General features: G+C 46.1%; 1 protein-coding gene across 1 annotated transcript; it reads right to left on the reverse strand.

The window, feature by feature from the left end:
* Positions 1-48977: 48977 nt before the first annotated feature.
* SLC48A1 (solute carrier family 48 member 1) lies at positions 48978-202977 on the reverse strand. Its single transcript, XM_085600249.1, has 3 exons — positions 202753-202977; positions 89109-89276; positions 48978-50293 (listed from the first exon to the last, which is right to left on the reverse strand). The coding sequence occupies exons 1-3, from the start codon at positions 202883-202885 to the stop codon at positions 50157-50159; spliced, it is 438 nt and encodes a 145-aa protein (XP_085456375.1). The 5' UTR covers positions 202886-202977; the 3' UTR covers positions 48978-50156.
* Between the last annotated feature and the right edge of the window lie 85381 nt (positions 202978-288358).

Consider the following 288358-nt stretch of genomic DNA (forward strand, 5'->3'; position numbering starts at 1 on the left):
GGATTTTGAGCCACAAATATTTGGGGCTGGGATGGAAAATAAGCTTAAATAGCTTTGATAACAATTCATTCCCCTCTTCTATCACCTTAAACACCCTGCCCCTTTATCCTTCTCTTGCAGGTTTCCTTTTGTCCCTGCATTGTCCTTTTGCTACTGTTTTTGTGTGCTACCCTTCCTTCTTCTTTGCCTCTTTCTTGACTTTCGCGCTCGTGCTGGATATAAATCCGATGATGAATAATAAATCCCAATTCCACAAAAAAAAATGCGCATGTCCACCACCTACAACAAGCTAGTTGAGCTATGAGGACCATGGAGGATGGTACTTTGTGTAGATCATAGAATGTGATTCTATATGCAATTGTCCAGTTATCCTTGAGCCCTGCCGGCCAAAGAGAGATAAAACTGCCTTAGAGATCTGGTGGCGCATGGAAATCTGGTGGAATCATAAGAGCTCTTTGTTGGTGGGGTGAGCGGAAAAGGAACAGAGGAAATTGGGGAGGAGTGGCAGGAGTAAATAGACAGACAACAAAAGGTTCACATTGTTGTAGACTGGGGAGAGCCTCAATGACCAAGAGAATAACCCTTGTCTATCATGCTCCACCTTAGGATGTTGTCAATCATTTTTCACTAGTACCCGTTTGGTCGCTCTTCTCCTCATACTTTTCAATTCACCCTGTCACATCTTATTAGAGACCCAACCACCCTTATGGTGTGTGTGTCATCAACCACATTGAAAGAAAACTTTCCGACACCTCCCAGTCTGGGTTCAAGAGTGGCTGCAGCACAGCAAGTGCAATACTGAACATCACAGACGATCTACACAGATTTCTGGAAGATGGCTGGGCCTGCCTCCTAGTCCTCCTGGATCTCTCTGCAGCCTTTGATAATGTCAACCATGAGATCCTCCTAAACACCCTTCCTCAGTGTGCAGGCATCAATGGTACTGTTCTTCAGTGGTTTGCTTCTTTCCTGAACCAGTGATCTCAGTGAAACAGTGTAAATAATTCCACCTGGGGTAGCGGAGTGAGCTAAAGAATGATGATGGATTAAACCCAGTTCAGTTGACTGGGGGTGAGCGCTTGCAATGTTCAACACTCCGTCCATCATTGCCTTTGGTTTTGCTTTGGAAACCAGAGACTGGCACAACTTAAAAAAACCTACTGCTGTCAATGCTTGTGGATTCTAAAAAGAAGTAGATTTGCATCCATTCAAGGACTTCCTCTAACAGTGCAGATTTGCTACGTTTTTTTGTAAACTGGTCACTTTATATATTCAAGTTCCTGATCTCAAAATGAACAAGTTAAAAAGTGTTAGTGAATTCCGAACAATTAGAAAAACTTAGACATAGCAGAACGGACTCAGGGCCCACAGACCTAACTACCAAGGCATGTATGCATTTATTTAGAGGGTGTCCCATCCCAAATAATCCCCTAAAAACTACACCCTGGCATTAATACATAGATATGTTTCAACCATCTGAAGCTACATAGAGGGAAGACAGAGATCCTAAGGCTCGCAAGACTGTCCCCTTTGCAGGAACTACCTTTCTTGTGTGACACATCAAGTTTACTCTGTAGTCAACTTGTACATTGAAGCACCTATTGCAGTTGCACTCCTTCCAGCATAAAGCACAGATTCTTAATGCCTTCAGCTCAGATTGCCTGGACTGCTACAAGTTGATGTACCTGGATTTGCAGTCACATAATGTTTGCAAACTGTAGCTCGTGCAAAATTACACTGTATTGAATTCTGCAGCACCCGCAGAAAGCAAAATATGCCTCTAAGGATTCCATTTGTGCAGGAAGGTATCCATTCCTGCACAAAAACAATCCTGCCCGTAACACAGGCACTCTTGCACCATGGTGCAAAGTTGGCTGTCTTGGGGTTAAGCAGCACACAGTGCACCAACATTAGGAGGCCTAATCATATTTGCCTTGATCACATTTGCCTTGGTTTCAGCTAATAATTAGCTCCCAACTGTACACACCCAGAAAAATTAGATAAATCACACTCAATTATCCAAATACACCCATTAGACAGAGCAGCCCATCTAATATTATGAAGCAAATGCATTCCTACCAAGCCAACCAACAGGTAAAGTTGTCATTTTGGAAAGACTCCTATGACTGTTTGCATGCCCACACCCTCCTAGACATGGTAGTGTATTGCTCTACTGCTTAAGGCTTTAATGTTGTACCTTGGCATCTTGCGTGATGTATAACTTTACTCCCTGATTGAGAGTCCATCTACTAGCAAAATGTTTTACTATTCACCCTCCTTCCTGTATCCCCAGCCAAAGTGCTGATGGTGATATACGCATCACCTGGCAAAAAAAAAAAAAATAAATACATTAACAGGTCTCTCCCTCAATTGAATATATTTATTTATTTTGTGCATTGGTTTTGTACAGCACTGCAAACCATTTTGCAGTAGCCTCGAAGTGACTTGTATGAGATACATAGAGGGGAGATTAGGTCCAGTTCTGGATAGTAGCAGACACTTATTAGAATGGTGAATTAGAATAGTAGCAGACATCTATTGGAATGGTATTATCCATCAACAATGTATGTTTATATGTAAGTGGTAAAGTATTGGTAAAGAGCCAATAGGGACCAGGGTCTGTGGAATTAAATGATAGATGCATGTTTTAGTCATCTAAAGGACTCATCAAAACAGCACCATTGTCAGTGTTTAGTTCTGCTGTGTTTTCTGTTTTGAGCTTATTGATACCCAAGAATATAGAATATCTGGGCAGTGTCACATGGATGTACAGGGTTCTGTCCAGCAAGTTGTGTTGAGTGTTTGTTGTTTTTGCTGAGCAATGCCACATAGTTGTTTCATGCATACACGTGCCTCATGCACTGCACATGGCTAAACTGTTTTCATATATGCATTGCGTTTGTGCACTTTTGTTTTATGCACCTGTTCTGCTGAAGTGCATACTGCTTTCATGTTTACAACCTGGCATAAACACATCTATTTCATAAGCATTCGCCTGTCATGCACTAAAGTTGTTGATATATACACTTCTGTCATGCACATACTCCAATCATAACTGCACTCCATTATGTACACACTATTTTCTATCACATTTGAATTATGGATACACTCCTTTCATCCACACACATCCTATGCACTCACTTCAGGAAGGCGCAAAAATGATTCGTGAACACACACTTATTTTATCCACACATACTGTTAATGCACACACACTGGATTTGTACACAAAGTCCTTTGATCCAAGGACTCTTCAATCAAACGGCACCTTTATCTACACACTGCTTTATACATACTCTCCTTTCAAACACCCACTATGTGCTGTACAAAAAATCCTAGGGAAAATGAATGTGTTCATATCATAAAATGTTGTATATTTATTTAGAAATGCCTTTATGAGGGTAACTCTCAAGCTTACAAATACTTAAAAAATTATTTCAATGGGCTCTGTACAATGTGGTTCACACGCCGAGTTTAATTCTAAAAACAGAAGATAGCATGAAGCCCTGTGCTCCTAGGTGTAAAGTTTACAATTAAGAAAGAGATCTACCTTCTCACACAAACACACTGGTCTTAGGATGGATGAAGCAAGAGGATCGGATTCTACGGGGGGAAGCCCCAAAAGCTCAAGGAACAGTGGCACAATTAAAAAAAAAAGAATAAAATGAAAGAACAGCACAAAATCAGTACCCTAGCTTCTTGATTAAAAAAAAAACATTTTAAGCAAAGGGGGCAGCTTGAGGAAACAAAGACATGGAAGATGCTTTCTTAAAAGAACCGGGGCATATACATAATCAATTATTAATTAATACATTACGTATAAAAACAAATCATAAGCAAAATATTCAATGCAACAGTAGGGAAAGTGTTGGATAACGGAGGGGTAAAAATTACTATTCCAACGCTAATGAGTGCAACAGTAGGCAAAGTGTTGGATAGCGGAGGGATAAAAATTACTATTTCCACTCCAGTGAGTGCAACAGTAGGGAAAGTGTTGGATAGCGGAGGGATACATTTACTATTACCACTCCAATAAGTGCAACAGTAGGGAGAGTGTTCGATAGCGGAGGGGTAAAAATTACTGTTCCCACTCCAGTGAGTGCAACAGTAGGGAAATTTTGGGATAACGGAGGGGTATTTAACCTAATTTAGATTATAAAATACCCATATAAAAACACGTTTTATTTAGTTATACTTTACAGTAAATTTACAAATAAAACCATTTTAACTTATAGTTATAGCATTTTATTAATTTAACAAATGTCCAAAAATAATTTACAAAACTGTGTGCATAAATTTCGAAATAGTATAGTGCATATGAAAAAACAGTTATAAAAACATTTTTAATAAAAAACATTGCTAAACTCATAATATTAAAAAAATAAACAAAAGAATCAAAAATATTTGAAAACACTCTAAGCAACAGTAAGGGACATTTTGAACTTCTGGGTGTTTAGATTTACTATTCCCACTTCAGTCTCAGCAACAGTAGGGAAAGCATTGGTTTTTTGAGGGGTTAGAGCAGGGCCGGACTAGCCGTAGCAGGCACAGGGCATTTCCCCGGTGGGATGCCAGGTCAGGTGCCAGTTTTGGGCCCCTGGAGGCCGTTTAAGTCCACTCATTGGAGTGGGAAAAGTAATTTTTACCCCTCCGCTATGCAACACTTTCCCTACTGTTGCACTCATTGGAGTGGGAATAGTAATTTTTACCCCTCCGCTATGCAACACTTTCCCTACTGTTGCACTCATTGGAGTGGGAATAGTAATTTTTACCCCTCTGCCATGGGCGTAGGAAGTGTGGGGGACGCGGGGGATATATCCCCCCAGATTTTGGAGTGGGGGGGACACGGGGGACAAGGGTGGGGGGGACGAGGGGACAAAGGAATTTCCCCTCTCCCTTCTGTTATTGCAGGGCCATTAGCACGCGAAAGCGCTACCTAATGGCCCTGCACTTGACCTGCCTGGAGTCAGAGGCCACCCGCCCTCTGCATTTTGTTATGCTGCAGGAAGGCTCAGCCGTTCTGGAACGGGCAGAGAACGGAGAAAAAATAAACGCTGTCTCTTTTCCTTCGTGTCCACTACTCCTGATCTGCCTCTGGCGGCTGCCCTCCTCTCTTTATTCCTCCATCTCTTTCTGTCTCTGTCTCGCTCCTGCTTACGTGCTGATTTCAAGAGGCAGCTCTTAAGGTACTCTCTCTTGCCTCTCCTTTTCTTTATTTGTTCCCCTGTGAAATTGATCCAAAAAAGGCTGAACACTTTGGCTGTAAATGTCCTCATTTTCTGACCGTTTTCTATTGAAAAGAAAAACCTCGGAATGGAGAGAAAAAATAGTTAAATACCTAAATAAAGCAATACAGAGTGGACAGCAGACAGGCCAGACTGTTATTTACACCCACACACATTAGCGCCACTTTACAGAGTTTGCCAGTGAAAGCGCTACTTTCTTTTTATTTTCTTTCTTTGAACAACATTGTTTTCCCAGGGTGGGTAAGTGTGCCATTCTTAAAGGGACTGCAATACCTGGTTGATGGGTAGAGTGGAAACGTTTAATATGATCGTTTTCAACTTTTTAATTATTTTAGCTTATAAAATGCGGCTCTGTGTTTGGGGATGTGGTCTTTTTTAAACCAAACTGCATACATTTTGAAAGGATATAAGCAATGGACATTGAAAGGGGTCCCTCCCTGGTCCTGTAGCCATGTCTTGAACGTTTCAGGCAAAATCACTTACTGATTTCTGAAGAATGAGTTTAAAACCGTTAAGGTAACCATGTTTTTTTCTGATTACAGTTCACATGCTTTGCTTATTCTTGCATTCCCTATGAGTGTTTGCTTTTTCCAGGGTGTTATTCATCTTTTTTCAGGCAGCATTTTAGTGTTGTCTAGTGCATAATTTGAATTTAGTCACAGCACAATTGAGTTGTGCTGAAGGCAGTGCGAGTTTCTCTCAGTGGGGCAGTATGGTGTTCAGTGTGGGAGAGAATGTGGCACTCTGGCCAGAGCTGCTGAATTTGGAACTGGAGAACCATGTTCAGACCTTCATGACCAGTTCACCAAACCACACTCCCGACAGAGCTTATTCCGATGCTACACCTTAGAAGGCCCGATAGACCTTAGAAGCCCAGGTGTCTTAGCACCCGCAGGTGGACCTGTCCACCACAATCCATACTGCAGTTCACTTCCAGTCTTACGGGCAGGCATATGAAGAAGCACATCCTAGATCGACAGTGAATCTGTCACTGAGGTCACAAGACCCTTGAGGCCAGTCCACCTCACCCATTGGTACCTCCATTGGCCTTTTTCCAGCACTAGCAGTGCAACTTGCCAGGGGTTGGCAATGTAGGATTTGCATGCACACCAAACTTAGGGGGTGATTATAATGGCAGTGGGACCGCCACGTCACCCTGTCGGTGGCGGTCCCACTGCCATTGGTGACTGCATCACAGCCCGCCATATTACAATGGCGGGTGGTTACCTGGCGGTCGGAAAAACCAACCACCACGCATCCGACGGGCTTCTTGAGCCCGCCGGTGTGGTCGAGGGGCTCGTGGTTCCTACAATGCTGGTGGTGCCTACCATGCACTGCAGCAGGGATTACGATGTCCCTTACCCGCCAGCTTATCAATGGCGGTTCACCTGCCATGGAAATGCTGGCGAAAGGGACATTGGGGGGCCCGTAGCAGGCCCCTTTACCCCTGGCCCCCAGACATGGGTCCTGGGGGGCATCTATGATGCCACACAACATATCACTGCACCATGTGGCAGGCACCGATATATTTAACATGTTCCTTTTTTTTTACTTTGCGGCGGATGATGCAGCCAGCAGCACCAGCTGCAATGTAAAAGCTTGGCACTGCGAACACCGTAGTGGCAGTCGCATTGTAATGCCTATCGTGGGGCCTCCACCTTGAAGGCCAGCGGTCCCATTCCCCGATTCGATGGCGGTGGTACTGAAGTCCGCCTGCCATCGTAGTCAGCCCCTAAGTTTGCATTTTATGAATATGATTCAGCGGGAAATATATTGATGTTTGCAATTTAATTGACTTTGGTTGGCCTCTTATCTATGAGATTTCCCTGTTGAATGTGCCTTTACATTATACATTTTCGGTTGTGTGAATTGATTGCATACTACACTCTCCTACAGGTATTAATTTGAGTGTCATTAGGAGTGTCTGGGACCAATTGTTTTCTTAGGAATTGTTTTCTTTACTAACCTTTGCAAAGGGCCCTAAACTTCACAGCAACACAAGTCACATTTCTTTTAGTAATTTGGGATCCGTTTGAGCTACAAAATTGTTTTGGAGGAAATCGTTAGATTATGCAGCAGATGATGTATTATGTGGCAAATATGATACAGCCATAGTTAAGTGGAAAACATTTTTCCACTTAATTTTGCCCCAACATTGTAGTTGATCAATTTGTAAGTTCCCCAAACCCAAAAGTCGAGTTTGGGCACAATTTGCATTTTAAAAGAAGCCCTATAACACAGGGCTACTTTTAAACTGACCTCAGGCTTCAGCAGTGCACACAGGCTGCTGGCCTCTAAACTGCCATGCCTTATTATATTCTAGGGACTTCAAAGTAGTTCTAATCCCCCTGCCCTATTATGTACTAGGGCCTTATAGGAGAGGTCATGCCAATCATAGGGGTACCCTAACCCATAGTGCACCCTAGTGTATGTAGGTGTTTTCACTGTATTTTTAAGTGCCTCTTTCAGAATAGCACTGGCTGTTTAGGCAGAGGCCAGGGTCAGTCAGTCAGGTACCACCAGTACCAGTCAGGACAAAGTTGGGGAGTGCCCAGGGCGGCTTTGCAACACTAGAGAAACACAAACTCAGAATGTAAAACATAACACCATGGTTGGGGGGTTCTCTTCAATAATTAGAATTGATTTCTATCCTAATGAACCCATTTTCCAACATTAGGATAGGGAAAGACTGGGGGAAAATCATAACGTTCTAATCTATACATTGAAGTTTTTATGCAGCTCTTTGATGACGGTTAATAGCTCACTGTTCAATGTTAGGATTTTAACTTATAAACTTCAAATACCAAAAGATTATCTCAGACAAAAGCAGTAACTCACTGACCTTTTGAATTAAAACTTTCACTAGAAAAGCCATCGATCTCTCTCAAAAAAAGAACATTAATCACCAAAGTTATCTTCACATTTTTATTGTTGCCTGAAAATTGCTGGAGACCAGGAATGCAGCAGCAGGTACTTTTCAAACCATAATGCAGTTGCAAACACGACGCCCCCACCCTAAGTCAGCGACCTTTGTTTGCTTTGTGCATTAAGATGCAAGATTCATATATATGTTTTTTTAAACATTTGGTCTCATTACTATATGAATGTAAATAACAATAAAGCATACATGCAAACTGTGACTACATGCCTGCTTTTCTCAATATTTCACTTCGAAAGTATGTAATTGTATTTGTTTAACGGGCGGTGATTTGTATAGGGTCACTGGAAAGTGCACAAGATTGTCCCTGTCCCCCCCAGAATTTTAGTGTCTCCTACGCCCCTGCCCTCTGCAATCCAACACTTTCCCTACTGTTGCATTGGCTGGAATGGGAATAATAAATTGCATCCCTCTGCTATCCAACACTTTCCCTACTGTTGCACTCACTGGAGTGGGAATAGTAATTTTTATCCCTCCGCTATCCAACACTTTTCCTACTGTTGCACTCATTGAAGTGGCCTCTCTTTTTATAGCCTTCATGACTAGAGTGCTGCTGGCCAAGATGGCGTCCCCGCTCCACCCTACGGGAGCCCAGAGGACCGAAAATGACAGCGTGAGTCTGGAAAGAGAGCCACAAGCCTCAATCACGAGCGAGACCTCTCCAAACCTCGCCCCCCCCACACAGTCTCCTGGTAAACAGAATGCTCCTAGTTTGCACACAATGTCAAATTTAATATTAAGGAAAGCATAAAAATTGGATGGACTAAATTTACTGTTCCCACTTTAATTTAAGCAACAGTAGGGAAAGTGTTGGACTTCAGAAAGGTTACATATATCATTCCAATACGGTCATCTAAAAAAAAAATGTAAATACCGAAAAACATAAAATGATTAACCATAGGTAAACTAGAAATTATATATTGTATACATTTAAATAAAATGCACAATTTATTATAAATATACAAAACAAATCCATAATTAAATGAAATATTTAAATAAACCTACGTAGAATTCACTTATCTCGCTACTACTGAAAAAACCACAAACACCAAGAAGATAAATTAAAAAATAAATAAAACAATAATAAAATTAAAATAAAGTAAACATATAAATATATTCAACACTTTCTGATATACATTACTAATTATTTCTTGCATAGTCTAAATAAAGCTATTTTTTCATTCTAAATATTCAATGAAAAAATTATGATTTATGAATTAAATATTTAAATAACAAATAATTAATAAAGAAAACTATTTTCATTGAAATCATTTCTCACCCTATTCCCCTACAAACTGACATGCTGCTAAATTAGCTATAACTAATTATACTATACAAAACATAAAATACAAATCTGAAATTAAACCCAAATAAATGAAACAATTGAAAAATGAAAACATTACATACTAAATAGTTATAGTTTGATGTTACCTTACATTACTTAACATTAAAAATAATTTGTTAAAACGTAATTAACCTCCCACCATATTCCCCCCAAAACACAACATCCCTCTACTAAATTCCAAACTACTTAACATAGGTATTTGTAGATCGCACATTAACTCTTAGGCATCTTGGCACTAACAGATGTTTATTGTTACCCAACAGTATTCATTTTATCGACTTCAGATGGTTGAAAGCCTGAGTGGACCCGCCGGGTTTTGAACCTATGACCATGATATTAAAAAAAGGCCCTGCAATGGACACATTAGTCCACGGAGCCACCAGACCCATCTAATTGCCTTTTAAAAATTCAATTACACATTTAAAATTGCAAACTATATTTAAAAAAAGACAATTTTACTAATATTATAAGTATATATAAATATATATTTATAAAAAACAATGTTTATTACAAGTATACTAAAGTACACAATATTATTTACAACAATTGTCTTTATTACCATATTGTGTACAATAAAACCTGCATTCTTAAATTGTTTTATTCTGTTACACTATATTTTTGCAGTGGTGATATTTTTGACAACATATTTATGTCACATGATATTTTGGAATCAATATTTGTTTCATTCACCATATTTAACAAGTACCCATTCTTAAAATGTCCCTTGTCTCATGAAAGTGTAGGTACAGAACTATTAGTAATTTTCTCTACTCCGGCACAAAGGGATCAAAAACCTAATTGCGTAATGAGGAGCTTATTGATGAGCCCCTTGTTACACTCTTGCCACGCCGTTGCGTCACTTTTTGTGAGGCTCCAGTGGCATAAATAATGCACCATGTTGCACCATATTTACAAAGTGATGCGTCAGGTATAGTGTATGTAGGGTGGGTGTTCCTCCGCAAAAAGCCTTGTAGAAGTGGCACAGTGAAATCTATCAGATTTCACTGTGCCACTTCTAGGACGCTACTGCATCACAACCTAACGCCTGCCTCACTGCAGGCATAAGGGTGACGCAATGCAATGGGAATAGCCTTCCCCCATGCATTGCTGGAGTTGCATCATGCTTACGACACAACTCCAGCAATGCATGGGTTTCACGCCGACAGATACGTCAGGATTCCTGACGTATCTGCCATTCCTAGCGACATGGTGCGCCGTACAAGAAATGCTGCTCATCCATCATGTCGCAAGTAGGGCACACTGAAAAGTGTTGCATCGCTGCTTTCACACAGCGATGCAACACTTTCATAAATGAAGCCCACAGTGTTTAAGACTGTATGTATAAAATGCCCACAGCCAAAAAACACGTTTTTCAACTTTGTGAAGGACTTCGATCTTTAACATGGGCACCTTTTAAGGTTTCTTTTCTCACAAAAACAGCTAGTGAATGACTATCAAATTGTTCTTCTCTTTTCCTGAACAAAAGATTCACCGGCTCCATTTTGGAAGCTTAGTTTTATACCCCCACACACCGAAGTACAATATTTGGGCTCACTCCTCAAAAAAAATTGTCAACATTGTGAAAAATTCCTATAATTAAATTGGGCACATTCTGAGGTTTTTATTCCCATGAAAGACAGCTGTATGTCAGCCAAAGTGACGTTCTCTACTCTTACATTATGAGCATACCAGCTCAGTTCAGAAATACAATTTGTAAAACTCTTGTATATGTTTTGCCTTTCAAATAACGAGACCATCAATGCGGAGAAAGTCTTTTGTAGCTGACACGGGCACTTTTGAGAATGTTTAGGCCTTGTTTAAGAATTTCTATTTTACACTCCAAATATAAAAGGCTGAGCAAATTGATGTTACAACTTTGGGAAAATTTCCCATGTTTCATCTGGGCACATTTTGAGAATGTGTCTTCCCATAAAAAAAGGCGGATGTACCTCTGCCAACTTGATTTTTTTCTACTCTTGCACAAAGGACTGCTAGCTCCATTCTGGAAATCCACTTGCAGAATTTGTGCTCCCAAACACAGTAAATGTTTAAAGTTTGTTAAACAAGGTTTATGTGTATATATATATATATATATATATATATATATATATATATGTATATATATATATATATTGCAACCTGGATTTTGTGGATTCCGGAGTGCTTCCTAATCGCCAGTGGTGCTGGTTTGAGGCGATACCACATCATGCCTTAAACAATCGAAAAATTCCACTTCTCACATGAAAAATGGACCAGCACTCAAATCTCTGGAATTATCCAATTTAATTCAAAGGCAGCATTCGTGAGGACATATGTATGTATGTATGTATGTATGTATATATATATATATATATATATATATATATATATACAGGTATTTATATATACAGGTATTTATAGATTGTAAACCTGGTTAGCTAGAAAGAGTCCCAAGAGCTGGTATAAGGAAAACTTTGAGAGAAAGAAGAGCTTTGTGAGAAGAGGACCATTTCATTCTTGAATTATAGAGACAAAAATTATAAAGATGTGCCAGCTCTTAAATCAATTTCTCTACTGTAATAATCCTAAGGTGTCAAAGTGAATCAGTATGGGGAGTTTATTGCAATCAGAAATGCAGTTGTATCTTCTTAAAGGAGACTAGAATTGATAAATGGGGGCTAATAAAGAAAATGAGAACTCTGATACTTGGATTTTTAAGAAAGTGTAAACCTTCCTGGATGAACACAGTTTAAATCAGTTAATGTTGCATTTGAAGTGGGATTCATAGATATGGGATAATTCCGGTCTATCTCTAGTGGTGACTTGAGTACCATTATTATCACATCACATCATCTCATGTGCATATATAAAGTGCACATTCACACCTGAGGGTATCTTGTTTCTGAATACCATATGTTTTTTGCTATCCAAGTAAATAATACTTATTGTAGAGACCTTGGCAGGAATAAAGGCTGAGTGGTAGCACCAGGATTCAAACATGTGAGAGAGTGGTCAAACACATCCCTCAAGTGGATTAATTTATTTAATAAGCCAACAGACTAATACGATCTGTATGGGTTCTTCAACATACCTATCATTAAACACACCACTGTGGAGATTTGAATATGACTGTAATCACACATTATCACTGTGGGGACTTGTACACAACTATAATCACGCACTATAACTTTGTGCTATCCCTGTGCATCCCATTAATCACACACTATCTCTGTGGGGACCTGGGCATGTCTATAATCACACACTATCTCTGTGAGGACCTGGGCATGTCTTTAATCATACTCTATCTCTGCAGGGACCTGGGAATGTCTGTAATCACACACATTCTTTTTGTCAACCGTGGTAATACTATAGTCACACACCATCTCTGTGGGGACCTCGACATCTCTGTAATTACACACTATCTCTGTGGGGACCTGGGCATGTCTATAATCACACACTATCTCTGTGGGGACCTGGGCATGTCTATAATCACACACTATCTCTATGGGGACCTCGACATGTCTATAATCACACACTATCTCTGTGGGGACCTGGGCATGTCTATAATCACACACTATCTCTGTGGGGACCTCAACATCTCTATAATCACACACTATCTCGGTGGGGACCACGGAATGTCTATAATCACACACTATCTCTGTGGGGACCTGGACATCTCTATAATCACACACTATTTCTGTGGGGACCTGGGCATGTCTATAATCACACACATTCTCTTTGACAACCATGGTAATACTATAGTCACACACCATCTCTGTGGGGACTTGAGCATTCCTGTAACTACACACAAGCTCTGTTTTGGCTTGAGCATCATCAGCTTCGCATTCTCTGTATGGGGCTTTGTGAATACTGATAAGTAGTAAAGTTAGAATTTTGGTCTAAGTTTACATTGTTGAAACTGAAAAGTAAAAAAGTTAGATTTTTTTGTCTAAGTTTACCATTGTGATTCGGGCCCTATTTTAATGAGGACTTAAACAAAATCATCTTCATGCACTATATCTGTGGGACTTAAACATTGCTATAATAACACACTATCTTTGTGGGGGCTTGAAAAAAACTATAATAAAACAATATCTTTGTGGGGACTTAAAAATAACTATAAAAACGTATCATCTCTGTGGGGACTTAGGCATTCCTGTAATTAAACGCAAGCTCTGTTTCGTCTTGAAGCACCAGGGGTGCCATGAGACACAGGGTTAAGACTGATTTGCATATAGCTGGGTGAGTGACTGGAAAGTTTCAGCACTCCGTCCATCATCTCCTTGTGTTTGCTTCGATTTGAACATCATCAGCTTCACATTCTCTGTATGGGGATTTGCGAATACTGAAAAGTAGTAAAGTTAGACTTTTGGTCTAAGTTTACCTTTGTGAATCAGGCCCTATTTTAATGAGGACTTAAACACAATCATCTTCATGCACTATCTCTGTGGGGACTTAAACATCACTATAATCACACACTATCTTTGTGGGGACTTGCACAACACTGTAATAACACACTATCTTTGAGGGGACTTGAACATCACTTTAATAACACACCATCTCTGTGGGGACTTGCACATCTCTATGATAACACACTATCTCTATGGGGACTTAAACATCGCTATTATAACATACCATCTCTGTGGGGACCTGAGCATTCCTATAACTACACACAACCTCTGTGTGGACTTGAACATCATTAGCTTCACACTCTTTATAATGGGATTTAAGCTTTGAATGCACACACTATTTCTATGGAGACTTAAACACAATGATCTTCACCCGCTTTCTCTGTGGGGACTTGAACATCTATTTTGGCAAAAATGTAAGCAGCTAATCAAGCTCTGGGTTCCACTTGACCAAATTCCTTGGTTCCATATGTTAATTTCTTTGTGTGTTAGTTCCCTTATCTCCTAAGACTTTAAGCACTAATAAATAAGTTAAATACAGCTTTAAGTCTCTTCCTTTAAGCATGATATGATATTTTCTGGCACATTAACATAATCTGTCTTTAATGTGTACCCCTAGTATATATTCAGCAATTCATATATGAATAGATTATAGTGTTGTTTGTGTATATTGTAGATAAAATAAACATTTAGCCATGTGCCTTCGACTATATTCAATCACAAATAGTGTTACGGACTAGGTCCCCACAAGGATGGGAGCACGTGTTCAAGTCCCCACAAGGATGGTGCTGTGCGCGCGATTAAATAACAATATATTTGCAAATTTGAAGCAGGATCCTGTATCATGAATTTTTTCTTAACATTTTTCTGTTATTAGTGTGTTGTATAAACATTGGGAAAGGTTAGTCCCCACAAGGCAGGTATTCACACATAGTCCCCACAAGGATGGTAACACGTGTATGTGTGTTTTAGAGTGTTTTAGTGTGTAAGAGTGTTTTGTGTGTTAGAGTGTTTTAGTGTTTTAGAGTGTTTTAGTGTGTTAGAGTGTTTAAGTGTTATTGTTTTATTGTTTAAATGTTTTAGTGTGTAAGAGTGTTTTAGTGTTTTAATGTTTTTGTGTTTTAGTGTTTTTGTGTGTTAGAGTGTTTTAGTGTTTTAGAGTGTTTAGTGTGTTTTAGTGTTTTAGAGTGTTTAGTGTGTTAGAGTGTTTTAGTGTTTTAGAGTGTTAGAGTGTTTTATTGTTTTAGTGTTTTATTGTTTTATTGTTTTAGTGTGTTAGTGTTTTAGTGTGTTAGAGTGTTTTAGTGTGTAAGAGTGTTTTAGTGTGTAAGAGTGTTTTAGTGTTTAATGTTTTAATGTTTTAGTGTGTTAGTGTTTTAGTGTTTTAGTGTGTTAGAGTGTTTTAGTGTGTAAGAGTGTTTTTGTGTGTTAGAGTGTTTTAGTGTTTTAGAGTGTTTAGTGTGTTTTAGTGTTTTAGTGTGTTAGAGTGTTAGAGTGTTTTATTGTTTTAGTGTTTTATTGTTTTATTGTTTTAGTGTGTTAGTGTTTTAGTGTTTTAGTGTGTTAGAGTGTTTTAGTGTGTAAGAGTGTTTTTGTGTGTTAGAGTGTTTTAGTGTTTTAGAGTGTTTAGTGTGTTTAGTGTGTTTTAGTGTTTTAGTGTGTTAGAGTGTTAGAGTGTTTTATTGTTTTATTGTTTTATTGTTTTAGTGTGTTAGTGTTTTAGTGTGTTAGAGTGTTTTAGTGTGTAAGAGTGTTTTAGTGTGTAAGAGTGTTTTAGTGTTTTAGAGTGTTTTAGTGTGTTAGAGTGTTTTAGTGTTAGTGTTTTAGTGTTTTAGTGTGTTAGAGTGTTTAAGTGTTATTGTTTTATTGTTTAAATGTTTTAGTGTGTAAGAGTGTTTTAGTGTTTTAATGTTTGAGTGTTTTAGTGTTTTTGTGTGTTAGAGTGTTTTAGTGTTTTAGAGTGTTTAGTGTGTTTTAGTGTTTTAGTGTGTTAGAGTGTTTTATTGTTTTAGTGTTTTATTGTTTTATTGTTTTAGTGTGTTAGTGTTTTAGTGTTTTAGTGTGTTAGAGTGTTTTAGTGTGTAAGAGTGTTTTTGTGTGTTAGAGTGTTTTAGTGTTTTAGAGTGTTTAGTGTGTTTTAGTGTTTTAGTGTGTTAGAGTGTTAGAGTGTTTTATTGTTTTAGTGTTTTATTGTTTTATTGTTTTAGTGTGTTAGTGTTTTAGTGTGTTAGAGTGTTTTAGTGTGTAAGAGTGTTTTAGTGTGTAAGAGTGTTTTAGTGTTTTAATGTTTTAGTGTGTTAGTGTTTTAGTGTTTTAGTGTGTTAGAGTGTTTTAGTGTGTAAGAGTGTTTTTGTGTGTTAGAGTGTTTTAGTGTTTTAGAGTGTTTTAGTGTGTTAGAGTGTTTAAGTGTTAGTGTTTTAGTGTTTTTGTGTTTTAGTGTTTTAGTGTGTTAGTGTTTTAGTGTTTTTGTGTTTTAGAGTGTTTTAGTGTGTTAGAGTGTTTTGGTGTTTTAATGTGTTAGAGTGTTTTAGTGTGTAAGAGTGTTTTTGTGTGTTAGAGTGTTTTAGTGTTTTAGAGTGTTTTAGTGTGTTAGAGTGTTTAAGTGTTATTGTTTTATTGTTTTATTGTTTAAATGTTTTAGTGTGTAAAAGTGTTTTAGTGTTTTAATGTTTTAGTGTTTTAGTGTTTTTGTGTGTTAGAGTGTTTTAGTGTTTTAGAGTGTTTAGTGTGTTTTAGTGTTTTAGTGTGTTAGAGTGTTAGAGTGTTTTATTGTTTTAGTGTTTTATTGTTTTATTGTTTTAGTGTGTTAGTGTTTTAGTGTTTTAGTGTGTTAGAGTGTTTTATTGTTTTAGTGTTTTATTCTTTTATTGTTTTAGTGTTTTAGTGTTTTAGTGTGTAAGAGTGTTTTAGTGTTTTAATGTTTTAATGTTTTAATGTTTTAGTGTGTAAAAGTGTTTTAGTGTTTTAATGTTTTAGTGTGTAAGAGTGTTTTTGTGTGTTAGAGTGTTTTAGTGTTTTAGAGTGTTTTAGTGTGTTAGAGTGTTTAAGTGTTAGTGTTTTAGTGTTTTTGTGTTTTAGTGTGTTAGTGTTTTAGTGTGTTAGAGTGTTTTAGAGTGTTTTAGTGTGTTAGAGTGTTTTGGTGTTTTAATGTGTTAGAGTGTTTTAGTGTGTAAGAGTGTTTAGTGTGTTTTAGTGTTTTAGTGTGTTAGAGTGTTAGAGTGTTTTATTGTTTTAGTGTTTTATTGTTTTATTGTTTTAGTGTGTTAGTGTTTTAGTGTTTTAGTGTGTTAGAGTGTTTTAGTGTGTAAGAGTGTTTTTGTGTGTTAGAGTGTTTTAGTGTTTTAGAGTGTTTTAGTGTGTTAGAGTGTTTAAGTGTTAGTGTTTTAGTGTTTTTGTGTTTTAGTGTTTTAGTGTGTTAGAGTGTGTTAGTGTTTTAGTGTGTTAGAGTGTTTTAGAGTGTTTTAGTGTGTTAGAGTGTTTTAGTGTTTTAATGTGTTAGTGTTTTAGTGTGTAAGAGTGTTTTTGTGTGTTAGAGTGTTTTAGTGTTTTAATGTTTTAGTGTTTTAGTGTTTTTGTGTGTTAGAGTGTTTTAGTGTTTTAGAGTGTTTAGTGTGTTTTAGTGTTTTAGTGTGTTAGAGTGTTAGAGTGTTTTATTGTTTTAGTGTTTTATTGTTTTATTGTTTTAGTGTGTTAGTGTTTTAGTGTTTAGTGTGTTAGAGTGTTTTAGTGTGTAAGAGTGTTTTTGTGTGTTAGAGTGTTTTAGTGTTTTAGAGTGTTTAGTGTGTTTTAGTGTGTTAGAGTGTTAGAGTGTTTTATTGTTTTAGTGTTTTATTGTTGTATTGTTTTAGTGTGTTAGTGTTTTAGTGTTTTAGTGTTTTAGAGTGTTTTAGTGTGTTAGAGTGTTTTGGTGTTTTAATGTGTTAGAGTGTTTTAGTGTGTAAGAGTGTTTTTGTGTGTTAGAGTGTTTTAGTGTTTTAGAGTGTTTTAGTGTGTTAGAGTGTTTAAGTGTTATTGTTTTATTGTTTTATTGTTTAAATGTTTTAGTGTGTAAAAGTGTTTTAGTGTTTTAATGTTTTAGTGTTTTAGTGTTTTTGTGTGTTAGAGTGTTTTAGTGTTTTAGAGTGTTTAGTGTGTTTTAGTGTTTTAGTGTGTTAGAGTGTTAGAGTGTTTTATTGTTTTAGTGTTTTATTGTTTTATTGTTTTAGTGTTTTAGTGTTTTAGTGTGTAAGAGTGTTTTAATGTTTTAATGTTTTAGTGTGTAAAAGTGTTTTAGTGTTTTAATGTTTTAGTGTGTAAGAGTGTTTTTGTGTGTTAGAGTGTTTTAGTGTTTTAGAGTGTTTAGTGTGTTTTAGTGTTTTAGTGTGTTAGAGTGTTAGAGTGTTTTATTGTTTTAGTGTTTTATTGTTTTATTGTTTTAGTGTGTTAGTGTTTTAGTGTTTTAGTGTGTTAGAGTGTTTTAGTGTGTAAGAGTGTTTTTGTGTGTTAGAGTGTGTTAGTGTTTTAGAGTGTTTTAGTGTGTTAGAGTGTTTAAGTGTTAGTGTTTTAGTGTTTTTGTGTTTTAGTGTTTTAGTGTGTTAGAGTGTTTTAGTGTTTTAGAGTGTTTAGTGTGTTTTAGTGTTTTAGTGTGTTAGAGTGTTTTATTGTTTTAGTGTTTTATTGTTTTATTGTTTTAGTGTGTTAGTGTTTTAGTGTTTTAGTGTGTTAGAGTGTTTTAGTGTGTAAGAGTGTTTTTGTGTGTTAGAGTGTGTTAGTGTTTTAGAGTGTTTTAGTGTGTTAGAGTGTTTAAGTGTTAGTGTTTTAGTGTTTTTGTGTTTTAGTGTTTTAGTGTGTTAGAGTGTGTTAGTGTTTTAGTGTGTTAGAGTGTTTTAGAGTGTTTTAGTGTGTTACAGTGTTTTAGTGTTTTAATGTGTTAGAGTGTTTTAGTGTGTAAGAGTGTTTTTGTGTGTTAGAGTGTTTTAGTGTTTTAGAGTGTTTTAGTGTGTTAGAGTGTTTAAGTGTTATTGTTTTATTGTTTTATTGTTTAAATGTTTTAGTGTGTAAGAGTGTTTTAGTGTTTTAGTGTTTTAGAGTGTTTAGTGTGTTTTAGTGTTTTAGTGTGTTAGAGTGTTAGAGTGTTTTATTGTTTTAGTGTTTTATTGTTTTATTGTTTTAGTGTGTTAGTGTTTTAGTGTTTTAGTGTGTTAGAGTGTTTTAGTGTGTAAGAGTGTTTTTGTGTGTTAGAGTGTTTTAGTGTTTTAGAGTGTTTAGTGTGTTTTAGTGTTTTAGTGTGTTAGAGTGTTAGAGTGTTTTATTGTTTTAGTGTTTTATTGTTGTATTGTTTTAGTGTGTTAGTGTTTTAGTGTGTTAGAGTGTTTTAGTGTGTAAGAGTGTTTTTGTGTGTTAGAGTGTTTTAGTGTTTTAGAGTGTTTTAGTGTGTTAGAGTGTTTTAGTGTTAGTGTTTTAGTGTTTTTGTGTTTTAGTGTTTTAGTGTGTTAGAGTGTTTAAGTGTTATTGTTTTATTGTTTTATTGTTTAAATGTTTTAGTGTGTAAGAGTGTTTTAGTGTTTTAATGTTTTAGTGTTTTAGTGTTTTTGTGTGTTAGAGTGTTTTAGTGTTTTAGAGTGTTTAGTGTGTTTTAGTGTTTTAGTGTGTTAGAGTGTTTTATTGTTTTAGTGTTTTATTGTTTTATTGTTTTAGTGTGTTAGTGTTTTAGTGTGTAAGAGTGTTTTTGTGTGTTAGAGTGTTTTAGTGTTTTAGAGAGTTTAGTGTGTTTTAGTGTTATAGGGCCTCATGTAGGTAAATAAATTTTACCGTTTCTTAAATACCGAGCCGTACCGAATCGGTAATTAAGAATCGGTAAGTTATATGTAGGTAAAAATTCGGTAACAGTTACCGAATCGGTAACATTCGGTAATCAAGAATCGGAAATCACCGAATCGGTAAATACCGAGGTGGTATTTACCGAATGGGTAAATACCGAGGTGGTATTTACCGAATCGGAAAATACCGAATCGTTATGTACGGAATCGGTAAATAAAATCACATGACTTGATGAAACAGCTAATCCTGTGCAACCACACCCCACCCAACCAGGAAGTGGCCACACCCAGGCAGGTGTACATAATTAGCCGACCCTGGAGAGGCTTGGAGTGCAGAGGAGAGGCAGGGAGCCGGTGCCTGTGCGAGCGGGAAAACGAACATCATGTCCAGCCAGAGAACACAGAGAGACGGAGGGGAAAGGAGGAGGAAGCTGAAATTTAGCCCCAAGGAACTCCAGGTGCTGGTGGAGGAGGTGGTGAAGCAGCACCAGAAGCTGTTTGGAAGGCAATCCCTGCAAGTGCCTGAGGCTGAAAAGCGCAACATTTGGCTGGCCATCCAGGCGCAGGTCAATGCTGTGGGAGTGACCCACAGGGACATAGAGGTCCTAAAGAAGCGCTGGTATGACCTGAGGATTGTAACCAAGAGGAAGATGGGCGACATCCAGAAGGAGGCCAGCCAGACTGGAGGTGGAACCAACAGGGCACCTGCCCTCACCGAACTGGAGGAGCTGGTGGGGGCCACAATCGAGCAAGAGAGCGTCGTGGGTCTTGGGGACGCCGACAGCTCTGCCAGAGCCGCCACACAACAAGGTAAGACGAAAGCACAGCAATGTAGCCCCCCCTACCCCTATCCCACATCCCCCATTGTGAAACGAGAATCACACTGCAGTCCACATGTGTCAGTGCAGACAGGCAATGCATTCTGGGAGATGTAGTCAGGGAAACACCAACCATGATGTAAATGGCACAGGGCAACAAGGCATGTCACGCACATGAGGCACAAGGAGGCAGAGGACATTTTGGAATGTGAAATGATTTATTGTGACGCTTGCAATGCAGCCCTTCGGGGACACTGAGCCAATGTTGTATTTCTGTCCACAGATGTGACATCATGCAGGACAGGGCATGCTGCAGGAGAGAGGGCACACCGGCCACACAGATCACCTCTGGCCAGCACAAGTTCAGACCAGGGAGCAGGCCCACTGGCAGCCGCACCACCAACACAGGCAGCCTCGCCGCACCCAGAGCCAGCATCACCTCACCCAGAGCCAGCATCACCTCACCCAGAGCCAGCATCGCCACTCATGTTTGAGTCACCGGCCACATCTCCGCTTGCAGGTGTGAGAATGAGGAGGCGTCCAGCAGCCAGGCTACGAGCCTTAGACACCTCGTCTGACGACAGCATGGGCCCTGAAGAACTCACCAGGCCCCAGGAAGGGAGCCATGCCACTGTGCCCCACACCTCACAGGCAGCACAGACGGGAGCAAGAGGGCGCCGCAGGTCGCGTGTCCAGAGTCCACCAGCACCCATTGACGGCCATGGTGTCTTCTTGGGGCTCGAGGGCCAAATGTTGAAACAACAGCGCCTGCAAACAAAGGCAGTCATGTCAGTCCAGAGGCACATGCGGGTAATGAAAACTACATTAGTCAACATGGACAATAACATCAGCGGTATGGCAGCGGGCATTCGGGACATGTCCCAGTCAATCCAGCAGTTGTGCAGCAAATTAGATGCTGACATCGAAGCACGGCGCCGGGAACGGCAGAGGAGGGACACTACCAACAGGGCACTCAACCGTCTGGCAACTGCCACTTCTCTACTCTGCCGGCGCTCTGTGTCGATGCAGGAGGGCCTGACACACTGCTGCAGCGACCTGTCTCGGGGGATGGTGCAGGTGACAAGTGCACTAGGGGTGCTATTAACTAGTCAGCCGTCGACAACTGCTGCAGGGGATGCTGCGGAGAGCATCGACACCAGCAGCAGGAGCAGCATCACACCCCCCATCCCAGAGGGACGCAGGAGCAGCAGGCGGCTTGGGGTTGGCTCTAGTGAGGATGCACAGGCCGTGCCATCCACCACTGCAGCGCGTATGCGCAAACATTGATGTAGCCCTGCTTAGCCACTTCCCAATGGGTGACGTAACCCTGGACTTACTCCTTGTATAGATGGTATATTGCCAGATTGGCTTGTTCATGTGTTCATGGCGTGGTGCCACATTAAAACTACGTCATGACTTCTCACAACTCGCTGTGTCCCCTTACTTACTCAGAAATAGTTGCATGTGATCTCTGCCCGTCTCTCTCTCCCATCGATTGCAGTTGGCACTCTAGCTGCGTTGCCCTCTGGCTGGCCTGACTCATCCTCGTTGTCCTCAAAATATGTTACTTCCACATCTGTACCTTTTTTCGTGGCAAGGTTGTGCAGCATTGCACAAGTGGCAATGATCTTGCAGCAGTTGATGGGTGTGTACTGGCGTGCGCCTCCGCTCTTGTGGAGGCAGCGGAACCTGCTCTTCAGTAGTCCAAACGTGCGCTCCACCACATTGCGTGTTGTTTTGTGTGCCACGTTGTATCGTCTCTCACTCTGGGTTGATGGGTGTAGGTAGGGAGTGAGGATGAATGACCGGCATGCATATGCACTGTTGCCTAGATGAGTAAAAGGGAAACATCAGTCACATGCCTCTATACACTATGATTTGCAGGTTGCAAGGGGCGTCACTGTTACTTACCTAGCAGGTATCCCTCTCCAAATTCTCCGGCACTCAGTCGTGTGTAGATCCCACTATTCTGGAAGATGTAAGAGTCGTGGGTGCTCCCAGGGAACTTCGCAACAATATCAGTGATGATGTTCCCTGCATCACAGATCACCTGCACATTGATGGAGTGGGTGGACTTTCTGTTCCTGTAGATGTGCTCTGTGTCAGCTGGTGGGCAGATTGGGATGTGTGTGCCATCAATGCAGCCAATGACATGGGGGAACTGTGCCATGTGATAAAAGTCTGTTTTGGTTTTCTGCAGTGCAGCCTGTGTGTTCGGAAAGCTGATGTAGTGGTGCATTCTCTGCATCATGGCATCCAGGAACTTCCTGAAGAAAAGGGACAGGCAACTCTGGGATACACCACCCACCGCAGCTATCACCACCTGATAACTGCCGGATGCCAGTAGATGTAGGCTGCAGAGCACCTGCACATGTGGGGGTATGGCGTGCACCCTTCTTATTGGCTGGTCCAGGAGTGGGTGCAGGTCCCTGATTAAGTCCATGATGGTTTCGGGGTGTAGCCTGTACCTCTCATGTATCTCTGCATCAGTCAGCTGGAAGAGTGTGATGCGCTGTCTGTAGATGCGTTCCTCCCGTCGCCAAATCCTCAGACCTGCTGCCTGTAGACGTAGGCGCCTTGCAATGACATACATAGCGGCCATGTTGTCCACGCTGTTGCATTTTGGGATTGCTTATATGCACTGTTGATGGTTACCACCTGCTTTCAATCCGTGTTAATTACCGACTCTTATTTACCGATTTTCTTGGATTTCTTAATTACCGAGTGTTCCTACATGTCATTTTAATTTTTACCACTTCATATTTACCACTTCATATTTACCGATTCGTTAAGTATGTATTCGGTAAATATGAATCGGTATTTTAGAATTTGGTAAATATGATTCGGTATTTACCGCCTCATATTTACCGAAAAGTGGTTTTTGCACTCCTACATCTCACTTGTCTAAATACCGGTCGGTAACGGCATATTTACCGAAAATCGGCCGTTACAGACCGGTATTTGGCTACCTACATGAGGCCCTTAGTGTGTTAGAGTGTTTTATTGTTTTAGTGTTTTATTGTTTTATTGTTTTAGTGTGTTAGTGTTTTAGTGTGTTAGAGTGTTTTAGTGTGTAAGAGTGTTTTAGTGTGTAAGTGTGTTTTAGTGTTTTAATGTTTTAATGTTTTAGTGTGTTAGTGTTTTAGTGTTTTAGTGTGTTAGAGTGTTTTAGTGTGTAAGAGTGTTTTTGTGTGTTAGAGTGTTTTAGTGTTTTAGAGTGTTTTAGTGTGTTAGAGTGTTTAAATGTTAGTGTTTTAGTGTTTTTGTGTTTTAGTGTTTTAGTGTGTTAGAGTGTGTTAGTGTTTTAGTGTGTTAGAGTGTTTTAGAGTGTTTTAGTGTGTTAGAGTGTGTTAGTGTGTGTTAGTGTGTTAATGTGTTAGAGTGTTTTAGTGTGTAAGAGTGTTTTTGTGTGTTAGAGTGTTTTAGTGTTTTAGAGTGTTTTAGTGTGTTAGAGTGTTTAAGTGTTATTGTTTTATTGTTTAAATGTTTTAGTGTGTAAGAGTGTTTTAGTGTTTTAATGTTTTAGTGTTTTAGTGTTTTTGTGTGTTAGAGTGTTTTAGAGTGTTTAGTGTGTTTTAGTGTTTTAGTGTGTTAGTGTTAGAGTGTTTTATTGTTTTAGTGTTTTATTGTTTTATTGTTTTAGTGTGTTAGTGTTTTAGTGTTTTAGAGTGTTTTAGTGTGTAAGAGTGTTTTTGTGTGTGTGTGTGTGTATGTATGTATGTATGTATATATATATATATATATATATATACTAAGCAAATAACAGCAGCAGATCAGGCCAGAGAGTACAGTGGTATGATGAATGATGACATCAGCGTGATCTTTTGCTCTTTGTGCAATATGGCGATGGAACAGGTTTGGAAGCACATAGTAGATTTGCATATGAACACACTTGAAATGCTGCACTGATGCTGTGGACACCCATTCTGCACCCAAATAGGCCATTATGATGACTGTGAACTCGCTTTTCATAAAATGTACAGCTGCCAGGGCATCAAATCATGAAATATTCGAGTAAGTCGATGTCTGCACAGCAGTGAACATTCCACTGAGCAAAAGCGAACACACTGTGTTGCGCAGATTTCTCCACAAGTAAATACAAAGTAGTGGAGCAATCCCAGGAAGTCATCAGCTTCAAGAACATGATCTCCCAGAAAGATATAAAGGAGCTAAGGCTGACTGGAAGAAATATTTGCGAAATGAGTACCATATTTGATAAAGCATCTGAAGTTGAAGGACGATGTGTGCTGAATGTTTTTATTTGCAGCAGTCTCACCACAGCGTGGTGGTCAAATCCAAATCCACCTTGCAGACACAGTGTTCCTCCAGTAACAAGGGAGGACTGTAACACAAGCAGTTATGAGGGTCATCACAGATTACATTGTCTTTCGAATGTTATTTATTTTAATACTGACCATGCTACATAAATGTGCAAGGCATACACCACTGTGCAGAGGAATCTACAAATCAGCGTAAAACACTTCATGAACTTTGTTAGGGATTCCTTCCAGAAAACCTTTGTAGAGCTGAATTCTTTCCTCCTGTACTTCTCGCATATTTTCTAGTTGGTAGTAGCAGTAATCAAAGGTACCTGCATCAACTTATATAGACCCATGGACTGGAACCTGCAACTCAGAAGGTTTCCCCATCATTCCCTTAAATATCTGTAGAGGATTCTGAACAGCAACAACAAGAACTATATTAAAGTTCAAATGGATATTGTGGCAGACAAATGTCAAAACATTTCAAGGCTAATGAATCTATTTCAGGCACCTGTAACAATGAAGTTGTATGATAATTAGGAGGACTTCACATACAATTCAGTACTCACTCTGGAGTCATTGCAACCATTCCTCGGGACATCTAAAGGGATGAAATTGGCGCAGAAAAAAACAGATAACAGTACAGCTTAATGAAATGTTTGAAAAGGCCCTTGAAAAGGTGAGCATATACATGGGTGAGGCCCAACGCGGCATCCTATTCTCAAAACAAGTACACCTTTTCAATCCTGCATGACTCCGCATCCTACCCCAGGACAAGAGTGCAAGTTCGCCATCCCTGGTTTAAGTGAGGTTCTTGATGAGGACCTTCACCTCCACTTTGAACATGTAGGCCCAGAATCAGTTCAGGTATCAATTTCGGTGGTTACTAATACTGACCTCTTTAGGAGTGAGATGGCTGAATGCATTCCACTCCTTTCACAGGTGACGGCTGTGTATAAGGACTGTTTGACTAGTTCTTCAGATACTAAAAGGACCAACTGCATCTATAAAATATTTTTTTCAGCTAGATGTTGGGCCCTCTGAAAGCAATCTATACATGCCTTATTAATTTCATACTAAAATTATCAGCAGGATGTTGGGCTAGATTTGGGCGGCTCAGAAGAATTTGAAATATATGGCCAAGATAAAGACCTGGCAGCATAAATGCTTGAAACAATATATAAGAATAGACTCATGTTCTAATATACCTTACAACAATCAATTCTGTGTTTGCTGCTGAAAGAATGATACAATAAAGCGTCAGAAAAATGTTGTCAAATTTCTATATTTGTGTTTCAGTATCATCATAAGCTTTATTTTGACGACTCGTGCTACAAAAGCTGTAAAAAACACAGGTTAAAATACAATTAAGAACATAAGAATAAGAGGTTTGTACAACACGTCACAATAGGAGTGCGGGTTCTTTATTTCACAAAAGTATGATTTCTGCAGCATACTGCCTATGAGATAATATTATTTTGCACCACCGTGTGATAATTGCCTAAGGCGCTCGGTACTGCTACTGACGCCAACTAGTATCGAAGACGATCCAGTTTGCGAACCAATGAAAAAGTACCATGCCCATTCAACATGAACCAGTTAGAAACAATTTGTCGTACAAACTCATTCTTACAATAAAAATTAGAATTCACTAGATTTAAATTGCAACAATAAAAAGGATGGAAAAGTCTAGAAAGAAGTAATAAGAGCAACTATCAAAATATTTCGAAGAACTATCATATTCCAACAATTAAAATGTGCTAAATAGATCTTCATACCCAACTGTCATATTAGCCTTTTAAACACTCTCATAACAAAGCTGGTGGGATAGTTATTTTACAGTAAAGTGCTTGTGCAATACGTCTGGGGGAATAGGGATTTTCATGGGTAGAAATACTAAAAACCCTTGGACAACTAGGTCTAAAGGCCGGCCTACTGCTTACTGTAGTTCCGTCATTCTGGCCTTCCTCCTGATACCCAACATGTGGCTTAGAAACTTGGCCACTGCACAGGCAAAGAGGGGTCTAGGATCTGATTTTAAGACCAGCAGGGCTTCCCGATTGTTCCGTGTGCCCAATTGCCGGCAAATCGGTTTTAACCATTTATACTTAGGCTGCACATAAGCAGGACATGCAAACAGCGCATGGGCAACAGACTCCACAAGTGCCTTGCATCCTGGGCAATTGCTCGGGCTTTAGTGGTTTGAGTATCACTTAGCTGTTACCTCGCCAACAGGAAGGGTGCCAAACCTGAATTGGATATATAGCATCCTATCCTGGATAGCATGAATTAGGTCTAAGTAGGGTTTCAATAATCTGACCTGTTTATGGAGATGAAATTCTATGGTAAGTTTCCCCTGACTGGGCTTGGTGGACTCTTGTTGCTCAACCCATTCCTAATAATGTTGCTTTTAGTACCCCTTTTCGAAGCAAGGATGGATCTGGTTTTTCCCTTAAGGCCTGAAGCCCAATATCAGACACCAGTTTTCTAACATTTCTATTCCACCCTACCTTGTTGCACTTATCTAAATGGATGACCTCAGATAGGGCTTCCGCATAGGGCAGTTGCTCCAGGGTCTTCCTAGTATGAGCCCAGTAAAGCAACGAATGGAGCTTCACTATATCGCCAATAGAGCATCTGCCCATATCAAGCATTAGGGGAGTAAGCGGGGTGCTTTGGGGCAACATCACAAGGTTCCTGAGGAATTTGTGCTCTGATCTACTGAGCTCGGGTATCTTGTCAAATCCCCACAGCTCTGCATCGTACAGGGCTGTACTGACTGCTTTCAAATCGTAGGCCTGCAGGGCGGCAGCTACAGATCTACTATGTGAAGAGCAATGTTCCTTCCCAAGAGCCCCCATGACACGCTTGTGGTCCAGTAGCATCTTGGTTAGGTGGGGCTTCCATGTAATTTTATCTGAGAGACGAACACATAGATAGTCAAAAGTGCTGACTCTTTCCAAGGGGATCCCTCTTAGCGTTGGATTACCTTTGTTGTGGGGTTTGAAGGCCATGAATTTGGTTTTGGTGGTGTTAATAACTAAACCCCTAGTGTCGCAAAAGAGATAGAATCTGTTGAGTAAAAGTTGGGGCCCCGCCGGGGTCTTTGACACCAGCATGGTGTCGTCTGCAAAGAAAAGGGTTGCTACCTTATCCCCCCCCCTCCCCGGTAACGGGATGCCCATACCATTGAGCACGTGCCATAGTTTGTGCCTGGGGACTAAATCAAAGGTAGTCTTTAAACCTATAAAAGCTAAATAAAGGCTGCCCTGGCCAATCACTACAACTTTCCAATAAAGAAGCAGGAGGCGAAATACCGGATCGATTGTCCCCATCTTTTCCCTGAAACCAGCTTGATATTGGGATAAAATTGCGTTATCTTCCACCCATGACTGGATCTTCTGCAAAAAGGGCTCCACAGAAAACCTTTCGAAGGGCGTTGATCAGGCTAATGGGCCTATAATTGGAAGGCTCTTCTCGGTCTCCTTTTTTGTAAATTGGCACCACCTCTGCCCCATTCCATGACCCTAGGACTGAGGCACCGCTAGCTATGGCGTTTGACAAAAGTAAAATGTAGTGAGCCCAGCTTATGATATCTAATAAGAATAAATCCCCCGGGATGCCATCAGGCCCTGCAGCTTTGGACTGTACTATTCAACCTAGAGAGGCCTAGATCTCGCACAAAATAAAGAATTCGTCATTTGAGGGCTGGGGGGGGGGGGGAACAACATCCTCCATTAAAAATGTGCCCCCAGAATCTGAATAAAGCTTCCAAAAGTGGTCATACCACGCCTGGCCTGTAATGTGGTTGGGGGGTGATTGCCCCAAGTGACCACAAGGATTTAGAATCTTTCTCAGCACATGCTTCCTTTATTTGCAGCCATCATGATTCATCCCACGCCCTTCTCACGTGATGCAAAGTTGCCTTCCAAGAGGCTTTGATTAGGACGCTATCTTTGGCTTTAATGGCTGAGGCTAGAATTAAGCGCTCACGTCTACAATCCCATGTGTACCACAAAGATGTTCCCGCTTTTAAAATGCTGGACCTTCGGTCTGTCCTCGAGACTATGAAATAAGAGCTGAGTCGGTTAGAGATACGAGAATGGGCGGGGACTACTTCGACCAACCACCAGAACATGCAACCAAAGACAGGAGCTCAAGAGTGCCTACTACCAAATCGTAGTGCATGCCCTTAATCTGGTCATCGTGCAAAGCTATCCTGCCATTTTAGTGTTCGCCGATCGTTAGAAGGGTAGACCTCTTCAGTATTGCTCAGGGGTAGGCTTCTCATGGGATTAGAAGAAACATCCCACAGGGCTTCATGCTAAAACAGAGAGGATTATCGTCGCCGTCGGTTGTGACACCCACACTCATGTCGACCAGGCCTCTCCAGAGTCTAACGTCAAGAAGGATGTAGTCAATGCGGGACTGAGCACTATTCTTATTGAACGTGTTTGCGCCCAGTCTGTCAGAGGGAGATCTTCCATTCACAGCCCTTAGCCCGAATTCTGCTTTTAGAATGTTCACTTGCGTCCATTTTTTTTTTACTGGAGAGAGGTTTAAGGAGCGGGCAAACCATTTAAGGTCGCCTTCGTACGTGCCCGTGATATCTTCTTTGTCAAGGGGTTCAAAATTGGTATTAAGGTCGCCTGTTACTAAGTAAGTTGAATACCTGGCTAGGCTTTCTTCCAAATGTGTGAGAGTTGGCGAAGGTCTCCCCGCTTTGATTCCCCTCATGTAGATATGAAACAGATCAACAGAATCTCCCCCCAAGGGGCACTTAATACGAAACCCCAGAATGTCTGGGACAGCACTTGGAAGAAGGGTGATCTGACATCACAATGCGATCCCCACCCAAATTATAAGTCCCCCTGTCAGGCTCCCTCTTTCTCTAGTGGTTGCTGGTGAACGATAACATGCATACCCAGATTTAAATAAGGGGACCAAGCTCCAGGTCTCCTGGAAGATGCACATGTTGTATCCTTCAATTAAGTTACTCCAGTGAGGGAGTGGCATTTTGCTACTTAGCCCTGCCACATTCCAAGAAACTATTCTAAGCTGTCGGTGGGATTCTGGCCTGGGGAGCAATACAGTGCTTACGCTGGCAGGGCAATAGCTAATGGGAGCCTGGGTCAATGCTTGAGGCTTGGTGTTCGTGCTGAAGTCCGACCCTCTAAAATTAGCCGATGGACCACCCTCTTCTGCTTCTTGCGTTATTTCATCCCCCCTCATATGAGCAGACCTCTCTGAGTCCAGTGAACTAGCACTGGTGGTTCTGTTAATGGAATATGTAGGGAGAGGCCTGGCATGCTGTTAATCCTACCCCGAAAGTCAGTTGTTGGTCTCTAGATGGGGACCTCCAGTTGTCCCACCGGAGGGGGGGCGGTGGACGGGAAGGAATATGCTACTTACCAGTATGCATCTGTTCTTGGCATGTAGAGCTGCAGATCTATACACTGTGCATAGATCGCCATCTGGTGTTGGGCCCGGATGTTTGCAGTTTGTTTTTCCTCTTGGAAAGTCTTTGGAAGTCACGAGGTTGATGACTCCTCCTTTGGTTCGTATTGCGCATGGGCTTCGGCTCCATCCTCAGATTGTTTTTCGCCAGCAGGGAAAGATGGAGCGTAGTAATAACAGTAAAGAAACCCATGTGTGTTGTATCTAAATAAGATAGACTGGAAAGGATACAGGTAGCCGGGGAGGCGGGTGGGCGTGTATAGATCTGCAGCTCTACATGCCAAGAACAGATGCATACTGGTAAGTAGCATATTCCGTTCGAGGCATATGAGCTGCAGATTATACACTGTGCATAGACTATATAGCAGTGCCCAACCCTAGCGGCGACCACCGGCATCCGTTGCAGTTGTTTGGAACAGTGTTTTTAGATCAGCCTGGCCCACACTAGCTTGTTGCTTGGTTTGCACATCTACACAGTAATGTTTTGTGAAAGTGTGCGGTGTTGACCATGTCGCTGCTTTGCAGATGTCATCTAGTGGTATGTTTCCTAGAAAAGCCATAGAAGCCCCTATCTTCCTTGTAGAGTGGGCTTTAGGGGGAACAGATAGCGTTCGTTTTGCTTTGTGGTAGCAAATCTGTATGCATTTTACAATCCACCTAGCTATCCCTGATTTATAAATAGGGTTGCCTTTATGTGGTGGAGAGAAAGAGACAAATAGCTGTTTGGTTTTTCTGAAAGGTTGTGTTCTTTGGATGTAGTAAAGTAAGGCCCTTTTAACATCCAGTGTGTGTAAAGCCCTTTCCGCAACGGTTTGAGGTTGTGAGAAAAAGACTGGTAATTCTACCGACTGGTTTAGATGGAAGGGAGAAATGACTTTGGGTAGAAATTTTGGGTTGGTGCGGAGTACAACCTTGTTCTGATGCATTTGAAGAAAAGGTTCCTGTATGGTGAGTGCTTGTAGTTCACTAACCCTTCTAAGGGAAGTGATGGCCACTAGGAATGCTGTTTTCCATGTGAGAAATTGCAGCTCACATTTATGTAATGGTTCGAAAGGGGGGTCCCATTAGCCTTGTGAGAACTATATTCAAGTTCCAGACAGGTGAGGGTGGTACACTGGGTGGAATTACTCTTTTGAGGCCTTCCATAAAGGCTTTGATGGCAGGCACCCTGAAAAGTGATAGGTGCTGCCTGTTCTGTAAGTAGGCAGCAATTTCTGCGAGGTGTAACCGAATGGATGTATATGCTAGGTTACACCTTTGTAGATGGAGCAAGTAACATATGATGTGCTGTATGGACGCATTTAGAGGATTGATTGTGTTGTTGTGGCAGTAAACAACAAATATTTTCCACTTTGCAGCATAGCATGCCCTAGTAGTAGGGTGTCTAGCTTCTCTGATAATATTCATGCAATCAGGGGGAAGGTTAAGGTATCCGAATTCTAGGACCTCAGGAGCCAGATCGCAAGGTTGAGCTGAGCTGGGTCCGGGTGCCTGATCTCTCCATGGTTCAGGGTTAGGAGGCATGGTGAGAGGTGTAGCTTTTGGTGTGGTACTACCGAGAGTTCCAGCAGTGTGGTGTACCACGGTTGTCTGGCCCATGTTGGAGCTACTAGGATCAGTGTTAGGGAATGCTGTTGTAGCTTCCGCACCACTAATGGAATTAGTGGGAGAGGTGGAAAAGCGTATGCAAATTTGTTTGACCAGTTCATCCATATCGCATTGCCTTTGGACAATGGGTGTGGATATCCGACAGCGAAGCTTGGGCATTTTTTGTTTTCGTGGGTGGCGAATAGGTCTATGTGTGAATGCCCCCACTTCTGAAAGAACGGGTGAAGAACCTGTGGGTGAAGTTCCCATTTGTGAATCTGTTGCGTTTGTCTGCTGTGCAGATCTGCCACGGTGTTTTGGACTCCTGGGACATGTTGGTCCAGGAGAAAGATTTTCTGTGGAATTGCCCATCTCCATATGCTCTGTGCTAATTGAGAGAGCTGTGGAGAGTGTGTGCCTCCCTGTTTTTGAATGTAGTACATGGCAGTCATGTTGTCTGTGCGAATGAGGACTGCCTTGCTTGAAATCTGCGTCTGGAAGGGTTTTAGGGCAAGGAAGATTGCCAGTAACTCCAAATGGTTGATGTGGAGTAACTTCTGTTGCGGCGTCCATGTGCCCTGTGCTGTGAGATGTAACAGATGAGCTCCCCAGCCGGAGAGCGATGCGTCTGTTGTCAGGATTATTTGTGGAACCGGGTCCAGGAACGGTCGACCTCTGGAAAGGTTTGTGGTGTTCCACCACTGCAGAGAGCGATGGGTGCGACCGTCTACCAACACCAGATCTGTCAGTTGCCCCTCGGCCTGGCTCCACTGGCGCGCTAAACACTCTTGGAGTGGACGCATCTGGAGTCTTGCATGGGGCACAATGAAAATGCAAGAGGCCATCATCCCTATCAGTTGCATAAACACTCTTGCTGGGAGAGAGTGTTGAAATATGAATTTCTGACGCAGAGCCTGTATGTTTGCAATCCTGGCAGGGTTGGGATAGGCTATGGCTATTGAGGTGTCTATGGTAGCACCAAGGTATTGTTTTGTGTGTGATGGTACCAGGTGGGACTTTTGGTGGTTCACTGTGAAGCCTAGTTGGTGAAGCAGTTGGATTGTAGCGGCGGTGTGTTGCACACATTGTTCATAGGGCGTGGCTTTTATTAGCCAGTCGTCCAAGTATGGGAAGACGTGAATGTGCTGTCTTCTGGGGTGTGCAGCCACTACTGCTAGGCACTTGGTGAATACCCTTGGTGCTGTTACCCCGAACGGGAGCACCTTGAACTGGTAGTGTTGCCCGTCCACCACAAATCTGAGGTACTTTCTGTGAGCCTGGTGTACTGGGATGTGAAAGTATGCGTCTTTCAAGTCCAGAGTGGTGAGGAAGTCGTTCGGGGAGAGGAGTGGAAGAACCTGTTGAAGGGTTACCATGTGAAAATGGTCTGAATGTATGTAAGTATTTAGAGGTCTGAGATCTAGGATAGGTCGTAGAGTCTCGTCTCTCTTCAGAATCAGAAAGTACAGGGAGTAGACCCCTAAATTTTGTTGATTGATGGGGTCCTGCTCTATGGCTTGTTTTTGCAGGAGGGAGATTACCTCCTGTTTTAGTAATGTAGCATGTTCTTGAGACATAGGGCGTTGCCTGGGTGGAATGTTTGGGGGGGTAGATGTTAATTCTAGGCAATACCCTGAATGAATGATTTGGGTCACCCATCTGTCTGAGGTGATTGTCTCCCAGACGTGAAGGAATTGTTGTATTCTGCCCCCGACCGGAGTGGAATGGTCTGGAGGGAGCGGGGGAAAGTCATTGGGTAGGTGGTGTGGCAGAGCGGGCGGTATTTGTCTTGCCTCTGCCTTTATTATTATTACCTCTGTATCCGCCTCTTTGATAACCCTTTGTGAAGGTAGATTGAGGAGGGGATTTGTAGGACGTGGATGCACTATCCGAGGAGTAGCCCCTGCCCGTGCCCCGAAAGGAAGAGCGGCGAAAAGAGCGCCTAGGAGTGTGTGACTGTAGGGCTCCCATGGATTTCGCCGTGTCAGTATCTTTTTTCATCTTTTCGAGGGCTTCATCAACTTTTGGGCCAAATAGATGATTTTGGTCGAATGGGTGGTTCAATATAGAGGCTTGTACCTCAGGTTTAAAACAACTCTGAGCCAGGCATGGCGACGGAGAAGGACACTAGTGTTTATGGCCCTGAAGGCTGTATCTGCTGCATCTAGGGCACAGCGTATAGAGGTATTAGTTATTGTTTTTCCCTCTTGGATCAATTCATTAGCCCTATTCCTGTATTTTTCAGGGAGATGGTGCATGATGGTCTCTAACTCATCATAATGCGCTCTGTCGTATCTGGCCAATAGCGCTTGCGTGTTGGCGATACGCCATATATTGGCGGCTTGTGATGCAGTGCGCTTCCCTGACGCGTCTAGGAGCTTGGACTCTGTCAGGTGGTGGTGCTTCGCCTGACGCCTGAGAATTTGAGCGCTTCCTAGCTGTAGATACCACTAGGGAATCCAATGGTGCAGGGCCTTTAATGTATGAAGGGTCTGTGGGGGCGGCTTTGTAATTTTTCTCTATACGGGGGTTTAGGACCCTGGCCCTGACTGGGTCTTTAAAAACCTCCGGTGCAGGTTTGATTACTCCCTTTAACATAGGTAGAATGGCAGTAGACGTATGCGCATTATCGAAGGTGTCTAGGAGAAAATCTTCCTCCACTGTGTCAGTATGTAACTCCACCCCGTGGTAATGTGCCGCCCTTTGTAGTAGGTGGTGAAAGCCTAACGAATCTTCAGGAGGGGATGGCATAGATGGGTAAAGGTCATCCTGTGGGACATCTGGGATGTCCGGATTGTTATAGTCGTCCCATGGGTCTGGAGATCCAGTAGGGGTGGGGTCTTGTGGCACATCTGCTGGATCATAATAAGGGTCTCCTAGATCATCTGGGACTGGAGAAAAGGTTGGAGAACGATGAGGCAGGGGTGGAGAAGGTGGAGGTGGGGAGGGTGGAGGAGGTGGGGAAGGCACTCTGAAAGGGGAGGTAGCAGTGTCCTTCCTCTTTGGAGGTGGAGGTGGAGCTGGTTTGTCCAAGTGTCTCTTTTTTGAAGACAGTGTCAAATGTCCAGTTTTTGGATCCTTGGTAAGTGTCTTTTGCAGAGGATCCGGTGTGAAAAGTTCTTGCGACACTGGTTGTTCGGTCGGCGCCGAAGTTTTCGGGGCCGACGGCTTTTTAGGTTTGTCTAAGCCGTGCTTCTTTGAGAACTCCTTCGGCACGGAAGTGTCGGTGCCGAGGGCCTTGTGATGTTTGATCGGCACCGGAAGGGTAGGTTTTGACACCGAAGGCTTTGGTGCTGGGTTCGGTGTGGAGGTGGAGGCCGATCTTTTCTTCGGTGCCGAAGGGTGTTTTTCAGTACCGCTGGTAGGCTGGCTCGAGCCCGAGCTGCCGGAAGGCTTAATAGGCTTCTTTACCGGGCACGAAGGTGGGGTGTGAGAAGCAGTATCCTTGGTCTTGCCTAGGCCCGAAGGCGAAGGTGTGACCGAAGCCTTTTTGGGTATCGGCGTGGGTGTGGGAGGAGATATTGTACTCACGACCCTCTGCGCCGGGGTGATGTCCTCCACATCTGAGTCGTCGGCCTCGGAAGCACTGACGAGGTCGTTGTCCTCTTCTTCGATGTTCTGCTGTCCCGGAGCTTCGTCGTCGTCCCCGAAGATGTCGACTGGAGCGGAGGTCGAGGAGTGCGCCATATTGCGTCTAGCACGTCGATCCCGAATAGTCTTTTTAGATCGAAAAGACTTGCAGGCGGGACAGTCTCGGGCCTCGTGTTCAGGGGAGAGGCAGAGGTTGCACACCTCATGAAGATCGGTGTGGGGAAACTTGGACCCACATCGAGGGCACTTCTTGAAGGGAGTTCTTTCCATCAGCCGAGACCGGAGCCGGAATAGGCCCGAAGGCCGCCGTCGACGACCGGAATCGAAGAAGTGCCGAAGAGAAGGTGATTAAGATGATTTATTATCTGAAGGATCTCGATGAGCGAGGATTTTGCGTCGACTGTTGAACAGGAAAAGTTCGGAACCGGAGCGCGAAGTATTACATCCGAGCCCGATGGCGGAAAAAAACAATCTGAGGATGGAGCCGAAGCCCATGCGCAATACGAACCAAAGGAGGAGTCACCAACCTCGTGACTTCCAAAGACTTTCCAAGAGGAAAAACAAACTGCAAACATCCGGGCCCAACACCAGATGGCGATCTATGCACAGTGTATAATCTGCAGCTCATATGCCTCGAACATTAGGGTTTCTCTGCACTTGGGTAATATAACATTCAAATTGAATTAAAGAAGCGTCAGGGGAGCAGGTTCGGTGTTCTGGGGCAAGGAGATTTTCAACCAACTCCATCCCTTTGAGTGTTAATTCAATGCAATCAAAGGGCAGGTCGAGGTATGTTCATCTTGTTGCCCTTACGATGTCGTCACGAATCACTGAGTGGCATCCCCTGACATGACAGATCCAGTAGATCGCTTTATTAATCAATGCAACTGACCATATAAATTTACCGGACGGATGGCAGCCGGGAGAGGGGGGGGGGGGGGTCGGGGGTTGGGGGACTGATGGTGTTAACTGTATCCTTCTTTGTTTTGGAGGTGCTAACTCGTCTTGCAAAATTTTACTTCTTGCCCTGGGGTGTTTAAAGGGGTTATTCTCTGCCTTTGCATTAGGGAGATAGTTAGTTTGAGTAACGTTAAGTTCAGGTGGTGCTTGTATCCGTGAGATAACGTCAGTGTGTAAATAGGGGCGTATATAAGAGGGGAGGTTTGTTTTTGGGGTAGTGGGCAAATGTAGGATGGGTCGGGTGTAAATGGGTTGGTTATCTATTCCCAGGACAGACTCGTGGGCAATAGAAGTCGTGGTCCGTTCAGTAGTAATTGTTTGACTAGCGTTGTAAGGCCATCAATAATAGATCTCATAGCCCCTACTTCTGCCCTTAGATCGTTAATGAGCTGGTGAGTGCACCGATTCCGACAATCCATATTGGGTACAGGTGTTGGTTCGTCTAGCACGTCAGGAGACTGATAAAGGGAATCACCCTTGGGGTCATCAATCAAGTCCAAAAGGGGGGAAACCTGTTGGTGCATTGGAGAGCGGGTTCAGGCTGGCTTGTGGGACAGCTAGTGGAATTTGTCAGGGTGGATGAACCCTCACACTGTGTAATGCTACCCCCTGATCGCTTGAGGGAGTTCCCTTGGTAAGCGGTATCCTGAAAATATCTGGGATAGCTGGTAAGCCACTAGGGCTGGTGATACTGATAAAAAGTTGACTAACAGCAGTGTATGAAGTGGTAGCTGGCTCTGTATCTAAGATGCCTTCACATTCATTTAGTAGGCAATCAATGCGATCTAAAACGCAATTGTTGCCTGGATGCTTTGACGATTTTTTTTACTTTTTTCCTCTTGCCTGCTGACCCATCTCCAGTACCCTCCACAACTTTCCTTTTCCCCATCCCTCAAAGGGGGCAGCCCAGAGCAGGATAAAATCGAGGTCCCAAACCTTATCAACAGTTTTCAAAGAAATTCCAAACAAACAGGATTATGAGCGCTTGGACTGACAAGAGGTTGTGCGCCACCAAGAGACTTTGACCCTTCCAATAAGGCAGATCAAGAGCACCAAACAGAAGTCCCTTCAATAGTCACAAGATGAAAAATACCGGAGATAGACCTTTCCCGATAAACAGGTAGGAGAGCTTGAGAGGGTAATTATCGACAATTTAATTGGCCGAGGGGGATCGAACGTCTCACCCAGTGTCAAATAGTCAAAGCTGGGTGGCAGGTCAGAAGACGACCACAGAAATGGTTAGGCTAGAGGGGATACAAACTCAGAGCCTGTTCCAAGGCCAGCAGACAGGCAAACAGGAGAGTTACAGTACCTCGTGGAGCGGCGGTGGATCAAAAATCATCAGAAAACCAAACACAAAGGGGGTGACCCTGCCCTGCGTCTTCCTGGGAATGATAAGCAAGAACAGGTCCACCCTTGGCCCAGGCTTAGTCCAGGCACGTCCCGCGCAGCAGGCCCTGTGCCTCCTGGCACGCGATGAGCGAGGCAGTCTGGGGACTGTGGTTCTGAGCCCAGCCCAGCGTCCGTGAAAATTGGGTCCCGCGCAGCAGGCCCTGTGACTTCTTTTATGCACCTCCTAGCGCTGACGCGATGAGCAGTTGAGCGGGGCAGTCTGGGGGCTGTAGTTCCGTGTCCAGCCGGGCCTCCGTGAATATCGGGTCCCGTAAAATATCTTCAGCGTGAAATTATGATTTACACTTTATTTTTATTGCATTTGGTGAACCATAGGACATGGGATCAAGAGCGTAACTAGAGAACAAGCCTCACCTTCTACTAAATGGGTGCAGGCATTGGCAAATCAAGCTGCACTTAGAGGCTTTGTGAGGGCGGGCTCATCTGAAACTGAGGCTATTTGTGTTTCAAAGTTTCCATTGGTTACTGCAAAATTTGCTTATCTGTACTGCAATATCTTGGGTTTATTTAGATCTACAGAACGACCGGGGCACAGACACAAGGAACAATTAATCAGCTGTCCAAACCCATAGATCCATGAAATATTGCAGTTAAAAAGCCTCCCTAAAACAAGGTCATCATATTATATATATATATATATATATATATATATGAAACAACCAACACGTAAAAACGTGTAATCGAAGAGCCCTCAAGCAAAATCCAGGGACAGTGTTCTTTAAAGCATGAATGCTTTATTCAGCAAGTTCCCCCCCGTTGTTCCCCCGAATCGCTGACAGACGCGTTTCGCCGACTGGCTTTTTCAATGTCAGTTTCCATTGCACAAAAACGGCACATTTAAACTTCAATCATATGTCACATGACAAAAAATATATAAGCATAGAAGATGGACTAGCAGCAACATTGTTCGTGAATTCATGGCGGCCATCTTCTAACGACAAATATAAACAAGTAAAGTGCCTTACGTTCATGCAAAATAGTGTATATAAAGATTAAACTTACAGGTTGGACGACAGTGTAAAGTGACAGATGACTCATTTGATGTTTATATATCAAATAGTTTAAGGAGAGAAACACCCGAATGCAGATTGGTAGTATTATGCGATTTAGGTGTGTGGTTGTACAAGGACCGCATTAAGAATTTAATGTGTCCAAACCCCATAGATATTGATATATCTACGAATCTAGAGGGCAGGGAGGCTAACACAAGACAGTATAATTATACTCAATAGTTGAACTTAACTCATCTAAACTTTATGTTGCCAATCGGCCCCCCTAATTCAGGCATTCCATCCATATTGCCTAGTCATCTGTCTGTATGTAATAATAAAGCCCTGGATGGGCTTAAGGCCAACTACTGAGAGAGAGTACTTACATACGTTAGGCCACAAAACAGAAAATGAAAAAACAAAAAATGAAAAAACAGATATCAGTTTTTTGTTATTAAAATTAGAAATTGTAACGGCAGACCCCCAACAGAAGGGTATCTAAGATGTATTTAAAGAAATGCCCATAAAAAATATATATATATATATATATATATATATATATATATATATATATTACCTACTGGTAGGTAGTTATAGTTAGGACCACGTTTCCATAGGAAAACCTCAACATTATATTTTGAATAACTTTGGCGCCGGTCGACGAATCCTCGCGAATTTTTCAAAATAGGTGGGGCGCTACGCTCCGCTCCTACCCTGAAAGTCTCGGGGGGATTCGTCAAGCGGGGGCTGAGATAAAAGGGGGGTCCCAAAACGCGTTTTTCCCATGCATTATTCCATAGGACCTTTAGACAGGGCTACAGCCCGAACGGCTGAACAGAATTACTAGAAATTTGGCAGAGAGGTAGTCCTTAGGTCAAGGAAGTGCCTTTTGTAGGTTTGGTGTAAATCTGTTCAGTAGATTCTGAGAAAATAGCCTTTAAATCAATATATATATCTGAGCCAGCTTACGGTGCGCTTACGGTACGCTTACCGTATGCGTACGGTGGCGTGCGCGAGCGCGATTCTGATTGGCCCTTAGATCTTAGTAAACATTCGAATCGGTCGAAACCAGGAAGCGGCGGCCGCCATTTTCTCTCTCGCACTCTGAGGGGGGAGCTGATAAACAAATGCCAAAAACATATATAGGGGCTGTTTAGACTGCGCCCATGCACATAACCATGTTAGTTGAGTCTTCAAAGATCCCCCAAGGCAAAAAACGGTAATATTTAATTTTTCGAAAATTTCGCCGATTACGCTTACCGTACGCTTACCGTACGCGTACGGTAAAAAATTATTAAAAAAAAAATCCACACTCTCTCCACCCCGTGTGCAAATGGTGGGCGAAGGCCACCATTTCTGCATGGCTTATTTGAGCACAGCATTTCCCCAAAAAATTTCAACAGATAACCTATCACAAGGAAGCGCATAATATGTCCTCCATGTGCGCACGGTGCGCGAAGCGCATCGTGCGTACATGGCCCATCTAGCGTAACGTGGGCACGCGGTGCGAGTAGCGCACCGCGTGCCCACCGTGCGTGCACGGCACTAACTGCGTAAAGTGGGCGCGCGGTGCGCGAAGCGCACCGTGCGCGCACGGAACAAACTGCGTTAAGTGGGCGCGCACGCCACGAATGGCGTAAAGTAACTTAGCATTTAAAAAACCGTACAAATTCACTGAAAAAACCATAGGTTTCACACACGTTATAGTTAGGAATTAGCATTTAAAAAACCTTGCAAATTCAATGAAAAAACCATAGGTTTCACACATGTTATAGTTAGCGGAAATTTTACTGATAAAAAACCAGTGAAATTCCCCCGTTATAGTTAGTGCAGGCAACTATAACTCACGCGACCGCAATCTTCTGCTGATGACATATGTGTCTTTATGAAAAAAAAATATTTGTAATATATGTATAGCTAAAAATGTATGGAAGAAGACATGGGCAAATAAGTGTCTAAATACAGTATTAGCATCAGCAGAGGATTGCGGTCGCGTGAGTTATAGTTGCCTGCACTAACTATAACGGGGGAATTTCACTGGTTTTTTATCAGTAAAATTTCCGCTAACTATAACATGTGTGAAACCTATGGTTTTTTCAGTGAATTTGCAAGGTTTTTTAAATGCTAATTCCTAACTATAACGTGTGTGAAACCTATGGTTTTTTCAGTGAATATATATATATATATATATATACACTGTTGGAGTATGCTGCAAATCGTGTAAAGGAGTCCAGAGCATCTTCTAATAACACAATATTGGCTCCACAGTAGATAGTAAGGCTGGCAAATTGAATGGGAGTATTAAGGAGGCATGCGTAATAAGAATGAAATATTGCCATTGTGGGAGTAGGCTTCTTTGTCAAGCCCAGTGCTAGGGAGGCCATACAGTAAAAACAAGGATCATTTTAATGAAGTTTCTAGGGCACGTTTTGAAACTGATGAAAACATGTATTGCAAGAGAAATACAGTGATAAACTTTTATTACAAATATTTACAGTCTCTGGATGAATGATTTGAGGTCTTACCATGCACTCCCTGATGCTGAACGACTCGCAATGGTAGAGTTGTAGATGACAGCTTATAGAAAAATACGGGGGCTAATACACATTTGCTTAGGGTAGGACTGCTGCCTCCTGATGGGCAGTCACACAAGTATATTTGACATAAGTTTGCAATATTTGCTGTGAATGCAGGGAAATATTTGGTGGGGTGGAGTGACCAGCACAGTGTTTCGAATATAGCTTAGCCATACATTGCATCGGTCGAAGGGAAAAATATGTAACTAAATTAAATGAGGTAAGACGAGTGCTGGTTCTGTTAAGATATGACTTCTAAATTGAATTGGGAAAACAGTTTAGAGTGGGCTACATAGAGACCCTCGAAAGGGCTACATCCAGTTATTCCTGCACACAAACCTTGTGGAGTGATTTGCATGGACTTTGATTTAAGGGTTTAGTCTCGATAAGAGGTTATGAGTTGATCAGCACTCACTTCCAACTACATAAAAGACGGTGACAATACTGGGTAGGTACAAAATGTTCAAATTAACAAGTTACTTACCTTCTGTAACGCCATCTCTGGTCGAAACTATCCACGCACAATTGCTCTCCTTGTAAATGTCCACAGCCCCTAGACCGGATCTAGAAACTTTCATAGTAGTTCCCTCACACGTGGATAGGTTGGGTCGAGCAGCTCCACTTTGGGTCCAACCCAATCAGGACAGAACACCAGGGCCTCTATATCTGTGCCACCGCCACACACTGATGTCGGTTTCTTTCCGATATCTGTTTCTGCTGTTGGACACACAGCCACTGAAATCCGAAAACAGAAGTGTGCAGACATTCAGGTCAGAATCTTTTTAACAGACCAGGAGTTTATTCCATAGAACAGAGAGGAGGGCTGGTCAGTGAGAAGTATGTGGCTAATTAGAATCTCTACAAGAAAAAGCATTATCGAAGGTAAGTAACTTGCTCTCCTGATAGAGACTTCTAACAGCAGATTCCTCACCTTGCTAATAGATACAAAAGCAGTACCTCCCCAGGTAGTGGGTCTGTGAAATGGTTCAGACTAGGAAATTCTGCAGGACAGATCAGGCAAAATGCCTATCCTACCGGACCTGGCTGTTCAGGCAGTAGGGTTTCGTAAATGTGTGAAGGCATGCTCCCCTCGCGATCAGATAGATGCCTAAGACAGGTAAGCCAGGGCAATAATAGCACCATTCACTCAGGTTGAATGCACTCGCAAGCCTTCTGGTGGCTGTGTTTTGGTCAGCCCATAGCAGATGTTTACGCAGAATAAAATTCCTCTTGAGATGGTCCTCTTCTTAACTGCTTTTCACTTTTTGGCCCCACAGAAACCAACAAAAAAGTTGGTTGTATTTTCGGCACTTTCTAGTTCGATCCATGTAGAAGCTAAGTGCTCTCTTGGGGTTGAGGTGATTAAGCCATTTTTCCTCCTGAGAGGGACGAGGCAGCACATAGAAAGGAAATATGAGGAATCGTGTGACTACCTTGGGCAGGAATGCCGCTTTTGTTCTTAAAACAAATTTATCCAGAAAGGAGGAGGTATATCGTGGAACTATGGAAAACAACAGAAGTTCATTCACTCACCTGGCAGCTGTTATGGTGATGAGGAATGCTTTCATTATGGCAAGTAGACGGAGTGCACTTTGGGTAAGTGAGTACCAAATTAAGGTCCCACTGTGGCATCACCAATAGTGTTGGTGGATTAGCACATGGATCAGGCCCTTCAAAAAACAATTCACAACAAGTTACTTGAAGGACGGCTGATCACAGCAAGGCCTTGCTGAGCTAAAGATAGACAAAATAGGAGAACATTTGGTAACTGTGCATTCAGGGGGTGTATGTGTTGTGAAGAACACCAGACAACAAACTTCTCCCATCATCCTGAGTACACAGATTTGGTAGATGGATACCTCTCAGCCAAGATGATACCAACCACTTCAGGAGGAAGCTCGCAAATGGTCAACTGCTGCCACTCAATCATCAGGCATGGAAGTGTAGGATGTGCAGGTGCAGGTGAGACTTGCCCATGCTCTGACAGAAGGTCCTCCCGAAGGGGCTGGAGAATCAGTGGACATGTGCTCATGGCCAGACGTTCTGGGGACCACAGCTACTCACCTAGTCCGAGCCACCAGGATGACTTGGGCCAGGTCTTTCTTGTTCTTTTTCAGCACTCTGGCCAGGAGTGGGAGGGGAGGAGGAAAGGCGTACAGGAGTCCTGATTCCCAATGCTGATGGAAGGAGTCTCAGGGGGGGGATGTGCAAAGGTTTTAACACCATGTTCTCTGCAGTGGCAAATTGATCAACTTATGGTTCTTCCTATTCTAGGAAGATGCCCTGTGTCCCCTCCAATTGTTACTGCCATTTGTGATCTGCTAGGCACAGTCATCTGGGTCCATCTGCCTAGGTGTTTTACGATTGCAGGCAATCAGGGATATGCCCTGAGAGTTCCGTCATTTTTAGAAGGGAAGCACATACCGGCACAGTACCCACAACCATACTCCATCCTGTTTCTTGCAATAGCATATGGTGGTTATGTAGACCCTGAGAACCTGCACCCATTCCCCATTGATGTTCGGGAGGGACACTTTGAGTGCCAGACAAATTGCTTGAAACTCCAACATGTTGATTTGGAGGTGAGCCTACGATGGAGATCAGTGATCTCCACCTCTCCCAGATGACCTTCCAACTCAAAAACAATGCATCCGTCACAACAGTTAGCTCTGCGAGGGGTAGAGAGAGGAATCTGCCATCGGTTCAATCTTTGTCGAGCAGACACCGCTGCATATCTCCCACTGTTTTCTTTGACACTCTGATAGGCCCCGTGGTGCTGGGCTCACTAAGACTTTAGATCCTACTGCAGAGCCTGCATGTGCTACCTGGTGTGGTCCACACATATAATGTAGTCGGTCAGTAGGCCCAGAAGCCTTAGAGCCACACTCACTGAGATCCAATTCACGGGATTGTAGCCTGAATGTCCTACACTCATTGAGACAGAGGGGTGGTTTGGAAGAGCACTCTATCCAGGATGGCGCCAATGAAAGTGAGCCATTGTGAAGGAGTTAAATGTGACTTAGGCATGTTGATGAAGAAAAAAAAAACAATGCCAACAGGTTGTCCTTTATCTGGCAGTGGTTTATGAAGGTTTAAAGGGAGCATGCCTTCAGCAGCCAGTAGTCCAGATATAGGATGACTGGTATTCCCAACTTCTGCAGAGGGGCTGCAACAACCACCAACACTTGAGGAGCACGCACCTGTAAGCCCAAAAGGGAGCACTTTGAACTGAAAACACTCTTGGCCGTACAAAAACTGTAGCTAATGTCTGTGGGACTGCAGGAAAGGAATGTGAAAATATGTCTCTTTAAAGCCCACCATTACCATTTAGTCTTCTGGATCCGGGGCAGACAGATCTAGGCTAAGGGAGAGCCTTTTGAATGAATCCTACTAGTGGAAGCCGTGTACAGTACGAAGTTCTAGGATAAGGTGAAAGTCTCAATCTTTCTTTGGCACCAGAAAATAAATGGAGTAACAACAGGTCTACATTCCTGATGCCAGCACCCTCGGCACTGCTGCCTTGGCCAAGAGAGCTTGAACGTCCCTACAGAGAATGGACAAGTTGTCCTCCAGGAGATTTTGTGGTGTGTGTGGCATGTCTGAGACAGAAAAGGTAGGGAGTATCTATTCTGCACAAATTGGAGCACCAATTGTTCGGATGTGATGCGCCTCTAGTAGGAGAGGTGAAAGGTGATGCAACCCTACTGAGCCGACAAATTAAAGCAGTTTTGCAGTGGTTGCAGGGTGGTTGTGGTTTCAGTAGCTTGTTGCCCTTGGAAGCCAGGACCAGGCTCTAGCCTCGACCTTGAAAGGAGTGGGTGGCCTGTTGTTGTTGAGGTGGGTATTGTCTCCGCTTCTGCAGGTAGCCCCTACCGAATCCTGAACAGGGTCGCCGCTGCTGAGGGAACTGCTGAAGTGGCAGAGCCAAGCCCAGTGAGCAGGTAGTAGCCTTGCTTTCTTTAAACCTCCCAAGGGCACAGCCCACCTTCCCCACAAACAGTCTAGAGCAGACGAAGGGCTTGTTCATAAGAGACTGTTAGATATCTGCAGATAAGCCTGTGAAGAAAATCCAGGCATTGCGCCTCAGCACCACGCTGGTGTTGACGGTCCTACAGACAGTCCGTAGTGTTCAGACCAGATTTGATAGAATATTTTGCTGCATTTTGTCTGTCCATGATCAGCTTCTGCAAACTTTGACGGACTTCGCCTGAGACCATTGGCAAGATATACGCCACTTTGTCCCATAATGCATGTGAATAAATGCCCAAAAGGCATATGGCGTTTACTGACCGGAGACAAGGCTTGCTGAGGAGAACATCAATTTGGCGAATGTGTCCATCCCCTTTCATTCCGAGATAGGGAAGTAGGAATGCATTGGGGTTCAAGCAGCTCAGCGATGCCTTGACAACAGCACTTTCTGGGATCATATGTTGCAATAAAAACTTGAATCTCTGGACTAGGCCGCCTCACCACCTGTCTATGACAGGAGGACAAGATCCTGGAATGAATGAGGTGCCCACCAACACATCAGTTAAGGCCTCGTTAAAGGGAAGCAGAGGTTCCTGAGCAGACTGTGCAAGATTCAGGACCTCTGGCCGTGGATGGCATAGAGACTGGATTCAGTGGAGCCGAAGTCAGAGGTCAGGGGTACACCCTAATGCGAGGACTAGCATTGGGATCGGTTCCTTGGGTGATGTTGTGTGACTCAGGGTGGGAGTGGCCGGACGAAGGAGACCCATGCTTAGAGGTCTCATTGCAGGACTTCCTTAACTTACCTGAGGCCCGTGATCTTGAAGATGACTGATCAAGGGAGTGGCCTTGAGGACGGAAGCGTGTCCGTGCCCTCGATTTCCACCCGGACCAACAGCACTTTTTCAACCTCCAGAGTTCAGCGACTGCTAGCTTGGCCTCCCAGTTGTGGAAGGCCATTTTGTTCAGTTTTGCACAGTCTGTAGGTACAACAGAGAGGTGTTGTGGGTGTCAGTCACCGACATCTGCCGGTGACAGTCACAACACGGTTTAAACCTTGTTGTCTTAGGGTGGTGACATTGCCTACACACTGAAGAAATGTCATGGAAAAAAATCAGTCGGGTCTGACAGGAATCTAGCGTGCAGGATATGCATTGGCAGGCACGGGAAGAAAGCAACTGACATCAGTGCGCAAAGTTGGTGTAGATATAGGAGGCCTGGTGACACGTCCAGTCGGGACAGACCCGATGGGAAGCCATACAATGCCACCTACTAACACGAAAGGGAATTGTTAGTAAAGTTTCTGGATACAGTGTGGTGTCTGGCGAAATCTACATGGTGCGTAATTTGCAGTTAGAGGTCTCTATCAGAACATCAGATTTACCTGTGATTACCAATAAAGATGAATTCATACGGATTGTAAATATTTAACACTGTTTATTAGCAAGAAAGGACATACCAGACTTTGATGAAGACATCCAGCTTAGCTTTCGCTTTTCCTTTGAGTGTGGTCCAACTTGTTGAATGTTTGGGAAAGGGACCTACTTTCAGCAAGACAGTCTGGTCAGGGGCAGGTGTGGGAGTGGGTGGCATAGTGTTAGGTGAAAGGCTTCTGTAGTTGGATGCTAAAAACTGTAGAATAAACAGGACAGATTATTAATAGAGGGGCATAAAACACATACGTCTCTAAAAAGGAATAAATGCTATGTTGCAAGTCCTGCCAGTAAAAATGGGTCTGAATTGATTTCATGAATGGAAACATATTGTCGTTGATTAGTTTTAGGGTTAGCAGATAAGCTCACCCTAAGATCCACTCAATTAAAAAGAGAACCAGTTTGATCAGTCAGTAGAATGCGTTGTAAATTGTCTAAGCACTAATGTTGGGTACAAACATCACCACTGACGAGGATAGTGGGACTGAGATATTGCTAATGCGGATTCAATGGAGGAGAGAAAGAGCGATTACGTTTGCTTTGGGTATACTTCATGATGACAAATACAATTGCTCGGTCATTCTGAAGAAAACTTGGCTTACTGAGGACGAAGGTGCAGTAATCTCATGGGTATGTGACGGGTAGTTCATTTGAATAGCATTTGGACCACGCATTGTTGGGAAATTTATTCACAACTTCAGGAAGTAGTAGAGCTAGGCGATCTATAGTAAGGCAGCTTTAAAAGTTGTACATTTTGTAGATTAATTATGGTTGTGGCCTTCTTAATGTTATGGCCACCTTCGATGCCTGAAGGAGCATTGGTGTATTGTCAGGCTAACATAATGCTCCCAGAAGCTCAGCAGAGAAGAGGGATCAGTGTGGCATACAAAGAGAACATGGGTATTCCAATGGTATATGTATAGTGCATTCGCTACACTTGGCAAGGCATTATTCACTTTTTCCATTGTTATACAAGAACCTGTTCCATATGTAGAATTTATGAAGTGCTTTGTAGTCAGGACAAGGTCAGGTAAGCACTTTGATTTTCAATCGCGCCCCTTTGCGCCCTATAAGTGTATGTTTTACAAGCGTACCAGATGTCCGCTGGCCTTTGTGAGAAGCATGGGGGAATGATATGCATGAGGTTTGGAGGTAGGGTAGTAGAGTTAATTAAGGGATTCAAATGGCACATAAATGTGGATGTTGCACAGTGTGAGAAATGGAAGCAGCCTTACATGCACAAACTTAAGCACCTACACACCGATATTGTTATATTTAAACGGTTGTCCTTGCTGTTAATGGTGCCTGCATTTTCCGTGGTTGTGGCGCCTTATTTCGTTTGTGTAGAACTGAGGCAGAGAATACGGAGCCTTCCATTAATGTTCTAGCCTAGTCTATCCCATGGCACTGTGGGCTTATCAGACTCGACCAATAATAGGCCAACCTTAAGTATTTTGCTCCGTTTGACAACGAGTGGCATGGGTCCAATGACACATACTGTAAGATCGAAGTGTTTGTGGCCAAGAATGCACGGGGTTATTGGGAGCAGTGGGAGACATTTTCTTCAATGGCGGGAGATGCGTCTCAAAAGTTACTACAACTTCTCGTGGTTCTCCTGAAGTTTCCTTGCACGCCTTTGGAGTAGGAACGGAGAATGGTGGCTGCGGTGTATAGAATTTGGATTAGGACGCGCAGGGAGAGGGCCGTCTATGCCAGTGTATGCAGAGTCTGACTAAGTGTGCACAGTCACACAGTGATTCAAGGTGTGCAGTGTGGGTGCAAGTGTGGTGTTATTCTTGAGGTTTATTTTTCAGTTGTGTAGTATGATACGCTTCAGCAAGCTCAGTGTGTCAAAAAAACGCGTAATCAACACTGTGGCCTCTGCACAGCAAATAGTAGGCGGAGGTTGGGGGACAGGATTCTCGTCCCTTAAACTATAGGATTATTCTATGTTTGGCCCAGGCAGACTTGTGGTCACGCATGATCTGACTTGAGCATCGGTGATAGACCGCCGACAGGGAAAATATTTTCTAGTGCTTGTAGCAAATCATAATTCCTCAGATTGCTGTGAATGAATTCGCTTTCTATGTTAATAAAAGCGTGTGAAGTGGGGTACCAAACTAGCAAGTGGGTGATGGAGGGGGATCTGCTAGTTACACTCACTGTCTCACAATAAACCACTGAAAACAAGATGATCTATTATCGTAATATTTGTAGAAATTCATGAACAAATTTATTGTATTCAACTAAAAATACAAAGGTTGTCAACTCCACATTAACTTATATTTTACATAGATCAGTAAAAGTGTTACAGGCAATCGAAACACAAAGGTTATCTATCATTAAAAGGTAAAATAAAACATTATATGAAAGGAACACAGAGGCTAATTGGGATAATAAAAAAAAGATTGATGAAACGGATTAGTCTCAAACATTCGGGCGAACAAACAGGTCCTCTTTGATTACAGACCAGGAAGGAGGTTTTGTGCTCACACTCATACACAAATAAAATAAAAACAGCTTAAAAAGTACTAAGGATCACACCACTTCTGCATTAGAACATTACGGTAATGTATCACAATGCTCGTCTTCTTTTACAGCGAGGCATAGAGGAGATCCTGTTCATGAAATACAGTGCAAACTATGCAAATTACAACACTCTTGGCTTTATTCATTCAACATTATGTAAAAGGGATCCGCAAAGCAGCAATTTCAATAGGATTTCCGTTTGGTCCTGCTTGTTGGATGTTTTGGTGCACTGGAGACAAGCCAAAGTGTCATGCTTTCCAGATGAGATTCTCACATCCAAGCAGTCCTCTGACAAGTACATTTTAAAAAGTTGGGCTTGGGGAAAGAAGCATGGGAGTGGAGGGCGGGTAGTTTTTTAAAATGGGAGTATAAATGCACTCATCTTGGACAGCATATACCATCTCAGGGTCTGATATTCTTCCAACGATCTATCAGGTCCGCACACAATAAAGCACTGTCGCCACCACCCGGCTGCAATGTGAATAACAGCCATTCAAAGTTAGTGTTCTACCTTAACGTAGTGGTGCAAGTCAAATAAAAACACCAGGATGATCCGTTGTCTTAAAGTTCCTTTCCCACATGAATTCACTTACGAAATCGGCATAATATGGGGGCAATCGATGATATGGAGGCCACACGGGTCATTTACATAATCAGAAAGTCTTAATGGATGAATCAAAATATAAAATAGGTAGAAAGTGCTTAAGACAGATGTACAAGCAGTGGTCGGCCTTTTTCTTCCACTCCTCTCCTGTGGCAGTAGCCCAGCATATGTCCGATTCTTGATGACCCAATGACTCAGACGAACAAGAGCAACCCTCGACAGGGCGCACACAGGAGGAAAGTAAGACAAGAACGGGTTAAAAATCACTAAGGATGCTGATATCGGCAAATTCTATCCTGTACCGGTGAGAGTAAAGGCTGAGCAAGAAGGCCCACTTCAAGGACATGAAACTCCAGACGCACGACAAATAAAAGCTTTTTGGGTCAGTAATAGCTGTGAAGAGAAGAAAGAAGCATTAAATACATTCAGTTATGGAAACAAATGTAAACACAACACAATCGGAGAGGTTTGGTAAGAATCATACATGTAACTGACCGGAGCTTTGAAAATATTCCCACCGGGAGAAACATTGAAATACAATTTGGGTTTCTCCGGGACACATAAGAGCACGCCAGGAACAGGTTTATTGAAATACAAGCTTTTTAAGTTTTTGTCAAGACAAAGGCAGGCAATTACCCCCATGATGAGCTATTACTAAAAACATAGTCTATCACCTTGTCAGACTCAACCATTGTTTGAGGAACCAGCTTGCCAGAACTGAATGCGCTTTGTAATCCTCGGCTCACCGCAGTATCTTAAACATATTCACTCTCACAGAAGGACCTGATATCAAAATATTAAACATTCATTTGGAAGGCTTGCTGGACAATTGGCTTCAAACGGTAATACAATAAATCGAAACGTGTGAACACGTTATTTTCTGTATGGCTGACATGTTCTGCAAGCAACGACCACGGGCAGAACTCGTCAGCTAGAGAATTGATGTATTTGACACATCAGTCATCAATACAAATCTTACATTGTTCCTTCCACTATTAGTAGCAAGCCATTTAAAAACAGATGATTGCACAGAAATTGGTCTGTTTCAAGAAGGGTAAAGTATAGCTTCATTAATGGTTTCATAATCTGACAGTCGAATGATTGCCTAAATTTCATTACAGAATCAGATACTGGAATAAAATCTGGAAGGCACTCAATAAAAAAAAAATGGTTTGGCAGAAAGGAGACATTCACATTTCTTGAAAAATTTACAGAATTCAGCGCACATACTACATTCATCATATTCCCATGGTCAAGCAGCCATCTACATAATTTTTTTGCCCCTTCGCTATCCTTCTCAATCCAAATAACTGACTAACATACTCACTACTCAAATTACTTTCATATTTCACTATACTAATTCAGCAGTAACACTGTATGGTTTCCAGAGTAGCAAGCTACTCGCCGAAAAAACACTTCAACCCACCATCAGAGGTAGCAAGCACTATATAAATGCAAACCTTTTTTCCCTTCTCTATCCTTCTCAATCCAAGTAATCTGGCCAACATATCCACCACTCAAATTACTTTCATATTTTCAGTATACTAATTCACCACCAATCCTTTATGGGTTCCGAAGTAGCATGCTACTCCCCGAAAAAGCGCTTCAGCACCCCATCAAGAGTAGCAAGCGCTATATAAATGCAAGCCTTTTTCCCTCTTCCATCCCTCCACTATCCTTTGTTTTAATTTAAATTTATTTATTGCATTTTCATAAACACTATAGTGCAAATACATAAAGGTCCGGTATGTTTAAGACAATGTACAGCGGTCATACACAGCAATAGTGGCTGTTCCACATTTAGTTACATCAGCAGTTACACAGGGAAATAAAGAATTAGTCAACATTTCTAAAACATCGATAACAATCTCCTTCTGCCCAGCAGTCTCAAATCCCACATGAAAGCATAGCTAATATATAAAACAACAGGTGTCAGTACATGCACAGCAGAGTCCATTTCCCACCACCCACAGGTAAGCAGGGCACATAGCACACTATGGAGGTTGCGAGCATGGATTTACATTGGGTTCAACAGGATGGTCTATTAGGTACAATTTGAGAGGATCCCATATGTCCCTAGGCCGGGACGAGAGGGGAAGGAGTTCGGCATAATTAGATGTTTGTTCTTGCCAAAGTATCATATCCCGAATCCACTTCTTGAATTTTGGCGCTCGGTCCCTGAACCAGCGACAGGCCACCCGCCTTCTGGCAAGTAATATACTAAATGCGACAAATTTGCGCTGCGCCGCCGGTATTTCCTCTGCATACCCCAGAAGTGCCAGCAGGGGGATCACGAGATTTCCAAGATTGTCATCTGCTCCAACACAGTAAACACCTGCTGCCAATATGCACCTACTGCGCTACTGTCCCAAGCAAGGTGGAGAAAATCAGCATTCTCTGCCTTGCACCTGTCACACCTAGTCGTGTCGCGGAGACCATATTTGTGCAATTTAACCGGAGTATAATAGAGGCGATGTGATGAACTCGTAGTGAGTGATGCGCAACCGACTGCTAGATGAGACTAATTCAGTCTGTTTACAGCATTATTCCCACTGCTGATCTGTAATGTTGTGCCCAAGCTTGGTGCTCCATTTGTCGCGTGCAGCACAGCGGGGATATGTTATTTCAGTGTACAGGCTATGGTACAGTGTGGATCCCAAATGGGAAGCCTTGGTTTTTTGCAACATATGGTGCAGTGGGGCTACTGTTTGGGGTTCCGCCGGGTACGAGGGAGTATGTTCCTTGATGCCTTGTGGCAGGCGGATATACAGGAACACATCCATGGGGGAAGGCGAAGCTCCCTGAAGTAATTGCGGCATGGAGCGAAATTTACCATTTAAATAGAGGTCACCCCAGCAATTTATGTTGAACTTAGTTTTGTTTATTTTGAAGAATCCTTCCTGGAGGACAGGCATCTTCGGGTGATATGCAAGGGGAAGCAGCGGGGAATAGAGCATGGGAGCCTGGAGATGGCGGGCAAGGCGTTGCCATGCTCTGACCGTGCAGTCCACTGAAGTCGGGTGTTGCATGCGGAGTGTGGGGGCAGCCAGTATGGCACTGTCAAACGGGATAGGGTCTGCTAGCCAATGCTCTGTTGCGACATGTGGCGCGTACCTACGGAGGGTGGAACCAATAATGCACAAAGTGGGCCTAGGCACACAGATAGTACATCTCAAAATTGGGACTATCAAAGCCTCCTTGTGAATAGGGTCGTGTGAGTGCTTCCCATTGCAGCCAAGGTTGTTTACCGCCCCAAACCATTCTGATTAACTCCGAACAGAGCATAAAAAAGAAAGGTCTACCCGGATACACCGGGATGTTCAAGAACAAATTTAAGAGTTTGGGGAGGACAACCATTTTAATAAGGGAGATGCATCCCGCTATGGTAAGGGGGAGGGCGATCCATCGTGTAATACTATTTGTGATATGTTCTAATGTGCGCCCATAATTAAGTCGTAGTAATTCTTCACGGTCAGTAGTGACATGCACCCTCAAGTATTTCACCTCATCCATACACCACTCTATAGGAAAGTCCATGGAAAGGGCGTCACCGACTGGGTTAGCGGGAATAGCTGAGACAGCCCAGTTGATGTGTATACCCGAGAGCCCACCGAATCGGACGAATTCCTGAAGGAGCGGATTAAGGTTCCGAATCGGATCTTTGACATACAAATTGACGTCGTCCGCATAAAGAGAGATTAATATGGGACATAAGAAGCAACGAAGAGCCTTTTCCTGATGGTGTTGCCTGAGTTTCACCGCCAGGGGTTCTATTGCGAGGGAAAATAATAGGGGGAAGAGAGGGCAGCCTTGGCGGGTGCCCAAAGTGAGTGGAATAGTGGGGGATATGTGCCCATTAATCATCACTCTTGCTGTCGGGGAAGCATAAAGGAGTATCCATGATAAGAACCCAATAGGGAGTACCATGCATTGAAAAATGGTGAAGAGATAATCCCACTCCACAGAGTCGAAGGCCTTCGTGGCATCCAAAAAGACTGACACGAGTGCCAACTTTGGGTCCACATTATGTAAAATGGAGAATAGGGTGCGAAGGTTGTGGGACGTTGCTCGCTCGGGGATAAAACCCGCCTGATCCGGCAATACTAATTTATCCATTAAAAGACTAAGGCGATTTGCCAGCAGTTTCGCTAGGATTTTCCCGTTGGTTTGCCATGCTTCAGGAGGGAGAAAAGCGCCTCTCGCATAGATCCTGGGAGGATCTGTGATTCCTGAGCCTCCAGATACACCTCCTTCAACACCGGGATCAGCTGGTCTATATAGGCTTTTTAAAAGTTGATGGGAAGTCCATCGAAGCCTGGAGCTTTCCCTGACTTCATTTGCATAATTGCCTTCCGGTACTCATCGTCCTCGAAAGGCGCAGCCAGGAACTCCCGTTGATGATCACTGAGCCATCCCAGGGCAACATCCTCAAAAAAGGGGCTGAATTCAGGGGGCACCGCTCTGCATGTGCTATAGAGGTCCCTGTAAAAGGCAGTAAATGTTTGTAGGATAGTCTGGCTATCCCTGTGTCGCTCCCCCGCAGCATCGAGTGTGTCTATTAAGTAATTAGAGAAGCAATGCTGTCGAATATTCATCGCCAGCGCTCTGCCGGGTCGCTCCCCTTCCTCATAACGACGGGCGGTGTAATGTTTACCCCTAAAGCAGACCTCGCGTTCAACCGTGGCAGTGTATTCAGTGAGCTTGTCTCGAAGTGTGGCTCTCTGAGCTCCTGACGGTTCTCTCTACATATCTGCTTCGAGCTGTTTCAGTTAGCGTTCAAGACAACGCAGGCTACATCGAATGTCCCTAAGCACTCCAAAGCTTTTTGCCATACAAAATTCCCGCATAGTAACTTTAAAAGCCTCCCAAAGTGTGCTCATATGCTCGACCGTGCCTCTGTTTCTACTAAAAAACTTTCAATTATCTCCCCCAGCTCCGTCCAGAAGACGGTATCCAGCAGTGCCTTGGGAAAGAGTCGCCAGCAGTGTGGAGTAGTGACTGAGTTGGGGGTGCAATCGTCATGCTTACGGAGGCATGGTCAGAAAGGGTTCTGGCCAGGTGTCTCACTGAAACTATCCACGGTGCAACCCCGTGGGAAACAATCCAGTAGTCCAGGCGGGACCAGGAGGCATGCACCGTAGTGTAGTAGGTACCCTCTCTCTCTACAGGATGTACATGACGCCATGCATCGATGAGTCGTGTTCAGGGAGCAGGTGTGAGAGTGTCTCATGAGTGTTGGTGTAATGATGCGGGTGGGGGTGCGATCGATCAAGTGACTGGCACAAAGCAGTGTTAAAATTCCCCCCCCCCCCCCCAAATGATATGGGTAGAGCCCACTTTAAGAATGTATCCCCTAAGCGCTGTGAAGTACTCCGGGATGTCAGTGTTTGGCCCATAGCAGCAGAAAAGTGTGACTGATTGCGTGCCTAGCGTACCCCATAATATGCAATGTTAGCCTGACGGGTCACTGAGGGAGCCTCCCAAATGGAAGGGCGTGCCTTTCTTAATCAGTATCAAGGTGCCCCATGAATACGTTGAATAAGACGAAAAGACTCGATCCGACGCCCATCTGCTGCCAAAGCAGGGGAGTCGACGTGGATCTGTGTGTGTCTCTTGAAGCACGGCTATGTGTATCTGATGTCTATCAAGGTAAGCGAGGATTTGGCGACATTTGCGGGGGTCCCAGAGGCCTCTGACATTCCACGTGAGTAACTGTATGTGAAGCGTATCAGAGGATGAGGTCATTGCAGGAGAGGTGATATGTAGCTATAAATGTCGAGATGGAGAGGTCTGTGAATGTATACCGCAAAGTGTGCTGATATGACTATTGGCCGGTGAAAAAAACATTTGACTCATTGAAAAACAACAACAATCCCAATCCCACAGCAGCACCCCAATCGTGCTGGGAATATGCCCCCCCAACAAACCCAGGAAACCCATAACTGTGTAGTCCAGAGCAAATTATTCTCATAGTGCATTACAAAAAACAAAACAATAGGCAGGGGGGGATCGACCGTATAAGGGGGATCGCCAGTGCGACACGAAACATCCCTTCCCTCAGTACTGCCAAGGTAGTATCGCAGTGTCCCTTAAGGGAGTTTAGGTGAGAAGAAAGGGTGCTTGACTTAGTCCATTATCAAACCACCTGTCACATATGTGTATAACCACCCTAAACCACAGTCTGTATGTCAGGTATACACTTATTTGTCCATGATGCGCAGCTGACAGCGTGGCACTCCAGAACGTAGCAGAGCACTTTCCATTTAAGGCTTTGTCTCTAAGTTCACAGCCTCTGGATAGTACAGCATACCATCATGCAGCCATGAGTTCGCCGCATACAAAAGAGGGTGCCTTCGGATGCCATAACCATCCGAGCAGCTCAGTCAGTATGACGGGAGGGTGATTTGGAAGCGTGGTCCGCGAGGTGGCTCTCGGGGAGCGGCGCTGAACGGATTTGAGGAACTCTCCACCTGATGTGGGTTGGCGAAAATGGAGTGTATCCCTTGATAGAAGACTCGCAGCCGCACCGGGTACAGGAGAGCATATTCGATCTGCGCTTTGCGAAGTTTCTGCTTGACTGCAAGGAATTTTCGGCGCGCCTTCTGCACCGCAACAGTGAAATCTGGGAAGATGGTGAATTCCACGCCTTCATATCGTAATGTCTTGTGCTCACGGGCCAGCTTCAGCGTCGCGGTCACGATAATTGAGGAGACGACCCACAATGGGTCAGGGAGTCCCGCCAGGAGGAGGATGGCCCCCAGGGTGCGATGCGCCCGCTCCACGATGAGTTGCGCCAAAAAAAGGTCTTCGTCAAAGGCACCCCGCAACAGACGTTCGACGTACTCCTCCATGCGTCCCGTGTTGGGGCTTTCCAGGATACTAACGATTCGGATGTTGTTCCGGCGGCTGCGCACCTCAAGGTCTTCGTTCTTAGCTGCGACGACCTTAAGCAGTTTGTCCATTTGCAATCACTGAAGCAACAGCTGCGAAGTAGTATCCTCGTTGTCTGATATACGCCGCTCCGCCTCCTTGATCTGTCCATCATGTTTGTCCACTTTCTGAATCAAAAAATCCAAGCGTTTATTCATGGTGTCCATCTTCCCCGAAAGGTCAGACAGGCTATGCTGCATGGCGAGGAGCAACAACTTAACCTCCTCTCCGGAGGATGAAGCCAGTGTCTGTGACGCTTCACCAGCTGACTGCATCGATTCTTCTGAAGCCGAGCGCGTGGCCACTCTCTTGGACTCAAATATCAGCTTGGGCTGGTGGCTATCCGGCTTCCCCATGGCATCCAAAGATAAGTGGGGCATAAGGGGACCCCCAGTGATTAATGTAATTTGACACATCCTTTTATTATTATTGTCATAATAATCGAGGCATTAATATGAAAAGAGTATTCTATGCTGAATAGCTGCAGGACTCAATTTTCTGATATTTCTTGTGACAATCTCGGGTCTTAACAATGTAGTCCTAAGGTAAAGCACAATAGTCCTTACCTCTCACCTATTCTCTCAGTGCGTGTGGGCCAGGACTCTCCCATTTCCTTGAAATATCTCAATTTATAATACGGAGGCCGATCCCTACAAAGGGCTGGGAGCCAGGCATTCCTTACTCTCTGCAGTGCTAGTCTGGGGGCCAGGGGAATATTATGCCCAACCACTCCCTTCAGAAATTGATGTATCCATGCCCAGTACTGTTGAATACCTGGACAACTCCAGGTGGTAGGTATGAATGTGACTTTTGTGTGTTAGACAGGGATGGCTGTTAAGCCCACCTTGCTTTTTGCGGAGGACACTCTCCTAATTTCCAAGTCATTAAAAGCTCTCCAGCAACTCCTAGATGATTTCAATATTTTTTGCAACGAGCAGGGATTAGAATGAAATAGCGCGAAAACAATTGTTTTTTAAACCTGCTAGAGCTAACTTGCAAATGCATACTAGTTGTTAATGCGGACCCAATAGAACAGGTATCCAACTTTGATTTTCTAAGGCTAACATCCTGCCGAGATTGATCCATGCAGGTCCCCAAAGTTGACTGCATGCTAATACACTGTTCCTCAGATATAAAACAAAACTCTTTCCAAAAAAGTTGTACCAGCGATTGAGAACTACAATATAAATGCTTTGGGGGCAGCATTATATGGAGCAGAGATATGGGGTCATGCAAATTGTAAAAAAAAAAATTGCATACAAAGCACAACTTTATCAGACAGCTATTTGTGCTCCCAAAGAGTACTCCCCTGGTTCCATTGTACTTCGACCCGGCACTTAGGAAGTCACTTGGAAAGCACAACTCAGACCCTTAGTGAACCAGTTTAGGATTTGGACTTCCCCCACCCTCGAACTTGGAAGATTTATTAGCTCTACCTTGTACTCGGTCCATATTGTGGCTTGTGCATATCAGGCCCGCATTTAGGAAGCTGGATCTGGAAGATTTTTGGGCAGCAACAGAGGCTCTCACCCCTGGCTCCAAATTGGTAATTAAATCGGCCTACTAGCAGGATGTATATGAAGAATCCATTGGCAGTAGTAGAGGTACCCTGACCCTTGAGTTTTTGGAGTTTAAATTGACCGCCAGCTGTGAGGATACGATCGATGAGATCACTCCTCGTTTAGCTAGGAAACTGTTTTTACGATTACGATATCAGTCGCTACTGATTATGGCCATCTATGTGAAGTGGGCAAATGCAAAATACAAGAGCAGTGAGAGCCAGGCGTGTAATGCCTCCCTTGAAGATTTACTCCACTTCTTACTCTTTTCATCCAGCATATGCTTCCCAACAGAAAAGATGGCTATTTCCACTGTGTAGGACCCTGGCTGTTATGAGTTGCATTGTGGCCACTAGTACATTGTGTATGCGGTTGTAAGTTACCTCCAGGCAGCCTGGATTTGGTGGCCTAAATGCATTTTCGTAAATGATGCTAGTGCATTCTAGGAGGAGAACTAATGGGGGCAAGTTGTTCCTTTACTTAAGTTACGATCGCCACCTCCGAAAAGAGGCACTCTACTCTTTGGGACCCATGCCTGGGAGAGGTTTAATTGCCGCCTCACGCCATTTCCTTATATTGTGCAATTTATTGCTATATACATTTATGCACCTTTCCTGTTTTGATCATAATTGCACTGACACTTTACACGGCCAAGGTTTACAATGCACCACCAGATGGGGATGGATTACAGATTGGCAACTATTAAAATCTATCTGACTTGGCCTGCCCCATGTGATACAGGGAGAGAGGTCAGCATTTTGTGATTTTAATGTGTTTTATTGATTACATTTCATAGCTTAAAATGGTTTATATATATTTGAAATATCTTGTACCTAAATGTGTTGAGTGCTGGGGTGTGGTTGTTATTGTATTAGGCAGGAAATGTGGGGTTTCAATGTACTTTTCATTACTTTATATGTTGTTCTTTTATGATCTATGTATAGATTGAAATAACGTTATGATGATGATGACTTGTGTAGTCTTACAATGCAAACAGTTGGGGAACGAAACCCAGCCCATCTGCTGCAGCCTAACTGGATGGAATTAAACTCTATAAAGATATCTGAATTGTATTAGGCTAAGGCATGCCGAGATGGCCAAGACATGGGGTTCCTTTTTAGCATCTTATCCATTCCTCTTCCTTCAGGCCCCGTAGGTCCAGTTCCCATTTCTCTCCTAGGTTCAAGAAGGGGTTAAAACGTTAATTTGCCTTGCCACCTAATGTGTTTGAATGCTCTTTATAACAGTATCAGTCTTTCATGATAGGTGGCAATGCAATCGGTCTCGCATTTGTGAAAGTTAGACCTATTGGCGTTGTAAATGACAATGTTTTTTTATTTTTGTTTGGAGTAGAATGAGGATTTAGGGACCGCATGGAGAGAGTAAGTGACGGGCGAAGCTGAAACCGATCAGAAACCAATGTAATTCAATGCCATTCATTTTAATGCTTTACCACACATTGAGCATGTATCCTGCATGGCTAGTTCTTTTACCAACATGGCGTTCACTTCATGCCTGCTGATCTTCAGGAAACATGCAGCGTGGCAGGCACCGTGCTGATAAAAAGGCGTGTGGCTGCACACATAGAAGTGCCCGTAGTAAATTTTAAAAAAGGCGCTGCCACTATATTTAGAGATAAAGTGCAACATTGTAGCGTGCCACACTAGAAGTGATTTCTGGTAAAATGAAACAAGCAGGCGGGAGGAGGAGGCAGCTGCAGCCAAGGAGGGAGAGCGAGCGTTAGCAACTATGAAGAGCAGCTGTTCAGAATAACAAGGAGAGGGAGCAAGCGTGGGCGTGAGTTTGTTCCTGAGCCGCGAAAGTGCAAAGCGGGAGGGAGGATAAAATAAGAGCATGAAGGAGCACGCCGCGGCGTGCAAAGAACTTCTAGGAGTCGACGAACACAGACAGTGAGAGAGCCGCGTGTGCTCTGTGTCTAGGCTGTTGGAGCAGCAGTGATGTGCATTCTTTTGCCAACATGGCGCTCACTTCATGCCTGCTGATCTTCATGAAACGTGGCAGGCGCCGTGCTGATAAAAGGCGTGTGGCTGCACACATAGAAGTGTCCATAGTAAATTTAAAAAAAGGCGCTGCCAGTATATTTAGAGAACAACATTGTAGCGAGCGGGAGAGAGAGGCGGAGGGAGTTGTATGCGCACGCGCGCTAAATGAAGAAAAAAAAAACCCATGCGAGTGGTGCGCGCGCCGCAACGACAAAAGTAAAGTCAAAGCAGGCGGGCTAGTGGTGTACGATGTGCGCGCACCATGACGAGAGAGGAAAGCCAGATGGCGCCTCTGCTCGTCATTGTGCGCGTAACCGCACACTCTATGCCAGCCAAAAAGCTGTGGTAGGACTTTTAAAAGCCCACACACTAAATGTCTCGCAGAGCAGCACATGCGCTGGCTCAGGCGAGACCAAAAAAGCAGGGGGAAAGGGCACATCCCTGCCGTGTACCCCGCATAATGTGCAGCTGTGATGAAACCAATCCATTAAATCTGAGTTTGGCTGTGGGGAAAGTGTACAGCAATTTTAGCTGTTGTATGTAGGACTGGCTGAATCTCATTTGTGCTAATATTGTGAATAAGTATGGCCATTCTAACGAGTCAAAGGCCTTGGATGCATCAAGTAGAGCTGTAAGCGCTTGTGATTGTGGATTTAGATAGTGTAAGATATTTAAAAAGATGCGGAGATTAAGTGCTGTGGACCTTCCCGAAATAAACACTGACTGGTCGGGTCTGGCGATTAGTGGCATTAAGTGCTGAAGTCTATTTGCCAATAATTTAGCATACATTTTAGTATCAGTATTTATTAGGGAGAGAGGGCGATATGAATCTGTCGCCTCCAGTGGCTTACCCGGTAAAAGGAGTGACAATATTATAACTTCTCGCATCGTAGGGGGCAGCATATCAGTCTCAAGAGCCTCCTCAAAGTGTCAATAGCTGGGGCGCCAATAGGTCCGCATAACTTTTATAAAAGGCAGCCGTCAGCCCATCAGAACCAGGGGCTTTGTCAGGGGGCAAACTATTTATTACTGACTTGATATCTTTCATGGTGAAGGGTTCATCCAGGTATGCCCTGTGAGCTCTACCCAACCATAAGAGTTCCAAGGAATCTAGATAAGACTGGAGTTCAGTAGATGTTGTGTGGGAGGAGGAAGTGTATAGGGTGGCATAAAACTCTATAAATTGATCTAATACTTCTTGGGGGGCCCTGGCCAAGGCTCCCACGTTGTTGCAAATCGCTGGGATGTAGGTGGCACAGTGTGATGTTTGTAGCATGTTAGCTAGGGTCTTGCCTGGGGGATCCCTCACTGTATCTTCTAGCTTGGCCAAATTTACCCAGAAACTTCACCTCCCTCTGAGCTTCCTCCACTTATTCTGAGATTTTGTTCCTTATCTCGCCCAATAGCTTAGTGTTGTTAGAGCTATAATACTTCAATTCAAAATTTCTAATGTTAGCTTCGACCTTCTCAAGGGATTGCCGGATGGATCTAAGAATACCTGCCTGTCTAGAGATACACTTTCCACGCACCACCACTTTGAAGGCCACCCAGTGAGTGGCCTTGGTGTTCACTGTGCAAGTATTAATTGAAAAGTACTCCTCTATATCACTTCTAATACCCTCCTGAACAACTGTGTCTGTGCGAGCGTGAGGGGAGTCTTCAAGATAACATTTTCAGTGGCCTCCCAGGTATAGACAGCTGCAATCAGACTGGTGCGTGGTCCGATAGTGTCCTAGGAAGGTGTTGGATATCCGCCGTCCATGCAGCTATGTCCTGAGAAACCAACCAGTAGTCCAATCTGGACCAGGTATTGTGTTGAGCTGTTATGCAAGTACACTCTGCTGTGGTAGGATGCCTCTGCCTCAAGATATCTGCCAAGCCTCAATCTGATGCCATATCAGTGAGTGCTATATTCGATCTAGGGTGTAATCTGCGGACACCTCTCTTTCTGTCCAGGGCATCGTTCATCAGGGTATTGAAGTCCCTGCCCCATATAATCGGGTCGTAACCTACCGCATTGATCTTAGCCCATACCGTCCGAAAAAAATCAGGTGTATCGACACTCGGACCATACATCGCCGCAAGGGTAACGTTTACATGCCAAGTTTGCCACCAAGTATCACATAACGTCCTTCCGGATCAACATGTGTTGTTGGGATTGACCAGGCCACCCCCCGTTTTACCAGTATAGATACCCCTTTGGCAAAATTGGAATATATGGAGGAGTATATAGTGCCCCAGCGTCTGCCACTCAACCTAGCGTGAGATGTGCTACTAAGGTGCGTTTCTTGAAGGAAGCCGATGTCGAGCCTGGCCAGGTATGAATGTATGAATCTAATCTTACGGTATTTATTCAACCCTCTTATATTCCAGCTAAGTTATAGGTATTCATAACACTGCAGGTGTGCGGGTTTTAAGATACGATGGGAATTTGCGAGGCAATGTGACAGCGGTATCTAAGTGAGTGCATCTGCAGGCGAACTGGTCGCAGACATAGTTGCATATCGTAGTGATGGGCTTTTGGGGTCACACTGTATCTTGTTATTGGTCGGTAAAGCAACACACTGACCAGGTTAACCAAGGGAACTAGCCCAGCCCACCCCCACACCCCACCCCAACCCCCCAAACAGGTTGTGTAAATAACCCCTCCCTCACAAACCAACTCAAAAAACAACCCAGCCGCATGTCTGGGAACAACAATGGGAGAGCTCCCTGGGGTATGACTTTGCTGGCATACTGCCCTGCCCGGTGACGGGGAGGATGCTCTTGTATGGGAGAGCTAGTAGGAATTAAACATAAGCAAAGTGACGGAAGCAGTATTGGGCAGCAATTGTGGACCTCGGGCTTCTGATATACGCCGATGACTGGCTTTATCATACACTTACCATTCGCTTTGGTCTAGACTGTACATGCATAGACTCTCGCATATCTACGTACTACATATCAGTCATTGTCACTTAGGCCCCGCTCTGAGGGCCCTTTCGTAGACGCTGTAACCTGTCGACATCACCCCCCAGCACGTTTGGCGAATTTCATTGCTGATTTGGCATCCGTGAAGTGGTGCAGTGATTTGGCATCCGTGAAGTGGTGCAGTGTCCCCTTGAAGGTTACCTTCAGTTTGGCCGGGTAAAGAAGTGCGTAGAGGATTTCCACTTGCTGCAAAAGACGTTTGATTGGTACAAATTCACGTCGTGCTGCCTGGACCGTAGGGGTGAAATCCGGGTATAGGGAGATGACGTTCCCTTTATGATTTCGGTTACCTTTCTCTCTGGCCTGGCGCAAAATGGTGTCTGTCGCGGTAATTCAGCAGCCGCGCTATGATTGGCTTTGTTGTAGCCCCCACCGGAGGTCTAGGGCCCAGCCAGTGGTGGGCCCTTTCCACTATAAACATTGTCGAAAGATCCGGACCAAACAAATCCCGCAACAGGTCTTCCACGAAGGTTTCCATCTTGGAGATGGCGGTTGACTCTGGTATGCCAGTTATTCGGAGGTTGTTCCATCGAGAACCAGCTTCCAAATCCTCATTCTTGGCTCTGATAACATTGAGTAGTTTGTCCATTTGTAGTAATTACTTCTTGGTCTCCAATTGAAATTCGTGTACTTCTGTGGAGTGGTTATCCAATTGATTCAAACGAGTCTCATGAATGTCTACTTGCCTTTTAACCTGATCCAGCCACGAGCTGGGTAGGTCTAATTTATTTTCTATGGTCTTTAGACTGGATTTCATCTCTAGTAGCAACGTGCGGAGAGGTAGTCGTCTCCCCCCATTGCGCCCACCTCTCCCCGAAGCAGTGATCGGAGTTGGTGTCTACATCATTGTCAGTCTGTCTGGTGGGTCTTTTACTTTCGAAGGGGAGCTTCGATTGTTTTGTGTCATGCTTCCCCATGGCCACCACGTGCGGCAGGCAATATACAAGTGGTATATGTGTGACTTTTTAAACCTGTTAGGGGCGACAATATTTTTTTTGGGTGCACTCCACCCCACTGTTGCACTCAATTCTAGATCCACCACTGGGGGTATGCTGTATGCAGGCCAACGTTGCACCACAGATAGACAGGCCCCCACTTGCCTCAACGTTATGCCAGATATTCCGCCACGCGCAGCTCAGCTCAGTAGTTGGGATCACACCGCAGCATGGTTCATGTGATCCTAGTGTGGTAGAGCAAGTTGCTAGCCCTAAATTCTTAGAGCGTTTCTGATCCGGAGGTATGCAGATTCACAGAAGTTCCTGGCTCCAAGTTGTCCCCCTCACTTCCTACTGCACAAGCGATAGTGGGCCACACGCAATAGCCACATCCACCACGTGTGCGCTGCACAATCAATGGGTGCACATACCCCAGCACCTCTGCTGAGGACAGTTCGATCACCTCAGCCAATACCTGAACCCACAGGGAGCCACGAGTCTCGTAGGTCTCCGGGGATTCGGCGGTGGCTGTGTTCTCACCCCACACATATGCAGCAGCAGTGGCGGTCAGCTCTCAAAGGCCGAGGGGCGTTCAGTTTCCCACAGTCCGATCGGGTCGGGCAGCGCCAACAGGTCTCCAGGATTTCTGTCAGGCCCTTCACAGCGGGGGTCCCTTTGCGTCCCACTCGATGCCGCCCGGTGAGGCGCACACACCCCGCAACCGTACACGGGCCTCAGGCCTTCTAGCTCCTCACCTCCAATGCAGATTGTCTTTTTGATCGCTGCTCAGCTGCAGGGCGCCAGGGCCTCAACCCGATCTTTCCCATCCGAGGCCCAAGCCCAGACTACTCCCCAGCCCGCCGGGGTCACAGTCGCCTGCCGGGCCAGACGCCACAGCCCCAGGCCACGGTTCCAGCTTCCCTCGCTGTATGAAAGTCGCAGCGGGATCCACTGCAGATGTCGGCCGAGGACTCACGCCGCAGCAAGGATGAATCTGTCCTCACCGCTTCTAAGGCACAGCGTAGGGTGGTCCGGGCAATGCAGCTCCGCAGCCGGGCCCAGCACTCGCCACGCTTCGGAGATGGTGAATGTCGCTCAGAAGGTTCCTTTTCAGAGTGCCACGCCTCTATCGAATCCTGCCTCCGGCACACGTCTTTTAGCGTCCTTGATTGCCTACTTCCAGCTCTCGACTGTAAGGATTTTGCACAATAGTTTTGCGGCTGGCGAAGCCCTCTTAACTAGCGGCCCATTTCGCAGCTCGGCAGGCCACACCCCTGCTACCTCTGTGGGTTAAATGCTAAACAGGTATACTTTGTGCTCAGTTTTGTGCCTAATAATAAAGTGTAGCCTGAGGACACCAGTGGTAAAAGGCTTTGTCAGAATCTGGGACCAGTGACCCCTGACTCCTCAACGACCCAAGAAAAAGATTCCACAACAGGTCACTCTACTTACCGACTTTTACTTCTTGGGATATCATCTAATTCTGCTCATAACGTGGCAAACTGCACATACAAATGGCACGAAATTACTAAATACTCAGCCTGCAATTGCCTGAATTTCTCATCATTCAACTCAAACAGAAAAACACATTTGGTCCTTCTCTTCAGAACATCACATCAATGGAAGGCTACTCACCTCAGAAACATCACTGATGTTTAGCCTACAGTATACTTTCTCCCTATTCCCTCATATAGTCTTTGTTGATAAGTCTATAAACTACTTCCTTCACTTACTCCAAAAAGTCATGCATTTAATCCTCCTTGTCCAACTGAGAACTGCTCTAAAAGCTCTGGTCATGTCAAGGCTAGAATTTGGAAATGCCCCACAGGCATCACTGGCTACCCATTCAGATAAACATTTAGGTCAGGCACTGTTGGCTCACCCGTAAAGCCAATTAACTGAAGAAACCCACATATTTAACCACGCTTCTCACTATCTGAGGTAACTTAAATGTTCTTAGAAGTTGTAGCTTCCCACAGCTGGAACTTCTTTGCTCAACATATCCTACTGACAGAAACTCCTTCTGTGTAAAGCGACCACTGCTTGGAATTTTCTGCCAGTTGATATTGGATCCAAACCCACACTTCACACTCAAAAAGCACCTAAAATCAACCAAAAATACCCGTACAAAGGGGCTTTCAAAATACCATGTTGGCTTCCATTATCTACGATTATTTCCTTGTCTACTTCAGTTATTTTGTTAGCTCAATGATATAATTGATCAGTTGCAATGGATTCTCAAACATCACTCTGTTTACAGAGCCAAGTGCTCTCTGTGGTGCTGGTGCACTTTGTAAGACTGTTAAATAAAGGCCTTTAGGTCGGTCGGAGGCCTCTGGTCTCTAGATGGGAAAGAAGATATGCCACATCTCAATGTTGCTCATTATGCAGGTGGTGGCACAAAATCAGCTGGGCATATTCTGTACCCCCAAGAAGGGTCTTGCCCTCGGAGGCTGACAACTCCACTCTTGTGGTCCTTGCTAGCACTTCCTCTGCAGATTGATAATGCTTGCTGGACCTAATGAAGCAATATTTTTAAGCCTGTTCCCCATACCAATAAGGTAGGACACACACACAGTAATGTATGGAAAGAGATGAATACTGTTCCCATATTCCAACGTTCACGCAAAGGTGCACTACCATGCCAGTCAAAGACCAATCCCGTGTCTATGATCCACCTTTTCAAAACTGGTGCTTACGAGGTTAACGTACGGTTATGGGATGTTTTTCTTCATGCATTCTTGTTTGGGACATATAATATACCTTTGTATCCTGGGGCTAATTAGCTATGTGCATACAGATTCAATGCGGTATTGATATGGATGAAACCCACTGGGATACTTTGTTGCAAGCTGCTCAAGATGGAGGTACGCTGCGCCCTAGACGGATGGGAAGAGGCAGTAAAAAAGTAACACAAGGAGAGCAAGCCATGTAAATGGCTGCATGTCAGAATACATTAGGAGGCGCCGATGTGCGTTATGTCCCCTTATGGGTTAGTGATTGCATACTGGTATAGACTATGTCTCATTGCCATTATATTTGGATAGTAAGGGATACGGTAATGAAGAGAACTTAATACATGGAGAAACAATGTAGTAAGGCGAGTAAGATGGCAGCTTGTTGGACCCAATTTAAGAAGCGTTGATGCGGGTTAGGTTTCTCTAATGGATAACGCATGGATACTGGACAGACTACGATGATTGTCTCTATGTCATGATATAAACGTCTTGGAGGCATATTTTGACATTGAGTATGGATGCAGTTCAGAATGTGCATGATTAAACCAGTCCATGTCACACTGTGACTGGGCCAGGTGATGGTGGCATATGGCGCTATGTCACTATAAGGAACTGGAGCACATGTTGCCAGGATTTTGTCTCACTGGTGATTACTATTGGCAGCTTCTGGATGTGGGGTGATGAAGTTGATATTACAACATATAAATTTGAATATGTTGACAAAGTGACTTCAACTGTGGCAACACCCTTTACACTACCCATATATTGTGCCATTAGGTGTCAACCACAAGGGCAGACTGGTCTGAACCGTAAGGAACCCTGGGTTCAAAATCTTAATGGCAATCCCAACCACGTGGAATCAAGGGACTGATAAATCAGCTAAGGACACACAATTTAAATGGTATGTAGTCAATCCATCACTGGATACATATTTGAGTATGTAGTAACTTGAAGGATGCTCATAAGGCCCTTGAAAATATATGATGGTGATTTACCCATGCTTCTTTCATGTAACTCTCTCCCATGATGATTTTGTGACTCGTTTCTTCTTTTCCTTGTTTTTCTCCTTTCTTTCCTCTCTCCCCCTTCTTTTTTCTTTCTCTCCATTTCTCTTTCCAGTACTTTTGATTTTTAGTAAAATAGAAGACATATATGAAAAATATGTAATATGTTTGATGAGACTGTACCACTGCCAGGGGTCTTGGGTCTTGAGTCTTGACCTATGAACTTCGTCATTACTTTGCCTTACTGATTGAAAACCCACACACTTTTGAAGCTGTATAATGAATATCTTGGCACATACTTGTTATATTTGAATTTTTACCACACAACAGATTATGCAGATAACTTCTTCGTTCGTTACCCTCGGACGCAACCATGGCACCAATATTGGAGGGTTTTCTATCCTTTATGGTAGTGTATTGTGTGGTTTTTCACTTTTATGTGTCTATGTATTTATGTGTATTATTTATGGGGAACAACCTTTACAACGCAACTTTTACAACGCACTACCTTTACAACGCATTTTTTACAACGCATAATCCATTACAACGCATGACATTACAACGCATGACACTACAACGCATTTTTAAAAACTACCTTTACAACGCATTCCATTACAACGCATACTACCATTACAACGCATACCATTACAACGCATAATATTACACTACACTATCCAACACTTACCCTACTGTTGCACCCCCTGGAGTTTGAATAGTAATTTTTACTCCTATACTATCCAACACTTACCCTACTGATGCACCCCCTGGAGTTAGAATAGTAATTTTTATCCCTATACTATCCAACACTTACCCTACTGATGCACCCCCTGGAGTTAGAATAGTAATTTTTACCCCTATACTATCCAACACTTACCCTACTGATGCACCCCCTGGAGTTAGAATAGTAATTTTTACCCCTATACTATCCAACACTTACCCTACTGTTGCACCCCCTGGAGTTAGAATAGTAATTTTTACCCCTATACTATCCAACACTTACCCTACTGTTGCACCCCCTGGAGTTAGAATAGTAATTTTTACCCCTATACTATCCAACACTTACCCTACTGTTGCACCCCCTGGAGTTAGAATAGTAATTTTTACCCCTATACTATCCAACACTTACCCTACTGTTGCACCCCCTGGAGTTAGAATAGTAATTTTTACCCCTATACTATCCAACACTTACCCCACTGTTGCACCCCCTGGAGTTAGAATAGTAATTTTTACCCCTATACTATCCAACACTTACCCTACTGTTGCACCCCCTGGAGTTAGAAAAGTAACTTTTACCCCTATACTATCTAATACTTACCTTAAATGTAATTTAATATTATGCGTTGTAATGGTATGCGTTGTAAAGGTAGTATGCGTTGTAATGGAAATGCGTTGTAAAGGTATTTTTTAAAAATGCGTTGTAGTGTCATGCGTTGTAATGTCATGCGTTGTAATGGATTATGCGTTGTAAAAAATGCGTTGTAAGTGCATGCGTTGTAAAAGTGTGCGTTGTAACGTCATACATCCATTATTTATTATGTTACAGCGCTGAAGAAGTTCACATGTTGTGAACAAAAAGAGTAGGTTGTTTGCGGAAACGTTTGGAGTTCCTTTTATATAGAAGCAAAATAAAGATGACATGGAGTATGTCAAGTCATGATCAGAACTTCTTTGAATGAATATTTGTTGATTGGTGCACCACTATTTGTAAAACACCAACAAAACATGTGGGTCTAATCAGGACAAAAAAAGAAAAAAAAGTTGCAGAAAATAATCTAGCTGTTGTGGAATATTCCTTTTAAAGGACGACTTCTCTCACCCACCATAGGTGGCATGCTTCATCATCTGAAATCTCCTCGCACAGTGATGCCTAGTCACAGTGTAGGCTACAACATCCTAACTAGAGAGAGGAGCACGGCAGATGTTTTTTTGAGGTTATAGTAAATACCCTTGTGATGAGCTTCAGAGTGGAGAGGTAAGCAGCGCTTGCGTGTAAAAAGGGTGATAGTTAAAACTGGCTGCATGGCACACAAATAGCTTTATTCATGCGGCCCTGGGTCAGGATTAAAACGAGCACAACACAGCAGTTTGTTTTAAACCTTCTGGAATGTATCATTAAGGTAGGTCAACATGTTTCTGCCTATAACCCTCATCTGAGGTGTTGCGGCATTCGTCAGGACCTATGCAAGTGGTGCTTCTGCTCAAAACAATAATTACAAGGTGAAATAATACAAAACGATCCAGTGGTCCAATATAAACCCAATGGAGGGATCCACTGTTGGTCACCTGAAAGAAAGGTATACATAAATGAACATATATATCAAACAACAGCTAGGATATAGACCAACTCATGGTGGACCCAATGGCCACCAAACCTATCCAACTCATTGGAGTGTGGCATGTCTATCACTAACACCCATAAAGCAGACAGTGCAATGCTCATCCTCTGACAGCCCCTAAACTGTTCAGTTTCAACAGAGGCTCCATCGTCAGAAAGCGTATGGAACCTGTAGGAAAGTAGGATCTGCTTTTATGGTTGCCCCCACTTTTTGCCTGGTGCTAAGCTGTTATTGACTAGTCTGACTGGGATCCTGCTAATCAGGACCCCAGTCTCTCTGCTTTCCCCCCTAAATTGTTATGTTCAGTACTTCGGTACATCCCAGATTGGATCCGGAGGTACCCTTATCAGTCCCTAGTATATGGTACTAAGGTACTCAGGGCATAGGTACCCCGGAGGTCCCCCATAGGCTGAAGCATGTATTGTGCCCCCCCCATGGGAGACCATTCAAACTGTAACTAATAGCCTGCCATTGCAGCCTGTGTAAGCTGGGGCTAGCACCACTTATGAAAGACATAGGTCACTGAACTTAAAACCTATACGTCACACCTATAGCAGGCCTTTACAATCCTGAGGGCAGGGTGCTTGGTTCTAAGTATGAGGGTGCCCCTGCATGAGCAACACAGGTGGTGGTTCTCCAAGGCTCTCGAGGCCTTCCCTGCCCTTTCACCAAGTTTGAGGCCAGTGTCCCTCGTACGAGCCGCAGGAACCGAACTCCTGTGTATCGCATCGACTTGCCGTTGCAAAGGCTGGTTGCCTTCCTTCCACCAAGATCTTCGGGCTCCAAGTAGACCCAACCTCAAGCATCTCCAGTGACCAGAATCTTCGTCCACACTGCCTAGTCTGCACATTGGCCTGCATCTTTTGGTGAGCTGCTTGAGGTCCTCTTGCGACTCCAGTGCCTCTGACCTGTGGGTCCTGTTGAGGGTCACCTTGGTTTCTTTTGGGCTTCCCTGATTGCTCGGGGTCTGCCCTGACTCCCATGCTTGTGGTGAGTCTTCTGGACCTTGCTTGGCCCAACATTGCACATTCTTCAACCTCCACGTTGTTTGCAGTTGTCAAGGCTTGTTGGTGTTCCCGACGGACACCGACCCCATAACTCTCGACATCAGACGTGGGACAGCTCGTGCACGGCTCCTGGTTTTCCACAGCGTCGCCTGGTCCTCACAGCTGCAGAGTCAAGGTCACATCAACTCTCCTGCAACTCCTGACATCGGTGGGCATTTGTCTTCCAGGGCACTTCTGAGTGACATAGACTCTGTCCCCTCTGCTTGAAGGTACTCGTCAACTTGAATCCACCTTCGGATTCCACCGGACACTTTCTCCTTCTCCAGCAGCGGAATTTTCCTGACGTCCTGACTGTGGTTTCAATCACCACTTCACACCTATGCACCATGCTTCCCTGGTGCAGGTAACATGGGTACTAGGGTATCCACGGGTGGGGTGGCTCTCCAACCTTCTGTCTTCCATGGAGTTTCGTCAGGGTCCAATGGGAATGGTCCTTAATCTTTAAAATTGCAACAGCGACTTACACATTGAGTTGTACGGAGAACGCGGTCGCGTTCTCACACTGCACACGATCTCCGTGGTGTTCCTAGTTACTCACCTTGGGTTGTTCCTTGGGTCTGCGACGCTTCTACGTCCTCTGGGCCTTGCCCTGACACGAGTAGTGATTCTTATACTACTTTCTTAGTATATGGTTTGGTCCCCCCTGGGGTCCACTGTGTATTCTGCGCTATTTACGTGATTTCTATGCAAATTATTGTGTGCATTGTGCGTATCTCCGGGTAGGAGATATCTGTACGCGTAGTGAGTGTTATATATATTAAATACATATTTTTATAAATACCTTTTGTGGTTCTTTGCATTTAATCTATACCTATAATATTGCATTCTGGTAAAACAAGCTGCTTTACACTCCTTCTAGACTAAGCCTGAAGGCTGCTCTCCAAAGCTACCACCTAGAGAGCTTTGTAAGGTTGTCTAAGACCTCCTAAATCACCATAAGGGTTGTCTGGACTGGTGCAGGGGGTCCACTTACTTAAGTGTACATTATATACCAGGCCAGGCTCTCACAGAACCCGCACGGATGTGGAATTCCTATAGCCCGACGCCCGGGACATATTGTTTGGGGTCAAGAAGCTTGAAAGCAACAGTGATGATTCTTGCTTTCAAAATAAAATGTTCACAAAAAAATATTTTACTAAACTACTGTAAGATTTTAGGTACCATATCTTTGCAGCATCATTTAGTAACATGTTGATGTATGCTTGTATTCCCCAAAAATATTTATAATGGAAAATCAGTGTAACCAGTTAAAATACGATTGTGGGAAACAAAAATAAACAAGCATTGGCAAAGCCAGTAGGTCTGAAATTGGTGGTCAGGCTTTTGGTTTTGTCAATGCGTGACTTTTTTAGGCATGGTTTTTGTAAAACCTTATCTGTGTGGGAGCTGCAGGGCCCTCGCCATTGTAACAAGCATTGGCAAAACCAAAAAACTGTTTTTGGTCTCAAAAAGCACACATTGCCAGAGCAGTTCCAGGCACTGAACAAAACTACTTTGTGTGCCAATAGGCTCCTTGTAATAGAGCAGAATACTGTCACTCACAGTGAAGCCAGCTGATAGACCGAGAGAAGGAGCGAGAGAGAGAGACATAATTTTACTAAACACAAAAGGTCATGGTTAACCCCAGGCCTACTTAGAGGCCCAATTATTAAAGAAAGTCTCAAAAGTGCATCCATGGTGTATATCCTTGCATTAAGTGCATATATGCATTCTCCGTGAATTCACAAGAATTTACAGAAATAGGCCAAGAAATAGTACTCCTAGAAAATATTGGTGAACTGCATTTTAGCATGAGCAAATGTGCATGTGTAGATTTGCTCATGTGAAAATCTGAATGTTTCAAGTTCACTTTTCCTCCAACCACTTTTTTCCCAACCCTGAAGAAGTTTTACGTCTGCCACTGCCAGGAGTAAATTTCCAACCTTTTTCAGTATGGGAAAAGATTAGAAAAGAGTTGGTGAAAATCCTTAAAATATGCAAGTTAGTAGGTTTGCACAGACTCAAAAGGGCATTCCAACCCTTGAACTATTGCTTACCACTACCTTCAGCCCCAGTATGTAGACCTGCAGAAACGTAGCAACATAAGGAAATTGCTAGTATTCAAACCCTACTATGGTACAAGCCCTGGCATAATTAGAGAGGCTTTATCAGAACTCTTGCATAATGAGATTGCTGCCGTAATTTGTCTCCACATTACATGGCACAAAAGGGACAAGTGGATTTTGTTACAGGACAAGTAGCTTTATGAAGCAACCTGCCCCATGGACAAGTAGATATTTTATTAAATTCCACACCCTGTTTTTTGGCACCCACGTAGCCAACAAAGAGCTGGTCATCCACCCAGAATTGTTTTGGACGATCCAAGTAAAAGGAAAGTGCACACTTTGGATCCAGATGGTGGAGCCTCTCCTTCTTTGGAAGGATGCCGAGGAGGAAAGAAGGTAGGCAAAGTGATGGTCTGTCCAATATGGAAAGGAGTAACCACTTTGGGAAGGAAGGACGAGTTCGAAGGACAACCTTGTCCGGATGAACAGTCAGAAAAGGAGGCTTAGAAGAAAGTGCTTGGAGCTCACTCACCCTGCGCATAGAGGTGATGACCACCAGAAAGGCAATTTTTAAGGTTAGAAGCCTGAGAGGACAGTTATGTAGCGGTTCAAAGATAGCGCACATAAGATATGTAAGAACCAAGTCCCACTGGGGCATTACGAAGGGAACAGGAGGAAAAAGATGAGTAATGCCTTTAAGGAAGCTGTTTACAACAGGGTACTTAAAAAGAGAAGGCTGATCAGGAAGCCTAAGAAAGGCTGAAATGGTCGAGAGGTAGCCCTTTAGAGTACCCAGAGCAGAGTCCTGCTGGGTCAAAGAAAGGAGGAACAAGAGGCCCTCAGAAGGAGGGGCGGAAAGGGGATCCACAGCCTTTGCTGTGCACCATGCCACAAATTTGTGCCATCTGTAGCCATCTGTAGGCGTATACTGTCTTAGTGGAGGGACGCCTGGATGCCAAGGTAACATCACAGACTTCGGGAGGCAGGTCAAACGACGTCAACTGCTGCCGCTCAATCTCCACGCAAGGAGGTGGAGGCTGGACAGGTGGACCGTACCCTGCTGCTGCGACAGAAGATCCTCCCGAAGAGGCAGTCTGATCGGAGGATCGATGGCCATGTGTAGCAGCTCAGGATACCAGACTCTTCGTGCCATCTGGAGCCACAAGAATGACTTGGGTCCAGTCACGCTTGATCTTCTTCAGCCCTCTGGGCAGAAATGGTTTAGGCGGTAAGGCGTATAGAAGACCGCAACTCCTCTCGCGATGAAAAGCATTGCCTAGTGAGTGCCACCTTGGAAATTCCAACGCCCAGAATTGCTGACATTGTGCGTTCTCTTCGGTAGCTAATAGATCTAACCAAGGCTCTCCCCACTGTTGAAAGAGACCTTGCACCACCTCCGAGTGAAGACGCCATTCGTGATCCATCATGCACCTGAGTTTGTCCGCCTTGGCGTTCAGTGAACCTGCCAGGTGTTGAACCACCAGGGATATGCCCGGATGTTCCAGCCATGTCCAGAGGCAGAGGGCCTCTTGACATAGGGTACACAACCCTACCCAGCCTTGTTTGTTGCAGTACCACATGGCGGTGGTGTTGTCCGTGAACATCTGCACTACTCTTCCCCGGACAGAGGGAAGGAATGCTTTGAGTGCAAGAAGAATCGCCCGAAGCTCCAGAAGGTTGATGTGGAGCCCGGACTCCGCTGGAGACCAGAGGACTCTGATCGCCGCCTCCCCCATGTGGCCACCCCATCCCAGAAGTGATGCATCGGTCACCACTGTGAATTCTGGTTGGGAAGGGAGAGGGATCTGCCGTTGACCCAATCCTGGTTTGTTAGCCACCACTGCAATTGGTGTGCAGTTCCCTCTGAGATCCGGATGCAATCGGACAGGTTTCCCTGATGTTGTGCCCACTAGAACTTCAGGTCCCACTGCAGAGCCCACATATGCCATCTGTCATAGTCCACCAGCAGGATGGAGGAGGCCATCAGGCCCCGAACGTTTTACTATCCAACTCCCACTCTAAATAATAAAAAATACGTTTTTATAGTAAGCTAAGAAACTCAGTGACCGAAACCCGGGATAGAGGCTGAAAGATCGGAATTATAGCCCGAATATTCCGGACTCGCTGTTCGGGAGGATAGACCCAAAACTGCGTTGTGTTCAGAACCACTCCGATGAAGAGGAGCTTCTGAAAAGGAGTCAGCTATGACTTTGGCACGTTGATGGAGAACCCCAGTGAATGCAGGAGGTCGGCCGTAGTCTGGAGGTGGGAGATGACAACCTGGGGCGAGCCTGCCTTCAACAGCCAGTTGTCAAGATAGGGGAAGACTGGAACCCCTGATCTGTGCAGATGAGCTGCGCCCCCTGCCATCACTTTCGTGAACACCCGAGGGGTGCTGGTAAGGCCAAAGGGGAGCATATTAAACTGAAAGTGCTCGTGGCCTACCGTGAACCGCAGATAATGCCAGTGGGCCGGCAGGACGGGGATGTGAAAGTAAGCGTCCTGCAAGTCCATCGCTACCATCCAGTCTCCAGGGTCGAGAGCAGACAGGACCTGAGCTAGCGTTAACATCTTGAACCTCTCCTTCCGGAGGAAGCGTTTGATGTTCCTGAGATCCAAGATAGGATGCAGGCCTTTGTCATTCTTGGGCACTAGGAAGTAGTGGGAATAGCAACCACGACGTACTTCTGGGACAGAAACTCGCTTTATGGCTCCCTTGGCCAAGAGTGCTGAAACTTCCTGTCAGAGAAGGGACAGATGATCCTCCGACATGCGATGGTACTGAGGTGGCATGGCTGGAGGTGTAGTCTCGAAGGGGAGGGAGTAGCCACTTCGGACCATCTGCAAAACCCACCTGTCCGACGTGATGGTGCGCCAGTAGGGGTGGTGATGGCGAATCCTGCCGCCCACTGGCGATTGGTGGCCCTAAAAGGTCGGACTAGGAGGGTTTGCAGGCTGCTGCAGAGGGGGCTGTGGTGGACTGGCCCGCCCGCTGGCCCCCAGAACCACGGTGGTGGTTCCCATGTCCCCGGCCGCACAGGGGCTGAACAGCTTGTGCTGGCCTGTGGCTCTGGGCAGGACGTGGCGGGGCACCCCTTCCGTAGCCATGAAAGAGGCGAAAAGCAGACTGCGCAGATCAGGTGGTGGAGAGGCCCAAGGACCTGGCCGTAGCCCGAGAGTCCTTAAAGCAATCCAGTGCATTGTCTGCCTTGTCGCCGAATAGGCGACAGCCATCAAAGGGCATGTCCATAAGAGTGGATTGGACATCCCCTCAAAAACCAGTCGATCTCAACCAGGCGTAGCATCCAAGGGCTACGGACGTGAAAATCGTCCTGCCTAGTGAGTCGGCGGTATCCAGCCCACAGCAGATGGTAAACTGTGTCTCTCCATTCGGCAACTGCTCGGGAGAGTACGGCCCGGGCCTCCTCCGGGCACTGGGGCAGCACTTGCGCCACCGTATCCCACACGGACTGGGTGTAACGGCCTAAAAGGCATGCGGTGTTTACCGCACACAGCCCCAAGCTGGAGGAAGAAAACCTCTCATTCCCAAGATGGTCCATTTTTTGGGATTCCCGATCAGGTGGTGCGTTAGGGAAAGCGTCTTTGGAGGTGGAGGCTTGGCCTGGACCAGGTGCCCAAAAGGATGTCAGTGAGGGCTTCATTAAACGGTAGCAGGGGCTCCGGAGAGCTCGCTGCCGGTTGAAGCACCTCTGTCAGGAGGTTAGTCCTGACTACCACCATAGGTAGCTCGAGGTTGAGAGCCTCGGCCGCCCTATGCAACACCACGGCATAAGACACTCCCTCCTCCGTAGCCATGGTAGGAGGAGACAACATGCCAAGGTCTGGTGAGGTATCCAAACCACTGGCTTCCCCCAGTCCGGTTCGCATCTGATCAGTTAAAGGGTTAAAGGGTTAAAGGGTCTCCAAACCCCTCCCAGTCCTCCTCACCCTCCTTTGGCTGCCAATCTGGTCTAAAAGAGCCAGGGTAGAACAAGGGCACAAAAGTGCCCGTCAGTGCCAGTCCGGCTCCGTGTCTACATCGAGGTGGAGGCTGGAATCGAAGCCGGCTGGGGACACAACCGGCGTCAGCTGCGGACGTGGTGCCAGTGGAATCGGAGCCGGGGGAGTTGTAATCAGGTCGACCATTGCCGATCTGGATCCAGGCCTGGATCCAAGGGGGCTCTGCGGCACCGGGGCCGATGCCGCCGGCATCGAAGGCCCAGGGCCCCCAGCTGAGTCCTCGGGACCAGAAGGCGCGCCGGCAGAGTCGGGCTGCTCAAAGTTGGCATGCATCGCTTCGTAAAAGTGGTGAAGCTGGGCCGGGGTCGCTTCGGGTCCCGGGAAGGGGGGGGAATCATGCAGTCAACCCTTCGGGCTCTGAACGCAGAGCCCCGGGAGGGGCACCACCCGCATCCCTCGTCACGTCGGCCGACCGACGGGGAGAAGTCGAAGAGCGACGGTGCTTCTTCGACTTCTTCTTGAACTTCGACTTACCTGAGGACTGTGAAGACTTGGAAGAAAATTGGTGGTGGTAGCTCCGCGACCGGTCCCTCGACCTCCCACGCGACCGGTACCTCGAACGGCACAGAGCCGACTGCTAGGCCTCGAGAAGCTTTCGGGACCGCTGCCGCAAAGACTTTGGATTCATGGTCCGGCAGTCAGAGCACAACTTGGGATCGTGGTCACGCTCCAGGCAAAACAAACACGTGGTGCGGATCAGTCAGCAACATCAGTCGGCTACAGGAATCGCAAGCCTTGAAACCGGGAATCACTCGTGCACCAGGAGTCGATAGACTCGGCAACAAAGGCGTCCACAAAAGTCGAGAAAAAGTCAGTAAAAAAGTGACTGGAGGTACCACTCTCTCCGGATCTGCGCTGGCTGGTGCGCAAAAAGAAAGAACTGACGTCAGCGAGCGAGGGTGGTGTCTATGTAGCTACAGCGACGTCATCCCAGTGACCACGATGCCAACGACGAACGCGGAGTCGACCTACGCCACCTTCCGACGCACAGGGGTACTGCTGAAGAAAAACGTTCCTGAAACAGTCCGACGCCTGTGGGTAATTCTAAGGTAAGGAATCTATAACTAACTGTTTCTTTCAGATCTTATTAATTACTTCAGAGAACGTTTTACTATCCAACTCACACTCTAAATAATAAAAAATACGTTTTTATAGTAAGCTAAGCATCTCGGTGTCCTAGTACAGTTTGTAAAAACACTTCAAAAAACTTTTAGATCAATTTGTGTTGCTTTAGGTTTTATTATGCAGACTTTTGAGATGCAAACATACATTCTAAACAATTGTCTGTCCCATCCACAAGAGATCTGTAGATATTTATGACATGGCGCAGCTTGTGTATAACAGGTGCAACCCTGTATTCGGTTTTGACACTATTTCTGCACCCAAATAAGGAGTGTGGGGACTAATTTATAGACCCCCCCCCCCAGCCAGGCGGGAGCATTCCTCGACTCTCTTGCAGACGCCCTTTCTCAATCGGAAATAAAACATTCTCATTTTATAGTACTTGTAGATTTTAATATTCACATGGATTGTGCCACTAATAAGGAATCGGTACTCTTAGTGGAGACTTTGTCTTTCCTTAATTTGACCCAGTTCATTACCTAGCCTACTTACGTAGTGGGTCATTCAATTGACTTGGTGTTCTCCAGTCATAAGTTGCTGATGTGCAACACTCGCCCCCTTCCTTGTACTGGCCACTATTTGATTAGGTTCAGTTGGTCAGCCCTCTTTCTTATGGCTGCTCTGATAACTATAACTCAGGTACCTCGTCATTTAGGCCCTACAATAAAATACAGGAAACCAAGCTCCTCGCCTCCCGTAATATGACTATGCACAAGTTCTCAGGCAACATTGGGAGACATTAGCAGGATGGATGGCTAGATCTGTGAAGCAGTCAATTCCCTGGCTCCCATCAAGTCCAGGAAATCTGAAAGAAGTAGGCATTTGGGTCCCTGGTTTACTGAACCACTAATTGAAGAAAAAAAAAGTTGTAAAAAGGCCAAAAGAGTGTGGAGTAAGGAGTATAATCTGAAAGAGAAGAATTCATATTGGATGGCATTGAGCAAATAACATGCCTCGCTTAAGACTGCTAAAAAGGCATATTTTGATAGCAAGACGGAAGAGGCAAGCAATAAGACATGTGACGTGTTTAAGATAGTGAACAACTTTATCTCCCCTGCGGCCTGCTCTAGAGAAGCTCCACAGGTTGTAGACTGGTCCATTAAATTAGCTCTTTTTTTCAAGAGAAAATTGCTAATATCCAACTCACCCTTGCAGGCTCTGCTGAGGGACTTAGTCAGAAGCTTAGTAGCCTCCCTCTTCCCAGGGTAGCAACTAAAGAGGTGATCTCTATCTAGAGGAATCACTAACAGCCATTCAAAGTCTCAAATCAGGCTCACCTGCTGTTCCCTGCCGCACCAGTGTGTTAATTATGACAGCAGAGGTGATTAATCCGTAGGGAAAAAAGGCTGCTTAATGAGTTGCTGGCTTCCGCGATGGTTCCCACAGGTTGGAAACAGGCAAAGATTCTTCCATTATTGAAGAAGCCTTCAGCTGACCCTAATCTGCTGAGTAATTAGAGGCCCATCTCCCTGCAGTCTGCACACTCTAAGATCTTGGAGAAATCAGTCAATAAAAAACTTTCCTGTTATTTAGAGACTAATGTTCTCCTACATTCTAGTCAGTCTGGTTTCAGGCAGAATCTGAGTACTGAGGCGGACCTACTCGAGGTGGGGGAACAAATCAAAGGCACTCTAGATTCCAGGAGTAAGGCTGTGCGGATTTTGTTAGATCTGTCGTACACCTCTGACAAGGTCCCTCACTCCTTCCTGTTAGTTATCCGCTTTTGAATATTGGACTAAAGAGTCTGACCCTCAGGTGGCTGACCTTCTTAGACAATAGAGAACAGGAGGTTTGGCTTCCCTCGTTTGCTTCTAGCAACAGGGCAATTTCATTTGGGGATCCTCTGGGTATAGCCCTTAGCCCAACTTTGTTTTTATGTCCATCTTATCCCACTCGCTTCTGTGGTTGAGTCTTTGGGAACCAAGATTGTATCACATGCAGATGATACTCAAATTCTCTTTCTTTCAAGGAAGGGGAAGATCTTGTCTTCGACTCCAATAAGTTGTGCCTAACTGGTGTGTTTGACTGATTGCATCAGAAACAACTGATGTGCAACATGATAACCGGAAATACTTTTTTGGCGCTAGGGCACCTAGCAACGGGTCGGCATGTTGGCCAGAAGGACCTGCTCCGCATGCATCTTTTATAGAGACAGCCAAATACTTGGGAGTCAAGTTCAACAACTGCTCAACTTTCCAACCTCAGATTAGCGCAGTGACTGGAATGTTTTGCAATTCTGCTGGGTTTGAAAAAGTTCTTGTTTTTGCTGTCTTTTCCGGCCGGGAAAACTGTTATCTAGGTTCGGATTACCTCACACCTGGACTATTCTAATGCATTAAATCTTGGACTTCCGGACTGCGCCATTCACGGTCTTCATATGGTTCAAAATTACGCGGCACAACTCTTTTTGAAATTGCTGTGGACAACAGGGACTTCAATGCATCTTACTTCCTTGTACTGGCTTCCATGAGTAAGAGAATTCTGTTCAAAACATTGCTGTTGATTTTTCGTGCCCTGCACAATACTGTTCCAAGTTACCTGACCTCTAGTGTTCATTTTTACAGCCCTGCCAGGAAGTCCACACATCTGGCCTTCGCTAGAGTGCCAAGAGTGAGAAGAACAAGGACTGGTGGGTGCTCTTTTTCCTTTCTAGGCAAAACCTCTCCCTCTGCATCCGAGGAAGGAAATTTCGGAACTTGCTTTCAGAAAAAAGCTTAAAACCTGGCTATTAACTCTGTAATTGTATTACTTGCTGCTAGACTAGTACTAGGACACTCCCAGGAGCACCTGTGTGCTTTATAAATCGGTCTTCATCATCATCATTTTGGCCAAATCCAAGAAGGAACAGATATAGCGGCCTGGTAATCAAGCGCTACTCGGCATATAGAGTGAGGCTGCCTGAAGCCAAGACCTTCCAGCCCATGGAGTCCAGTCATTTAGACACTCAGTCCGGTGGGGCAAAAGGGAAGGAACTGTGATTCAGTATGTAGGATGAACCCTGAACAACCAGCCTCTCTGCTGATGGTATCAAAGACATGAATTCCGAGTCATATGGAGCAAGCTTGTGCATCTGGCAATTCATCTGTGGACAGCTAGGCCCCAGAAGGACTTCCTCCAGGCACACAAAACAATTTTCAGTAATGCTTCATTAGAAGGAAGCATGGCCTCCGCAACTGGGGAAGCAGACTGCAAGATTTCCATTAAAATGTTTCAGCTTAGGCTCCACCGAGGTCAAAGTCAGTTCTGGAGTTTCTGCAGCTTTACACACCGCTGTACAAAAGGAGAAATATTTCTCAGTCAAAGGCCCAAAGGGGTAAGAGATGTCCCTTTCTGAAGAGGTATCTAGACCACTGGTATATCGTAAGTCAACAAAGGCCAGCATTAGAGTAAGAAGGACTCAAAGTCATGATCTTCCTTGCAACTATAATCATTATCAGGTGCAGTTCTGGTGTTTCGATTGGTTTCAAATAACTCACCCATCCAGGCAAATTTCTGGGTATAGGAAGAAGCTTCTTATCAAGGCTAGCTCCAAGTTTTGTTCAAGGCTCAAGGATTATTTTAGCTAACTTCAAGGGCAGTATAGATAATGACTCCAAAGGTGGTGTCATGATTGGCTCTAGTAGTAACGTGAAAAGGGGTTCTCTATAACGATAGATCTTAACATAATATCATTCTTCAGCAATGAAATGATTCGTTTTCATTGTAGGACAGATTTAAACTGTATAGATGATAATATTTCAACATATGAATTCAATGGAGACTCCAAATACAAACTGAAGCACACTTGGAAGTTCACCTAGTGAGAACAAAAAGAACAGTAACATAATATAAAACAGAACATACACATAAGTCAAACAAAAATACACATTTATTAACCCAGTTTCATGTTGGAGGCTTTTGTTTCAAAGCAGAAACTGCAATCCTGGTATATCATTAGTTCTGAAATCACTGGGTGTTCATGTAAGTAGTCAGAGAAAAAGCCACCCTGAGGTAGAGTTCAGTGTACAGTAGCAGGAAGCACAATAAAGATGAGCTCTGCTTTGTGTAGTTGGCTGTGGTGGCAGCTTTGTGACATACAGATGATGGTACTCTGGTCCATGATTTCTTTCTAGGTGCCAAGGCCAGAGCCCATGGAGGTGTGGAATATGGAGGTGGCATGGTTGGAGCTGCTTGAGATGCTAAGCACAAAGGAGTGTGCCTGTCCTTGAGGAGTGGCCCAGATATCCAAAATGTCTAGATGGAGGCCTTCACCTATGTTGGGATGGCAGATGAAGCAGCAAATTCTGGCTGAATGTTTTACCGCTTCTGAATTGGCTCAGAGAAAGATCCTAGGGTCCGGGAAAGGTGTCGTGGCTCCAAATATTCAGGATAGCAGGCAGTTTCATTGAAGAAGATTTCTCCTCCTTATGGTGCATTTGTGTCTTCTGTAAGAAGCCGTTTTGGAGATTGACCATCATCAAGAGGCGTATACTTTGAGGAGTCCCTGTGAGGCTTGACAAAAAAATAACTTGGCCTCCCTCTGAGGGTCCTTGGTGAACCTGGGAACACAATCTGCATTCTGTGAAGTTGTTGGTGGTCCCAAAACACCAAATGCAAATGTTGTGTGGATCTGTTAGAGATATCTGCCTCTGTCACTCACAGCAGGGCTTGGTCCAGGAGACCTTCAGCGAGTGTTTTGAACTAGCTGTTTGCGAAACAGAGGAGTTTTCATCACCGAAGCACTGAGAGGTAGAGTGAGATTGGGAGATCTCTGGACAGATTAATGATTCACAGATAAACAGGAATGCATGTCAGCATTGAGGTTGTCCCCTATATTACACACAGGTGTAGTCATATCTAGAATGATGGAGCTGTGGATAAGAGAAATGTTTTGCAGACCAGTCTCATGCCGTAGAAGATATTTTGATGGTGAGGTATTGTAGGAAGCTGGATATATATATATATATTACTGAAGCAAAGTACACTGCGCAGACAGTTCAGTGAGTCCCTTATTGGTTTACAGAGGCAAAAGAAGATAATACTAATGTTCTATTTATGGTAGTGTGGGCAAGCAGTTAGGCTTATCAGAGGGTAGTGCTATTCATTTGATGTACTCAAAGGCAATAAATGAGATGCAAACACAAGTATGACAGACAAATTTGCAAAAATAATATCAATTTCTATATTATTTTTGAGACCAAGAAAGTCGTTCTACAGTAAGTACTTTTAAGCTATACATTTTTAAAGTTTGCAAAATCAATCACGTGAAATCAATGGGAAAAAAGACAAAAATGCATATAAAATCGACTTTAATGTTCACCTCTTGGATTTCAGTAGTTAGCAAGGCCGGGTCCACTGTTCCACCAGAGGAATCTCAAGAAAGTCCCGGATTTGCCCAGGAGAAGCGTGCTGAGGTCATTGGTAGATGGTGCGCTACAGGAGAGGGGGCCACTTGAAAATGTACTGCACAAGGGAACTTACAGGTAAGTCAGAGGAGTCCCACTCGAGGGAGCAGGCAGCAAGGGACTCAGGACCACGTACGTGCAGTTGAATCATCATTACCGGGGCCAGTCAGACTGAGTGCAGAGCCTATAGGTCATCCGGGAAGCGTGCGTCAAGATGTCCTCACAGTCAAAAGCAGACAGCTTGGAGAAGCGATTTCGGGACAGCAGGACCACGAAGTGGGTCTCAGGGGGTCAAGGCGTGCTTGGACAGGTGCTTGCTTCCTGGGCAGATGGATCCCAGAGTGGATTCATTGTCTCGGTGCAGGTTGCAGGAGATCTGGTACCCCAGGTATTGGCGCAGCACGGCTCTGGTAGGTCCTGGTGCCCTCCATCTTGGTGGGGAACAGATTTGACCCTTCAAAGCTGGTGTACCACCTTTGGTCCAGGTGCTATGTCAGACTCATCTGGGAGCAGCAAGTCGTAAGATCGGAGTTTGCGGTTCAGCGCCTGCTGCTGCAGGGGACCAGAGCCTCTGTTATATGGGAGGTTCTTTGGCAATTTGTTGAAGACTGGAGGTGCTTCTGGGTCCTTGTAGTTTCACAGTGGCATGGCAAGGCAAGGCAGCACACCACGATTGTTGGGTCCTTAAGGCAGCAGGAAGGGTTTGGCGCCAATGTCTCTGCAGCAAGGCTTCAGTTCTCAGGCAGCAGCTCTTCTTTGTCTGTTTCTTCGTGTCCATCGAATCTAAGTTCCCAGGTCCAGGGATGCCACCTAAATACTATATTTAGTGGTGTTTAAGGGGCAGACGGGAAGTAGCCCGAGGAGCTACCTGACTTCAGGGTGTTTACACCCTCTAAGTGACCACTTCCTGTGGGTTTTCCTATCATCTCGAGATAGAGGTTTTTCGAAAGTGGGGTCCACATCTCCTGCCACACCTTAAGGGTGGTGCTGGCTGAATGTGGGCACACCTCCTCGTCTAACTAAATTACCTGCCTTTCCTCCTGCCAAACGAAAAGGGTGGTTGGCATCCTCCACTATCTGGAGATGCCTGGGTTGCACTTCAACGTCTGGAAGACCATTCAGGACTGGAGGAGGTGTGAAACACCTCCGCCCAGAGCAGGCTTTGTTTCGTGCCTCTGAGAGCACGGGCTCTCACCCCATGAGAGCAGAAACATGTCTGGTGGTGGCCGGCTAGCTATGAATAGTCAGAGGCAACACCAGTGCTTGGTAGATTTTCAGGGGACCCTCTAAAAGGTCCCTTATGTGCATTTATTAATACATCCAGCACTGGCATCAGTGAGGATTTATTAAGACAAAATGTTTGGTACCAAACATCTTAGGGTACAGTCAAGCCTTCATGGAGCTAGGAAACAAGTAATGACAAGTTTCCAGCCCATGTACTCTCTATTGCTTCCCTGTACACTTACAATATTCAAGAGTGGACTTGATATTGTAGGAACATATTAACAGGGTATCTGTTCCTGTGTCTCAGGTTAGTTTTGTAGTAGAGCGAGGGGTCTTCCTTATTAGGAAGTAGTGCCCTCACACTCCAGTGAGGGTGTCATGCTTCATCGGGCTTGGCGCTGCAATACCCCACGGGCCCCACGAGAGGGCTCTTTAGCGGAGATCTTTTAGTTAAAAAAAATGTGATGGTGAGTGTGGGTGTGTGGGAGATAAGTTAAGTGGTGAATGAAAACTACCTAAGGGGTACCACAAAGTTATTTTGAATCCAGGGTCACCTAGGTAAAGATAAAAGGAGTGTGTAGATTGTTTACCTCTAGTTATGAAGAAAGGCAATCTATCAACGTCAAAAGAGCGACATGTTTAACCTCTAAGACCTCGCGGGCCGCAGTTTCATCTCGGCTCCACCTGATCCAATTCAAATACCTGCATAGTGCTTATTATACTAGACACTGTTTATGGCGGATCGGGTGATTGCGGATACCCAGTTCCTACGCTGTGGCACAGAGGAGTAGACCTTCTTTCACACTTTATGGGGCTGTGATGCTCTGCATCATTTCTGGTGGGTAGTGACTTCCTGTCTGGCCTGGGTTCTTTCTTGAGAGATTCCCCTAGACCCCAAACTGATCCTCCTTCACAGCACTGAGGAGATTGGGGGAACAGATACAAATCAAACTTATTGTTCTTAGAGCTCACGTTGGCTAAATGGGACATTGCCTAGAAATGGAAGGCAGTGATGCAACAGTTGGTGGGGGTCTGGAAGAACGCGATGGATCAGTGCATGAGTGTAGAGGTGTCATTGTTTTGGGCAACGGGTTGGCCCCAAAACATACCAAGATATGGCAGAGCTGGGCTGAATACAGGGGCATATTGTTGGAGCCAGAGCAGCCTATCATGGCTCAGACGGACAGTGAAATATGTAACCGAGACATGAGGATACACCTTATATTTTTCTACTATATTTGTTGCTATGCAGTGGGAAATGGGCTGGGCTTGGGGTAGTTGGTACCTGACTGTGCCTTGTTCTTGGGGTATGCTCTTCTATATATTTCTGGTATTGAGTCCTGCGTTTCTCTTGATTCTATATTTATGTGCAGGCTGACCAGGCCTTGATGTGCTGCTTAAAAACAATAAAATATGTTGTGGAAAAAACAACAGGCAAAAAGTGGGGGGATCCTGAAACAGACACCCAGTTTCTCACATGTATCCGCAGGAAGATAGTTCCATGAGAAATGGTATAGCAAAGAACTTTTCAAGCTCAAATCAATTGACCACATCATGAAGCGACATTATGTACTTTGCAAATCTAATTGAAAGGTCAACTGTTTTGCTAAACCCAAATGTCCACTGAAGTGACTATTCATAACTCCGCTATTAATTCTACGACCTACAAATCAGATCAGTCAAACCCTTTTGTCTCACTAGTAAAACGCCTCAGTAAAATCCTGATCCCACCAAACAAATGGCCTCCTTTCACAATACTCATCCTCCAGCATCATCCTACTCTATCATACTTCAGCCTTCTCTATTAGCTGACTCCTATTTAGCCATGGTTGTAACGGATTGCCTTAAATCGTAATCACAAGCTCACATATGCCCACCCATGCCTGTCAGTTATCTACTAGAGGCTTCTGTCCTTACACTTAACCTCCTTACGGCTTGAATGACTCCCACCTCCTTTCATCAGGGAATCTCCTGGATTGTTCTGAAAAGCTAAAGAAGCATATACTTAGCCCAGCAACCCAAAGAACTATATAGAGATGGGCAGCATACAGTTTGATTAATCTAAATAGCAACATTAACACAACTTCATAATTACACAGAGCCCCATGAGCTCCAGGCTAATTCCCAGGACAGCGTCTAAACCTGCAGCGGAACTGAGGCCGTCGACATCACTAAGTGGGATAATATGAGGACACACGTGCACCAGACTGGGGCTGCTGCCCTCATACATCTTCACCTCTTTGCTATCTTTAACATTTATCACCCCTACCCCTCCACTGTGCTTCCATAGCACTGGAATTTATCACCTTCACTTCATTCGACATCATGCTTCACCACATGTCCTGATTCTCCAGATTTAAATCTGGCTGTCCACAGGATTCCCCATCACCCGTACAATCCTATTCAGCACCTGCCTCTCACTAATGCCTTTATCTTACGGACTCCTCCAGCCTAACCTGCTACTTTAAAGACAAAGCACATATTTCGCTAAAACCAATCTCAAATCAGAAATTACACTGTGTCATATCGCCATCATGTATGACTGGATGACCAGAAACATGTGAAACTAAACATCAGTAAAACATAAATAAAGGATCCCCTGATCATTGCAAAGCAAGATGCCCAGAGCCTACTGGCTTATTGAGCCGGAAGTCTATCTACAAGGGCATCCTCAGTAAAAACACTGATCTGTGACCATTGTCTTAGAACTAAATCAACTTGACTGCCAGTACCTTCTACAATTGTCTGGGACTATGTAGTATATCCTCCAGTTTCTACCTCTCCCTCACCAGGGTGAGATGGGAATTGCCTTTGGGCTTTCCATCCGAACTAAACTGACACTCTGTATCTTTGTGCACAAAAATATATTCTCTGTAAACTCAAACAACACTTGGAAAGTCTTCTTTTATAGCTCTAGCATGGAGAACAAAGCAGGCCAACTCTGCCCTCCTGAGCCTGTGCACTATCACCCTGCATAACACTCTCCCGCCTGATAATAAGGCTGCCCAGAGACTTGTCTACACCATTTCAGGTAATCTTCTAAGTTATACCTACACACACAAACTCAGCAATATGAATCTACCTAAAATAAAAAGAAAATAACAAAGGAAAGTAAGCACTTCTTTGGGCCAAATAAATGGGAGACATTTCCCCTTCATATCTGTTCCAAGAAGGTCTACCACACAAGGCCTCATTAAGATAAATCGGATACGCAAAGCCAGATGGGGAGGGAGAGCCTTCTCTTTCCGTGCCGCTAGTCTTTGGAACAAGCTTCCCTACTCTATGAAAATATTAGGCAATCATCAGGCTTTCAGGAAACCGTTAAAAACATGGCTCTTTAACGAGACCCGCTGAGGAAGACAATATTTTTCCCTCTCTCTCTACCAGCGCCAAGACGCTCCGGCATACGTACGCGCTTTATAAATAATTATCCTATCCTATCCTATCCTAAGAAGATCCAAGTTTTGATAATGAAATGTTTCAAAACAAAGAGATTTCATATGAGTCATCCAGTTTGTTCATGTTAAAATCCACAGCGACCTCCCTGATGTCCACCTCAACATAAGATCTGTATATTTGAGGTTTTTAGTGCTCTAGCTGTGTCAATAACTGAAGACGCTACAGGCCAAAGACGGATGTTTAGAGGCAACATGTTGAGATACTTGTACACCACACACTTAAATAGTCCTCTTGTAAAGGCTGCAGGTAAACTGGCAAGTAACTAGTAGATATTTACAGATTGACATATCTGTTGTTCCTAATCAGCTACCTTACGGAAAACTGAAATATATCATCCTTCATTTGCATAACATTCAACAAAAGGTCTGACTTTGCATTTGAAAGGATTCGGAACATTATGCACAGTACTTACACTGCTTTTCAGTGATCGCCAGGGCAAGGAAAGTGATGAATCCGACTAACGAAAGCATGCAGAAGATTATGCCAACGACGAGGAAGAACCTCAGACCTTTCAGCCATGTCCGCCAGAAATCCTGTGCATACATCACATGGGTAATGAGAGACCAAAGTGCAAGCACCCCTGAAAAAACACAGAAGAGGGAGGGAATAGCCTAGGAATTAGCCATGCTTGTATGTTACTCTCAACCTGAATGTGTAGACATCTGTTTTTCCAAAAGCACTTTTCATGTTCACAAAATTAGTTTTCTTTATCATATCAACATGTGCAACACGAACTCTACTTGGTTCTGTAATAAACGAAAAATTCTGAAAATTGCTGTTATGCCATCCTCATTTTTTCCCACTTATATTTCAGAACCAAGTCTAAGGGAGGAAAAAGAGATCTACGCAATGAACAGCAGCAGCATAGTTAACATACTTAAACCTGAACCCCTTATTTTTGACAAAAGTTAGTCATATTAAAATAGAACAGCAAACTAATCTGTTCAACTAGCTCCAGTAGGTGCATTCATCAACAGAAGCAACAGAGTTTACAAAACTGGCAATGACCTTTATAGGCTTTAAAGGCTATGGTGCAGTAGCCATGTGCCACCGTACTCCTCATTTCACTATTTCTGCTTGACTGAAAATGCTTTACTGCAGAGAATTTCATACTCCGTCACCTGGCGGGTGCTATACTTTTTTGAAGCAAGTTGCTCAACAGAAAATTAGTTGTCTATGCGTCTAATGGGGTCGACCAAAAGTGGACCTCCTTTTAACATGGCTGCATACCATCCTCATATTGAGGCAATGCAATGACGAATAGTCGGTGGCAGCTGATTTACTGTAATGAGTGGTAGGACTTTTGACCCTGGCACCCACATGTGCAACTGTATTTATTCTTACACTCATAAGCAACACCACCTCGTGTTTTGGAGCACATCTCCGGATACTCACACATCTCACCCAACACCTCAATACAGGACAATCTGCAAACACACCTTTGCAATCGGGCACTTTGAAAAGGTTCCAGCAACCTGGTTTGAACATGAAACGCTTCATGGCTTCATCAAAGGTATGATGTGTTGTATAAAATCGACAATACAATACATACAAGTAGGGAAGGCTGCTTACTGAAACATCCTAGTAAATCTGTGTAGAGTTTTGACATGACCGGGATCAATCACTACCCCCAGAGAAGGAGAGTGTCTGTACATTTATATTTACTGAAAAAAAAAATGTTGAAGTGATGTTATAGTTAGGTGCTGAAATGAGACAAGAGCATAAAAATACCCACTGAAATACGCCAGTTATAGTTTAGTCAATTAACTCTAACTTGCACCTATCACTCTACAAGCGAGTTGGCTCGAGCCCACTGTTCTTACGGGCAATACAAATGGGGAAGACATCCATGTTTTGCTGAGGAGACTAAAGTGGAACAAAAGACACATCAGTCCCAAGTAGGTGGAAAAGCGATTGGTCGAAAATAGCTGATGAATTCACAAGTGGCAATATCCCGGAGAACTTGATCAAGCTGTCGACCAAGCTATATCATCTCTTAATAGGCAAACAAAGAAGGTTCCCCCCAACATTTAGAGAAAGGCCTTGTTGCCAACTCCAAAAATAAAAAAGGCCGAGCATAGCAAGAGGCTACTAAGAACTGCCTTACGCAACCACAAGCGAGAGGGTATATACAAAACACACCAAACCGTACTTCTAGCAAGGAAAACACACAGAAAAATTTCTGGGATCACAAAAGGAAATTACAAGACTCCGAATGGCTGCATGTCTTCACTCTGCTGACTCCAAGCAAACGGGCAGAATTCTGGTTGTATATGAATAGGCTCACGGGGCACGGGCATGATCGACGCAACGTGGTCGCCAGTGACAAATAGATAAACCATGTAACCTCACTATACTGTGGAGCCTCTAACCCACCATCATCGGGCACGCAAAGGCCCATCATTATCAGGGGCACATCTGGACTACTCGTGGCAGGGAAATTGACAACCACTGAAGAAAAATCTGAAGTATTGGTCCCAGGAGATTGTGTGATGACAATCTTAAAAAATATCAGAAAAGATGGGGCTCCCAGCCCCAATGGCCTACCAGGTCATCATTTCAAAGAAGATTGCGACTTCTGGGGAACCGTACTCACGCCACTTTATCGGTACTGTATAATAAACTCAACAGTCCCGGAGACTTGGAAAGGCTCCCAGTTGCAACCTATCCATAAAAAGTGAGACACTGGGGACCCCTCTAATTACAGGCTTATTGCCCAGCTGGGCATCGAGGCGAAAGGATACGCCAGCCTACTCCTGCAAGACCTACAGGACTGAGCTAATGAAAATGAAATTCTACCCACGTACCAAACCGGCTTCAGGCCAGGATCGTGTACAGCGGACAACATTTTAGCTCTCGCCTACTTAATAGATCAGTCCGGGCAGAAAAATTTGCCTCCTCTCTTTGCATGTTTCATGGATTACTCTGCTGCATTTGACAGAGTCAATCGGAGTCTGTTGTGGCGGAAACTGCAAGACTGGGGGATACCGGCAAACCTGTTGAAAGCCATAATCTGTCTTTGCACAGGAACTTGGATACGGGTAAAAACCGCGATGAATTCAGCCACTAAAGATTCCAACAGAGAGAGAGTTAAAGTAAGGCTGCGTATTGGCTCCTCTGCTTTTTAATCTTTACATGGCAGACCTCTGAAAGATTTTATCTAACGCCAACCTTTTACCCCCCAAAATCGGCCTAAATAGATTATGTTTAATGCAGTACGCAGACAATATGGTATTACTGGACCACACAAAAATAGGCATGCAAAGATTACACTAAACACTTACAACAACGACGAATTACGAGCGAACGGAGGAAAAATCAAGGTAGTGATATTTGGAAAATACACCAACAAACTCAGACAACAGTGGAGACTGGGTAATTTAAAAATAGTAACAGCGACCAAATACAACTACCTGGGGGTGTGGCTGATGAGCAACGGGAAACCCACAGCACACATTGCTTCAGTTGAAACAAAAGCCAAAGCAGTGACGTTCGAGCTGTGCAAACTGTACTCCAAGTTAAGCAGCCCGTCGACCAAAGCAGTTAGAAAAGTTATGAATGCCACACTCCTCCCGGCAATCACTTATGGTTAGATAGCATTCCCAGCGACTCTTATTAACACTATGGAACATGCCAATTGTCGCGCATTTAAACGAATCTTTCAGATTCCCTCCCATGCTCGCAATGCTCTGGTGCGATTGGAATTTGGGCTGAATAAACAGAGTTATGAGCATTGGGCCACAATGGTGCGGCTCTATCGAGGGGTTAGCGCAGCCCCCCCGCACACAATGAAGCCAATTCTAAAGCTAATTTTTATGAAAGGAAACAATCCGTGGCGTGAAGGCCTGCATACTGCCTATAGTGAATTGAACCTAGACATGACCAAACTGCAGGATTGTATTCACCAGCCTGGTATCCTAAAGTCCATACTGAAAAAACAATCAGATTATTATCAAAGGAAGAGGATTTGAAGGAACTGAACTCATCCAGTAGCAACACTGGGATACTCGCAAGTTCCTATGAAGACCACTTACGGCAACCATACCTCGACATGGCATTAAATAAGGCAATTTTAAAACAAATGTTTATGGTGAGACTTATGGTCTTGCCGATCAAAGACATCAACAGTCGCTGGAAAGTCTTAGCGGCAATAACAACTTGCAGACTTTGCCACCAATATGAGGAATCCTTGGCCCATCTGGTTTGTACATGTCATTGTTTGTTACACGCACAATGCACTTTATTGAAACCCTTGTTCTTAAAACGCGAGGTGCGAACCTGCACTGAAGCTATGAAACTGCTTTTCAATCTGGAGACTCCAATGGAATTGGCAAGGTTTGCTAAGTTTGCATACAAGACTAAAGAACTCTTAGGTAAAGCCGGCACATCGCACCGTTGAATCAAAATTATTTGTCGCAAAGAACTCATGCTTCATTTAGGATTGTACATTTTTTACTTCATTGAAATGAAACCGCCTACGTATATTTAGTACTCAGTTTATTTATGCCACTGTCGGACCCAATGTATTTTACAATAACATCGAATCTTTTGACTCAAAGCATGGTTTGAACATTCCGAAGATAATTACGAATGCATTTTATAACTCTGTGACTCCAACCCTCCCCTGCCACACTTGCAAAGATTGCACACAAGGGGAAGGACCCTTCAGTATTGAATTGATTTATTGGCTTTAAATCAGCACCTTATGTATTTTATTTGTTTTTAAGCCTCGTTTGTAAAAAGCATTGTTGTTTGTTTTAGTAGATACAATATATCAAAACTCGCTTGGTATGTATTAATTGTAATGAAGTAAGTGAGATTTTATTTGAATTTTTGTAACAATTTTTATTAATTGACACAATAAACTCATTCATTCATTCTTTCTCTAACTTGCACCCGATCATATACTGCTGGAAAGTCTAAAGGAAGGTGCCCTTACTGCTGAAGACGACTTTTGGGGTGTTCCCCCATGTCAATCCCCCCACGCCAAATCTTGGTCCCCCCTTGCAGTACAAATTATGTCCCTAACATTAAACTTTGCGCTAAGGGCTTGTAATGGACGTACTCCTTCTGACATCCCTTCATCATGTACCTTCAATAGGAAGGACCATGAATCGCGGCTGGACTACATTTTTGTAGATATTGGTCTCTGGGCTAAGGTCCAGGATTTTAGAGTAATTGCAAGAACAGACAGTGACCATAATGCACTTTTACTGGATATGGTGCACCCCGCATGGGCTGTTCGACCACTCCCCGCCGAGCCCAGTGAGGACCCAGGGAATTTGGTTCTTAGTTCCAATAGACGCAGGGTTAAATGGAGGATATTGGCCAACTCAGAAGAGAGTATAAGCAAAATCTATCAGCTAGCACTCCCTAAGCTAAAAGAATTGGATGTACTAATTAATCCGCCCAGACCCCTAGAATTCAATGAGAAGCTAGCCCAAATCCATGAAGACCTAGTGGGAGCCTTAGGTGAAGTTTTCTACCCAGTGGTACCACTACGGAAGGAAAAGACCCGAACCCCAACCTGGTACTCCTCCTGTAAAAAGGTTAAGACAGAACTAATAAATACAATAAAAGTAGGTTCTGACAAGGGTAAGGTCATTGAGCTGAGGCGGAAATACAGGAAAGCTATGGCATTGGCAAGATCGGAATGGGACTGGAATAGATGGCAGGACCTCTCTCTAGCACTAGAAGCGAGGGATCCGAGAAAATGTTGGTCTCTGGTAAATACTGGCACAGGAGAACCCAAAGCTGCGGTGGAGCCAAACATTACAGCTTCTGTTTGGGAGGCCCACTTTTGCAAATTGTACCAAGAAACCCCTGAATTTGCTAATGATGTGGCCTCCGATGTTCTTTCTAATCCTGTAGCTGGACTGGAATTTACCCTCGGCGAGGTGGTTAGTGCAATAGAGGGTCTGGCGATGGGGAAGGCCCCAGGACTAGATAGATTGCCTGGTGACCTCTTTCGTCAACACCCAGAGATCTAGGGCCCTTACCTCCTCATTCTTTTTAATTCCATCGCGGGAGGTATGGAGATCCCCTGTACGTGGCTGGGGGCGGAGATAGTACCTATTTTTAAAAAGGGCTCTCCTCTTCTCCCAGCCAACTACAGGCCGATCAGCCTCATAGATGTACCCCAAAAACTATTCTCTCGCCTCCTCCTGGACCATCTTTTAGATTGGATGGAGGAAAATGAAATCCTCAGCCCCCTCCAGGCTGGCTTCAGGAAAAACACGTCAACCATGGATCAGATTTTCCGCCTCGTTCTCCTCTATTGGAAAACTGTGAGGATCGAGGGGGGGAAGCTGTACATGGTGTTCGTGGACCTGAGGTCAGCCTTTGACCTGGTCCTCCGCAAGAAATTATGGGAGGTCCTAAAGGAGTTGGGTGTTCCTACCCATCTATTAAATGCCATAATTAGGCTTCATGACAACAACTTTGCTCAGGTCAGGTGCGGGAGGGATGGAGCGTTGTCATCCAGGTTCCCAGTCCATAGAGGGGTAAGACAGGGTTGCGTTTTGGCGCCAACCCTGTTCTGCCTCTATGTTAACAATGTCATATCCCACCTTGACAACATTGGGGACAATGATGCTCCCTCCTTGGCGGGCAGGAGGGTACCGGCCATCATGTTTGCGGACGATACCCTCCTGCTCTCAAAATCCCCGATGGGGATCCAACGGATTTTAGATGGATTTGGTCTTTTCTGTAGCCAATATGGTCTAGAGATCAATACAGAGAAGACAAAGTTCGTGATCTTTAACCCCTCAGCTAAAACCAGACCTAATCCATTACTGAGTTCAGTAAGATTGGAAAGGGTAAAAACTTTTCAGTACTTGGGGGTCACCTTACAAGAGAACTTATCATGGGAACCCCAAATAGCAAAATGTCGGCTAAAGTTGTCCCAACTGTCTGGGGCAATTTTGAAGGTTGTAAACACTTCTACTTTTAAACCCATCAGTCCGGCAGTAGAAGTGTATAAAACCCGTGCTAAAGCGGCCGCATCTTATGGTGGTGAGCTATGGGGGTATAAAGCAGGGGCAGAACTTGTTACTGTAGAAAATAATTCTTAGACGACTCCTGGCCCTTCCCCGTGGTACACCCCTGTTCCCCTTAAGATTAGATATGGGTCTTCGCTCTATAGGAGAGGATTTGGAATGAATGCCATTAAGATTTTGGCATAGGCTTTGGTCCACTGGCGAGCTGGTACATTATAGGCAAGAGCTCACTCACGTAATGAACCTGAACCAGTGCGATAGAATCCCGTGGTTGGCTTTTATAAAGAAAGAACTATATCGGTTGAGACTCCCTGAGCTGTGGGAGCTTCCCGAACAAGGCTGCCAAAGGGTCTCACGAAAAAGTCTTGTGGAGTTATATAAGGAGAAAAGCCTAGCTTCTCTGGTCTCTGCATCCAACAACGGTATTCTAACTGATCGATTCTTGGATTTTAAAAATTCCTATCATTTTGAAGGTTTTATGGACATTATCTTCCCCACTTCAGCTAGAAAATTGTTCATCCAATGGAGGTTAGGGACTCTGCCTATTAAAACTTTTACCTGTAAATGGACAAAGAGGGATGACAAAATCTGTCCTGGGTGTTGTAATCATGATGAGGAGGAAATTCACGTACTGTTCTTCTGCCCAGCTTACAATAGACCAAGGAAATATTGGCTAGCACCATTATGCAGAAACCTGGGTATACGGAGCCACTCGCACTCATACAGAATATTGAAAACGAGCACCCTTCCCCATATAGTCTTTGCAGTTTCCAAATTCATAATGGCCATGTGGCAGATAAGGAGAAAACTAATAAAAGACTGAATTCTGATGATATGAACTGCAACTGCCCCCTGTGATCAGAATTCCCATGTAAATGAATTTTTACGATTTTTATGGAATGACTTTAATACATGTGGATGTTTTTATGTTGATTTTATTATTGTACTTTTATGGCCTAATATGGCCGAAATAAAGTAATAAAAGAAAGAAAAAGAAAGATATACTGCTAAAGACTTCACATATTAGCTTGGAGACCATGGCAGTCATCAGTAAGTTGAACAATATTGTTCTTTAAATCTAATGAAGGATGTCATCAATGGGGTTATTTAACATGTCATGAGTGATGTAAATGTGCGGTCATAAGCAGAGCATGATGCCGATTTAATTTATAGTTGTAGGGAGCTAAAGCGAAATAACTTTCACATTAATTCTCCCTCAAACCAAGATTCTCATTTTCTACTTCTTGGAGAGTTGTGATTAATTCCATGTCCGCCACCTGCAATAGGTTTTGTGCATTACCCGCTGGTTGCACAGACTTGTATTTCTTTTTAGGTGGCAGTGGGAAACATTTCTTGAGACCAGGATTGAATTTTTTCAAATTTCCGAGGGCCCAAAAATGTAAGAAATAACTGGTTGTTATACACATATTACTGGTAACAAAGAAATTAACAGCCCAGCAAAAACACCACAACCACAGTCAATAAATTCACACACAACTAGCACAAGATATTACAATTGTTATCTGGTTGGAATGCCACAGACAAGGAAGTGATCATTAACTTTCATGCAGAACCATCCATGATGTAAAGTTTTGATACTATGTGTGTTGGAGCCATGACACATTGCAGGATCGATACTCACTAGGACGCGCAATCCCTTTTATGGATTCCCAGATTATGAGTTTCAAAACTGATATCACTACAAAGATGTATTATGAATTGCCCAACATGGGTAAAATGGCGCATTTCTCATTTTAATTCCTTACATCTACTACTTCTATTATTTTTTTATATTTATGGATTGCATAATAGGGTCTGTTTTAATGCCTACCTGTTTTGTGATCAAATTAAATTAACTGAACTTAGTTCGCCCTCTTGGGCAAAATTGCTAGCTTCATGCCTAGAATGTACTATCAACTGCCCACTATGGGCCAAATGGTACATTTAATTTCTTTACATCTAAGCCTTATATTAATTTTGTATTTACGTTTATGGACTGTACAATGTGGTTTGTTTTAATGCCTACCTGTGCTGTGACTAAATCCAATGAATTGAAATTAGTTAGCCCACTTCAAACTGCAAAATTACAACTTTATATGCCTATAACTGTATTGTGACCCCCGATAGCATGTATTGGTTTATAGATGACTGGAAATTTAACCCTGTGATTAATTCCTTAGTTTTGAAATGTGCACGCCCACTTGGGCAAAAGTGATCGCTCGAAATTACAGTGTGATCATTGCGAGCGATCCTGAATAACAGGAATTGAAATCCCGAAACTGTATATTTAGTATCTTGGTTCTGACAAATAGCGAGTGGATTTCAGTACCAGAATCATGTGTGACTGATTATGTATGTAACTATGGATTTATTTCTTCGGAGGAGGGCGGCAACTATTGCCGAGCTGGTCAATAGCCTGTTTACTGTGAGGTTAGCCATTATCCCTTGTAAATAGACTTTCAAAATCGCGCCTCACTATAATTGAGCCAGGCTGCAGGACAGCTGAAACGCTTCTGATATGTTTTTTTGGTCGGCATGTTAATAAACTGTTCAATTAACTTCAAGAGTGGCATTACTGGAGTTTTCCTGGCATCTGGGCCATCTTCCTGTCTGTTAGACTAAAGCACAGATGTTGCAGTTTCCTCTAACAGATGATGCACCCCTCTGTTAGGAGCATGACGGGATTCAGCAATTTCCTGTGAATGAATATATAAATTATGCGTCACCATGCCTGAAAGGGTATTGGTTTGATTATATATACATACATATATATGAGGACTGTATATTGGAGTGAGAAGGACCCCTAAAAAGCTGAGCTATCATGTAAGATAGTTAAGGGAACGAGATCGCTGTATGTCCCCTCTATGTCACCAGGTCTAATTGGACCCGGCAGGAATATGTGGTCTCCTGGATGGCCTGGGTTTGTTCATGCAAAGAAGTAACACCTTGAAAAAGATTGTGACCAGTCTTATCACCTGAACCCAACTCCCCTAGCACAGAACAGACAGCACCTATGAGGCAATGTAGAACACCTGGGGCTGTATTACACAAAGTGCCCTGGGGGTTAATGTTAGCACCCCCTGGGCACTTAAATATTACATAATTGGCCGCAGACGTTTGTGCAGCCCCTTCTGTAATAATGGTAGGCTTGGGCACATGTAGCAGCGCTATCTAAAGAGGACATTCCTTAATTTGCATGGGAGTGTGGCCTCATAAAAAGGGAATCTCTTTGCCTCTGTGCCAACGCCATATTATCCATAGGCAAAGGCAAAGTGCGCCACAAAAAGGTGCTGCACTCTCCATGTGACCCCTGAGGGGAGACCTTTAGTGGGCCAAAGGGGGTCCAACACCCCCCCCCCCCCCCCCAGACATTTACTGGCATACAGGCGCAGTCACTTCCTGTACCTCCCTGCAGGGGGATCTCTGTCCCCAATCCAAGTGCAGGCAGGTGCCGCAGTGAAACACGTATCGGCTTAGTAAAGCAGCCGCTCCGTATTTCAATGAATGCACTGCCAGATGGCAGCCCGAGTTCACGGCTGCCCAAAGGGCAGCACATTCCTTGTAATTGGCAGCACTGGTCATGTTTATACCCGACGCCCTCATTTAAAGGTACACCATGGCGTAAATGTAAGCCGTGCGCCTGATACATAATACGAGCTCCGGGCTTTTTCATACAAATGTTGTTAGTACGAGTTGTGTCACCCGCCTCTTGACAGGAGCTATTCTACAGGTGATTCATTAAAGAATCCTCTATACTAGAGGCTCTCTTTCATTATGCTATTGAACATTTTAAGTAATTAATAGCCTTGTTGCAGCATTACAAAGCTATAACACCACCTTGACATTATATTTTGCTCCTATCACTGTTTAAATGTACGTGTAGTAGTGCTTTGTATACCGTACCACCAATCATGAATAAGCCTAAACTGCATACCCTTGCAAGCCCCCCTCCCCCCCGTTAGTCCTTGAATACAGGTTCTTGGCATTCAGAGAGCTCTCACAGTATGTTCGGTTTCTGTTATTCCTGAGACAATACTGGTTACAGGGATTGTCCTGTTACTTTCGAGATCATTACGCCCCAGAGAACTGGCCTGAGAAGCGTACGCAGGGCTTAGGGATTAGATATTTTCTTTGGCCAAGCTACTTTCCACAACTTTGCCACTAGCCTCATTCTTAATTTCAGAAACAAGTGAGCAAGCAATTTAAGGCTCGAGCCAGAGGCCTGGCTCTGGCTCAGCTCGAAGACCTATTAGACACACAAGCCCAAAACAAGCATCGCCTTCATGGGTCTTCAGCCTGCTAACAGTCTCAACCTAATGCTTCAAGAATTAAAGCATACACTTTTGATAATAAAAGGGAGAGAAAAAGATAGCCATATAGTAGATGAATATCATAATGTGAAATCACAAAACCTAGAATCAATTCTGGCTTCTCCAATGATTAAATTGAGTGATTGCAGGCAAGACTTGTGGCCCACACGAGTCGATTTGCTGCTATCTCGGCCCGCAATTGATGAGGCAACGTAGGGGACAGTCCGGAGCAGTTGGGCACCCCTTGTCACAACGCTTCCCTTATTCTTCCTGGATCCACGGCTGGGGACACTGGGAGACGAGCCACTGGAGGGATCAGTCTCTGCGCGGTTTCTGGGGAGAGGAACCCGGTCCGCTCCGCCTGGATAAATGGTTGCTGGCCTGACAGGAGAAGTCACTGGAGGGGTCAGTTTTTTTCTGCACGGCTGAGCAACAGTCCGCCCCCACCTATTCTCCTACAAAAACGCTCCTTTTTGGAGCCTAGCTCACTGTCTAGCTTGCTGCCTGTGCCATGGGGGAGGGCCTGTCAGACCACATCGACGGAGCTGCGGCTGGATCGGGGAAGGCTGTCAGGTACTTTGGTATGTTCACACGGAGGGGTGCTGACCTATCCCCCTCTCCTCTGTGTTCCCCCTGACGACCGGCATCAATTTTAATACCCTGTACCCTCAACTTTCAGTGTTGGTTCATTTTCGCTTTCCACCCCGCCCACTCGCCCTAATCTTTCATTGCCCTTCCATGCAGTCTACTCTATCAAAATAGAAAGAGGCCTGAGAGCAGCTTCCTGGTATGGCGCCCATCTTTGACTAGTCTCATTCTCACCTCTAACCCCACTACCCCTCCCCTGCTACATTGCTGCATCCTCAACTTTAATCAGATTCCTTACCCCTCCCCCAGGTGAACTAAATCTTTCCCAACACCCAACCTAGATGACCACCCTCACTGGGAGAAACTGACAAAGTACTGTGCTCCTGCTGTTTTCCACCCAAACTAAAGTAAGACTCAACCATCTCTTGAGTCCTTTAGGGGGAGGCCATCCTGTGAAAGTCCTTTCTGTGTGACTTCCCAATAAGCCTGCCCCTTCCACCCCACCCATGAGCTTAGTTCCAGACCAGAAACTACCCACCGCTCACACCCCAATACCTTCCACCACCCATCTCAAAAGAACAAACTTCAAAGACTACCGACCCAGCCCAGACCAGTCCAGCTCTCCCCTGACAGATCAGTTCTATCCTATCCCATCCCATTCCCTCTACTCTGGAGCGCCACCCTATGACCAAATTTTGTTTTTCATCCAACTTAAACCCAGGAGCCACCTGAATTCTACACTTTCCTTCCCTCCCGAACGACCCTCTGCTTTTTGATCTTTCTACTCCCTCTCAGATGACAACAAACACAAGAAAGTGCCACCAGACCACCCCAGAAACACCCACCTCTTTACATCTCAACAACCTTGAACCCCACAGCCTGCACTCTTCCATTACCAACCCTCCCAATCTTTCAGCTAACACCACCAAAATCTTTAAGCACAGACTACTCAAGCAATACCCTGGAATACTCATAGCTGACCTCCACCATAACTCCTCCAATGGTAAGACTAAAACGGATCTAATTTTTTACACCTCCCACTAGGCCAAATGGAGAAATAACCTAGCTAACCACCTCAGAGTCACCAAAGCCACCAACATCTCTTACAGCCAAATATTGCTAATCTCCAAGTCCTCTGCCTTCAAAATCAACGCCACCATAACAGTATACAGAAATGGCAAAGTCATGGTCAAAGCCAATGACTTAAACCTGCGCCAATTTGAACTCGCCTTCCCCAAGCTGCAAAACCCCATTTCTAGCCCTTCCAACTATCCAGTCACTTCCTAACCCACTGCCCAGAACCCGACACAAGAAATAATGCTCACGAAACCTGCCATAAACTCTCAATTACTGAGCTCCTCAGATCTACGCCATATCCCTCTTTTCCCCCACCCCATCGACCCCACCTCACACTTCAAGACATCGCTCCCTATTTCACCCCACTCATTACACTTATCCTACACTCCCTACCCGCTAAAACCCCAACACTTGCCTAACCACCGCCCAATCATCAGACAAAAAAAACACCAGTACACTTAAGAAGCACTCTTCCCCACCTCCGCCTATCTGAAGACTCAAATGTCTCCACTTCCTGTAATCCTACCACCCCCAACTCTCCTGCCCTACCCAGCACCTCCAAACTAATCTGCCCCCCAACTCCTTCCCTCCCCCTACCCTTAACCTAGAGTCGATGGCCGAACTAACCGAATGCCTTACAGGTGTGGAAAAGCAACTCAACGCTCTCTTACCATTGAACCCTATGCACATCATATCCATAACTGAAAGCCTATCCCATCTCAATAGCCACATCAACATAATCACTCAGGGCCTTAACGAAATCCTTCTCAACACCAAAGCCCCTCTTTTTCCCGCCCAACACCCACAACCCCCCTCCCTCATAAGCATCAGTGACCTCTCTCAACTGCCCAGTCCCCAAATGAACAGCTGGCGCCCAACCCCTATCAACACCCAATCTCACATACCGAAAAGAGCGAAATCTGAGATGTGTCAGAGAGGCAATGAATTTTGCTAAAACCTACAACCCCAGAACAACCCAACCCAACCCCCCCCCCCCCCCCTCCAACATACAGGTAATCACCGGAATTGGCAGAGACAACAACCAATGTAGGACTGCAAGACTTCTCTCTCAACGCACAGTCATACCCCAGGCTCCCCCTCCTCCCAAAACCATTCCATCAGCCGCAAGGTCAACTGGATGCTTTTTAACTGCATATCTGCAGCCAAGCACGCAACAGAGCTCGCTGATGTCATATTGAATTACAACATTGGCATCGCGTCCATCACCGAAACCTGACTCAAGAAAACATCCTATCCAATCATTGACCTGGTAGTCCCCCCTGGTTTCTCCATCATTAAAAAGGACAGAATAGACCGACGCGGCGGCGGCATTGCCATCATTCATAAGAACAACGTCAAAATAGCTGAAACCAAAACCCACTCCTTCTCTACATCCAAATACCTCAACACCAACTTAACATGACAAGACAACAAAGTAACTAAATGCCATCTCATCTACCACTCTCCAGGAAACACTCTTGCATTCGGAGAACAACTATCTGACCTACTTAAACATTGCTCCCTATCCAACTCTGACAACATCATCCTAGGTGACTTCAACCTCCACTAGAATAATGAAAAGGACACTTTAATATAGTCACTAAATGAACTACTTCTCACCAATGAGCTTACCCAACACTGCAAAGGACAAACTCACAACAAAGGCTCTACCTTAGATGTGATCATAGCCAAATATTAAGCATCTATAACATTCTCCCTATTGACTGGTCAGACCACCACATCATTCTATTTAACATCAACCAAACTGCAGTGCCACCAGTCAAAGCCCAGATTACCCATCAATGGAGCAGAAACCTCAATCCCATCCCCCCCTGACCTCGAAGAAACAATAGTATCCCTTCTCCCGTGCTCCACAGACAGCCTTAACACGGTCAAGCTCACTGCACTGTACAACACGACGATGACAATTGCACTTGACCAACTAGCCCCCATGAAACACAAGAGGATCAGAGACATCCTATCCAGAGCCTGGTTCAACAAAGACCTCAACTCCGAAAGAAGACAAGGAAGAGCCGCTGAAAGACTGTGGAGAGCAAACCCATCCACAACCAACCTTTTCCAGCTCAGAAGAGAACACAGGAATTACATAAAACACATCATCAAGTAGAAAGGCACCTTCTTCCGGAGTGCACTAGACAAAGCAAAAAAATGCCCCAAAGAACTCTTCAACATCATCCATAAACAGACCTCGAAGCCCACCAAGGTAAATCTTCCTGCCTCCAAACTACAGTGCGACAACCTGGCCAAATTCTTCAATGACAAAATCACCAAATTTGAGCTCTCCCTAGACCACCACCCTCAATACCAACCCAGCAAGTCATCGCCCATTACAAAACTAACCCCAACCCCAGTTCACCCCATGATCCCCCAAGTCGAGACCACTCTCCTATCAAACATCAAAATAAGCCTTCACCCAAGACCGTCCTCGGCTCCCATGAGTTGGAAGGACTTCAAACCTCTCTCAGAAGAGAAGATTTCCAGGGTGATTGCCAACTCGAAACCCTCCAACCTCTATGCAGACCCACTTCCTGCTTCCCTAACCCTGATGTAGATGAAGATCATCAACAGTTCCTTAAACAACGGACTGATGCCCGACTGCCTTAAACAAGGCCAAATCTCACACTACTAAAAAAAAACATGATGCTAACCCGAACGATCTCAAAAACCTTAGGCCCATCATCAACCTCCCTTTCCTAGCTAAAATCCTCGATCAATGTGTTCTCTCCCAACTCAACTAACACCTGGAATCAAACAACCTACTTGACTCACACCAATCTGGTTTCAGGAAGGGATGCAGCACAGAAACTGCTATACTGAGTATAACTGATGACATTCACAACTCCCTTGACTCAAATAGATGCTGCCTGCTTGTCCTCCTCGACCTATCGGCGGCTTTTGACACAGTGGATCACAAGTTACTTTTAGATGCCCTACAAAAGCGTATCGAGCAGTGGGCACAGTCTTACAATGGTTCTCATTTCTGCATAACCGATCCCAATTCATAAAAATCAAAAACTCCATGTCTGACATCTCACTCACAACCCAAAGTGTCCCTCAAGGCTCAGTCCTCTACCCCACACTATTCAACATCTACATGGAACCCCTCACTACTATTCTAAAACAAGCAAATATCTCCCATCATCTCTATGCCAATGACACCCAGCTTTACGTCAAAATTTCCTTTCTTAAAGACATCCTCCAACTCAACTCCACACTTTCAAAAGTAGAAAATTGGCTATCCTTCAACCACTTCAAACCCAACCAAGAAAAAACTGACATTCTTGTCTTCTCCAATCCCGACCAACCCCCTCAGATCCAAGAATAGATAAACAACCTAGACTCCTTAAACTGCAAACTTACCCCAGCAATCGCAGCTAAATCTTGAAGGATCTCTCTGGACTCAAGACTCCCACATAAGCTCTTCCGCAAAATGGCACCTTCTACAGCCTAAAACTCTTCAACAAAATCACGCCTTTCATACCCCCCCCCCCCCTCCAATGACTTGAAAATCACTACTCAAGCTCTAGTTCTGTCCAGACAGGACTACGGAAACGCCGCACTAACTGGGACAGCTAAAACCCACACAGCCCCCATGAGAGCCACCCTAAACGCAGCACCAAGAATGGTCATAGGTTCCAAGAAACACAACCACATCACCCCTGCATTCCAGGACCTAAAATGGCAACCTATTGAAGCACAATGCCATTTCAAAAGAGCCTGTCTCACCCATAGAGCCCTTCACACCTGCAAACCGGATTACCTCACAGCCAAACGCACTAAAGCCGGACAATCGAGAAACCTAAGAAGCTCCAACTCATTCCTCCTAATCCCTCCCCAAAAGCATAAACAAAAAGCACTCTCCATGCAACTCCCTCAAAATCTGGTATTCTATCCCTATTCAAATCAGAACTAACCCCCCCTTCACGAGTTCCAAAAGACAACTAAAAGAATTTCTCCTTAAACGTCATCTCTATGCCTTCTGGACAATAACCACCCAACGGTTTTGTTTCTTTCCCTCATAGTTATTGAACTGTGTAACTTCCAGAACCTAGGTGAACATTGTACTTGACTGTATATGCTTCTATACACGTATGCTGTTGTAAAGCGCTCTGATACACCTCAGATCGTGTAAGCGCTATATAAACCTCCTAAAATAAAAATTAATTTCACTTTTTTTTCTTTGTGGACGCATGTAAGCTCCTTCAAATACATGATTTGAAGATGTGCAAGGTACAAAATCCTCATGTGTTTCAGATCAGATAATCTTCACTAGGTATGCAATTATTAGTATACCCATAAAATCATACAATAATATATGCATTTTAAAATCAATAAAATTCCAAAGGGAATTAAAAGGACAGGATAGTTAATTATCACCTCACAAGATTTGCTTAGTATGGCCTAAGACAGGTGTTCACAATCCAAATTCATAATTTTGTGGAAAGACAAGGTACATACAATAACTGTTAAGACCACCATCGAAAGAAAATATCCGAGAAATCCCCAGACTTTAAGAACAATATGGAAACGTTTTAAATTGTGTGATTTCAGGCAAATATTTCATTTCACTGTCTCTTTTCTTCGTTAACAAGCATGCACACTCCTTCAAATACATGAGTGGAGGATGTGCAATGTGGAAAATCCTTTTGTGTTTGATGTCATCAAATATAACGTTGATACATGTATAAGAGGCTAGGTGATATAAATAAAACAGAGGACAACTGATTTGCCGCTTAGTTTACTAATGACATTGTTGACAGGGTGGGCGGCGGGATTGTGCTTAAATTCATGTTTAAAAATTGTCACTTTTAATAATTATCGCTTAATGCAGTGATATAAACGAATGTGAAATGCTTCTACATGTTAAACAAATATACTTTTTGGAATTTTGAGGAGATTTTTTCAAATTTGTACATGATGCTTGTTGCAGGATTCAAATGCCAACTTTTTTCTGGGCTCCTAGAGTCTAGTCAGTCCCTTGGCTCAGCTCTCCCTGTTAATTTGTTGGCTTGCCCACCCTTAATTTAAGCACGTAATGCAGGGAATCTACTGTCTCGTGTCAATGCATACATTGTCGACCACTGAATTCGAAGCTGCTTTTCTGGTTACCTTTCGACTTATTAACAGTAAATTCAGCGCACTTATGGTATGCACGACATTCTGAAAGTTTAAATACAATTCTGAGAGCAGTCTGATGTCATCATTGTTCGCAGGACTGTTACGGTAAACCTTCAGGATAAAATAAAGCATTGTCTCAACACTTGAAACCAGAAGCCGATATCCACATACATTAGCTAAAGAAAATTGCAAATGAAGTAAACCTGGGCAGAGTTCCAGAAGTGGTGGAATGGGTTAGAAATAATGCTGTTCGCAATAAATTTTCAGTGCCTGGTGTTTGTCAGCCCTGTAAAATTATCGCGAAAGGCACCAGGCACAGCGCGGCTTCATTTCTGCCGCTCGATTAGATTTTCTGTCCAAGCAGCCGCTTTCTCAACGTGAACAGATGGTTTCTCAACGTGAAATCCAATCGCCCGTGTTGAGAAATCTCACATTGCCGGTTGATTTCTCTCGCTTGCGCTCACCAACTTGACATTGTCCAGGGGAATGCCGAAAAATCTCGCTGGGAGGTGGATTTTCCTCACTTGCCAACTTGATATTGATGAGCACGAACGAGAAAAAAAAAAAAACTCCGCTCAGTGGAGCGGAGTTTTTCGAATCTCCGTGTAACGCAGAGTGCGGTAAACTCTGCATACTCCGTGAGCGGAGGTCACCGCCTAGACTTAAAATGAAGCTGCTTTCCGACAGCTGTCCTGTTTGTTCTGAGTGAATATTACCCTGTCAGAAAAACAAAAACCTCAAGACACGGGATTCCAATGAACCCAGCACTTCAACTGTTGGCACACTGCAACACTATGGTAAACATACTCGGTTCATGTTGGGAAAGGGTTAACATAGATAAAATCACTCACACCATCAGCAGAGGATAGTAATATAATTTAAAGGAAATTGGTATGTACAGATAGGGGCGAGTGCAGATACCACCGGCACATTCCACACAATCGGATTATAGTTTATATCAACCATTCGCTCAGAAGTACTGAAGTAATACCACATTTAACCAAGGAAAAATCTTGACGCTGGCAGAACTAAAACTAGCACTGGCAAAGCAAATAGTTCTTGGAGTCATAGCCTGACTTTTGGCTTTGGCAATTCTTGTTCAATTCCGTCATGTTTTTGGGAAATCTTTATTGTTGAAGGAAGACGACGGGCCATCAACAACCTAAAAAAAATAGCTGAAACCGAAAACATTCTTTTGGTCTCAAACAAAGCGCACATAAGCTGTCCCTGGCACTGAAGGAAAGTACTTTGTGTATGGATGAGCTCCTTGTAAAAGGACAACATGCTTTAACTCACAGTCAAGTCAGTCAATAGGCTGAACAGTTGGCCAGTGATGCATGCTGGAGTGAGTGGAAGAAAAATGTGAATGCCAACAGCAGACTAATAGTTGATGTCTGACTGAAAACCTCCATAACTATAGTATATATATACAATTTTAGTAAAACTGAAAAGTCTTGGCTGACACCAAACCTAAAAAAAGCTATTTGGTCTGACGCTGGCTGCCAATCTCTTGCCTCTGCTAATGTTTTTTTCTGTAATGTTTTTGTAAATCTTAATTACAACTATAGAGATTTGAAAAGATAGAGAGGCTTGCAAAGACAGATAAATAGTGTAGCTAGATAGAAATAAATCTAGCTATATAAATGGGCAGCTACCTAGAAAGTTTCACAGGTAGCAACGGTTGCATAGATCGATAGATACAGTTTCAAAGATTGAGTTTCAAAGAAAGACAGATCGATAGGGTCGCAAAGATAGATAAACAGACAGACAGATGGACAGGTACGCAGACAGGTAGATAGATGAATTGATACATAGAGAGACAGGTAAATAAATCGATAGGCAGACAGACTAGCAGACAGATACGGTTGCAAAGAGATCGAGAAACAGATTGGTGGATAGATAGATGAGGAATTTGGACTAAACGGCACAGCTTCAACTAGTCTATGTAAGTACACACTACAACAGGTTGGAAAGCAAACTAGAAAGCCATTCAAGCAGGGCATACAGACTAATTGGTTTACAAATTTAACTGTAGTCCATACAAATACATTCCAGAATGGCATATAGGAGAGAAATTATAAACGCACTTTATTGCGTGCGTACTAAAAAGAGAAAACATTCATAAAGAACAGTTTCAAATGGATGTGGTGTGGTATCCTGTGAAATAGCAGCAGTCACGTCAAAAGAAATTTAAATCAGCAGGAGACAGGAGTTGATAAAGCTGGAATGTGCTCACATTATGGCAGAGAGTTGTGCTATCACATCAGTAATAAGAAAGTAAAAACAAAAACAAGGATGCTGAAGGCAACTACATTGTGTGTGAATGTGCTTCTTGTGAAAGAGCAAAATGTAGTCAGTCATTCAAAGTGAAGTCATCCAGAGGTTGAAGTAGGCTCACTCATGATGTATACTGTATACTGTAGAAGGCAGAAGCAAAATGCAAATGACACAAAAACAGGCTCATGGATGACAAGAGCTGGACTAAAGCCAATTTAAGTATATTATGCATATAATTTTAGTAAAATTAGAATGTCTTGTCTAACTCCAGACCTATAAATGTGATTCTGTGTGGTAAAGCAGGAGTGGTAACTGGAACACAATTCGGCATCCGCTGCCATATTTTATGTGGCAAAACTACGCCTATGGTAATACTACTCTAACGCATTAAAACCACCAGATTGGACCTCATCATATATAAATGAGCAGATAAACATTAATTAAAAATACCACAACAAATTTGGATGTTGCACAAAGAACCGCCAGCCTGACCGCAGCATCAGAGGAAGTCCCTCTGAATTACCATACAGCCAGTGCTCTCACCTGTGCGCTACACACTTGGTTATTGATTGGCATTTGAAGTACTTAATCCAAGTCCATTTTAGGCACTTCCATTCAAGGCCTCTTGTGGACGTTAGGGCAGTTTGAACACTACAGCAGTGCTCACTCTATCTTGACAAGGACCTTCATGGGACAGGAATATCCCTTGCATGGTAAACAGGATTGTTCTCCTGTCCTGAGTGTCCAACTTGGTCCAACTAGGTCTTGGGCTTGTCCACCAGGAGGGAGGTACCTAGGATGCCCTCATTTACTGACAGTGGACTACTGTCCCTGTGGGTTTAGCATGTTGAGCAGTGGTGGCAGTTATTGTGTTTTGAGAATGAATAGCTTCACTAGACCGCTTTTACCAGAGTCACTGGAGTTAAGACATATTGGCACATGCATGCAAAGTTCTACATGAAATGAAGTATTTTTAAAGCGCTACATATACCAGAGGGTGTCTAGGCGCTACTTTCAGACTAGTGGAATTAGAGGTATTACATTGGACTAACCATTTAAAAAAGCCAAGTTTTCAGCCCTCTCCTAAAATTAAACAGATTGGTTTCTTTTTACAAAGTTGTTGGCAGGGAGTTCCAAAGTCTAGTTGTAGTGTAGGTGATACTTTTAACCCCCCATTTTACTTTGCGCACTCTAGGGATAATCAAGTTTCCACAATACGAGAACCTAAGTTGTCTGGCCAGGGTATACGGTTTAAAATTGTTTGACAGGTGCATTGGAACATGACCATGCAAAGCTTTGAAGGCTATACAAAGGCTTTGAATTGAATACGCTTCACAATTGGCAACCAATGCAATTGGGTTAGGGCCTTGGGGTGGATAGCACATCGCTGGGACCGCCTTGACGAATCCTCTACTCTATGGGATCACCCAGGGCAGACTTGACACGCCGCTTAGGAAATTGCTGGTACCACCTTGATTACTCCTCTACGCTGTAGCACCGCACAGGGCAGGCTTGACATGGCACTAGGAAATCATGCAACTGCTCCAACTCCCAGCATGGCTGTTCCAGAAGGCAATAAAAAGACTGCCCACCTCAGGCAAAACGAAGAGGACAGAACTTCTCCTCATGATCAAACGGTTTATGCTCCGATGTACAGTGCAGAAGATATTTGACTCAGTAGCTCAGTGAGAGCAGTGAAGACCCCAGCAAATCTACGATGAAGTCAGCAAATCTGGAATGAACCTCGGCACAGTGGAAATACCGGTGGCGGCTAGCAATAAGTGGCAACAGTTGGGTAGCCAGAGAGCAAGGCAGGAGGGGGTGGAGATATTTGCTACTGCCCCCTCATAGCATCCCGCTCATCACCAAAAGTTGAAATTACAGACAGGTAAGCAATAAGTGGGAATGAATGCAGGACTTTACTAGAGATGATCTTCACACTGTGCTCCTCTCTAATAAAAGTGGTAATAAATGAAGGACTTTATTAGAGATGATCTCCATGCTCTGCTCAATGCCACAATTCAGCAAATGAATCCTGTGAGAAGTTGGCCTGGCATATGCTGTTCCTAGTTATAGGGACACCTTGCACCAGTCCAATTCGACTCTTATTGATGATAGGTTTAAGACAACCTTTAAAGAAAGCTATCCTAGTGGTAGCTGTGGAGAGCAGCCTTCAGGCTAAGTCTTGAAGGAGTGTTAAGCTTATTGTTTTACCATAATAACCTCTTGAATAACCAAATGAAAGAGTAGCCCACACAGGTATATATATAAAATATATGTATTTATTCTAGACAGAATCCCACAGTCACTTTATGTGGCTAGTGGCAAAGTTACAATTAAAACAAGCATTTATAAACACAATAAATAGCACAGAAATCAATGGGCCCCAGGGGGGGACCAAACCATATACTAAAATAGTGGTATAAGAACCACGACAATTCTACAGGCAATGCCTAGGGCATTCAGGATCGCTTGCCCCTTCAGAATCCACCCACAGTTAAGAGGAAGGGGACCCACGGGAGACGCGTGCAGTGCAAAGAGCTGCTATCGGGATCGCAATGTTAGCCTATGGAGAATGTCGCGGTTGAATATTTAAAGTTTAAAGACACTTCTAGCAACAGTACAAAGTTAAGGCTTGAGACTTAAGGCTTTGGAGAGCCCACCACCACGGGAGTACCGAAGTACCACTGTTACCTGCCCCAGGGAAGCCGGGTGCACAGGTCGATTCTGGTGTCGGGTCGCGGGCTGATTTTCTATGGAAAAGTAGTCCAAACTGCTGCTGGCTGAAAGCGTCGTTGAAGTCGTGAAGATTGAAGATGAAGAGAAGATAAAGATGAACCTGAAAGCAGAGGGGACAGAGTCTGGGTCACGGCACAGTGACCAGGGAGCCCACAGGAAGGAACTCGTGGATGTCGGGTGCTTCAGGTGTGGAAGGTACAGCTGGGCTCTGCAGTCACGGGCTCCGGGAGGCTTCAAGGAAGGCCAGCTTCTGGAGGGCGACTGTCCCACGTCGGATGAGGGTCGCTGCGGTGTTAGTGTCCCGATTGGATCCACTAAGCATTGGCAACCGCAACCCACGCAAGATGTACAAAGCAGCTGCTGGTGCAGACCCACGAGGTCTGAGGGTGCTCTCCTTTGCAGGGAGCGCAGAGCAGGCCTGGAGCAACCAGGGGAACTCTTGGAAAGGTAGATTTTCCTCCGTCAGGGCCCACAAGTCGAGAGACAAGGGACCGCGGAAGGCAGCAAAATGGAGTGCGTAAAAGGGCTCCCACGGGCCACCGGAGCGGACTAGGGAGCTGAGCTTTGGCACGGATGCTGCTTGAAGGTTGGCTCAGAAATGGGCCAAAGCACAACTTCCCCATTGGTCGGGGTCGTGTGCTATGCAAGAGGTGGCCGGGGTCTCGGGGTATGCAGGGATCTCGGCACCCACGTGGTCCACGGTGCTCAGACTTGCTGGGCACGCTCACAGGACTCTGGGATGCACTGGAGACCCACCTCAAGGTTGATGGAAGGCGTCGAAGTTCGTGAGAGCAGCGAAGTTCCAACCGGGTATCTTGCAGTCTTTTAGGTGCCTGCCAAGCAGGGGGATAACTCCTTTATCCCAAGGGAGATTTCTTCAGTCAGCTGGGCAGCAGCTCGTCGAAGGTCAGTTCTGTTAAGTTCTGGACGAATCTGAGGCTCTGGGGCCAGGTTATTCACATATATCCCCAAGATTAGGGGATGGTCCCAAATAGAGCCTACCAATCAGAGTAGAGGCGGGAAAGGGTGGCTACACCCACTCCCCTTTGTGTGTTTCCCGCCTGGGCGAGGGGCAGGATGCCCCTGAACCGGTTCCAGGCGGTGTATGCAGAATTGGGGCTCTGCAGCTGCCTACGTGCAACTCTGAAAGGACATTTGGTGCACCCACCCTGTTCCAATCCACATATCCTGTCTGGGGAGGTGCTGGCACCTCCCTGCCACAGGAGCCCTATTGTCCAGATGGCGAGGCTGGGGTTTTCCCCAGCAACAGCCAGCCAGAGTCGTGTAGGTGGCAGACAGTAGCCATTTTGTGGTACATGTGCACTTTTAAATTGGTGTCTAAATTTTACCGCTTTTCCCATATCACCCTCCTAGCAAGGGGGAATCGTACCCTCATGCCCATGGCTGGACTGGGGGTATGATTCCTTCATGTTTGACACCAAACACGATATGGTTCTGTGTAGCCATTCTCAAGTTATCGCGATGACGCGATTTACTTATAATGCGGTTAAGAGTATATGGTATGGCTACACTACAAACAACCCAGTAACGGTTTTACGAAGGTTGTAGAGAGGCCCTACTCACGTAGGGGTCCCCCCTCACACATACCTCAGCACCCAGCCCTGTAGGATTACCAGGGCCTGCCATAGGGGTGACCTATGAGAGTATATGTGTTGTAATAGTATGGGATATAGTGTACCTACATCCCTGTAAGGGGTGCTAGCACCACCTTACCCAGACTACAGTAGTGGTCTGGTGGTGTCAGTTTGGGTGGCTGTCTCAGGGTGGCACAATAAGTGCTGCAGCCCTGGTAGGCCTACTGGGGGACCCATGCCCTGGGTACCTAGGGTACCATCTACAAGGGACTGGTAGGGCATGCCCAGCATCCAATTAGGTTTGTACCTAGAGTACTCACATCAGTTTTAGGGAGAAAGCAGATAGGCTGGGGTCCTGGATAGCAGGATCCCAGCCAGACTAGTCAAAAACCACTCAAATACCAGGCAAAAAGTTGGGGGCAACCATTAGTCAGATTCCACTCTCCTACAAATCCCCTCAAAACCATTCTAACCTGAGCTTCAAGATAGTTGGAGTACACCACAATTGAGAAAGGGGTGGGGGAAAATACAATTGGGATTATGTATCCATACATTAATTATTTACAATTATTTCCATATGTGAAAATATGCAGCAGGTAAATAACCAATAAAAAAGAAGTTACAACACATACTTTATTCAATGGCTGTATCTAAAGAACAGCCTGGAAAGGGCAACTGAAAGGATAATTACCTGAAACCTGTTGTACAGTTTCAGACGGTGGATTCACATAACCTGTCTGCCAGCTGTGTATAAATGTGAGGCCCCAATATTCTGGGATCAAAGAAGGTAGTGCTCAGAAAAATACTCACAGACATGCACCAGCCCCGGTTGCACACAGGACCTGAGAGTCAGTCTTACAGGTGAGAGGAACATCACCTTAAATCTGGATCTATTGCTGGAAGAGCTGTCCACCTGCTCTGAAGTGCCTAAAAGCCTTCCTGTCTGTCAACAGAGGGAGGGATTCTACCAACCCTGCGCGAGGAGAGACCGTCTGGAACGATGTGAGGTGTAGCTTGTTCTCAGTGTGTGGTCACCCAGTGGAGCAGACAGTTGAGTCATCGGGGGACCTGGGTATCAGATGCCTCCCCCCAAGCATCTCCCTAAGGTTCCCATGGACCATCCTAGAGGCCCAGGACACTTACCATCATCCCAGGCAGGACCATGCTGCATCAGGACTGCCACCTTATATGAACCAGAAGATCTGGATTGGAAGCACTGCAACATCTAGCCCAGCGCCTGAGGTAGGAGACAATCAAGGACACCCTGCCGATGCGCCACCACTCATCTGAGTGCATGGGTGTGTCCAGTTGTACCAGTCAGGCCGAGGCAGATCTATGAAGATGGACTGCACTATGGAGCTGGGTAAGAGATTAACACAACTGCGAACACATACTGGTTTGGTGTGCGATTTACACTATTTTCCCATAGCGTTAAGCAACACTGATATTTTAATTGCTTTAACACTTTATGCTCTTGGGGTTTCCGGACAGAACTGAAAGCATGGTTGCGGTTATGATAACATATGCTATTAATAGGCACTATTTTTATTGAAGTGAACTCTCAGCAGAAAATTGCTCATCAGCCACACATTCCATGTTTTTGGAGCTTGAAAAAATATTTGTATCCCGGCATGTTAGAACACCATTCTTTGTAAAGTTATTTTAAGGCAACTACATTTTTTTTACTTACCTGTTCTTTAGGCCTGATGGCTTCCTGTAAGGATGTAGCTTAGTAATCTCTTAAGAAAACTGCTCAGTTTGGGGTGCTAAGAACAACTATTTAATTTTGATTTAGAATAGCTCATATTCCTGCCAGAATACCAAGTGATAATACTGTCATATGATTGGCACTCATTTATTCAGCCTCAGAAGGAATGGAAGATGCATTATGAATTAAAACAGACGTGCCAGCCAGACGTCCCGAAATCTTGGGTGTTAACATACTAAGCTAAATGTTAAGAGAAGCGCACAGGTGCGGCCTGAAACAAGTATATGTAGCAACATCTGGAAAACGTACCTTTGGTAAACAGTCTGGCAGGAGAGTCTTTCTGAAGATGGAATAAAAAATATTTCATGAGCTCACTGTCATTTCACAGAAGGCATTTCCTAAGAATTTACAAAAAGAGCCTGTGCCTTCAAATAACTAAAAACTTTTTTAAAAGTCCTTTTTATTGAAATCTGTAGAAGTTGCTTTTTAAATGTAATATCACCAGTCCTTTTTAAAGGTCAGTGTCATAAGCCTATTAACATTTTCAAATGAACTAAAGCATGTTTCTTGTAATAGTACTGGGTTTTACCAATATGTTTTAAATGCATAATTCATCCCTATATTTTCTTGTATTGGCCCTAAAGATGGCTCCACCCCGTTGTTTTAAGAGTAAGCCCGATCTCCATTGGTTCACCTGTTCACCTCCTCCATCCACAACCCCGAAGTTCAAGTCTAGATGTGACCCTTCTTTGTAGACAATAAATCCACACCACCCTAATTTCTGCTAAGGGGATTCGATGAACAATGGTAGCTGTTTAACAGTAAAAGCAACAGAAAAAGCTAACTATTTCTTATGATGGCCACAGAGTTATGAACATTTTAAAGGAGGCACTGTAAGTCACGCATAAAATAACCAACTGGTGATACATAATGACTAAGCAAATTTACGGGGGAAAACTACTAAATCATGCTGGGAAGGTGCACTCAAGCTGTTGTCCCTTTAATGCAGTGTATTATGGGGAAGCTTAGTTCCATGCAAAGGCAACAGAGCCAAAGTCACGAGGCTCTCTGTGAAAACATTGCTTAGTATTTTCGCCACTTCCTGGGAACCAACTGAAACCAACACCGTTATGCATTTCTAGGCTGATTAAATAACTTCCTCTTAATGGTGCTGTTGAGCAGGTTTTCTACAAATGTCTGTAGGCTGCAAATCAGGTGGCCAACACTTTCAGCTAATACGCTGTTCTAATAAACCCCCAAAAATAGTTTAATATAAAAAACTAGTACTTTTAAAAACATTCATGCTTTACAGCTACAGCTGAAATGTCACACCCAAAGAACTGTAACAGCGCCTCGTGTACCTACTGAACGGTTGAGGATTTTCTGAATGTGTTGAGCCAGTTTCCTCACTACTTCTTACAGCCCACACATACATTGCGCAATCGATATTTATTCAGATACGTGCTACTGAAGAAAATTGTGTTACGCAAATACAAACCTTCTTCAACAGCTGCAGAATACAGCAGATGAGTCAAATCAGAGTTCCCTGCTGAACGTTTACACCTCACGACCATACCTATATTAATATACATCTACTGGCAACGCATATTCACACAAAATAAACACATAACAGGAGAGGAAGAACCTTCCCCCCGACAGGTCAGGTAGCATCAAACCCATCATACAAGAGCTAGTCAAAGGTCTTACTAATGTATCGAGGTTTTCCCCAGTTAAGATGAGCATTTTGCAGTAATGTTGAAAGTCTAGATGATTTAACTCTTCAGCTTAAGCCTTCAAGTAGCGATGAAGCATAATTTTAAGGTCTAGCCTAGAGACAACCTTAGCTGTCAAACCAGCCTCATGCTTTAAAGGGGCTTGGTGTGAGCCTTCTTCACCCATTTGTTTGTTCAGGTGTCAATCACATTTTGTTTCATCCCACCACATCCTGAGGCATAGTTCAGTGGGTCAGCCCACTTCAGCTTTCTTCTCTGTTAGAGATGCATTTTGCTCACGCTCATCTGCCAAGAAGGTAGTCCACTTTAGTGCTTAGGATTGCAGGTCAATCTATCCATAAACTTTTACAAATATCGCAGACCACCCTAAAGACAACATCCCTCTGAAAGCAAATAAGACCATAACTCAACAAAAACAAGCATTGGCATAGCCAATAGGTCTCGCCTTTGGGACCTTATAAATGTTTAGCCATGCAACAGTTGCATAACTAAATACTTATAAGGTCCCAAAAGCGAGACCTATTGGCTATGCAAAGCGGCCGCGAAAGTGAAAATGATCGCAATCACGATCAAACATCAAAGCCGTTGTGCGCCCGAAAGTGAAAGTAATCGCGGTTAAACGCGGCGCGCGCGCCCGTGCACATGCACTGTAGCTCTGGGCTGTCCTGGTAGCACTTTTTGGAGCCCTCTCAATAAGTCTTGCCAGACCAGCGCATGCGCTGGGTCAGGCGAGACCTAAAAACTCTAAGAACACCTAAAAGATTGGGCTAAAAAGGGTCCGTCATGCTGTCTAGGTATCAAAAGCTAATAGAGATTAATTATTAAAAACCCAAAAACATAGAAACAGATAAAAGTACATTAAAGACAAATGCAAATTCATGGCCTGAACACAAAATATAGGGTCAACACTTCAACCTGGCAACCTCTTCCTTACCCCGAGGGCCCCTATTAGAAAATTGCCTACATTAAAACAGGTAAGTTGGTCCCTAAACAAAGGCATATATACCGAAACCGCAAAACTCTGTAATAGTCACAGAAAATGATCGAATGCAGAGTATCTTGTGGGGAAATCGTCACATAAGCATGGCCCTCTATCCTCCACCTTATGTCTACCGAGTGGGACCGCAAGGGACCAATGCAAGAGGCCATGTCTAAATCTGGTCAACAGAGATCGGTGTTGAGATAACGTGACTGTGGCCAAATAATGCTCCAATGAAGAGCACGTTTTTAACAAAATATAAGACCGAACTGTAGGTTTAGTAAGTTCTCCTGCGGCTCCCTTTCTGCGCCCATGATGAGGACAAAGTGCTTCTTTGGCCAACGGATTGCAGGTCAGTCTCTGCCCTCATGAATTTTTTATTTTTGTATTTTTTTGCAATGTGCCAATTTCTACTTCTTTTTTGGGACAAACCTATGCATGCCCCTGTGCGATGGCAGCAGTTTCACTTTTTATTACTTTTACACGTTATATTTACTGCATAGGTTTCTCAACAAAAAAAAAACAGCACGTTTGCCAAAGCCAAACCTATTGGCTGTGTCAATGCTTTTTTCATTTCGCTATTTATGTTGCACAAGATCATTCTGCATTGCCAAATTTCAAAATGATACACGTCAGGCATCTGGAGAACGCCTGGTTGCAAACGTTTGCCTCTTGGAAAGTAAGATAACCAAAAGTTGAGAATATAGTTCAATAATAATTTTAATAACCCACCACTTCATCAATGTTGGAATCTAAACAGGTGGGCCACTTTAAAAGATAAGGCTATACAAACAAGAACCAGTTCGATGTTCTCCCTACACGAAGCTGGGACTACCAACATATTGGCTATTGTCCCATAATTCATGAAATGGCCTTTGTTTAGGGTGTTGCGCAGAGTGGGAAGGGAAATGGTTAGAGCATGGGGCTACAGAGACAGAAAGGGAAACACAGAGGAGTAGCTCCTTGCTCTTTTAGTCAGCTTATTCTTGGCTTCACTCATGAATGCACACTGATACCTTTCACATCCTAAGAAGAAAGTAGGGTATCAAATCTTGATATTTAAGGTAACTCAGCTGAAAGGATTATGATAATACCAAGCTTGTGAGTGTGAACTGGCCTGTGGCAACATTGGCGTACACTAGCAGCGCCATTGCATTTGGTTGCCCAGACAGACAGTTTAAACTGAAGACTGGTGCATTGCTTTAAGATATATGACTGCTGAAGGTAGCAGCTTTTACAACTGTCCTGCCTCCCTGAAGAAGCATAAAGGTATTGATAATGATAGTCCACACAAATAATATACATTAACATGCAATGTAAATTATGGAATGATTTAAAGTTAAATACATAAAGCATATGACAAGAGATTTTATAATACGGTCGTCGCAGGACCAGACTTTCCACCTTCTGCATCACCGATAAAACCACTCTCAAAAAGTCATATTAGAGAAAACCCCGACTGAGGGCCCCCATAGGTCCAAGGTAAACTGATGGTTAACTTAGTGGAGGTCTCTCATCTTGATTAAGGAGATTAACCTCCTGAATTACTTCCACCTAAGAAAGTTTTAAGACCATGGGAAAAAGCAAATTACACACGCAGAAACGTAACTGTGCACTATGACACTTTCTCAACAGCCCTACCCACACTTGAAAGAAGCCACATACTTGCTACTGGAAAAAGGCGATGGAATGATTATTTTGCAAAAAGCAAGAGAGGTGAGGCAACCAAAGTGTTATGTTTGAATCTTTTAGAAAATGTCTCCCGTGCCCTCAGAGGAAGCAGCTCAGGAAGATACTACACTCTTGAATAGTGCTCAAGGTGGTTGTTGTTATGTTGAGGAAGATGGTGGGTTCACCCACCATGTTAACCCGTAGAGGGGAGTTTTGAATTGGTCCCTTCCCGTCCAGTCTGAATAGTTGAGACAGTGACGTAAGCACCGAAGCAAATAAATAGCCTTGGTGGGTCATAACCCAAGGCATTAAAACACCAGCCCCACATCCTGTGATTATTCACCATAGCAGGCTACAAGCCCATTTGCATCCCTGTGCCGCTTTAAATCAGGTGAGCGCACAACAACTGGTGACGAGGCGGTCTGAACCTGCTGCCTCACCTTAAAACTCCTGGGCATCGACTGCTTTCCCTCGCCCTGTGGTTTTGGCCTCTCCGGGTTGGCTGTGCTATGCTGATGGTGTGGTTGTGGTGCTTCCATGACGGTGTAACTGGCCGTCTATCCTCCTGCTCCGGCATGAATGCGGTCCGCGTGCACACTCCTGGGTGAGTCGTTCCGCCCCTCCTGCATTTTCCCCGACAAGGCCTCGCTACTCGTGGCCTGTCGCCGCCCTGCTGCTGCCAGGGGCGTGTCCCCCTCATCCGGCTAGCTGCGGAGTCTGGCGTGTCTGGATGTCTACCACGAGCCACGCAGGAGGTGTGGGATCTTCAGCTCACCTCTTCTGCCTGGCTGTAGACGGCCCGATTTGGGTCTTAGGACTGCCTGCACTGGTCGGGCTCCCCTAGTGGCCCTTCGTGTTTTTTTGCACCTGCCAGCAGCCCCCTGATGAATCTAAAAAGCAAGCACTGTTTGCAGCGTGCTGATAACAAAATACAACAAAGACAAATATAAGCAACATCAAAGAAAATAAATACAAGCCATAAAAAAAACAAGACAAAAACCGAAGGACATTGTAGACACAGTAATAAAAGGAACATTTTTGTGGTTTGGTTGCTGCTCTGTTGCCCTGCCTGAGTTGCTGCTATTCACCCACTCGAGGCCCACCACCGGCTATCCAGGAATGCTTCACTGACATTACACTGAGTCTGATTTGCTTCTGCTGGTGCGGGGAGAACAGGGAGGTAGGTGTGTCAAATTTAGAGCACTTCCCATCACTGTCCTGAATGGCCACCATGACAGCTATACCGCCTGTAGAGCCGTTTCTGATTGATGGTCCCCCGTCCGCCCATGCTGCAACATGGAAAGACTGGGTAGAAGGTTTAGTGACCTACTTTGCAGCTAATGACCTGTATGTGGACAGACGATACCCCATGCTTCTACATCTGGGTCAGTCTGCCATACATAAACTGGGAAAGTCGGTCACCAAAGCGGGACCACCTTACACGAACGCCATAACGAGGGTTAACTGCCTATTTCAAACCCATGGCTAATCCAAACTACTTACATTTTCTACTACGTCAAGCCACGCATATACCAGATGAATCCATTGATAGCTTCTATGCCCGCCTGAGGGAGCTAGCTAGCACATGCACCCACCCAGATGAAAATGACTAAATCGGAGCTCAATTCATTCAGGGTTGTTCATCGACAAAGCCCAGGGAAAGTATCCTCCAAGTACCGAGAATGCCCATGGCGGACATATTAACCCTGGGTAGGTCGAAAGAATTATGCAAGGTGCAAGCGGCTTATATGGAAGCGGCACTACAGCACCAGGTCAAAACAGAACCAGTCAAAGCATTGGAAGTCTTCCTCTCCCCCCGGGATGGCGGCTGGGAAAACAGCCCTAGATAAATGTATGTCGGCTGAAGTGGCGGTATTTCAGGCACAGGGTTGCCCGCAGAAACATGGGAAGATTTGGACCAAGTGGGCTAAATACCGGGGTATTGACTTATCCATCCTTTCACAGTCAGCGAATCCAGACCCTATTAAAAGGCTAATCATCAATGACTCACCAATCTAATGTGCTCATTGGCTGTGGCAGTGGACATAGTTTTGTGATCGTGTATGTATTTATTGCTCCATGTGGGAAGTGTGGTGCAGGGTTGAGGGGAGAGGTGGGATGTTGGATCGAATGTTTCGCAGATCCTCTGGTGAGGTCCTCTTCGGTATCTTTTGTATCTACATTTTGTCATATGTCTATATACCGATTACTGGGGTTCGCCCACTGGGTGTTATAAACTCAATAAAATTTGTTGTTAAAAAAAGAAACTGAACCAGTCAATGCAGTTGCTATCAGAAACCCTGACAAGAGGAAGTCCCATACCAAGACAAATACGGTATCTCAGACTTGACATGGATGCGGAAGCCCCTACCCACACCAAGGGGCCTGTCCAGGAGAAGGGAAGCAATGCTCAGCATGCAACAAGCTGAACCATTTTGCCAAGGTCTGTCATTCATCTGCACCTCCAAAAGGTCAGAAGCCCAAACCAATGAATGCCCTACACACAGCAAATGCCCCAGAGGATGAAGGGAATATGGACGATGACGTTTAAGGTGCCTTTCATGTGATGCGTGCCATGCAACCTGATGGACACCCCAAAAAACATTCCAAAATGCAGTATTCTCCAGGGTGGTCATCAAGTACAGGCGCTGGTTGAAAATAGGGCTTCAATCAACATCATGGCCCAGTCCCTGAGGCACACTCTTCTGGTACAACCCCATCTATGACCAACCACTACAAAGTTGTTCACCTACGGATCCACTTCTCTTCTTCTAGCAGGGGTATTCACAACTGACATTGCTCACGTATCTCGCTCGACTCGTACCAAAGTATATGTCACAAAAGAAGGCACCAGGATGCTACTGAGTTGCCGAACAGCAGAGTGCCTTCAACTCGTCTTCGCTTTCAGCATACATCAGGAAAGCGTAGGTGACTCAATTTTCATAATTGTTTGAGGGCATAGGATGTCTCAAAGACTGTTTAATATGCCTACACATCGATGATTCGATGAAGCCGGTGGCCTTGAAACATTAGAGGGTGGCCCTTCACCTCAGGCCAAAGGTGGAGGAAGAATTGATCAAGCTGGAACAGGCAGATATCATTGAGAAGGTTGAAGGCCCGATGCCGTGAGTATCCTCAATTGTCATAGCTCGCAAACCTAAACAGCCAGGGGAAGTCCGAATAAGTGTGGATATGCTCCTACCTAATCTGGCTATCAAACAGGAGCGACACTTGACACCAACCGTCAACTATATCATATTCGAAGTCAGTGGTTGAAAACGGCTCTCAAAGATGGACTTCAGGGCTAGCTATCACCAGCTGATGTTGTACCCAGAATCTGGAGTGATCAGCACATTCTCCACTCAGGTGGAATCTCTAGTGGAGCCGAAGTTTTTCAGGACACCATTTCGAAGTGTACTGGCTTGCCTAGATGGAGTCCTCAACGTCAGTGATGACATTCTGGTCCACGCTCCGACACTTGAACTACACCTTGATCGTTTGAGAGCCATTTTCCAACACCTCACAGAAAATGGTCTTCTCCTTCATTCAGAAAAGCGTGCTTTTCTCCAGAAAGAAATATCTTTTTTTGGTTATCGTTTCTCCCAAGAAGGGGTATTACCGGATTCTGTCCAGGTCCAGGATATAGAGGCTGCTCCAGCTCCCACCACTGTGACCGGAGTGAGACGTTTTCTCTGTGTGGTCACGTACTGTGGCCGATTCAGCTGCAATCTCAGATATCACCGCCCCTTGCTAGAGCTGATAAAAGCCAACACAGCCTGGAATTGGGGCCTTATCAAGACGCAACATTCCCCATCTCACTGGAGGAGATTGTCAAAGCTACGTTGACAGAGTGTCTCCAGCTGGACATCTCGGCTGTGCGGTTTGGGAGGTGGTGCACATTACTGGACAAGACCACATATCGCACGGATGATGCGAGGTTGAAGTTAACCTCGTTGCGCAAGGTTCGCATGGAGCTGGTGGTGTCCCCGTAAGGCTGCCTCATGAGGAGGCCCCGCTTGGTGATTCCTGCGCCCCTGAAACGAGTGGTGGACCTCGCACACTTGGCCCATCAAGGGGTCATAAAGACCAAATCACAGCTGTGATGCAAGGTTTGGTTTCCCAATTTGGATGCTCTTGTAGAGCAGGCTGTGCATCATTGCTCCCTGTGGAAGCTGCCGGCCCTGCGGATTCACCGCACCTATTATCACTGAAGACATCCCGCCATTTCCCTAGCGATGAGCCAGTGCTGACTTTGGTAGTCTACCTGATGGGCGACATATGTTAGTGGTCACTGAATATTTTTCAAAGTACCCTGAAGTTGAAATAATGGAATACACTACCGCCAGTCAAACCATACCTTGTCTTGGGAAGATCATGGCTACCCATGGCCTGGTCAAGGAACTGCGTACGGATAATGCCCCCCCTTTATCCAGTCATGCGTTTACTGAATATGTGCAAGGGGCATTCTCCACCGAAAAATCATGCCCAGGTGGATGCAATTAAACGGAGACAGAGTGCTTTATTGCGTTGGCCAATGGACAGAATATGGACTGTGATCTCTATGCCTTTCTAAAAGAGTACTGTCTAACTCCTCATCAAACAACTCAAGTCAGTCAAAATTCTATATGTATGAATTGGCCAGTGGGTAATGTCCTTCCTTCTGTGGAAAAGCTGTCAGCTGAGCACCAACAGGTTGTCGAGAATTTACAGAAGCGCAGAACACAAAATCACCTTATGTCCCGAACTCATAGAGCCAAGCAGAGTTCAACTTGAGTGGGTGATCTGGTGCTGATCAAGAAACAGACAGACAATCTATAGGAAAGTTCAAGCTACCGTTTGAACCTCACCCCGGAGGGTGCAAACAGTGAAAGGCACAATAATTACTGCTGGAGAGACTAGCACAAGGGATGTCTCGTTCTTAAAAAGTTTGAGCCCCTGCAAGTGGATCTGGAGAAGACGTAGATCTGTCAGATGGTGTGGCAATGCCCGTGGATGCAGAGCCAATTCCTAGTGAGTTTTCTGTTTCACCTGAAACATCCAAGGAGGTACCCTCGCTGTCCGGAGCAGAGGGAGATGGTCTGCCAACTACACCGGTGGATCTCGGCCTGTTGCGAACTGCTGTTGTGCTAGATGAGCAGGGGAGAACCGCCAGTCGGCGAGTAACAGAGAGGTATCATATTCAAACCCATCTGGCAAAATCATCTCATTTGAAGTACTTTTTACCGCACTGAATTAGGTCTTATTATGTCTCATTCTCTCTCTCTCTCTTTCTATTTCCATTTCTTTTGTTTTCTTTCATTTGTGGGTAAAGGAGGAATGTTATGTTGAGAATATGCCTTGACAGCTGCATTGGGGAGAGGATGTGGCCTTACGCCTAGAGCGGTCGACCTCGAATCTGGGGAACCAGGTTCGAGTCTCGGCAACAATGCTCAACATCCTGTGGTTCTGGGCAAATCACTTAATCTTCCTGTGCCTACCAAAAATGAATGTGTCCGTCTGTAACGAAACTGGTGCTCGTGTAAAGCGCTCTGATACCCGATGCCTCGGGTCTAGTTCGCGCTATATAAAACTCCCCCCCCCCCCCCCCCCAAAAAAAATACTGGTGGGTTCACCCACCATCTTAACACGTAGAGGTGTGTTTTGAAATGGTCCCCTCCCGTCCGGTCGGAATAGTTGAGTGCGTGACGTAGGGACTGAAGCAAATAAATAGCCTTGGGGGTCATGACCCAAGACCATGAAACACCAGCCCCACATCCGACAGAGACGGGGTAGTTTAAACCATCCAGCATTCACATTGGTTGATAAGTGGCCAATTGGAGAGCAGCAATTGTCCCAGTGGGGTGATGACGCGTCGGCATTCCCAATCTCTTCATTTCATTAAAAGGCCTCGATGCCTCATCCTTCCATCTGGAGAATTTTGATTCATGATTATACATTAATTGCACTGATAGACGTAAAGCTTTACAGCTCCGTCTGTATGAAATTATTTTGAAACTAGGAGGTATTTTTTTCCCCAGATACGTTTTACAGATTTTAGCCTCCATAGCCCGCAATAGAATCAATCCCCTTTATTGGAGACTCATCCTTCCATCTGGTCATGATGACAACTATATGCAGACTGTCACCAATCACAACAGTCCTGCCGCTCCTCAATACCTCCTTCAATAGGCGGCCACTTACTAGCTAAATATTAACATTACACCCCACTGCGTACTTCACTTCTCATCTGCTGCTGGATTTTACACATGAACACTCCGTAGGTGTCCGTTAAACAACTGGGCAGCCCTGAATTTGTATAATCCACGACCTAATGGTCGGTGAAGGTTGGCAGAGGCAGTTCAGGTAGACCTGAATGAATTTGTTATACAACTTCCCACCACGGCTGCCAAACTCACGACAGGTGCAGCCTTGTAAGCGGAGGTAGGATCCACTTGTTTAATAAAGCCACTTTTGAAACATCACCCCGTGAGTGCACCTACTAAATATATTGGATAGTGACTAAACTGTGTGAATATCTGCATCACTTTGTCAGTTGTTGTGTAAACTGCTGCACTAGTTGGTTACTAGCTACGTGAAAGTCTATATTATTTATTGACTAGTTAACTGACTATATGTATGGGAGAGTGAATGAGTGTGTGGTTCGGTGGGGGGTGTGTGACTGCCCAAAGATGTGTGAATAGTTGATTCAGTAGGTATATGAAGTTAAAACTACATGTTATAACAGTTGTTTCGGTGAGTGAATATCTTTATGGTGTGGCGATGAGCAAATATATGTCTCAATGGTACATGTCCAACAAACTAGAAAAATAAAAGCCAGTGTTTGTGTCAGTTGTTGTATATAAATAAGTATACATAAGACACAGTGATTGTATGAGTGACTGTCTGGATAACTGTATAGTTGTAATAGTGATTTTAAAACACACTAAGTATGAACTATTATCTATATGAATAGATGAAGTGGTGTTTTTATAAGTGTATAGCTAAGTAAAAGTAAGTATGATCCATTGTTTGCATAAGTGAGTAGGATGACTTCATAAGTGATTAGGATGTGTGCTGGTGTGTAATGTCGATATAGGTGTATAAGTATATTTGATAGTGTTCTATTGATCATGGACAGCATGTATGAGTGAATCTATAGGTAAGTGATTAGATGTGTGTATAGATCTAGGAATCACTGAGTGGGTGTTTAGAAACTCGTATTGGTGTGTCAATGGTTTTTAATCTGGCACTCTCTATTTTACAGTGAGTGATGAAAGGTTATACTAGTGTATGATGAGGTGTATCTGATTGTCACGTGGATGATGTCATCAGTGATGTCATCAGTGATGTCATTTGAGATGTCATGAATGATGTAATATGTGACATCATCAGCAGTGGATTGCGGGCGCGCTAGATGTAGTTAGTACAACTAACTATATCGGAGGAATTTCAATAGTTTTGTTCGAGTGAAATGTCCAGCTAACTATAACACCCCTAAAACCTATTGTTTTTTCAGTGAATTTCTAAGGTTTTTTAAATGCCAATTCCAAACTATATCAGGCCTGAAACCTATGGTTTTTTCAGTGAATGTCAAAGGTTTTTTAAATGCTAATTCCTAACTATATCAGGCCTGAAACCTATGGTTTTTTCAGTGAATTTCAAAGGTTTTGTAAATGACAATTTTTAATGTATTAATTGTTATACTGATTTTTTTGATACTGATTTACTACATTGTTTAAACTGTTTATTTTTAGATATTTTATTTTTTTAATTACATTATACATTACAATACAAACTATACTTTCTCAGAATGAATTACTTTAGTTTAAATACTTTGCAAATAGGCAATAGACTTTTAAGTACAGTAGTTACAGTTGTTGCAATGGGCAACACAATTTCAAACACAAAGCAACATTGAGCTCAATGTGAATTTCTAGTCAAATGCAATTAGTTACTTTATGGATTACTTTTCTAACCACAGGACTGGATGCTAGATTCAGTCCTTGGACATCTCCTGTAAACTGTTGAGTAAAAGCGTTTTGGTTACAGTAGTGATTTTTAAGGAGTATTATTGTATTTTAAAAGTTAACACTTAGAACATTTTGCACATAGAATCACCAATGTTATCCTATGGCAGAAAATTCACTTAGCAGGCAAGTAGTGTTATTGTTACTTTTTCTTACTCAGTGGTGGATCCTGGATCCAGCACGGGTGAATCTCCTGTAAACAGTTGAAAGAATGTGTTTAAGTCATACAGACTATTTTTTAGGAATATTTTTAGTTTGTGAAAATAGACACTTCGAAACTTTTCTACTTAAAAGCACACAATGGATTCCTATGGAAGGAAATACAAGTTACTGTTAAGTATGCTTAGAATTACTTTTCAGGGTCAGTGCTGGTCTAAAAGATGTAGCCCTGGGTTCTCTCCTGAGAACAGGTGAGTAAATTGGAATTCGTAGTTCGGCTGATTTTATAGGAATATTTGTACGTTTCAAAAATGGACACAAACTTTTCTGCTGAAAACCACACAATGGATTCCTATGGAAGGAAATAGAAGTTACTGGTAAGTACGCTCAGAATTACTTTTCAGGGTCAGTGCTGGTCTAAAAGATGCAGCCCTGGATTCTCTCCTGATAACAGGTGAGTAAATCGGAATTCATAGTTCGGCTGATTTTAGAGGAATATTTGTACAATGGTAAAGGAAGGGGGCGGGGCCTGAGGTGACGTGTGCAAACACACTCTGTGGCGCGTTTTAAGTTAGGGAATTAATTCCTCTTCAATCCTGCGGTCCCCTGGGGGCCAACTAGCCCACCAGGTACCTCCAGTATGCGCCAGGGAGCTGTGTTGCATAGAGGTGTTCAGAGGCCACGCCCCTTTTTACAACACACTGCAACGTAGCTCCGTGGCGCTTACTGGAGGTACCTGGTGGGCTAGTTGGCCCCTAGGTGACCTCTCGATTGAAGAGGAATGAATTCCCCAACTTAAAACGCGCCACAGGGCGTGTTTGCACAGTATCACCTCAGGCCCCGTCCCCTATCATCCCTACTGTGCAAACGCGCCCCGTGGCGCGTTTTAAGTTGGGGGATTAAGTCCCCATGAATCCTGAGGTCCCCTAGAGGCCAACTAGGCCACCAAGTACCTCCAGTAAGCGCCACGGAGCTGCATTGCAGAGAGGTGTAAAAAGTGGTGTGGCCTCATTACACCTCTATGCAAGGCAGCCCCCTGGTGCATACTGGAGGTTCCTGGTGGGCTAGTTGGCCCCCAGGGACCCCAGTATTCAAGGGGAATTAGTTACCCCTCTGCAAACGTGGTGTAAGGAGGGGGCGTGGCCTCCGGCCCGATCCTGTTTTTTTGTTCCTTCTTTTTTTATTTTAGAAGGGGGGCTGTGTAGCCCCCTTCTTTTTCTATTTTTTTGGCCCTGGGGATTCCATCCCCAGGGCCTGACCCCAATTTTTATTTTTGGGGGGAAAAAATAAATAAATAATAAATAAAAAAAATCGGGAAGGGGGCCGCGTGGCCCCCCTCCCAAGGCCATAATTTGCCCCGGGGACCCCATCCCCCGGGCCATGGGCCTTTTTTTTTTTAATTTTTTGATGGAGGGGGGCTGCATAGCCCCCCTCCTCTGGCCATTTTAAGGCCCCGGGGACCCCATCCCCCGGGGCCGGCCATTGTTTTTTTTTTAATTTAATTTGGGAGGGGGGCTGCGTTGCCCCCCTCCCGGGCCACTTCTGGCCCCGGGGACCCCATCCCCCCGGGGCCTGGCCAATCCCCCCACGGTCCCAGCCGGCTCCCAGCCTCCTGCGGGAGCCGGCATTGCTTTTCCACATGGGGAGCAGCTAACATGCTGCTCCCCATGTGGAAAAGCAATCTGCTTTGCTACATTGAAGCGAGAGCAGGTTTCCCTGCTCTCGCTTCAATGAAGCAAAGCAGTTTGCAATGGCAGAGTGGGAGCCGCGAGGCTCCCGCCCTGCCATTGCAAACAGCAGTGTCCTGGGGGTGGGCACCCCGGGACACTGCAGTAGCCGGCCCTGGGGGGTGGCGGTCCCCAGGGCCAATACAAGGCTCCAGGAGGAACATGTACAAGTTGCCCCGGGGGTGGCGCTCCCCTGGGCTGGGGGGACCTGAGAGCCCCCCCCCCACATCAAATAGTTTTAAGCCCCGGGGGTGGCGGTCCCCAGGGCAGTGTGGGGGGATTGGGACCCCCACACTTTTTTTTTAATTAAGCCCCTGGGATTTGGCCCCCGGGGGCAAATTAGAATATTCAGCGTGGGAGCCCACGCTGAATTATTTTTTTCGGCCAAAATTCGCGCTGGGTGCGCGAATCTCGCCTTTTTCTTTTTTAAGAAAATGCTTTTTTGGGCCCTGGGGGTCCTTGTGGGACCCCCTGAGCAGGCCTAGGGGGCCAGGGTGTTTCTACCCTGCCCCCTTGTCGCGTTTTTCACGTTTGTTTTATAGGTTTCTTGTGCATCGGTTCTACCGAGGCACAAGATGGCTGCCAACACTTCCTGATCTGGAGTATTGACAGCCAATTAGCATTCAGCTCGTGCACGGCAGAGTGCGCGCTGGGTGCGGGGAGGATGCACGGATCCTCCGAGGCCATAGAGATCACTAACTTTTTTACCCTAATTTTCTCAAGAACTACTGAACGGATTTACACCATTTAAGCGAAAGGCACGAGTCTGAACTGAGGACTACCTCTTTGCCAAATCTGGTGTAATTCCGTTCAGCAGTTCGGACTGTAGCTGCGTCAACAGGTCCTATGGGCAAATGCAAGGGGAAAACGCGTTTTGGGACCCCCCTTTTTTCTCGGCCTCCGCTTGACAGATCACCGTGAAATTTTCAGGATAGGAGCGGACCGGAGCTGGCCAAAAGTTTGGAAAATTTCGCGAAGATTCGTCAATTGGTGCCAACGTCATTCCAAATAGAATGTTGCTGATTTCCTATGGAAAATAGGTCCTAACTATATCTACCTACTGGCGACCGCCAGTAGGTAATTGTCACACGGCCACTAATAGGGAGGGTCGGGGTGGAGACAGTAATGACTCTTCGTTTCCACCCCGACCACAGGATGCTGATGATTCCGTTATCGGGGACTGGAGCTTTAAGGAGGAGGTAACAGCGGGTCCGACGTCAGCAGACACGGACCAATCAGAAACTCTGCTTGATTATAAAGCCCACCAGGAAGAGGACTGCTGGGCGAAAGCCAGCGGAGGAGTCGAAGCAGAGGAGCGAGAGAGAGTGGATCAGCGGAGCAGCGGTATCGAAGAGTGGAGAGCGAGGCGAGTCGGAAGGGCGGAGGACGTGGAAGAGTGGAGAGCGAGGCAAGTTGGAACAGCGGAGGGCGTGGAAGAGTGGAGAGCGAGGAGCGGCGACGAGGCGGGGACATCCAAAGGACGGAGAGCGCAGGACGCAGTCCGGACTGAGGAACGGCGAGTCGGAGGGAGAAGTGGAGAGCCAGGAGGCCAACGACATCACAAGTCGCCCCGCCACGTTCCCGGAGTAGCTGGCTGGGAAAGGTACGGGACCGAGTCCTGAGGCTAACCTTTTCACGGGGAGGGACTCGCTAGTGGGAGGCGGGGAGAGCACGGGGTTGTGAGCGTCTAGGACTCGAAGAAGCTCTTTAGTTTTTTTGTCTTCTTCCCTCACACTCGTCTACGAGTATTCTTGTTAATTTCTCTTAAGGAATATTACGGTGACGGCCCCCGGTGTTCCCACACTCCCCTAGCCCTTTTTCCCCTTTGAACCACGCCCCTCATCTCACACGTGTATATTTTGTGTCTTGTTCCCTCCTTAAACAACCCCGGAGAGCCGTGGAGTGCGAGCCCGAAGAGTGAAAGACAGACCGTGGAGAGGAGGGAAAGACACCAAAGCCAGATCGTGGATTGTTGCTCACAAGTGTGATTAGAACTGGAATAAAAATACCTCACCCTATCCCGATACTCGTGTGTAGTGGCTCATTCTCCAGGGGTGGGCAGGACACTTCACGACAGTAATATACATATATATATATATAGAAACACACCTGGTCCTTAGTAGACTTACAGCTTGCTTTTTCGCCGACCCAGTCACCAAGGAATCACGAACCACGGATTTAAAGCAGCAATAAGTTTATTTAAGCTGTAGAATCCTTTGAAGACGCGTTTCGGGCGTCACTCACCCTTGATCACATCAACGAAAAGAGGTAAACTTGCCATTTTTAAAATTGTGATGCTACACCCATGTGACCACACATCGTGAATAAACATAAACAAAATACTTTACACATTTAGATGTCAGGTATATATCTAAAAGGATATCATGGTCTTTTTGCAATGTTAATATTGATTTACATTTCAAAAACATGTCCCTTAATTCAATACTATTGCTGTATTGAATTAACCTCTTATTCTAGTTGGGGTGAAAACCAAATTGATGCATGTAAAATATAATATGCAAAACAAAGTCCTTAAGAGATCATATTGGATTTCCTCAAATGACCGGAAACATCAGATCCTGAGATAAATCTCATGGTGTGCAGTAGTGAGGATGGTACATTGCAATCATTCAAAATTAATTTCATCTCAAAAAATGGAAATATAAAATATATAAATATATAAATATATTACGAATATTAAAATATTATACAATAATATTATTAATAATATTTGTGTGCAAAATCGCCATCCTTTCAATCTGCAACTCTTAGATAAGGATCCTAAAATGCTAATAATACTGCATAAATGCCAGTATATGACCATCATATGATAGCCATGCCAATTACTGTACTTCTAGACCCAAAGTACGGGCAAAACTTGCTTTTCTAATTAAAAGGCCATATCCTCAGCATAAAACACCTAAAATGTAACTGTAATGTGCAAAGTATAGTAAAAGTGTAACTGTGTAAATTACAGTGGTGTAATACCCATGGTACATGTATCCCTAAAAACATTTCAGCCACAAATAACAATAAAATATATTTCAATTTAATTATATTTCACTAGGCAAATATGTATGTGGCAATAGTAAATATACATGTATCATATCTAAAAATATATATATAGACATAAGGATAAGATACATAAAAAGAACCGGACTTAAAACAGATTTGAAAGATCTAATTTAATGATGCTAGTTTATAAGAAGTTATGCAAATCCTCAGTATTATTCAGGCCAGATGGGAACTTGGTATCGAGCTCAAGAATTAATTTAGATTCCAACTGTCTCAGGGCTTTCTCTCGATCTCCACCTCGGCGAAATTTTGGAATGGCTGCTGCCACAAAATAAGTTAAACAACTAAGGTCATTGTTGTGAGTAGATAGATATATATATATATATATATATATATATATAATGCACTCGACAGTTCGCCTCCCACTCGGGTCTTTGATATCAGCTTCTCTCAGCATACCGGCAAACAATAATGCCTGACGCGTTTCGAGGCTATTGAGCCTCTTCCTCAAAGGCTGTTTGTGTATACATGGCGCAAAGTGCTCTTCCTCTTTTATGAATAAGCAGCACGTTTTTCATTGGCTTAGTGCGATTTATTTAGTAGGCTTAGTGCCTGCTGCATTCCGGGATATGTAGTCCCAAGAGCGCTTTCAGTTCATTCCCCTCAGTGGGTTATGTGCGCCAATGTATTTAATTAAAACATAATTAATGTCCTTGGTAGGAGCCAGTAGTGATGAGGGAAATATTCTTCATAGCGGCTCACTGTGCCCAGCAGCATGTACCTGTTACGTGCCACGGCCTCTCTTCAATCTTGAGATGGTGCATTTCCACACGGCAGGACTACCGTGTTATATATTTTCACCAAAGCGACCAGATCTCTGGAAATGCACTCGACAGTTCGCCTCCCACTCGGGTCTTTGATATCAGCTTCTCTCAGCATACCGGCAAACAATAATGCCTGACGCATTTCGAGGCTATTGAGCCTCTTCCTCAAAGGCTGTTTGATGTCACTGACCATGTCATGAGTGATGTAATATGTGACGTCATCAGCAGTTTATTGTGGGCGCACAAGTTATAGTTACCTGATCTAACTATAACGTGGAATTTCATTGGTTTTTTACGAGTGAAATGTACAGCTAACTATAACATGTGTGAAACCTATGGTTTTTTAAGTGAAAAAATATATATATATATATATTACCTACTGGCGGTCGCCAGTAGGTAGTTATAGTTAGGACCCTGTTTCCATAGGAAAACCGCAACATTCTATTTGGAATAACTTTGGCGCCGGTCGACGAATCCTCGCGAAATTTTCAAAACTAATGGGGCGCTACGCTCCGCTCCTACCCTGAAAGTCTCGGGGGGATTCGTCAAGCGGGAGCTGAGAAAAAAGGGGGGTCCCAAAACGCGTTTTTCCCATGCATTTTTCCATAGGACCTTTAGACACAGCTACAGCCCGAACGGCTGAACAGAGTTACTTGAAATTTGGCAGAGAGGTAGTCTACAGGTCAAGGAAGTGCCTTTTGTAGGTCTGGTGTAAATCTGTTCAGTATTTCCTGAGAAAATAGCATTTAAATCAATATATATATCTGTGGCAGCTTACGGTGCGCTTACCGTGCGCTTACGGTAAGCTTACCGTACGCGTACGGTGCCGTGCGCGAGCGCGATTCTGATTGGCTGTTAGATCTTAGTAAACATTCGAATCGGTCGAAACCAGGAAGCGGCGGCCGCCATTTTCTCTCTCGCACTCTGAGGGGGGGGGGGGGGGGGGGGGGAGGAAAAACAAAGGTTGAAAACATGTAAAGGGGCAGGTTAGACAGCTCCTAACCACCTAGCCTTGATTAAGGTGTCCCAAAAGAACCCCCAAGGCAAAAAATGCAATTTTATATTTTTTCGAAAAAAACGGCGATTACGCGTACGGTTAAAAAAATTAATAAAAAATAATTATCTACATTTCCCCCCCCCGTGTGCAAAAGGTCCCCTAAGGGCACCTTTTGTGCATGGCATATAAAACAATGTAACATTTAATAGTTTACCTTTCACAACGAAGCGCATAATATGTCCTCCGTGTGCGGACGGTGCGCGAAGCGCATCGTGCGTACATGGCCCATCCAGCGTAACGTGGGCACGCGGTGCGCGTAGCGCACCGCGTGCCCACCGTGCGTGCACGGCACTAACTGCGTAAAGTGGGCGCGGGGTGCGCGAAGCGCACCGCGTGCTCACTGTGCGCGCACGGAACGAACTGCGTTAAGTGGGCGCGCACGCCACGAACGGCGTAAAGTAACTTAGCATTTAAAAAAACGTACAAATTCACTGAAAAAACCATAGGTTTCACACACGTTATAGTTAGGAATTAGCATTTAAAAAACCTTGCAAATTCACTGAAAAAACCATAGGTTTCACACATGTTATAGTTAGCTGGACGTTTTACTCATAAAAAACCAATGAAATTCCCCCGTTATAGTTAGTGCAGGCAACTATAACTCACGCGACCACAATCCTCTGCTGATGACATATGTATCTTTATGAAAAAAAAATATTTGTAATATATATATAGCTAAAATTTAATGGAAGAAGACATGGGCAAATAAGTGTCTAAATACAGTATTAGCATCAGCAGAGGATTGCGGTCGCGTGAGTTATAGTTGCCTGCACTAACTATAACGGGGGAATTTCATTGGTTTTTTATGAGTAAAATGTCCAGCTAACTATAACATGTGTGAAACCTATGGTTTTTTCAGTGAATATATATATACATACATACATACATACATATATATATATATATATGTATATCACACACAAAGTTCCAAGTGACAGGAGCCTCCGTCCTTGCAGGGCGGCTTCGTAACAGGCCTGGAGATGCCTGTAATTTAACACCACACGAACAGCACTTATAAAGTACTCGAAGCCCAACTCCAGAGATAAACTGGCATTTATTACAAGCAGGAAACAAAAGTCTTTCCTTACGCGTTTCAGCTTTAAATAGCCTTTCCAGAGCCTTTCATTACCACTATGGTTTCTACGGCATTCAGAAACGTGAAAGGGAGAGGAGGGGAAATGTCTCCTCCTGCCAACTTGGACATTCTGAGCATTGTAAAGAACTCACTTGGCAGCAAACAGTAAGACTGGCATTATTGCAATGAAAAATATGTGACTGTTTATTTTTTCCATTTGCACTGAGTCATTTTATATGTACTATACTAAACAGACAAAGAGGGTGCATTATGGGCATTGAAGGATTACTGTTGGTCACGTGCTCACTACGATTCAAACTAAACTACTCTTGCCATGATTTTACTCACCTGTGATTAAGGCTATTTAAAGCTGAAACGCGCAAGGAAACACTTTTGTTGCCTGCTTGTAATAAATGCCAGTTTATCTCTGGAGTTGGGCTTCGAGTACTTTATAAGTGCTGTTCGTGTGATATATTACCTACTGGCGGTCGCCAGTAGGTAGTTATAGTTAGGACCCCTTTTCCATAGGAAATCCGCAACATTCTATTTTGAATAACTTTGGCGCCGGTCGATGAATCCTCGCGAATTTCTCAAAATAGGTGGGGCGCTACGCTCCGCTCCTACCCTGAAAGTCTCGGGGGGATTCGTCAAGCGGGGGCTGAGATAAAAGGGGGGTCCCAAAACGCGTTTTTCCAATGCATTTTTCCATAGGACCTTTAGACAGAGCTACAGCCCGAACGGCTGAACAGAATTACTAGAAATTTGGCAGAGAGGTAGTCCCTATGTCAAGGAAGTGCCTTTTGTAGGTTTGGTGTAAATCTGTTCAGTAGATTCTGAGAAAATAGCCTTTAAATCAATATATATATCTGAGCCCGCTTACGGTACGCTTACCGTACGCTTACCGTACGCGTACGGTGGCGTGCGCGAGCGCGATTCTGATTGGCTCTTAGATCTTAGTAAACATTCGAATCGGCCGAAACCAGGAAGCGGCGTCCGCCATTTTGTCTCTCACACTGAGTGTTATTTATCAAACATGATGCCCAAAAACATGTTACGGGGCTGTTTTGACAACTCCCTCCCACATAGTCATGTTGAGGGAGTCCCCAAACATCCCCCAAGAGCAAAAACGGTTTTATTTTTTTTTCGGCAATTTCGCCGAGTACGCTTACCGTAAGCGTACGGTAAAAAATAGAAATAAAAAAAACACTATCCACACTTACCCCACCCCCTGTGCTTTTGGTGGCCGTAGGCCACCAAATGTACAGGGCTTATTACATCAGTAAAAAAACTGTATTTTGGCAACATGAAATTATAAAATCGAAATAAAAAAAACACTATCCACATTGACCCCACCCCCTGTGCTTTTGGTGGCCGAAGGCCACCAAATGTACAGGGCTTATTAAAGTTGATAAAAACCGTGCACGGAACGCACTGCGTTAAGTGGGCGCGCACGCCTCGAATGGCGTAAAGTAACTTAGCATTTAAAAAACCGTACAAATTCACTGAAAAAACCATAGGTTTCACACACGTTATAGTTAGGAATTAGCATTTAAAAAACCTTGCAAATTCACTGAAAAAACCATAGGTTTCACACATGTTATAGTTAGCGGAAATTTTACTGATAAAAAACCAATGAAATTGCCCCGTTATAGTTAGTGCTGGCAACTATAACTCACGCGACCGCAATCTTCTGCTGATGACATATGTGTCTTTATAAAAAAAAATATTTGTAATATATGTATAGCTAAAAATGTATGGAAGAAGACATGGGCAAATAAGTGTCTAAATACAGTATTAGCATCAGCAGAGGATTGCGGTCGCGTGAGTTATAGTTGCCAGCACTAACTATAACGGGGCAATTTCATTGGTTTTTTATCAGTAAAATTACATGTGTGAAACCTATGGTTTTTTCAGTGAATATATATATATATGTATGTAGATAGATAGATAGATAGATAGATAGATAGATAGATAGATAGATAGATAAAACACAAACACACACACACACACACACACACACACACACACACACGATAATTAAAAATAGTGTTTAGCAGAAACTGCATGGGTAACTTTACAATGTATGTCTTCAATACCCAAGCTCTGGCCACAGGGTGGACTAGTGATGAACCTTTCATAGCAACAGGTCTTGGGAGACTTCAAGAAGTTTCAATGGCTAGGGTTTTTCTCAGCATGCTACAGGATGCATCTAGTCAGGGTCACTACAATTGTCACTGACATGATCTGAACGACTGAAGTTTCTACTTCTTTCTTCTCCAGTGACCTGGAACTGTGGATGCTTCAGCACTGCAAATGACAACAGAATAGCATATGGCAACAGGGCCACAGTTAGCCTCGACCCTTTTTTTTTTTTTTTTTTTTTTGAAACCGTTTATTACAATCTCAAATAGTTACAAGTATGGGCCTACAACCGTCTGGCCGGCCGCTAGAGTAGCAGTAGCACATGACATACATACAGAAAAATCTCTTGGCGGTGCAAAAAGGGTAAATCAGGATATATCAGTAGTGCAGGCCACCTAACTCCAAACCAACAATACGGTTTCCTTTTGTCAAAACACAACAACACAAAAACAACCACACCCGCAAGGCAACCCGCAATCCCAAGTGACAGCACGCGCTCCTTAAGTGGGGAACCCCAACCAATCGCCAAACTCTGAAGAGGGGAGTGAGAACAGATCAGGGACTGGGGAACCACGTGCCCATGGCTGGGGGAGGGGGTCGGCTAGGGGGACGGAGCTGGTGAAGCAGCCGGCAGCAGCGGCGGCTCGCAAATACCCCCGCGATAGGCGTTCCAGGGGCCCCAGATTTTCACCCACGCCCCAGGCTTACCCCTCGCAACATACACCACCTTTTCACGAAACATACACCAATCCATGTGTTCTTTCCAGGCCGACACCGCCGGAGGCCTCTGGGATCCCCACAATTGAGCAATGTCACGCTTAGCGATCATGTATCCCAGAGTCACCCACCGCGTCTGCGGAACCGAGTAGTCAGTTGGCTCCCACACATTCAGCAAGCATCTCCTCGCTTCAGGCAACAGCACGACACGCGTAACCACTCGCAGGACCTCATGCACACCACGCCAGAATCGCTCCACCTTTGGGCATTCCCACAGAATATGCAAGAAAGTTGCCAAAGCACCACAGCCACGCTTACACAGTCCATCCTCAGCTAGGCCCATGCGTAGAAGCCTTGGCCCCGTCACATAGACCCGGTGGAGGATCTTAAGCTGGACGAAGCGAAGGCGAGCCGGGATGGCCACCTCCTTCGGAGAAGCCACCGCGGACATCCAGTCCTCGTCGTCCAACTCCAGCCCATCGGCAACCCAGGCCTCGCGGAGGCCAGTCAGCAGGCCCGATCGGTCGTTAATCAGTTTTTTGTATATAAGGGAGATCGTGCTGTCTGGAACATGGCCATCCAGCACTCTGTCCTCCAGGGGGGAAGACTCCGGAATGGACGCGACATCCGGGAAGACGGAGCCCAGCGCGTGGCGGACTTGTAAGTACCGGAAGTACTCACTGCCTTGCAACTGAAACTCCGTCTGCAGCATCTCAAAAGTTTTGAATCCCCCCCTCGTCCAGAGATCTCCCACTGTGCTGATGCCGATCGTGTCCCATTTCTCGAAGCCCTTCGAGGTCCACAAGGAGCCCAACCTCGCCGATGCATATAGCGGTGACGCCCGGGTCAAACGGTCCTTCCACCCCATAGCTGCGTTAGCCGCGTGCCATACACGCACCATGACATGCGTCGGTCCCGTCAGGCGAGGGTCCGGCGCGCCAGAGTAAAGCGCCCGATTGTAGTCGCCACCGGGCAGGAGCATCTTGTCCATTTCAAATGCCGGGTTCAGGGCGGGCCCGTAAAGGCCATGATTAATCGCAGCTAGCTGGGAGGCCCAGTAATACCGTTTAATATCCGGGAGGGCAACCCCCCCATCGTACCACGGGAGCGTCAATTTAGCCAAGGCGATACGTGGCCTCCCGTCCCAGAACAGGCGACGCTGCAAACTCTCCACCTCTCAGAAGTAGCGCGCCGGAACCAAATCCATAGTGTTCTGGAGAGCGTACAGAAAGCGCGGCAACGACATCATTTTAAACAAGGCCGCTCGGCCAAGCGGCGAAAGCGGCAGACGCCGCCAACGCACCACGTCCTCTTTCAAGCGCTGGAGGGGGGGCAGCAAATTCCGCTCGTAGCGGGCCTCCGGGTCCAGAGTAATATATATACCCAGGTACCGAAACCCCTGGGAGGCGATCTGGATCGGACAGTCCCGTGGTAGGACCGGAGCCTCCCCGGCAAGCACATATACACAGGATTTCGCCCAGTTGATGACGAGGCCTGAGTTGCGACCGAATGAGCGCAAAACATCAACTAGGACGATCAGTGATTTACGCGGGGAGGCGAGATATAGAAGGATATCATCAGCGTAGAGGGACACACGGTCCTCATGCTCGGGGGTCCAACGGAGACCACGGATGGAAGGGTGCCACCGCAGCCACTCCGCCAGGGGCTCCAGGGCCAGTGCAAACAGGAGAGGCGACAGGGGGCAGCCCTGTCGCGTACCCCGTCCCAGTGCGAATGGGGCCGAAACTCGTCCATTCACCACCACCTGCGCCAATGGGCTGGAATACAACAATTTGACCCAGCTGATGAAGCCCGGTCCGAAGCCAAACTTCGCCAGCATCGCCCAAATGTATGGCCACTCAAGCGTATCAAACGCCATGGTGGCATCCAAGGACGCCAAGATGGCCGGTTCCCGCACGAACGGGACACGCGCGAGCACCCCGTGCAAGCGTCGCAGATTAAGGGCCGTGTTACGATGGGGTATGAAGCCGGACTGGTCTTGGTGGACCAAGTCGCCCACCACGCCGACCAGCCGGTTGGCCAGCACCTTGGCGAGGATTTTGGGCTCCGCATTCAAGAGCGAGATAGGCCTATAGGATGTGACCCGCTCACGGGGTCTCCCCTCCTTGTGGATCACCACGATCGTGGCCAGACGCTGGTCCGGCGGAAGGGAACCCCGCGAGCAGGCCGCCAGGAACATCGCGCGCAGGTGGGGCGCCAGCACATCCGGTCGCAGCTTGTACAGCTCGATAGGAATGCCATTGGGGCCCATGGCCTTGCCAGATGCGACCGAGCGGATAGCAAGGGCAATTTCGTCCGAGGTGGGAGGAGCGTCCAGCGAATCCCTGTCCTCCTCCGAAAGGGAGGGCAGCGCGATGTCCCGAAGCAGGGCATGGGAATCCTCCTCCGAGCAGGGAGAAACCGGGGAATATACCTCGCGGAAATAATCCGCGAAGCAGGAGACAATGGCGTCCGGCTCGGTGACACATACACCATCCATCCTCTCGATCAACGGAACCACACGACTCGCTCTCTCCTTTTTATCCAACCACGCTATCAATTTACCAGCCTTATCACCCACATCATACAGTCGCCCCTGTTGCTCTCTACTGAGGCCCCTGGCCGCCTCCGTGACGAGGGCCCTATAGGCCGCCTGCTTGAGGTGTAAAACATGCAATGTGGCATCCGTCACCCCGCTCCCCAGGGCAACCTCTAGTTCAGTAATTTCGGCCTCCACCCGGGTTACCTCCTCCCGCTCGCGCCTCCGGGCATGGGAGATAAAGGAGAGGGCCTCCCCCCTAAGAACTACCTTAAAAGCCTCCCAAAGGGAGATGGCAGAAGGGACAGACCCCACATTCTCCTCAAAGTACCGCTGCAAGGATTTGATCAATTCGGCTCGAATAGTGGGGTCGCGCAGGTACCAGGCATTAATTGGGGCCACCCTGCCCTCCCCCCTCGGGAAGACATCCAGATGCAGCAGCAGTGGGGAGTGATCTGAAATGCCCCGCGCCAAATGGCGCACCTCTCCCACCCTCCCAGCATAGGCCGCAGGAACAAGGATATAATCAAGCCGCGAGAGGCTACCATGGGCACCCGAGTGGAAGGTGTATTGCAGCTGAGCGGGATGCTTTAGTCGCCAGCAATCTACCAATCCTAGTGTATCTAAGAGGCCGGACAGCCACGCCTGTGCCCGGGGGAGGTCCCTGGGGGGATGACGATCCATAGACCCTGAAGCCACCGCATTAAAGTCCCCCCCAACTACCAGAAGCCCATCCGGGAGGTCAAGGAGGAGGCGCCCCAGGTCCGCAAACGTGGTAGATTGCAACCCCGGCGGAACGTACACTGATACAAAAACGACCACTCTGCCCTCCATTCTACCCACCAAGCCAGTGTAACGTCCCCTCTCATCATGGCGCACCTCATCAATCTCCAATGGGAGCGAGTTCTTAATCATGATGCCCACCCCCCGCGAGCCCGAGGTGAAGCCCGAATGGGCCACCAAGCGATAGCCTCTCCGATTCATGGCATGAAAGGAATTACCTATAAGGTGTGTCTCCTGCAGGAAGATCACATCTGGTGAAATTCGTTTCAGATACTGCAGGACCACACCACGCTTAATCCTATCCCCCAGTCCATTAACGTTCCATGATAACACAGTCAGGTCCCTACCCCCCATCACACATGAAAGCCATCAATCGTCCCCCAAAGAGCATCTCAAAAACGACAATACAGTAAAGGGTTCGCCTTGCGGTGCAAACAAACAACACTCCACCCCCACCCACCCATCCCAACAGAACTCCCCCCTCCCTGCACCCCTGCATGAGCCCAGACAGCCCCCCCAAAGTGCAGTGTGCCTGTCGCCCCATAGATGAAAAACTAACTAGTCCCCCAGAGGAGGAGGGAAAGCCCCCAACGGACCCCGTACGACCTCCATAGGAGGGGAACATACACGATCAGTGAATGGTAACCAAAATGTTGTCCAGAGCAAGGCCTACTATTCACCCCTCAGTTCTGATCCGGTGCGCCCTCCCCGCCAACCGCACCCCCCCCCACCCCCCCGGCCCCGATCCCCAGGCAGAGTATCCAACCAGTCCCCAGCCGCCTCGGGACGGTCAAAAAATTGCGTGCGACCATCCACCTCCACCCTCAGCTTAGCTGGAAAAAGCATTGAGTACTTAAGGTTCATGTCCCGTAGGCGACGTTTAACTCCGAGAAAACTCAGTCTCTGCTTTTGGACCGTCGGAGTAAAGTCAGGGTAGAAATTCACGTCCATATTATCAAGCTTGACCGGTCCCTGTAGCCTGGAAGTCTGCAAGATAGCGTCTCTGTCCCGAAAGTTAAAAATCCGGGCAATGAGAGGCCGCGGCGGAGCTCCGACCTTAGGTCTTCCTCCGGGGACCCTGTGAGCACGTTCCACCGCAAAAAGTTTACTCAGCCCCCGGGGCTGGAGATGGGTGAGGATCAAGTCTTCCACAAACAAATCTGCCGCCTCCTCCTCCCGTCCCTCCGGCACCCCGACAATACGAACGTTGTTCCTCCGGGCCCGACCCTCGGCGTCCTCCAATCGACGGTCCATCATGGCGCTCGCCTGGCCAAGCCGGTGCACCTCCTTTTGAAGGGCCGCCACGTCTGTAGTGAGACTTAAGGTGGTGTGGGCCAGGGAATCGACCCGGTCATTTGTTTTAGACAAGTCGGCTCTCACTAGGCCCACCTCCACCAGGGCCGAGTCTATCTTCTGCACCAGAGTATCAAAGCGCTGGTCCACCGAGGCCTTCATTTCGGCAATGGCGCCCATGACGTCCCGGAGGGTCAGATCCGCGGGCTGAGCAGACGCCTCAGCCGGGCCCGCGGGGGATGTACGCTGTGCCTCTGGGGATCCCTTCTGGAGGGTGTAGCGGTCCATACTGTTTGACTGATGTGCCGGGCCGCGGCGGGTCGATTTCACCTTGGCCCGGTCGCCATCTTGCTTTGTGGACATGTCGCACTCCCAAAGTCGTGCCAATCTCCTCGAAAGGGCCGATAAACCAGTTCACGGGTTCCGGGGGGGGGGTTGACCACTGCACCGCAGGACAACTCACAGCCGGCGGGTCAGCCGGGCACAGGGGCAAGGCCACACCACCGCACCCCGCTCCGCAACCCTACCTCGCTTGAGGGCAAGGAGGGCGCAAAAGCGAAAGTGAAAGCGCGGGGTACGCGAGTCGCCCAGCCCTGCCCGCCGTTGTTGTTCGCTTTGTCCCCGGATCGCCCCACAACTCCAATCCGGGGGGCCGGCGCGGAGAGGGCCGCAATCTTCGATCGGTGCTCCCACCAATGTCCGGGGTCCGATTCGAAAACGGAAAACGGGTGCCGCCTCAGCTCGGGTACACAGACACAGTCCCCTCGTCAAAGACAGGATATAATCAGGATTAATTCAGGAGGTCGCGGAGGTCCTCGGGAGCTTCGCACCTACGCGGCCATCTTGGTTGCGCGCTAGGCTCCTCCCCCAGCCTCGACCCTTTTTGATGATTTTTCTCTTTCACTGCTTGTACAAAATGTATATAGCCATGACCTACATTGGGTAAAGGAGATGGAATGCAGAGTGGATGGCGGATTGTTCAAAACTGGCCATACCAGTGGTTCAAAGACCACTTTTCTCTGCAAAGCGTTGGCCGTTTGCCTTCCACCAACAACAGTAGACACAAAAGGATAAGCAAAGATTGTGCAGTATAAATGTTCCCAAATCTGAATCTCAGGACAGGCACACATTTCTGATGCAAATCAGCTAGTCAGTGGGGTATTACGCAAACAGGCAAAGCTGGAAGCGATTGAGAAATGTATGCAAGTAGACCACCTTCAATTTGAAAACGAAGATAAAGGACACTCAAAAAAAGAAATCTCAAAGGTGTACGAACTAATGAAACAAACTAAGCAAAAAAGGTATCATTTCCGAAATCTCCTCAAACGGGAGAGGATCTTTGCATTTATACTCACATCCCTGAATGGATGACAAGGTCCGAAGGTCCTTCTTCAAAGGTAAAGGAAGAAAGTGAGGTGTAGTGATATATTTGACCAAAATGTTAGATCCATCCTTTTTAGGTCTCGCCTGGCGTCAGCAGCGCTGCTCTTGCCATGCGAGGGCCTTTTGTAATCGATTCAACATGTGCACACATACCGAGGGACAAAAAAATGCACGCGCATGTGGACAGCGCGACGCCATCTTTGTTTACTTTAATTAGCTTGTGCGCTCTCGCTTCGGATAACGCAGCTTTTGTATCGTGGTTGCCTGACAACGGAGACTCTTCGAGTGGCCGATGCTGTTGCTTTACTTGCTATTATTGGTAGTTGCAGCACGCTATGCGCTCTTTCACTTTCTAGATGTGCACACGCGCGCGCATGGCGGCGTGCTTTCGCTTTCCCTCCCTCCCCAGTCTCCGACTTTCCTGTTTTAAAATGTTGGTATACATGGTTCTCGCGCGCACATGGCGGCGTGCTTTCGCTTTCCCTCCCTCCCCCCGGGCCTGCGTGCACACAACCGGTCGTGATGGTGCAAACATCGACTCAGAGGGCGAGCAGCACAAGATGCCCGGGCTCATGGAGCTCTACACAATTCACTCCCAGCAGCTTGCGCCGCGTGGACAGCGGCGGCAACTGCTGCTGATTGTGTGCTCTGAGGTCGTGCATGCTTGGAAACAACCGTCACTTCAAAGAACACAGCAGAATACTGCTTCGTTCCTGACTGTTCCTGCCCCCTCCACCATTCCCTCTCTTTCTCACTCGTGCTCTCCCTCTCACCTTCCTGTCTCTCTCCCCCCTTCGCTCTCTGTTTTCTCTTACATCTTCTCTATTTTCATCCTTTTCTTTCTCTCCCCCTCTGTTTTCTCTGTTACATCTTCTCTATTTTTCTCCTTTTCTTTCTCTCTCTCCCTTTCCCGCGTCTATCTATCCTTTTTCCCGCTCCGCTTCCCTCTCCTCCATCCCTCCCTTTCTCAATTGTCTCTGTATTTCACACTTTCGACACCTCTTTCTTTCCTGTTCTCTCTCATCCTGCTGATGGCTTTTGTCGCACCCCTGGCCCCCCTCACTCTAAGGTGCCCTGTGATATGCCTTCCCTCGTGCCGCCGCCTACCCCCGCCTCCCACCCCAGCCAGCACGAGGCCGCACACCGAGGCATCTGGCCAGCTTGCAGTTCTGTCTCCGCTGTCCCCTGGCGGGCCCGTGGTGGTGCCCCGGGGCACCTTCACCTCTGATGGTCAGTGGATGTGAGAGACCTCGGATGCCATCGCTGCGCATCCCTGGAGACCCTCCGAGTGCAGGGAGAGAAGGGCGTGCGTCAGCGGATCTCTATCCAGAGCGGTCACTGTCCCATGTGCGTCCCTGGAGGCCGGGGGGGGGGCAGGGAGTGCAGCGTAGGGGAGGGAGGCTGCACAGACCAGGGGGGGGTGTAAGCTTTTGAATACATTAGGTCTATGACAGGCTCAGTCCACGACTTTCACATGAGGTGAGTGACATCAAGAGACTGAGTCCCCTCTGCCTCCTTGAAGTGTGGGGGCACTCACATTTTATGAGTCACACCTGTCTCTGCCAGACGATGGCGTGAGGGATATATTCAGAGAGTGAGTCTCCTCTGTCACTCACTTCTTGAGGTGAGGGACATACTCAGACTACGCGTGTCATATGTCTCTCTCACTGTGTGAGGTGATGGACTGACTCTAACCACAGCCCCCAACCCCTCCATTTCTCTTCCTTCTTGGGGTGAGGGACAGACACAGACCATACATAGACCCCCCTCTGCTTCTCTCCCTTCTTGGGGTGAGCGTCACTCAGACCGGTGAGGGTCACTCTGACCACATGCACCGTCAGCCTTGTAATAAAGGATAAACTCAACGGACCAGGTTCTCTCCCAGAATTGTTAATCTTGTAGCTGGCTCTGCCCCTACTTCAACCCTGACTGGCAAGAAGCTCACAAATATCCAGTAGGCGCCTCAGGCCACGAGCTCTATGACTTTAAATTAGTTTAGGACTTGCTTTAGCGTGCACAGAGAAGCTATTTTAACATCCAAGGTAAACCCACTGAGAGTCATTCCTCCATTTGCAGAGTATACTCAGGAGTGCAGCATGTATGATAACCCACTAAGCTACCTCACTGAGTAGGATTCAGTAACCAACGCTGCCCTGTAGCCATTCAGAGTGGCCCACTGATCCGTGCTACTGGGACAGAAGCAGGAGGCCTGCAGGGTGTGCACAGACGTGTGTTCTAGGAGCTGTAACCCACCGAGCTGTCGTACGGACCCTGAATGTTACATCCAGAGTTGCGCTGCAGGTGCATTAACCCAGTAAGCTATCCTACTGGAGTTGAAACCTGTGTATGTGGATTCCACGCAGACACAGATCTTTGAAGCAGACGAACGAACCCACTGAGCTATTGTAATAGGTACACCTCTGACACCTGAGGTTACACACAGTTTTGTGTAGTACACAAAGATGTGCTGTATGCACTTGAACTCACTACGTAGTCTTAGCAGGACTAGAATGTATTTCCTGGGAGTAAATCACTGTAGCAGGAGCCCTAACCTACTGAGCTGTCTCGCTAGGGCTGGAAAGAGAAGCTATATAACAGTTATTTAGCTAGGTCACTGGAGCGCATGCTGATAGAGAACCTTACCAAGCCCTCTCCTGGGAGGGTGGTGGTGCCTAGAGAAGGAGATGCCTTGACAGGGCTTAATTTGAGCAGGTGTCTGCCGGAGCTCAGCCTCATACTTCATTTTAGAGCATCTATACGTAACTGAGGTGGCTGTGCTCTGATTCCCTGGTGTGCAACAGCCAGATACTTGTACGTTTGATATGAAATAACAGCTGCTCTGACCAGCTTTACTAATTGTGAGAGACACAAACACATTTTTATTTTAAGTACGAACCTGCTAGCGTGGAAGAGATGCGGGGTGGCAGTGGCACCCATGGCTTCTCCTTCAAAAGGGAGAGCCACTGGTTTGCCTTCCCCTGGCTGACTTAAGCCAGGATGGGCGGGGTCAGCGATTAGAGTGACCACCTCATTCCAGATATTTATGGAGCCGGTCTCCAGGTCTCACCTCTTCACCTACAAATGATTGGTTTTCGGTTTGTCAGTCTAATTAGTCCAATGGGAGCAGAGCAAGACTACGACTCCCAGAATGCATTAGGTTATCACACAAGGCTGGAAACAGAGTCCATGATGATCCGGAAGGACGTGACACCCTATCTGCGATATACTTCCAATGTAGGATTTAGTTGCATGTATATTTAGAGTAAAGATGAGCCTCCCATGATATGTGTATGAATGGGTAATGCACGCATGTCTGACACTGCATGTTACTGCACCTTACTCCATTTCAGGAAGATCACAATGAAGGCGGAAGCTGACTGAATGTCTGAGTCTTGATTGTCTTTGCATTGGATTTTGTCCTTTTCTCTTTCAGGTAATAGCCTTTGAGAGGACCCATATTACGGTCAGTCCTTTTTGGCATACATAGTGTTCCTTAGCACGAACACTAAAAATGCCCTAACACGTGGTGATTTTTTACCACACACTTTCACTTACGTCAATTGAGAGGTCCTGAAAAAAGCTCCATTTATTTTTTCAGCGGGCTGAAACATGTTGACCATCATTGGATAGTAATTGGCTACACATAGTATCCTTTATCCACTCTCTAGTTTTTAAACATACCCAGGATTACCAAGAATAAACTAACAGGTAGAATCCTGAGGTATTTTTACATCCACTTTCACTTCATCACATTCACAGACACCTCAAACCTGCTCCACTGTAAACAGGTGTTGTAGCACAGCTGAGTAGCATTCGGCTACTCAGCTGGGACCCGATGATGAAGCATGACACCAACCAGGTTGGTGTTTGAAGGTTTTCTTAAACCAATGAGGTGCCAGACATTACCGTGTCAGACAGTCATTTAATGTGGCCTTCTTAGTTGGTTTATAATTGAATCTAGGGAGAAGGACGGCAGTCCAAACGTCCTAGCTCTCTCTCTTGTTTTTGGAATATGCGTTCCTAGCGTCATGTGACATCAGACTATATGGTGGTTTTGGAAATGTGTGCACCCCTTCTACATGTGTGCTTTATTGGGGCCAATCTCCCTGGACCACTGTGGTGTTGCTGCACATATCTGTGGGGTTGTTAGGAGTTTTCCTGTTCGCGCATTTATCTGCCAGCTACATGTCACCCCACCTGTGACCTCTCAATCAGTAACCTGCGGCATAGGTCTCAGATCCTGCCTGACAACGTATTTCTAAGTCGGGTGACGGAGAGTTCATGACGGGTGAATTAAAAAAATAGAGATGTAATTTTGTTCTTACATATGAATATATCAGTATTGACACAGACATTGAATTTCCATATTAATAACACCCTAGACACGCTGCACACCTCCAGTCTAAAATAACGCATGCTATGTACCTGGGAAAAACAATCTCTAACCGCTGCCCTCTGGAGAGAACGCTCGCATGGGATCGAACACGCACCCCCATTCCTACATGGAAAATGCAGCCGCGTCTACTCGAAAATAGGGTCTTTCGAGATAGCTTCGCTGTGACCATTGACAAATACTTCTCGGGAAATTCCAGGAGAGCCTCCTCTACTTTGGTGGATTTGAAGGCCTTCAAAGTGGTGGTACCGGGGGTGGTGAATAACAACGGGGTAGGTGCCAGGAGGGAGGTTCTCTAGGAGCTTGGGAGCCTTGAGGAATCCGTGGGAACCTTTTGAAAGGTGGGCAACGGAGAACGCGGACAATAGAGCCCAACTCCAGGAGGATAGAACAATACATGCAGAGTTGTTGGAACGACACAGTGTGACAGATTATAGGTCATATACCCAAAGGGTACACATACTGAAGTGGACAAATCAGGTACTTTGCTAGCACGAATGATACGCTCTGACCCATCCCCCATACTGATCCTAAAGATCACAACAGCTGATGGGGCAATGAATGAAGTGTCAAAATTAGATATTAACAAGGCATTTTGGTACTTTTATTTGAATCTATAAAATCGCCCCGCCTCCCCGACACAGTGGAGATTGCGGCATTCTTGCAAGAAGCAACGATGTCAAGAGTGTAGGCAGCTGACCTCAAGGTACTAGCCGCCCCCCTTATAGTGAATGAAATCCGGGGTCCCATCAAAGAGTTAACCTGAAATAAAACACAGGGCTCTGATGACTTCCCGTGGAATTTTATTACACATATGCTGCCCGACTGGTCCCACACCTAGAGAAGCTCTACAACGCATCTCTCTCTGCTGGCTTACTCTCCGGTTTCACTAAAGAGACACTGGTAACGTCTTTACTGAAATCCAATAAACCTCCTGCAGAGCTATCCTCGTATAGATCGCCGTCTTGGTTAAATACAGAATAAAAAAATATTGATTCACATGTACCAATGTGAAATTGTCCCCCGCCGTAACACCTCACTAAACATACTGCGGCTGTTTAAAATAATGGACGCGGCCCGGGACCCTTATCCATACATTGGCTGCTTCTCCCTGGATGTTCGCCAGGCCTTTGATACTCTGGGGTGGGATTTTATGCTAGCAGCTCTGGCACAATATAAGATACCTCCCCCCTATTTTAAATGGGTTAAATTACTTTATTCATACCTCACAGCAAGGATGGGTCCACACAGCTCTGATTCATACCTGGTCTGGCAAGGGTGCCCACTGTCTCCACTCCTTTTCATACTGGCGACTGAACTCCTAGCACAATGGATTCTCCAGGAAGCTAGATAACAGGGAATACAGACAGGTACTACAGTTTATACTATATCGCTCTACGCAGACGATATGATATTGTATGATCAGACAGGCGTGCCCAAATTGCTCTCCACTGTTGGCAAATTGTCTGGTTTACGTATACATCTTGTGTCTACTCCTTAACTAACGCATACATAGTGCCAGCGTTTCCCCTGAGGATTGTAGATACCAATGGCCACACAAACCTACCGCTATCTTGGAATTCAGGTCTACGGAGAGGGTCCAGATCTGTTGGAGGGTTACGTGATTTGCAAGGTGACAGCACTCAAAACGCAGGTAGCCTTCTGGATTCCCTTGCCATTTTCTGTGGCCGGTCACCTTGCCCTGGCAAAAATGGATGTTGCACACCTACTGTAGCATTTTGTGAGCCTACCTATTATCATACCATTGTGGGTGTTCAAGTTACTAAATACTACACTTATAGAGGTGGTGTGGGGACATGGCGCCGCCGAGTTAGCCTGGTAAAGTTACAGGTGCCTTTGGATAAGGGCGGGATGGGAGACCCCAATTTTAAAGCCTATTGCATAGCTGGTCAACTGCAGTGGTTGTCCTATTGGTTAGCAGGGCACAATTTGACCGAAATTGATTACATAGCGGACCAAACCAGCCAAGGTCAGCTACCCAATAATCTGTCCCGCCATTACACTGGTACATGTACATACATTACTGTTGCACACAGCATTAATATACTGGAAGCTAACAAATTAGTATACAGCCACAAATATGCCCTATATGCCGAAACTACCACTCTGTAGACTAGATACCCTCCGGTACACTGACTGCGTGCAGGCTCGGCCCCTGGGAATAGGCGGGAGTAATGACAGTCAGGGCACTGTTTGACGATGGCGTATTAATGACCCATGAGGATTTTGTTCACGTCCATGGGTTGCCTGAACCCTGTTTCTAACGCATTCTAGTATAGTCCGATACGTTCACCAATATTGGGCAGCAAATGCATATATATCTATGGCTCATGAATCTCTGCGAGCACTCCACACTATGGGTCATGGGCGACATCTTGTACACTGGCTATATCACAGGCTGTCAGAGCATCTTATGGTACCGCTTATAGAACTAAAAGCCAAAAAGGAGGTGGACCTAGCCAGGGAAATTTCGGACAAGGAATGGGCTGGTATAATAGAATACCCAATCTCACACAATGCCAGATTCAAATTCATTCGATTTTCAATATTACATTGAGCATACTCCATCGAATGTTTAAGTCGGCATCCTTGGAGTGTTCCCGTTGCCATGCACAGAAGACCGGCTGATTTGCTTCACACGTTATGGGGTTGACCCAGAGTGACCGTTTACTGGGAGGGAATCACAGCAACTCTGGAGGAACTGACAGGACTGCACCAATGGGATAGCTCTACGCAGTGTATACTGGGATTGCGTCCAAGACCCAGGGGCTCCAAGTTAGTGACCCCATTCACAACCATGGCATTGTTATTGGCTAAAACGTTAATAGCATAAGAGTGGAAATCCTCAATGGCCCTTAGCGTGGAGGACTAGCGTGAGGAGGTTCAAAGCTTGGCCTTGCTGAAAGCGAAACCCTCAGATGGGTGGAATATAGAGGCTTGCGTAAGATACCCATTTCAATGGAATGTGAAGTGTTACTTGAGAGTTTTAAAGTGCAGGAGCCGGAGACGTGAAGGGTAGGACTACCAAGGGCAAGAAGGGACTGAACTATGGATGGATCATAGCGTTTGGTCCTGATCTATGGACAGCTTTGCACACAGTGTAACGGACACTCCTTGGCCGTGTGCACTAGTAGCATAATTGTACGTCCCTGTCCTATACAGCACAACACTTATTCACGCTGCAAAGACCCGACATGATGGGCGTTCTATATCAATCGACCACTCCCTCTTGAACACACTTAGACAACATAACAGGTGATTTTGCTTAGTTCACAAGTTGTGGGTGGGAGACAGTAGGGGAATTTGGTTGCAATCTGTATGCTAAATGTAACCTTGCAATATCACAAGAAAGATGTCAAATAAATCATTGGCACAACTTGCCATTATTAAGGGCTGAAACAATGACTGACAAATGTGTACCATATGTATTACGGTGGAAAATGCAATACAATTTGAGTTATAAAAAAAAAAAAAAAAAAAAAAACACCCTAGACACATGCAAAAACAACAGTTGATGGACAGAATGCAGAACAATGTCATACATTCACCCCAGTACAGAGATCTGGGCCTAAATCCATCCTTTTTTTGCTCACCATGCCATTCCAGTTTGAACCCAGCCATATGCAAATCAGTCTTGACCCTGTGCCTCATGGGAACAGTCCAGCCCGAACTGCCAAGCCAGGTTCTCCCTGGACTGGAACCAAGCATCCTAGGACCGGTTTCGGGGTTTCACCCCTCTTCAGCCAGGATAGCTTGATTCCAGTGGGATGGAGAGCAAGGGACTCTCGTTTGAGCATACCCGTCCCACTCGGGGTGACAAATGCAAAAACAACAGTTGATGGACAGAATGCAGAACAATGTCATACATTCACCCCAGTACAGAGATCTGGGCCTAAATCCATCATTTTTTTGCTCACCATGTCATTCCAGTTTGAACACCCTAGACACAGTCATGAAACCCACTTCAGATATTTTACTTTTATGGTTTCTTAAGATTGTTTTTTAAAGTTCACCTCCCAGAGTCCAGTGCCAGATTTCAGTGATATATCCTACTATTGGTGGAGGATCACTTCCTCTCTAGGCCATGGTCCCAAAGTTTTCTTTACTGGCTCAATTTAGTAACGCCGCAAAGTAACATACTACTTACGACTTTCTTCTACTTTTGAAAGTTCAAACCTCTGCTCATCATTGATGTTTTATTCCTCTAATATCGCTTATAACGCTCACCTATTCACCCCTTGGATAGGCTAGCTCTTCTAGGTAGTTATTTGCCTGCAATGCATTTTATTCCAAGTCTTCTATATCATCTTGTCTGGGGGATTTCCATCCTTTTTAAAACATTTGCTAAAAGTTCACTGTGCAGTGAGGCTTTATTAGATTCAGATATTTTTTTTAAACTTTATTCGGATGTAAAATGCATCCATAAAATTTGCATACCAATCCATAACAGTTGAAACAATGTTATTAAAATACAGGTTGTCACAATGAAATACAATAAAACAATAGCAGCAGCATAATTATTAGTACAGTTAACTCAAATATAAAACGTACATAGCAGCATTCTAAAAACATCCCTAAAATAAAACATGAGCAGCAGAGTTAGGAGAGCATGGTGTTGCGTGCCTTTGATGCAGATTTTAAAAACGAGCCCACATGCATAACAGTTTCTAAGGCAGGTAATTGCAATAAATTAAAAGCTGGTCTAGCATGCATTTATCACAAAATGTCTTTTTTTAAACTAGAATTTAAAAATATCTTGTATATTTTTCATAAAATGTACAGAAAAATGCAAAATGCAACATAGACTGTCCTGGCTTGGCATAACGAAGACAGACTGTCCTCTAGGTTCTTTCTGCACGTAGCCTAAGGGGAAGCACAACAAGAATTTGACTGTGTCTGCCCTAAAGCGAAATAATAATGAGCATTCCCAACGCCCCAGTGACAACACAAAAAAAAAGACCGTCCAAAATAATATCCCTTGAAAGACTAGCCTCCACATTTCTCCATATGGCCAGCCACAATAAACCAGCCGCACTCCAATGCAATCCTCCAGGAAAGACAAGCCCAACCCTTTATGGCAGGTCAAGCTAGAGGATGAAATGGGGAAGAAAGCAATATTCCTCATGCTGCATAGCCTTACAATTTGATATGCCCCGTACGTCTGCCCCGTACATTACAAAAGAAATACAGTGGGCCTTATAAATCTGCAATAACGGGGTGAGCAAGCCACCTTCCTCTGGCTGTGGGAGGCTACATAGCAAGCCAATTACACTTGAGAGCTCTGTTATGCGCAAGGCAATGTTGGGGACCCATGACCCTGTGGCAGAAAAGGTGATCCCCAAGTATGCAAAAGTGCTTGTACTACTCAAGTAATTGGTTCCAATAGAGAGGGTAGCGAGCGGTTTACGCTTTGAGCCACATGCCACAATTTGTAATTTTGAGAAGTGTGTATGTAAATCCAGAGCAGCCAGGACGTCCACAAAGCAAACGCCAGAAGATGGAGTGCCTTAGGCATACGTGCCAAACCACGGCATTGTCCGCATACAGGAGAGTTGGTAACAGCATACATTTGATTTCAGGTACATCCTGGGTGACGGTGTGTAAAAATGGGTGAAGTTCATGGATATATAAAATAAATAAAAGAGGGGCCAAAACACACCCCTGACTCACCCTATGCACATTTATATCCCTGGATACATCTCCTAGTCTAGCCTTCATGTTTATGTGCAAATACGCCAAAAAGTGCACTAAAACTTCATCAATCCCACGTAAAACATGCATATGCCAGAGCCTGGAGCAGTTAACACAATGGAAAGCCAAAGTGTCCGAAATGACATGTAAACGGGGGTTTGTTTGGTAATAGTATATTTCCTGAACACCAAGTTCAAATTTAAGCACCACTCAAGTGTTCCCAGTTGTTTCTAAACCCATTCTGATATAGGACTGATTCCACTTAGATACACTCCTTAATTCTATTGTATTGAACCCTCCCCATGATTTACACCATGGTATCAATAGGGGAAATCGGTCAATATGATCCAGCATAGGATCGATCATCTTTTTTTTTTAAATGGGGACTGGGATAGATGTGGCCCATGAGGCAGGAAGCGGGGAATAAACTAGATTGTTAAAAACATTTGTTAATAAGGGTGCCTAAAAGTCAGTATTACATTTTAGTAGATCGATTGGGACACGGTCGGGCCCGGCGCCTTGCCACTGACACTTTCATTAATCTTACCCTCTCCTTCAACTAAGCTTACATCAAAGTTTCTGACACTGATGGGATTTAAAACAAACTCAGCATCTAATACGGGGGCTGCATAGATGCTGGCAAAAGGAGCCTCCCAGGTTTCGCTAACAATAGGACAGGTCATTGAACTAACTGACTGGTTTTTGGGCCTCAAATCTGATAGTGCAGACCAGAAGGGTTTGCTGTCTTTCGGTGAGGCGGCATGTGCCAGCAAAACCCACTGTTGTAATAGTTCTTCCTTCCAACGCTTCGAGGTAACCGCTTTATAATGCTTCCGTGCAGTGGTCACAACTGCACAGTCTGTAAGTTTGGTTGCGAGGGCCTTGCGCAGGGATGGTTGAATCATATAGGGGAGTTGCCTATGGAGCTAAAGGGCTTCAGTAGTGCTTTCCTAAAGTTTGCACATAAGCTTTTAAATTTGTTAACTACCTGATGGGCCGCATTCTCCCCCGCTAGACATAATTGCACCAAACCTACATTTTCTCTAATTATTATGTTAATAAAACTGTTTAGGTTCTCGCAATCTCCACACTAGTCTGAGGTTATCAGTTGAGATCTGAAGGTTACTCACCCCTTTATCCACCCTTGATTTCTCCCTGGAGGCTATAGAGAAGGCTGCTTCTAAGGAATTATGATCACCATAGTTTGATGCAATTACTGACCCATATAGAAGTGTATCTATGAGGTTACTTGTAATGAAAATATAATCTATCACAGAGGACCTCTGCCTCAAAAGGTATGTGGGGCAGAGTCTTTTGAGCTTGCTATTTTCATTACATTATATAAATCCCACAAAGATAGATGAGATACCAGATCCTGGCTCCTGAGGTCGGTGTTGCCTGAGTGATACATATCAGTACAGGATGGGCTGTACTTGTGCGGTAGTTTAACAATGAAGTCTCCTGCCAGACATAAGTAAGTTGGCCTCACAAAGCACATTTTGCCACAGTCGTTCCCAGTACTGGAGGATACTACTGTGTGGATATGCTCATTGGGAAAGAGCTGAATGCCATTACTCACAGTGAAATTAGACAGCGGCTGAAGTAAGCTTACCCATTGTGCCATATTGTATGCTGTAGTGGGTGTGGAGGAAAAATATGAATGACAACAAGAGACCAATGGATAAAGAGAAGTACTCTACAAGTACAATATATATATATATATATATATAATTGTAGTATTATCAAAAGGTCAGACGAGACCTATTGGCTTTGCCAATGCCTTTCTACTGGTGGTTTTCCGCTCTATTCTGGGTTTGTCCCTACAATACAGCGTAGCTAATTTACCCTTGTTTTTGACTGGCTATGTTTTATCCTTCCACTATTAACTTGTGTTTTTGTATTTTTTAACGTCACTACTTGTTTAGTGCTCCATGGGACTGCCTGTTGTGGATTTCAGAGCGCATTTGTGAGGTTTAATTTCAAGCCCTCATCCCTCCATGTTCCCCCATGACCCTCTCTTTGAAATGTTCCTCACAGAAAGGCCAGTGCCTCATGTCGGTTTATGGTGATGCCCTGGATGTCCACTTCCTTCCTAATGCTCCTCAAATGTGAACCAGGGACCAAATGACAGTCACAGTAATCCACTGTATGTCCCCTTCCACCCCACCTCCCTATGCTCCGCTGAGGCTTGTGAACTGTAAATAGCCGCCAGGGTGATTTCTGGACCATACCCCTCTCACGGTGGTAGCTGCTATTGGGTTTGCTAAAGCTGATGGCTTTAAATTCCACTGGCAAAGATACAGTGGCATCGAGCCATGTTGAAAGCAGGAAAAATAATAGAAACACCGACTTCTCTACTTTCAAGCTAGCCGCTGTCTTGCATTAAACGATGTGCACTGGGTAATCTAAGTGCCAATGTTAAATGTATAGAAAGCAATGAGAACATTGCTTTCTATACTTTTAACATAGACAATAGTGCATTGGCTAAGCCTTTCATGTTGCTGGCTAAACAAGGGAGATGGAGAATGATTGGCTTCGTCAATGCTCGTTAGCCTCTGGAATGCACGTAGAACTAACAGGCTGGAGCAGTGATCTGTATTTCCTGTGTAGTTTTAAAAAATATATTTGTCTTATTGAATTTATGAAGCAGTGGGAGAATAGATGTTCCTAGGTGGACACAACAAAAACTGTGTTTTCAATGAGTAAGTCATTTTATGCTGGGGTTTTGTAAAAGGCATTAAAACACAAGCTGAGGTGCATTACTCCCGGGACTCTCTCAACCTTCAGTAGGTAAAAAATAAAAAGTCACAGATCGTGAATGCCACCCACCCAAAAGTGACGCTTCTTGCGTTCTCTCGGTGTAGTTCTGTTTTCAGTATCCTTTTCTGTTAGGAGCTTTGTCTAACTAACAGTATCTGGTGTCTGTGGTTTTTCCCCATGCTGAATTTTAGGGGCATATTCTTCTGCTCACCGAGTCGAGACTGACCATCTTTATAACCTGTAATGTCCGTGGAAGACACTGTGCCACACTTTCGTGTAGGTTGTGACCACAGGACCCGAGGTTTATTTAAAACATCAGGTTAACTTTTCTTGACAAAGTGGAGTTTTTGGAAGACCTGTACAACTGCGATGTACGGTCTCTCTATCTCGAGTAACCAACCAGTAGATTCAAGAAATGGTGCCTACAGGCATCAAAGGTTACAGTAAACAACAGGAATGTAGCTACTCTTATTTTACTTGCCAAACAGAGAGCAAACAGCCAGAAAGCTGTAAAAGAGTAGGTGGTTGATGAGACTACTTCCAATATAATTTTGCTAAAAAAAAAATATGCAAGATTAAAATGCTATAACATTAACTGAAAGGTCACTCACGAGAATGAAAAGTTACTATTAATCGACAGAAAAGAGCTGCTGCGTTGTCTTTGCGTATAAAACAGCTGATGTAAAGAAAAATCTTAAGGAACTTCTAGGATAAAAATTGCAAAGTCACTCACTGCTAGTGCCAGCATCAGCAGTAACGACGCCCTCACTTTTACTCTGCTTTAATTATGAAATTAGCAGAAGTGTCTTACAAGTGACAGCAACTTTATTAAAAGTCACACGACGGTTCAAGCACACGTGACTTAGATTTTTTTTATTAAACGAAAGTAAATTAACTTCTGATCTCGAAGGTTCCCCAAATTCTGGAAAAGCACCAAAAAGCTCTACCCATAAGCCATCATGACAATCTTGTTGGCGGTTCATAAACCACCCAGAGCAGCTTCAAGCACTAGAACACCACAGCACTACACGGGTATAGTAATCCAATACAATGAAGAATCCAGAAGTGCTGCGTATAGTACAAAGGAGTTATTTCCCAACATCTTGATACTTACTACAAAGATCGGTGCGGCCTTTTGTAAAAGGGTTACGACTATGAACAGAAGATGCGAGTACTACACTTTCACTGAGGGACCTCTTTACTTCATTAATTGAAAGCAAAAGCTAAGTGGTTGCAAGGTGTCAGCCTCTGGCAGGCAATGTCAAATATAAAGCGACAATGTATTCACTTTGTAACAAGTCATTTGCTGGGAATATTCAGTTTTTAACATAGTCAAGAGCTCATTGTAAACCTAGGAACTACATGAACTCTCGGCGCTCACAACCAATTTTGCAGAGCTCTGATCCCCGGCCCGAACCAGGCATTCACCTAGTCTGAATGAAAGCTTGCAGGAGAGCTTGCTAAACTGGATCATTTATCTCTGCTTGGTGTCGAAAGTAATCAGCCTCGTTATGTTCTGTATTCTCTTCAAGCATATAAGGAGGATAATAAATTATGCATGATCTAAAGGAGGCACACAATACTGGGCTAAGAGAGAGCCACGGTCACTAACATGACTACAGTAGCAGATAGATAGCAGAAAAAAACTGCACATATACCACAAATCAAACGTTTGCTGTGACAGGGGTAATAATTAAGTTCCATATTGAGGACGCAGCAGGGGAGGTAGATTTGTGTTGGTCTGAAGATGACTAGAAATACAAATTGCATCTTCAGATTCGCCTCTAAACTGGGGGGTCGTAGAATCCGAGAGATGATTTCCATCTATAACTCAAGGTGCATGTCCTCTGTCCTGTATGGAGCAGGGATATGGGGATATAACCCTCAGATTGCCCTGTCCATCCAGCAAGAGGAAAATAAGTACCTGAAACGACTATTATGCCTCCCCGTTTCTGCCTCAAACGAGATTACCCATAGAGAGCTAGGCATAAATTATGTTACAGACCTGATTGCATTGCGTCCACTGTCCCTATGGCGGTCCATATGGGCCAAAGAAGAAACCAGGTTTACCCAGGAAGTAATTATGGACTGTATCAAACTTGATCGACATTCGAAAATCCCCTGGCTAAAACACATTCACTCCTGGTATAAGTCTCTCTTTGGTCAGGATATTTTTAAAGATATTTTAACAGAATCGGTTTTAACAAAGCGTGACCTCAAAACCATCTATTTGAATCATGCAAAAGGGACCAGAATGAAGGAGTATGCAATGCAAAGTACGTTTAAATTATACTTGGGAGTACAACCTTAGCACAAGATTCCCATCCTATCTTACATTCGTTAGCATTAATTCTCATCGCTTTGTTTTAGCACGTCTGAGGCTGGGAATAGTCCACCATTTGGTGGCTTTCCCAACCGTAAAAAAACCCGGGTTATGTCTGTGCCCATGCGATGGGAAATCTAAACAGAGCATCTGCCACTTTTTACTTTTTTGTAATTTTTATACTGGTTTTAGAAAGTTTTATTTGAAGCAACTATTTTTAGAATATAACGTGTACAATATAAGAGCCGCATTACAATTGTTGTTTGATTTGGCTTCCCCGAATGTGTGCTATCGTGTTGTGGAAATATGGATTTTTATGATCAGTTATGTCCCCTATCTTGGACCCCAACGGTTTCATGTATAAATCACAAGTACATGTATGTTCCCTCCAGTTCCAGTTATGAAGACGCAAATACATGTGCGTCCACCGTTAACATGTCCTCTTTCAGATCCGCCATGAATGGGCCGGATATTCCATTCCTAAGTACGAAAGGCCACCGGCTTTATATGGTTCACTTATGCTATTTTTCAGTCCAGGCGAGTAGGCCCTGATTCTGCCATCAAGCTTTTCATGCCTCAGAACGCTCTGAAAGCTACAGCTACGTATCCTTGGCCTTGCACACTTGGGCCTCAGCCAAAGGGGCCCTGTCACAAGGTACTGAGACAGTATTGAGCACGGTTATCTGCTTACTCTTACTGAAACCACATTCTTGCCTGGTGAAGGAGGAATGAACGCGCCCATCTGCAAGGAGGGAGCCCAGCCCTACTGTCTCTCTTTGTGAGATTGCAAAGCTCACGTCAGTAAAAAGCCCATAGCCCCCATGTAAGGCTTCTGCAGTAAATGAAGTAAATGAAGAAATAGATGCCACATCGGCTCTTGGTGATGAGCAACCTATGTCACAAATCAGTCCCTGCTCCAGACATCGGATATCAGATAATACAAGATGTGCTGGTCGTCTTGACACTGAAGGCCTCACTAACTGAAGGCCTCACTTCCAGACTTGTTCGGTTGCATAGCAACCCTCCCCACGTCAGTTACACGTCATGCTCGAGTTGAGCACAAGTAAGGCAAAGTTCCAGTACAATTCCAGCAGATCACGCAACCCCCTCTAGGTATCCACCCACACATGACAAATTACCCATTATCATCAAGTGGACGCCCACATGGACGCCCACCTTCACGCCTACTTACACGCCCACATGCTCTTATCTCATTCTCTCTTGCTCTTTTGCTTACGTACAATTGAGAAATGTATATATACTGTACTCTGTGAATAATGTTTTGAGAATATATTGAGAATACTTTTGAGCCCCTTTCCAGATCCAATTTTGGTGATGGAAATATTCTCCCTTTGACTCGAGTTATTGGAATAAATCCCTTTATGAACCTGATACCACAGACTCAGCCTCTTGCTTTATGCATGATCTTATTTATATTTTAAAAGTCTGAGAGCGTAATATTTTATTTACCACATAATGGCGCCCGAACAGTTTAATCTCTTTCCCCACACGCCGGAGATGAAGGTCCAGTTTTGCCCCCTTCCACAGCCGTGATGGACTTCAAGCGCGCACGTCGCGGGTCTTCCCGCCAACTCACTCAGGCCAACGAAGGGGACAGACTGCGACCAGGCATCCATACGAGGCGGTGAGGAACGCAGATTGTCCTACCCAGAGCCCACCTGCGAGAGAGCTGTGTCCGAGGTATACAGAGGCCCACCAGATTCCGAAGTTCCGAAGTATCCAGGTCACGAGTCGAGTCCAGTCGAGTCCAGTCCGGTCCAGTCCAGTCCAGTTCAGTTCCGAGGCCTTCCGTTCCGAGCTACCCGGTGAGTACCATTGCCGGGGAGGCGTTCTGACGTGCACATAGGTTGTGCCGGTCAAGACGGGTTTGGGTACACAAATCCGGTCTGCACTGTTTTAGCAGTGTATCTGTACTGTTTAGCAGTATATCTAGTATATCAAGTATATAAATTCAGAATAATCCAGTTCATGCCGAGTATTATGTTTAGTGACCAGTTTCTTAGATCATCATCATCATTGTTGCTCATTAAATGTTAAATGTTAAATGTGTTAATACGTCCTACATATTGTGGTATGAATGACTGTTCATTATCGTGTTTTATTGTATTAAGTGTGTTCGATAATCAGGTATCAAATCAATTCTCAAAAAGGGGTACTCGAAGAAGCTGTTCCCATTCAACCTAGGGACACTCCAGGGTACTTTATGTATCATAAGCATGGCCTAGATGCCGTATTATTTCTTGATTTATGGGTGAACTACACCAAGGATTTACCAGGAAGTCAGAGGTGGCCCGCAGTTGGGACATGGGATGCAGATTGCATCATGAGAGTAGAAGAAGAATTATGGAAAAAGATAGCCAGACAGTAACAGAAAGATGCCATTGAATTATGGCGTAAAGAATAGCATAGACGCACAGAGTAAGCGCTCAGAAAAGAAGAGAAAAGTAGGGAGGATTCAGACAAAGCCCGAGAAAACGTGTTAGTTGAGGAAGGTATCCGAGTAAAAGCAGAACAAGTAGATGGACAACGAAACGCTCTTATGAAAGAGAAAATGTAGACCAGCTTGGAAGGATGCCATTGAGTTTTTGGCGCAAGGAGTCACATAGGAGGTCAGAGTAAGTGTTTCACGAAGCAGAGAGAAGTAGACTGGAGTCTGGAAGAGCCAAGGAAAAGATGTTACAGGTAAAATGAGCGCAGGCTGACAGAGAAAGAAATACTGACGTTGCTGGTATTTATCCCGTCCTTTCAGAGGACCTAGCAAGAGTGGCCCCAGTAGAAAGACCAGTTAGAGTGCCACCGCAAGTACCACGATACATATAATAATGATATAGTAGCCCAAAGGTTCTTGAGCCACCCACCAAATGAACAGCGCATAGCTGGTGTTTACATGGTCCAACATTTGACTACGTTGTCAATAGGAAATTGAGAGGGGTGTAGCTAGAGAAGGAGCAACACCTGTGATTTGATGACACCCCTAATGTACAAAGTGTTAATGAAAAATAATTAGTGAAAAGTTTAGCTTGAGAAAAATTGTGGGTATTTCGAATTTACAAAATTGTTCCAGAATCCAGGTTTGTGTTCTTGGTGGTCCAGTGAGCCAATGTGCTGGGTCAAGTCGGTGAGATTACGACCCCCCTGAGTGCAAATTGTATGTAAAAATAATTTTTCAATTGAGCGAATTATTGCAGTTTTTATGGAATTGAGTAGTCTTTTTGTCTTTGACAGCTTCAGAGTGAGGAGAAGGTGGGGGCTGTGTAGAGCAGTATGTGATACAGAAATCGGAGACAGATTCTGACCTTGTAGCCAGTGTAGGTGGGGGCCGGTGAGAGGAGCAGAACAGAGGCACTGCTTAGAAAGCTTCTCTGACATCGCATCTGTGTAATGCCTGCAGCCGGAACAACAAAAAAGTTGGCTGGCAGCCCAGGCTCAGGCCGCGCTGAGGGGCTATTTTTAACTTCTCTGATAAGACAGGGCAGCTGAGAAATGTAAGTCGAGAAAGATTCCCTTGTTCTATTCTGTGCAAAACGAGTGCCCCGAGGAAATGTCTATGGAGAATATTTGTTTTATTTTTTAGCAAATGTTATATTGCTTCTGGCCAGAAAGTAAAATGTTGCTCTTGCTTGGAATTTTAAGGGCTATGTGCCTATATAAAAACGATTTTCAAATTCAGACATTTTTGAATTGTGGCCACAAGCTGCCACCAGTTGCATTGGATAAATGATCCAGTGGTTAAAAGTCTGTAAGGAGAGATGAGAGGTGCGTCTTCGTCTGGGACATTAGGGTACATTGTGTTGAAGAAGATGCATAGCTCATTTTTATAAAAGAAAACAAACAGGTTCGTGTGTTCTTCGTTTTTGATTATTATTGCTGATTCTGTGTGTCAGACTTGACACGGTGATTTCAGATGGGGGTGTATAGGGCAGGTAAATCAATTATTGATTAAAAGCCTGACAAATTAAGCAGGCCAGAATGTTCGCCTCTGAGCTGTAGGTACTGTAATTGCGCATCGCTGCTCATTTATATATGTTAGTGTAATTGTCTATGCTTTCTGTGCTTGGTATACTGATGGCTTGGCATATGTATTTTATATATGTTTTGTTTTTGTGTTGTATTGACCAGTCTGTTTAGCGTTTAATACCAAGTTCTCCTGTGCAAGTACAGAGATAGTCGTGACGACGGCGATCTTTGCACAGCGCTTGGCTGGAACTTGTTCAAAATTACTAAATTTCACAGACGTGATATTACCTTTATCATGCTGTCAAAATAGCAGACAACACGTATCAGTGTATGTCTAATTGGTGTTGGAGATGAATGAAATAAAAGGAAAAATTATGCAAGACTAAAATATTTTTCACATGACTGCCTTTCTCTTATAGACAGGCAGCCTCGGTCATATGTTTCCAGATTGGACATTAAGGAACCATTATGATCTGTGCACTCGCATCTTACCTCTTGAAAGGCCTGTTTTAAATAAGGACTGCCACCACAGAGTGACAAATGAGGCTCGGTATTTAGGGTAATGAGAAAATATCTGACAGGATTTCCTTTTTAAAGTTTGCTTTAGTAAGCTCATTCTTGTAAGTGGTGGCCCCAAAAGTTGACTTGTTTTTAAATTAAGCTATTTATTGTATAGGTGGAAATTATTGCAAAATGACTGATTTCTTTAGCAGATAAATTATTAATTATCAACATTAACAACTGTTCTTAAACTTGGTTTTCCGAATATTTAGGTAATTTAGCATTCCTATTAGGGCCTACTAGCATTAATATTGGCTTCAGGTTGGTGTAGGTTCATGTAATAGGGACATTTGCATATGAGATGTCATTTGGCTAGCTTATGAGCTAACACAATGAGGTTTGTACATTAATTTGAAGGATTTCTCGCCGTTTCAAATACGCTGTGTATCTTCTATAATTTTGCTTACGCCCAGTAGCTACACACAGGGATTAATAGTGTTGACAAGACACAGGGTTTGATAGTGTTTGACAGCAGTGAAATCTGTTTCAGATTTCCTCCTGTCAAAAAGGGGGGGAAGGAGGAGAATATTGGCTTTCTGCTGGCCCCTGAGGAGGTTCGCTTCCCGCTAGCCCCTTAAGAAATTAAGCCCCTTAGAAATTAGCCCCCTTAGAAATTAAGTCGAGGAAATAGGTATGGTGCTTTCCCCTTTTTCTCATGTTTTATTGTGATCTTTCAGGGGAATTAGTTGTGGGCACCGGAACGTATTCAATTGATTTCTGGTTTTTCCCAGCCCAAGACACAAAAAGACTAAAGTCCTCAAGAACACACTGTGGCATTTGAAGAATTAAAGAGAGCTTTATGTCAAGCACCAGTTTTAGCAAACCCTGATTACAACAAATCGTTTATGCTTTTTGTGACAGAGCGGGATGGAACAGCACTATCTGTCCTAACACAAGATCATGCAGGAAAACACGAGCCCTGTGCTTATTTTTCTAGTACATTAGACCCAGTAGCACAGGCTTTGCCTGCGTGCCTAAAATCAGTTGCAGCAATGGCCTTAGCCATAAGACAAAGTGACTTGATAGTGCTGGGCCACCCTCTGACAGTACAAGTACCACACGCAGTAGAGGTTCTCTTGAACCGGACACAAACACAACACCTGACTGTAGCTAGACTGACAGGCTATGAGCCAACGTTATTTCAACGACACATAGAGATCAGACGATGCAACATACTGAATCCTGCTACCCTTTTGCCCTCCAGTACAGAAAGCGTTTCACCACACGACTGTGTTGAAGTAATACATACCGTGACTAAACCAAGACAAGACTTGACAGACGTTGCACTCCCAGACCCCGACCTAACACTATATGTTGACGGCTCATGCATGAGGACAGGGGCGGGAGAATTAGTGGCAGCATATGCAGTGACTACTGATACTGTAATAATAGAGACTAAAAGAATAGACATATTGTCAGCACAAGCAGCAGAGCTCATCGCCCTGACACAAGCGTGCATAAGAGCTAAGCACCTGAGAGTAAACATTTACACCGATTCTCTGGCGAGAAAGAGGTTTCTTGACCTCTCATGGGGCCAAGATACAGCATGGCCCCCATATTCAAGCCCTACTGGAAGCAATACATTTACCAACAGCCATAGCTATCCTAAAATGTAAAGCACATACTAGAGCCACAGATACCATTTCCCAAGGCAATGATCTGGCAGACCGAACAGCTAAACAGACAGCTCAGACCCCACTAGACATGACAAAGTTACAGGTTCAATAAGTGTCCAAAGCCATGACAGTTAGGGATCCTTCCAGGGATGTACAAGACATACAGACACATGCTACTATGGACGAATTAAAGAAATGGTCGGAACAAGGAGGGGTACTGACTGATCAGGGTTTCTTCCTGATTCGATGGTACAAGTGATTATAAATACCGCACATAGTCCTGCACACTTAGGAGAGAAAGCAATGATAGATAGCTTACAGAATATATGGTTCAACAAGCACCTGCGTGCAGCAGCGAAACAAAAGGTCAGAACATGTATGATCTGTTGCCAATTCAATCCAGGTAAAGGCATTCCGATGGAACAAGGTGGATTCCATCCACCTGACCACCCTTTTGAAGTGCTCCAAATGGATTATATCCAAATAAACAGATGTAGAGGTTACAAATATGTCCTGGTACTAATGAAGCAGGTGTCCCTTCTGTTAGGGTATACCTGGAAATTCCATTGTGTGCGACATCCTGAAGCAGCAGGCCTTGTAGAAAGACATAAACAGACATTAAAAATTTGCGCAGACAAAGGTGTAGATTGGATGGTAGCCCTGCCGGTTGCCCTCTTTTACATGCGAATGGTAGCTCATTCTAGAACAGGCTTATCTCCCTATGAAGTGGTCTTTGGTAGACCACCAAATATGTGGGCACTCCAATGCCTAAAAGATTACTGATGCTGACAGATTACCTGGCTTCCTTGATGTCTGCACTACTCTCTTGTTGTTCGCAGGTTGCTGCCGCCTTCCCTGACAACACCCAGGTCAAAGAATACTCCATCGCTCCTGGATGGAAGGCGCCAAAGTCAGTGCTCTGGACCACGGGGACGGCCGTTAAAGTCAAAGTGCACCTTCACCACTCTTTTACAAAGGAAAAAGACTTTGAACTTGGATTTTGGATTTTGAACACCATTTTCTAGAGGAGACTCCCCAGAAGTTTCCACAAAGCTAAACTTTGATCTAAGAAGTCAGAACCCGTTTGATCAATTAAGTCCACTAGGTGGTGAAGCGGTTGAACATGTATTCTGGCTCGCATAAGATCTTGGACAATAACATAAAGCAAAAATAAGAGAGCAAGATAAGAAGCAAATAGATGTATAGTGACTGTAATTTTTCAATCTCTTCTGTGCATCACGATAATATGTATCAGCTTAATACTACATGCTATTTTTCCTCCTATTGCCTCACTCTTATACTCCTCCACTAATGATACCATAAAGCACACATTTAGTGATCTGCCATCCTATGAGCTATCATATCGACTTGCCTTACGCAACAATACCTTTATTCAGATGCTGCACCATTCACATCAGACTAGCAATGCTACAGACTGCTGGGTCTGTGGCCGACTCCCCCCTATCAGAACTATAAGGGAGTTTTGCCCCTCTTTCTCTATCCGTTCACACACAATGGCTCCTGTGGAGCATGGTTTAGTTTGATTAATTCCCTAGATTCGAATTCCGCAGTTTATCAAGACAACTGGGTATGGGGAAACCTGAACTTAGTTTTGCTTAAAGTCTGCTACCCTAACAAGGAGGGACTTCCCAAAAGAACAGGAACTGATCTAAGAAATGAAGTATATGGATTAGGTAATTTTACACTTAACCTCATGATCCTGAACGTTGAATCTGAAGCTACACCAATCTTGCCCGCCATGTCCGTATTCCCAGTAAAAGGGGAATTATGTATAAGAAAGAATGGCTCCATACACATGGGCCATAGTAAATGCACCACTGTAATAAAATTCAGTGATCAAGGCAAGTCTACATTTAGAGCTTCTCGTCATTCCTACTTTATATGTGGCCAGACCGCATATATACGCCTACCTCTAGATTGGGATGGTACCTGTTACATAGCATTCCTCCTACCACCTGTTTTCCTAGCTCCTCCTGATTCTCATAGAAATACTCATTTAGTACACAATAGACAGCAGAGAGATCTCCCAATTGTCGATTACACTGAAACAGCATGGGAAAAATACACAGATTTCAATAAAGGTTTCTTTCCCTATATAGGTACAGTTACCAATAGTAAGCTGATACGTAGATTAACCAGAACCCTTGGAGCAGTAGTGAACGAAACTATTTCCGCCTTAGGCAATTTAACAGAAGAGCAGTCTGCTATGCGGATTGTTGTGCTTCAAAATAGTCTTGTCCTTGACGTTATCCTGGCCGATAGGGGCGGAGCTTGTAGGGTCATCAAATCAAGCTGTTGCATTTTTCATACCAGAAAATTCGCCATCTGTATATAAAGCCATAACTCGCCTTCATAAGATTGTAAGCCAGATACACCAGAATCCAGGCACCTGGACTTGGTCCGGTTGGTTTTGGAGTGTATTATCTACCTTTGGATGGAGGGTCCTATCCTTCCTAGGTATTGGCTTTCTCATACTATTCAGTTGCTGCTTATGCCTACAATGTGGACCAGCGATTTGTGGTCTGTGTGCCACATCGTGTATTCCACCACCAAGATTTCATTCATCCCGGAAGAAAAAAGAAGAACAAATGATGTTATATGAACAGATCAATGGATTGATGAAGATTGATATCTCTTGACGGGCAAGTAGGGGACAAGGAGGGAATGTGGAAATATGGATTTTTATGATCAGTTATGTCCCCTATCTTGGACCCCAACGGTTTCATGTATAAATCACAAGTACATGTATGTTCCCTCCAGTTCCAGTTATGAAGACGCAAATACATGTGCGTCCACCGTTAACATGTCCTCTTTCAGATCCGCCATGAATGGGCCGGATATTCCATTCCTAAGTACGAAAGGCCACCGGCTTTATATGGTTCACTTATGCTATTTTTCAGTCCAGGCGAGTAGGCCCTGATTCTGCCATCAAGCTTTTCATGCCTCAGAACGCTCTGAAAGCTACAGCTACGTATCCTTGGCCTTGCACACTTGGGCCTCAGCCAAAGGGGCCCTGTCACAAGGTATTGAGACAGTATTGAGCACGGTTATCTGCTTACTCTTACTGAAACCACATTCTTGCCTGGTGAAGGAGGAATGAACGCGCCCATCTGCAAGGAGGGAGCCCAGCCCTACTGTCTCTCTTTGTGAGATTGCAAAGCTCACGTCAGTAAAAAGCCCATAGCCCCCATGTAAGGCTTCTGCAGTAAATGAAGTAAATGAAGAAATAGATGCCACATCGGCTCTTGGTGATGAGCAACCTATGTCACAAATCAGTCCCTGCTCCAGACATCGGATATCAGATAATACAAGATGTGCTGGTCGTCTTGACACTGAAGGCCTCACTAACTGAAGGCCTCACTTCCAGACTTGTTCGGTTGCATAGCAACCCTCCCCACGTCAGTTACACGTCATGCTCGAGTTGAGCACAAGTAAGGCAAAGTTCCAGTACAATTCCAGCAGATCACGCAACCCCCTCTAGGTATCCACCCACACATGACAAATTACCCATTATCATCAAGTGGACGCCCACATGGACGCCCACCTTCACGCCTACTTACACGCCCACATGCTCTTATCTCATTCTCTCTTGCTCTTTTGCTTACGTACAATTGAGAAATGTATATATACTGTACTCTGTGAATAATGTTTTGAGAATATATTGAGAATACTTTTGAGCCCCTTTCCAGATCCAATTTTGGTGATGGAAATATTCTCCCTTTGACTCGAGTTATTGGAATAAATCCCTTTATGAACCTGATACCACAGACTCAGCCTCTTGCTTTATGCATGATCTTATTTATATTTTAAAAGTCTGAGAGCGTAATATTTTATTTACCACAGTGTGGCCACTTACATTCTAAAATGTATCTGGCACAGGAAATCAATAATTATATGATTTCTTCCCTTCGTTATCTCCGTTCACCCGTTGGCCGTTACATTCTATGACTATTCGTGATTTACTGTTGAGTTACATTTGTATGTGTATTTATTTTTGCACTGGCGTTTGCACAAACCCTTATCACAAACAAATTGCTGCTAAAATGTTTAAACTGAATTAACCCCCTCCTCAACAACTACTGCTAAAATGTATACAGTGACCAAATTTAACTTTGTACCCAAAAGTGATATACCTTATTGATTTAATAATATCGGCATGGATAGTGATGTAATTTTAAACCTTTCATTATTTAACCTACATAAATTTGATTTTTAACTGTATTTATGTATGTTGCTATATGGTTGTACTTGTACAAACCGAATAAAGCATTTTGAAATGAAAAATGATTTTAAATCTGAGTGACTGTAAGAAGTTCATTATAAACTGAAAACTTGTCCCACTGAAGAGATCGTACACACAGATACCCATACATGCCGGAAGCAGCTGAGATAATCTAAACAGTAAAATTACACCCCACAGAGAAAATCCTGTAACAAAACTGAATAATGCCATTGAGTGTTACAAATCTTAGAAATTGAGTGGTAAATTTGAAATGGCTGTTGCAAACAGAAAAAGTCAGGCCTACTGTTGATGCTTCTCATAGTCATACTTGGGAGATAAAAGCAATTCAGTCCTACGTAGGCCAAAAGCTGGGGATCTTACTTTCTGGGACCAGCAACATTAGAGTGCAGGTTCCTCAGTTGAAGGAATCAAAATTGAAGGTCTGCAATAGATGACAGGAGACCAGTGCCCTCTCAAATATTATATATATTATTATATATATATATATATATATATATATATATATATATATATATATATATATATATATATATATATATATATATATATATATATATATATATACACACACACAGTGCTTTAAATGGGCCAAGTACCGGCACTTCTAAATTTTCAGCGCTTGAGTACCGGAACTTCTCCTTGTACAAAGAGAGTACCGGTACTCATGGGGAATCAAGCCGAGCTCAGTGAAATATAGCATATACAAAAAAGAAGCGCGACACAGCTGACGAGTCGGTCCGTTTTCGTCAAGCACTCTGATCGAGTGCTAATCTCCCCTCCTGCTGGCATAACAGAATATGGCAGCATTTGTTTGGAGTCCGATAAAAGGAATCTGCCCGCATAACTAAGCCTTGATTCCCACCGGCTACAGCATCACTATCACCACCTTCCTCCTTGATCCTTTATTAAGTATAATGGTTGTGCACATACACTATGGCATGGTCTCCTCCCTTAATATGTATGTAATGCTGCCCTATTCTGCTATGCCAGCAGGAGGGGAGATTAGCACTCGATCAGAGTGCTTCACGAAAACGGATCGACTCGTCAGCTTTCATTCAATTTTGAAAAGCAAAACATTTGGCAGGTACAATTGTTAGTTGATCTCAATATGTATTGAATAGTGCTTAAACTCTGATGAGACACGCCATCCACAGGAATGATGTGCGAGCGCCCCCCAGCCTAGGATGCACATGTCTGTCACCATTTCTGCTAGCTACACTGTGACTCTGAACAGGATTTCCTGCTCGCCCAGCACACCGAGATTGAATCAACCACAAAGAGTTTATGATGAAAATTCCCAAAATGCAAGTCTCTGGAGAGCTGTGGCACATTTGAAACATATTGTCCTTTGTCATGCCCGTTAGATGTGAAGGGTGCAGGGAGTATTACAACCAGAGGCAACATTTATCTTTTTCAGTAAGAAATACTCAGAGCTGAAATTAAAACTCTCTCATAGAGAGTGAAGTTTGCTTTGTGAGAAAAGAGGTTGTGTTCAGAAGTACAGCAATAGTTCTCTGTGAGAAAACAAGCAAATAGGTTTGCTTCCTTCGTGTGTCAAGTGTGTTGCCTAATGCAAATGTTTTGTTATTTGTTGGGTAATTGATCATATAGTGTAATGCTCTAGTCAAAGAGAAACTAACCACTCTACCTCAATAATGATCAAACCCTACTACATAGCACTTGGATGCATATCAGCAAGGCGAGGCGATAGAATTATCAACGCTTTTGCGGCCGTTTTCGGCCGAAAAGCGGCGATAGTTTTATTGCCTAATTAGCAAGCTCACGCTAACGCGTGAAAACTTGCATTAGCGTAGGAATTCCTAACGCCCAGCTTTGCATCTCTAATGAGATGCAAAGTCGGCGTTCCTGACCTGACATGACAGGAGAAATGTCGCTAAGCGACATTTCTCCTATCATCAAGCCCCACGCTATTAAGCATAGCGGCAAGAAAAGTAGCGATAACCCCTGTTATCGCTACTTTCCTTACGCCTGCTTCAGGACGGACTTAGCCATGATATCCTATGTGGATATTATGGCTAAGTTTGTGAGTCCCTATCATCAAGCTAATGCCACATTGCGTGAGATTATCACTGGGTTTCCAGCAATAATCTCACGTTTGGCAGTTAGCGCTAGGATTTTTATCGCTTTTGAGATAAGCGTTGCTAATAGCACGCTATCTCAGCGATAAAAATCCACGCTAGCCGGCGATAATTATCCTAGCGCTAAGTGCACTTAGCGATAATTATGGCCGGTTGTTGCTGATATGCCCCTTGGTGAATTGTTTTTCTCCGACCATGGAATATCCTAAATTCTCTAACACCATGAGTTGGCAGTCTGTACCTTAAAGCTCTTGAACTCACAAGGCCACCTGATCTAGGAAAGAACCTAGATTTTAAACCAAAGTCCTTTGGATTTTCTAAAATAGTATTTTATTGGCCTAAATTCTGTACTTCGTTTTTGTGAACTTTTTCAGTACAAGAAGCTTCCTTGATATTTTGACCAAGCTGGTGCATCTCTTTGGTCCCCAAAATTCCCCTGTGACTGGCACGGATATGGTGAAAACCGAGTGCTGTAGTCCAACAGTATTATTTTTGGCACCCACTCTTTTTCTTCTGAGAAGGCAGAGACACTGCAGTCTAAGGGGCGACCCTGTAATAGTAAAATTACTCCGATTTAATCTGCTTTCCTTACTTTTTGCTGGGTTTTGTGAGTATACTTAGCTGCTGTGAAGATTGTTGGCCTATTTAGTGAAGTGTAATCAAATTGTTCTCAGGCTAGATTTGAAGCAAATTTGCATTGAGTGTCTCAGGTGAATGTAGGTTTTGCATCTCAGTATCATTCAGCACATCTGCGCATCAATTGAATCTCAGTCAAATTAAATGTGTGCCTCTGGCCGGGTCCCTTAGCATTGCCAGTAGCCCCGCCCCCATAACCCCGCCCCCAACCCCGCCCCCTAGTCCACATCTCAATTTGGTGAGTACCTGCACTTATTTTTTTCCATTTAAAGCACTGTGTGTGTATATATATATGTGTGTGTATATATATATATATATATATATATATGTATATATTATCTACTGGCGGTCGCCAGTAGATAGTTATAGTTAGGACCCTGTTTCCATAGGAAATCCGCAACATTCTATTTGGAATAACTTTGGCGCCGGTCGACGAATCCTCGCGAAATTTTCAAAATAGGTGGGGCGCTACGCTCCGCTCCTACCCTGAAAGTCTCGGGGGGGATTCGTCAAGCGGGGGCTGAGAAAAAAGGGGGGTCCCAAAACGCGTTTTTCCCATGCATTTTTCCATAGGACCTTTAGACCTTTAGACACAGCTACAGCCGGAAAATCTGTTCAGTAGATCCTGAGAAAATAGCATTTAAATCAATATATATATCTGTGGCAGCTTACGGTGCGCTTACGGTAAGCTTACGGTAAGCTTACCGTACGCGTACGGTGCCGTGCGCGAGCGCGATTCTGATTGGCAGTTAGATCTAAGTAAACATTCGAATCGGACGAAACCAGGAAGCGGCGGCCGCCATTTTCTCTCTCGCACTCTGTGAGGCAGCAAAAACAAAGGCAAAAAACAACTAAAGGGGCAATGTATTCAGTTCCTAACCACCTAGCATTGATGATGGTGTCCCCAAAGTACCCCGAAGGCCAAAAATTCAATTTTATTTTTTTTCGAAAAATCGCCGATTACGCTTACCGTACGCGTACGGTAAAAATTAATTAAAAAAAAAAAACTATCCACACTATCCCCACCCCGTGTGCAAATGGTGCCAGAAGGGCACCATTTGTGCAAGGCATATATTTCACAAATGAAAATATAAAAGATTACCTTTCACAACGAAGCGCATAATATGTCCTCCATGTGCGCACGGTGCGCGAAGCGCATCGTGCGTACATGGCCCATCCCGCGTAACGTGGGCACGGCACTAACTGCGTAGAGTGGGCGCGCGGTGCGCGAAGCGCACCGCGTGCTCACTGTGCGCACACGGTGCGCGAAGCGCACCGTGCGCGCACGGAACGAACTGCGTTAACTGGGCGCGCACGCCACGAATGGCGTAAAGTAACTTAGCATTTAAAAAACCGTTCAAATTCACTGAAAAAACCATAGGTTTCACACACGTTATAGTTAGGAATTAGCATTTAAAAAACCTTGCAAATTCACTGAAAAAACCATAGGTTTCACACATGTTATAGTTAGCGGAAATTTTAATCATAAAAAACCATTGAAATTCCCCCGTTATAGTTAGTGCAGGCAACTATAACTCACGCGACCGCAATCCTCTGCTGATGACATATGTGTCTTTATGAAAAAAAAATATTTGTAATATATGTATAGCTAAAATTTAATGGAAGAAGACATGGGCAAATAAGTGTCTAAATACAGTATTAGCATCAGCAGAGGATTGCGGTCGCGTGAGTTATAGTTGCCTGCACTAACTATAAAGGGGGAATTTCAATGGTTTTTTATGATTAAAATTTCCGCTAACTATAACATGTGTGAAACCTATGGTTTTTTCAGTGAATATATATATATATATATATATTATTCCTACAAAAAGCCCCAGAGCTTCAAGGACACCACTCCTGCAGAGGTAAGTTAGTGCGAGCTTATATTAATGGAACCGGCATCACCATTTCCAATCAATAACAGTCCCTGACGCGTTTCGGTGGGGGTCAGTGTCTTTGCCAAATATTTGTTACCCCCAATGTTTCATACAATGTTTTATACACACACATTATATATATATATATACATATATATATATATATATATACATATATACACACACACACACACACACACACAAATACACATACACATATATACACAAATATACATATCTCCAGTAAGTAGTTATAGTTAGGTTCAAGGTTTCCATAGGAAAAGCATTTTTTTAAGCCAATAACTTTGGTGCCCCTTAGCGAATTTCCAGGAAATACCCACAACACTTCCCCTTTTGGTTCAGCTACTGTGTTGAAAGTTCCGGGGTGATCCATCAAGCGGGAGCCGAGAAAAAACAGGGGTCCTAAAACGGATTTTCCCCATGTTATGTCTATGGAAATTACACCAAATTTGGCAGATAGATAGATGTTGGTCCAGAAAGCTTGCTTTTTATGATTTGGTGTAAATGTGTACAGTAGTTAGTCAGATATCCAACTTAAAAAATTTTAGATATCTGGGGACGAGGGTCCTTGCAGTGGACTCGCGGATCCTACTAAAATTTGATTGGCTGCCAGCACTTCAACCAGGAGGTGTTGGCAGCCATTTTGTGAAAAAGAAAAAGGGGGCAGGGTATGAATACCCTGACACCTCAGATACGGTGTGGGGTGTTCCTCAGGAGCCCCAACGGGAGTAAAAAGCTTTTTTTTAAAAATGTTGCCGCAGATTTGTGGGTGGATCTAAGAATCCACGGCAAAAGAAGAAAAGACGGGGGGCTCCTGTGCGACCTTTTTATAAAGCCCCTGTGTAATCCAAATCCAGGGGCATGAAGGAGAGGGGTTCATGGAGTCCCCCTGACAGGCTATAAAAAGCCCCAGGGACTGCCACCTCTAGGGGCTATAAACAAAAAAATACGTGGGGCCAGCTAAGCCGCCACCTCCCATGGCCAATTAATACTGTAAATGAGGGGGGCCAGCTCGCACTGCCCTCGAGACAGACACCTCCCCGGGGCACACTGTTTTTTTAAGTTAATGCGGGGGAAGGCTCCAAGGCCTCCTCCGCTGACAGGAGGAGAGCATGTCTGTTCCCCTGCCCACTGTAATGCAAGCAGGGAAACAGACATTGGTTTGGGATGTAGGGAGCTGCATGTTAGCAACTCACTGTGTCTCAACGCAATGCTGGCTCCCAGGGAAGGCGGGGAACAGACAGGGATCGCTCAGCCCCCCCTTCCTTTAAACAGAATATTTTTTTTAAAGGCCAGCTCAGGGGGATGAGGTACGGGGGGCTGAAAATGGCCCTGGAGTGGGATGTTCGCCCCCCTCCCTTTGAATTAATAAAGATTGGTCTACTACTGATTGGGGTATAAAGTCCACTTTACTCTTGAGATACCTTTGGGGCCAGGAAGCACTCCCCGTACCTCCTGTAAATCCTACACAGCAGGATTCCTAAGAGCTGGTCAGAGGCCCAGCCCCCTTTCTCTGCCACTCTGCAAATGGGACTAATAGGTAAATAAAAAAACATAGAAATTCACTGGAAAAAACCAAAATGGTTACTGGGACGTTATAGTTGGGGTCAGAATTCATTCAGCGGTTAAAGTTATCTGAGCTAACTATAACTTACAACCCCGCAAAGCACTGCTAATGACCTCACATATTACATCACTCATGACACAGTCAGTAACATCACTGATGACATCATCCGCAGAACCACTCACACCCCATACAACCTCTTGTATTCCCACCCCATACCCGTACAACCACTGACATACCGATTCACAAACCTATAACAGTATTCACACACCTACTCACTCCTCCATGCAGCCACTCACACACCCACTCACTCACCAATACAGCCCCTCAATAACACAGCCACTCTCGCAGCATCTCACTCACCCACACAACCACTTATACACCCATACAGCAACTTACACACCCATATGCACAAGGATACAGCCACTCACATTATATATATTAAAAGTAGTATCACTCATTAGTAGTACACCTAGTATAATACTTTAACTTTTATAGTACCTTATTATAACAATCAAACTCTTGCAAAATACTTACACTAACTGGATGGTGTTATCAGCGATGTCATTTGAGATGTCATCAGTGATTTCACTGACCATGTCATGAGTGATGTAATATGTGAGGTCATAAGCAGTGTATTGCAGTGATGTAAGTTATAGTTCTCCCGGGTAACTGCTGAATTTTTTTGTACGAGTAAAATCTGACCCTAACTATAAAGTCCCTGTAACCTTTGTTTTTTTAAGTGAATTTCTATGGTTTTTAACTAGTTGTCATATTTGCAGAAAGGTGGCGGGGCCTCCGACCAGCTCTTAGGAATCCCCTGTGTGGGAATTACTGGAAGTAACAGGAGAGGTTCTTGAACCGTAAAGACCCTCAACATCCAAGGGGACTTGATCTCCCAACCAGTAGTGTGTCAAGAGGCACACTTCCAGAGTGGTGGTGAAAGGGGGCGCGGGGGCTGAGACCAGCTCATAGAAATCCCGCTGTGTGGGACTTACTTGAGGTAACACAAGGGACTCTTGGCCGCCAAGGAACCTCAGCATCCAAGATGACTTCATTCCCCAACCAGTAGTGAGCTAGGAGGTGCGTTTGCAGAGTGGAGGAGAAATGGGGCACTGCCTCCAAAGACCTCTCCATTACAAATTAATGGGGTAACCCAATCATAGTCAAAAGGACCTGGGTATTGTATAATATGAAAAACAATTGGTCCTAGACTGTCTTTAAGGAAAAACGCAAAAATGAGGGAAATTCAATCATATAAGGGTTGCCTAGTTGGTCAACCACTAGTAATGAATACTAATAAAACAAAGATTATTTAACAAATTCACACCTGAAAGGAAGAACAAGTATATGCCAATACACAAAACCTGTATACAAACTACACCCACAATTTTCTGTTGAATGAATTAATTTTATATATTTCACTCAACTAGAGCAGTCTGTTGCCTTTAGACACTTATCTCCACCTTCTTTTGACTTCACAGAATATGGATTAAATCGTTATTCCTTATTTATCTTGGGTTTTGGATACCCTGTCGGACATCACATAAACTTGGATGCCCTGAACGCGCAACTCCGCATCCTTGCGGGCAAGTCATTATTCGCGTACCTCACACCCTTTCCTGATATATTCCACCATTGCACAGTTCTTTTTCTAAGATTCAATAGATTTTTTCACAGACTATTCACCGCATGGGAATAGGGATCTGGGACGTCCCTCCTTGGCACCAGAAATAGGTCAGTACCTACACCCACTTTCCCACACTCCTTCACGTTGGGAGTTTGCGCCACTAATTTTACATTTACTTTCTAGGTTTCCCCTAGGTCCTGAAGAAGACCCGCAAGCGGAGGCCATAAGTAACCCTCTACGCATAAGTTGGGTTGAAACGTCGAAACATACCCCCAAGCAAGGGCCTGTACCACATTTTTACCATCCCTGTCCTATCATCGGATGTTGCATTAATGCACATACAAAACAATGTAAAATGTACTGTGAAGACTAATGTTGTGGACATATCATACTGTACTGGTTCTCCTCTATAACCAGCATCAATTTGAAATAAGGAATATCTTGACACTCCTAAGCTTGTGGTTTTCATCCTTTTCCTCTTAGCATGAGCACTTCCCCCCCCTACTCCTTCCCTTCGAGCAACCATTTTGTCTCCAATTCGTATGCAATGTGTTTACCGTTTTACTTGTATTCAATTTTGAAAAAAATTATTAAAATGAATTAATTCAACAGAAAATTGTGGGTGTAGTTTGTATACAGGTTTTGTGTATTTGCATATAATTGTTCTTCCTTTCAGGGTGTAAATGTGTCAAATAATCTTTGTTTTATTAGTATTCATTACTAGTGGTTGACCAACTAGGCAACCCTTATATGATTGGATTTCCCTCATGTTTGCGTTTTCCTTAAAGTCGGTCTAGGATCAATTGTTTTCCAAAGACCTCTCAGCAGTACCGCTGTGTGGGACTTACTGGATAGTAATAGAAGGGGTCCCTTCCCCGCAAGGACTCTCAGCATCCAAGAGGACTTCATCCCCCAACCAGTGGTGTGCCAGGAGGTATTTTGTTCTACTTTTACAGATCTTTAATTCTTTATTATTTCTTACATTGCAGTTGTCTGGTTGCTTCTTTCATTTCACACCTGCAATTTTTTCTCTTAAGGTTTGCTTGTTACTCGGACCATGTAATCAAAGGTGAGCAGAGTTTACTCTCATACAAACATCTGTTTTTGAGGAGGAGTTCGACAGTGCAGTGTTTGAGCTCTGTAATTCTCCCATCAATGGAATGGCTTCTCTCCCACAAACCCTACGGCAGCATTTTACTACGTAGACAATCTGTGTTTTGCTCCCAATGCAAAAAACACATGGTGGGTCAGTATAAAATGGGAAAATTACTTCTGCTTTCCAAACTTTATAAACGAGTGCCATTATCTTCTCTATTTAAATCAGACTCTTCTACTGATAGACTTTAAAGAGCAAGAACTGCCAAGCAATTTACATTATCTATAAGAGTTAATTTACAGCAGTGTTAATGAGTACCGATTTCAAAGACTAACTGCTACTGTTCTGACATTTACATGCATTACAAGACTTTATTCACAAACCATCACCAATGTCTTTACATACTGTATGAGAAGTCAATTCTTATTAAAAAGCCCAGTATTTTAGGCTCAGGCAATTTAAGTGTGTCTCTCTAAATTCTTACACCCGTCATCTCTAACTCTTAGGAAGGACTTCTTCCCTATGTATCCCGGAAATGTCAAGTAAGGCAACTTAGATACCAAGTCATTGAAAAGACTGAGTCTAAGCCTCATCTTTTTGTCACCAGCCACTCAAATTCAAGGTCCATCTTGTTGCTGCCCAGTGCCCAAATGGTCTGCCCTCTGCCATATGCAGATCTCATATCAAGGGCATTCACGTCCAAATAATATTTTCTACTGATTCACTCGCATGTAAGGATCTAGAGAAAGGTTTGACTGACACTCATCATTGAATAGCCAAAATTATCCTCCTGATCCATGTTTCAAAAACTGAAAAAACATGGGTCATGTTCTTGGGGACAATGCAAGGTATGCAGTAACTCTGCCATCTAAACTCTTTGTGTCAACAACAGTAATTAAAAGTGGAAATGTTTTTGTAGTATTAATGCGGACACCAACTTTCCCATTCAGATAATCTTGATTGTTAGTACATAAACGCCAATGCTCACTCTTCTGACAGGAAAGAAATGTGATCATTGTTTTAAACTTCCCCCTAACCTGCAGCGACCACACCACCATCACCTTAAAAATCCACACAAATAAACATTTCGAAGACAAAAGAATCCAACAATAAACGCTCAGACAATGGAAAACACTAGACATCCAGCAATTCAACACCCACCTAGAAAAAAAAAAACACAATAAACATGCGGCTGAAAGACATACACACATTCTACGACTAACTGGATCTCCACTGCACTGGACAAACAGACACCAACCAAAAAACACATCCAGAGTTGACCACAAAAAGACCAACATGTGGGTTAAGAACAACATCAAAAGAATAAAAACATAACTTAACATACTACAACGCATATGGAGAAAACCAGGAAATGAAACTGCCAAAAGCACCCAACAGCATCATAACAGAGTCCACAAAAGAGCTGTTAGGACCACAAAAAGTCACCAGGACTCCAAACACAACTGAAGCAGACTGCCCTGCGCAGATCTAAAACTCACAGTGGACAAAATCAGAGTAACTGCTTTATTACTTCTGGATTTATCAGCTGCATTTGACACTGTCAACCAGCACACACACCTGCATAGACTTCAAAATATCAGAATCAGTTTAAAACAGATTGTTTCTTATCTCACACACAGACAAAGTATAGCCTACCTACCCCCGTTCACATCACCTCATCACACTCAACACTGTGTTGTGGCTTTTCTCAGGAATCTATCAAATCCCCTCCATTATTCAACATCTACCTAACACCCTTACCATTAAATCAGACAACTTCACCTGTTACAACTATGCAGATGCCACCCAAATAATTTTAAAATGGATAGCTCCGAAGACCTGTACAATTCGCAACTCGGTGACTGTCTTTGTGCCATCAGCACACTGATAATAAATACCCATCTAAAGCTCAATATCGCAAAGACAGAGATTATGACATGGACAATGGCAAAACTATAGCCATACGACCTAAGGAACTTGCAGTCCCACCGACATCAAGAGACATAAGAAACCTAGGAGTAAACATGGATTTAGACCGATCCTTGATACCTCATGCTAGTATCACAAAGAATGCCTTCTACACAATGAAAACACATTTATGCCTTACTTCGTATACTAACAAACTGCAAACCATCCTCACACTTGTAATTTTCAAACTTGAATTTGACATCAGCCTGTACTTTGGCGCACCCGGATTCATTATATAAAAAGTACAACTCCTCCAAAACGTTGAAGCAAGAAGTCTTTTCCACCTTCACCCAAGAGAACGCACGACTCCCGGCCTGCAATCACTCCACTATCACTCCACTAGCTACCTATGGCTAGAAGGGCAATATTTAAGCACTCTTCATTGATTGCTCACATGGCCTCCCAAGGAAAAGGACCACTATACCTACAAATTAATTTCAAGCAATACAAACCAAAAAGAACACTGTGCTCCTCGCTTGTACAACTTATCATACCACCTTACCATAAGAAATCCGAAAGAGGCATTGCTTTCGCAGTACAAGACACCAAGCTCTGGAGTTCACTACCAGTCAACTTCAAAAGTACTCGGGTGCATTTACAGTTCAGAAGACAGTTGAAACTCTGCTATTTCCTGGGTAACTGCACCACCTGCATTCTGTCAACAGAGCCCAGAAAACTGTGGCACCCTCAAGTGCAATGCTCAGTTTACAACAGACAAATTGCAAACAACTCAACTAGCAAACTTGTTTCATATGCAGGTAAGCAGAAAAAAAAAGGGGGGGGGTTGACCTATTGTTTGCCGTGGTATTGTATAGTTCTGTACTTCCATATATATACCAGCTATGGCCCACAATAATACTAAAACCATAATACGCAGAGATCAGCAACTAATTAAAGCTTATACCTACTAAATTCACATAATAGATATTTGCTATGAGTGCTGTCCATCACCAGCACTGTACAGACAAAACAACAGGCATGAATTACTGAAGAAGTCAGTCACACATTACTGGATAATTTTGAAAGGCTTTAATATAGTCCATTCACTGCAGTTCTCAAATATCTATATACAATTTGACCGCTTCTTTACATCTCAGAGACACTCATAAATGGAATGATAATAAAAAGGGCCATTCCAACAGATCTCTACATTTCTTTCTCCCTCCAACCATGCCAGCTCAGGACAAGAACTACACACAGAATCTCAGATTGGGCAACCCAGTGCAGAAATAAGCTAAACAGACTATATCATATAAATTACAATAAAAGACATGCAACTGTCCATAGTGAACAGCATAAACTTTTATACTTCATCATCTGACAAACTGCTACGTTCTGCATTCTATAACATGATAACCATACCTCGCTGGCCATCATGCATGGCACGGAAACACTTCCCACACAGGATTAAAGAAAAAACAACATACTTCCAACCCCACACCCTACATGGTGCAACATGCGACTCATGTAAGCAAGCGCTTCAGCAACCCACATAAGGGTAGTAAGCACTACATAAATGCTGCAGTACAATTCAATATTAGGACATCAATACCAAGAGAGATTCCAAGAAAAAACGAAATAGAAAAAAACCCACACATAGGCAAAAAATTACTCTAAAATGTACTACACAGGGAGCACTGCAAAAGCACTTTGCAGATGTTGTCAAAACTCCAAATATGCCCAAAATTGCTTATACAATGTAGTTTGGAGGTACTTGGAATCTGAAAACAATTACATTTTTCTCAAAGTTCGTACAAGTCACAGGACTGTACAGTTTAACTCAATACAAAAGAAGGTCCTAAAACGGATGATTGATATTTGTGGAATGTCTAGGAAACAAAATGATAAGGTGAACATTTGTGAAAAGAATATGTTAAGAGAACAGAGAAGAAGAACCATTAACAGCTGAAAAACAGCAGGCCTATGTTGGTATTGAGAGCTGAAGCTCCGTAGATCAGAACTAACTTGCACATTAAAAAAATGTTAAGATTAGAGAAGGTGGAAAAACCATGGCAATATTTTATATACCATCTAGGCTTATAAGCAGTGTGAGGAGGACCCCGAGAAGAGAAACCTGAAACCCCGTTACCTGCCCTGGATGTCAAAGAGAACCCGGAGATCGGGAAGCCAGGAGACGGAAAGGGTTTACCAATCACTCCCGACCTCTCCATTACAGGAAGAAGGAGGTGACTAGAGGGGGAAGGACCATTCAGGAAGAATGACCATGGAGGAAAATGCGGACACGGAAGAGGTGAGGGGGAAAACAAGGAAGACTCCTGAGGACGCGGCGAGGTGGAGAAGCAGGACGCTGAAGAAGCAAAGCGGGAAGAATCACCAAGAGACCTGGATCATGAAGGAATCGCGAACGAGGACAGTGGAGAGACGTGGAGTGAGGAGTGGTGGATTCCCCTTTCCCAAAGAGGAGCTGAAACGCCACCGTAGCTCAGGAGAGCTGCAGCTAGGACGGTGAGTGAACCAGGCAAAGTGTGGGCACCGCACTAAGAGGGGAGAGCTTGTTACGATATGGGGAGGCGGTTTAAAGGGAAGCGGGGGTCAAACTGCTGCAAAGTGGGCCGCCTGACTAAAACTTCTCTATGCTGGTATTTTCCAGAGCATACGTTATTAAATTATGTGGTGCACACCAATATTGTGATTTTTTTTATTCTTCTTTTTCCTTTACTAGTTGGTAATGTCTGGTGGGGTGGGGGGGGGGGGTAGTTAGTCACTGTTGAGAACCTTCTTTAATCATGGAGAGACTCGAAGTGGGTCCCTCCCAAAAAGGGAGGGGAGGATTTGTTAAACTGGGGGCACATTCATCTAGGAATTAAACCCTTTCCATACACAAAGTGGTGACGGACATTATCCTGTTCTGCTCGAGGCACGTTAACGAGGGCCCAACTTCCTCTCTCTTTTCACACTCAATGTGGTGTGGTGAAGGACCCCATCTCATCTTGTGAAATAGATTATACCTCCAAAGAATCTGAGTCTCATCGTCCTGTTTTCCTTTCGTCTCGAGCATACTGGGGGACAGACTACCGACGGGAATCACCAGGAAACTGAGAACACCAAAGAAGAAGACATCCAACCACCTACCAGAACAACCACTCCATAAGAAATCTTGGTTTTTCATAGAAATTATAAATAAACCAGAACTACTGATAAACACATAAAGCCTCCTAGCTTCTATTTCTGCCCATCCCTCCCACAAGCAGTTGTTGGAAACCTTTGAAACCAGAGAGTGGTAGGGTAACAGTGGCGTGATGATAATACCGCTTTTTTTTTTCTTTCTTTGGGGGCTTTTTGAAAAAATCAAGACAAGTCCTGAAGTGGCACAGCAGACAATAAAAAAGAAGAGGTGAATTTCAACATAGTTGGGCAATTCTGGACGCGAGTACTAAAGACTTGCAGGAATTATTGCATCACATAAATTACCGCACTCCCACATTGGGTACTATGCTTCACAGGAAATGGGATTAAGGCACTATGGATCATCAATGTTTCTGTTACTGGGAGAGGTTATATGGGTTTTAAAAGGAAGTTAAAATATAAATAAGGAATAATTGAAGAACTTAATTGGAAACATAACCTAAGGAAGCTAAAGATGAGGTACGTGATCATTAAGGCATCAAGATAGTATCAAATCGAAAGTGCTAGTTTTGTGAGATATTTTGTTTTCATAAAGAGCCCTTTCATGATTATGAGCGATCCTAGCACTCATGTAAAAGCATGGTCATGTTAGGGATTTAAAATTAATCCAATTAGACAATATGAGGAAAGGCTATTATGAAGTAAGCAAGGTTCAGATTATTTCTCTTGAAATACTTCTTTCCACAATTACATCACACATAGAAAATATTTCTAGCAATTTACCTAGTTTCCAAGACAATGAAATAGTTTTCAATACATTGTACGGTAAATGCCAACCAGCGTGCACCAAGATCTACCCAGCCAGGAGAGTGAATGCTACACATATAATTCTCAATGTCTTAACTAAATAACGTTTACATACGTATTTCCTTCGTTGTAGAAAACTTTTTAAATGTTTTGGTGGGGTGCTTCTATATTATCTAAATTACACCCAGGGAAGTTGCCATTCAATAGGGTGTAGATCATTTATCATTAGTATTCGAGACAATGTTACGGTTCTGGCACCGCTTAGTGCCGTAGGCACATCATCATACCAGGGCATACAGAATTAACTAATGGATAGAATGCATAAAAGAAAAATGCCGATTTTTAGCTGTATACCTTTTTATCTGGTAAAAAAAAAGCCACCAATATAACAGATATAAATATTTAGTGAAGTATGAACATATGCAACATTGGTTAATGTGTTAGAAGTACGACCAAAAGATTTTTGATCATTTACCCAAAAACGTACCAAAGAACATATCTATGGATGAACAAGTGTTAAATAAGGGCTCTCTAACAAAACACATTGTGATGGAGATACATTTGGTAGGGGAGTGACACAGGTTTTAAATATGGTACCAACAGACACAAGAATGAAAGGAGGCAAACGTTGCAGACATGAGACTGGTTACACATCTAGTGAGTCTGTGAAATTTAGAAATCAACATATAAGAGACCATATAGTTGTACCCCTCTTGTCGCTTTGGTGCAAAACACTGTAATAGAGTAATGCATGAAACAATCTACTAATAGCGCAATGCAAGAAACAGTCTACAGAATCAAGGGCTATTTCTTGTTGGGGCAGAGCTTGCCTGGCTCCAAGATGGTCACAGTAGTGTAAAGCTCCTGCAGCCCGACTGCTAATTAGTAGGAATCCTGGCACCCATTGCATGATCTACAGACAAATATTCAGTGCCCTGTAGGACCGTACAGCTACCTCGCCCATTGAGGCGAAGGAGCGACCTTGAGGTGCTCGGGGTGCCTGCTGGAGGACCTGCGGTACGGACTGGCCTAGTAGTGTGGTTGCAACAGAGAGCTGTGCGAGGTGATAAGCCGCTATACGCGGTGAAATGAGCCCGACAGCAGTGGACTGAAGATGTGGGCGCGCCGCCTGGACTCAGTGCTGCGGGGGACAGCTGTCATCTTCCCAGACCAGGTGGGAGCCAGAGGCAGTGTCAGGGTCGGCAGGGGACTGCAACCAGCGGTGCCAGGTGTGACACGATCTGCGAAGGCCTTCAAGGACTAAGTTGAGACGGTACGAGAGATTGCGCCTTGAACACTCGTGTGGACGGCCCTAACACAGTGAGAACCTGTATGCCAGGGTAGGGACAGCGGTAGCTGGGCGGCCTGTAAGTGGTCTGGGGCACAGCTCCCACAATCGGGACCTCTGCGGCTGCAAGCATGAACAAGGGATTGCTGGGCGAGGAGACCCTGAAAAAGAGGGTCTGACGGGGACTGAGGATCACCCCATTATTGGGAGAAACCTATGTGGGTGGGGAGAGTGGGAGGCCAGTTGCTGGATGTGAGGGCAGGCCCAATGACCTACTGACTGGTGATCCCTTCTCTAGCGTGTACCCCACACTGCCAGGGAGTAAGATGATGTCTCGCCTGCTGCTGCGGGGGCTTTGATGGTTCCTGGTAAAGCTACCATCAGTGACTCCGGACTTGTCTGGTTTCCTTGCGGCGCTCCATCGGGGTTGCGGACCGCTACCTTTATAGCGGCAGCCGATCATGAAGAAGGGGGCCCCACCATTCTGGAAGAGAACTGTAGAGGATAGGCCGTTCCTGCGGCTCGACGTGGCTACCGCACCGCCCCACCTGGTAATACCCGTGAAGGCTGCTCTAGCTTGACCTACACATTATTGTATGTGCGCAACCCAGAGGGGAACCAACTCATCCCTGCTATGACACCGATAACACTGGAGGTCCCCCCATGTGGGACAGCCAACTCAGTTCGATATCTGGGGATACAGATACACAAAGGCCCAATGCAGGTCCTCAGGGATAACTATGGTACAGCAACTTATAAACTGGGGGAGGACATCGAGCTTTGGCTTAAGCTCCCGCTGCCTCTGGCGGGACAGATAGCGATCAAGAAGATGGTGGTGCTCCCTATGTTTTATTTCCGTTTTAAAATATTTCAATGTTCTTACCGCAGTCATTTTTAGGTCTCGCCTACGCAGCGCGCATGCGCTGCATAGGAGGACCTTTAGCAGTCGCTCTGCTCTTTTTGGAAGCACATACTCGTGCTTGTGGCGGCATCCACCTTGCGGGAGCGAGCAGGGGGAGCGCCACAAGCACGAGTATGTGCTTCCAAAAAGAGCAGACTGCGCGCGCACGCACACACCACTCCCGTGCTTGTTTAGGTTGAGCCTCTCCATCCCAGGCTCGCCATATCTCGCTCCAGCCGCCTCTTCTAATCTTCCAGGGTGGCCTAGTCCCTCAGTAGGTCCCGGTAAGAAGCCTTGCCTCTTGCAGGCTGAGCTTCAGCCTTGGCCTTTTCCTTCCTCAGGGTCTCCAGGCACTCCAGCTCCCACTGCCGCTCCAGTGTGGCTGCGGGAGCTGCCCCCTGCACTCGCTCTAGCAGCCGCTCCGTGAGAGCCAAACGGGTGCTGAGGACCCCCAGCTCGGCCCTCTGCGCTCTCTTCTCCTGCACAGAGAGTCCGCTTTGGCCCTGGTCAGGGCAGCTGGCCTCATGGCACGATGTAGGTGCAGCTCCCGATGCTGCGGTCGTTGTGTTACAGTGTAAAGCTGCAATGCGTTATTGTTTTCCTCTTTTTTTTGTTTACAGAAGTTATGCAGTTATTTTGTAGACTGCATGATCGTGTTCAGATGTTTGAGTTTAGATGTTATAACATGATTTAGAGATTGCACACTAGCCACCGAACTTGTTCAGATTTTTGAGTACAGATTCAATAAATATGTTTGGAGATTGCACAACCATGCACTGCACTGGTTAGCAAAATTACGAAGGCATTTACATAAAAATATCAACACACATGAGTTCTTTTGGCACTGCCCCGACACTGGTGGTGCCTTAATTTTAATACCATGACAAACGAAGCACATTCGAATTTTAGAATGATTCATTTAATATATCTCAAATGTAATTTGGCTTGGTTTCACAGTAGTTGGCATAGTACACTTCTCTAATATGAAGTCTCCGACCCCTCAGTTTGTATTGCATATCTTCAAACCAGTTTTAATCACTCCTTAAAACTAGGTGGAAAACACAAAGATTTATTTATTGAGTTGCAATTTATGAAGTTGTGAAATGTGTGTTGGCACACTTTTAAAAGAGCTTCTTGTAAGTAAGTATAACTGTTTATGGACTCGGAGTTCTACTTGGAAATTAATAAAACTTAAAGTTGAGATTAATATTTGAAATAAATGATCCTACAATTCGAAAGTTGCTCTGCTTGTTGCAAGCACAGAACTGAACTGAGATACATTTTCCAGTTAAGACATTGTATGCTGCTGTCCTGTGAAGTGCAATCACCATGGATTTCTTGGAGCAAGCATGACCTCCTATACTTTTTTTTTTCTACCTATCAGATACCAATCTCTGGCGCGGGTCCCGCATCGCTTACAGCTTGCCGCTGAGTCTGGTGTCTTACCTGTCCCTGAGGTGCTGTTTTCACTCTCTACCATCCAGGAGGGGCTGCTTGCTACCGCTGTTGTGTTCACCGGCGCCGAGGAGGGCTTGAGGCACGACGCAGGACTCCGTGTCCCAGGAGCCCGTGCTCGGCTGCACCTGTGCTCTTTCCCCGCCCACCTGACCTGGACTGCACTTAAGACCTCGCGGAACCCGCTGGCGCGGGTCCCGCATCGCTTACAGCTTGCCGCTGAGTCTGGTGTCTTACCTGTCCCTGAGGTGCTGTTTTCACTCTCTACCATCCAGGAGGGGCTGCTTGCTACCGCTGTTGTGTTAACCGGCGCCGAGGAGGGCTTGAGGCACGACGCAGGACTCCGTGTCCCAGGAGCCCGTGCTCGGCTGCACCTGTGCTCTTTCCCCGCCCACCTGACCTAGCCCTCCCACGTCCTACAAAGGAGGAGGCGCCACCCGCTTCGCGGGACGCGCCGGACAAAGGGCGGGCCGTCTGTGGCCGTCAGAGGCCGAAGGAGGCTGGGCTGGGCCATTCCCTTTGAAGTGAGTCTCGATATTGAAAGAAAGGTGAGGGCGTCCTGTCACTTTGACTCGCACAGCTCGTGTGACTGACCATCACTCGCAAGGATTTTAACTAGGCCGGTTAAGCATGGCTGGGAAGGGGAAGCGTGCCACAGCCCCTACAACGGTGTCAGGCACTATGGACCAGTTCATAACCAGAGCAGTTTCGGTCATCGAGCATGAAATCGCCATCACGGAGAGGCGACTTTCTACTGATCCCATGCTCACAAGACGTTCTTCACTGGGCTTATTGTCTCAGTCGAAATCACCGACTAAACCAAGGGCGCAGTGTCGGAGGGCTGCTTCACCGTTGGCCGACTCTGAAACGCATTCCAATGTGTCATCACCCCTGGATAGATCGCAGGTTATTACCGCTTTGTCTGATGGGATATCTGCTGAGCCAGCATTGGTTTCACTTGACGACAGTCCTACTCCTCCCCAGACAAGAGCTGCGACCAAATGTCCTAGACTTACCTACTCTAAAAGGAAAAGGGCTGGAACAATGGCATGCGCAAGACAGGTGAAAATGCCCAAAGTATGCAAGAATTCTGCTATCCCCGACATGCCGTGCACCCAGGAACGACCGCACGGGGAGGATGTGAGCACCAGTACCCCCTTCTTACTTGATAGCAGAGACATAATTTCCCAACTAGAACAGGCTGTTAGATCTCTAATTTTGCCGATTTTAGAAAGAGTCAAAATAGTCACTGATAAAGTAGACAGACTGGAACAAACCATTCTGGACAACTTTTGTTCCTTAAAAAATGTTATTAAAATGTCTGCAAGAGATTGTGTTAAAGCTAGTTGCTCCCACCGCACAGATCTTTCGAATAGCGCAGTGCTCCCTTCTGGAAAACCCACTTTGCCAACTACCATAGATGTAGGAACTAGCCCTATCAATCCCGCGGCTAATTTACACCAGTTGTCAGGGCGGGAGGGAGGGATAGGCAAGGTACCCACGAGTAGTAATTCAAAACATATCGTGGAAGGGAGAGAAGTAGCTGATCCTGTTTCCATCGTAAAGCCTTCTAACCCTCCCCTAGCCCAAATCCATTTACCACCAGAATCCCTCCCATATGTAGTCGTTCTGACCAGAGTCCCTGAATTACCCGCAGGCAAAACTGAATCTTTCTGGGAGCTAAGAAATAAAGTAAGCCATTGGCTAAACACAAACAGACCAATTCCAAACTATCTGAATGGGAAAATTTTATTTGCAAGAAGAGTAAACTGGGTAGGCTCTACTATTAAGAATGTAACGGGTGATTGTATTATTGTCAATTTCGAGGATCCTCGAATCCCGAGGTTCATAATGAATCACGTGCAGCATGGCCCTAGCCAAGGGATAGAGCCCCTCACTCTACACCGTTTTTACGATTTAGGCCACACATATTGACACTCACAACGAAAAATGAATTATATAATTTCCAAAGACCAAAGGGGAAAAGAAAGCGGAACTTTTGGCGGTCATGATGTTGCCAATCCTGATCCGCCGAGAGAGCCCAGTCCGCAAATTGCCCAGTCAACAGGCTTTTGTAGAGCGAGAGGGCAATCTAGTGAGCCTATGGAGTTTATTGCACACCAAGGCACATTGTTGGGCAAAAACCAGAGTACCCTGTTATCATGGAACTTAGCAGGCTTAAAGACCAAACTAGACTCGCCTGATTGGGTGGGATTCGTTAGCAATTATGATGTCTGTGTTTTGCAGGAAACATGGTCCTGCGAACCACAGTTCCTGCTGGGTTACTTGAACTACTGCATTCCTGCGACTAAGGGCCCTAAAGGTCGACCAATGGGCGGATTAACGATCTGGGCTCGCCAAGAACTATTTTCTAGGATAGCCATGATTGAAACTGGTTCCCCAGATATCCAACTAGTGAGACTAACCTATGGTCCATCGAACATACTCGACATTTATAACCTGTACCTTCGAGGGACGAAAGGGAAAAGGTCACGGGTACTGGATGTCTTGACTAGACTCATCGAAACTACTTCGAGTAATAGGGATATCATTGTTACGGGTGACTTTAATGTTACATTCGAACCGCTCCTAGACCCAGATTCTGAATGGGGCCTCGATCCTGAGGAAGATCGCCTATGGGGAATACCTGACCTCCCGCTTTCCCCAATTAAAAGGTGGTCTACGATAGCAGTCCAGGTAAATGCACTATGCTATGAGAAAGGCCTTAGGGCCTTGAACGGAAGGACTCCTGGTGATAGGCATGGTGCATTTACCTTTGACAACGGGCGTTCAGCTAGCAGGATTGATTACGCCCTTTGCTGCAGGAGGTTGTGGAAGCATATCGTGGATATGGTGGTGACCCCCAGAGTTGAGAGTGACCACAACCCCATATGCATCACCCACAGTTGGTGGGGGGATTGCAATATGACAAGAGTGGAACACCAACCAGGTCACCCTGACCGTGTCCCTACTAATGACATGAGAAGACTCAAGTGGCCACAGGTTAAGATCAATGTCGAGGCCATTGCTAAAATCGACGAAGAGCTTGCTAAGACCATTGTGAAACTGGAAGACCTTTTAGAGCCCAATCAAGCTAAGGTCCGAGCCACTAGTCTCCACGAGTCCTTCTTTGAGGGGCTTCGTAGCTTCTTCTATAAGCCGTCTAAGACGGGTACAAAACCATTATTTAAACGTTTAAGATGGTATGATGAGGAGTGTAGGCGAGCCAGAGCCAATCTGGCGCAAGCACTTTCTAGTAGGACCAGGACTGTCATTCAAAAAGCAAGAGTACACTACAAGAAGTGTCTCACCCAAGCAAAAAAGAGATGGGACGAATTGTATTGGACAGACCTGAAGGAGGCATGCTATGCCAGGGACTCCAGACTGTTCTGGAGCGTGATCAAATGGAATAGAGGTGGTATGCCAGATAGCCCATCCAACCATGTTACCCAAGAAGATTGGATAGGCTACTTCAAACCGCAATACGCATGTGCCCCCCTATTTAATTCTCCGGGGACGCCACCGCCATTGTATAAATTCTATTTGCATGGCCCTTTTACCCCAAGCGATGTCCTAGTAGCCCTAGCGTGTGTTGCCACGGGGAGAGCGCCGGGTTTGGATGGGGTTCCATCTGACCTCTTCCTTAATAACAAGCCCAGGTGGAGTAAATATATCTCATTAGTGGCCAACGCTGTGGCTGAAGGGGCCCCCGTGCCCAAATCATGGGGGGGCGCAATCATAATCCCCATTTTCAAAAAGGGTGACAAATCCCTCCCAGGGAACTATAGACCTATTAGTCTAATTGACACTATCCAGAAGATCATCGGGAGGATGGTCCTGAACGTGTTACTGGATTGGATCAAAGACAATAGGATACTTTCCTCTTTTCAGGCGGGCTTCCGCAAATCGACTAGTACGGTGGACCAGGTGTTTCGCTTTGTCCAACTGTACTGGAAAGTAGTAACACTAGGCAAGGGCAGTCTCTACGTCGCTTTTGTGGACCTAAGAGCTGCCTTTGACCTTGTTCCCCGTGAACAGTTGTGGAGGATACTCGAAAAGTTAGGCCTCTCTTTAGAACTTTTGACCCTAATTAGGCGCATGCATGAGTCGAATTTCGCAAGAATCCAGTGGGGAGGTCCGGGGGACATCACCCCGGAATTCCCAGTAGAGCGAGGTGTACGACAAGGCTGCACTATGGCACCTACGCTCTTTTCCCTGTACATCAATGGAATAGTCGACTACATGGCTCAAGTTAACACAGATGCCCCAAAGTTGGCTGGAGTACGAACTCCGATATTGATGTTTGCTGACGACACCCTTATCGTTTCTAAAACACCTAGTGGTATGCGAAAGGCATTGTCAGTCTTTGAAGATTTTTGCAGAAACCACGGCCTAGAGGTTAATGTGAACAAAACCAAACTTATGGCCTTTAACCCTCATCCAAGCTACAGGGCAGGAAAATTCGTTATGAGTGGACAGAAACTTGAGGAGGTAAAAGACTTTGTTTATCTGGGCATGCACGTGACGCATGACAACAAGTGGAAAAGACACCTGGAAATGGCTACCCTGAAGTTCAGGCAGATAACAGGAACCTTGATTGGGGAACATAAAAAATCTTATACTAGGCCGATTAACCCATTGCTTCAAGTGTATGAGGCAAAGGCCTTAAGTTCAGTACTGTATGGGGCCGAGTTGTGGGGCTTCGACACATTATCACCTCTAACAATTGTCGAAAATAAATTCTTCCGCAATATAGTCGGTCTTCCCCAGAGTACTCCCTTGGTCCCGTTACGATACGACTTAGGCAGGAAGGCAATTAAAGACATAGCCAAACTCCGCCCAGTTCTTTACTGGAGGAGACTCTGGACCACACCAGAGCTTCACTCATACGCTATGGGCCTTATGGATGTTATACAGGCTGACACGCTCCACAAGATTGGGTGGTTAAGGAACCTCCGGGAAACCATGACATTTCTGGGCATGGAGGGACTTTGGAGTGATCCGGTGGCAGCTGAGTTCCCCTCAAAGAAACTTCTGAAAATGCTATACTGGGAAAAGGTACACCACCGGACCTGGAATGATTCCACATCTCCTACTATGACCAGCCGTTTCCTGGAAGCAAAGGTTTCCCCAGTTTTTGAACCTTACTGGGATCAAATTACCCAACCTAGAGATCGGAAACTTTACTTCCAATTAAGAGCAGGTTCGCTTCCACTCAGGGCTCTAACTAAAGGGTGGGCTGGAGCAAGTGTAGGGACTTGCCCCTTTTGTGCTCCCCATGAGGAAACAATTGCTCATTTTCTGTTTGTTTGTCCTGTGTATGCCAATCCTAGAAGAACTTGGTTGTCTCCTTTGTGTAAAACCCTTGCCACAAGGAGCGCTGTTGTCGCTTTAAGACTCTTGTGTTCAAGCACTCACCCAGTATTATCAATCGCCCTAGCTAAATATTTGGGATGGGCTTGGTCACTAAGACACAAAGCTCTTAAGGAATCTGCGGGTGCGCCTACTACATAGCTAGCATGAAAATTCCCTTAAACTAAGTAGCTTTATTTTAAAATGTATTTTAAATAAGGAAAACAAACAGGCACAGGTTTCTATTAGTCTTACTCAATGTTTAATTCTTGTCTTAAATTGTACATTTTAACCTGTCGATATGTTTGATTTTGCCCTTTTGTGTATTAGGTTCAATTGGAATTTTAAGATATTTAAATGATGATTTTATTCACTTTTAGAACTAGGTTGTGATATATGTTATTTTCTTGTGTATGTTTGTGTCTTTTATGGATTTCTTTTTTTAAATTCGAATAAAGACTATGAAATCACCCAATCTCTTTCAAATTTAAAATTGGAACACAACCTTTTTTGTTGTTGCCCCTTTCATTTTAACATATTTGTCTTCTTTTGGCTTCCTGCCCATAACTTGTAAATTGCACTTAGTTCTAAGGTTAATTTGAACTTTCCTTGTGTGCCCTCAGGGTGCCCATGTTTTGCAAAGACTGTCTAAAGAATCTTTCCATTTGCTGGCCCAAGCAGTGGTGGTGGCTGCCCAAGGAACAACATTTCTTCAAGGGAGGGGGTGGGCGCTTAAGTCACGGGAAGTTGCAACGCTAAATATCAAACAACATTGGCATAGCCAATAGGTCTTTCCTTTGGGACCTTGTAAGTATTTAGTTATGCAGCACAATATCCTTGCTGCAACATCAACTGTTGCATGGCTAAACACTTATAAGGTCCCAAAGGCGATGCCTATTGGCTATGCCAATGCTTGTTTGACATGTCATGATCCTTGTTGCTCCAGTTAGCCTGGGCGGTAAAGCAAACTAGGGTGCAATGGAAGGTCCTTACACTGCCATACGAAATGGGAGGCCTTAATGCTCCTGATTTCGAACTGTACTACAGAGCTGAACAGTTTATCCCAGCACATTTTTGGCTCCATGGCCCACGCGACCTGCCACACTTACATATCGAAAGAGACGCTGCTCATCCTCATACACTCCCCCGAACGCTAGTCCATAAGCTTACATGACGCTTCGGTGTTTAGGATTCCCTTAACTCCACAGTACACTCCGGCATAGAGTTACATCTTCCTTTCATATTCTGCTCTCACCAGATAGCTGTAATTGCTTTAGCACCTAGACGCCTTAGGGTATTTGTTTGCGCTATATAAATTGTTCATTCATTCACTCATTCAACTTCTGGAGTGCCAGGCTGGCTCCCTATAGTACCCCACGCACATGTTGATTGAGTGGTGCTCCGGGTTCCCTCTGAACCAGGAGAAGAGGGTGGTACAAACACTGCATACACTAGGGATTCCCACCATGGTAGAACTATTCCGAGAGGGGGATGTGAGAGACTGGAAAACCCTTCAAGAAGGAGAAGAAGCACAGAAACCCCTTACTAAGTTTCAATACTTCAGAGTCTGACACACATTACGGGACCTCTTGGGGATGATATGCAGGAGCCCCCGGCCATGCCTGCCCTGTCCTCCCAAATACAATCAAATACCCCCTGCAAGCTGGTCACAAAATGTTACACCCTGGCACAGGAGGACGTGGCCCAGGTGTCATGAAGGCGTGATTAGAATTACAGAGGGACTTGGACAGGGCCAAAGATGAGAGTTGGAGATATTGTTGCTCAGTGACCAAAACTGTATTGTCAAATAGTCTGCACAGACTCATACATTTTAAATATATCAATAGATTATATTTCACCCCAGAGATGCTCCTTAAATACAGATTATGAGGCTCTGAGGAATGTTCCAGATGTCGTGAGTGCATAGCCGATTTTATACATGTAGCAGGGAACTGTCCTGAGGTTGCAAAATTCGGGGGGGGGGGGGCAGTCTTCAAAGCAGATAGACAACTAGTAGCCATTGGACTCTTACTGGCCAAGCGCCTTGCGGCGATGCATTGGGCTAGTGGCCCGAATCCTACTATAGCAGAGTGGCACACAGACATGGTATTCTTCAACACGCAGTGCGATGTATGTAGCAAGCTATTGCCTCCTCAGAGTCGTCCTAGAAATCATTGGGGGCCCTATCTGACGACGTACCTTGTGGGGAAGGAGACGAGAGAGGCAGAGGGGGAGTGAGTAGATGTACTATTCCTGGCAGCTACAAGCGAAGCACAATGGGAGGTGAGGACTAGCTGTGTAGTGTACGACAGTGCACGAACAGTTGAAGGGTGATCATGCCACTTGGGCATGAAGCGGCACTACAGCGGATACCCCAACTTGATGTATATGTCAGAGTCACGACCATAAGTGTGATGTATATTTAGAAACTGTGTTCCTAACCGTCAGCAATAACACTTGTACCAATGTCAACTCCAGTAACAGATGCTGTGCCTTCTGCTGTTTTGTAGTGTAATTTGTCAGGTTAGCTACGGTCATGTTGTACCATCAAAGCTATATGTATCTTGTGTTTCATTAACAAAGAAAACAAGCATTGGCATAGCCAATAGGTCTCGCTTTTGGGACCTTATAAGTATTTAGTTATGCAGCACAATATCCTTGGTGCAACAACATCAACTGTTGCATGGCTAAACACTTACAAGGTCCCAGAGGTGAGACCTATTGGCTATGCCAATGCTTGTTGATAATCTGGGTTGGGTAGTTCCGTTTTTTAAGCTCCGATGATAATTCTGTTACCTGAATCTTGTAGTCTGCCAGATTGGTGCAATTTTGCCTTAGGCATAAAAACTGAATGTAAGGTAGGCTTCCCTTCAAAGATCGTGGATGGAAACTATTAAAAAGTAATAAACTGTTCTTGTCTGTGGGGTTTTGAAAAGTTTTAGATTCCAACTTCATATTCTTACTTGAAATTACAACGTCAAGAAATGCGAGTGATGTTTTTCTTATTGTACTCGAAAATTTCAGAAACTCATCTTGTATGTTCAGCCAATTAAAGAATTCTACTATCATTTGTTCACCTCCTTCCCAAATAATGAAAACGGCATCAATACAATACTTCAAGAAACTGATCCTTTGTTGGATAGGACAGGATGGTTGCTGTCAGTGCCGACGCGTCCTCCCCGGAGGGCTGCTCTGTGAACGAGCTGAAAACTCAAAGGACTCCACATATGAAGTTAGTTGCAGATCACACTGCTCGCTACATTCCACGCGAACGCAGCTAGCTTCCTTTCTGCATATGTGTTGACTATTGTTTTCCAAACTATAAGCTAGAACTCCAGCAAACCATAATAGCATCTGCTACATGAAAGCGTGTGGTAACTGCCGGTGCTCAGCATCGGTGAGACCCGGCCCACTTAAAGCCCTGGGGCTGCCCTGTCATGATGTGCACGGCCTGAGCTTGGACAGTTGCTGGCAAGGCTCCCTTCCACGCAGCAGGGCCACGTGGTGCCCGCTGAAGTGGCGGCTGGTCCTAAGGCAGAATCCAGGGTATAGGGTTGGCTGGGAGAAAGGGGTGACGCTGTGAGGGTATCTTCCGAAAGCGGCCCTGAGCTGTTAGATCACCTCCGGATCCTAGACTCTGCACGAGCGCACAGGGCCTAGAGATCCACTATTTCTCTAAAGCGCCTTGAAACCGAGTGCAGCGTCTTATGCAGCAGAATGTAAAGACATTATATTACACGAAGATAACGCAAACAAAAACAAGCGCGTTCCTCGCGCTAAAAGGAGGCAGCAGGGGGAGGGGCAAGAGGAGGGGGCAAGTGCTGGATAAAAAAAGTGAAAGCATTTCACTTGCGAGAGCAAGCAGCGCCAGGAGCGATAAATGCTACCATATGGCGCCGCGCACTCCCGCAAGTGAATCGCCACACGTGCACGCGTTGCCATTGAAGGCAATGGAACGCGTGCACGTTTTTGGCTGAAAAGCCAAAGCGATCGCTAAAGGTCTTTTTGCCTTTGCAGCGAAAGCGCGCTGCGTAGGCGAGACCTAAAAAGGGCTATATCTTGTTGAATTCGGATTCTCATTTGGACAAATTAAAAAGCACCACTAAAAAAGATGCAAGGAAGTGATTGGTGGAAAAGGGCAGAGTAAGACTCCAATATACACTAAATGAAGAGCTTCTAAATATGAAATGAACATTAAGAAATATAGAATCTCAGAAGAGAAGAAGAGAAACATTTGTGTGTGTGAAATATTCAGCTTTCCCATTACTTTTATTTGAGGTTAAAAACCTGAACAAATTATCAGAACCAGACATTGGTGACTATATTTAACAAGGTTTTCTTGACCAATTTATAATTAATAATCATAGAACTGAGAGCTTGGGCTACACAGCCAATAGTTGGTTGTATGTTACTTAGAGACACCAGAGAGCCAGAAAATGAAACAACTGTGGAAAGAATTTTGGTGCAAGACGTGAGTGAGTAGAGTGATGCTCTCATTATGTCTTGGATCGCAGCACTTAACATTGTGATGGAGGAAAGGATATGTGAGAGATAAGATAAGCTAAGGGTATAATTACCCAGCAGCTATATTAAATTCTGTAGGTCCCATGTTGAGTTTATGAGGTTACAAACAAACGTAAGTGTAATAGGGGGAAAAAAGTACCACTAATTAAAATAATGCATACATGGGGGAGTAACCAACAAATAACATTAGAAACCAGAACTGAGACCTGAGCTACTTCCACAGCAAGAATACATTTTAAATACATGACTAATTTCATTTTCGGGGGAACCTGTTGCATTTGTAATGTCTGTAATCATTATTGATTCACTTCCGATTGTTTCTGGTCACAGATTCACTAAAAATGTAGCTTTCGAATTGTTTCTCCTTCCTAACCCTAGTGGGTGCTAAGGAAGGGTGAAGCCCTCTGCAACGCTGCCTTCCTATGGTTTAGACCTTAGGGTTTCCTCTCCTTCGGATCATACATGGACCTACTGGGACCCCCTACTCCTGTTAGCATGGTAATACAAAGATCCAGTGATAGATCTGCCTCTCATGATACATGGAATCCGCATTCTGTTGTACTCAACTTAGCCCACTTTCAAGTCAAACCCCTCACCAGCTGCAGCCAATACAGACCTCTTCCATAATCTACTCAACACAACCCACTCAAACAATTCCTCTGAATCAATTAATTTAATTTATCACTTTCTCCTATGCACAGTGGCAATACATGAGCCAGTCTTTCTCTGGTAGTGCCACAAGAATCTGAAACTCTATGCCTTCCCTCCGCCTAACCATGTGCCTTGTCACCTTCAAAAAGGACCTCAAACTCCTCCTATTTGACAGACACCGTGATTAATCACCCGTACCATACTTAGGAACTCTCTCCACTAGGATCTGAACTACTTTTGTTATGTGGCCTCACAATTTAAAGTGATGCTTTAACTGTGTACGGCCTTTGACCAACTGCTGCAATTGTCTCATGTGGCAACTCTGCAAGCATCCACCGATGTAAATGTCAGAGTTTAATTACCGTGGAAGGCAAAAACGTTTAAGTAAATTTTGCCTCATAGTAATATAGAAATGTGTTTGATCGTTAATGTAGGAATGCGCGTCAATTGAGTGGTTAGAGAAAAGTGCATTCTTGAATAGACATATCACATAGAAAATGCTGTTTGTTTTTGTAGAAAGCTCCCATTTCTATCTTTCGGGACAAGGCCTCAAAATCAATCTTATTCTTTACTGTCCCTTTAATAATAAATGGTTTTCTTTTATGCGGACTCTAACATTATAATTGAACTGCAAAACTTGACTTTTCGTGAAAAATGCTGTTTGCAGCAAAATTGATTTATTTTCACCTCACACCATATGATTTCATCGTATTTAGATAGTTTTCTCTGCCACATGATTATAATGAACAAAATCTAAGTGAAAGAAAATGCTTGCCATCGCTCTGATTTCCATGATCTAACGAGACATGCCATATAATAATATTTCATAGAACAGCCCATTGTGTAACAATGGGACAATGAACAACTGACAGAGTAAGCTTGCTAAAGGTTCTCATGAAAACCTTGCTAGATGTATCTTTTGTAGCCGCCTATTAAACAACAACATGTCGACATAGACGTTTATCACGGAATTCAAGGAATAAGCCAACAGACCATTGGAAGATCTTCTCTCCTTGGTCAGGGATGAGTCAACATTTCGAGTTAGAAACATGTTTTGTGCTTTTCGATATCGTACATGTTCCTAGCTAGGGAGGAAAAGCATTCTATGCATACCTTCTCTGCCATGCCCCTTACCACTTTACTGTGCTAATCCTGCCCAAGTTTGCTATAAGCTACTACAAACTGTGATTTCCTTTATTTTCCTTACCTTTTGTGAAGAGACTTTCCTTTTTTGTGCTGATCATAGCTACTGCTGTGATTGCTTCCTTATATTTTTATGAGTTGTTACTGCAGTTGGTAGGAAACTTGGCTGAGTTTCAGAACTACTCTTTATGGGGAGTTTGACCTTCCATTGCTATTAGCCTTTTACTATATAGTGCTTGCTCTTTTCCAAAAGAACTCTTTATGGGCTCTCTTCATGATAAGTTAGGTTCTTTAGATTACGAAAGGGAGTATTTCCTTTATGGAACACACTGTTATTTTAAATACTGTCTCTAATAACACCTTCGACAAGGCAGCCGTCAAGACCTCCCTCAACCTCTACAACCACCTGCTAAGGGCAACAAAGAAGACAGCCCTTGCTGCACGCATTGAAACCAGCGACACCAAGGAACTTTCCAATATCGTTAAGGAATTCTCCAACACGGCTGCTGAAAACAACATCGCACCCTCACAGGAGCTGCCCGACAACCACACCCACTTCTTTCACTGAAAGATCGCAACCATATACAAAAACTTCTAACCCCAACCCACACCAACGGGCTTGCTCCACAGATACGCCACCACCGTATTCGACACGTAACACACAATGACCACCTGGAACATCCTCTCCACCCAGGAACCCACCTCCACCATGAAATCCATCGACTTAGAAGCTCCCACAGACTGCACAATATCTTCATCCTTGGAAACCAAAGGATCAACCAGGAACTTACCACCACACTCAATGCCTCTATCACCACCGCCTAATTTCTCGATGCCTGGAAACACGCCGAAGTCAGACCACCACTCCAAAAACCCTCCGCTGACCCCAGAGAACTCAATAACTACCTGCCAATCTCCCTGCTCCCATTCCCAGCAAAGGTACTGGAAAAGATCAATCAACTCATGACACATCTGGAGCAGAACCAGCTACTTAGGGCCTCCCAATCCAGCTTCTGCAGCAATCACAGCACTGAAACCGCCCTGATATCAACCGACGCCATCCGAACCCTACTCAACCGAGGAGAAACAGCAGCTTTGATTATCCTCAACCTCTTGGCAGCCTTTGACACTGTATACCACCACACACTGATCGAAAGACTCCACCACATCGGCATACAACGGGACATGCTCAGATGGCTCACCTTCTTTCTCACTGAAAGAACCCAGAGGATTCACCTCGCAATTGTCGCCTCTGAACCTGAAAAGATCACCTTCGGTGTCCCCCAGTGCTCAATCCTCAGCCCCCCGATTTTCAACGCATATATCATCACCCCGCTGGCCAACATCGTCAGATCCCATGGTCTGAACATAATTTCTTACGCAGACGATACCCTACTCATCCTCTCACTCACTGATGACTCCCACCAGAACCAACTTCCACGGATACAAGACAAACGTCGCCGACTGGATGGACAACAACTGCCTGTAGCTGAACACAGACCAGGTGGAAGCACTGATCTGGCAACAGTAGCAACACATGGAACGATTACTGGTGTCCATCAGACCTAGGACCCGCACCCACTCCCTCCAACCATGCCAGATACCTCGCAATCATCAATGACAACAAACTCACCATGAAATCACAGATAAACGCTGTCTCCGCATGCTTCCTGACTCTGCGTATACTATGTAAAATCTACATGTGGCTATCCCTATACACGAGATGCACCGTGACAAGCCCTCATCCCCAGATATCTGGACTACAGCAATGCCCTCTACAAAGGAATCACTGTGCACCTTCTACAGAGACTTCAGACCATACAGAACGCCACAACTAGAATCATCCTCTGCCTTCCCCGACGAACCCACATCACACCCCACCGGCTCCCTGTACTGAAGAGATGCCAATTCAAGCTGCAAACCCACGCACACAAGGCTCTACACAACAAAGGTCCCGCCTACATTAATCACCAACCATTGAGAAGACTACACTCCACCTCCCTTTCACTTGCCCATACTCCCTGCATGTACAGAAGAAAAAGTGGAGTACGGTCCTTCTCCCACATTGGAGCAAAGACCTGGAACAGCCCCCCCCACGCACCTCCTGAATATTACCTCACTTTCCGAATTCCGAGTGACCCTCAAGATCTGGCTGTTCGAATAAAGCTCTGGGGCCTGCAAGTGCCATTTGGGTGATTAGCCGCGCTTTTTGAATCTTGATTGATTGAATAATGAGTGTTTATATTTCAGTAAACAAACTTATCTGTCTAACCTGAATAAAAGAACAAACATACAAACTAATCCCTTTTATGAGAAATAAAGCTTTTGAATCTTCATCAAACCTCTCATCATTGACCTAACATTAAATGCTGTAAGTTGATGATTATTTTAGCAATGTAATCTCCATTCACCCTTGCTGCACATGAAAGCCCACATTCTGTGATAACCGCTTCCCCACACCTGGCACACTTCTGTTTACTATATCACCGCCACATTCATGCAGTACTGGCCTCCGCCCATCGCTCGTGCTAATGTACCTGGCAGCGCCTCTGTGTTAAGCTGTCTTCCTCCCCCGTGGCGTTGAATAACGAACGTTTCTGCAGATCTAAAAGCCTGGCAAACTGTACCTGAAGAATTCCCCTACAGCATGTCACCGCTAAATAGTGGCACCGATATCTTCCAGGACATTAGACCCCCACATTACCTGATAAAACCCCTCCCCATATTGTTGTGAAACCCCCGCAACTGTAGCCAAGAGGCCCTTCCCTACTGTACCTGATGTCCTACTTTCCTTTTTCAACCCGACACTTTCCTACCTGAAAGACCCCCCATGGCCGCCGTCCAGGGCTGTCCAAAAGCCACGTTCCATGCCAGGAAGGCAGAAACTCCGATCAGCGTCCCCATCGACGCATAGGCAATGCGCACCCAGAGGCGCCGGCTGAGCGCCATAGGGAAGAACGGAGGAAACAGTCTTTCCGAGGAACTTGCTGGCGCTGACAGCTAGGGCACACAAGGGGGCGGGGTAGTCAGGGACACCGAAGAGGGACTAGGGCGGGCACACAGGGGAAGGGTATGGGCAAAGACACTAAGGACGGACTATAAATATAGTGTAAGGGGAAGATTTTTTATTTATAGCGCGAACTCGACCCGAACGTATTGGAGCGCTTTACACGAGCACCGTATTTACATTCCACATTCAGGCACGGGGAAATTAAGTGATTTGCCCAAAATCACAGGATGTGGACGCGACCCCGAGGATCGAACCTTGGTTTCCAGCACCAAAGTCGGCAGTCTAGCCGACGGACCACATCCTCTCCCCAATTGATGCTAGATACAGAAGAAGGACAAGAGAGGAGACACAAAAACTGAAGATGCACTGACTATCGCTTTGTGATTGATCCCGAGTGGATTTCAGTCCAACCTTAAGTTTAAACAAGCATTTACAATGCAATGGTCTCGGCAATATTATAGGTAGAGCTATTGGTATTGCTCATTATTTTTTTTATCATTATTGTATCCCTAAATAAATGGCATTGTCATTTCTATTAGCATTAACTTTTTTTTTTGCATATGTGATACCTATTGCATTAGCAGAGAGAGAGTGAGGTAGTGAGATAGAGAGAGTGAGGTATTGAAATAGAGAGTGAGGTAGTGAGAGAGAGTGAGGTAGATAGAGAGTGAGGTAGTGAGATAGAGAGTGAGGTAGATAGAGAGTCGAAAAAGAAACAGCATAGTTGGGAGTTCTCTTTAATAATACGAATTGATTTCTAGCAAAATTAACCCTGTTTGCAACATTAATCAATGTTCTAATAATGTATACTTTGCAGTGTGTATGCAGTTCTGGGATGAAAGTTAATAGCTCACCATTCTATATTAGGACTTTAAGTTATAAATGGTAAGTAAAAGAAGGATGTCTCTTTTGAAAGCAGTAATCTGTTTACATCATATGCACCCTGTAATCTACTTAGTACACGTTCTATTAACCCTCTGCACTAACTTCATATGAGTCAAAACCTCAACTATACAAAATGCTGCTCGCTCTCCCGGAAGATAATTAATCACATGAGTTTTCACGACATTTATGTGAGGCCTGGTAAATGCCGGCAGAAAGAAACGCTGCAGCAGGTGCTTCAAAAGTTTAATAAACTTTTGAACACGGCGCCGCCAGGAAGCCAGCACCCGGTGTGGTGGCACCGGTCGCACAAACGCAGTTTCCAAAAAGAAACAGCATAGTTTGAGTTCTCTTTAATAATACGAATTGATTTCAAGCCAAATTAACCCTTTTTGCAACATGATAACTTTACAAAAAAAGAAAAAGACAGACAAATAGATCGAGACACTCAAAATTATACACAATATGCCAAATAGCTTACTGTTAAACTGTTTCTAGTGCCTAGTGTGAGGGAGCTCTATTAACATTTAGGGTTCGATTTCTGACCTGTAAGGTTCTAGGACCTTCAGGTTTTCTTTGAAGTTTTAAGTGCACCATTATACTAACTACTTCATAAAGTCATTTTCTTTTTACAAAGGAAAGCACTGTCTGAACATTCAAATTAGTAAGTGTAGTTACCTTTATCACCTATTGCCTGGTCATTTCTGTCTGCCCAAGAACATAAAGAAAAGGCGTCACAGGTGGAGTCGCAAGATTGCAAAGTATTAGCGGAAACTAGGTATGCGATTTTTCTGGAAACCTTGCAGAGCGGTGTGGCGGTGAGTGCACGTGCAAGGCCGCGGGCGCAGCCTGGATGGGCTTCCTCGCGCTGGACTGCTGCCGAGGCAGGGCTGGCCCTCTGGCATGCACGTGTGATCCTCTGCAGCATGGTGCAGAGCCCTTCTCTTTAACCCGAGAGCCATGGAAGTGAGCACAAAAATGCAGCATTTCTTAGCAAAGTACGCAAATCCACCGTAAACAAAAGTGCGTGACACACCCAAAGAGCTGCACACTCGGCTTCCGATCCAGAATCTCCGTGAGTTATGCATGTGCCATATGTTGACGTGATACATACGTCGGATATTTAAAAACAGTTCCCACACATGTGCTGACATTAGGCTCCATGGTGTTCATCCGGGCAGATCTCACAACAAGCACACCACTGCCTTTCTCCGAGGCGAAGCAGAAATGCCTCGGAGCTGTGGAAGGTTCAAGTCATCCTGTCAAAAGGATGGTAAAGAAGCATTACCCCATAATAGTTAAAAATACAAGAAGAGGAAGGAAAACCATTTAATAAGATGCAAGCAAATTTTATATTCACAAGAAGACCAACCAATAGTAAGTAATGGACTGACGCTACGCCCACTGTAAATATTGGTACAATCCACAATGAGACTTCAACAACAGACAGCTAAAAGCTGTTTGTGGGCAGGACCTAAAAATGGGAAAGACAATCTATGAGTCATGTTTTGCTAACATCAAGCCCTCTGAAATTTTCAGCTGACACATATGTTTACATGATCTGGCCAATAATGACAATAGCCAAATTTAGAGACACTAGACCATTTATGTGACACTGCTCTGTACAATTGTTAGGCTTCCAGTTGCATGTTTTTCTTCCACAATATTTTTCAAGATTGTGGTAACAAATGTATTCTGATCTTCTGGCGTGTATTACAAACTCTCTTTGAAAAATCGCTATTTCCTTTACAGACAATTCTAAATTAGCCAGCCACCTCGAACATCTCTCTAGGCCCCAATGCTCTCTGTTAGACCTACGTCCTAGGGGTAGCTTGGCTCAGGTCAACAGGCTCACATCTCCGCTTGGCTTTTCATGCCTGCATCCTACTCAGCTCGCAATCTTGCGCAGCACCACTCAAAAAGGACACTACACTGATTACGTGTAAGGTTTACTGAAATGCTTTATATCATTTCTCTCTTATTACAACCCAGTTTTCAATTTGACATTATATTCTAAACCATTCCATTTCATTTGCATTTGAACGTTTCTCTATATTCTAAGGCAAAACCCAGACCTTACTGTACAAGATAAACTTTTCTTCCAATATTTCTTCCTTTTCTTTTTAGGCTCTTAACACCCGGATACATTTACGAACGGCATTTCCAGGAATGACTTAACAACTTTTAATATGAACTATCATTAATAACTTGGCATCTCACTACCACTTTTTCATGGCCTATGCACAGCACCTGGACTCTCTAGTATGTCTAACTGCCACTTAATTAAACATCATTTGTTAATGCATTCTATTGTAGCTTTAGTTACAACCCTGGCAACTAGAGGTTCATAAGTAGCTCTTATATTTCATTTCAACAAAGCATTACTTAGGCTTTAATCCCATCGAAATCTGTGCTGGTCTTCTAGGGATCTCGGCTTCCCAGGGATTAAGAATAATAGGTATAATTAGGACATATCCTGAACTCAGCTGTGGGCCTCACAGAACGCTCTCTCCCCCTCCCCTCTCCTCCAGGCCCAGCTTACGGTACAGTCTCGTAGTCCTCTGCTCCAAGTGTCCCTCCGGAACTGGAGCTGCTGTCCCCTCAGGCCGTGAGAGACGGGTCTGTTCTTTAGCGTGGAATCCTTCCTCCTAAGGGCGGCGAGTAACCGGGAACTTCCACAGATTACCCCTCACACGGTTGGAACAGTGCCTCCCTCCGCTTCGGATTCCTGACAGTTAGGTTGTGGCCCTGGATGTTTCCTGTACTCCCCCTCGAACACCTCTGCAGTGCGCAGTCCTCCTCACTCGCATCGGTGAAGGGCGGCGCTACGGCCCCTCCTCACGTGATCGGAGGACGGGAGCCTCCAGGCCGAACCCGCCCCCTTCCCCTTCCTGCTTACTTCCTGAAGCGACTCTCGTCAGAGTTTTCAGCGGCGTCGCTGACTCCCGGCCCCTCACCTCTGCAGTCTACGGGGCACCGCAAGTCCACTCAGAGGACCTCCGGCCACTCGACCTTCACGGGGTGGCGATGGGGTCCGTTTCAGGTAGGGACTCGACGCTGGTATTTTACGGGGGAGCAGGGGGGGTCTGGCGCTGCACTTTACGCTACCAGGAAGGCTCCGGGACAGTGGGGCACTATGGCTCAGTCCTCTTGCTACAGGCTGCGTTCCACTCCTCGACAACCAAGGACAGAGGGGGGGGTTACCCCCAAGGCCAGTCTTATCTTTCCACTCCTGCCAGGAAGATACACGGGATGAGTTGGTCTTGGGCAACAAGCCTAGTCCCCCTTCATGGACTTCGGCCACTAGCGAAAAACCCGGTATTACGCTGTTCTTCCCTCACACTGACCGCAGTCAGGGACCGGTCACAAGGTCAGGGGTGATGTTACTAGGTTTAGGACTCTGTGCAGATCCTTGGACCTGTCCGTTCCCCTCTAAGTACAACCACCTCCTCACACAGGCGCCTTACTCCTGAACCTTCCGCAGTCCTCCTCTATCCTAAAATGGCCGCCCAGCTGTCACCTCTATTTATCACCTGGGGCCTGACTAGCCAGAGGGGCCCAGAAGGTTCCGGAACCTCCCTTGGCAGTCATGGCCCAAGCGCAGAGGTGACAGTTGGAACCACCATTTTGTAATTCTAACCTCCCTCACCTTCTCCTCAGAGGAGCACCTTGCGCCTTTCCCTCATGTGATGAGGAAGAGGCGCCCAGAACCTCTACGTCAGTACCCCAAAAAGCTGGGTAGACAGAAAAAATGAGAAGGGGAAAAGGGACAAAAATAATCAAATGAGGAGGGAACTGCCAAAGGGCTGACAGGTCTAACACGCGTCCCCCCCAGCTGAAAGTGGGGAGAGCTACCCAACCCCTTGGGAGTCCTCTTCACTAAGGCGGAAATACCTGGAGAGACCGTCAGCATTGGCGTGGTCCACTCCTGGGCGATGTTCCACCCTGAAGTCCATCCCCTGTAGGGAAATGGACCACCTCAACAGTTTGGGATTCTCGCCCCTCATTTGCATCAGCCACCTGAGGGGCCGGTGGTCGGTCTGAACCAGGAAGTGCGAGCCAAACAGGTATGGCCGCAGCTTCTTCAGAGCCCACACCACCGCAAAAGCCTCCCTCTCAATTGCACTCCACCTCTGTTCCCGGGGGAGTAGTCTCCTAGATAGGAAAACCACCGGTTGGTCTAGACCCTCATCATTGAGTTGCGACAGCACTGCCCCAATACCGTGCTCCGACGCATCTGTCTGGACGATGAATTCCTTAGCGAAGTCAGGGGCCCTGAGAACAGGTGCCGCACACATGGCCTTTTTCAAGGTGTCAAAAGCTTGTTGACATCCCTCGGTCCAGATCACCCGTCGAGGGTGCTTTTTGGAGGTGAGCTCAGTCAAGGGGGCTATGATGGTACCGTATCCCTTGACAAAGCGACGGTAGTAACCAGTGAGGCCCAAGAAGGCCCGAACCTCTGTCTGTGTCTTGGGGGGGTTCCCAGGCCATGATGGTTTCGATCTTGGCCTGGAGGGGTTGCACCTTGCCCCGACCCACCAAGTGACCGAGGTACACTACCGACCCCTGCCCGATCTGGCACTTACTGGCCTTGATCGTCAGACCTGCCTGCTGCAAAGCCTGAAGAACGGCCTGAAGGTGACTCAGATGGTCCTCCCAGCTGCGGCTGAAGACAGCGATGTCATCCAGGTACGCAACTGAAAAGGCTTCCATTCCAGAGAGGACCTGGTTCACCAATCGCTGGAACGTAGCAGGGGCGTTCTTGAGCCCAAAGGGCATCACACAGAACTGGTAGTGACCCTCGGGTGTGGAGAAGGCTGACCTTTCCTTGGCTCCATCCGTCAGGGAAATCTGCCAGTACCCCGATGTGAGGTCAAAGGTACTGAGATATTGAGCAGCTCCCAACCGGTCAATGAGCTCATCCGCCCTCGGGATGGGATGAGCATCTGTCTTCGTCACTGAATTCAGTCCCCTGTAATCCACACAGAACTGGAGTTCTGGGGTAGTGCCCGGTGGGGCAGCTTTGGGTACCAGTACCACCGGACTGGACCAGGGACTTCCTGAAGGCTCAATTACTCCTAGCTCTAGCATCTTGGTAACTTCCTCATGGATGCTAGCCTTCACCTTATCCGACAGTCGGTAGGACTTGGATTTCACAGGTGGGCTGTCCCCTGTGTCCACATCATGGGTACACAGATGAGTCCTTCCCGGAATAAGGGAGAACAAGGAAGCAAACTGCTCCAGTACCTGGCGACAGTCCTTCCGTTGTTCAGGAGTTAGTGACGGTGAAAGGATCACTCCCTCCACCGATCCATCCTTCTCTCGGGACGCAAACAGATCGGGAAGAGGTTCACTTTCCTCTTCCTCTGACCCATCAGTCACCATCATTAACGTGACCTCGGGTCTCTCTTGGTGAGGCTTGAGGCGGTTGACATGGAGCACCCGATGGGGCTGCCTGGGGGTCTTAAGATCTACCACGTAGGTAACCTTGCCCTTTTTCTCAACCACCTCAAAGGGACCTGACCAGCGATCCTGGAGGGCGCTAAGCTCTCCAGGTTCCATCACCCACACCTTCTGGCCAGGCTCCAGCTCCACCGGGTGAGCGTTTCGGTCATACCATTCCTTCATGACCGTTTGGCTGGCTTCTAGGTTTTCAGAAGCTTGCTTCCACAACCTAGCCATTTGGCTACGAAAGGCCAGCATGTAGCTCACCACATCCGGGGGAAGTTTTCTGGGAGTCTTTTCCCATCCTTCCTTCACCAGGCTGAGGGGTCCACGCACAGGGTGCCCGTACAACAACTCGAAGGGGCTGAAGCCCACTCCCTTCTGTGGTACCTCCCTGTATGAAAACAGCAAACAAGGTAGGAGGACGTCCCATTTCCTCCGCAGGCTCTCGGGCAGACTCCGGATCATGCCCTTTAAGGTTTTGTTAAACCTTTCCACCAGACCATTAGTCTGGGGGTGATAAGGAGTGGAGAACCGGTAGGTAACTCCACACTCTTTCCACATAGCCCGCATGTATGCCGACATGAAGTTGGTACCTCTGTCCGACACCACTTCCTTGGGGAATCCCATCCGGGTAAAAATTCCCATAAGGGCCCGTGCCACCGCAGGTGCAGTAATGGTCCTCAGAGGGATAGCCTCTGGGTACCGTGTGGCATGATCCACCAGAACCAGGATAAACCTGTGACCGGCCGATGTTGGTGGGTCCAATGGCCCGACAATGTCGATGCCCACCCTTTCAAAGGGGGTACCAACGACAGGCAGTGGTTCCAGGGGAGCTTTCAGCTTCACCCCTGTCTTCCCACTAGCTTGGCAGGTTACACACGTCCTACAAAAAGTATCGGACGTAATCCTCATCTGAGGCCAGTAAAAATGAGGGACAAGTCGAGCAAAGGTCTTGTCTTGTCCCAAGTGTCCTGCCAAGGGTATTTCGTGAGCCAGTCCTAATAGGAAGGCTCGGTAACGCTGGGGAACTACCAAGGCCCGGGATGAACCATGCACCGGAGCCTTGGGTTCGCTATACAGGAGTCCATCTTCCCAGTATATGTGGAAGTTCCCCGAATCGTTACCCGCTGCCTGGGCTTCGGCCTGCCGCCGTAAACCCTCAAGGGTAGGGCACTCCTTCTGGGCCCGACAAAACTCTTCCCTAGTAGGTCCTCCCTCCACCTGCCAGTCTGCAGGGGTAGGCAAGCCCTCCAGGGACGTTACATCCCCCTCCGTAGACTCCGGGACCACCTTAGTTGCCCCATCCACCTTTGGAGGGTCAGATGCCGGGGCCGGCTTTCCCCGTCCCCGTCTACCCTTTCCGGCAGCTGGTTGGGCCTTTGTCCCAGGCTCCAACCTCTGTGAATCCCCTCTTCGGGTGGTCACGGACCGAGTGTGGGCACACGTCCACTCAGGGGTCCCCAACATTTCCATGTGGGCCCTGAACTCAACCTCCTTCCACGCCGAGTGTTCAAGGTCATTTCCCAACAGGCAGTCGACCGGCATGGCAGGGCTGATCGCAACTCGTAGAGGACCCGCAACCCCTCCCCACTCAAAGGGAACCTGGGCCACCGGATAGTGACCCTCTCGGTTGTCAGCCATCACAACCGGGTGGACTACATTGGGGACCACCTGCTCTGGGGACACCAGCTGACTCCTTACCATAGTCATGCTGGCTCCTGTGTCCCTCAGAGCCTCCACCCTCTGGGCATTGATGGTGACCCATTGCCTGTACTTAGTAGTATTCGAGGGCATCTGGGTCTTAGGAACCATCTCACAATCCCCTAAGGACACTAAGGTTAGCCCTGCCCACTCACCTCCCTTATCTAGGGGCAACTCCTCCCCGAGCACTACACTCGCCACCCCAGGGGTCTTTCCTCCAATGGGAGGGTGTGGTCTCTTGGGACACTTGGCATCCCCCTTATAGTGCCCAACCTCACCACACTCGTAACATCGGACAACCCTAGGCTGCTGACCACGGTCAGGATAAGGGGGTTTGTGGGGAACAACCTTAGGAGGGAATCCTACTCCCTTCCCTGGTGAACTCTTTTGGGGGCCTTTAGAGAACTCCCTCTTTTTCTCTTTCCCCCCTTTCTTCTGGGGGGCGCCCTGTCCAGCCCCTTGGAAATTCCCTCCAGTCCCTTTTGGGGATACCCGGGTACTGGCCCAGATATCTGCCTCCTCTGCAAGCTTCCTGGGATTAGTGAGCTTGCTGTCTACTAGGTGCTGACGCAGCTCTGGAAAACTTTTCTCGAGGAGATGCTCCTTTAAGATTAAATTGTACAGTCCCTCATAGTCCTTGACATCACTGCCCTGCACCCAGCCCTCTAAGGCCTTCCGGGCATAGTCCAAGAAGTCCACCCAATTCTGAGTGGACAACTTCTGACTACCCCGGAACCTCTGCCTGAATTTTTCAGGGGTCAACCCAAATTTCCTCACTAAGGCTATCTTCATAACGGGGTACCGGGTCTGGTCTGGCTGTTCTAGCGCTAACAAGGCATCCCTCCCCACCGGAGGCATATACCTATACAGGCCACCCCCCCACTGAGCTTCGGGGACCCCATGGGCTCTTAAAGAAACCTCATAGGCAGCCAGCCATTTCACAATGTCATCCCCTATACCATAACTAGCAACGACATCTTTGGGCAGGTAGGGCCTGGACTCTCTCGGGATTTCTCTCGGTATGCTGCCACCATTAGGACTGCTGGGGGTTCCAAGTTGAAGGACCTTGAGCTCTAACTCTTTTAATTGAAGCTCGTGGAGGAACTTCCTCTCCTCCCTCTCCTTTTCCAACCGGGCCAGATCCATTCTAAGCTGTCTCTCTTCCCTCCGATCAACTAGGTCAGCAGAGGACAGGCTCCCCCCCGAGGCGCTACTTCCCACTCCTGATGGGGCCCTGGACCCAACGTCCATATTACCGCTCCCAGGGAGAAGAAGGACTTCCGGTTCTTCTGGGAGGTCTAGTCCTGGTTCCTCCTCCCGTTTCCCGCTAGGGTGGGCCATAACCCAGGCTCTTAAACTTGCTTGGAGCTCTTTTTTCTTTGCCCCTTGTTTAAAGAATACCTCCCTTTCCTGGCAGAACTCCTTCAATTGGGCCGCTGTATACTCCTCCAGTCTACCCAATTCGAATTCCATTCTATCAGATGGGACCCCAACACAAGTAAAAAGAACTTTACTCCAGAAAGGGAATATACACAGGATAATTTCAAAAATCCTCCAATTAGAAAACGGTCTGGAGAAAACTCCAGTCAAAACAATACAGTGTAGGTGGTGATGCGCGCAAAACTGCTACCAAGCGGATGCAAGCACTGAATAACGATCCCACCGCTGAGCACCAATCTGTTAGACCTACGTCCTAGGGGTAGCTTGGCTCAGGTCAACAGGCTCACATCTCCGCTTGGCTTTTCATGCCTGCATCCTACTCAGCTCGCAATCTTGCGCAGCACCACTCAAAAAGGACACTACACTGATTACGTGTAAGGTTTACTGAAATGCTTTATATCATTTCTCTCTTATTACAACCCAGTTTTCAATTTGACATTATATTCTAAACCATTCCATTTCATTTGCATTTGAACGTTTCTCTATATTCTAAGGCAAAACCCAGACCTTACTGTACAAGATAAACTTTTCTTCCAATATTTCTTCCTTTTCTTTTTAGGCTCTTAACACCCGGATACATTTACGAACGGCATTTCCAGGAATGACTTAACAACTTTTAACATGAACTATCATTAATAACTTGGCATCTCACTACCACTTTTTCATGGCCTATGCACAGCACCTGGACTCTCTAGTATGTCTAACTGCCACTTAATTAAACATCATTTGTTAATGCATTCTATTGTAGCTTTAGTTACAACCCTGGCAACTAGAGGTTCATAAGTAGCTCTTATATTTCATTTCAACAAAGCATTACTTAGGCTTTAATCCCATCGAAATCTGTGCTGGTCTTCTAGGGATCTCGGCTTCCCAGGGATTAAGAATAATAGGTATAATTAGGACATATCCTGAACTCAGCTGTGGGCCTCACAGAACGCTCTCTCCCCCTCCCCTCTCCTCCAGGCCCAGCTTACGGTACAGTCTCGTAGTCCTCTGCTCCAAGTGTCCCTCCGGAACTGGAGCTGCTGTCCCCTCAGGCCGTGAGAGACGGGTCTGTTCTTTAGCGTGGAATCCTTCCTCCTAAGGGCGGCGAGTAACCGGGAACTTCCACAGATTACCCCTCACACGGTTGGAACAGTGCCTCCCTCCGCTTCGGATTCCTGACAGTTAGGTTGTGGCCCTGGATGTTTCCTGTACTCCCCCTCGAACACCTCTGCAGTGCGCAGTCCTCCTCACTCGCATCGGTGAAGGGCGGCGCTACGGCCCCTCCTCACGTGATCGGAGGACGGGAGCCTCCAGGCCGAACCCGCCCCCTTCCCCTTCCTGCTTACTTCCTGAAGCGACTCTCGTCAGAGTTTTCAGCGGCGTCGCTGACTCCCGGCCCCTCACCTCTGCAGTCTACGGGGCACCGCAAGTCCACTCAGAGGACCTCCGGCCACTCGACCTTCACGGGGTGGCGATGGGGTCCGTTTCAGGTAGGGACTCGACGCTGGTATTTTACGGGGGAGCAGGGGGGGTCTGGCGCTGCACTTTACGCTACCAGGAAGGCTCCGGGACAGTGGGGCACTATGGCTCAGTCCTCTTGCTACAGGCTGCGTTCCACTCCTCGACAACCAAGGACAGAGGGGGGGGGGTTACCCCCAAGGCCAGTCTTATCTTTCCACTCCTGCCAGGAAGATACACGGGATGAGTTGGTCTTGGGCAACAAGCCTAGTCCCCCTTCATGGACTTCGGCCACTAGCGAAAAACCCGGTATTACGCTGTTCTTCCCTCACACTGACCGCAGTCAGGGACCGGTCACAAGGTCAGGGGTGATGTTACTAGGTTTAGGACTCTGTGCAGATCCTTGGACCTGTCCGTTCCCCTCTAAGTACAACCACCTCCTCACACAGGCGCCTTACTCCTGAACCTTCCGCAGTCCTCCTCTATCCTAAAATGGCCGCCCAGCTGTCACCTCTATTTATCACCTGGGGCCTGACTAGCCAGAGGGGCCCAGAAGGTTCCGGAACCTCCCTTGGCAGTCATGGCCCAAGCGCAGAGGTGACAGTTGGAACCACCATTTTGTAATTCTAACCTCCCTCACCTTCTCCTCAGAGGAGCACCTTGCGCCTTTCCCTCATGTGATGAGGAAGAGGCGCCCAGAACCTCTACGTCAGTACCCCAAAAAGCTGGGTAGACAGAAAAAATGAGAAGGGGAAAAGGGACAAAAATAATCAAATGAGGAGGGAACTGCCAAAGGGCTGACAGGTCTAACACTCTCTATGCTTTTTCCTTAGTTTAAAACCACCGTAAATGTTTCACTGAAGACTACAAAAACGAAATGGACCTTTCTAATGAAAATATTTCTGAGTTTAACAAATTGCAGTGCATTGCAGTACCTGTATAGCGCTTACCATCCCTATGTGGGGCACTGTAGCAAATGCCCGCTATCATGCAGAGCAACAAAAAACAATTCACCTTCCGTCATTTAGCACACTCGGGACCCATACATGCCAACAGACCTGATTGCAGTGGGAGACTCCCGGCCATTGCAGCAGAACAAATGGCTTTATTTTCGGTGCCTCCCGCCTGAAATTGCCTCTACTTTAATAGAAGTCAATAGGGAAACATTCCCCCGATTTTGTTTTCAAAATCTCGAACTTTCCTGTTCTAAAATCTTGGCATGTATCATAAACTCGGGCCGGGAAGCAAACTTGGTTTAACCAATATATCAACATTAATAAATGCGAAATGTGACTTCGACCTAAATTGGACTATTATCACTCGGCCCCACAATTTAAATCGACCTCACGATAAATATCATCTCCAGCCACAGCCAGTATCCGGGATTTAAGCCAACATTATGAATTGACGTCTGCTAACATTTACCATCTGTGGCTGTCCTGGCCCTCAAAAGGCTCTATGCTCGTCAGAATCACCAGTGCCCTCGTGTCTGCTCTGCAGCCGTGATCTCATAGCATGCTAAAAGTACCTCTCTATTTCACCAATATTATTCATTATACTTTTGTAGTTCCGTGTATTTTCTTTTCTCTGCAGAATGATGCTGTTTCCAATTAAAGGTGTAATTCCGTCCATTGACGGATGGGCGCCATTTTGCCTCCAGCCAAGATTTAGCTGCTAACCGAAACAAGCAGGTTAAAAGTGTGTGTAGCGCAGCATATGATTAGATGCGAGGTTGTGAAGCAAACTCCCTCTGACTCTAATCTCAAAAAATGTTAACTCCTTCTGAGGTCCGTAATTGGGTATTTTGGAATTCTTCGCTGCAGCAGGCCTAAGCCTGTCTCTAGACTGTCTTTGAAATGCAGACCCCCGAGGTCAGGTGAAGTAATTGGTTAATTTGGCCGGCAAAGCGAAAATCCAAAGCAGGAAGCTTACTATTGTCTCGAAAGAAACGGGCATGGGGCTTGAATAAATCAAGCATCCTCAAGTGATAGAACGTAAACACAGAAAAATACGCAAATCCACCGTAAACAAAAGTGCGTGACACACCCAAAGAGCTGCACACTCGGCTTCCGATCCAGAATCTCCGTGAGTTATGCATGTGCCATATGTTGACGTGATACATACGTCGGATATTTAAAAACAGTTCCCACACATGTGCTGACATTAGGCTCCATGGTGTTCATCCGGGCAGATCTCACAACAAGCACACCACTGCCTTTCTCCGAGGCGAAGCAGAAATGCCTCGGAGAAAGGCAGCGGCGATTTCGGATTCGGGGGCGTGTTCTCCTCTTGCCATTGGCTGCTGGAGATAATTAGATTTGTTGAAAAAAACACGCCCCCGAATCCGAAAAGGACGGGGTCTGATCGGAGTGACGGACCTCTTCTCCAATGGCTGGCCAGCATTCAAGAGGCCAGCCAATGGAGAACAGGGGAGAAGAGGGGCGGGTTCAAGCCCCTCTTCTCCAAGTCATTAAATCTCGGATCGAGACTGCGCAAGTGCAGCCTTCGAGCCGAGACCTAAAAACTATACAAGTTAATCTTATCAACGAAACTTTGTATCGTTATGAACGTGTAGTGCGAATGAGAAAAGAGAGTTAGAATGTGGCATGGAAAGGTGCAGAGAAAGTTTACATGCGCTAAAATCGTAACGTCTTTACATTTAGTTTAACTTACCTGTAAACAGGATGTCGCCGCAGTGTGCCTTCCAGCATTTCTCCAAAGTTTGATAAGGCAATGAAGGACGATTGGAGACCGAGTAGTTGCGCTGTTGGGATGATGGCTGGAAGGCTCGGTTTTTGTATCCACTTTCTTATTAAATTGAGCACCATATCTATTCGAAGTCGTTGGTGCCTTTCTTGACACCCTTACCACAAGGAGCAGTATCTGCACACTACATCACTTGTATTCAGGTCTTTAAGTGAGATTAAACAAGCATTTTCAATACAATCGGCCTCACCTTTTGGATCTTATATGTATTTAGCTATGCAACACATTTGCCTGGGTGCTGAAACTTTAACATGGAGGGAAAGTAAGCAGCACACTGCGTGACATGCCAGGTATGGGAACACATGGAGAGCAATATTGCCTTTCAGTGGGAAATGGTATAGTCCAAATCTCTGTTTTAATATAAAATCAGGGCCTTCAGAGGTCATATCACTGAAAATACAAGATTTGAAAAAAATATTATTGTATACTCGTAGAAGACAATTTCTATGGACTGGAATCAAGACAATGCTAAAGTGATTCTGGTATTTTACTGACCTCTACTGGTCGTTTTCTATCAAGAAAGTTAAATAGAGGCAATTGCCAGAATTTTTTTTAAAAAAAGAAAGCCCCTCAGCAGAAAGCAATTCTGGTATTTTACTGACCTCTACTGGTTGTTTTCTATCAAGACAGTTAAATAGAGGGAGTGGAACAAGCAGAAAGCAATTCTGGTATTTTACTGACCTCTACTGGTCGTTTTCTATCAAGACAGTTAAATAGAGGCAATTGAACGGATAAAAGTCCCGAAGCGGAAGCAGACAAGTCCTAGGGCTGATCTCTAGAGCCCACAAAGTACATACACATATAAGTGTATACTAACGTATATACAAGAGGTCTCCAATGCTCGACATATAAACTGCGGGGGGTCTCCCTTAAGGGCGTGGCCAATGTAATTAAGGGCTTGCCTTAAAACACTTAAGCTAAAAATCTGTACTTAGCATAGTGTGCTGGCCCACTAATATTTTGCTGTTCCTCTCTATTCATCCAGATATACAAGACAAGTAACATTACATCTACACCAATCCAGGACTATTGACTTTGTCATTGGTTGTAAATTGCATAATATAAATAAAGATCAACTATATCTTCATTGTATATAATATTGAAAATGCTTCTGTTCTTGTGGGCGAGGTTGTGGCTAAGGCTAGAGCTACTGACATTTGAGATGGGCAAGCAGGTTCGAGCCTCACGTCCGCTCAACTTCCTGTGATTCAAAACATGAATATGTCCTTGTATAATCAATCAATCAATCAAGAAATGTTGGAAGGCGTTCCCCGGGGAGGCTACGGAATGTGTTCCCGACCACCCGGAGGCCCACCTTTCCCAGAGTTAGGCCGAGCAAGAGCGGGGAGGCCCTTCCTGGAAGGGTCTCGTACCTAGGATCGCACACGCTGCGCTTACTCTCTCTTCGGATAGAGGGACACCACACAGTAATTCGTTGTAAGACAATATGCTTTTATCGGTAGTTGTCAGGGATCTTTATGATCCAGCAGGCAGGTGCCGAATTAATGCCACAAGCGGCAGCGATCTCGTGATGAGGGAAAAGGGGTAGCGGGACAGTCTTTGAATCAGTGTCTCTGCGAGGTATCCGGCGCACAGCTCTCAATCCTCGAGCTGAGGGGATGTTGCTTCTCTCGGCAATCTCTGCCGTTTCTCTTGGACGAGCGGGCCGCAAGTCACTCAGCAGGCACCGGAGGTTCGTAGTTCGGGGAGCCGCGACGGCGTCAGCAGGGCTCAGATGGTTCAGAGTTCGGGGAGCCGCGACAGCGTCAGCAGGGCTCAGATGGTTCAGAGTTCGGGGAGCCGCGACAGCGTCAGCAGGGCTCAGATGGTTCGGAGTTCGGGGAGCCGCGACAGCGTCAGCAGGGCTCAGATGGTTCAGAGTTCGGGGAGCCGCGACAGCGTCAGCAGGGCTCAGATGGTTCAGAGTTCGGGTAGCGTTCTTCGGTTCGAGGAGCGATCAAGCCGCGACCAGGTCAGCAGGCTCTCGTCAGTCCAGGTCTTCTCTGCTCTCGTCCCTTCAGCACCCCTTGTTATACTCCCCCTCCTCTTTGAAGTCCGGAGTCCTCGCGGAGAGGGGTCTGGTGCTCGGGGGGCGGTGTGTCGGGGTTTCCTGTCGCTTGGCCCTTTGATCTGTTCAGGTGGGTCCGGGAGGGACTCCAGACACCCAGCGGCCGAGGCGCCTGCTCCCCGGGGGCCTGGTGGTCGATCGAAACCTCCCTCGGGGGAGAGACCAGAGGTGTGACAGGATCGGCGCCTCTCGGTCTGGTTTGGGGGGGTTTCGCTCTCCCTCGGCCGGGCATGCGTGTAGGGGATCTGGTCGGCCCTCGGGATGTTGGCCCACGGGAGCCGGAAGGCTGTATCAACGAGGTTCGGCGTGGTTGCAGGGTAACTTGCTGGTCGGGAGGGCCCACGCCACGAGGCCGGTCTCACACGTCCCCCCCCCCAGCTGAAAGGCGGGGAGAACTACCCATCCACTTGGGGGTTCTCCTCGCTGAAGCGGAAGAATCGGGACAGGCCGTCCGCGTTGGCGTGGTCCGTCCCGGGGCGATGTTCCACCGTGAAATCCATCCCCTGGAGGGAGATGGACCAGCGTAGCAGCTTGGGGTTTTCCCCTCGCATCTGTATCAACCACCGCAAGGGGCGGTGATCCGTTTGTACTCGGAAGTGTGTTCCGAACAGGTAGGGCCGTAGCTTTTTGAGGTCCCAGACTACTGCGAAGGTCTCTCTCTCAATGGTGCTCCACTGCTGTTCTCGGGGCAGCAACCTTCGGCTGATGAAGGCTATGGGCCGATCTATGCCCTTGTCGTCGAACTGGGAGAGGACTGCCCCGATGCCGTGTTCCGAGGAGTCCGTTTGGACCACAAACTCCTGGGCGTAGTCGGGTGCTTTGAGCACCGGAGCCGCGCACATGGCGGCCTTTAGAGTGTCGAACGCCTTCTGGCAGGAGGGAGTCCAGTGTACTTTCTTGGGGTGGTTTTGTGGAGGTTAGTTCTGTGAGGGGGCCTGCGATGCTGCCATAGTTCTTAATAAACCTCCGGTAGTAACCGGTGAGGCCCAGGAAGGCCCGGACTTCCGTTTGGGTCGTGGGGGGTTCCCAGGACAAGATGGCGTCGATCTTCGGCTGGAGGGGGGCGACCTGCCCACTTCCCACCTGGTGCCCCAGATAGGTTACGGAGCCGTGCCCAACTTGACATTTGCTGGCTTTGATGGTGAGGCCGGCCCGGCGCAGAGCCAGCAGGACTTGCCGGAGGTGCTGGAGGTGCTCGGTCCATTGGGAGCTGAATACCGCTATATCGTCGAGGTATGCTGCGCTGAACCCCTCTAGTCCGGACAGGACCCTGTTCACCAGCCGCTGGAAGGTGGCCGGGGCATTCTTCATTCCAAACGGCATCACCCTAAAGCGGTATTGCCCATCCGGGGTGGAGAAGGTGGAGCGCTCCTTGGCTCCCACAGTGAGGGCAATCTGCCAGTATCCACTAGTCAGGTCGAAGGTGCTGAGGTAGCGAGCGGCCCCGAGGCGGTCAATGAGCTCGTCGGCACGGGGGATAGGGTGAGCGTCCGCTCGGGTGACCGCATTGAGTCCTCGGTAGTCCACGCAAAACCTCAGCTCGGGGGCGACACCTGGGGTAGCCGCTTTCGGAACCAGGACTACTGGGCTGGCCCAGGGGCTGTCGGAGGGTTCAATCACCCCGAGGTCCAGCATCTTCGTCACCTCGGTCTGGATGCAGGTTCGGACCCGATCAGGGACCCGGTAGGCCCGGTGTCTCACTGGCGGGCTGTCGCCGGTGTTCACGTCGTGGACACACCAGTTGGTGACCCCAGGGGTTAGGGAGAAGAGGTCCGCGAACTGCCTTAGTAGCTGGCGGCAGTCGTCGGACTGTTGGGCTGTGAGGGTGGTTGATAGTCTCACCCCCTCCATGGAACCATCGGTCTCTTTCGCCCCCAGGGGGTCTGGAAGGGGCTCGGTGTCTTCTTCGGCCCCATCGTCGGTGGCCAGGAGTAAACTCAATTCTGTCCGTACAAAGTGGGGTTTGAGGCGGTTCACGTGGAGAACCCGGAGGGGGTTCCGCGGTGACTGCACATCGACGAGATAGGTGACTTGGCTCTTCCGCTCGACCACCTTGAAGGGTCCAGTCCATTTATCTTGGAGGGCGCAGGGTTTCACCGGGGCCATGACCCAGACTTGTTGGCCCGGCTGAAACTCGACCAGCGTAGCATTCTGGTCATACCAGCGCTTCATCTCTTCCTGGCTAGCCTCGAGGTTCGCTTCTGCGAGTTCTCGGAATTTCCGGGTCTGGTTGCGGAGCGCCAAGATGTATCGGAACACATCTGGAGGGGTCCCCCGGGGAGTCGTTTCCCAACCCTCCTTGACCAGGCTCAGGGGTCCCCGGACGGGGTGTCCATATAGTAGTTCGAATGGGCTGAATCCCAGGGATTTTTGTGGAACCTCCCGGTAGGCGAACAGGAGGCATGGGAGGAGAACATCCCACTTCCGGCGTAGGGATTCCTCGAGGCCCATGATCATTCCTTTCAGTGTTTTGTTAAAGCGCTCGACTAGGCCGTTTCCTTGGGGGTGGTACGGGGTGGTGAACTTGTACGATACTCCGCACTGCTGCCAGGGGGACCTCATATATCGGGAGATAAAGTTCGTACCCCGGTCACTCACGACTTCGCGGGGGCACCCCACGCGGGAGAAGATCCCCATCAAGGCCCGGCCTACCACGGGGGCCGTCACGGTGCGGAGAGGGATGGCTTCGGGGTAACGGGTGGCATGATCCACCAGGACGAGGATGAACCGGTGGCCCTGGGCGGTCTTGGGGTCCAGTGGTCCCATGATGTCGATTCCTACCCGCTCAAAAGGGGTACTGACGACTGGGAAGGGTTGTAGCGGAGCCTTGCGCTTGCCCCCACTCTTTCCGCTGGCCTGGCACGTGGGGCAGGACTTGCAGTGGGCCACCACATTTGCTCGCATCTTGGGCCAATAGATGTGGGTGACGAGTCGTTGGTAGGTCTTATCTTGGCCTAAGTGTCCGGCCAGGGGTACATCATGGGCCAGGCCCAGGAGGAGACTTCGGAAGCGCAGAGGTACCACTAGTACTCGGGCCGATCCCAACTCGGCCGACTTCTGTTCGCTATACAGGAGGCCGTTTTCCCAGTATACCCAGTGGGTGCCAGTCCGGTCGCCTGCTGCTTGGGCCTCGGCCTGTTGTCGGGGTCCAATGAGGGACGGGCAGGTGGATTGTTCTTGGCAGAATTCTTCACGGGAGGGGCCCCCTTCGCAGTGCCACTGGGCCAGTTCTGGCAAGTCCCAGAGTTCGGTCAGGGATTCGGGGTCGGAAGGCATGGACCCTTCGTCGGGAGCGGTCGTTTCGTCCAGAAGGGGGTCGTTGGCCCCTGGTGGCGTATTCTGGACCTCGGGGATGGTGGCGGTGCTTAGCGGCAGGGCTTCTCCCCCCTCGGAGGAAGGCACTCTGAGAGTCATCGAGCGCGTGGTGGCGCATACCCATTCGGGTAGGCCCATCATCTCGAGATGGGCTCTTCGTTCCACTTGTCCCCACGGGGAGTTCTCAAGGTCGTTGCCCAGGAGGCAGTCCACGGGCTGGGAGGTTCGGACCGCCACCTTTAACTTGCCAGTGACTCACCCCCATTCAAAGGGGACTAGGGCCATCCGGCAGAGGCTCTCGGAATTGTCTGATGATATGACCATCTCCCGGTCCCCTAGGGAGACCAAGGCCATGGCGGCTGGTTCCCATTCTTCGGAGTCTTCCATCTCTTCCCCCAGGGCTACGGAGGCCATTTGTCGAGCCCGCGGCTTTGTTGTGGCGGTTCGCTGGTACATGGGACATTGAGGGTCGCTGGCATAGTGTCCGGTCTGTTGGCAGCGGAAACATGTGATCCTCACTCGGGGCCCCGGCCTCCCCGGTGGCCCGGTGCTGGCCGGAGGTGGAGCTGGAAAGGGCGGAGGTTGTCCTCTGGGGGGGCTGAGCGGGGATCCCCCCGGGAGTTCCCTTGGCCGGCCTTGATTCCCTCCGCCCCTCTGGCGGGGGGGGTCCCTGACTGTGGCGACCGTAGTCTCCCACGGGGCCCCGGGAGGCCCGGGTGTTTACCCACCGGTCAGCCTCGACGGCCAGTTTTCGAGGGTCTGTGAGTTTGCTGTCCAGGAGGTGCTGGCGCAGCTCTACAAAGCAATTAGCGGACAAGTGTTCCCATGCGATTAGGTCGAACAGCTCCTCAAAGGTGGAGACCTTGCTGCCCTTGATCCACCCGTCCAAGGCCCGGCTGTAAAAGTTCACGTACTCCACCCAGGTGGTACCGGGTATCTTCTTGCAGTCTCTAAACCAATGCCGGTACATTTCAGGGGTGAGCCCATATCTGGCTACTAGGGCCTCTTTCATGTGACTGTAGGAGTTCATCACTGTGGAGGGCAGGTCCAGCAGGGTATCTCTCCCCTCGCTCAGGAACCGGCCCCACAGCCCAGCCCCCCAGTCTTTCTGCGGGACTCAGTGGGAGATCATGGCGACTTCGTAGGCTTTGAACCATTGCTGGATGTCGTCGTTCTTATAGTATTCTTTCACCACATCTTTGGGGATGTGGACCTTTGGTTCCACGGTGGAGGAGAGGGGTTGGGTTTCCGAGGGTCTGGCCTCCGCATTCTTAGCCTTGAGCTCGATCTCTTTTAGGCTACGTTCGTGCTCTAGTTGGAGTTTTCTTTCTTCGTGTTCTCTTTGTCGTTTCTTTTCCTCGAGTTCTCCTTGTAGGCGTAACTGTTCCACCGCCAGCTTTTTTTCAGCCAGTTTTAGCTCTCCTTCGATTTTTAATTTTGCTAGTTCTAGTTCGTGGTTGCGACCTCTTTCCCGGTCCGCTAGTTCCTCTGGGGATAGGCCCCCCTCAGGGGCGCCGTTCCTCCCCGGGGTGCTCCGTGGTTCGTTGGGAGGCTCTCCTTCTGTTTGTGTCCGGGGAGTTCCCGCCTCGACCCAGGTTTTTAATGCCCCCTGGAAGTCCTCTTTCGTGCTTAGCCCGGTGGTAGCGATTCCAAAGTCTTTGCAAAATTGTTTCAGTTCTCGGTGCGTGTAAGATTCTAACTGGTCCTTTTGGAATGTCGTGCTCGGGTTGGTGCCTGCGGCACCTAGGGAAGTTTCTCCTTCCATTTCTTCTTGGTAGTGCGTAAGCCGTCTACTGCACGATCTCTAGGTGTTGGCTCGGATCCCGTCGCCTGCCACCAAATGTTGGAAGGTGTTCCCCGGGGAGGCTACGGAATGTGTTCCCGACCACCCGGAGGCCCACCTTTCCCAGAGTTAGGCCGAGCAAGAGCGGGGAGGCCCTTTAGGGAAGGGTCTCGTACCTAGGATCGCACACGCTGCGCTTACTCTCTCTTCGGATAGAGGGACACCACACAGTAATTCGTTGTAAGACAATATGCTTTTATCGGTAGTTGTCAGGGATCTTTATGATCCAGCAGGCAGGTGCCGAATTAATGCCACAAGCGGCAGCGATCTCGTGATGAGGGAAAAGGGGTAGCGGTACAGTCTTTGAATCAGTGTCTCTGCGAGGTATCCGGCGCACAGCTCTCAATCCTCGAGCTGAGGGGATGTTGCTTCTTTCGGCAATCTCTGCCGTTTCTCTTGGAGTCACTCAGCAGGCACCGGAGGTTCGTAGTTCGGGGAGCCGCGATGGCGTCAGCAGGGCTCAGATGGTTCAGAGTTCGGGGAGCCGCGACAGCGTCAGCAGGGCTCAGATGGTTCAGAGTTCGGGGAGCCGCGACAGCGTCAGCAGGGCTCAGATGGTTCGGAGTTCGGGGAGCCGCGACAGCGTCAGCAGGGCTCAGATGGTTCAGAGTTCGGGGAGCCGCGACAGCGTCAGCAGGGCTCAGATGGTTCAGAGTTCGGGTAGCGTTCTTCGGTTCGGGGAGCGATCGAGCCGCGACCAGGTCAGCAGGCTCTCGTCAGTCCAGGTCTTCTCTGCTCTCGTCCCTTCAGCACCCCTTGTTATACTCCCCCTCCTCTTTGAAGTCCGGAGTCCTCGCGGAGAGGGGTCTGGTGCTCGGGGGCGGTGTGTCGGGGTTTCCTGTCGCTCGGCCCTTTGATCTGTTCAGGTGGGTCCGGGAGGGACTCCAGACACCCAGCGGCCGAGGCGCCTGCTCCCCGGGGGCCTGGTGGTCGATCGAAACCTCCCTCGGGGGAGAGACCAGAGGTGTGACAGGATCGGCGCCTCTCGGTCTGGTTTGGGGGGGTTTCGCTCTCCCTCGGCCGGACATGCGTGTTGGGGATCTGGTCGGCCCTCGGGATGTTGGCCCACGGGAGCCGGAAGGCTGTATCAACAAGGTTCAGCGTGGTTGCAGGGTAACTTGCTGGTCGGGAGGGCCCACGCCACGAGGCCGGTCTCACACGTGCCCCCCCCAGCTGAAAGGCGGGGAGAACTACCCAATTACTTGGGGGTTCTCCTCGCTGAAGCGGAAGAATCGGGACAGGCCGTCCGCGTTGGCGCGGTCCGTCCCGGGGCGATGTTCCACCGTGAAATCCATCCCCTGGAGGGAGATGGACCAGCGTAGCAGCTTGGGGTTTTCCCCTCGCATCTGCATCAACCACCGCAAGGGGCGGTGATCCGTTTGTACTCGGAAGTGTGTTCCGAACAGGTAGGGCCATAGCTTTTTGAGGGCCCAGACTACTGCAAAGGTCTCTCTCTCAATGGTGCTCCACCGCTGTTCTCGGGGCAGCAACCTTCGGCTGATGAAGGCTATGGGCCGATCTATGCCCTTGTCGTCGAACTGGGAGAGGACTGCCCCGATGCCGTGTTCCGAGGCGTCCGTCTGGACCACAAACTCCTGGGCGTAGTCGGGTGCTTTGAGCACCGGAGCTGCGCACATGGCGGCCTTTAGGGTGTCGAACGCCTTCTGGCAGGAGGGAGTCCAGTGTACTTTCTTGGGGTGTTTTTGTGGAGGTTAGTTCTGTGAGGGGGCCTGCGATGCTGCCATAGTTCTTAATAAACCTCCGGTAGTAACCGGTGAGGCCCAGGAAGGCCCGGACTTCCGTTTGGGTCGTGGGGGGTTCCCAGGACAAGATGGCGTCGATCTTCGGCTGGAGGGGGGCGACCTGCCCACTTCCCACCTGGTGCCCCAGATAGGTTACGGAGCCGTGCCCAACTTGACATTTGCTGGCTTTGATGGTGAGGCCGGCCCGGCGCAGAGCCAGCAGGACTTGCCGGAGGTGCTGGAGGTGCTCGGTCCATTGGGAGCTGAATACCGCTATATCGTCGAGGTATGCTGCGCTGAACCCCTCTAGTCCGGACAGGACCCTGTTCACCAGCCGCTGGAAGGTGGCCGGGGCATTCTTCATTCCAAACGGCATCACCCTAAAGCGGTAGTGCCCATCCGGGGTGGAGAAGGCGGAGCGCTCCTTGGCTCCCTCGGTGAGGGCAATCTGCCAGTATCCACTAGTCAGGTCGAAGGTGCTGAGGTAGCGAGCGGCCCCGAGGCGGTCAATGAGCTCGTCGGCACGGGGGATAGGGTGAGCGTCCGCTCGGATGTCTGCATTGAGTCCTCGGTAGTCCACGCAAAACCTCAGCTCGGGGGCGACACCCGGGGTAGCCGCTTTCGGAACCAGGACTACCGGGCTGGCCCAGGGGCTGTCGGAGGGTTCAATCACCCCGAGGTCCAGCATCTTCGTCACCTGGGTCTGGATGCAGGTTCGGACCCGATCAGGGACCCGGTAGGCCCGGTGTCTCACTGGCGGGCTGTCGCCGGTGTTCACGTCGTGGACACACCAGTTGGTGACCCCAGGGGTTAGGGAGAAGAGGTCCGCGAACTGCCTTAGTAGCTGGCGGCAGTCGTCGGACTGTTGGGCTGTGAGAATGGTTGATAGTCTCACCCCCTCCACGGAACCATCGGTCTCTTTCGCCCCCAGGGGGTCTGGAAGGTGCTCGGTGTCTTCTTCAGCCCCATCGTCGGTGGCCAGGAGTAAACTCAATTCTGTCCGTACAAAGTGGGGTTTGAGGCGGTTCACGTGGAGAACCCGGAGGGGGTTCCGTGGTGACTGCACATCGACGAGATAGGTGACTTGGCTCTTCCGCTCGACCACCTTGAAGGGTCCAGTCCATTTATCTTGGAGGGCGCAGGGTTTCACCGGGGCCATGACCCAGACTTGTTGGCCCGGCTGAAACTCGACCAGCGTAGCATTCTGGTCCTACCAGCGCTTCATCTCTTCCTGGCTAGCCTCGAGGTTCGCTTCTGCGAGTTCTCGGAATTTCCGGGTCTGGTTGCGGAGCGCCAAGATGTATCGGAACACATCCGGAGGGGTCCCCCGGGGAGTCGTTTCCCAACCCTCCTTGACCAGGCTCAGGGGTTCCCGGACGGGGTGTCCATATAGTAGTTCGAATGGGCTGAATCCCAGGGATTTTTGTGGAACCTCCCGGTAGGCGAACAGGAGGCATGGGAGGAGGACGTCCCACTTCCGGCGTAGGGGTTCCTCGAGGCCCATGATCATTCCTTTCAGTGTTTTGTTAAAGCGCTCGACTAGGCCGTTTCCTTGGGGGTGGTACGGGGTGGTGAACTTGTACGATACTCCGCACTGCTGCCAGGGGGACCTCATATATCGGGAGATAAAGTTCGTACCCCTGTCACTCACGACTTCGCGGGGGAACTCCACGCGGGAGAAGATCCCCATCAAGGCCCGGCCTACCACGGGGGCCGTCACGGTGCGGAGAGGGATGGCTTCGGGGTAACGGGTGGCATGATCCACCAGGACGAGGATGAACCGGTGGCCCTGGGCGGTCTTGGGGTCCAGTGGTCCCACGATGTCGATTCCTACCCGCTCAAAAGGGGTACTGACGACTGGGAAGGGTTGTAGCGGAGCCTTGCGCTTGCCCCCACTCTTTCCGCTGGCCTGGCACGTGGGGCAGGACTTGCAGTGGGCCACCACATTTGCTCGCTTCTTGGGCCAATAGAAGTGGGTGACGAGTCGTTGGTAGGTCTTATCTTGGCCTAAGTGTCCGGCCAGGGGTACATCATGGCCAGGCCAAGGAGGAGACTTCGGACGCGCAGAGGTACCACTAGTACTCGGGCCGATCCCAACTCGGCCGACTTCTGTTCGCTGTACAGGAGGCCGTTTTCCCAGTATACCCAGTGGGTGCCAGTCCGGTCGCCTGCTGCTTGGGCCTCGGCCTGTTGTCGAGGTCCAATGAGGGACGGGCAGGTGGATTGTTCTTGGCAGAATTCTTCACGGGAGGGGCCCCCTTCGCAGTGCCACTGGGCCAGTTCTGGCAAGTCCCCGAGTTCGGTCAGGGATTCGGGGTCGGAAGGCACGGACCCTTCGTCGGGAGCGGTCGTTTCGTCCAGAAGGGGGTCGTTGGCCCCTGGTGGCGTATTCTGGACCTCGGGGATGGTGGCAGTGCTTAGTGGCAGGGCTTCTCTCCCCTCGGAGGAAGGCACTCTGAGAGTCATCGAGCGCGTGGTGGCGCATACCCATTCGGGTAGGCCCATCATCTCGAGATGGGCTCTTCGTTCCACTTGTCCCCACGGGGAGTTCTCAAGGTCGTTGCCCAGGAGGCAGTCCACGGGCTGGGAGGTTCGGACCGCCACCTTTAACTTGCCGGTGACACCCCCCATTCGAAGGGGACTAGGGCCATCCGGCCGAGGCTCTCGGAATTGTCTGATGATATGACCATCTCCCGGTCCCCTAGGGAGACCAAGGCCATGGCGGCTGGTTCCCATTCTTCGGAGTCTTCCATCTCTTCCCCCAGGGCTACGGAGGCCATTTGTCGAGCCCGCGGCTTTGTTGTGGCGGTTCGCTGGTACATGGGACATTGAGGGTCGCTGGCATAGTGTCCGGTCTGTTGGCAGCGGAAACATGTGATCCTCACTCGGGGCCCCGGCCTCCCCGGTGGCCCGGTGCTGGCCGGAGGTGGAGCTGGAAAGGGCGGAGGTTGTCCTCTGGGGGGGCTGAGCGGGGATCCCCCCGGGAGTTCCCTTGGCCGGCCTTGATTCCCTCCGCCCCTCTGGCGGGGGGGTCCCTGACTGTGGCGACCGTAGTCTCCCACGGGGCCCCGGGAGGCCCGGGTGTTTACCCACCGGTCAGCCTCGATGGCCAGTTTTCGAGGGTCTGTGAGTTTGCTGTCCAGGAGGTGCTGGCGCAGCTCTACAAAGCAATTAGCGGACAAGTGTTCCCATGCGATTAGGTCGAACAGCTCCTCAAAGGTGGAGACCTTGCTGCCCTTGATCCACCCGTCCAAGGCCCGGCTGTACAAGTTCACGTACTCCACCCAGGTGGTACCGGGTATCTTCTTGCAGTCTCTAAACCGTTGCCGGTACATTTCAGGGGTGAGCCCATATCTGGCTACTAGGGCCTCTTTCATGTGACTGTAGGAGTTCATCACCGTGGAGGGCAGGTCCAGCAGGGTATCTCTCCCCTCGCTCAGGAACCGGCCCCACAGCCCAGCCCCCCAGTCTTTCTGCGGGACTCGGTGGGAGGTCATGGCGACTTCATAGGCTTGGAACCATTGCTGGATGTCGTTGTTCTTATAGTATTCTTTCACCACATCTTTGGGGATGTGGACCTTTGGTTCCACGGTGGAGGAGAGGGGTTGGGGTTCCGAGGGTCTGGCCTCCGCATTCTTAGCCTTGAGCTCGATCTCTTTTAGGCTACGTTCGTGCTCTAGTTGGAGTTTTCTTTCTTCGTGTTCTCTTTGTCGTTTCTTTTCCTCGAGTTCTCCTTGTAGGCGTAACTGTTCCACCGCCAGCTTTTTTCCGCCAGTTTTAGCTCTCCTTCGATTTTTAATTTTGCTAGTTCTAGTTCGTGGTTGCGACCTCTTTCCCGGTCCGCTAGTTCCTCTGGGGATAGGCCCCCCTCAGGGGCGCTGTTCCTCCCCGGGGTGCTTCGTGGTTCGTTGGGAGGCTCTCCTTCTGTTTGTGTCCGGGGAGTTCCCGCCTCGACCCAGGTTTTTAATGCCCCCTGGAAGTCCTCTTTCGTGCTTAGCCCGGTGGTAGCGATTCCAAAGTCTTTGCAAAATTGTTTCAGTTCTCGGTGCGTGTAAGATTCTAACTGGTCCCTTTGGAATGTCGTGCTCGGGTTGGTGCCTGTGGCACCTAGGGAAGTTTCTCCTTCCATTTCTTCTTGGTAGTGCATAAGCCGTCGACTGCACGATCTGTAGGTGTTGGCTCGGATCCCGTCGCCTGCCACCAAATGTTGGAAGGCGTTCCCCGGGGAGGCTACGGAATGTGTTCCCGACCACCCGGAGGCCCACCTTTCCCAGAGTTAGGCCGAGCAAGAGCGGGGAGGCCCTTTCTGGAAGGGTCTCGTACCTAGGATCGCACACGCTGCGCTTACTCTCTCTTCGGATAGAGGGACACCACACAGTAATTCGTTGTAAGACAATATGCTTTTATCGGTAGTTGTCAGGGATCTTTATGATCCAGCAGGCAGGTGCCGAATTAATGCCACAAGCGGCAGCGATCTCGTGATGAGGGAAAAGGGGTAGCGGGACAGTCTTTGAATCAGTGTCTCTGTGAGGTATCCGGCGCACAGCTCTCAATCCTCAAGCTGAGGGGATGTTGCTTCTCTCGGCAATCTCTGCCGTTTCTCTTGGACGAGCAGGCCGCGAGTCACTCAGCAGGCACCGGAGGTTCGTAGTTCGGGGAGCCGCGACGGCGTCAGCAGGGCTCAGATGGTTCAGAGTTCGGGGAGCCGCGACAGCGTCAGCAGGGGCTCAGATGGTTCAGAGTTCGGGGAGCCGCGACAGCGTCAGCAGGGCTCAGATGGTTCGGAGTTTGGGGAGCCGCGACAGCGTCAGCAGGGCTCAGATGGTTCAGAGTTCGGGGAGCCGCGACAGCGTCAGCAGGGCTCAGATGGTTCAGAGTTCGGGTAGCGTTCTGCGGTTCGGGGAGCGATCGAGCCGCGACCAGGTCAGCAGGCTCTTGTCAGTCCAGGTCTTCTCTGCTCTCGTCCCTTCAGCACCCCTTGTTATACTCCCCCTCCTCTTTGAAGTCCGGAGTCCTCGCGGAGAGGGGTCTGGTGCCTGGGGGGCGGTGTGTCAGAGTTTCCTGTCACTCGGCCCTTTGATCTGTTCAGGTGGGTCCGGGAGGGACTCCAGACACCCAGCGGCCGAGGCGCCTGCTCCCCGGGGGCCTGGTGGTCGATCGAAACCTCCCTCGGGGGAGAGACCAGAGGTGTGACAGGATCGGCGCCTCTCGGTCTGGTTTGGGGGGGTTTCGCTCTCCCTCGGGATGTTGGCCCACGGGAGCCGGAAGGCTGTATCAACGAGGTTCGGCGTGGTTGCAGGGTAACTTGCTGGTCGGGAGGGCCCACGCCACGAGGCCGGTCTCACAAGAAACTTATAAAGCGCATTACTTACCCGTGGGGGTCCCAAGGCGCTGGGAGGGGGGGATGCTACTGCTCAAAGAGCCAGGTCTTGAGGAGTTTTCTGAAGGTGAGCAGGTCTTGGGTCTGCCGTAGGTGGGTGGGGAGGGCGTTCCAGGTCTTGGCGGCGAGGAAGGAGAAGGATCTGCTGCCGGAGGTCGTGCATCGGATGCGTGGGACAGCGGCTAGGGCGAGGTTGGCGGAGCGGAGCTGGCGGGCAGGGGTGTAGAAGTTGAGTCTGTTGTTCAGGTAGGCTGGTCCGGTGTTGTGGAGGGATTTGTGTGCGTGGGTGAGGAGCCTGAAGGTGATCCTCTTGTCGACGGGGAGCCAGTGCAGGTCTCTCAGGTGGGGGGTGATGTGGTTGCGGCGAGGGACGTTAAGGATCAGCCGGGCGGAGGCGTTTTGGATGTGTTGTAGTCGTTTTAGGTGTTTGGTTGGGATTCCTGCGTAGAGGGAGCTGCAGTAGTCCAGTCTGCTGCTGACGAGGGCCTGGGTTACTGTTCTTCTGGTCTCCGTGGGGATCCACTTGTAGATCCTGCGAAGTATGCGGAGGGTGTTGAAGCAGGAGGAGGAGACGGCGCTGACCTGTTTGGACATGGAGAGAGAGGAGTCGAGGACGAATCCCAGGTTGCGTGCGTGGTCCGTGGGTGCTGGGGGGGTCCCCAGTGTGGTCGGCCACCAGGAGTCGTCCCACGCGGATGGGGTGGGGCCAAGTATGAGGACTTCCGTCTTGTCTGAGTTCAGCTTCAGGCGGCTGTTCTGCATCCACTCAGCGACGGAGTTCATTCCCTCGTGGAGGTTGGCTTTGGCGGTGTCTGGGTCCTGGGTGAGGGAGAGGATGAGTTGGGTGTCGTCGTCGTAGGAGAGGATGTTAAGGTTGTGTCGGCGGGCCGCTTGTGCGAGGGGTGCCATGTAGACGTTGAACAGCGTCGGGCTGAGGGAGGATCCCTGGGGAACGCCGCAGATGACGTCGGTGGCTTTGGATCGGAAGGGCGGGATGCGGACTCTCTGGGTTCTGCCAGAGAGGAAGGAAGTGGTCCAGTCGAGGGCTTTCTTTTGGATACCGGCTTCTTGGAGGCGTGTTCTTAGCGTGCGGTGGCAGACAGTGTCGAATGTGGCTGACAGGTCCAGGAGGATGAGGGTAGAGGTTTCGCTGTTGTCCAGCTGGCGTCTGATGTCGTCTGTGGCGGCGATGAGGGCTGTCTCTGTGCTGTGGTTCCTTCTGAATCCGGACTGGGATGAGTCAAGGATGTTGTTGTCCTCTAGGTGGCGGGTTAGCTGAGTGTTGGCGATTTTCTCGATGACCTTCGCCGGTAACGGGAGCAGGGAGATGGGCCGGAAGTTCTTGAGGTCCTTGGGGTCCCCCTTGGGTTTCTTGAGGAGGGCGTTGATTTAGGCGTGTTTCCAGCTTTCCGGGTAAGTTGCTGTGTCGAAGGAGAAGTTGATAACTTTCCGCAGATGGGGGGCAATGGTTCCGGCGGCTTTGTTGTATACGTGATGTGGGCATGGGTCGGCCGGAGATCCTGAGTGGATGGAGTTCATGATCTTGTGCGTCTCGTCGTCGTTGACGTGTGCCCAGGAGGTCAGTCGGGTGGTGCAGGTGGCGTTCGGTGTGGGTCCTAGTGAGGTTGGGGTGGAGGAGGCTGTCGTAGATGTTGGTGATTGGTGATGGAAGAAGGTGGCCAATGAGTTGCATAGGTCTTGCGAAGGCGTGATCTCGTTGGTGTTGGCGTTGGGGTTGGAGAGTTCCCTCACTATCTTGAAGAGCTCTTTGCTGTCGTGTGCGTTGTTATCCAGGCGGGTTTTGAAGGACGATCTCTTGGCTGTTCTGATGAGCTGGTGGTGTCTGCGGATGGCGTCCTTGTGTGCTGCGCGGTTGTCCGGGGTGCGGTCGAGGAGCCATTTCTTCTCCAGTTCCCTGCAGGTGTTCTTGGAGGTCTGGAGTTCTTCGTTGAACCAAGCGGCTTTCTTGCTGGAGTGGTTGGTGTGTGGTTTCTTGAGCGGGGCGAGGGTGTTGGCGCAGTCGTTGATCCACTGTCTGAGGTTGAGGGTTGCGGTGTCAGTGTCGCTCGGGTCCGCGGGTGGGTTCTGGGTGAGGGTGGAGGTCAGTTGGTCCTCGGTGACTTTGTTCCAGCAGCGGCGGGGCAGCTGTTGGGTGCGGTGGTGTGCGTTTGGTATCTGGAAGGTGAAGTGGATGCAGTGGTGGTCGGTTCAGTAGAGTTCGGTGGTGTGGTTGAAAGGGATGTGGGCGCTTGTGGAGAAGAGGGGGTTGAGTGTGTGGCCGGCGGCGTGGGTGGGTTCGGTGACGAGTTGCCAGAGGCCGAGGTTGGCGAGGTTGGCGATCAGGGTGGCGGAGTTGGCGTCGTTATTGTTCTCGAGGTGGAAATTTAGGTCTCCGAGGAGGATGTAGTCCATGGAGGCGAGTGCATGGGTGCTGGCGAGGTCTGCGATGGAGTTGCTGAAGGGGGCTCGGGGGCCCGGGGGTCTGTAGACAAGAGTTCCTCTGAGGGTGGTGTTGGGGTCGGTGTGGATCTGGAAGTGCAGGTGCTCGGCGGCGTTGAGGGAGTCGTCTGCGAGGGTGTGGATCTGGAGGGTGGACTTGTGGATGATGTTGATTCCTCCTCCGATGCCGTTGGTGCGGTCTCTGCGCGAGATCTTGTAGCCCTCTGGGATGGCTGTGGCGAAGTCGGGCGCTGAGGAGTCGTTCCACCAGGTCTCTGTCAGGAAGGCGACGTCTGGGGCGGCGGTGTCGAGCAGGTCCCAGAGCTCGACTGCGTGTTTGCGTGCGGAGCGGGTGTTGAGGAGTATGCAGCGGAGGTGGTTGGGTTCTGTTCCGGGGGGCTTGGTCGTCCTGTTGTAGGTGAAGTTGCAAGAGTGGCAGGTGAAGGGTCTGTGGGTGTGTTTCGGGGTGGCCTGGAAACAGCGGGGGTTTCGGCCGGCATTGAGAGCGTTGAGGGTGTCGGCGTCGTATCGGAGTCCCACGCCGTGCCGTGCGTGGGGTCCAGGGGTTCTGGTGCTGGGCGCGGACCAGGCACGGACGGGTGCAGACGGGCTTGCCTTAGGCACGCGTTCGGCGCGCCAGCGGCCTCCATTAAGAAGGGGGCAAGGGAGGGAGGAGCAGCTGGGAGGGGGAGCGGGTGCCGAATCAGGCACGGGGGCTGGGGCCGTAGGGGAGGCAGCAGCGGGAGAGGGGAGCGGGAAAGCACAAGAAACGTCAGGAAAAAGGTAGGGGTAGTGCTGGGAGGGCCAAGGGGACTGGGTCACCAAGGGGGACGCTGACGCGGTGGGGGAGCGACCTGGCCTGTGAACAGGGTCGAGGGTCGAGTTATAATGTAACTGGTGCTCATGTTTGCTCCACGTTTAGCTGTATAAAACTGAAAAATGAGTCCCTTTGACGTTACATCAAAAGCAGTAACGGGTGGTACTATTGCAGAGTTACGTTCCCCCCACCCTGAAGGTAAAAATGGAGAGCCCGGTAATCCGTCTCGGCACCTGCTTTTATGAGCTGCCAGTGTACAGCACCGGCAGGACCCAGCCCACTTAAAGCCCTGCTTGTATTGAGCACAGAACTCCACCACCCTTCTAACCCAGAGATGTTTTAATTCATGGGCAAAGTGGGCTCTGGCCCAGGGCCCCAGCCTTTCAGGGGGCCCCCTGACAGAGTCAGCTCCATTCTCCAGAGTTTTACCCTAATGACCTTGAATATTTCTTAAACAGATTGTTTTAAATACTGTTTTCCTTTAATTAATTTTTTATGTACCTTAATTGCGAGTCTAGTATAGCCATTTTGCAGAGAAATGTTGTGTTTATGTTTCATGCAATATACATAAAAAAGTTTCTTTTAGATCAAAACAAGGCCTTAGATATAAGAAATGGGAGGGCGTTACAAAGATTATTTGCAGTAATATTGCTGAGCTGCTGCTGTGTTACAATATTGAAAACACACATAACTATCCCTGAATATTAGATGTAAACATATTTAGGGCCTTATTTATGAGAAGTGATGCATCGCTGTGTGAAAACAGGGATGCGTCACTTCTTAGTGCACCCTCCTTGCTACATGATGGATGCGTCATATTTACTGTTTGACGCATCATGTTACAGGTATGTCTGTATTTCTGACGTATCTGTAGGCGCAAAAGTGATGCATTGCTGCGGTGTGTCTGAAAATAGACGCAACTCCAGCAATGTGTCCGAAAGGGCCTGAATCAGTCCTATACCTGCTGTGAGGCAGGTGTAAGATATCGATGCAATGGCGTCCTAGAAGTGGCGCACTGAGTTCTCATAGATTTCAATGCACCACTTCTACAAGGCTTTTTGCGGGGCAACACCCAACCTGCATACATTATACCTGGTGCAGGTATAATGTGGTGCAGGAGTTTCAAAGTGATGCATCTGCCTAGATGCGTCACTTTGCAAATATGGAGCAACATGGCACATTTTTTACGCTGCGTCAAAAAAAGTGATGCACTTGCGGCATAAAAGTGAAGCAAGGCCTCATAAATAAGGCCCTTAGAATTTGAACGAGTGTTCCTTTGCACTGTTGGGGACCTAATGAAATGAAATAGTGTATTTAATAAAGTGCGCAACTACTCAGACTAGAGTGTCCTGGCGCGTGACAGCAGGAGGAAAACGTGCGTAAAAGACCCATCAGTTAGTAAAATCCAGGTTTTTAAGTTTTTCCTGAAAGAGAGTAGGTCTGTGGTTAGTCTCAGTGAGGCTATTCCACAATTTTGCGCCTAGAAAGCTGAGGGATCTGCCTCCAGTGCGGGCACAGCATTTTTTCGGCACGAGGGCTAGGTTGGCATTTGAAGATCTTAGGGGTCTAGCTGTTGTACAGCGATTAACGCGCTTATTTAGGTAGCCAGCTCATAAGCCGTGGAAAGCTTTAAAGAAGATGGTCCTCGCTTTGAAGTCGATCCGTTCTTTTTTATGTGGAGCCAGTGTAGAGACTTGAGAATAGGGGTCATACTAGATCTGGGTTTAGGTCTCGGGATGGCTCTGGCCGCTGCGTTTTGTACCACTTGTAGGAGCTGGATAAGGGATTTGGGAAGACCAAGGTACAAGCTGTTGACATAGTCAAGCTTTGATGTCACCAGAGCCTGCATCACGATCTTTCTACTCTCAAGCGGTGGCAGGAACATTTTTAGCATCCGGAGTATGCCAAAGCAAGCGCATGGAGTGGATTTGAAAGCGCATGGAGATTGTCTTTTCTATGAGTTTTTTAACTTTCTCCTTTTCCGCGGGTGGGGTGGCAGATCTTTTGGCCACCAAGAGCTCCAGTCAGGCGTTTCTGGATTACCAAAGAAAACAACTTCACTTTTGTCAGGATTGCACTTCAGCTGATTGATCTTAAGCCAGTTAAAAACCTTTGTGAGGCAAGACCTAATCATTGCCCCGTCAAAGTTTTCACACGTAGAAATCAGCTGAGTGTCATCAGCATAGGAAACAATTTTGGCGCCCTCTTCCTCTACCAGAAATGCAAGGGGGGATAGATATATATTAAAAAGGGTAGGACTGAGAATGGAGCCCTGAGGGACATCATGGCTGGAACCGGGGATGAGAAAGGGGGAGCCAGATGTCCTGAGATCCATTTGCCAAGAAGGATGACATCCATGTTAAGGCTCCTGGATGTTAGCAAGTCTCTCCAGGAGCCTCTCAATTGGAACCGTATTGAAGGCCGCCGACAGATCGAACAGTATCTGAACAGCCTTGCCTCCCTGGTCCAGCTTACACTTGGGATGTTCAGTCAATTCCAGCAGAGCGGACTTCGTACTGTAGTTAGCCCGAAAACCGGAATGGGACACATGAAAGATCTTCCCATCTCCAATGTGTTTTTGGATTTTGGAGGGCCTTGTTTACATGCTTCTCTAATACTTTGGAGAGGGCCAGAAGAAGGGAGATTGGCCTGTAGTTGGCAGGGTCCGTCGGTTTGGCGTTAGCCTTTTTTCATCAGTGGAAGAATCTTAGCATTCTTCCATAATTTCGGCATGTTGCCTGAGGAGACGGAAGCATTAAAGAACTGGTTTACAGTGGGTTTTATGGTGGAAGCTAATAGGTTCAGGATATTCGCTGGACATGGGTCGGTAGGAGAGCCAGACTTAATGCTTTGGAGAAGGGTCAGTGACTCTTCGAGCTGAAACTCAGGGAAAGCTAGTAAAGATGGAGGATCCAAGAGGTGAAATTTGCTATTAGAACTAAGGTAGAAGGTCGGTTCTTCCTCTGAGATGTGAGTGAAGGCTTGTTCGATCACAGGGATCTTTTTGTGGAAGAATTGAGCTATTTGCTTAGACCATTCTTGCGTGCATGGCCCTTCCTTTGTGCCAGCTTTCGGGGCGTTAAAGGATTTAACTATGCTAAAGATTACCTTACTCTTATTTTGGGCATTTTCTATCTTGGTTTGAAAGAAGTTTTTCTTGGCTGCCTTCACGAGATTGTAATGAGCTTCTAAGTTGTCTTTATACACCTTCCTGTCCAAGTTAGATAGGATTTATGCCATTTACGGTCCATTTTTCTACAATTTCTTTTGCTAGATCTGAGGGAATCGTTAAACCATGGAGCTGGTGGGGGCGAACTCTTTAAGGAGCAGGAAACAACTGGTACAGGTGCATCAATGTTAGTTCGAAGCCATGAATCTATTGAGAGGGGGTCCGAGTCGGGGCAAACAGACCGCTCCAGTGAGGAACAACCGAGGGCGTCTGCTAACATCGGGATGGATATTTTATGGAACGTCCTGTAATTAGGGACCCTCTTCCCTGCGTTACCCCGAGGGGCTGTGGCAGAGTTGGGAATGACAAAATTTTAATAGGAGGTGGTCAGACCAGATAATGGGAAGAGGTAGGCTTACTGATATGTCAAAGTTGTGAAAGATTTGGCTAGGGTATGGCCCTTCTCATGGATGGCCGAAGAAATAGATGGAAACGTGTTGCAGGCCTGCAGCGTCTCCAACAAGGAAATTGTTTGAGGGTCTTTTCCATTGTCCATACGTATATTGAAATCTCCCAGAATAAGGCAGTTGTATTTTAAGGCCAGGGAGGTGGTGGCTGTATTAAGCGTAGTAATAAAATTGCCAATTGCACTGGGAGGTCTGTAAATTAGAAAACCAGCTATGCTATGATGGGGAAGAAGGTACAGTGGAAGTCTAAGGACTCCGCGCCCTCGATGTTTTCCATTGGGATGGGAGAGCAGTCTAGTATTTGATTGTAAATTATGGCGACACCGCCCCCCTTCCCACTCGGTCGGTCCCTCCTAAGGATTTTATAATCCATAGGGATGGCCGAGGTTATAGTAGGGTTGGAGGCTTCAGACATCCAGGTCTCAGTGAGAAATAAAAGATCAGGCTGTTCGTCCTAAAGTAGACCATAAATGTGTGGTTAATGCTTTTGCATAGAGTGACAATTTAAAAGGGTGGCCTTTAAGTCCTTTGTTTTCTTATTGATTTTACACTTATTGTTGCATGGGAGTATCTTGGGTGTGGGTTTCCTGGGCCGGAGGAGAGACCAGTTGCACTTATTACATCGAAAGTCTACCTCCAAGCTCGGATCAGCCGCTGTATACTGACATAATGGTAGCCGCCTAAGACTAAGCAGTGTTTCCCTATTGTAATATAGTGGAAGAAACTCACTGGAGGGGAACTGGGCAGCATGGCCAGCGTCGGATGCCTCCAGGCGCAGACAGGCTTGCCTTTGGTGCGCCTTTGACGTGCCAGCGGCGCGCCCACTGCGCTCATCCTTTTGCATCAGGAATATATCGACTAATGCCTATGATGCAAACTGGATCGCTAACGCAGCTGAGGAAGTGCAAACTACATGGGTGGAAGTGAGGAGCCTTATAGTAGCCACAGCCCTCCGCACAATCGGCATATCAACCGCGGCGGACCAGGGCTGGAGGAAAAGCGAGATGCGAATCGAAGCAGCTGAGGAGGTGTAGGCAAGCAGAATCAAGTAAAGTGCAAGTGCTCGTAGGTAGGAGAAATTGTTAAAAAGCACAGAGTAATTCATCCACACATATACATTTTGAAAAGTATTAAAAAAACCTACGAGCAGGGCAGGAAACACTAAATCCTACCGCTGTCAGCTGCGCGCTTCCATTTAGATCGGGAATATATAGGCTAATGATGCAAACAGGATCGCTAACGCAGCTGAGGAAGCGGAAACTGTGTGGGAAACAGGGGCTCAAATTGGATCATAAATTCAAAGCTGTTCTGAACAGGGGCCCCCAAAATATGTTTGGCCCAGGGCCCCCAAAATTCTTAAGATGTCCCTGTTCTAACCACTTCATTTTTTAGCATTTCCCGCATCTGTCGCTAAGGCCTTTGTTTAAAGGGCTGAGTAGTTTGTGCTTAAACTTTCGTAACTTTTTCCCCTCAAGGTATTCAAGCCAAATTTGTGTACTTTTTTCCAACATCATAGACTTTCTAAAGATACCCATTTTCTATTGAGTCCCTTGGAGGTATTTAATTAAGGTTATCAAAAAGGAGAACAGAAGGAACCGCAATAATTGCTCAAATATAGCTACATTTAGGGTTCTTTGTGAAAAATGGGAAAACAAATGCTTTACGAGAGAGAATTAAAACAAGCATTGAAAATGCAATAGGTCTTGCCTTTAAGTAAGTTAAAGCCATTTGCTTTGCTAATAGTATTGTGTAGCAAAGCAAATGGCTTTAACTTAATGAACGGCGAGACCTATTGCATTATTAATGCCAGCTCACTGACAGTGGACAGGCACACTTATCTAAAGGCTAAAGGTGTTTACATCTAACTAACATTCAGAGAAAGTTACGTGTGTTTTCGATACTGTAAGCATCAACTCTGTAATGTTACTGTAAATAATGTCTGTGACAGCGTCACATTTCGCATATGTGAGGTCCTGTTTTGCTACAAATAACATTTTTTATGGCTATTGCATGAATCGTACACAAAACATTGTTCTGAAAAAAATTCTGTAATAGACTCTTAAACAACACCCACAATAAAATAAATTAAAGGAAAACGGCTATTAAAACAATCTGTTTGAGGTCATTAGGGAAAGACTCTCTGTAGAACAGAGCTGGCAGTATCAACAAGCCCCTGAAAGGCTGCGGCCCTGGGTCATAGCCCAGTGCCCACACCTTAAAACGCCTCTGCCGGTGGGACACCAATGTTAGGGTCTAGTAACAGGGTCTGAGGTTAATGGACACAACAGTAATTAAAGAACACAGCAGGCCGCAAATGAGGTACACTGAGGGTTCAAATGAGTTGCACTGCGGAGACACTAAACTCAGTCACAAGTACACGAGGGACACCAACATTGAACACATGACAAATGAGTGGCATATGAAGAACACACATGGGAAAGTGCACGATTTAGTTACACTGAGCCAAAGAAGCAAGATTTACAGATGCGTACAAAGGAATTAGTTAGAACAGGAGTAATTGTGAAACACAAGAAAATACACATATCACGATAGTTGAATTAATAAATGATGGGCGCCGAGGAAACCAGAAAATCATCAAGGGGCAATAAGGACCATAGCATAAATTCAAATTGAGAAGCATGTGACCGGAAATTGAGAAATACTAAATGCACTGAGAGTTCTGAATGCAGAAAAAAGTAAAATCAGACCAATGTCCTATTCAAACGTGTAAAGTGTGCTCCCTTTCAGCATTTGTAGGCCGTCACTCTGCCCCCTCTTAACGTTAGCCTCTTTCCATCCCCTCTCCTCGTAAGTGCACAACCGTGCCACAATGCTGCCTTCTCCTACGTTAAAGCAGCCAGGCATCCTGTGTCCTGCGTTCGAAGGGTGGCCCTAAGACAGCCCCCACAAACAAAACAGCCACAAATAAGAGTGGAGTGGATAACAAATGCCCGAGGACTGCAGCAGACAGATGGCAAAGCCATCGAGGGCCGGCTTGTTCTCTCTCTGGTTTATGTAGAAATGTCGCGGCATCCCATAGCCTGCAGCTGTGCGTTGGAGTGCCAACCGTCGCGCAAGAAATGAAAAGAGAGACTTAAGTTGCATAATTCTGTTGCGTCTATTTAAAAGCAAACAAAATGATGGTCCAATCCAAAAAAAGAGAGGCAAAGGCATTCTGGAGCAGGAGGTGATCGCAATCTGCATTCTTCTCCTCATCAGCAGACGGGACGGGCCAGGCGATATCTGCGCTGGGCAGGGGATTGAGAATCCAGGTGAATCTTGGTATCCAGGTCTGCTGTGCCTCGCGCCACTTTGCTGGGGAATGGAGCGTTGTTACGCTGAGAGGCGGAGGAAGGAGTTAGCTGCTAGAGACTAGTTAATCAAAATTGCATTTAGCGATCGACTTAGGGTGACCAACTGGCATTGGTGCAAATTCAGGACGGTGAGTGTAAAAATTCAGGACAAAGGGTCAAAATTCAGGACACAAATTCAGGACAGGAGGTCAAAATTCAGGACAAAACCTCAGGACAACAGGTAAGTTTTACAGACACATCAGAGGAGGTCGCGCAATAGTATATAAGTAAGCCCAGACATATCCAAACATATTCAACCATTTACAAACCTCATTATCCTTCCATCTATCATTTCACTCATCCATCCCTTCATCCTTTCACTCATCCATCCATTATCCATCCATCCACCCTTTCACCCCATCCATCTGTACACTCATCCATCCACTCTTCTACCCATCCATCCATTCACTCATCCATCCAGCCATTTACCCTTTCACCCATCCAGCCATCCTTTCACTTACTCATCCATCCACCCAGTAACTCATCCTTCCACCCATCCACCCTTTCAGTCATCCATCCATCCTCCCTTTCTCCCTCAATCGACCCTTTCACTTAGCCATCCTTCCTTCCATCCATCCACCCACCCATCCATCTACTCATCCACTCATGAATCCATCCATTGACCCTATCACTCATCCATCCTTTCTCTCATCCATTATCCTTTCACTCCTTCACTCATCTATTCATCCTTTTGTCCACCTACCCTCCCTTTCACTCACTCATCCATCCTTACATCCACCCTTTCACTCATCCATCCATCCATTCACCCTTGCACTTATCAATTCATCACATCCATTATTTCACTCATCCATCCACCCACCCACTCACTCACTCATCATCCACCTTTTCACTCATCCATCCTTTCACTCATCCATCCACCCATTTTCCCATCCAGCTACCCTTCCACCCATACATCCAGCTATTTACCTTTTCTCTCATCCATCCTTCCACTCACTCATCAATCCATCCATCCTCTCTCATTATCCATCTATTCAATCTTTCATTCATCCATTCACCCACTCACTCACTCATCATCCACCTTTTCACTCATCCATCCTTTCACTCATCTGTCCACCCTTTTACCCATCCAGCTACCCTTCCACCCATACATCCAGCTATTTACCTTTTCTCTCATCCATCCTTCCACTCACTCATCAATCCATCCATCCTCACCCATTATCCATCTATTCAATCTTTCATTCATCCATTCACCCTTTCACTACATCATCCAGCCATCCACCCATCCTTTCCCTTCTCACTCGCTCACCTTTTCATATTAGTTTTGAGCTGAGTCCTTTTGAGAAGAGGCCCATCAAGAACTTCACCCTTGCTGCAGGAGCCATTCCAGGACTGGGACAGAAGCCACCCAGGGCGGAGACAGGATCCACCACAGGGGGGGGGGACAGGAGCCATCACTGGGGGGGTGGGCAGGAGCCATCACAGGAGGGAGAACAGGATCCACCAGGGTGGGCACAGGGGTGGGCATGCAGTAATCTAGTATCATCTTGGTCTCTTCCAGGGTGGGGTAGGGCTCCTCACCCCCTCCTGGACTCTTTCTAAAATGTTGTTTTGCCATCCCCCACTGTGATGTTCCAAGAGAACTGATTTCACTGATTGTCCTCTATACTTTGTTAATCAGTGTGGGTGCGATTGTGCCATTTCTTTTTTTTTTTACATTATAGACTGCATGTTTGAAGAACCGAGGTTTGCTTACAATTTAGTAACAGTAATTAAGCTCTGTGAAGAGAACCACGTGCTGCCTCGGTGTAATCAGTGCCGGTTCTACGATTTTTGGGGCCCTGGGCATAAAGGGAATGTGTGAGGCCCCTCTAAATTGCAGAGACATGACGCATTCAGGGCTGTCTGCATCTGAATAGATGCCTCTGCGCCTGACGCTGCAGCCCCTCCCTCTCAGTCACCTTCAAACACCTCTTAACAGCTCATCAAGGGCGGAAGGTGTGAGGGTTGCCATCCCGCTGTGCCTCTCCAATGCTGCTGGGTATCTGAGCTTTGATACTGCATCGGAGTCTGTTACACCCGACCTCAACAGCATTTAAGTCAAGAAGGGAGGTGGGTGGAAGCTGTGCCGTCTTTAGGGTGGTTACGGACAAATGGCGTCCGTTAAAGAATCCTTCACGGACAACGGACAGACGGCTGAAATTACGGACTGTCCGTGAAATTTACGGACGGTTGGTCACCCTAGATCGACTGTTACAATTTTTTTTAAACCCGAGCCGTGTTGAAAGAAAGGCCTTTGTTAAACTGAAACATAAGAAGCTGTCAACAAGCGTTACGGGCGCCTTGTGAAAAAATAAATACATTAAAAGCCACGGCGATAGCGAGTGATTGTTACATAAACAAGCAGCTGTGTCTCTGAGAGAGACAGAGGGAAGGGTCTGCTCGGGGAGAGAGACAGACGGGAGGGGAAACAAATAGTGCTTACCCAATAAATAAAGGCCGTAGTCTAACACCGCCAGTAAAAGATTAAATCCCTGTGGGCGGGGCCAAAGGTGGACAGGGCGGCAACAAGGAGGGACTAAAAAGCCTCGTTTACAATGAGAAGCCTGCGTTTAGCCTAAGCTATGACGCGAGCCAATGGGAAGAGGGGGCGGGGCTTCAAGTCCCCTTCCTCGACCGTATTGATTTCAAGAAGCTCTCAAATGCCGAGATCAGCACAAGCGTGCTGCTATCGCCAGCCGAGACCTAAAAAAATTAATGGATTCAACAAAAGGTTTGCTTTGCTAGCATCACCATATTCTTAACCTTCAGAAACAAGCAGTGTTGTGTGGAAGTGTTCTACCTTTTCATAATAAATGCACCAAGAATTAAGACTATGCTAGCTCAAGCTGTGTTTATACACTGTCCACCATCTTGCAACATTGTCACCAAATATCACATGATGACTATTGCTGTCTTTTTGTTCTAAATAAAGAACTGTGCATGTCCCACGAGTAACTAAGAAATTGTCCCTAGAGAGCATTTCTCACTATACCAGACCAAGGCTGCTTTAGTTGTCTCAGGCTACTGCTGTATAATGTATCAATTAGACTGCTTGACTAAACTGTGAGAACAAATGAAAATTCAACATATTACTATTGTGAGAGAAACCTCAAATGTATTCTGTAGTAAAATGTTTATTCTTGCTCATCTCCTGTTGGTGCACATCCTGAGAACCATGTCCTTATGTAGACTGTATAAACATCTTTATTAAACATTCTATAAAAGAGCGCATAGATTTCAATGTACAGGAGATCCCTTTCCCCCCCTTTAGAAGGTAAGTCTATGCTTGGTTTTGCTTATAATTGTACTTAACTCTATGTATTTTGGATCTCACTGATTTGCTATTAAAACGTACTTATGATACTTACTTATGTCCTACATAATTAGCTTTTAACTATTTATATAAAGCGTTGTAATGACCATCTTTGTCTGTTATTCTTTCAAGAATGTTGGTTACCTACTACTGAGCTTAAACTTAAAGTGACTTCTCCAGTTGTCTTGCTTGCGCCTATCAGATAATACAGAATCTTCCACACGGTAGCCCAAACCCACAAGGCGAAGCAGGAGACATAAAAACAGCACCTTTAGAAAAGGGTTATATTTTACAAAACGCAAGGACTCTCTCACTTTTAGAATAAAGCTTGGGGTTTTATTTCACACAATGCTGTCTAACAGAAAGGCTTTCCCAGATGCCAAATGAACAAGATTCAAATATACAAAGAGATATATATATGTTTACATGCAAGCAATAATAACACACTTGGTAAATATAATGCATGAATAATACTGATGAATAAACAAGCAGCAAATAATATGAAATAAGACTCAAGCAGATATACTGGACGTCCTGCAAGAGATCAGAAAGATACATATATATATATATATTCACTGAAAAAACCATAGGTTTCAGGGGCGTTATAGTTAGCTGGACATTTCCCTCGTCCAAACCCTAGAAATTCCCCCGTTATAGTTAGTTCAGCTAACTATAACTCGCGCCCCCGCAATGCACTGCTGATGACGTCACATATTACATCACTCATGACATGGTCAGTGACATCACTGATGACATCACTGATGACATCTGAAATGACATCAATGATGATATCACTGATGACGTCATCCATGTGATAAATTAGTGCATCTTCTCACACCCTTTGATATACTCAATCAAAATTTCAGACGTCCATTCTCAAAACCATAGATACTCCAATACCAATAACTACATACCCACTCATTGACTCCTAGATCTACACACACAGCCACTCACTCACCTGTACAGTCACTCATACTTACAGTCACTCAGTACAGGACTATCATATGCATTTATACACCTACATAGACACTCACACACCACCAATCATCCATAGAGGTACTCTCACACCTAGTCAGTCATGCAAATAATTAATCACACTCCCATTTACTCACCTATGCAGTTATACACACACAAGTTCACCTACTCATAAAAATAGTACCACATTCTTACGCTGTTATGCAATCACTGATACAAGCACACACTCATCCATACAGCCACTCTAACAATCACACACTCTCACATATACCCACTTATATACTCTTACACACATATATACTGCCTTTCACATATGTAGTTACTCACACATGTACCACTGAGATATACATTCAATCATTAACACACCCATACATACACTCACCCAACCATACACTCCATCACAGATGCACTCTTAAAACCATGCACCCATAGAATCACCCAATCACACATGTATGCAAAGAGTCACACACACCCCACCCACACAAACACTCAGGCACCCAAACAGATACTCAGACAACCAATCAATAACCCATAGAAACTCTCATATAGCTATTCACAAAACCATGCAGCCGCTTATACACCAACAGACAGACAGATACAGACATTCACACAGTTTAGTCACTAGTCTGGAGTAAGACACGTTTAATGACTCACTTATAGAGTCATTCACTCACCTACTAAATCATCCATTCACAAACTTATACACCCACTCATTCTTCCATAGGTTTTTCCCTATATATATATTAAACATATTTAAAATTTACAGAAACACACACTCACTGGATGACGTCATCAGTGATGTCATTTCAGATGTCATCAGTGATGTCATCAGTGATATCACTGACCATGTCATGAGTGATGTAATATGTGACGTCATCAGCAGTGCATTGCGGGGGCGCGAGTTATACTTAGCTGAACTAACTATAACGGGGGAATTTCTAGGGTTTTGTACGAGGGAAATGTCCAGCTAACTATAACGCCCCTGAAACCTATGGTTTTTTCAGTGAATTTCCAAAGTTTTTTAAATGCCAATTCCTAACTATAACGCCCCTGAAACCTATGGTTTTTTCAGTGAATTTCAACGGTTTTTTAAATGCTAATTCCTAACTATATCAGGCCTGAAACCTATGGTTTTTCCAGTGAATTTCAAAGGTTTTGTAAATGACAATTTTGAATGTATTAATTGTTATACTGATTTTTTTGATACTGATTTACTATATTTTTAAAACTATTTATTTTTAGATATATTTTTTTAATTACATTATAATTACATTATACATTACAATACAAAATATACTTTCTCAGAATGAATTACTTTAGTTTAAATACTTGGCAAATAGGCAACAGACTTTTAAGTACAGTAGTTACAGTTGTTGCAATGCACAACACAATTTCAAACACAAAGCAACATTGAGCTCAATGTGAATTTCTTTTTTTTTAATTCTTTTTTTATTTTACCATATTGCACATATAATAAACACCGTACATACATTTCAGCAAATTCATAGAATTCCTTAGTTACATCTATACACAACAAAATTCAATGCGTTTTAACCGTATACTTATAGTACAACTTTACTCAACTGCCTAGGGCTAAATAAGGCCTGCCTTCCACATAATGATGGGTTCCCATATTTTTAACCCCAGCTGCCTTTTTCTTTTTCCTTTTCTTTCATATATGGACTTTTCTAAGTTGTATGCTTGCAGAAGATTGGCTAACCATGTATGCCAGGCTGGGGGGTTCTTATCCAGCCATGCTCTGGCTATCATAAGTCTGAAAACTGCCATAGCTACAAACATGAATTCCCTTCGCGGTACGTCACAGTCTGGGCTTATCCCCATTAAAATCCACAATGGCGTAAGTGTAAGATGTATGCCTAGAGATAAATTCATGAACACCTCTATATCTTTTATCAAGGTATACAGCTGAGGGCAAGTTGCGAAAATATGTACAATATCCGCTCCCAACGTATTACAGCGGCAGCAAGAAGTCCCTGTGTTACCCCCCCACTTAAGGATTCTAGCAGGAGTGTAATACAATGAATATAGGGTTTTATAGTGTTGTGATTGTAGAGGAGCCGAGCATAAAATTGTGTAACCCAATTCTAGTGACTCCAAAAACCACTGTTCTTTCCCGCTTAGAGCTACAGCCCATTTTTTGCTATATTTCTCAATGTCGTCTGATTTCCTCTTTATCAGACTTGCATACAAACTCCTGATTGAACAGTCCCCTGATGACTTAATTTTCTCTAGGATTTCATTCTCTATAAACCCAGCGGGTCCCCCCTTTTTATTCTTCAAAAAGCTTCTTACTTGCAGATACTTAAAAAACCCCTGTCTGTTAATACCAAATGAACTGCAACACTCCCTCAGAGTCCATGATATCTCCCATCTGGGCTATACCTTTATCTGCCCATTCCGCCATTGTCCTATCAGCAAAGATTTCCGCTGGAAAAGACCTATTCTTGTACAGTTTAGTATATCTATTAAATCTTCCCAAACCAGCATTTTTAAGGAAGCCTTCCATACCTTAATAGCCCCAATGATAGTCTTAAACCGTGTTCTTTTATAGTACCCAAGCTCAATACAGTTCAAGAAACAGTTTTCCGAGTCATCCCCGAGCACGGTGGCATTGATTTTAGTTGAGTTCAATGTAGTTCTTACATTAGATCCACCCCCTCCGATTAGACCTTGAATATATTGCAGAGTTGCTGCCCAATAATATAACCTAAAGTCTGGTGCACCCCACCCGCCCCTCTCTCTAGGAAGTGAAATAAACCTATACGCCCTACGGGTCTTCCCTTGTGCCCAAATGAATCTGTTTAGTGTTGCCTCCAGTGCGTTAAACCATGTGGCGGGGAAAGACAGGGGGATAGATCTAAAAAAGTAAAGAAACTTAGGCAAAATTAACATTTTAATGATATTAGTACAGCCCACCAGGGATAGGTGTAAATTGTGCAGTCTTTCCAGATCCAGTTTTACCTTATTGAACAGCGGTGTCATATTCCTCTCTACCAACTTATCTAAATCTGCTGTAATTATTACCCCAAGATATACCGCAGAACCAACCACCCGTGCGTCCATACAGTTAGAATATCTATTCTCGACTATTTGAGTCTTCGGTCTGTTCAATCTGTAGCCTGATATTTGTCCAAAAGTTTGTGCGGTCGCTTCCACTTCCTTAATTGCCAATGTCGGGTTGGGTGTCAAAATGGCCACGTCATCAGCGTATGCCAGCGTTTTAACCACAACGGTATTGCACTTCATAGGAGAGATGCACTGATTGTCTTCCAACCTTTTTAATAAAGGATCTAAGTATAAGGCAAAAAGAAGGGGGCAGAGGCGGCACCCCTGTCTAGTACCCCTAGTGATTTTAACCGAGAGTGAACTTCCACTGTTGACTTTATTTTAGCTGCTGGACCTTTGTATAATGTTTGGATAGCTGTTATGTATCCTACACCTATGCCACACCATTTTAAGACCGACCACAAATACCTCCAGGAAACCCGATCGAACGCCTTCTCTGCATCTAAAAAGAGAGCTGCCATCGGGTCCCCTAGAGTACCTGCTGCATCAAATGCTGTGATTACCTGTCTCACATGACAGGTAGTTCCCTTCCCTGGAATAAAGCCATGTTGTACTGGGCTTACCAGAGTTTCGATAATGCCAGCCAATCTGTTTGCCAACATTTTTGAATAGATTTTAACATCCGAGTTCATTAATGTTATTGGCCTATATGAGCCTGGCAATGATGCGGGCTTCCCTTTTTTTAAAATCACTATAATGTCTGCCCCTCCCCATGATTCGGGGCTTTCGTCCCCTTTCTGTGCCTGTACCATAATATCAAACATGTCCCTTTGCAGCACCGTTTGAAAAACTTTATAAAATTCCACCGGGATCTGGTCCGGTCCAGCTGCCCTACCGGAAGGTAATTTAGACAATGCTATAGTGAATTCTTCCCTTTGGAAGGGGGCTTCTAACATAACTTTAGCTTCCTCTGTTAGTACGGGAGGAGGAGTACCATCAAGATAGGCCTCTATCTCATTTGACCAATCTCCTGGGTCAGCGGTATAGAGTTCCAGGTAGAATTGCCTAAAAACCTCCCTCACCTTATCGGGTTCCGTTAAAATAACACCTTGGCTATTAATAATCTCCTTGATCTCTGTAGTAGCTAGTTTCTGCCTAGCCAGGACAGCTAAGATATGGCCCACCCTTTCACTTAATTCATAAGCATTTTCTTTCCTAGTAAGGAAGTCCTCAGCAGCTTTCCTGGCAATAGATTCTGTAATTTCAGCACGGAGTATAGAAATTTTGAGCAATTGCTGCTCTATTGGACGGTGATTCTGTATATCAAGGGCCATCAGTTCTTCCTCCTTAAGTAATCTGTTTAAGGCTTCTTCGGTCTTATGTCTCTCCTTTTTATTTCTTGCTAAGACATAACTCAGGGTCTCGCCCCTAACCCCAGCCTTAAACGCATCCCATACGACCCCTGGAGGTGCTGTTCCCCGATTCACATCCCAATAGCTCCTGATCCAAGTATCCATAAACTCCCGATATACCTCGTCTTTTAATAATTTTCTTTCAAAGGTCCATTGGGTAACCTTATTTTGCATAGTCCCTATACTCACTGTTAAAACCAGGGGATTGTGGTCTGAAAGAGCACGGGGGTATTTATCAATCCGCGAGCCCTGTATCATGGATCTAGAAATTAGAAAATAATCAAGCCTAACCAAGACTTTATGGGGAGCGGAATAGAATGTACTACCATCTAGGTGTGGGTGTAATTTAATCCATGGATCTTCCAGAGAATTATGGTAAACCATATCTGAGAGAGCCCTGTATGTCTTCTTTTTCCTACCATTATACTGCCCGCCTGGATTCAGAAATGAACTAGAGTAATCATGAATATTAAAGTCGCCACAGCAGACAATTGGCTCTGGCCACTGTGCCAGCTCTATATCTAGATATTGAAAAATATCAGGATCATCCTCTGTTGAGCCATATATATTAACTAACGTAAAGTTTGTTCCCTTGAAGGTTATTTCCGTTATAACCCAGCGACCCCACTGATCTTCCTGTTTCCTTCTGACAGTGCCACCCCCTTTTCTCCCGAGTATTGCAACCCCTCTCGTTCTTGTGCCTTGGTTAGAGTGAGCCAATAGTGATAAGCCCAGTTGCTCCAATAGATAAACCTGCGAGCCTTCTATATGTGTTTCCTGGAGGCAAACAAAGTCTAAACGGAATGACTTTAGCAGGGCTGCAACTCTAACCCTCTTATTGGGGTCGTTGAGCCCACACACATTCATTGTAGCGATTCTACAAGCCATGTCTTAAAGCATGTAGCCAACTAAGAAAGAATAACAAAAAAAGGAAAAGGGTTGTGAACAATTCAATAGATTCTATGAATTTGCTGTGCTTATTTATTATACTGTTCTGGACTGACTTATAAAATCCACATTCGTGCTTATTTTCACCCCCCCCCAGTTCCCCCCTAACCCACCCCACCCTCCCCAAACCCCACCCAGTCTGCCCTCCCTACCCACCCCTTCCCTTGTACAGGCAAATAGGTCAGCTATGACCTATGTGTGACTGCTTTTTAAGCTGTAGGTGTCGCCTCCCTCTCCGAGAATAACAAAAAGAAAAAAATCCCAATTTGCCAAATTTCTGACGTTTTATCAGTTAATCCGCCCTCTCTCTCTCACCCCCCATTCTAGCCTTTTAACTCCTCTAGAAATTGATTTGCCTTAATTTCTGAAAAAAACATCCTTGTGTGACCCTTTGTGATTACTTTCAATCTAGCAGGGAATAAAAGGTAAGCTTCTGAGCCTAATTTTTGAAATGGAGCAATTAGTTGTCTTAGCTTCCATCTCCTCTCCACTGTCACATGGCAGAAGTCGGGTCGAGCAAAGAATGTGGCCCCATTAAAAGATCTCTTGGAGTCCGGCCGGGCCCCATCAATTATTTCCTGCCTCAACAGATAGTTCCCTACATATACTAACATAGCCCTGGGCAAGCTCCCTTGCCCATCAGGCCCTTTCTTCCTTTGTGTAAAAGGGAATCTATGAGCTCGCTGTACTTCTAGCTCCCATTGCCACTGAGCCTCAGGAAAAGCCCCTCTCAACAAATTGATTACAAACCCTCTCGGGTCTTGCCCTTCCAACCCTTCCGCCAGTCCCAAAAGTCTAACGTTATTCCGTCGTTGGCGGTTTTCAAAGTCTTCCAGCTTCCACTGCAAGTCTTCCACCACTTTCTCTTGCGTGGTTTTAGATGACCGCCAATCAGCCACGTCGTCTTCTAGCTTCCCAGTCCTTTCTTCCACCAGCGCTACTCTATCCGCTACTTCTTCATACAGTTTATTCATCTTTTTAAGGGAAGATTGTATCTTTTTATTGTCTTGCCTGGTCCTTCGACTCACCACCCTTGCCTCCCCTTGCATTTGTTTCAGGGTACTAAGTATCAGATCTAATGGTGTCTGCTGTTTTGTTTCTGCACCTGCACCCTGGGTATCTTCCAAACTTGGAGTGGCTGAGTAATCCCATAATAGATTTTTGTTCGTACTCGATGGGGATTTCTGCTGCCTTAACTTAATCAGCTTTTTCTGCGTAGTCTCCCCTTCTGCCATAGAGGATTCAGTGTCCGAGCCTCCAGATAAGCTGCCATCACTGAATTCCGTCGACTCAGAATCTTCGTTCAATGAAAAAAAACGATCCCCCTCTGGTGAGCCTGGCCCCCTGTTATCAGGGCACTTAGGATGGGTGACTGTAGGGTGTTGATTTTGAGAGGAACTCACCCCCTCTCTTTCATGGGGCATTGAAAGATTAGAAGCAGTCATCCCTGCTTCTAGCTGCAGCAAAGCGTCCAACATCTCAGTATTATCAGTGCCCCTTGCGTGATCACTATGTTCCTCCGTCTCTGCTCCCCTCTCACCCTGCTTTGTTGAACCCTTCAAGCTCACCTGCCTCTTTTGATCGTGCTCACCGCTCAGCTCTGTTTCCTCCACTCTAGGCTGAGCGAGCAGTTTCTCCGTCTGACTTTCCAGCGAGGTTGAGTGTTGCTTGGCAACCACGCTATCAACGTTGCTGGCGTCCTCGCGGGGCTCGGGAGCGTCCGTTTCCCGGTTTGGATCAGATCTCATCGAAGATGTACTCCCTACGGAGCTGCCGGTGAAGAGTTCAGCCAAAGTCGATTGACGAAGAAGAGCGGTGTCTTTTACGGTAAGATTTCTTGACCCGGCGCCTTTAGAGCCGCCTAACTCTCGCTGCACGTCCTGTTGAAGCATTCCATCTCCTATAGTGTCAGGGGTTAAGTTGGTTTGTTCGATGGTCTTCCTCTCTGTCTTTCTTCCCCGGGTAGATTGAGGGTACAGCTTCTTGGTGAGCGAAGGGGGTATTTGGGGGCCGCCCGCGGACATATCCTTATTACTCGATTTAGACGCACGATTTAATATCCTTGAGCTACTGCCAGCCTGTTCCTGTCGTGGTGGGCGTACAGGCATCTTATACGGTAGCATTAACCCTCTGAGTAGATAATAGAGGGATCTCAGGCTGCAGGTTAACGATCGCTCAAGAGTGTACCAGTATTCAGGCAGAGTTTTTAACCGAGTCTGTGCCTCCACGCCAGTAGAAGTCCAAATTTCCAGCTTAAGGGGAGGTAACTTCATAATTTATGGCATCATTCCTGGTCCATATGGAGAGGGATTGTAGGCGACTGCTCTCTACAGCCCGTCAGCGGCCGTCTTGCCTCTGGTCTAAGCTCAATGTGAATTTCTAGTGAAATTAGTTACTTTATGGATTACTTTTCTAACCACAGGACTGGATCCTAGATTCAGTCCTTGGACATCTCCTGTAAACAGTTGAGTAAAAGCGCTGTGGTTACAGTAGTTATTTTTAAGGAATAATATTGTATTTTAAAAGTTGACACTTAGACATTTTTTCACATAGAATCACCAATGTTATCCTATGGCAGAAAATTCACTTAGCAGGTAAGTAGTGTTATCATTACTTTTTTTTACTCAGTGGTGGATCCTGGATCCAGAACTGGCCAACCTCCTGTAAACAGTTGAAAGAATGTGTTTAAGTCATACAGACGATTTTTTAGGAATATTTTTAGTTTGTGAAAATAGACACTTAGAAACTTTTCTGGTGAAAACCACACAATGGATTCCTATGGAAGGAAATCCAAGTTACTGGTAAGTACGCTTAGAATTACTCTTCCGGGTCAGTGCTGGGCTAAAAGATGCAGCCCTGGGTTCTCTCCTGATAACAGGTGAGTAAATAGGAATTCGTAGTTCGGCTGATTTTAGAGGAATATTTGTACGTTTCAAAAATGGACACTGAACATTTTCTGGTGAAAACCACACAATGGATTCCTATGGAAGGAAATACAAGTTACTGGTAAGTACGCTTAGAATTACCTTTCATGGTCTGTGCTGGGCTAAAAGATGCAGCACTGGGTCCTCTTCTGATTACAGGTGAGTAAATCGGAATTCGTAGTTCGGCTGATTTTAGAGGAATATTTCTACGTTTCAAAAATGGACACAGAAAATTTTCTGGTGAAAACCACACAATGGATTCCTACGGAAGGAAATACAAGTTACTGGTAAGTACGCTTAGAATTACTCTTCCGGGTCAGTGCTGGGCTAAAAGATGCAGCCCTGGGTTCTCTCCTGATAACAGGTGAGTAAATCGGAATTCGTAGTTCGGCTGATTTTAGAGGAATATTTGTACGTTTCAAAAATGGACACTGAACATTTTCTGGTGAAAACCACACAATGGATTCCTATGGAAGGAAATACAAGTTACTGGTAAGTACGCTTAGAATTACTTTTCAGGGTCTGTGCTGGGCTAAAAGATGCATCACTGGGTCCTCTTCTGATTACAGGTGAGTAAATCGGAATTCGTAGTTCGGCTGATTTTAGAGGAATATTTCTATGTTTCAAAAATGGACACTGAAAATTTTCTGGTGAAAACCACACAATGGATTCCTATGGAAGGAAATACAAGTTACTGGTAAGTACGCTTAGAATTACTTTTCAGGGTCAGTGTGTAAGGGTGCTCAGAATCTTCTGCAGGAGCGTCAGGAACCTGAAGATATATCTCTGTCTTCCCCTGCGGCCTTCCGTCTCTATCAGACCCTAGAGAACCGGATGACACGCCAAGGGAAAACAGGGTGACAAAACAAGGGAAGGAGGGTAAGACTTCGGAGGTAGTGTTGCGGAGGGTCCAAGGAGGTGGGTCTTCTCTGGATGCACCCTGTAATAGAAACCTAATCACTCTTCCCTCTGGCACATAAACCGTAAACCATGAACATCAGCACGCCCACCTACCACTGGGGTCTGGATCTCTTGGCAGGACGGGGAATCACCAATATGGGAAATACCAGGTACACAGGAGAGGATAGGCATAGAATGACCAGTTTTCCTAAATCACATAAGCAACAAGTCAGAGGAAATTATGTAACATCAATCACATCCGAGCTACTATAGGTCCTTCACTCACTCATGGAGACCACTCCAACTCCCCTTCCTGGTATTTACAAATGGCATGTACAATGGAACTTCTTTGGATGTGGGCTACGACCTAACAGGAAAACAGCAGGCAATAACTATTAGATTCACTCATACTTAAGACAACTGTAAACACATAGGAAAATGGAGCGCGTTGCGCTGTTACCGTGTTTCAGTCGTGCATCGGCTCTTACTTCGTGGTTCACGCTAGCAGCCCCCTTGTATTAGAGAAACTGCAGTCTCTGAGGAGAACTATCCCACCAGTCTTAAGGAGGAGAAATGAACCGGGGTTGTGAGATATGAGGGTGACTGTTGTGGGACGTTGTGGATCTTCCAGATGTCGGAGGAATGTGAACTAGTAAATTCCCATTAAAAGGGAAGACAAGGAACTTGACGGTTGAGTGGGAATGAACGATGCAAGGGATAGCTGAACCCTCAAATAATACCAAAAACAGGACGGAGGGACAGAGTGGGGAAGGACACCGATAAAGAAAAGACAAGCACACTATATATACTATCTTACCGCCACCAAGGTGCTCGCGCTGCGTCTGAGAGGCAGCAATGAGATACGGAAAAGGGCGTACGAATGGACAAACAATGGCAACACACAAGCGAACTCCAAGGTGGAACAGGAGAGCTCGCAACGGTAATACTTTGGCGTCTTGCAAACACGCCAAAACCGCTCGAAAAGAACCCGCAAGGATTCACGCTACTCCGGAAACAGGAAGCAATCTTTCCGGAAGCCAGGCATTCAACACTCGGACCAAATCAGGCAACTAAGCTAGAACGCTAAGCGCCATTGTGCGCGCCTAGCCTCCTTAAATACTGGTTCGTCTGTGGATCAGAGTTCGAGTCCCGGGGCATGACAGCACACTCCCCCCACAACGGCCCCCCCCCCCCGTCTTGGGTTTATCAGGATGCTGCATGTGAAACAGGCGTACAAGTCGAGGGGCGTGGACATTAGCGACCGGCTCCCACGTACGTTCCTCCACTCCATATCCCTTCCAATGTACAAGGTATTGGAGTGTATTCTTCACCAATCGCGAATCCACTATGGATTCTACTTCATACTCAGAGGGATCTGAAAGAGAGACTGGAGGTGGACGACGCGGGAGCCGGGTGCCCGATTCCACAGGCTTTACCAGAGAAACGTGGAACACTGGATGTATCTTGAAGGAGGTAGGTAAGTCCAGTTTCACAGCCACTGGATTAATCACACTGTGCACTTTGTATGGGCCTATGTAGGCAGGGTTGAACTTGCGTGGACCACGGAGTGCCAGATGTTTGGTGGAAAGCCACACCTTATCCCCCGGTTCATAGATAGGTTCTAACCGTCTGTGAAGATCAGCCCCCTCCTTATACGCCATCTTTGCGGCTTCCAGATTCTCCCGGGTGCAACTATGGATTTCTCGCAGCCGTGAGAGGAATTCATTGGCCGCCGGGGTAGGGCCTTCCTGGGACACTCCAGCAGGTAACAACTTGGGATGGAATCCGTGAGAACTATAGAAGGGTGAGTAGCCCGTAGAGGAATGGGGGCTGTTGTTATATGCGATTTCTGCCACCCACACCCATTCATCCCATTCTATAGGTGTCTGCAGTGCCTGTGTTCGCATGTACTGTTCGAAGCATTGGTTAACCCTCTCAGTCTGCCCGTCGGATTGGGGGTGATGACTAGAGGACAACCTGACATCTATACCAAGCAAGGAGCACAAACATTTCCAAAACCGGGACACAAACTGGGCCCCCCTATCAGACACCAGCACGGAGGGAATTCCATGTAGACGGACGATTTCTCGTAGGAACACTGAAGCTAGTTCACTGGCAGTAGGCAACCCCCTCAAGGGAACAAAATGAGCTGTTTTAGTAAACATATCCACCACCACTAGCAAGGTAGTATTTTGGTTTTGGGTCGCCGGCAACTCGACAACAAAATCAAGGGATACAGTATGCCAGGGTCCCGGCGGAGCAGGGAGAGGCAGGAGTAAGCCCACTGGGTTTTGACGGGAGACTTTGGACTGGGCACATACATGACACGTCTTAACATATGTAATAATGTCCTTCAGCATGCGCGGCCACCAGAATCGTTCTCGCACTGCCTGAGTAGTCTTCTTAATCCCTGGGTGGCCTGCCAATGTATGGGAGTGGTACCAATCCAACACCTGTTGCTGTAGTTCCCTAGTGGGTACAACTATTCCCCCTTGTACACATACGTATCCGTTCTGAATGGTAGTGGGCTGAGTACCCACAACACCCCCCATTTCTGCTGATGACTGGCTCTGCCTAACCTGGGTGAGAAACATTTCTTCAGAGAGAACCCCACCTAAAATGGCTTCCTTAGGAACAATAGTCGGGGCTTCCAAAGGCAATTCGGGGTGATCAAACCCTAAGCGAGATAAAGTGTCCGCCTTCCCATTTTTCCGCCCTGGACGGTAGTGAATACAAAAGTCATACTCGCAAAATAACTGTGACCACCGTATTTGTCGCATGGACAACGCTTTGGCGGACGTCAAATATTGGAGGTTGCGGTGATCTGTCAGGACTGTTGTTTGATGCCTAGCCCCCAACAAATACTGACGCCATTCTTCAAAAGCCTTTTTTATAGCAAGAAGCTCCTTTTCACCTACCGCGTAATTGTATTCTGCCGGGGTAAATTTGTGTGAAAAATAGGCCACTGGGTGATTAAGGCCACTAACAGGGTCTCTTTGACTGAGTACTCCCCCCACGGCCACTTGCGAAGCATCAACCTCCACAATAAAAGGCAGGGCAGGATCAGGGTGGTGAAGAACGGGAGCTCGAGTGAAAGACAGACGCAATTGTTGGAATGCATTCTCAGCTGTTCTGGACCAGGTATAGATGACTCCCTTCTTCAAGAGGGCCGTAAGCGGCGATGCCAGATCAGAAAAATTCTTGATAAACCTTCGATAAAAGTTGGCAAAACCCAAGAAGCTTTGCAACTCTTTGACTGTTTTAGGCGCTGGCCAGGACAAGACAGCCTTCACCTTACCAGGATCCATTGCCAAACCCCATGGAGACACCACAAAACCTAGAAAGGGCACCTCTTGAGTGTGGAAAGAGCACTTCTCCAGTTTACAGTACAATTTGTTGTCATGTAGGCGTTCTAATACCTTCCGTACATGCATTATGTGTTCTGACAGGGAGGCAGAATAAATCAAGAGATCGTCAATGTAGGCTATGACATAATCTTCTAGCATATCTCTGAGCACTTCAGTAATGAAAAATTGAAATGCTGCAGGAGCATTACAAAGCCCAAAGGGCATGACTAAATACTCGTATAGCCCGTATTTGGTGCAAAATGCCGTCTTCCACTCATCTCCCTCCTTGACTCGCACAAGATGGTATGCACCACGTAGATCTAATTTCGTGAAGTACTGTGCGCCTCTCACCCTGTCAAGGAGGGAGGCAATGAGGGGCAACGGGTAACGGTTCTTGATGGTGACTTGATTCAACCGTCGATAGTCAATACAACATCTCAATCCCCCTTCCCGCTTGGGAATGAAAAATAATGCAGAAGAGGCCGGGGAGCGTGAAGATCTGATGAACCCCTTTTCCAGCATGTCATCGAGGTACTGTCGTAGATACACGTTTTCCTTTTCTGTTAGCGAGTATACACGACTGCAAGGTATTCTAGCCCCCGCTTCCAGGTCTATTCGGCAGTCGTACACCCTATGTGGAGGGAGAGATTCTGCTTCTCGGGGGTCGAATACGGCCTTCAAATCGGCGTAACAGGTAGGCAGCTCAGACGCCTGTTCTTCTGCCACAGGAGGTGTGTCAGCTAGCGTGCCAGCTATCACTCCCTTTTGACTTTGGGAAGGGCGAAATTCTAGAAGGGAGTTTTCCCAGTCTATGATGGGGTTGTGGAGTCTTAGCCATGGGATTCCTAATAAAACGGGAATGTGTGGTGAATGTATCAGATCGAAGGACAGGTCTTCCTGATGCTGAGGTCCTATACTCATGTGCAACTGCTCTGTTTGATGGGTTACCGGTCCCGAGACAAGCGGCCTGCCATCAATAGTTGAGACCTTATTGGAAACCTCTTTCATTACACAGGGTATTAGGTTGTTACGGGCCCATTCTTCATCCATATAATTCCCTGATGCTCCAGAATCTATCATTATTCTTACATGTAATCCCTGCTGTTCCAATGCGATATAGGCGGAAACATAGAAATGTGACGTGGCGGACAAGTCGTGATCAGCGGGGGAGACCGTACAACCTGAACTGCCCGGGAGCCTGGTCTCAAAGGACCCCGGACTTTCTAGTTTCCCTGTCGATTAACAGGGCTCGGTTTGGCAGGACAAGCTCGTACAAAATGACCGGCTTTACCGCAGTACATGCACAATTTCTCGGCCCTTCTTCTCTGCCTTTCTGCTTGCGTCAAAGGGCCCCGCACCATCCCTATTTGCATAGGCTCACTCTCATCCACGGACTTTGGCGGCTCACTCTTTTTCTCTTTAAACAGCCCATATCGCGGTTCCCCTTTTCCCTTTTCGTTTTTTCGTTCTCTTAACCTATGATCGATTTGAATCACTAAGTCTATTAGGTCAGGACAAGATTCAGGTAACTCAACTATTTGGGATAGAGCGTCCTTTAATTCATCCCGCAAACCCCTGTAGAAGAGTGCACCGCGTTTTTCTTCCGGCCAGTTGGCCTCTACCACTAGTCTCCTAAAGGAAGTGATGTACTGGACCAAATCATGGCTCCCCTGCTTCAAGGCTAACAACTCAGTATCAGCCGCGTGGGTATACACATGTCTATCGAACAGTTTACGGAACTCCCTCCTAAAGGCTCCATAATTATATAGTAGAGGATCATCTCTTTCCACTAAGGGTATAGCCCAATCAGCAGCGGACCCGCTTAAATAAGATATGGCGAACGCCACCCTAGATTGATCTGAGGGAAAACAGGCTGCCTTGCACGAAAAGTGTAGTTGACATTGACTCAGGAAAGCGGCACATCGGGCTGCGTCTCCTGCGAAACGCTCCGGCGGAGCTAGAGGAATGGACTGGGGGGTAGTTACATGGATGACTGGTTGTTGGCCAGTACTTCTCTCACCTGAGGGCCCCGCTCTTTGTAGGCCCTGCAGGGCATCTACTCTTGCTGCTAAGGCCTGGGTCTCACCTTGCAAATTGCCTATCATATTGGCCACATCAGCCAACGTTACTGTACCCAAATCCATGACGCTCGGGCAGAACACACTGTTTTAGGCTTAGCGTTCTGTAAGGGTGCTCAGAATCTTCTGCAGGAGCGTCAGGAACCTGAAGATATATCTCTGTCTTCCCCTGCGGCCTTCCGTCTCTATCAGACCCTAGAGAACCGGATGACACGCCAAGGGAAAACAGGGTGACAAAACAAGGGAAGGAGGGTAAGACTTCGGAGGTAGTGTTGCGGAGGGTCCAAGGTGGTGGGTCTTCTCTGGATGCACCCTGTAATAGAAACCTAATCACTCTTCCCTCTGGCACATAAACCGTAAACCATGAACATCAGCACGCCCACCTACCACTGGGGTCTGGATCTCTTGGCAGGACGGGGAATCACCAATATGGGAAATACCAGGTACACAGGAGAGGATAGGCATAGAATGACCAGTTTTCCTAAATCACATAAGCAACAAGTCAGAGGAAATTATGTAACATCAATCACATCCGAGCTACTATAGGTCCTTCACTCACTCATGGAGACCACTCCAACTCCCCTTCCTGGTATTTACAAATGGCATGTACAATGGAACTTCTTTGGATGTGGGCTACGACCTAACAGGAAAACAGCAGGCAATAACTATTAGATTCACTCATACTTAAGACAACTGTAAACACATAGGAAAATGGAGCGCGTTGCGCTGTTACCGTGTTTCAGTCGTGCATCGGCTCTTACTTCGTGGTTCACGCTAGCAGCCCCCTTGTATTAGAGAAACTGCAGTCTCTGAGGAGAACTATCCCACCAGTCTTAAGGAGGAGAAATGAACCGGGGTTGTGAGATATGAGGGTGACTGTTGTGGGACGTTGTGGATCTTCCAGATGTCGGAGGAATGTGAACTAGTAAATTCCCATTAAAAGGGAAGACAAGGAACTTGACGGTTGAGTGGGAATGAACGATGCAAGGGATAGCTGAACCCTCAAATAATACCAAAAACAGGACGGAGGGACAGAGTGGGGAAGGACACCGATAAAGAAAAGACAAGCACACTATATATACTATCTTACCGCCACCAAGGTGCTCGCGCTGCGTCTGAGAGGCAGCAATGAGATACGGAAAAGGGCGTACGAATGGACAAACAATGGCAACACACAAGCGAACTCCAAGGTGGAACAGGAGAGCTCGCAACGGTAATACTTTGGCGTCTTGCAAACACGCCAAAACCGCTCGAAAAGAACCCGCAAGGATTCACGCTACTCCGGAAACAGGAAGCAATCTTTCCGGAAGCCAGGCATTCAACACTCGGACCAAATCAGGCAACTAAGCTAGAACGCTAAGCGCCATTGTGCGCGCCTAGCCTCCTTAAATACTGGTTCGTCTGTGGATCAGAGTTCGAGTCCCGGGGCATGACACAGTGCTGGGCTAAAAGATGCAGCCCTGGGTTCTCTCCTGATAACAGGTGAGTAAATCGGAATTCGTAGCTCGGCTGAATTTTGAGGAATATTTGTACGTTTCAAAAATGGACACTTTGAAAATTTTCTGGTGAAAACCACACAATGGATTAAGGAAATACAAGTTACTGGTAAGTACGCTTAGAATTACTTTTCAGGGTCAGTGCTGGGCTAAAAGATGCAGCCCTGGGTTCTCTCCTGATAACAGGTGAGTAAATAGGAATTCGTAGTTCGGCTGATTTTTGAGGAATATTTGTACGTTTCAAAAATGGACACTTTGAAAATTTTATGGTGAAAACCACACAATGGATTCCTATGGAAGGAAATACAAGTTACTGGTAAGTACGCTTAGAATTACTCTTCAGGGTCAGTGCTGGGCTAAAAGATGCAGCCCTGGGTTCTCTCCTAATAACAGGTGAGTAGATCGGAATTCGTAGTTCGGATGATTTTAGAGGAATATTTGTACGTTTCAAAAATGGCACGTAGAAAAGTTTCTGCTGAAAACCACACAATGGATTCTTGTGGAAGGAAATACAAGTTACTGGTAAGTACGCTTAGAATTATTTTTCAGAGTCAGTGCTGGGCTAAAAGATGCAGCACTGGGTTCTCTCCTGATCACAGGTGAGTAAATCGGAATTCGTAGTTCGGCTGATTTTAGAGGAATATTTGTACGTTTCAAAAATGGACACTGAACATTTTCTGGTGAAAACCACACAATGGATTCCTATGGAAGGAAATACAAGTTACTGGTAAGTACGCTTAGAATTACTTTTCAGGGTCAGTGCTGGGCTAAAAGATGCAGCACTGGGTCCTCTCCTGATTACAGGTGAGTAAATCTGAATTCGTCGTTTGGCTGATTTTAGAGGAATATTTGTACAATGGTAAAGGAAGGGGGCGGGGCCTGAGGTGACGTGTGCAAACACGCCCTGTGGCGCGTTTTAAGTTGGGGAATTAATTCCTCTTCAATCCTGCGGTCCCCTGGGGGCCAACTAGCCCATCAGGTACCTCTGATGGAGCAGGGTTTTTTCTTTAAAACCAAATACCTGTTTCATTTTCGCATGTTATAACTAAAAGTACTACTGATTAATTATTAATTATTAAAAGTTTGTCAAATGTTGTCTAATCAACCTTATTAACAAGAGAATTACACGTGGGAATGCTATTGCATGGCTAAATAATAAGTGAACTAAGTTGGTGAGCAAACTGACAGAAAACGATGTTGCTTATGTGATGTTATTGTGTTTTGCGCTTAAATTAATATGCAATAATGGCTTTTGATGTCGCAAATGGCTAGATAAATACACACACATAAGGGTATTAGCAGGGGAATAACACTGTATAATCATTTTCCGTGCAGTAATTCTGTTTTATGTTTATTTTTGCTTAAGTTGACTGATGTGGCCTACTACAAAATGGCCACCACCCGCAGCCTGCACTCGAGTAGATGGAAATTTACAAAAAGGCTTCACTCTGCCTGTGACCTTGCACCTCCGATGAACTGAAAAGCCATAAGCATGATGACAAGTCCAGGACATCTGCCAAGAGCCCCTGGAAGACGGAAAAGTTGATACGAACTTGTTATGAACTCACTATTGAAACAAATTCACCTAATAGAGACATCCGTAAAAGTATCAAATTGGTCATGGACATTCAATTCTGCTATTCATTAGTTGGGACAATCTATGGGTGAGAAAATCTCGCATAATATCGAAAAAGTACCAAGATGACATTATTTCCGCCATTCATCCGTTCTGAATAAAGAAATGTAACTTTATAGAATGTAAATTTTAGTATAAATAATAGTAGACTAGAGAGGTCTAGCCCCACTTCTTCCCGAGCTGATGATCCGAGGTCCCTATGCTGACGGAGAGGACGATGACTCTACATGACGGCAGAAAACTCTAATTTTTCTACAGAGGACCGGTTCTGACTTAGGATCTGACATTTAGACAGAATAGGTAAATATGAGAAAATTAATTTTGCATTTAATTGGCTTTTCCTGAAATTTTAGATAAATGAACAAATTGTTTGAATTTCTGTCTCGGGTGGTTATTTCTTGTCATGTTTATTGAATTTATTTGTGTATTCTATGAAATGTTCTTCGCTAGATTTACAAGCAACTAAGCTGGTCGCATTGACCTCAAAGTACAGGCAGATCGGATAGGTATCTAAAGGTGTGTTTTCCTTATACAAGGCACTGATAAGAGTGGTAGGATGAATGTTGGTGTAATGGGCCCCACCAGCGTGTGATGTGTGTGTGCGTGTGTGACTGTGAGATCACTCCGTCCGTGGAAGTAGAGGGGATTCGGAAGCTCTGATCTGCACCACCTCCAGTATGCGCCAGGGAGCTGCGTTGCAGAGCGGTGTTCAGAGGCCACGCCCCTTTTTACAACACTCTGCAACGCAGCTCCGTGGCGCTTCCTGGAGGTACCTGGTGGGCTAATTGGCCCCTAGGGGACCTCTGGATTGAAGAGGAATTAATTCCCTAAATTAAAACGCGCCACAGGGCGTGTTTGCACACATATCACCTCAGGCCCCGCCCCCTACCTTCACCACTGTGCAAACGCGCCCTGTGGCGTGTTTTAAGTTGGGGGATTAAGTCCTCTTGAATCCTGAGGTCCCCTGGCGGCCAACTTGCATACCAGGTACCTCCAGTAAGCGCCACGGAGCTGCGTTGCAGAGAGGTGTAAAAAGGGGTGTGGCCTCATTACACCTCTCTGCAACGCAGCCCTCTGGCGCATACTGGAGGTTCCTGGTGGGCTAGTTGGCCCCCAGGGACCCCCAGTATTCAAGGGGAATTAGTTCCCCCTCTGCAAACGCGCCAGGGGGCGCGTTTGCTGAGTGGTGTAAGGAGGGGGCGTGGCCTCCGGCCCGATCCCGATCTTTTCTGCCGGCATTGCTTTTCGACATGGGGAGCAGCTAACATGCTGCTCCCCATGTGGAAAAGCAATCAGCTTTGCTTCATTGAAGCGAGAGCAGGTTTCCCTGCTCTCGCTTCAATGAAGCAAAGCAGTTTGCAATGACAGGGTGGGAGCCGCGAGGCTCCCGCCCTGTCATTGCAAACAGCAGTGTCCCGGGGTGGGCACCCCCGGACACTGCAGGAGCCGGCCCTGAGGGGTGGCGGTCCCCAGGGCCATCATTGGCTCCAGGAGGAAGGCCGCGTGGCCCCCCTCCCACACGGAGAAGTTGCCCCGGGGGTGGCGGTCCCCGGGGCTGGGGGGGCCGTGAGCCCCCCCATATAGTATCGCTGAGCCCCGGGGGGTGGTGGTCCCCGGGGCAGTGTGGGGGGGATTGGGACCCCCCACAATTTTTTATTTCTGCCCCCAGGATTTGGCCCCCCCGGGGGCCAATTACCAAAGAAGCGCGGGAGCCCTGCGCTTCTTTTTTTAAATTTTCGGCCGAAATTCACGCTGGGTGCGCGAATCTCGCCGATTTAAAAAAAAAAAAATACTGTTTTTGGCCCTGGTGGTCCTTGTGGGACCCCCTGAGCAGGCCTAGGGGGTCAGGGTGTTTCTACCCTGCCCCCTTGTCGCGTTTTGCGCCTTTGTTTTTGTGCTTTCTTGTGCCTCGGTTCTACCGAGGCACAAGATGGCTGCCAACACTTCCTGATTCAGAGTGTTGGCAGCCAATTAGCATTCAGCTCGTGCTCGGGGGGGTTCGGGGAGGGTGCGGGGAGGATCCGCTGATCCTCCCCGGCCATAGATATCATTACCTTTTAACTCTAATTTTCTCAGGAACTACTGAACGGATTTACACCATTTAAGCAAAAGGCACGAGTCTGAACTGAGGACTACCTCCTTGCCAAATTTGGTGTAATTCCATTCAGCAGTTCGGGCTGTAGCTGCGACAACAGGTCCTATGGGAAATTGCATGGGGAAAACGCGTTTTGGGACCCCCCTTTTTTCTCGGCCCCCGCTTAACGAATCACCACAAAACTTTCAGGGTAGGAGCGGAGCGGAGCTGGCCAAAAGTTTGGAAAATTTCTCAAAGATTCATCAACCGGCGCCAAAGATATTCCCAATAGAATGTTGCGGATTTCCTATGGAAAATAGGTCCTAACTATAACTATCTACTGGCGACCGCCAGTAGATTATATATATATATTACCTACTGGCGGTTGCCAGTAGGTAGTTATAGTTAGGACCCTGTTTCCATAGGAAATCCGCAACATTCTATTTGAAATAACTTTGGCGCCGGTCGACGAATCCTCGCGAACTTTTCAAAATAGGTGGGGCGCTATGCTCCGCTCCTACCCTGAAAGTCTCGGGGGGATTCGTCAAGCGGGGGCTGAGAAAAAAGGGGGGTCCCAAAATGCGTTTTTCACATGCATTTTTCCATAGGACCTTTAGACACAGCTACAGCCCGAACGGCCGAACAGAGTTACTTGAAATTTGGCAGAGAGGTAGTCCTCAGGTCAAGGAAGTGCCTTTTGTAGGTCTGGTGTAAATCTGTTCAGTAGATCCTGAGAAAATAGCATTTAAATCAATATATATATCTGAGCCAGCTTACGGTGCGCTTACCGTGCGCTTACGGTAAGCTTACCGTACGCGTACGGTGACGTGCGCGAGAGCGATTCTGATTGGCTGTTAGATCTTAGTAAACATTCGAATCGGTCGAAACCAGGAAGCGGCGGCCGCCATTTTCTCTCTCGCACTCTGAGGGGGGGAGGAAAAACAAAGGCAAAACACATGTCAAGGGGCTGGTTAGACAGCTCCTAACCACCTAGCCTTGATGAAGGTGTCCCCAAAGAATCCCCAAGGCCAAAAAGACAATTTTTTTTTTTTTGGAAAAATCGCCGATTACGCTTACCGTACGCGTACGGTAAAAATTATTTTAAAAAAAAAATTATCCAAACTCTCCCCACCCCGTGTGCAAATAGTGCCCGAAGGGAACCATTTGTGCATGGCATTTTTATTTACAGAAAATTTAAAAGATTACCTTTCACAACGAAGCGCATAATATGTCCTCCATGTGCGTACGGTGCGCGAAGCGCAACGTGCGTACATGGCCCATCCAGCGTAACGTGGGCACGCGGTGCGCTACGCGCACCGCGTGCCCACCGTGCGTGCACGGCACTAACTGCGTAAAGTGGGCGCGCGGTGCGCAAAGCGCACCGTGCGCGCACGGAACGAACTGCGTTAAGTGGGCGCGCACGCCACGAATGGCGTAAAGTAACTTAGCATTTAAAAAACCGTACAAATTCACTGAAAAAACCATATGTTTCACACACGTTTTAGTTAGGAATTAGCATTTAAAAAACCTTGCAAATTCACTGAAAAAACCATAGGTTTCACACATGTTATAGTTAGCTGGACATTTTACTGATAAAAAACCAATGAAATTCCCCCGTTATAGTTAGTGCAGGCAACTATAACTCACGCGACCGCAATCCTCTGCTGATGACATATGTGTCTTTATGAAAAAAAAATATTTGTAATATATGTATAGCTAAAATTTAATGAAAGAAGACATGGGCAAATAAGTGTCTAAATACAGTATTAGCATTAGCAGAGGATTGCGGTCGCGTGAGTTATAGTTGCCTGCACTAACTATAACGGGGGAATTTCATTGGTTTTTTATCAGTAAAATGTCCAGCTAACTATAACATGTGTGAAACCTATGGTTTTTTCAGTGAATATATATATCAATCAAACCTTTCTTCGCTGTTAACCTCTGCCTCTTAGCGGTGGCGGGCTACCGGCAAGGTCGCGACCCTTTAAATACAGCAAAATGATCAATCCTTCGTTGTTCAAAGTTGCGCCGAGCCCCAATTCTTTTCATTAGCGCGCTTTATTTAAAGCAATGGCAAACACAGTCAGAGTGTCAAGCACGTTTTGATATATATATATATTGACGAATGAGGTCTTTGGAAAAATAAAACATCTCTGCCAACATATCTGTGGGTTTGTGTGCTTTCCTCTCGCCGGTCAGGAGGTTTGGAATAGCGATTGTCGTTGAATATATATATATATATATATATATATATATATATATATATATATACATACACAACAGCTTTGCCGTCTCCAACCTCTGCAGGGCGATGAAGAAAGGCACGAACTCCTCTTTTTGGTTTGGCGAGATTCAATTTATTACTCACATTGAATTAGTCATAACGCGTTTTGACTGACAAAGCAGCCTTGATCACATGTGGAAATGCGTTTGCCATTATCTTTTAAATATCACCCATGTGTGTCACGTGATTCCCAATGAACATAAATGAAAGACTACATAAACATTGGTCGTATTGTACACAGAGAGCAAAGCTTGTCACGGTATATACTACAAAGTATATCTTATAGAACCTGCCGGTACTATAATACAATTTGGATAAAAAGTTAGTTTATATACCACAATAAATACTGAGTAAAAGGTACAATATTAATATATATATATATATATATTACCTACTGGCGATTGCCAGTAGGTAGTTATAGTTATAACCTAATTTCCAAAGGAAAAGCATCTTTGATTTGCTAATAACTTTGGCGTCATTTGAAGAATCTTCCTGAAATTCTCCCCCAAAAAAGTCTATCCACGTCAGCTTCTATCCTGAAAGTTTGGGGGTGATTCGTCAAGTGGGGGCTGAGAAAAAGGGGGGGTCCCAAAACTCTTTTTCTCCATGTAAATTTCCATAGGAAATTTTGCGACGAGCTACAGCTCGAACTGCTGAACGGGATTACCCCAAATTTGGCAGAAAGGTAGAGCTTGGTTCAGAAAGCGACCTTTGTTTTAAATGGTGTAAATCCGTTCAGTAGTTTTTGAGAAATTCAAAAAATAAGAGTCAAAAAATCAATTTCCCATAGGAATCTTTGTGCAGGGCTACAGCCGAAACTACTGAACAGAATTAATCCAAATTTGGCAGAAAGGTAGTGCTTGGGTCAGAAAGCGACCTTTTTAAAAATGGTGTAAATCCATTCAGTAGTTGCTGAGAAATTAGAAAAATAAAAGTTTTGCTATCTGGGCGGAGCCTAAGTCGCGTGTGCGAGCTTCACTGTGATTGGCTGCTAGCACGGCAAACCAGGAAGGGTTGGCAGCCATCTTGTGGCTCGGTAGAAGCGAGTCACCTGAAAACGGAGAAACAAAGGTATAAAACAAGAGAAGGGGGCAGGGTAGAAAAACTCTGACCTGCTAGGTCTGCTCAGGGGGTCCCAGGAAGACCCCCAGGGCCCAAAAAAGCATTAAAAAAAACAACAAAATCGGTAAACATTTGCACTGGGGTCGCGGGTTCTCACGTTTTATTTTAATCAGGCCCTTGGGTGGGCTAGGTTGTGGGGGTATTTCTTAAAAAATAATAGCAGGGGCTCGCAGGGGTTGCGGGGGTCCGCGCAGCCCCGGGGCTTCACATGTTGGGAGGGGGGTTGCATAGCCCCTCCTCCTGGAGTCTTCTATGTGCTTGTAACTTTGGCGTCGTTTGAGGAATCTTTATAAAACTATCCAAAAAGTTTTTCTTTTTTACGATTAGCTCCTATATTGAAAGTTTGGGGGTGAATGGTGTAGGAGGGGCTGAGAAAAAAGAGGGTCCTAAAATGTGCTTTCTCCATGGAATTTCCATACGAAACTTTACAGAAGACTACGGGTGAAACTGCTGAACAGAATATCGCCAAATTTGGTAGGGAGAAAGGTGATGGTCCAGAAAGCACGTTTTTGTTTAAATGGTGTAAATCCCTTCAGTAGTTTTTGAGAAATATCAAATTTTACAGATATTGAAATTTGAGAATTCTGACATATGATTGGCTGAGGGGTTACAAGCACCAGCTTGCGGCTTATTGGCTGTGAATGGTTGAAACCAGGAAGTATTGGCAGCCATTTTGTGATTTACTCCGTCAGCTCGCACCTCTCCGTGTAGAAGCCATCGGGTCCGCAGTTTTACCTGTGCGAGGCAACACTGGCATCTGTGTCTGTGTGAGATATGCCTTTCACGCTGCCTCTCCTCATATCACCAGGTTGCGGGTATGCCTTTAGAAGCCCATCTGTCGGCTCGGAGCTTTGTGAGTCAGTCTGTCGGCACGACCATCTACACTACCCAAAGGCTACCCAAACACCACTGCACTGTCGTAAACTCTAAAACACTACCCCAGCACGATCCACTACACTACTCAAACACCAGTGCACTACCCTAAACCCTAAATCTACCCCAGCACGACCCCCTACCCAAACACCACTGCACTACCCTAAACCCTAAAACATTACCCCCAGCACAACCCCCTACACTTCCCAAACACCGCTGTACTACCCTAAAAAGCATAAAACAGTAGCAGTCCGTCTGCTTGCAGCTGTGCGTCTGCGAGCTTTCGTGTCCCTAGCTGTACATGTGCGAGTCAGTCCGTTAGGTGATAGGTGTGTCTCTGCTAGCAGAGCCGTTGGCCCGTTGGTGTCCCTTTGCGAGTTAGACCGGAGATCTCCCTCTGCGAGCCAGCACGCTAGTGTGCGTTTGCGAGCCGACGGCCCGTAGCTCACACTGTGCGAGCCGAGCCGACGGCCCGTAGCTCTCCCTGTGCGAGCTGAGCCCACGGGCCGCAGGTGTCCCTCTGCGAGGCTGCTCAATGGCCCGCAGGTCTACCTGTGCTAGCCAAATCGCAGCTGTCACTCTGCGAACCGATATTGGGACTATAAGACGGCTCTAAAAAGAGCCCTTGTGTTTATTAGTTGGAGCTACATATAAGTACGGATGCACAGCTTCAGGTTATTCAGAAAAACTTGATTTCCCTGATCTGTGAAGTGTACTCCATCACTTCTGTAGATATCAGCCATATGAAAACATATGTTGTTGTTGTAGATCAACCCCATTCTATGGTCTCTGAGATATGCAGACACAGCTTTGTTGACATTCTTCCTAGATTTTTCAATCTGAGGACAGAATTGGTTTGACCATTTCCACTTCTGTCTTTTGGCATATATTAGAATATACAAACACAGTTTGAGGCAAAAGCAACATCAATTGTCGAAAGGTGTCCTTCATTAGCATTTCCAAACCTACCCCAGTCAATGTGCCTAGGTCGTTTCCACCACAGTGCACAATCATGAGGTCAGGGTGTTGGAGATGCAAACAGGTTTTAACGAAAGGCAACAATTGGTGCCACTTCAATCCTCTCTGTCCAAACCATTTAATTTCCACATCTTGTAAACCTAGGTCTAAGTCAATGCGTCTCTGTTCTGCATACCTCTTGCACCAGAAAACATAGCTATGTCCTACAATCCACACTAGCATTTTGAAGGTATGGCTGGGCGGAATGGATAGATGTCTGTAGCTCATGCAGTCTGTTCGTAGAATAAGAGATATGTTTAAAGAAGGGAAACAACTTTTTTTGCCATACAAAATGATACCTGATTGGGAGATGAAAAGCATTGTTTTTTAAAAGTAGGGTGCACATTCGTTTTATGGAAAAGCATCTTTGTGATTGGTTAAGAAAAAGCAGTTTAAACGTGGAGTACATATCATAGGATAAAATTTGCTCAACTCAACCACACCTGCTACTTGCATTTGGAAGGCACTGTTCGAACTTAAAACAATCGTGAACTTTTAACCTGCACGTGCCGTTAAATGTTTGAGAAAATGTTGCAAAAAAATATCGTTAGATTTAAAAAAATTGATGAGCTTTTAACCTGCACGTGTTGTAGAATGTTCTAGAAAGTGTGTTGATAGAATACGTTGCACTTCTGACTTTTATGTGTCCTTGAATATTAAAAAAACTGTATGGAAAATTTAAAAAAAAAAAACAATAGAGAGAAGTTTTGAAACCTAAAAGAATCAAGGAAATATTCTAATTTGTTCATTACATGTATTTATGTGTGGAGCAACAAAATTACAGACATTACATTACAGCAGCAGGAAGAGGAAGAAGCAGGGAGTGGGGGGACAGGAGGGAGATGGGCACAATGGCACACATGCACAATTAAGTACAGCATAACTATCGACAAACCATGGCCAAAATGAAACACACCAACAAGGAGCACAAGTCACACAACCCGCCAACATCACACCACTGAACAAGCATAGAAGTGAAAACCACACTGCCTGGAAGGGACAAGGGTGAACAAAAGCTCACATGAAGGGACATCTCACACACAATGCAGCACACACACATAGGAAGCAGAGTACACCAACATCCAACACAATGTTGTCCAAACACAAACATTCGCACAATCGAACACAGGACACAAATGCACTCGCCTGTGGCTGATAAGCGTCCAAAAGCATCAGTATGAAACAGGCACATGAGACGCATAAGTACAAACCCATAGTCCGGATGGGGTAGCAATTCACGTATGGCAGACAGCCAGAGAGTCTGTGACACACACATTGGCATACAAATGAAGACACATCACATTTGGAGACAAGTGAAAATGTGGAAACATCAGTAAAAAAAGTGTGTGTCAGTACTGCCAAGAGTAGTGCCACGATATGCTGAGAAATGCAGCAGCATGCCTGAATAAGGAACGTAGGAAAACGTCTATGTTCACCTTGGGTAGTCCATCACCAACACACGTCAGTGTCAAGCAGTGTTGGTTGTCCGCGCCTCTGACATGATTCGACGCCAATGCAGCCATGTCTACTGTTGTTTTGGGACATGTGACCAGATGTACAACGTGCAATGATGCGGGGGGACACGTGCAATGTGGCACATCGAGTCGTGGTTGCAGGTACCTTGTCACTCGTCCATGAACGCGAGCAGTGATTGAAATGGAAAAGTTGAAGTGCAGGTACTCTGTAGCAGAGTACCTGCTTGTTTCTGAGAAGTGCCGGTACTCTCAAATCAAAAGTATAGTATTTCTCTTGAGAAGTGCCGGTACTCTCCCTCCCAAAATAAAAAAGTGCCGGTACTCCGTACCGGACAGTACCGGCCCATTTAAAGCACTGAACGCGAGTGCAGCTGCGTAAGCCACTATCTCTAATGAGTGATGGTTGGCCACAATATTTGACATGTCGTCAAACGTAATCCATCAGCTGACCGGGACAGATGTGCTGACTCCAACCACTGTACCCAATGTGCACCAAAGCAGAATTGGGAAGTGGGTCAATTTGCTCACTGCGTACAACGACACGTGCAATTGTTGCAGCGCGGAGTGCAAAATCCCTCCCTACTGTCACGGACTAAATGATCTCACACACACACTATCCATACATTCGCTGGTGGGGCCCATAACACCAACACACTTACCATTAATCCGTGCAAGAGGCGATTATTCTCCTAAGCGCTGAATAATGAGGGAGGAAGATACCACTTTACCCTAATGAGCAACAAACCTACAAGCCCTTCTTATACTCATTAGGCCCTAAATTCCACATTTGGTATTCCCCTCATAACCGGGACGGATCTGCTAGTTGCGGTTTAAGTGAAATACTAATACTCTAATTAACCTTTACATTAATACATTTCAATGAATAAACAACCCAACTCATTTCTGTAGATGTTCAAAATCCAAATTTATATTAATATTGCAGATTAAAATCATTTGATCAAGTTGCCATTCATATTTACCTACTGTGGCTAAAATCGTCCTCTATGTCAAATCTGGCAGTCTCGCAAATCTATGCCCATCAATTTTAGCAGGTTAAGTTCATCAGGATTTTGGGCATTAATTCAGTCCGTCAAAGATTCAGGCAAACAGCTGTCCTGCAGTGTCACCGTCCTCTCCATCAGCATATCATCAGCAAATCGAAAACCGCGATCCAACGACTCTAATCACCTCTCTATTCTACCATAATTTATAGTAAAAATCACATTCCAAAAGTATCGAATATTATTTTAGAATGTCTCTGATTGGTCAGTCAAATTTGTTCATCAGGGTTCCCATGCGTTAAATGTCTCTTTAGATGTAGTTCATAATTTTTCCGGTCCAAAGTATCTTTTTATTGTTTCTTTCAGGGCATCTGGCTTGCAGCCCAGAACGACGTTGGTAGGCACAGTCGCATTAGGGTCACAGGAAGGCCACTGCTGTTGATGGTGACGCATGCGCACTTCACCCAGAGTCTTTCTTAATGGAGTCAATTCATCAAATAGGGATGCCAGCCATTTTGTGGCCACTCCAAATGGTCAACTTAAGCAAAGAAACACAAAAACGTAATTAATACATAGAAATGACTAATAAAATGTTATTCCCTCGCTAATACTCATATGTGTGTGTATTTATCTAGCCAAAAGCAACACTCAATGTGGTTTATACTTACTAAATAAAGCACGAATCACAATTACATCACCAAAGCAACATATATCATGCAATGTTCTAATTATCTATCATTAGTATGCATACGAAATTTAATTCACGTCATTAATTAGGCCATGCAGATGCAAATCCCACGTGTATTTCGGTCATTAATAAGGTTGGTTAATTATATTCACATCACTCCAAACCATTAGTACAATTATAATTAATTAATCTAATTAATAAAACGACATGCAAATTGGGGTGGGTATACAACATTTTGCATAACCCGCTCCAGCACAATCTCCCAGGCCCAGTTCCCAACATGCATGCCAAACATCCATGCATGCCATAAGCGGGCATCACCATGACACTACTGGTCGTGGGCCAACAGGGGGCGCACACACCCATGGTAATCCATGTCAGCTACCCACTCGTTGGTGAGGCACACGTCCATGCACCACTCGGATAGGCATGTGCGACACTGCAATTCAGGTTGAACTCAGGTGACATCCGCAATACGGAAGCTCAGCCGGTAAGTGATCTGCAGTACTGCCAAAGGCAGTGCACCCAGGACATGCAGCAGACGTGCAAGGTATAGGTGGACGTGAATGGAGTCGACCATGTGTTCGGGATGCTCTGCCATTGCGTCAGTGGCTCTGCTTGTAGCTGCACTGGCTTGCCGTGTGCCAGTCTTGGGGATGAAATGGCACAGCTTGGTGCAATGAGCCGGGTCTGTGTGCAATGGGTGCAGGGCAGGGGTGTGGTGGGAGTACGTGTGAAGGCCATTTCACTCACGCTAACCACAACGAAGGACTGTGGGATGTGTACTCATTCTCAAATCAGGCAGTGCGTAGTGTGGGAGACAGATGCAAATATTATCGTATCTGTCAGGGGCACTGGCCCCTTTCAAGTTCCTTCTCGGAGCAGCAGATGTGCTAGCGCAAGATAGCTCAGACAAAGAACCTTTCATCCCTACAGTAACTTCTCCAGCTGCATGCATACAGGATGTGTACAAAGGCCGGTTGTGGGTGTTGTGGGATGTCTACGACCCTGGTCATCATGAATGAGATGCCCAGCACGTGGCACATGGGCGGGTTCACTGTGTGTTACATTGCCAAACAGCTGCTCCTCCTTCCCACGAGCCCCCAAACTTTTGTACGGTACACTGTTGTATCCCGTGCACTCCTACGCACACCATTGTAATGCCTATTCGCGCATGTCCTGCGGCATTCCAACCACACCGTGACACTGCAGTTTGGAGGTGGTGCATGCCACTTTACAACATCGATTGCTGCAGCCATTGTGGCGGCCACACCAGAACACAGAGACACACTTACAGCACTTCCTGAACACGGACATGTCCGAGCCACCCCGTTCCCCTAGCTGGATAGGCAGACCCTTGCGCTAACCTGTGGACGCCGGACCAGCACACGGCGCTTGTGCATGCAGTAGGATGCGTGCGTAGCTACATGTCCAGGCTCACTGCCAAAGCTGAGGTGACATAGTAACGTCCGCTGACACTGTGATGTTTGGTTCCCACATCTCCCAACATTCAGCTATTGTGCGGCTGAGAGGCCATGGCGTTTTGGGAAGGTCCGTTGTCCTGTTTTGAACTGCCTCGGTGGTAGTAGGGTGGGTGGTCCGGGGGGGAGGTCCTGGTGGTGGTGGCGGTGGGTGTTGTGGCCTTGTTGGGTGTCGGAGCTGCATGATCAGTAGCTGTATCACGTGTTGGTTTTTAGATGTAACTGTGAGTTGGGTCTAATTCACGCTGTAGATAGTCGACCTCCTTACACCAGTTAAAGGCTGATGTTAATTTCTTACTGCTAACTTGGCTTATGGCCTGCTTTGTGGATCGCATTGCCGATTTGGCTGGTCGTTGAAAATATGGGGAAGTGGTGTTTTAGTTTTTTTTCCCCACAGGAACGCCTACTTTGCATATTGTTGTTGTAGTACTTTATTCGACATATAAAAAATATCATAAAAGTGTAGCACAGTACATATAAGAACAATTTAAAACCTACTACAACAGATGGCTTCATTCCTTATATAGTTAAAAAGAGATAAAAAAAACCAGCATATATATACACATGACATTTTCAGATATCCCCTTTGGGTGATATTGTAAACAGTATTAGTCCTACAAGGTCAAGGAGGTGTGTGGTTTGGTTGTAATTGGTGTGTGTTGAGTAGCCTGCGTCTTATCCTCCATGCCCAACCCAGATATTTGGCGGTCCCACAGATTACACTAGGGACAGATGTTTCGTAGGTCAGAATGCGCAGTGCCACCCTGGCAGACCTTATACCCAAATTTTTACAGACCGGTTTGAGCCACCTTAGTCTTGGTTGCCCGTATGCCTGGCAGGCAAACATAAAATGGCCAATGGACTCTGTAGGCGAGGCACAGCCTGGGCAGCCTTTTGAGTTCGCGATTGCCTTGCTCCAGCTAGATTGAAATTCATGGAGTGGAAGTGTACCATATCTCAATTTGAGATATAGCGATCTATCTTCAGGGGATTCAATGAGGTCCAAAATGGACTCCAAACTAGGAGCGGGTTTCGTGTCCAGAAAATTCACAGTGAGCGCACCCTCCTGGTTTCTTAAGGTATCGACCGTAACCCAATCCCAGTAGATTCTTTTTAACATTAGTTTGGGTGGAGGGACCTGGCTCACCCAAGCCTCTTCCAAACCTATCTTCTGCAGTTGTTTTTTCAGGTTCGATACCCAAGGGATCTTGTGTTCTGCTCCCAGATTTAATAACTCGTCCAGGGCGGAAGCATAGTGATGGAGTTCAGGGGACCTTCTAATCCTTGACCAGTATAATATAGGGCGCAACCTGGCCACGTTGCTGATGTTTTGTCTGCCAAGGTCGCTACGGAGTGGAACTAGCTGGGTGGACGTGGGGAGCAAGACTAAGTCTCTGAAGAACTTGTTCTCAGATCTAAGTAGCTCTGTCAGATTTTCGAGTCCCCACAGTTCCGCCCCGTAGAGGGCTGCTGACAGTGCCTTTCCCTCATAGACCTTAACAGCCGCCGCTATTGGCCTGCTATATGAGAGTCTCTGATGTTTCGATATTGCCCCTGAGGCTCTTTTGTGGGCAAGGAGCATTTTCGAAAGATGGGGGGCCCATTTAAGCTTGTTGTTCACCCTGACTCCAAGGTAATCAAAAGCCTCCACTAGCTCAAGTGTGGTACCATTAAGCTGGATATTATTCCTAAAGTTTTTTGAGGGAGATAGCGCCATCAGCTTGGTTTTTGATGTATTTATTTTCAAACCCCTGATGTCACAAAACTGGGAAAAACGGGACAGCAGTCTTTGCAAGCCCATAGGGCTTTTTGAGATCAAGAGAGTGTCGTCGGCAAAGAGCAGGGTAGATATTTTTTCCCCGCACAGGGTTGGTGCGTCGACCATGTCGCCTCTCAAATAGTCTGCCACACCACTTATATAGAGAGAAAACAGGGTCGGGGCCAAAACACAACCCTGGCGCACTCCTTTCTCGACAGAAATCCCCTCTGTAAGCTGTCCCTGGTGTCCCCACCTAACTTTGGCAAAGTTGCCTACGTGGAGGCGTTTGAGGAGGTCCAGGGTTAGGGGAGGGATACCCAGATCGTGCAATACCTGCCACAGCTGTAATCGTGGGACCAGGTCAAAAGCTGTTTTTAAGTCAATGAATGCCAGATAAAGGCTGCCTTTTTCAATGACCACAGATTTCCAGTATATGGTACAAAATATGAAGACCTGGTCAATAGTACCTACTCCTTCCCTGAAACCTGCTTGTAGATGACTCAGGATACCCTCCTCATCTATCCAGGCCTTAATCCTAGTCAGGAGGACTCTGCCAACCACTTTTTGAATTACATTGATTAAACTAATCGGTCTGTAGTTGGCAGGGTCCCCCCTATCCCCTTTTTTTATAGATGGCCACCACCTCTGCCCCCTTCCAGGAGTCTGGGATTGGGCATCCTAGAGCTAGATTTTTTAGAATCCGAAGAATAAATTCTGCCCAGAGGTCTTTTTCATGAAGCAATAGGTCACCTGGGAGACCATCGGGTCCGGCTGCCTTTCCCGAGGCAATCATGTTGATTGCAGAGAGGACCTCATTTAGACCAAAGTCGGCCTCCAACTCCAGAGATGCCGGGTGCTCCAATTCCAGAATCTGCTCCTCGTAGCCCACACTTTCCCTAGATGAATAAAGATTTGAAAAGTGTGAATGCCATTGGGACCCCGTTATATGGTTCGGGATTGGATCGGCCCCACCCCTAGTACTGATGTTTATGAGGTTCCAGAAAGAGGAGGAGTCTTTCAGTAGGGCTGCGGCCTTTAAGTCCTGTCAGTGAGTTTCGTCCCACAGACGCTTTGCCTTCCTTATGGTTTTATAATACATTTTCCGGGCATTGGTGATGGCTAGCTGTTCCTTGGATTTAATGGCTCGGGATAGGGTCTGTCTCATTTCCCTACAGTCCTGTGAGAACAAAGGGTTTTCTGTTTTTGAGGTGTGTCGCTTTTGGTCCCCCTTTTCCTGCCTCACAAAGAAGTTCCCAACCCTTGCTACCGTCCGATGGTAGACTTCTAAGAAGTCATTAGGGGGGAGAGTCTGCGAGAGGCAGCCCATGGGCATGTCCAGAGCTGCAATGCCGTCTTCAACTAAGCTTCTGATTTTGCACAGGTCCGTCTCTTGCTTTGCCACCCTTGGCCACTTGAGGCGTCTGTTACAATTAGTAGGGGCGACCTCTCTAGCCCCAGGCCTCTGTTCAATTGAGGGCTCAATAGAAGTAGTAACCAGCCCACGCCTAAGTTGCATGAACAGAGGACTGTGATCGCTCTCGGGCCTGTAGACCACTTCCATATCAATGACTTTGCATATCATTAGCGTTAGTTGTGGCTCTCATTTGTGGTGATTTTTTTGGCGAAAGGTTTCGATGGAAAAGTGGTGAGATTAGCAGTTTTGACCAGGTTGAGAATGGGATGATAATTTAAAAACACAGAAAAAAAGATATGTTTAATGAACATCATAATTAGAAATTAGCATTTAAAAAACATTGATATTCACTGAAAAAACCATAGGTTTCAAGCACGTTATAACTAGAAATCAGCATTTAAAAAACCTTAGAAATTCACTGAAAAAACCATAGGTTTCAGGGACGTTATAGTTAGTTGGACATTTTACTCATACAAAACCATAGAAATTCCCCCGTTATAGTTAGTTGAGCTAACTGTAACTTACGCCCCGCAAAGCACTGCTGATGACGTCACATATTACATCATTCATGACATGGTCAGTGTACCACAGGGTTCCACACTCCGAGGTAGACGTGTCCGTCCCCACTCAGATTCCAAACTCCCGGTTTCTTAGTCAACAACCCTCAGTTTTATGATCTCAAAACACACTAGAAGGTTCGGTAAAGACCTTCCCCCGCGCCAGAGGAATCTTACCAGAACTGGCCAGGTTCCAAGCAAGCACTCCCATGGCCGGAAGGAGTTCTCATGTCTCCTTCTCCAAATCTCGCTTGTTCCAGCCTTTATCTTGACAAAGCTCACAAAGCCTTCCGGGTACATAAACAATCTCTCACAAAAACAAAAACACCTTGAATGTAATTAACCCAAACAACTTGCAAGCACTGCTTTGCACGCAGAAAAGCTGAAGCAAGGCACAGTCAGGAAAAACAATGACGTGAGGCCATGTCAAAGCCAATATTTAGAACTTCATAATTCTCATCAATGTACAACACAATGCACAATTGTGCACAACTGCTTATAGATTCACATACTACATCTCTCACTGCACAACCCTGAGCACATGTGTGCATCACTGCCCACAACACTTCACTTCAAAACCAAAGAGTACATTCCACACCTCTCTCTCCCTCTCACGCCTTCAAATGCACATCCCACACGTTCTGTTCCTGGCAAGGCTGTCCTACTCCGTGACAGCTCCCACTGAAAGACAGCAAGATTACAAGAAAGAAACTTGTAAGAGAAGCAAGTCATATGCAGGACCGTCGTACATTCAGGCTAGGATAAAATAACACTCTAAAGTCAGTTAAAATAATGGTAGTCAAAGGTCATCATAGAGTGTCAGACCACAGGAGTGCCTCTAGCACTACACAGTCGGGAGGGGTAACAAAGTCCCTATCGGAACTACACCACTCCTGGTCCTAGATAGTTGTGCGCCCCCTGAATTGTACGATATGAATGCACGCTGACAGATCTGGTAGCAAAGGTGATCATACCAGTTGAAGCTGACCCAAATTGATAAACTAAATAGCTGTAGAACAGAGTACTGCACCTTTATGGTCCAGTTGTTTTTTTTCTGATAAATTGAATTGACCTAGTCCCAACCTGATCCTAGTTCTGGAGAGATGAGGTGGCTAAAGAAGAACGGTGACATGAGTATTAATAGGGATTGTGCGTGAAATTAGTATGTAAAGCAGCTGAAGAACAGTGCATGTTGGGAGATGTAATAGGTGGCAGCATGCTAGTATTTATAACACAGTCTTTTAGTGAAGTTGTTAAAGATTTTTCACCTTCGTCATATGGACCTTTGTTGTTTGACTTTGAGCAATGTTAGGAAAAAGACATAAATGATACATTTCTAGCTTGTGGAGCCAATTGGACTCCACAGTAAGGACCAGGAATCACCAACTATGGTTAAATGGGTTTTATTTTAAGTTAATAATCAATCCAGTATATAAGCATACATGAGAATAAGTTCAGAAGACACAACAATACAGCTGGTAAGCTGACATTTCTCAGTAGATAAAGTCATAATAAAATGAGATACTGAATAGTAACAGCACCACCAATAAGGAAACAAATCAAAATAAACAAGTGTCCCATAAAGGAACTTCCCTTCTCTCTTCCAAACATAATCAACTACAGGATCATCTACTCAGTGATTCTATTTAAGGAGTATAGAAGGTGTGAGAGGCTGGCTCAGTTTATGATGTACACTTATGTAAGTGGACACCTTGCACTCATCCAGGCAACTCTTATGGTGATTTTAGTGGTCTTAGACAACTTTAGAAAGCTCTCTAAGTGGTAGATATGGAGAGCGGCCTTCAGGCTTAGTCCAGGAGGAGTGTAAAACAACTTTTTTACCAGGACATAATCATATAGGTATATATTAAGTGAAAAAGTACCACATATATATATGTATTTATTATAAGACACTCACTAACACATACAGATATCTCCTACCCAGAGATATACACAATGCACACAATACTTTGCAATCGAAACAGGTAAGTAGCATTCTGAGACAAGATGGCATCCCTGTGAAAGACCGCTGCGGTCTACCGATCTCCCGCTGCTCGATGCTGATGATTAAGGCGGTGCTGAGCCTCAAAAACATTGTGCCTGTTCCTCGGAAAGAGCATAGCCTGCATACCGCTGAGCTTCTGGCTGTGCTCGCAGTATAGCACGAGTGGCTCTCTGCATGGGAAGGCGCCAAACTGAGTATGCCTCTGCGATGTTTTGCCACAAAGGGGGGTCCTCTACCTCTTACGTTCTTTACTAAGATGAGGCCGTGACACTGGGCTTAGTACAAGTGATTATTTTATTCATGGTAAACAGAATCTCTGGGTATCGCAGGTAAACAGGTTAAAACCATAAGGGAACAATAACCAAACAAATCAAGGTCCTCCTCTTCTGTAAATCAGGCACCTGGGCTTTTTCTGGGGTTCTTCCTTTCTACGCTGGGGTCCCGGTCTGTCTTGCCTGGGCCGTATGCCTCAGAGCGAAGGGACAGGGTAAGGAAAGCAAAAGAAACAAAAGCGCTTTAAGTCAGCTGTTCTTTTAAATGCAAGGATGGGGGAAATAAGAGGTTGTGCACCACCACCGGTGTCCCTAAAATGCAGTGTCTAAGTGAGGGGGACTCAACGTGTCGTTCTTGGTGTGGCCCTTAGACCCGCCCACCAACCCCTAAAAGAGAATGGGCGCACGGTTGTCACTTGCCTGGCGCCAAGACCCTCCAGGGCCATGGTACAGGGAGAACCCACCTTCATGTCCCTTCTTGGAGAGCCGGTCCTGTTGGCGTCACTCGTGTCCTCGCCTCCTGCTCCTGACGATCGGTGGCTGGAAGTCGTCTTCCGCGTCGTCCCTCGTGGTCCCCTCGGTTCTGTTGGTCTCGTTGGCGTCTTCCTCGTCTCCTTCCGTCCCTTCTCCTTCCGCCAGCTTGAGCCCCCTTCTTCCCTCTGTCTCTGCCTTTTGTCCCTCCTCCGGGTTCCTGCTTCCGGCGCTTTGGGGCAAAACGTCTAGACCATCACCACTACTTCCTGTTAGTGGTATATCAGCGGCCATGTTGGAGTGCTCGCATCTTCCGAGCGGTGGTGAGAACTCGATGTCTTCACCACACTGCCTTTCCCCCTGGAATGGACGTGTGGGCCTTTCGACCATGGAGCACCTCGAGAGGAAGTCAACATTTCCTTGCAGTGTTCCTGGGACTTGGAGGGTGTCGAACGAGAAGGGCTGCAGGGCAAGAAATCACCGAATAACTTTAGGGTTAGTATCCTTATGAAGGGACAACCAGGTAAGGGGAGCATGGTCAGTGAGTAATATGAAATGACGGCCTAAAAGTTAGAACTGAAGTGCCTCTACCACCCATTTTATGGCCAGGCATTCTTTTTCGATGGTAGCGTAGCCTGCCTCCCGGGGGAACAGTTTACGGCTAAGAAACAAGATGGGGTGGAGGTCACCTAGGGCGTCGAGCTGGGACAAGACGGCTCCTAGACCCCTACCAGATGCATCGGTCTGTAAGACAAAAGTGGAGTTGAAGTTTGGGCAGGCAAGTTCTGGATTGTGACAAAGGGAGTCTTTGAGTAAGCGGAAACTCTGTTTGTGTTCCTCGGTCCACGGAAACTTGCAGTTGGATTGAGCCTTGCTGAGGAGGACTGTGAGAGGACTGGCTATTTCTGAGAAACTCTGGATGAACCGCCTATAGTACCCGACTTGGCCAAGAAAGGACCGTATCTCCGTCCTAGAAGTAGGTCGTGGTACTTGGGTGATGGCTTCTACCTTGCTTACTTGGGGTCTTATCTGTCCAGCCCTGATGTTATACCCGAGGTATTCAATATGGTCTGCCCAAAGGGTTGTCCTCTTGGGATTGATTGTGAGGCCTGCGTTTTGCAATGTTTTTAAGATATTCTCAAGATAACTTAAATGGGTATCCCAATCTGGACTGTGAACCACAATGTCGTCTAGATATGCCATGGCGTAAGTTTGGTGTGGAGAGAGGACCGTGTCCATGAGCCTCTAAAAGGTGGCCGGGCCCCATGGAGACCAAAGGGAAGGACTTAAAACTGGAACAAGCTGAAGGGCGTGGAAAAGGCGGTCTTGTCTCTGATGTTAGGCTTTAATGGAATGTGCCAATATCCCTTTGTGAGGTCTATGGTGGACATTATCTTGGCGTCTCCGAGTTTCTCGATAAGTTCATCCACCCGGGGCATTGGATATGCATCGAATTTCGACACTGCATTGAGCTTGCGGAAGTCGATGCAGAAACGTATGCTCCCATTGGGTTTTGGCACTAAAACAATCAGAGAGGACCAGGCGCTATGGGAGGGTTCAACTATGTCAGCCTCTAGCATTGCTTTTATCTCCTGTTCTACCGCCTCTCTTCGGTCCGCGGGAATACGATAAGGCCGTTGTTTGATTGGTTGCGAGGTGGTGGTGACAATGTCATGCTCTACCAAGGATGTCCTTCCGGGTATACCGGACAGGACAGTCGGGTAAGACGCACACAGGGTCTTCAATTGTTTTTTCTGTTCCCTTGTGGTTTGGGGTCCCCAGTTGGGCTGAGGCTGGTTTGTTGGTTTCTGGGGCATCAGGGATACCTCCAGGGGTTTGTTCAGGGTACCATGGCATACACGGGGACTGGCACATGGAGACATCAGGACCGGTCCCTCCCACACCTTCAACAGATTGACGTGGTATATCTGACTTGTCTTGTTTCGATGTGGGACGTCTACCCGGTAGGTAACCGGGGTAACCTTGCTAAAAATAGGAAAGGGGTCCTGCCAGGTGGCTAACAGCTTTTTCTCGGTGGTGGGTAATAAGACTAGAACCTGGTCCCCTGCTGCAAATTTCCTCAACCTGGCATTTTGGTCATAGTACCGTTTCTGTTGGTTTTAGCTTTCTCCACATTCGTGTGAACCTCGTCCCATAATGACGACAAAGCATCCCTAAGGGATGCACGATATTGTAGTAGGGGTTTTGCCTCATCCTCCTTTTCAGTCCATTGCTCCACGGCCATGTCCAGGAGCGTACGAGGCTTTCGTCCAAAGAATAACTCAAACGGTTAGATCCCCGTAGACTTCTGTTCATGTGTCCTGATGGCAAAAAGGACTAGGGGTAATTGTCAGTCCCAATCCCTTCCGGCCCGATCGATGCTTTTCCTCAGCATTGTTTTGATGGTTTGGTTGTACCTTTCCATGAGGCCGTCCGTTTGGGGATGATTTACTGCTGTCCTTATCTGGTTGATCCCTAACAAGTCACACACCTGTTTCATTAATTAGGACATGAAGGGAGTTCACTGATCTGTGAGTAGTTCATGTGGGAACCCGACGAGCGAAAACAAGGTAATCATGGTTTGTGCCACTGCCTTTTTCGTGGTAGTAGTCAGGGTGAACGCTTCCGGATACCGGGTGGCGTAGTCCACTAAGACTAGTATAAACCGGTGGCCCCTGGCAAAGGAACCAAGGGTCCTACCAAGTCCATCCCTACCCTCCTGAAGGGGATATCAATGATTGGAAGGGGTTGGAGTAGAGCACGGGGCAGTATCGGGACGTTAACTGGTTGGCATTTTACACATGAGGCACAGAACCTAGCCACTTTCTGATATACCCCAGGCCAGTAAAATGTTTCCAGTAAATATTTGAGGGTATTCTCCTTCCCATAATGGCCTCCCCCGGCTTGGCTGTGGGCTAGTGATAGTACTTGTTCATGAAATGCCTTGTGAACCAGCAATTGTTCTTTCCCATGGTTATTCTCATACGTACCCCTATAGAAAAGGCCCTTTTTGACAAAGAAATAGGGACCTACCTTTCCTGGTTGCTCGTCTTGGACTTGTCCCCAGGCATGGTGCAAGGTAGAATCATCCCTCTGGGCCTGACAAAAGTTTTGAGGAGAATCTTGAGGTGTCTCTGAGGAAGTAAGGATAGGTACAGGTAGGATGCTTTTAGACAGACTGTATAACGCTCTCTCCTTTCTTTTTTCACTATGCGTGAACGGCCGTTTTGTGGCAGCAGGAGCCCCTATGTCACTGTTAGAAAAGGGTGCGCTTTCTAACCACTCTACTGATGGGGCAGGGGGGCTCAGTGAATGCAAATATTCATGGAACCTGGGTAAGTCAGTTCCTAAGAGAGCTAACTCGGGAAGTGCAGGTACGGCCCCTACCTTCCTCAGTTGGGGTTCCCCATTAATCTCCAATACCACTTCGGCCAATGGATACAGCTTTTTCTCCCCATGAACACTTGTAACCTGAACAAACTCCCCTGTTACTATCTGTCACTCGGAGACAAGCTTCTGAGATACTACTGTGTAATGGCAGCCAGTATCAAGGAAGGCTGTTACAGCCTTCCCATTTATGTGTATTTTCATCCTATAATGAATGGGGTTCCTTCCTGTGACCAATACCCGTCCGCGAGTATATCCTACCTCCATGGGTTCTGGGGCGGGTGTGCGTGTAGGACAGTGTCGGGCTATATGCCCCCACTCTGCACAGGGGAAGCATTGGGGCCCCTGTGTCGGTGTTGTGACAGAGGAAGATTTCAGGGGACATTTTGAAAAAAGGAAGCCTTGGGTTCTATCTGAAGTGGGGGTATTTTACTCAGGGTTTTCAGGGAAGAAACAGAGGGTCGATGTGTTGGATTTTTTAAATGGGGTGAGCGATGGTATGCACAGGCCAGAGTCACGGAAAGGTTGGGGTGCTGTTTGATCCAGGCTCGGGTGTTATAAGGGAGAGCATCAAGGTATTGCTCCCGGTAAATCTTCTCCGTTATCTCATCTGGGGTCGCTACTATGGGTTGCAGCCAACAGTTCCCCAGATCCCGGATTCGGAAGTATAGTGCTCGAGGGTTGTCCCCCACAGTCCACTTCTCTTTCCTGAATCGGCTATGATAATATTCTTGATCGCACCCAAGTCGTTCCAGTATGGCCTTTTTGATGTTGGGGTAGCTGGTTGTTCCTGCCGGGTTGGCGGCCTGATAGGCTGCTTGCAACTCTCCGGAGAGTAGGGGTGCTATATACTGACCCCATCTTTCCTGGGGCCAGGAGGCTGTAGTCGCAACACGTTCAAAATTAACAAAAAAATAATCGGGGTCGTCCCCGCTTTGGAATTTTTGTAGGACCGACCGAGGCACGTTGGGATGTGCCCTAGCACTAGATATAACGTCCGTGAGTCTCAGAATAGCAGTATCTTGTACCTGCTAGTTATTGGTCAAGAGGGTAGCCTGGCCTTTGAGAGCTACATGAAAGTCCTCCTGGTCCTTTTTTGCCTGTTTGGTCTGTTGCTCCATGACCAGTTGTAGATGGCGTTGTCCCTCTGCTAACTGAGCGATGATGGCCTCCATGGTTATGGGTTGAGTCATTATATCAGGACCGCAAATCCCACTTCTGACACCACTGTGATGTTTTGCCACAAAAGGAGGTTCTCTACCTCTTACGTTCTTTACTAAGATGAGGCTGTGACACTGGGCTTAGTACAAGTGATTCTTTTATTCATGGTAAACAGAATCTCCGGCTATCGCAAGTAAACAGGTGAAAACCATAAGGGAACAAAAACCAAACAAATCAAGGTCCTCCTCTTCTGTAAATCAGGCTCCTGGGCTTTTACTGGGGTTCTTCCTCTCTACGCCGGGGTCCCGGTCTGTCTTGCCTGGGCCGTATGTCTCCGAGCGAAGGGACAGGGTAAGGAAAGCAAAAGAAACAAAAGCGCTTTAAGTCAGCTGTTCTTATAAATGCAAGGATGGGGGAAATAAGGGGTTGTGCACCACCACCGGTGTCCCTAAAGTGCAGTGTCTAAGTGAGGGGGACTCAATGTGTTGTTCTTGGTGTGGCCCTTAGACCCGCCCACCAACCCCCAAAAGAGAATGGGCGCGCGGCTGCCACTTGCCTGGCGTCAAGACCCTCCAGGGCTATGGTACAGGGAGAACCCGCCACCGTGTCACTTCTTGGAGAGCCGGTCCTGTTGGCATTACTCGTGTCCTCGCCTCCTGCTCCCGCCATTGGTCAGGCTGGAAGTCGTCTTCCGCGGCGTCCCTCGTGGTCCCCTCGGTTCTGCTGGTCTCGTTGGCGTCTTCGTCTCCTTCCGTCCGTTCTCCTTCTGCCAGCTTGAACCCCGTTCTTCCCTCTGTCTCTGCCTTTTGTCCCTGCTCCAGGTTCCTGCTTCCGGCGCTTTGGGGCAAAGCGTCTAGACAGTCACCACTACTTCCTGTTAGTGGTATGTCAGCGGCCATGTTGGAGTGCTCGGATATTCCGAGCGGTGGTGAGAACTCGGTGTCTTCACCACAGCCTCCCAAATCTGCTTGTTCTACCCGCGACCGGAGCAGAGAAGCTGGGCAATCAGCTCCAGTGGCTGTCATTATGGGCACCACAGTGGTATGCTCCCCCACGCTCCAAGGGCTTAAAACCCATTCTCTCCGGTGGATCCAAAACTGCCCTCAAAGGAGGTAAGGGCATGGAGGCCAACCCTAACAAGAGCAATGCCAGTGAAGATAGGGGGGCAAAAACGGACCCTCCCCTCCAGCAGGCAATTACTGAGTTCTTCCCCTTTATGGTGGTGACCTCTGGAGGACAAAAGAGCACCATCACTGAGGTAGGAGGGGATGGGAAGGCAGAGCACCACTCCATAACTCAATGTAAGGAATCAAACCCTAATGATGGTTTCAATAACAGAATGAACGGGCCAGAACCAGAACAACTGGATCGCAACTTAGAAAATTAGATCCCTCTGACAGTCCCAGCTCATGAAGACCCAGGGGTAGGGCAATAGCAGGGTGGTACCCCACTGGAGGAAGTGTCTCAGACTGTAGAGCGCTACGTGGTCACACCAGAGGTCTCAGGCCCTCCACCTTCAAATAGAGTAGGACTAGAGACAAAGGCATTAATAAAGTGGGTCGTAAGCCACCGGTCCTTTAAAGAATCCCTAGATCTAAGGGATAAGTTCTTCTCTCGGACTGATGGGTCTGATACAAGCGCTGCAAGTGCGGCTGTATCCGATGTGGAGAGCGCTTCAATATCTTTTAGCTTCGATCCCAGCAGCCAGACGGATGGGCCCGACAATGTAGTCCGCAGGAAGAGAAACCTCAGGCGAAGCAAGGAGCAGATGTCCCAGGGGCAGAGCAAGGAAGGCCCGAAGAAGCAAGGAAGTCTCACCTTAAAGTGAGATTATTCTGCCACACAAAAGGAATATGAGGAACCCTATTCGGCAGTCAGAAAAGGACATAGCAATCCAGACTCTTAGCCGACCATGAGACTGATCTACGATTCGATTAAACAGCACCAGGAAGAGACACCACGAGATGGCCTGGCAACAAAAAAGATACAAGGGGCATCAGAAAGTTTGCGAAAGCCTGCGCCGAAATGGGCGAAAGGATTAC

The sequence above is a fragment of the Triturus cristatus genome, chromosome 4_2, assembly GCF_964204655.1.
Source record: "Triturus cristatus chromosome 4_2, aTriCri1.1, whole genome shotgun sequence".
NCBI classification, from domain to species: domain Eukaryota; kingdom Metazoa; phylum Chordata; class Amphibia; order Caudata; family Salamandridae; genus Triturus; species Triturus cristatus.

Coding starts and splice junctions, on each gene's coding strand:
- SLC48A1 (XM_085600249.1), bottom strand. CDS start 202,885: ATGGCGCTCAGCCGGCGCCTCTGGGTGCGCATTGCCTATGCGTCGATG. Junction 89,277..202,752: donor GGCCATGGGGGGTCTTTCAG/GTAGGAAAGTGT, acceptor GTGTTTTTTCAG/GGGTGCTTGCACTTTGGTCT. Junction 50,294..89,108: donor GGCGATCACTGAAAAGCAGT/GTAAGTACTGTG, acceptor TTCTCTTCACAG/CTATTACTGACCCAAAAAGC.